At 43.8% G+C, this 227,500-nt stretch overlaps 8 protein-coding genes and 2 pseudogenes across 11 annotated transcripts; 6 read left to right on the top strand and 4 right to left on the bottom strand.

Moving 5' to 3' along the window:
* Nucleotides 1-5,905: 5,905 nt before the first annotated feature.
* On the bottom strand, nucleotides 5,906-6,523 carry LOC310786768 (proteasome subunit beta type-3 pseudogene; annotated as a pseudogene). The gene has a single exon. The product of its transcript is annotated as a proteasome subunit beta type-3 pseudogene (transcript).
* A 59,322-nt stretch (nucleotides 6,524-65,845) lies between these two features.
* dmbx1b (diencephalon/mesencephalon homeobox 1b) lies at nucleotides 65,846-71,398 on the top strand (the record flags this gene model as incomplete). The annotated part of the gene is given in 5 exon segments (XM_083648308.1): nucleotides 65,846-65,999; nucleotides 70,175-70,353; nucleotides 70,477-70,880; nucleotides 71,037-71,067; nucleotides 71,069-71,398. Coding segments are annotated over 5 exon segments (1,098 nt in total).
* A 14,846-nt stretch (nucleotides 71,399-86,244) lies between these two features.
* faah (fatty acid amide hydrolase) lies at nucleotides 86,245-121,427 on the bottom strand (the record flags this gene model as incomplete). Its single annotated transcript, XM_083648307.1, has 17 exons — nucleotides 86,245-86,637; nucleotides 90,396-90,552; nucleotides 91,278-91,423; nucleotides 93,430-93,538; nucleotides 93,630-93,669; nucleotides 93,756-93,799; nucleotides 95,976-96,075; nucleotides 104,661-104,758; nucleotides 105,048-105,173; nucleotides 108,879-109,003; nucleotides 109,122-109,162; nucleotides 110,016-110,222; nucleotides 110,483-110,616; nucleotides 113,770-113,910; nucleotides 116,049-116,162; nucleotides 119,180-119,355; nucleotides 121,205-121,427. The coding sequence occupies 16 exons, from the start codon at nucleotides 121,425-121,427 to the stop codon at nucleotides 90,430-90,432; spliced, it is 1,947 nt and encodes a 648-aa protein (XP_083504433.1). The 3' UTR covers nucleotides 86,245-86,637; nucleotides 90,396-90,429.
* Nucleotides 121,428-122,748: 1,321 nt separating this feature from the next.
* ctbs (chitobiase, di-N-acetyl) lies at nucleotides 122,749-129,370 on the top strand. Of its 2 annotated transcripts, none has more exons than XM_083647558.1 (7): nucleotides 122,749-122,952; nucleotides 124,334-124,472; nucleotides 125,012-125,220; nucleotides 126,683-126,854; nucleotides 126,962-127,059; nucleotides 128,206-128,364; nucleotides 128,807-129,370. In XM_083647558.1, exons 1-7 carry the CDS (start codon nucleotides 122,842-122,844, stop codon nucleotides 128,993-128,995), a joined length of 1,077 nt encoding a protein of 358 aa, XP_083503684.1. In that variant the 5' UTR covers nucleotides 122,749-122,841; the 3' UTR covers nucleotides 128,996-129,370. The 2 variants fall into 2 exon arrangements, with proteins under 2 accessions (XP_083503684.1, XP_083503683.1); XM_083647557.1 differs by having other exon boundaries at nucleotides 128,203-128,364.
* Nucleotides 129,371-129,961: 591 nt separating this feature from the next.
* Nucleotides 129,962-150,382, bottom strand: spata1 (spermatogenesis associated 1; the record flags this gene model as incomplete). The annotated part of the gene is made up of 12 exons (XM_083648306.1): nucleotides 129,962-130,111; nucleotides 132,747-132,845; nucleotides 133,071-133,246; nucleotides 133,924-134,049; nucleotides 135,171-135,303; nucleotides 135,649-135,709; nucleotides 143,349-143,499; nucleotides 146,685-147,060; nucleotides 147,491-147,544; nucleotides 148,507-148,624; nucleotides 149,632-149,738; nucleotides 150,347-150,382. The coding sequence occupies 12 exons, from the start codon at nucleotides 150,380-150,382 to the stop codon at nucleotides 129,962-129,964; spliced, it is 1,587 nt and encodes a 528-aa protein (XP_083504432.1).
* A 923-nt stretch (nucleotides 150,383-151,305) lies between these two features.
* On the top strand, nucleotides 151,306-154,986 carry LOC310785866 (guanine nucleotide-binding protein G(I)/G(S)/G(O) subunit gamma-5-like). The gene is made up of 3 exons (XM_083647029.1): nucleotides 151,306-151,455; nucleotides 151,662-151,821; nucleotides 153,875-154,986. The coding sequence occupies exons 1-2, from the start codon at nucleotides 151,378-151,380 to the stop codon at nucleotides 151,785-151,787; spliced, it is 204 nt and encodes a 67-aa protein (XP_083503155.1). The 5' UTR covers nucleotides 151,306-151,377; the 3' UTR covers nucleotides 151,788-151,821; nucleotides 153,875-154,986.
* A 1,338-nt stretch (nucleotides 154,987-156,324) lies between these two features.
* rpf1 (ribosome production factor 1 homolog) lies at nucleotides 156,325-164,741 on the bottom strand. The gene is made up of 9 exons (XM_083647806.1): nucleotides 164,474-164,741; nucleotides 162,575-162,631; nucleotides 161,487-161,567; nucleotides 161,306-161,401; nucleotides 160,876-161,029; nucleotides 160,626-160,708; nucleotides 159,426-159,607; nucleotides 158,898-159,024; nucleotides 156,325-157,334 (listed from the first exon to the last, which is right to left on the bottom strand). The coding sequence occupies exons 1-9, from the start codon at nucleotides 164,717-164,719 to the stop codon at nucleotides 157,293-157,295; spliced, it is 1,068 nt and encodes a 355-aa protein (XP_083503932.1). The 5' UTR covers nucleotides 164,720-164,741; the 3' UTR covers nucleotides 156,325-157,292.
* Nucleotides 164,742-167,202: 2,461 nt separating this feature from the next.
* LOC310786980 (vitellogenin-2-like) lies at nucleotides 167,203-176,870 on the top strand (the record flags this gene model as incomplete). The annotated part of the gene is made up of 33 exons (XM_083648305.1): nucleotides 167,203-167,242; nucleotides 167,884-168,035; nucleotides 168,160-168,411; nucleotides 168,502-168,663; nucleotides 168,758-168,906; nucleotides 169,010-169,160; nucleotides 169,261-169,418; nucleotides 169,517-169,682; nucleotides 169,767-169,892; nucleotides 169,999-170,217; nucleotides 170,312-170,529; nucleotides 170,619-170,716; nucleotides 170,801-170,925; nucleotides 171,421-171,522; nucleotides 171,625-171,744; nucleotides 171,852-172,038; nucleotides 172,128-172,221; nucleotides 172,329-172,514; nucleotides 172,604-172,757; nucleotides 172,846-173,059; nucleotides 173,149-173,585; nucleotides 173,692-173,733; nucleotides 173,831-173,899; nucleotides 173,996-174,202; nucleotides 174,310-174,452; nucleotides 174,562-174,694; nucleotides 174,814-174,943; nucleotides 175,023-175,206; nucleotides 175,326-175,420; nucleotides 175,523-175,617; nucleotides 175,731-175,896; nucleotides 176,495-176,656; nucleotides 176,764-176,870. The coding sequence occupies 33 exons, from the start codon at nucleotides 167,203-167,205 to the stop codon at nucleotides 176,868-176,870; spliced, it is 5,043 nt and encodes a 1,680-aa protein (XP_083504431.1).
* Nucleotides 176,871-182,578: 5,708 nt separating this feature from the next.
* Nucleotides 182,579-203,997, top strand: LOC310786978 (vitellogenin-2-like; the record flags this gene model as incomplete). The annotated part of the gene is made up of 33 exons (XM_083648304.1): nucleotides 182,579-182,618; nucleotides 183,250-183,401; nucleotides 183,526-183,777; nucleotides 183,868-184,029; nucleotides 184,124-184,272; nucleotides 184,376-184,526; nucleotides 184,619-184,776; nucleotides 184,875-185,040; nucleotides 185,128-185,253; nucleotides 185,356-185,577; nucleotides 191,421-191,638; nucleotides 191,723-191,820; nucleotides 191,905-192,029; nucleotides 193,287-193,388; nucleotides 193,493-193,612; nucleotides 193,720-193,906; nucleotides 193,996-194,089; nucleotides 194,197-194,382; nucleotides 194,471-194,624; nucleotides 194,713-194,926; nucleotides 195,016-195,410; nucleotides 195,513-195,557; nucleotides 195,650-195,718; nucleotides 195,816-196,022; nucleotides 196,128-196,270; nucleotides 196,380-196,512; nucleotides 196,635-196,764; nucleotides 199,392-199,575; nucleotides 201,430-201,524; nucleotides 201,627-201,721; nucleotides 202,902-203,067; nucleotides 203,622-203,783; nucleotides 203,891-203,997. 33 exons carry the CDS (start codon nucleotides 182,579-182,581, stop codon nucleotides 203,995-203,997), a joined length of 5,007 nt encoding a protein of 1,668 aa, XP_083504430.1.
* Nucleotides 203,998-208,069: 4,072 nt separating this feature from the next.
* On the top strand, nucleotides 208,070-225,059 carry LOC310786977 (vitellogenin-like; annotated as a pseudogene). The gene is made up of 16 exons: nucleotides 208,070-208,075; nucleotides 208,321-208,448; nucleotides 208,675-208,790; nucleotides 209,306-209,455; nucleotides 210,935-211,186; nucleotides 211,298-211,459; nucleotides 211,565-211,713; nucleotides 211,807-211,957; nucleotides 214,208-214,365; nucleotides 216,602-216,767; nucleotides 217,272-217,397; nucleotides 219,414-219,632; nucleotides 222,501-222,716; nucleotides 223,630-223,775; nucleotides 224,725-224,863; nucleotides 224,970-225,059. The product of its transcript is annotated as a vitellogenin-like (transcript).
* The last annotated feature ends 2,441 nt before the right edge of the window (nucleotides 225,060-227,500 follow it).

Here is a 227,500-nt window from a genome sequence, read left to right as displayed (position 1 = left end):
AAAAGTACAGAGACTCAGCGCCAGAATGAAAGATAATGAAAACAACTTTATGAAAATATGGCAGCCACTAATAGATTACCTGCCCCAGGATCTGAGTAATATACTCCAAAGAGGAAGTACGTCGGTAGAGTGGAAAGCTCCAGAAACCATTTTACGTTTCACTTGAAATGGAAAGTTGCGTGTATGAAGAGAGTGTGTGTGTGTAGGTAGCCTACCAAGCAGTGATGTTGTGTATGTGGAGGATATCCAAAACAAAAGTGTTGCCCCCCACCCCCCACCCCACTTTGTCTTTTCTTTTTCTTTTTTACTGCCGTTTTGTTGTTTTGGGATGTATTTATGTTTTGTTGTGTTTTGGGATGTATTTGTATTGGGATGTGTTTATGTTTTGTGTGATGTCTGTCTTTTATATGGGTTACTAATCATAGACTTATTAGTCTCATTTTGTTCTAAATGAATGAATGATGATGTAATCTGTGAAAAATAATAAAAATTTCATTATAAAAAAAGAAAAGAAAAAAAAGTACAGGCTCTGAAATGTAGTAAAGTAGTCTATAAAAGTAAAAAGTATTTCTACCAGCTGTTTCTGTGCAAAGCTAACTGAAACTCCTCACATTAATATAATGTGAAGAATATAATGTGTGTGATTTTGTGTTTTTTCCACAAAGGTGCACATAATGCATGAAAGCTGGGAGAGCGTCTGCCATGTATTAAAACTAAATTATAGCCTGTTTTGAAAATAGAAAATACAGTAGAAAGAAGAAGTAGATATTTGTGTTCAAATGTAGGGAGTCAAAAGTCACCAGAACAATAAATACTCAAAGTACAGATAGATAAAAGTACAGTAACAAAGTATTTGTACTTAATTACTTCCCATCTCTGTCCAGCAGCTATAATTCCATAACGACTGCTGTGTGAGTGCTGACTCGGCTATTGTAAAACAAATGATATCTCTTCCTGTTGGAAGAATCCTCATTTATTTCAATGGAGGGGCCTGAGGGGTGGATATATATATTACCATCAGCGTGATTCATGCACACATGTCCAGGGAAGCTGAATCAGACAGCACATTTTAATGGGCTGATTGCTCGTTCATTTCTCACCTCATTCTGGAGCAGCCCCGCCCCCCTCCTGCTCAGATTAGTAAAGATGGCGGCTGACAGTAGCCCCGCCCCCTCCTGCTCAGATGAGTAAAGATGGCGGCTGACAGTTGCCTCTGCCCCGCCCCCTCCTGCTCAGATTAGTAAAGATGGTGGCTGACAGTTGCCTCTGCCCCGCCCCCTCCTGCTCAGATTAGTAAAGATGGCGGCTGACAGTAGCCCCGCCCCCTCCTGCTCAGATTAGTAAAGATGGCGGCTGACAGTAGCACCGCCCCCTCCTGCTCAGATTAGTAAAGATGGCGGCTGACAGTTGCCTCTGCTCAAAGTCTTTAGAAGACATCATTCATTCAGAGATCTGGAAGTGCTCTCATTTGTCACCCCCATGTTTCTGCCAACTCCCTCCACAGTCACTGATTCCTCTGGGTCGTGTGTGTGTGTGTGTGTGTGTGTGTGTGTGTGTGTGTGTGTGCGCGTGTGTGTGTGTGTGTGTGTGTCAGGGGAGATGAGGGCGGGGCCAGTGTCAGCTGATGTATTAGCTGAAATATGCAAGCGATGAAGTATATAAGGAGGAAAGGAGTCAATTATCCAGTGCTAAAGAGGGAGGGGCCTGTGGCCCCGGGGCCCCGCTCCATATTTACCACATCATTTCACAGAGGTGCATGCTGGGAGACCTGGGGAGAGGCATGGTGCATGCTGGGATATGGCATGCTGGGATGATGTCACAATGTCTATGACATCATCAGTGACATCATTATTGACCAAAATCATCATGTCATCATGTCATCATTAATCAGTCTTTCATTTTGAAATGTGTTTTATTTGACAATTGGCCAGAGACTTTATGACTTGACTTCCTGTCTGGTATGATCTGCTCTCTGCGCTCGCGGCTCGCGGATTTTTTTTACAGACGCCGAATAGAAGCGCAGCAGAGTGGGCAGCACACTCCGCAGTGCGGGCAGCGTGGGCAGCACACCCCGGAGTGCGGGCAGCGCACTCCGCAGTGCGGGCAGAGTGGGCAGCACACCCCGGAGTGCGGGCAGCGCACTCCGCAGTGCGGGCAGCGTGGGCAGCACACCCCGGAGTGCGGGCAGCGCACTCCGGGGTGCGGGCAGCGCACTCCGCAGTGCGGGCAGAGTGGGCAGCACGCTCCGCAGTGCGGGCAGCACGCTCCGCAGTGCGGGCAGTGCGGGCAGCACGCTCCGCAGTGCGGGCAGAGTGGGCAGCACACTCCGCAGTGCGGGCAGAGTGGGCAGCACACTCCGCAGTGCGGGCAGAGTGGGCAGCACACTCCGCAGTGCGGGCAGAGTGGGCAGCACACTCCGCAGTGCGGGCAGAGTGGGCAGCACGCTCCGCAGTGCGGGCAGCACGCTCCGCAGTGCGGGCAGCGCTCTGCGCAGTGCGGGCAGTGTGGACGCTCAGATCAGTTGACATGGGGGCGCCGAATGAAAACTGGCAGCACACCACAGTGCTTCGCAGGGCGCTTCCGCGTCCTGTGTGTTTTGGCCGTAACAGCCTCTCTCAATCTGATTCGGGCGGAGCTGGAATAGCCGCTGCGTGACCGTCAGCCATTTTGACACGTCCCAATTCTTTCCCCTATAGCCGCCTCACCTCTGATTGACTGTGCGGCTCTGACTAATAGAGTGGATACAGCAAATGGAAAAGGCATCTAGAGTCTCTTACCCCCCAAAGTCTCTCGTCCCCGACTCACTTTTTAGCCTTGACATATTTCCACAGATTGAGTTTGTGATGACGGGCTGAACGAGGTGACAGACTGACAGAGCCTGCGGCGTGACAGGGCTGACACTTAGGGAAATGAGCTGGTTAGACAGCATTATGAGAGGGCTGATAGCTGGGTAATGGGTTTTAACGCTGGAATCAAACGCGCGAGCCCACCGGGGACGGGCCTGATGTGCGGGCGGACAGGTGGGGTACCTCCACAATAAAGAGGGCAACTCTCCTGGGCGTCGCAGAGAACAGGCCGAGGTGAGGGAAATAGAGAGCCAAAGTCACGCCCACTTCCAGATTAGGGATTTCATCCAGCATTCTTTTTTCCAGAGACATTTGGAGGTCGCTTAGCATTTGCTGGTTTGGTCGTTTGCTGAGACTCTCGCAGAAAACTGGATGGAAAATGGGACGCTCATTTCGATGTGGCTTTGTGACATCCGCTGTGGTTGTTTTCCGATGGGTGTGTGGTGTTTGAATCGTACTGCTTCAATGTTCACCCCCGCCCACGCTGGCTGGATTACAACAATAACGAGCACACCTAGTGACACAGAAGAAAGGCAGACAAGCTAGCATTAGCATTAGCATTAGCAGGGATCTTGTAACCCTGATTTCAGGTGAACTCGTAGCTAGCCAGCTAGACAATATCACTGTAGTACACAAGCTAAAGACAGCATATGCCAATGGAAGGCTGGGTAGCATTAGCTACTAACGTTGTGATCCAGGCTATACAGTGACGTTATGCTAATAAAGTTATGACACGCCAATTCAGACAACGTTACAATATGACACAATACAGTTAGCCTATAGCTAGAGAGTGATTTCAGATGACCAGATATCACCATATTTCATTTCAATAAATATAAAGCATTCGTTGATTTGCAGCAGGCTGCTGGTCGGTTGTTTCTCCGTCGTCATGTCTTTATATCACATCTGATCATTTTATCCAACCTGCCTCTGATCAGACAACTAATGGGCTCATTCTGCGATCATATTTGCGCCATTCAGGTACATGATAATATAAAACAAGGCTATCTTTGTTGGCAATGTTTATTGACAAAAGCATTAAAACAAGCAAATAACAATATTCTCCGGTCACTGGCAGATACTAGCTACAACTTGTTCAAAGCAAGTTCATTGCAATAGCGTTAGCTAATCTCAGGAGAGCAGAAGATTATAGCGTTAATTTTCACAAATCCTTTGATCCTCTGTTGTGCGTCCCCATCACTGTTACTGGACGGTCATCCATTGAAGAAACGAATTACACTGTTAATCACTGTATTAATCACTGTATAATGTTAACGTTTGTTTACCCAACACTACGTGCGAATCTGTGCAGCATGCAATAACGTTACATTAACACTGTAAACTCTATTCACCTTATGTAGCCATGCCCATTTGAATCGGTTGTGTGGCCGTATCAAAACTTCCGGCTAAAAATAAAATGGCTGGCTGCTCCAATATCGTCTAACTCTGAATTAACTAATAATTTAGCCAATTGTATGTAACATACCAAATAAAAGCAAACGGCAATGTCTAAGAATGCAACGCCATGTAACTGGCTCGTTAAGTCTCCCATTCCAGGGAATTACGTTAACGTCTGCGGGTCTTATTGCCGTTAGTGGCTCGAGCGCTCGGACTCGGAGGAGAGAAAACTATCTGAAGCTTTCTTTGTTGGAGTCCAGGTGTTTTACAAGAAAATGCTCGTCATTGTCGACGATAACGTTATCTGACCTGGCTAACAGTGGATACTCGCTTGCTTGCTGTGTACCGGCTCAAAGTAGTAGGCTACGTTCTTTATTTTACCCCCTGCACTGTCCGCTCCAAAAACAACTCTCTTATTTTGCGGCGTGACCGCCGGAAGTGTTAAAAGGACCCGGAAGAATTTGGCCCACTGTAAGGTCTGAACATAAGGTGAATAACGTTAGTCCTCCTGTATTAGCTATTTGACAAATGGACAAATGGAAATGTATAATGTCATGCAATTACGTTAGCTAAAGATTACCTCGATTTTGTGGAAGATCACGTCAGGCGGCCGGTGATGCGAGGTCTAATATCCTCTACTGGCTTTTTCTTCGGCCTAGAATGTTACCCAGTTGGCAACAGCTAGCATAGACTAAAGAGAGCAAGAAGCAAACAGGCTAGCATTAGCAACTAGCAAGCAGTAAGTGGGGACAACAAGATGGCTGTCGTGGCTCTGCTGTCAGAAAATCTTTCTGAGAGCATTTCGGACACACTTCCTGCATTCGCGGCTCCCGATTTGAACAGATATCCCACAATGCTCCAGGAAAATCCATTCATCCAATCAAACTGAATCAAACATGACCAGGAAGTGGGCTTCATTTGGCCATATCAAAACCCAATGGGTGACGTCACGCTCACTTTATCCATCTATTATACTATCAATGAGGTCGACGCATGCGCAGTGAAAAAGAGGGAATGACAGAATCGACACTGATTGGTTGTGTGGATGTAACGCCTTCACCACGTCTCTGCATAACTTCCCAAGTTCATCCTATTATATCACTGTTGCACGCGCGCAAATGGGCTGCGGATGATACCAAATCAGTATGGACTCACCCGGTCAGCTGGGCATGGTGGTCAGCTGGGCATGGTGGTCAGCTGGGCATGGTGGTCAGCTGGGCATGGTGGTACACTAATAAGTTCCAGACTGACAAGAGGACGAGGCATCGTGGCGGCTGTCGAAAGCTAGCATCGTGGCGCCTAGCAGCAGCATCGTGCATCATCTTGTTGCGTGTTCGGAGTTAACTACAACCAGTCGCAACTGCCGGGGTCACCAGTAAAGAGACACAGGAATGGAGAGACAAGTTGCTTCTCTTTTTTTTTATTTCCAAGAACTCTTACATTACATTGTTCGCTCACAGGTCACGGGATAGACCGAATGCTCTGAGCCACAACGTGGCAATAACCCCTCCCTCAGTCTCCCCACATCCTTCGCCACGTGACTGTGACTCAGCCCAACTGTACTTGTGGCTTATATCCACTAGATGTCACCACAGTACAAGCATTGTTTATTTGTATACAAAAAGTGTGTGTTGGTGAACTCTGGTGCTGCCCGACGTACTCTAGTCCATCCTGGCCTTCAGGGTTCGTGTGGTAATCTTGTCTTTCTCAATGACGTGTACGACGACGCCCATACCAGACACAGCATCTCTATCAACTGCATTCAGCATGGCCTGGGAGATGCTCTCAAACAGGTCCTCGGGTCCCATGTCCGGCTCCCACAAAGATTCACACATGCCGTACATCTGCTCCGAGCAAGTGCCGCTCACAACAAAGTCTTCTGTCACCATGGGGCAGCCAATCAAATCCAGTGAGCAGATGAACGGTTGAAAGGTTTTGGAATCAAGTCCGGCGATCACAGGCTCGATGTAGTATGGTCCAAACCTCCTCTCGTATAACAGGTTGGACACCATGCTCATGAAGATCTTGGGCTTGATCTGGCGACCCTCCTTCAGCTCATACAGGTTGAGTCTGAACTTCAGCCTCTGGGATACTGTCTGCACATCAGTGGCCAGGCCAGCCAGCCCCATGTAGAGCCTGTCTCCCATGGGGAAGATCTTCTGGAAGTCTGTGGTGACCATCTGAGCCTGAATGCCAAATCTCCGGTCTGAAGCTATCGCCACACAGTTATTCCCCCGCATGGCCATGACAGCCCCACCATTGTAGGACAGAATAGACATTTCGACCACGTTGTGGTGTTTTATGGGACCACCTTGTGGGTCCTACTGATCCTATTTATACCACCAGCAGCGGAGGATTTATGACATCACTGATGATGTCACAATGGCTAAGTAGAGAAAGAGTTATCACATCACTGATGATGTCACTGATTTATGACATCAATGGTGATGTCACAAAGCATGAGTAGAGATGGGTTTATGACATCACTGATGATGTCACAATGAAAGATACCATTCTTATAATATTCCTGTTAGTACTGTATTCCTATAATCTTGTACTAGAAATGTTGCGTGCTACATGCTCATTTCTAGGATGGAGACAGACTGGAGACCATGCGCCATGGGCACACTTTTTTTGGTGTGCCATAGTCTCAATGCCAGAGCCATGAGAGTTCTTACGCTGATACACTATGTTACTTCATGCTGCAGATCTCTCTCTGGATATGATACACTACATTACTGCATGCTGCAGATCTCTCTCTGGGTCTGATACACTACGTTACTGCATGCTGCAGATCTCTCTGGGTCTGATACACTACGTTACTGCATGCTGCAGATCTCTCTCTGGATATGATACACTACGTTACAGCATGCTGCAGATCTCTCTGGGTCTGATACACTACGTTACAGCATGCTGCAGATCTCTCTCTGGGTCTGATACACTACGTTACTGCATGCTGCAGATCTCTCTCTGGGTCTGATACACTACGTTACAGCATGCTGCAGATCTCTCTCTGGGTCTCATACACTACGTTACTGCATGCTGCAGATCTCTCTCTGGGTCTGATACACTATGTTACTGCATGCTGCAGATCTCTCTCTGGGTCTGATACACTACGTTACTGCAGGCTGCAGATCTCTCTCTGGGTCTGATACACTACGTTACTGCATGCTGCAGATCTCTCTCTGGATCTGATACACTACGTTACTGCATGCTGCCGATCTCTTTCTGGATCTGATACACTACGTTACTGCATGCTGCAGATCTCTCTCTGCTGTCAGAATTTGTTTCATTGTTTCCGCACGAGATTGATGCCAGAAAAGTGTTTTGGCAAATGTAGGTGATCGGGGCCACATGATGCCACACAGCTCTCCATATGTAGTAGTAGGAGATGTCCTGTGCTGCCCGGGGTCACTTCTAGGGTGGAGACTCTGGAGAAGCTGGGCGGCTGTAGCTCAGGAGGTAGAGCGGGTCGTCACTAATCGCTTTGGATGAAAGAGGTCGGTGGTTCGATTCCCGGCTCCTCCAGTCTGCATGTCGAAGTGTCATTGGGCAAGATACTGAACCCCAAATTGCTCCTGATGGTGTGCCAGCACCCTGCGTGGTAACCTGCCACCATCGGTGTGTGAATGGGTGAATGTACCTACTGATTGTAAAGCGCTTTGGATAAAAGCGCTATATAAATGCAGGCCATTTACCATTTACCATTTAGCAGAAGATGGGCCATGGGCGCACTTCTTTTTGAGTGTGGCCAGCATGGCCAGCAGCTCCATACATGTAAGTCACTGTCGGTCGGTCGGTCCACCAAAAAAATGTTGGTCAACTTTTCTTTTCTTATGTTGTGAATTTATTTATTTACCACTGATTTATTTATATTTGTTTGTATTTTATTTTACATATGTGTACTTTGTATTGTCACCACAACTGTATCATTGTTGCTAATATGACCCTGTAAAGAGTAAACACATATCTCCTTGGGAAGGGGTGGGACTATGGGGAAATGTAAAGAAGACTTTTTCTTTTCTCACTATGACCTGTCAGAAGTATTATTCTTCCTGTAGGGCGGAGCTGCTTATGCGAGCTGTAGGGCGGAGCTGCTTATGCGAGCTGTAGGGCGGAGCTGCTTATGCGAGCTGTAGGGCGGAGCTGCTTATGCGAGCTGTAGGGCCAGCTCAGCGAGCTGCAGGGCGGGCGAGGCCGCGCAGCAGGCGAGCATAGGAATCGAGCGCACGAGATGCCTAGTGGCTTAAAATAGCTGTTGAATAATAGTTGTAGGCTACTAGTTGTCTGTTTACCATTGTTAATCGAATCAGAGGCAATTCTGAAATATTATAACAGGTATAGGCTAGACACATTTATATCATGTTACATTTACATTTGAGGGCAACCATAATGCTGATGTGGCCCCGGATGTGCTATGATTTCCAGATGAGTCACGCTGAAATCCAGAGGATATTATTACGTGAACATAGAGAGGTTGTTATGGAAACGAGAACTTTAAATTGTTCATTGTATTTGTGTTACATAGTTCTAAATGTTGTGATGTTACACCTGAACATTGTATTTGTGTTACATAGTTCTAAATGTTGTCATGTTACACCTGAACACGGCTACAAAGTTTAAATGTGGTACTGTTCCTTCTTAGGTGCGCTTGCAGAGGCAGATTGGAGAAATGTGCTCTCACTGAGTTGCCTTGAAACACAGAAACTAATCCATGATATTGATCAGTGTGTGTTTCATATTGGGCCCCCGTCATCCATCAAGTGAACACTGTGGGATAGGCCTAATTTATATCATCTGAAAGGTGTAATCAAAGATGAATGAACCCCAGCGTGATAGAAATGTGCGCTGGCTCATAATTTCTACCGCTGTGAGTAATGGTAGGAAGGGCTCAACACAATGGCCGCTGCTGAAAGGCGGACAACTAAATAGAAAGTTTGTAAAGCCAGGTTGATGTTGTATTTGTAGTAAGCCACACTTCCTGTTCATCACCGGATGCAATCTCTATGTTCAGAGCTTTTCCACAAAATTGTTCAGACATATATACAGCCCTAAAACAGACATATGTACAGCCCTAAAACAGACATATATACAGCCCTAAAACAGACATATGTACAGCCCTAAAACAGACATATGTACAGCCCTAAAACAGACATATATACAGCCCTAAAACAGACATATGTACAGCCCTAAAACAGACATATATACAGCCCTAAAACAGACATATATACAGCCCTAAAACAGACACAATTTCATTTCACTACTCGTTTATTAACATAATTAATAATAATAGCGTCCTTTTTTGCATAAAGATATGGGTGGTCTGTGTCCGAGGGGAAACAAGCAGACCCAAGGTTTGGCTACGTTAAGCTATCATAGGCCTGTAAGAATATCTATGGTAATGAGAGAGCAGGGCTAAGCTGCTGTGTTGGGGCTCTTCACACAGAAGGCAGAGCCATGTAGATAGAAGAGTCCCGACATCTCCATTCACTCCAATGGACCAGTTTTTTTACTCTCAAGAGTTCCAGGAAGTAAGGTCCTGGATTAAGCAGCACTGTTGAGTTGCAGCAAAATAAGACAGTTTGTGTTGTACTCTGAAAGTGTTTTCCCCGCCTTGAATCAAATTGTACATTATCAGCTTTATTTTAGCATGCAAAAGTAGCGCAAGACCCATTCCTGGCTGTTCATTGGCTAATAAGTCTTGCATTTTGGTCCTCCGCTGACGCCACGCTCTCTCTAGAGGACACTAACAGAGGGTAATGAGAGACCAGGGTTAAGCTGCTGTGTTGGGGCTCTTCACCCATAGGGGGGGCTCTTCACACAGCGGCATGCATTATGTGTCTGTCTTATTTGCATGGGGGATTTCCCCCTGCGTTGTTAACGTATGAGTACTCGAATAGTAGAAATGTTACTCAAATAGTAAAGTTATGAACGAGTACTCCTGCCCATCCCTCTGACAGATTTAAAAGATCAGTAGTATAGAGACACTGCGTAACGCGTCATCATTCAGAAACCACGCCCAAAACGGGGGAAAACACAAACTCCCGTCCAATCGTGGCGTTCTCCTATGGTGCATGGTCGGTGTTGCACAAAGAGATCGTATATATGGAAGATGAACACTCCAACTTACTTCATTGACAGCAAGAGCCACATTTTTCTTCTCGCCAATTCTCAATGGCTTCCTTGTTTTCCTCGGGAGTACAAAAAAACGTTAACTGGCGATTTTTTACATTTGTTGTCTGCGCAGCCCCACCACACAACAGCTTTTAGCTATGTTTAATTCAAGGAAAATGACACTGGTGTGTGGAAATGAACGGAGCTTTTCCCCCGTGCTGGGCGTGGCCTATTTCATGCAGTGTCTCTATAGACCAAATCACCGTGACGTCACCATGTAAACAACATTACTTCCGCGTACTACTTGGGGAAGGCGCCAGGTTTAAATGTGCGTGTTGTCAAATAAATGCTGTCAAAACCTCTCGTTGTTTTCGGCCGACTACTTTTAATTTAAATTCAAACGGTTGGTAAACATGCTTGTCCGACGTATTCAGATTCAGATTCAGATTCAGATTCAGATACTTTTATTGCCACGCAACCAGGTTGGTGGTATTTAGTTTCAGTACATGATGTTATAGCTCTGGCAAAACATGGAAACAGGACATTGATACATTTAGACAATTAAACAGTTACACCGTTCCCACTTCCAACAATAAATACATAAATACAGGATACAAGACCAACAGACGTAAAGTTAGGGTGAGGGGGGAGGGGGGAGAGGGAGAGGGGTGCTGAGGGAGTTCAGAGTCCGTATGGCTGTGGGAAAGAAACTGTTTTTGAAGCGGGTAGTTTTGGTGGGAATTGATCTGTATCGTCTCCTTGAGGGGAGGGGCTGGAACAGGGGGTGGGCTGGGTGGGAGGGGTCCTTAATGATCTTACAGGCACGGGTGATGGTTCGGGAGGTGTATATGGAGTCCAGGGTGGGGAGGTCACAACCAATGATTTTTGCTGCTTTATTAATAATGCGCTGTCATTTGGATTTGGATATTTGATCAGCTGAACCGTACCAGACAATTATGGATGAGGTGATGATGCTTTGTATGATGGCGGAGTAGAAGCGGAGCAGTAGGCGTTGTTTAATCCTGTATCTCTTCAGTTGCCTGAGGAAATAGAGTCGCTGATGTGCTTTCTTGGTGATGGTGGTGATGTTGTGGTCCCATTTGAGGTTATTGCTGATGTGTGTTCCGAGAAATTTGAAAGAGTCTGTGAGGGTTATGGGTTGGTCGGATATTGTCAGTGGGAGTTTGGGTGTCATTTTTGCAGTCCTGAAATCTATGGCTATTTCGGTGGTTTTGGAGGTGTTGAGCAGGAGGTTGTTAGTAGAGCACCATGTTGCGACTCTCTCTACTTCTCGTCTGTATGCTGATTCATTGTTATTTGTGATGAGGCCGAGGATGGTGGTGTCGTCTGCGTATTTGTAAATTTTTACTGAGTTGTCCAGGGAGGTGAGTTGGTTAGTGAAGAGGGAGAAGAACCAGGAGGAAAGGACGCACCCCTGGGGGGCGCCGGTGCTGAGGGTCAGGGGGTGGGACATCCGGTTGTGTATTTTGACTGTTTGGGTTCTGTTGCTGAGGAAGTCTAGGATCCAGTAGTTTATGGCCGGGTGTATGTTCATGTCTTGCAGTTTAAAGAATAGTTTGTGGGGGGAGATGGTGTTGAAAGCTGAGCTAAAGTCAATGAATAGGATGCGTGCATATGTGTTGGAGGTTTCTAGGTGTTGGAGTGTGTGATGTAGTGCTAGGCTGATAGCATCCTCTACTGACCTGTTGGCGCGGTAGGCAAATTGGTGTGGATCAAGTTGAGATGATGTGAATGATTTGAGGTAGTCCAGGACCAGATGTTCAAATTATTTCATTACAACAGATGTGAGAGCTATGGGCCGGTAGTCGTTGAGACATGTTATTTTGGTGGATTTGGGGACTGGGATGATAGTGGACTGTTTAAAGCATTGTGGGACTGAGCATTGGCGTAGTGAGGAGTTGAAGATGTCGGTGAATACAGGGGCTAGCTGGTCAGCACAGTAGCTGAGCACAGCAGGGGAGAGATGGTCAGGTCCTGCAGCTTTTCTTTTATTCGATTGTTTAAATACAGTCCTTACTTTGTCTTCCTGGATGATGAAGGGGGGAGGGAGGAGGGGGGGCGGTGGAGGGGGGCAGGGGGGTGCGGAGTGGTTGTTGGTGTCAAATCTGGCATAGAATTGATTGAGTTTGTCAGGGAGGTTAGGGTCCTTATCTGCGGCTGGGGGGGGGGGGCGTTTTTTGTAATTTGTCAGTTGTTGAATGTTTTTCCATACTTCTCTGGTGTTATTGTCTTGGAATTGTTTTTCCAGTTTTGTTGAGTGGTTTGATTTGGCCTTCCTGATAGCAGACCGTAATTGATATTTTGCAGATTTGTATGTTTCTTTGTTACCACTGAGAAAAGCTGAGTTCTTTTTCTTGCGAAGTTCTGCCAAATCCTTGTTGAACCAGGGTTTACTGTTACCAAAAGACCTAACAGTTTTAGTTTCAGTTCTAGCCTTTCTTCTGTGTTTGTTTTATGTAGTGTTAGCTAGCTAATAACGTTTGTTTACAACTGTCAAACTCGCTGTTTTTTTGCAGACTCGTTACAGACAGAGCTACTGACGCCACGTTAATTTATTTTCGTCTACTCTGGTCTGGTGTGGTCCAACAGGTAAATTAGCTAGTCTGGTCTCCACTAACGTTAGTGAAAGTGTTGTTATGAATGATATTAAACAACAACACAACACGAACGAACCATTTTTGTCTTCTTTGTCTGTTTTTGTCTTCAACACGTCAGTTTAGCCGTTCACCGACATTATAATGTGTGGACCCAGGGGTAACCGGAAGTAAATGTAAACATCCCCGCTGATTTGGTCTATAGTAAGGGCCAAGGAAGAAGCAACATTTACATCGCAGACTGGACTAGTGACCGTGGCAAAGGTCTGCACTCTCAGAGTGCTCTTGTAGTTCTGAGCAGTTTTAGGTTTTGACACACTCCTTTCTAGAAAAAGTGAAATTGCATTGGAAGCAATTGGCGCTATCTCACTCCATTGGCAGATGTATTCTCTCTCTCTCTCTTTTAAATCTAAGATTTGAAGGCTGAATATGAGACAAAATGACTTCTTAAGATGGATTATTCCTAACTTAGTGCATCTCAAGATCAGCACTGTTAGGCAAAACTGCTTTGTATCTACAGTGCCTCCACCCGCTTTGATGAATGAGTTTCTGCCCTGAGCTGAAACTTCAACAACAGCTTCATCCATGGTACAATAGGGAAGCTCGTGTACATGCAGCCTGCCCAGAGGGTGAAAGATGGCTGTGGAGGAGCTGCAAGACTGGCTGTGGAGAGGGAGAGAGAGTAGTCAGACCCATAAATATATGTGTAAATATATAGATAGTTTTCCTTTTAAAAAAGCCACTTAAGAACTCAACCCTTTAAAGAAGGCCAGGAATAATCTGTTTCCTCCGTTGCGGTCGATCCAGCAGGGGGATTTGCAGAAAGATTCAGCGGTGACACAGATCTACATAATCATTTTAAGTTTCTACCCGCTCCTTCCAATGATTCTCCTGCTGTCACTTTAGATACCGCTAAAACTGATTTGGGCTCCCTAATCTCCCGGTATTTCTTAGACTTTAAAAATCTGTAATATCATAAGGAGATTATTTCATTTATAATTGATTGAGTGCATTTGCTGGCGTGCCACTTCAAAGTTGCCGAATTAAAGATGCATTTAAGAAGCCTGGTGCCGGGCGCTGTGAGTCGCGGGGCGGGGTGGGGTGGGGTGGGGTGGGAGGTGGCGCTGGTGGCGGGGAGGCTTGTGTGTTCTTGTGGGAGTGAGGAGCTGTAGCACGGCTGATCCGTGGAGATAGCAGGAAATGGGCTCTGGCAAAGTGGCTCGCCTGGAGAAGACGTGGGGGGAGCAGACCCAGCAGCAGCAGAGAAGACGTGGGGGGAGCAGACCCAGCAGCAGCAGAGAAGACGTGGGGGGAGCAGACCCAGCAGCAGCAGTGTGTTGGTAAGACTCTCCAGTGAAGAGACACTTCTGTTTAAAGGAGCAGTTCACCCCACAGTGACAATTCTGTCAGCATCCACTCGAGAGAAAACCAGTCCCCATTGACTTCAGGTGTACTGTACTGAAGTCAATGGTGTCTGGTTCTATATGTGCTGAAGTCAATGGTGTCTGGTTCTATATGTGCTTAAGTCAATGGTGTCTGGTTCTATATGTGCTGAAGTCAATGTTGTCTGGTTCTATATGTACTGAAGTCAATGTTGTCTGGTTCTATATGTACTGAAGTCAATGGTGTCTGGTTCTATATGCGCTGAAGTCAATGGTGTCTGGTTCTATATGTACTGAAGTCAATGGTGTCTGGTTCTATATGTACTGAAGTCAATGGTGTCTGGTTCTATATGTACTGAAGTCAATGGTGTCTGGTTCTATATGTGCTTAAGTCAATGGTGTCTGGTTCTATATGTGCTTAAGTCAATGGTGTCTGGTTCTATATGTGCTTAAGTCAATGGTGTCTGGTTCTATATGTGCTTAAGTCAATGGTGTCTGGTTCTATATGTGCTTAAGTCAATGGTGTCTGGTTCTATATGTGCTTAAGTCAATGGTGTCTGGTTCTATATGTACTGAAGTCAATGGTGTCTGGTTCTATATGTACTGAAGTCAATGGTGTCTAGTTCTATATGTACTGAAGTCAGTGGTGTCTGGTTCTATATGTACTGAAGTCAGTGGTGTCTGGTTCTATATGTACTGAAGTCAATGGTGTCTGGTTCTATATGTGCTTAAGTCAATGGTGTCTGGTTCTATATGTGCTTAAGTCAATGGTGTCTGGTTCTATATGTGCTTAAGTCAATGGTGTCTGGTTCTATATGTGCTTAAGTCAATGGTGTCTGGTTCTATATGTGCTTAAGTCAATGGTGTCTGGTTCTATATGTGCTTAAGTCAATGGTGTCTGGTTCTATATGTACTGAAGTCAATGGTGTCTGGTTCTATATGTACTGAAGTCAATGGTGTCTGGTTCTATATGTGCTTAAGTCAATGGTGTCTGGTTCTATATGTGCTTAAGTCAATGGTGTCTGGTTCTATATGTACTGAAGTCAATGGTGTCTGGTTCTATATGTGCTTAAGTCAATGGTGTCTGGTTCTATATGTGCTTAAGTCAATGGTGTCTGGTTCTATATGTGCTTAAGTCAATGGTGTCTGGTTCTATATGTGCTTAAGTCAATGGTGTCTGGTTCTATATGTACTGAAGTCAATGGTGTCTGGTTCTATATGTACTGAAGTCAATGGTGTCTAGTTCTATATGTACTGAAGTCAGTGGTGTCTGGTTCTATATGTACTGAAGTCAGTGGTGTCTGGTTCTATATGTACTGAAGTCAATGGTGTCTGGTTCTATATGTGCTTAAGTCAATGGTGTCTGGTTCTATATGTGCTTAAGTCAATGGTGTCTGGTTCTATATGTGCTTAAGTCAATGGTGTCTGGTTCTATATGTGCTTAAGTCAATGGTGTCTGGTTCTATATGTACTGAAGTCAATGGTGTCTGGTTCTATATGTACTGAAGTCAATGGTGTCTAGTTCTATATGTACTGAAGTCAGTGGTGTCTGGTTCTATATGTACTGAAGTCAGTGGTGTCTGGTTCTATATGTGCTTAAGTCAATGGTGTCTGGTTCTATATGTGCTTAAGTCAATGGTGTCTGGTTCTATATGTACTGAAGTCAATGGTGTCTAGTTCTATATGTACTGAAGTCAATGGTGTCTGGTTCTCTCTCAAGTTGTGTTGGCAACCTCCATGTGTGTTATTATGGCCAAACTTACCTACAATTGTGAATGTGTGAAATTGAAAATGCCACTTTAGTCAAATGATTGAAAGTGAAAGTGTAATAAAGCAGGACCATGAGAGGCTTCATTTAAATCACGTTCACATGTAGCCATGTGACTTAAAGCACTGGGACATCAAACGACACGTGGTCTACAGTTCACTGGAACTCCATACATGATATTTACAGTGGTTATGGTGGCAATGGGGCCTTGCCATGGTGTATGAGTAGGACTGGGTATTGACAAGGACCTCACGATACGTGTTACGATACATGGGTCACGATACGATTGTATCACGATACATTGCGATACAATACATATTGCGATATATTGCAATACTCGGTACTACTTCAGTACATAATTCACTGAAAATTTAATTTGCTGTGTACCACCCAGGTAGTGTAATAATATGTACTGTAATAATATGTATCACTTTATATTGATAACTTAGTGGACAAATTGAGTCAAAACTATGGAGTTTTGAGTGTACTGAACGCACTGGGAAGAAATTATTCTTATTGTGTCACTGAACACACGGCTGTGCAAAAAATCGATATGGCGATATATCACGATACTTTTCTGACATATCGATACAGTATTGCGGAAAAGAAAATGGCGATATATTGCCGTATGGATTGTATTGCACAGCCCTATGTATGAGTGTGTGTGTGTGTGTGTGTGTGTGTGTGTGTGTGTGTGTGTGTGTGTGTATCAGTGTGTGTGTGTGTGTGTGTGTGTGTGTGTGTGTGTGTGTGTGTGTGTGATGAGCTTCCCTGGGTGACCCGGCCTAGAAGACTGCTTCCCTGGGTGACCCGGCCTAGAAGACTGCAGCACGTGTATGTGTGTGTGTGTGTGTGTGTGTGTGTGTGTGTGTGTGTGTGTGTGATGATGAGCAGCATGTGTGTGTGTGTGATTAATTCTCACATGGGGCTTTGGACACATGCAGGCAGGTTAATGAAACTCAGTGAGAAGGCAGCTTTTCCTGACTCCTTCCCTGCCTAGAGGCTGCAGGTGATGGGATGATGTTCTCCACCTAATCCCCACCCCCTCCTCTCCTCCAATAGGATGGCCTGATACCCATCCCCCTCCTGTCCTCCAATAGGACAGCCTGATACTTCCAGACAGCCTGATACCCCCCTCCTCTCCTCCAATAGGATGGCCTGATACCCCCCTCCTGTCCTCCAATAGGACAGCCTGATACTTCCAGACGGCCTGATACCCCCCTCCTCTCCTCCAATAGGTCGGCCTGATACCCCCCTCCTCTCCTCCAATAGGATGGTCTGATACTTAGGATGGCCTGATACTCTCTTTAGGCTCTGAATGCTGATGACTAGTGATGGGTTAGGGTTTTAGGGTATTATTATTATTATTATTTTACCGCTCCCTAACGATGACGAAGCGACACCAGGCGTTTGACGTTGTGTGTTTACACTCCTGTCCTGTCACTATGTTTGTGTCACTATGTTTGTGTCACTATGTTTGTGTCACTATGTTTGTGTCACTATGTTTGTGTCACTATGTTTGTGTCACTATGTTTGTGTCACTATGTTTGTGTCACTATGTTTGTGACAGGTTTAAAAGATCAGTATTATATTTGGAAGAAAATTGGTTTCATGACAGGAGGCATCACACTGTTGAATCACACAGCGCCTGAAAGATATTAGCGAGCGACTCCGCCTCACGTTGCAACAAACTTCACGGTGCTTTTGTTGAACCTGACTTGTTTTCCGACAGAATATTATGTGGACTTAGCCAACTCTGAACGAATATACAGAACAACGAACAGCGATGTGTTAACTTTACCTATAAGGTTGCATCCAGATCCAGCTATCCTTACATATAAGTTGGCCCATAAACTCTACATAACGTAACTGACTCCATCGCGCTGGTTTGTTTCATAATCCTTTGAAAACGGGTGTGATTTATCCAGTGTCATCAACTCCAAACGGTCATGTTATTAACTTGACTCTTTATTTAGCTCAGTAGTCACAATGAGAGAGGACAGGCTGCTTCTAGCATGTTAGCTCAAACACACAACAACAAAAACAGTCTTCTTCTGTCAGTACCAACTTAACTGTAGCGTTAACAGCAGTGCTGCGCATGCAGTGCCCCCGGTGGCTGTAAGTATAACTTCACATCACAACACATCCAGACTCCATGAAGAAAATGTTTTGTAAATGAAAATATGCCCCAGTAAAGAGATTTCATCCCGCCAACCTTGTCTTGGTGGTGTCTGAGTTTCCAGTCAGTGATGTGTGCAATGCATTCTGGGTGTTGTTTCCAGTCAGTGATGTGTGCAATGCATTCTGGGTGTGGTTTCCAGTCAGTGATGTGTGCAATGCATTCTGGGTATTGTAATAATATGTATATATTTCCCCCCTGCTGAAGTGATCTACAGTAGTTCAATCATCCCTTCCATTAACCCATTGATACCTGATGCAGCATTTGCTTGTATATCCCTCATTTGTGTGTGTATCCCTTTAAGACTGCGAACCGCGTCTTAAAGGGATATACACACAAATGCTGCATCAGGTATCAATGGGTTAAAACCAGAGAATGCAAAGAACGCTGGATGGACATTTGAATGGGCTGAAATACGGGGGGAAAAACCAGCTATCAAATGGGAATCATTCTGTCTTTGGGTTAAGGTTTTAAAGTTAAGTTAAGTTAAGTTATCCTTTATTTATCCCCATGGGGAAATTCATCATGATTCATGATTTCTCCATGATTGCAAAGGTTATCACGGTGTCAGTTTGCTCTCCAAGCCCTCAAAGTGTTTCTCCTCGCTCTCTCTCTCTCCGCTGACACAGAAGTGGGTTAGGGTTAGAGAGGCTAGGGTTAGGTTAGGGTTAGAGGTTAGAGGTTAGAGGTTAGAGAGGCTGCCACAGAGGTAGAGGAAGACAATCGGGAGGCATCCTGACGCTTTAAGAGGGGGGCCCGTCTAATCTCTGGATTTAGACACATCCTGCAATGTGGATTCTGAAGGCCGTCTTGACTCTGAGTCATGTGTGTCTCTGTATGTTTGTGAGAGGGGAAGTGTGCTGGCTGTTGGGGGGGGGGGGGGGTTGCGGTGTGTTTGTGCTGTCCTTTAGAAAAACAGCTTACGGGTTGAGCAGAAGAGACGCGGGGAGCTAATGTGAAGATTTAGGACTTTCTCCGAGGCTTGGCCCGGGCTGAGCTCTGTTTGCTTGAGCCGTTTGTGGGGTCCTGCTCACACTAAACCCAGATTAATAATCCCCCCATATCCACCCAGCCCAGACACGGGCCCCCCCCTCCTCCTCCCCTGCCTTTTCTGGCCCAGATCGTCTCCCTTCTCTAATCCAAGTCCGCCGCCTCTCATCTGCCTCGTTATCTGCTCTAAGTAAGCACCTTTCTCATGCCTGCTTTCCATGGGGAAGGAAGGGGGATACTATGTTCCACCTCCCCCCTCATCCCTCCTCTTTGCTCACTGACCTCTGTGGGGTGTTATTATCACATTGACTGCCAAGGTCTCAGATTGCTTCCCCCGGGGAGAGGGGTGCTTTACATGCCACCCAATACACACCTCCAAAGTCTGGTGCATGAGGCAAATATTTGATCCTGTAGTGGAATGATTATACATCCTATGTGCAATATGTCTGTTTTCCTGAAGATGATATGATTACAATAAATTGTAAATGTAATTTTTATCATCCAAAAACAGAATTTCTATTAACAGACAAATGTAGAACAGCTAAAGAGATAATTAGTGGCCGGGCCAGCGGCAGGGCCACTACTTGTATTTGCCAATCTTCTTCTTCTTCTTCTTCTTCTTGGGAAGTTGGACTTCCCATGCATGAAAATAAAGCAAACTATGCACAAAGGTCCAGTCCCATGCCAACGCGGATTTGGCGCCAATAATATATATTACGGCGTTGCAACTTTCACCAAAATTACATTTTTACATTACATTACATCATTTGGCAGACACCTTTATCCAAAGCGACTTACAATAACACATTTTTGTCAACAATAGAGCAATCAGCTATGCAACACAGTCTATGACAACTACAACTTCTGAAGGAATAGTGGTAAAGTTTAGTTAGTATTTTTTTTTTTTTAAGAGAGAAATGTTAGTTCAAAAAGGGCCCAGATGGAGCCTGAAAAGGTGTGTTTTAAGTTTTCGCCAAAAGATTGGCAGTGAAGCGGCCGCCCTGACCATGGGAGGGAGCTCGTTCCACCATTGAGGTGCCAGGGACGAGAAGAGTCGCAATCGGGATGAGCGACGTTTGAGCCCCCGTAGCGAAGGAGGGGCGAGGCGTCCTGCACTGGTGGAGGAGCGAAGGGAGCGGTGAGAGGTTTGGAACCTGACCATAGGTAGGTACAGAGGAGCTGTCTGGTGTATTGCCCTGTAGGCCAGTACCAGTGTCTTGAATTTGATGCGTGCCAAGATGGGAAGCCAGTGAAGGTCCCGGAAGAGGGGAGTGACATGAGAGAATTTGGGTTGGTTGAATATCAGACGGGCTGCAGTGTTCTGAATGAGCTGAAGCGGTCGGATGTCGGCGGCAGGTAGGCCGGCCAGGAGCACGTTGCAGTAGTCCAGGCGGGAGATGATAAGTGACTGGACCAGGAGTTGGGTCGCTTCACTCGTGAGAAAGGGATGGATTTTGCGGATGTTGTAGAGGGAGAACCTACAGGAGCGTCTGTCGCAGCTATGTTGGCCGAGCAAGACAGCTGGTTGTCAAGGATCACCCCAAGGTTCTTAGCTGTTTGGGAGGGAAGTACAGTGGTATTGTCAATGGAGATGGAGAGATCTGTGAGAGGGCAGTCTTTCCCTGGGAGGAAGAGTAGCTCTGTCTTACCAAGATTGAGCTTGAGGTGGTGGGCAGACATCCAGTCGCCAATGTCTTTGAGGCATGCAGAGATGCGAGCCTCGGGTGTCGGAGGGGGGGAAGGAAAGGAAAAGCTGGGTGTCATAAGTGCCTTTTAAACATGAACTCTGGATCATGTCGGGCTAGAGAGAACAGGATATTTTCAGGTTTTGCCTTTCTAAACATGAGGGGTCTTTGTTAAGAAACAACTGGATATGAGCTGTTTTTTCTGCCAGTGGGCGCGGTAGCATCCATCGAAAACAAGAAATGTGATAGGAAACAGCTTTAGCTATGAGGCAGTCAAAATAGTGGTCGCACCGTCGTCAATCACTGTGGGTGATTTATTTTACAAGTGGCAACTAGTCATATCTGACTAGTTTTAAATGTATTTCTCCCCACAAAAGTTTGATAGCCTATCAGTCAGTCAGCTCCTATCCTCTACGCAGTGAGGAGGCACAGTCACACAACACTGCCTGCCTCACACAATAGAATTGGCTGCATCACGTTAGCGACAAATCTGGAGACTTCAAAAAGCATGGCGTTTTAACGGAGTCTATTCCAACGAGGGGTGGCAATGTGCCAAAAATGAGCGCTTCGCCTTTGTTAGGCTACATAAAGCCGCCCAGTCTAAATAGTGGTCGGACTGTCGTCAATCACTGTGGGTGATTTATTTTACAAGTGGCATTTCAAGTCATATCTGACTAGTTTTCAATGTATTTCTCCCCACAAAAGTTAGGCTTTTTCTGACATGGGAGCAAGCAAGCAGCGCAGCAGCGTCCCTCCTGATGCACTGGACCTGGCTGCCTGCAACTACAGTCAAGCCAGCCCTCACCTCGGAAAGCACGGTCATTCTAGCCCCCACTTAACAATTCAAGACGTTTTTGCAGCACTTGAGGAAACCGTGAGTTTGCTCGTTGATATAAGCGATTGCCCGAACGATTCATTAATTAATAAAGTAGCGAACGTGAAGTGAGTCACGAAGAGCCACACCTGCCCACTCAGATCTGCAGATAATGACCTGCCACTGTTAAACATGAGCTGCGATTGCGTGGAAGCGGATCTTATACCGGCGGTCGAGGTAGATAAGATACGGAGTCGCGGGAGTGCGCGTAGGCCGGCTAATTTTTGTTTAACATGCAGGCCAACCGGCTAGGTGCAGGTTATAATACGGATTCCACTGCATGTTAAGAAGTGGCTATAGAGAAGGAAAAGCAAGGGGCCCAGGACTGAGCCCTGGGGGACACCGGTGGTAAGAGGGCAGGATCTGGAAAGGGACCCTCTCCATAAGACCTGGTATGAGCGGTTAGAGAGATAGGAAGCAAACCAGGAGTGTGCAGAACCTGAGATGCCGAGGTCAGACAGATTTGGAAATGTGGGCACAAGTGAGGAGAAACTTTTGTAAACTTCAACCTATAGCAAATTATGAAGTCCAAAGACTGCAAAATTGCAAACATTGTAAAACTAATTAAACCCTACTCCTCCCACATTTTTTTTCTTCAAACGACACCAAACATGTGCATCTGCATCGTTAAGACTGTCCTACACTGAAGGATCAAACAGATTTTTGATTGATCAAAAATTGAGCCCACAGTGCATTCAAATGTTTTACTGTAGACGGTACTGTAAACAGCTCCCTGCAAATTTTCGCTAAATAAAGCTAGAAAGTTAACGAGAAAAACTACAAAATTTTGTGTAAAATCTCCGCATTTAATCTCAAAAACGGAATTTTTGACAATATTTTGAATTTTACCCTACATTTTTTCTTCAAACGACAGCAGGAGAGCCAGTTTGGTAACACCTGTGGCTGATCATCAGGTAATCAAGGAGGCATTTACTCAAGAAGCATGGGGAGTCAGTTTGGACCAGAGGAGCGAGCAGACCACACCTCAGACGGCCTAAAAGAGCCTTAGTGCTCCTTAGTGGGGAGATATGGGTGGTGTTTGGGGGGGGGGTCACTTTAACATAGCACAGTTTGCAGAATATTTGGTTCTAATTATAGATTATCACACAATCCTAAAATGAATCTACAGATAGAGGGTCAAACTATAAGTAAAAACAGCTAAGCCAGGATTGTACACTGTCTTGGTCTGGCAACAAAATAATTGAGTTGCCAAGATGGGCAGAGCCGTTGCCATTACAAGAAAGTGTGCACCGTTTCTTACACCATTATTGTTTCACCAAACTGTTTGTTCATTGGTTCTGTGTCATCTGGATTATTGCTCGGCGGTGTGGTCATCTTCTTCTAAAGGACTACTCAGTTACAAGTTACAAGACAAAACAAGGCAGCCAGACTGGTCCTGGGCTGCTTCCCTAGCTGATATGCATATGTCTCACATGGCTTAATTTGTTCACACCTGGCGCTTAACAGAAGCAAAGCTGAAGTTGAGCTCACGTTGAAGATGAGCTCACGCTGAAGATGAGCTCACGCTTAACCGGTCACACCAGAAGCCCTCTCTTTTCCTCAGCTCCTCGCTCGGTGCGCCTTGAATCCGGCCACAACTTCCATTGAATTCATGCCTGGCAGCTTCACGCTTCACGTGTGACGCTTGGAAAATAGGACTGAATCCTGAACGATCGTTTGAGCGCGGCGTGAACGTGCCTTGCCCTTGAGCAAGGCACGCGCGTGGCTGGTGTGAACGGCTTCGCCTGTTAACAAGGACGCCAAAATGAAACTTGTGGGTTCCGCGCCCCGGGCACGGAATGCAACGCTCATCAAATGTTCCGGACCTGGGGTCAATTTGGGGACAAGTGTGCTTGGGAACGGTACCAGACGGTACCGGAGCGCCAGTGTGAAAGCACCCTAACAAACACATTTGTTAGGGTCAAACTCACTCTTTCCTTGGTCTTAGCATATCGAAGGTTGCATAATTTCCAATAAGGCTCTTCAAAGCGCAGATTTTAGGAGTTGGGCTAAGCTAAGCTAAGCTAAAGTTAATGCTAGCTTGCTGAAGACGAGTTAAGACATTGAACGCAGTGCTGGCTTTTCTCTTGTTCATAAGACATTGAACGCGGACATTTTCTCTCGCTCTGCGAATCGCGTTTCCAGCTTTGAATGTTACCGCGACTACTATGTGGCAGGCTGTGGGCAACGGCACCCACACACACACACACACACACACACTCCTCCAAAACACACACACACACACAGCATGTCACAGTTCAATTCCCCCAGGGCGGAGGGGCTCATCGCCCCTTCAGCTACACACATTTCTCCAAAGCACACACACACACACACACACACACACACACACAGAGAGTCTGGGAATGCTGGGGAAAATAGCCCCCATTTATTATGGCCACACTCCGTGGTCTCGGCCCCTCGGTTCAGCGATTGCACCGCCAAAGCACGTCTCCACCGCCAATGTCACACAATTACCTCTTAACTGCTCAAACAAATCGAGCGAGCCAGCGAGTGACATCCAATCAAAACTGTCACAGGTGATTGAGTCTATCATCAAGACCGCGCGCCCGCTACCTGTCAGGAGAACGAGCGAATGAGAGGAAGGAGAGAAGAGGTAGAATGTGATAGCTGCTTTATAATAGACTCCTAATAATGTATAAACAACCCCCATCTCTCTCTCTCTCTCTTTGTTCCACTCATATAGAGTGCCAAAGTCACACCCTCTTCCGCGTTCAGCATACGAACCAAGGGAATTCAATCCCTGTTCATTTTTCCAAACCATCTACATTTCGTAAAACCTTCATAAAAAGAGTTTTACTTTGTCAAACCAAGTGATTCAACTACAGCATAGAACATTTCACTCAGACCCCCCCCCCCCCCCCCAGATAAGGCAGATTTAAAAATATACTTTTTAGATGTTTTGTTTTTGATTTGATCTTTATTTTTCTGGAACAAATGAAACATAAAATCACAATAAAGACAAGATATATATAACCATATATATATATATATAGATATATATATATATATATATATATATATATATATATATATATATATGATATAACAATAAACAATGAAATCAAACAAGTCTTCATTTACAAAAAGACCAAAAGGATGAGTTTGAGAAGGGGCAGAAGGAAGCAAAAGCTTCAGTTTTGTAGTTTTGGTTTTAGTGAAATGATCAAGGCTTTATGGTCTCTCCTGTCTATGGTCTCTCCTGTCTATGGTCTCTCCTGTCTATGGTCTCTCCTGTCTATGGTCCCTCCCATCTATGGAAAAAAGAATGGTGGATGAAATCCCTTGGTTCATATCCCAAACCCGGAAGATGGCGTGGCTTTGGCTCTATTAGAGTTGGGCACAGAGAGTGTGTGATGCCCTCTTTCTCAGCCCCTCCACTCTCTCTTGGGACTCAGGATGGAGAGAATAGGAAGTGTGTGTGTGTGTGTGTGTGTGTGTGTGTGTGTGTGTGTGTGTGTGTGTGTGTGTGTGTGTGTGTGTGTGTGTACGCGCGCGCGCGCGTGTGTGTGTGTGTGTGTGGAGTAATGATAGGGAAAATGATAGAGGGGAGATTGAAATTTCCGTCCTCTCTGAACCATGCCGCCTCTGTTTCCCACAACACATTGGCTTCTAATGGGGTTAGAGAGCAGACACAACGCAGAGAGTTGGAGGCCTGAGTGATGTTCTGTTGATGCTCCAGACACAGACTGATCAAAGAAACAGTACTTTGAGGAAAACTCCCTTAGGATAGGGCTGCCACTAACGATTATTTTCATAATCGAGTAATCTGTTGATTATTTTCTCGATTAAATCGATAAGTTGTTTGGTCTATAAAATGTCAGAAAATGGTAGCAAATGACGAATCAGTGTTTCCCAAAGTCCAAGATGACGCCCTCAAATGTCTTGTTTTGTCCACAACTCAAAGATAATATCAGTTTACTGTCATACAGGAGTAAAGAAACCAGAAAATATTCACATTTAAGAAGCTGGAATCAGAGAATTTAGACCTTTTCTCTTTAAAATTGTACTCAAAACCACTGCTCTAGACAACATCTGGTGGTTCTTGTCTAATTGCATTACAGAGGAATGAAGGTGGAGGCAGCATCAATGTTGTCAGTGTCTGATGTAAATTAGGGACATGATGAGGTTGTCACATGATGAGGTTGTCAGTGTCTGATGTAAATTAGGGACATGATGAGGTTGTCAGTGTCTGATGTAAATTAGGGACATGATGAGGTTGTCAGTGTCTGATGTAAATTAGGGACATGATGATGTCAGTGTCTGATGTAAATTAGGGACATGATGATGTCAGTGTCTGATGTAAATTAGGGACATGATGAGGTTGTCAGTGTCTGATGTAAATTAGGGACATGAGGTTGTCAGTGTCTGATGTAAATTAGGGACATGATGATGTCAGTGTCTGATGTAAATTAGGGACATGATGTTGTCAGTGTCTGATGTAAATTAGGAACATGATGAGGTTGTCAGTGTCTGATGTAAATTAGGGACATGATGAGGTTGTCAGTGTCTGATGTAAATTAGGGACATGATGATGTCAGTGTCTGATGTAAATTAGGGACATGATGTTGTCAGTGTCTGATGTAAATTAGGGACATGATGTTGTCAGTGTCTGATGTAAATTAGGGACATGATGTTGTCAGTGTCTGATGTAAATTAGGGACATGATGAGGTTGTCAGTGTCTGATGTAAATTAGGGACATGATGTTGTCAGTGTCTGATGTAAATTAGGGACATGATGTTGTCAGTGTCTGATGTAAATTAGGGACATGATGAGGTTGTCAGTGTCTGATGTAAATTAGGGACATGATGTTGTCAGTGTCTGATGTAAATTAGGGACATGATGTTGTCAGTGTCTGGTGTAAATTAGGGACATGATGAGGTTGTCAGTGTCTGATGTAAATTAGGGACATGATGTTGTCAGTGTCTGATGTAAATTAGGGACATGATGTTGTCAGTGTCTGATGTAAATTAGGGACATGATGAGGTTGTCAGTGTCTGGTGTAAATTAGGAACATGATGAGGTTGTCAGTGTCTGATGTAAATTAGGGACATGATGAGGTTGTCAGTGTCTGATGTAAATTAGGGACATGATGAGGTTGTCAGTGTCTGATGTAAATTAGGGACATGATGTTGTCAGTGTCTGGTGTAAATTAGGAACATGATGAGGTTGTCAGTGTCTGATGTAAATTAGGGACATGATGAGGTTGTCAGTGTCTGATGTAAATTAGGGACATGATGATGTCAGTGTCTGATGTAAATTAGGGACATGATGTTGTCAGTGTCTGGTGTAAATTAGGAACATGATGAGGTTGTCAGTGTCTGATGTAAATTAGGGACATGATGAGGTTGTCAGTGTCTGATGTAAATTAGGGACATGATGATGTCAGTGTCTGATGTAAATTAGGGACATGATGTTGTCAGTGTCTGATGTAAATTAGGGACATGATGAGGTTGTCAGTGTCTGATGTAAATTAGGGACATGATGTTGTCAGTGTCTGGTGTAAATTAGGAACATGATGAGGTTGTCAGTGTCTGATGTAAATTAGGGACATGATGAGGTTGTCAGTGTCTGATGTAAATTAGGGACATGATGATGTCAGTGTCTGATGTAAATTAGGGACATGATGTTGTCAGTGTCTGGTGTAAATTAGGAACATGATGAGGTTGTCAGTGTCTGATGTAAATTAGGGACATGATGAGGTTGTCAGTGTCTGATGTAAATTAGGGACATGATGATGTCAGTGTCTGATGTAAATTAGGGACATGATGTTGTCAGTGTCTGATGTAAATTAGGGACATGATGTTGTCAGTGTCTGATGTAAATTAGGGACATGATGTTGTCAGTGTCTGATGTAAATTAGGGACATGATGTTGTCAGTGTCTGATGTAAATTAGGGACATGATGAGGTTGTCAGTGTCTGATGTAAATTAGGGACATGATGAGGTTGTCAGTGTCTGATGTAAATTAGGGACATGATGTTGTCAGTGTCTGATGTAAATTAGGGACATGATGTTGTCAGTGTCTGATGTAAATTAGGGACATGATGAGGTTGTCAGTGTCTGATGTAAATTAGGGACATGATGTTGTCAGTGTCTGATGTAAATTAGGGACATGATGTTGTCAGTGTCTGATGTAAATTAGGGACATGATGTTGTCAGTGTCTGATGTAAATTAGGGACATGATGTTGTCAGTGTCTGATGTAAATTAGGGACATGATGAGGTTGTCAGTGTCTGATGTAAATTAGGGACATGATGAGGTTGTCAGTGTCGGATGTAAATTAGGGACATGATGATGTCAGTGTAAATTGATTTGACTGACACAGAAGCAGCTGGCTGCTCCACGCCACGTGGGACCGTGACATTGACAAATGGAATATTTTCAGAGGACTTAATCAGAGGAAATGGGGTTTGGTCTGCGGGTCACATGACACCAGTCTAACTCCAGCGCCCACAAAAACAAATTGCCTGCCTTCGAAACCCCCACCATCTCTCTCTCTCTCCTGCCTATCTCTTTCTCTCTCTTGCCTATCTATCTCTCTCTCTCTCTCTCTCTCTCTCTCTCCTGCCTATCTCTCTCTCTCTCTCTCCTGCCTCTCTCTCTCTCTCTCTCTCTCTCTCTCTCTCTCCACTCTGGGTGGGGGTGGGGTTACAACACCAAGTGCAAGTAGCAGCAATTAGATTCAATCAGAGATAGCCGGTGAAAGTTGCCTCCAATAAAGTCACATGGAAGTACAGATCACATGACTTCATATGGAATTACAGATCACATGACTTCCATGAGTGACCGGAGACATTTAATCACAAGTTGAGCTCTGGCTGTGTGCCAATATGAAGAAATCAACTCCGTTCTAAAGAGCAAATCCACACACGCACGCGCACGCACACGCACACACACACACACACAGTGACGTAACATAACTGACTAGTCTACACAGGGCTGCTGGAAGTCATTTTAAGCAGAGGGACGTCCAAATAACATCCCCAAAAAATGTGGATGTTATTTGGACGTTTGGATGTTTTTAGCCATATTTAGAGGAATATCTCATTTTAAATTAACATTAGGATTATACTGTTGTGTGTATAGTATTTTCTCCTTTTCTCACTCACTTTCATGTCACCACCTTCTCTCCCTTTAGGTCATTTCACACTACAACAGACAGCAACACAGGCAGAAACACTGAGCTTATTATTATATTTTATTATCTCATTATTATAAACCAAACATCAAAAATAACATCTCCACCCTCTTTGCTTTGCTCATAAACCCTAAATATCGCAGTTTAAAACATATAAAACACATTTTAATCATATACCTGCAGCACCCCCCCCCCCTTCCCTGAGTCTACACGCTGCATCTCGGTCCTCTCTGCACCGCAGGTTAAGCGGATCGAGACCACCCTTTCTTGGCGATCTCGACCCGCTTGTTTTGTCCCGTACGCCCCCCCCCCAAACGAACCGGCACCGAGGTGGAAAACACTCCCTGTCTCGGAACAACTCCTCCGAAAGAGACAGGTGTGAATACTAGGGTTCCCGGGCCGGGCTGGGGCAGCAGTGGCACCAGAAGCATGTGACTATGGGAGATTGGTGGCTGGGTGCCTGGAGTCCAGTAGCCCCATGCTGGATATGAATCACTGCTCTGTCACAGCGGCTACAGATCAATGATAATTACCTCCTTGACATGAGTACGTTTCTGACTGAACAGGATCAGGAAACGGGGGCCCTGCGCCGCGCTGGCCGTGGGGCCCAATCAATAGTCCGGGAATAATGGCTCTCTGGGGCCCTAGATTGGACTTTGCCACTAAACAAGCCATTACAGCTGCGTGTGCGTGACAGCTTAGGTGTGGATATGCGTCCTAACTCTCCTGCTCCTGGAGCCGCCTCACCACGGCTCCCGCATGCCTCAGTACTCCATCTTATGATCAGGCCAGACACGTGCCTCTGGCTCTGACATGTGTTAACCAGGAGTGAGTGATGAGAGGCGCCTACCTGCCTGCCTGCTTGCCTGTCTGCCTGCCTGCCTGCCTGCCTGTCTGCCTGCCTGTCTGCCTGCTAACACAAGCAGAACTTGCTCAGACGAACAGAAAAAAATCCCAATAAAGTAAAAAAGTGGGAGGGCCCACCAGTGTCTCTTGCAGATAATGCTCCTTGCACCCCCAAAAGGTGTCACTTGGTTGTCACTTGGTTTCATGAACAAAAGTTTCTACCATCACTTTGCCATCATTCACACAAGCTCTCCTCTCCTCTCGTACTCGGGATGGATTTCATGATCAGAGCCTGAATAAGCATCCATATCCCCTCAAGGACTGTGATTATGGATGATAGCACAGTTGTGTTTGAGGAGGAGGACTGTGTACCGTATACACTGGACACCAAACCATCATGTGCCTTGATGTATTCCCATCCACCCTTCACCCAAAAGTTGATGAAGTTGATCTTGATGTGGATCACCTCACACCTCCACGCAAGCAGACGCAAGTCCAGTCCTCTAGACAGCAACAAGTCAGTGTGTGTCAACCATATCTCGGGGCGGCTTTAGCTCAGGAGGTAGAGCGGGTCGGCCAATGACGCAAGGGTTGGCGGTTCGATCCCCGCTCCCTCCCAGCTGCTCTCGTTGTGTCCTTGGGCAAGACACTTAACCCTCCTTGCTCCCGATGGTGTGTAGGCACCCTGCGTGGTAGCCTGCCGCCATTGGTGTATGAATGGGTGAATGTAGACTACCTACTGATTGTAAAGCGCTTTGGATGAAAGCGCTATATAAATGCAGACCATTTACCATTTACCATATGCATCACCTACATGTGTGTAGAGACATAGTGCTGTAGAGACCAGGCATTATAGGGTCAACAACACGTTAGTATTACTAACGTGTTGTTGACCCTATAATTTATAGGGTCAACAACACGTTAGTAAGGAAGAAACTACATGTGTGAAATCCCACAACTGTGTGGCCTGTGGCCTGAGTCTGTCAGGAGGCTAACAGAAGCTACACACCACCAAACCTGTTACAACCAGTGGTGTTGTCTACGTGCTACGCAGGTATACGCAGTATACACACTGTGAAATGACTCAGATTTGCGTATGCGCACTGGGAAATGCGCTATGATACGTATCGTTTTCAATTTCCATTCATAAAATTCACCCTGTGCGCTCTGTGTGAACCCTACGTTCACACACAGCACCCAAGCCTTGCCTTTACCCACGCTTTTAAATAGGCGCCCTTTTTAGTCAATGAGGCTGTGTACACAGGGCGCCTCAACGTGAACCTTCCGTGTACCCACGCCTCGCCTGAGCTGCGCCGATTTTTACGTGAGTTCTATTTTCAAGCCGACTAGGCACGTGAAGGCAGACTTTTTCTGTCAAGCCAGGAAAGAAAAACGCGACAATATCCGTGAGAAATGGCAAAGTCAACTGAATTTCAAAATAAAATGGTGTTACAGCGTTGAGCAGAGAGAGAGAGAGAGAGAGAGAGAGAGATTGATGGGTGGCTATCAGGTGGGGCTTTCTCCCCGTCGGCAAACAAATCTTCAGGAGACAGAATAGCGCCCGAAGAAGCAAGATGAAGCTGATGGCTGAAGCTATTCTCTAAATTTGGGGAGGAACGACAACAAAAAATTGGTCGAATCTCCGCTCACTTCCGGCCGACACCACGGCCGGAAGTGGGCGCCCCCCCCCCCCGCCGTATACCCAGGCCCGTAGCTACCATTGAGGACACCGAGGTCATGACCTCGGTATTTTCCACACACCATTTTTCTTTTCTTTTTTCTTTTTTTTTGAAAAATAGCCCTGGTCCCCAGATCTATTAATCTGTCATTGATGTTTTAATGCGACAGTTGATCGGAAATGCAACAATTTGCTTCCTCTCTGTGTGCTATAGAAGGAAGAGAGATAACTCACAACATTCAGATTTTGCATTGAGGCTAGATTGGGGCTAGACTTTGGGGACAGTTCTATTGAAGTGAATGGGTAAGTAACTCCTCTGTAAGTGATGTTTGTGTAGATGGGCCATTGTATTTAATTGAGCAGTATTCTGCCATGTGACCTGTATGCAGAATATAAATTATATCATATGGGGAGACATTTATTTTTTTGGATCATTTTAAAGCAACAGCAAAGTAAAGAAGATATTAATCTAACATGATGTATGTAGTTCTTTATAGATCTAGCCTCTTCATTTTGCTCTCAAAGTGCACCAGATTGAAGCATTTTACTTTAAAATGGACAAAAAAAATTATCCGGGGGGGCACAGCCCCCCTTGGGCCCCCCATGCCACGCTACAATGACCTCGGTATTTCTCTAACCCTAGCTATGGGCCTGAGTATACCCTCTGAAAAAAGGTAGACTACACCACTGGTTACAACACACGAGAGAGACTGAGGGAGAGAGAGGAGAGGGGGAGAGACAGAGGGAGAGAGAGGAGAGGGGGAGAGACTGACAGAGACTGAGGAGAGGGGGGGAGACTGAGAGAGACAGAAGCCGTTTTCACACATGCGTACAGGAACATTGCCTGTAAATCAATATCGGCCATTTCCCGGAATTTCCCTTCACACCTGAGGGCTCACATGTGTGAATATAGCAGCGAAATTGCCTGTATTTGAGGGGGGGCACTGCAGAGCGGGTGGGGAGTGACGTGTGCACTTGGATGGGGAATCCTCCTTATTTTGGGGGTCAGCAAAACTCCGATGGTGAAATAAGTTTGCTTGTCACACAATAAATCACACTCGTTTGACTTAAGAGGGCATGTGTGTTGTATCCTTCACATTCGCTTACCAGTCTTTGAACTGAAATATTTGAAGAAGTTGGGATCCGTGTCTGAGAGAAATAGCCTGGCTGGTTCGATGTTTATCCGTTCACCTGCGTCGCGTTGAAGCACTTTTTACAGACTGGCTTCGTATGATGTGTCCAGGGGGCTTGACTTCGCTGTCAGCAACGTAAGCAAAATACTTCCACATTTCGCTTCGTGCATTTGCTTTCTGAACAAGCGTTGGGCGGCTTGCAAGACTCAAGGCGCTGCCATTTTCGCTGTCTGTGTCCCCGTCGGGCTGGACTGAAGGACTCTGGCCAGAGTGCGAGCAGAGAGGGGAGGGGGGGGGGGGGGGGGGAGCACGCCCACACATGAAGCAGCCATACCGCTCTTCTGACAACCGAGGAACTGGTGAAATGTCCGCGATGACGTGGTCGCGCTTATACCGGGAAACAACTTTCCCACTCCAAGGCATTACACCGCTTTCCGGTCATTTACCGGTAAAAAGCGCATGTGTGAAAACGGCTAGAGAGAGAGGAGAGGGGGAGAGACTGACAGAGACTGAGGAGAGGGAGAGGAACAGAGGGAGAGAGAGGAGAGGGAGAGAGACAGAGGGAGAGAGAGGAGAGGGAGAGAGACTGAGGGAGAGAGAGGGAGATACTGAGAGAGAGACAGAGAGGGAGAGAGACAGAGGGAGAGAGAGGAGAGGGAGAGAGACAGAGGGAGAGAGAGGAGAGGAGAGGGGGAGATACTGAGAGAGAGACAGAGGGAAAGAGAGGAGAGACTGAGGGAGAGCGAGAGGGAGACATTGCGCGCCAATAGGGCAGGCTGAGGCGAGGCCATGCTAGGGCGGACGAGGTGCAGGGCGAGCCTAGGAATCGAGCATGCGTAGCGCGTGAGATGCCTAGTTATGGTAAATAATTAATAAAATAATGAATAAAACATTTAGTAACAAACGTAGATTTACTTGAGTAGGCTACTTTTAAATAGGCTACTTTTTTTTACTCGAGTAATTTCCTGCACTAGTAATTTTACTTGTACTTTTTTTTTTTTGTAATTTTCACTAAAGTAACTATACTTGCATACTGCACCTCTGCACACGCACAAAGCCAACACGTCAATGTGTATATGTGATGCTGATCCACATGGCAGCCCTCATCTTCTCTTCCCTTTGATTTGTGCCGTCTCCCTCCTGCAGATCCCTTGTTTCTGCCGCTCCTTCTTTAATCCGGTCACACCTGTTTAATCCGGTCACACCTGTAATCAGGCTCGGCGACAGGAAACTTCAGAGAATCAATTAGCGCTCCCCTCATCCCCGTGCCAAGACGATTCCTCTCCTCAAACTCCTTCTATCAGGAGTCCTTCTGCGTGCCGAACACAGACTACTCTCTGCTGAGCCTGGATAGGTTTGACTCTAAGCCTCTAAAACGTTGACAACCCAAAGCGCCTTTCTCTTTTTCTTCAGCGAGCCCTAAACCTGCCTCAGCCCTTCTCCTCTTTCTAACCCTCGTCATCACTAAATAAAGACGCAGCCTGCGATCATGCCGCCGTGCTTAATATGGCATTTTCATCCCCAATTAAAGAAACGGTAAATAAACAGCCTCTTAAGCCTAAGAAGGGCCAGAATTCCATAACTACTAGAATGAAGAAATACATGCATTTATTGCTTTATCTTAGGGAGGGGGGAAAACACCAAAATGTGAAAAGATGTAGGCAGAAGAATAGGCCTAGAACCCCAGGAAATTCTGTCAATATGACCACTTATGGCTGAAATAGGTACGCTAAAAATGATCATATTTTCTTTGCCTTTTGTGTCATTTAGCCTATATAAACAACTAAAATAAAAAATACATACACTTCTAGGAAAAGGCAGGTACCAACAGCATTCTATTTTTTTATTAAAATGTTTGCACATATACATTTCAAAACGGTCTACCGCCCGCCAACATCGATCAACAACATTTTTGATGAGAATGGCTATGAGCCGAGACCTTCTTTGTCCCGGGGACATTGGGGACGTTTGTGTTTAGAAGCCGTCACGTTGCACAAAGGGAAACGTAAACCTGGGACTCTCCTGTCGGCTACGCTCACTCTCCACTGGCGTCTGGAACAAACACAACACTGACGGGTCAGATTTAATCCACGCCGCCTTTTGTATTCAGATTAGAGACCAAGGAGGATTTGCAGGAGCCCGGAGTCTCTTGTTAAAAGGCTGTGTTCTCCACTTAACCTGCAATTTACCTGATACTTAAGCCAGCTGTGTGCCACCATCACACACCTCTGGTTAAAGGCAGTTTTCCTACCTGTATAACCACTGGTGTTCTTGTTGTTCATTGTCGGACATGATGTAAAAACAATACATGCTGCTGCTATGCGCTTTTGATAACATTTTTGTTCCGTTTTGTTTTGAAATGATAAGATGACATATTTTGTCGGCTACTGCTGCTCATGGCAGAGAAACCTACTTGAAGAGAGGCTTTGGATAAAATCCAAAAATACCGCAGCACACGGATCAAGTGTATAGAAACGTTGCTTGAATGAACTAACGCAGGGGTGGGCAACTATTTTTCATGGGGGGCCACATGAGAAACCCAGATTGTTGCCGGGGGCCGAACAAATATTGTCATGCCGTAACCCATGGATGGGCAACTTTGATGATAGAGAGGGCCACAAAAAAAATGTCCTCGCTACCAGATTTTGCTGAGGGCTGAACGGCACCAGCGCGAAAAATTTGGGGCATTTGAAGCCAGGTTTAGAGGAATAACTCATTTTAAATTAACAATTGTGATGTCATTATTCAGTCTTAACCACCAATATTTGATCCTTTTCCTCACTCACTCCTATGTCACCACCTGCTCTCCCTGCAGGGCTTGAAATTAACTTTTTTCACCACCTGCCAATATGGCTGCTAGATTTTAAAGTTACCAGCCAATTAGAATTTCCACTAGCCGAAATGTTTTTCTTGAAATAAACCAGAATATGAGTGTGTTAATTTAAGCATAAGTATCAGTAAGTGTCCCGGGATTCTCAAAGCCTGTGTTGAGGGTCACACAAGAACAACTAGAACGACCGCAACGCGGACTTATGCCTCCGCCATTAGTTCATTCTTGAGTCCAAGTGGATGTTGGAGCCAAATAGGAAGAAATTGCATCAAGGCGTTTCTGTGCAGAATTGGATATTTGAGCCAAATGTGAAGAAATTTAGTCAATGTGTTACTGAGATATGGCGTTACCGAGCTTGAAAATGGCATTTGTTAGGTCACTGTGACCTTGACCTTTGACCTTTGATAACCAAAATGGAATCAGTTCATCCTTGAGCCTAAGTGAATGTTTAAGGCGAATCTGATGAAATTCCGTCCAGGCGTTCCTCAGATATCGCGTTAACAAGCTTGAAAATGGCGTTTGAGAGGTCACAGTGACCTTGACCTTTGACCTTTGACCACCAAAATCTAAACAGATCATCCTTGAGCCTAAGTGAATGTTTAAGGTGAATCTGATGAAATTCCGTCCAGGCATTCCTCAGATATCGCGTTAACAAGCTTGAAAATGGCGTTCGAGAGGTCACAGTGACCTTGACCTTTGACCTTTGACCACCAAAATCAAATCAGATCATCCTTGAGCCTAAGTGAATGTTTAAGGCGAATCTGATGAAATTCCATCCAGGCGTTCCTCAGATATCGCGTTAACAAGCTTGAAAATGGCGTTCGAGAGGTCACAGTGACCTTGACCTTTGACCTTTGACCACCAAAATCAAATCAGATCATCCTTGAGCCTAAGTGAATGCTTAAGGCGAATCTGATGAAATTCCCTCCAGGCGTTCCTCAGATATCGCGTTAACAAGCTTGAAAATGGCGTTCGAGAGGTCACAGTGACCTTGACCTTTGACCTTTGACCACCAAAATCTAATCAGATCATCCTTGAGCCTAAGTGAATGTTTAAGGCGAATCTGATTAAATTCCGTCCAGGCGTTCCTCAGATATTGCGTTAACAAGCTTGAAAATGGCGTTGGAGAGGTCACAGTGACCTTGACCTTTGACCTTTGACCACCAAAATGTAATCAGATCATCCTTGAGCCTAAGTGAATGTTTAAGGCGAATCTGATGAAATTCCGTCCAGGCGTTCCTCAGATATCGCGTTAACAAGCTTGAAAATGGCGTTCGAGAGGTCACAGTGACCTTGACCTTTGGCCACCAAAATCTAATCAGATCATCCTTGAGCCTAAGTGAATGTTTAAGGCGAATCTGATGAAATTCCGTCCAGGCGTTCCTCAGATATGGCGTTAACAAGCTTGAAAATGGCGTTCGAGAGGTCACAGTGACCTTGACCTTTGACCTTTGACCACCAAAATCTAATCAGATCATCCTTGAGCCTAAGTGAATGTTTAAGGCGAATCTGATGAAATTCCGTCCAGGCGTTCCTCAGATATCGCGTTAACAAGCTTGAAAATGGCGTTCGAGAGGTCACAGTGACCTTGACCTTTGACCTTTGACCACCAAAATCTAATCAGATCATCCTTGAGCCTAAGTGAATGTTTAAGGCGAATCTGATGAAATTCCGTCCAGGCGTTCCTCAGATATCGCGTTAACAAGCTTGAAAATGGCGTTCGAGAGGTCAGTGACCTTGACCTTTGACCACCAAAATCTAATCAGATCATCCTTGAGCCTAAGTGAATGTTTAAGGCGAATCTGATGAAATTCCGTCCAGGCGTTCCTCAGATATCGCGTTAACAAGCTTGAAAATGGCGTTCGAGAGGTCACAGTGACCTTGACCTTTGACCTTTGACCACCAAAATCTAATCAGATCATCCTTGAGCCTAAGTGAATGTTTAAGGCGAATCTGATGAAATTCCGTCCAGGCGTTCCTCAGATATCGCGTTAACAAGCTTGAAAATGGCGTTCGAGAGGTCATAGTGACCTTGACCTTTGACCTTTGACCACCAAAATCTAATCAGATCATCCTTGAGCCTAAGTGAATGTTTAAGGCGAATCTGATGAAATTCCGTCAAGGCGTTCCTCAGATATGGCGTTAACAAACATCCGTACGGACGGACGTACGGACGGACATCCGTACGGACGGCCGTACGGACGGACAACCCGGATCCATAATGCCTTCGGCCTGGCTTCGCCCGGCGGAGGCATAAAAATGCACTCTTGAAGCTAAATAAATTCAAAACCAACAAGTTAATTATTTAAATTTCTACTTCAATGTAGAACAGTCATTTCTTACACATGAGATTACTTTTAGCCTTTTAGTCATAAATATTATTGAAAGATATTCCATATTCCAGACTGAAATGCTATAACAGAAGAGTATTGCCCAGAATGACATGAACATTTGGACACTTATTCAGCGGGTATATTGTATGTTGCGTTCAAGTGCACTGTAAATTTTTTTTGTTTTCAATTCCATCGCGGGCCACACAGGGCCGTATGTTGCCCATGTATGAACTAACGTTTGGATGCAGGGTGCGGGGTGGTGGTGGTGGGAGGGACCATTAAGTGTGAGAAGGCAGTTGGTTAAAAGGAGGGAAAGAGAAGAAAGTCAGTAGGGTTCATTTACCTTAAAGAAGAAGTCAAGTCTATCTCACTGGCTCCATTTCAGCCATACTCCCGTGAAAAGTATTCACCTTATGTAGCCCCGCCCACTTGACCCAGTTGTGTTATGACTTCCTGTTCAAAACTAGTACTGTACCGTCACAGGAAGTGTAAACACAATAGGAAGTAACTGGCTGAGCCCTGTGTTGGAACATAAGGTGAATAGTCTATAGAAGGACTGGAATTATGTTTGCCTTTAAAAATAGGCTACTACAATAACAATAATAAATATAGTCGCAAGCGACAATACCAGGGGTTCAAGCCTATTGCCCCTGAAGGGGCTTGAATATGTGTATCTTGAATATGTGTATCTTGAATATCTGTATCTTGAATATGTGTATCTTGAATATGTGTATCTTGAATATGTGTATCTTGAATATGTGTATCTTGAATATCTGTATCTTGAATATGTGTATCTTGAATATGTGTATCTTGAATGTGTATCTTGAATATCTGTATCTTGAATATGTGTATCTTGAATATGTGTATCTTGAATGTGTATCTTGAATATCTGGATCTTGAATATCTGTATCTTGAATATGTGTATCTTGAATGTGTATCTTGAATATCTGTATCTTGAATATGTGTATCTTGAATGTGTATCTTGAATAACTGTATCTTGAATGTGTATCTTGAATATCTGTATCTTGAATATGTGTATCTTGAATATGTGTATCTTGAATATCTGTATCTTGAATATGTGTATCTTGAATAACTGTATCTGTATCTGTCACCCAGCTCAGCAGTTGACCTGGGTAGATCGATCTCTTCTCGTCTGTAGGTCAGCAGTTGACCTGGGAAAATGTCCTGCAATTCCATGGAACATGGAAGGGTGATGGTGATGATGTCACAATGCCCTAAAATGGTGTGCGAAGGCCTAAAAACTAAATATCGCTGTAGTACCCGCCGTGGGCGGATTCTTTTTTTCTTCCCCCTGGAGCATCTAATAACAACCAATATCTGTCATTGGGCCAAATTTCAGGTCTCTGCGATGTAACAACTCATGGGAATTTGTGTCACAGCTGATGAATAAAAATAAAAATAAATAAATAATAATAATAATGATAATAACTAGAATATTATGCTAAATTTCGGAATGAAAATTGTATTGGGCTTGCTGTCCTCGCCACGCCCCACCCCGCCCCGCCCCCTTGCAACGCCCCTGCCCATGCAGCCCCAATCAGCATTGTGTGGCTAGGACGTCTCTAGGTGGTTGCAAGGGTGTGGTAACTGGTTGTAAGGGGGTTTCCGGCTAGTCCCTAGGGCGTTTGTAGATGGTCGCTAGGGTGGACAAAGTAATTATGGGCAGGCCTATGTGAGTAGAAGCGGGAGGAGCCAAAGAATCCAGGGGTGAAAGGATTTTGATTGTAGACGGTACAGTTCAAAAGTTATAGACCAAGACATAAAGAGGGCAGTTATAGCGCCACCATCAGTTCGATTGGTGTATTTTTTCCCCACTAATAGTAAAAGGCCCCTATGTGAACTTCCCTACCAAATTTGGCAACTCTAGCTGTTATGGTTTCTGAACTAATTTAATGCAAGATTTTTTTGAACCGCACAGACAGGATCTTTCCCACTGCATTTGAAGGTGTCATTTGTGTCAACACAGGAACAATGATAGCTGCATTTGACTGCATTTCTTACTTTTCCCTGCTCATGGAGACGATTGAGTAGTTTGCACCGAGGTACTGAAGCTGTGTTTTGAGCTTAAAACAGCCTAAGAGTGAGCATGAAGTCAAGTGTTGTTCAAATATACCAGTTCTCTCTAAAGCATTCCTCTACCCAGCATGCAACACTCCTGCTCAGAGTTGCTCTCTAAGCTAGATTTATCTGGCCAAATCTCACTGGATTCCTGCTGCCAGCACACTTTTTGCATGTGCTTTTCAACAGAGATCAGCGGGAGGAGCCGCACGTTTTGAGGTCTGGCATGTGTATGTGTGCGAAAAATGTGGGCGGCATAACGTGCCAAAAAAGTGGCAGATATAATAATAATGTATGGGGGACTTTATAGATTGCAGTTCAAATGCGCTGTTATAGCGCCACCACCAGGTCAATCAATTGGTGTAATTTTTTCGTGGATAGTAAAAGGCCTATCTGTGAACCTTCCTACCAAGTTAGGTTGCTCTCTATGGTTTCTGAGATACAGCTAATTTAATGCAAGATTTTCCGAAACCCCATTCATGTGAATGTGGAATAGCTTGCGCTTAATCGCGAATAGCGCCTAAACCGCTTGAGCAAACCCTTAGCGATGTCATACAAACCCTGTCATCAATGAGCTGCACCTTTTGAGGTCTGGCATGTCTATGTGGTGCGAAAAATGTGCCAACGTAATTTCCACCCCAACGCCGCCATCCGTGAGTCTCTACGAGTTGCGGTTGCGGAGAAATGTTGCTGTAGCGCCCCCTATAGGCAAACTATAGTGCCCCCTACAGGCGAAATGACACTTTCTTTTCCCAAAGGTTTAGCCCCTTTGGGACTTGAACCCCTAATAAAAATGGTAAAAGTGGAAAAAGGAATAACAAAAATGGGCTTATGATATAAAATACCCCCCTACTGTAGAGTAGAAATGAATGTCTTGATGTCCAAGGAAACAGGTACGGTTCAACTCCTCAAGTCCTGAGTGTTCCACTGTGTTCAGCTCAGTAAGTCCTGAGTGTTCCACTGTGTTCAGCTCAGTAAGTCCTGAGTGTTCCACTGTGTTCAGCTCAGTAAGTCCTGAGTGTTCCACTGTGTTCAGCTCAGTAAGTCCTGAGTGTTCCACTGTGTTCAGCTCAGTAAGTCCTGAGTGTTCCACTGTGTTCAGCTCAGTAAGTCCTGAGTGTTCCACTGTGTTCAGCTCAGTAAGTCCTGAGTGTTCCACTGTGTTCAGCTCAGTAAGTCCTGAGTGTTCCACTGTGTTCAGCTCAGTAAGTCCTGAGTGTTCCACTGTGTTCAGCTCAGTAAGTCCTGAGTGTTCCACTGTGTTCAGCTCAGTAAGTCCTGAGTGTTCCACTGTGTTCAGCTCAGTAAGTCCTGAGTGTTCCACTGTGTTCAGCTCAGTAAGTCCTGAGTGTTCCACTGTGTTCAGCTCAGTAAGTCCTGAGTGTTCCACTGTGTTCAGCTCAGTAAGTCCTGAGTGTTCCACTGTGTTCAGCTCAGTAAGTCCTGAGTGTTCCACTGTGTTCAGCTCAGTAAGTCCTGAGTGTTCCACTGTGTTCAGCTCAGTAAGTCCTGAGTGTTCCACTGTGTTCAGCTCAGTAATGGAACAAAGTAATGTATTAATCATGTCTCCGCCTCGGGGAGAGGCTTGTGTTTCCCGCCTAAAAGGGGGCGAGGCCTAATTGCCGCTCTGACGTATGCTGTACAAAAAAAAGTGTGCGACCAAAATGAGTGCTTGCAGTGCCCCCAGTGGTGAAGTGAGTCTGGAGCCCTGCCATCGTGTGCAAAAGGGGTCAAATGAAAAAGCTCTTAAATATCAATCTTGCCAATTACTGTCAATCTCAGTGGTGACTGAGTCACTGAATGAAGCGGGGCAGATATGGACGACGCAGAAGACTGACGACTTAATGTTTCACTAATTATCGCCACTTCTGGCAGGGGGCGGGGCCTCTTAGTTGTCTCATTGTTGTTGTTAAACTGTTTGTTCTGCTGATTGATGATGAAAGGGGATCATGCACCCATACATCTCCTGGGAGGCTGACACAATGTGGGGGTATCCCCCTGTGAGCGAGCAGGCCAGCTGACATCATGTGGGGGTATCCCCCTGTGAGCGAGCAGGCCAGCTGATAATGTGGGGGTATCCCCCTGTGATCAGGCCAGCTGGGCCGGCTAAACACGCCACACACACCACCTAGATTAGATGGACTACCGCAGGCCAGGGGGCTGGCTATCAATACATTATTCATATCCATCTGACGGAAGGCAGGCACACAATCAGAGGCCACACACACACACGCACGCACACACACACACACACACACACACACACACACACACACGCACACGCGCACGCGTGCGCGCACACACACACACACACACGCGAGCCAGTTTACCATATCATTGGCAGGGCTGAGAAGTCAAACATCCCCATAGATGCTGGGCTCTTTTCCTGCACTGTCATCAGATCCTCCTGTGTGTCCTGTGTGCTGTCCTGTAGGGCTGGGTTAAAAAAAAATCGATATATCGATATTGAATCGATATTCATGTGAAGGAACAAGTATCGATACATAAATCCCAGTATCGATCTTTTAAAATGCATTTGACAAAATAAATAAATAAATAAATAAATAAATAAACATAGGCTATAATATTATAGGCTGTGTGTGGTAGTTAAAACATAGTTTCAAGTTGACGTTTATTTACGTTTGTAGTTGAAACAAAAACATAAATACTGTAGGCTACATGTGCATTGTGCATGCACCATGAGCCAGATGTACAGACCTCAAATCTGTTTGCACTATAATGTTTGTGAACTGGAAATGTTCATGAGCTGTATTTAATTTGATTTACAAAGCATTTCTACTTTATGAAACACTGTTTACAACATGCTGCTGTTCAATGATTCTGTTGTATAGTGGAAATCTAAATTTGTTTGGCTTCTCACAGAAGACTGTAAAGAAAGAGACAGAAGACTGTAAAGAAAGATAAGATGTTGAATGACTATGTTGGTCATGTTTAAATAAAAAAGAATTACATGATGTAACTGCTTGCTTTATGGTCAATTCTTAATGTAAATATTAATATTTTTTAATAATGCACCAGGTTAGAGGGTTCCTTGTACAATTTACAGCATTAGTTCTTTGAGAATCTCTTCCATTATCAAAGCAAAACTGGTATTGTAACTAAAATATCGATATCGTATCGTATTGTATCGGAAATCGTATCGACTTGGGACCTTGTGTATCGGAATCGTATCGTACCGGGAAGTCAGTGGCGATACCCAGCCCTACTGTCCTGTGTGCTGGCTCCTCCTCATTCATATTCATGGAGTCAGTCTGATCTGTGCCTTGGGGCCTTCTCTGCAGGCTGTGGCTGTGGGTGGGGGTGGGGGTGGGGGTGTGGCTGTGGGTGGGGGTGGGGGTGGGGGTGTGGGTGTGGGTGGGGGTGGGGGTGGGCATATGTACAGGCACACAAACCACAGCCAATCTCAGCATGAAGCAAACACTATTTCGTTTCCTGGAAGTCAAATGAGAGACTACTAAGTGATTTTCAAGTGCAGTGTAGTAATGCAAGCACATATTGGACTTTGATGGGGTCAGCGTGCCCGACCCACAGACTTCCTGACTGACAGGAAGCAGCACGTGAGGCTGGGTAAGCACATCACTGACTTTCGGTCCATCAGCACCGGTGCTGCCCAGGGCGGTGTCCTCTCTCCCTACTTCTTCGGTCTGTACACCAACAGCTGCACCTCTAGTCACCAGTCCATCCTCACCCCCTCCATCACCGTCTGGTATGCTGCTGCCACTCTCAAAGACATTAACAGACTTCAGCGCATCATCCGCTGAGAAGATAATCGGATGCAACCTGCCATCCCTCCAGGACCTGCATGCAGCCAGGACACTGAAGCGGTCTTGCAAGATCATGACTGACCCCTCCCACCCTGGCCACAAACTCTTTAAGACACTCCCCCACGGCAAGAGACTGAGGTCTGCCAAGACCAGAACCACCCGCCACAAGAACAGCTTCTTCCCAACCGCCATCAGCCTCACCAACAAGGCCCGGAAACCCCTTCCGCCAAGGACCTCGCCAACAACACCCACAAACCCACTACCTCCTCCTGAACTCAGCTGAACCCCGCCCATAAAACTGTAACTCATATCTAATTTAATGCCTGTTTAACTGGGACTGTAAATTCATGTAAATTCACTGCCTATTTAACGCCTATTTAACTCAGTCTGTTAATCTCATGTAAAATCAATGTAAATTCATATTTATTATCCACGGAACACTCTTCCACTCATGTACATATTGTATGTCTTTAGTTATCTTTCCTACTTCTTATCTCTGTATATTGATCTGACCGCTACGCTGCATACAGACACTTATGCAGGAAATACACGAGCCGACTTTGACAATCAGAAGATAAATAAAGCTCGCACACTGCAAAGGCTCCAGTTTAGGTGTTTTTATTTGACACCGGTGTTTTGGATTGTGCGTGTCTCGCCTTTTTTCATCTCGACTTTGACAATCGTAGCTGATTATGAAGAGACTGGGGAGTTTACACGACACGACTGGTTCATTGAGAATTTTGATCACGACTGAAAATTCGTAACGGGAAGTTTCGGTTTTATTCTTTCTGACTTAACCGTGAGCAAACGGCATAGCGTCTTTGCTTCCCTCATTCACGTGTGCCTTGGTATCAGAAATATCTATTGTATGAAGACTAGAGATTTGACTGGTTTTGGCTCATTGCCTCCTAGTTTTTCATTGGATATTGACCACATGCACGTGAGTTGAGTTGAGTTGAGTCGGGTCGTTGAACCAGTTTACACTACAAGAGAAATTCAAACATGTTTGATATGATCGTTGTGGCTCCGACTGGATCTGACTGGAGTCAGGAGCTAGTTTACACTTGACGATCAGAAATCTGTACCCATAATACACTAACAGATGTTGCTGCTAATTGGCACAACAACTGACCACAACAACTGCAGACTACAGTCAACAAAGACAGACTGAGCCCAACTGGAAATGCTATGTAAAATCGGAGGGAAACTCCTGTAGTGTATTTTAGGTATAAGGCAAATTCCTTGCATGTAACTGTAACTGTGGCAATACAAGTGATTGTGATTGTGATTGTGATGCATATTTGCAGCTGTTTTTGTCAGTCGGAGGTGAAATACAACAACCCTCATTTCAACAAGCGGCTCTCCCCACTCTCACTTCCTGTCAGCCTCTGTGTGTGTGGTGACTGTGACACTCTGGGGTGCTGAACACTTTGCCTGGGTGATAGTTAATTATCTCCACATAAATCCATTGGCAATTTGTCAGGCTGTGCCAGCCCCCCCCCCTCCCCCCACTCTCACCCCCCCTCCACCACTTCCCTCTCTTCTTCCTGGTTCTAAGCTCATGTAATGAATCACTAATCACTCAGTCCCTGACGGGCATCAGGCTCAATCTGCACAAATGAGGTTAGACCGCACATTTCAAAGGCATAACAAAAGTATGTATTGTAAACTAATTCAATTACTGAAGTTATCCTTTATTTATCCCCATGGGGAAATTCATCCTCTGCATTTGACCCATCCTCTACTAGGAACCTTCCTAGAACTATAGGAGCAGTGGGCAGCCACAGTGCAGCGCCCGGGGACCAACTCCAGTGCTTTTTGCCAGTGCCTTGGTCAGGAGCACTGACAGGAGTCTTTACCCTAACATATGTCTTTAGGTGGTGGGAGGAAACCAGAAGCACCCGGAGAAAACCCACACGGACACGGGGTGAACGTGCAAACTCCACACAGAAAGGACCTGGGACGGACCGGGGTTCGAAACCGGGACCTTCTTGCTGTGAGGCAACAGCGCTAACCACTGAACCACCGTGCCGCCTTGTGCCTGCCAACCAATCAGCATAGTGCAAAGAGCCCACAACACAATGCCCAGCCCATTATTATCCCTTAATTACGCCAGAGGCAGGCATCAGTGGTGACCAGCAGGGAGCGCTGTGTGAAACAAAGTTGCCTGTGAATCAAATTATTATTATTATTTATTTTTTTCCTTTTCCAGAAGACAAGGCCTGATTTGTGTGTGTGTGTGTGTGTGTGTGTGTGTGTGTGTGTGTGTGTGTCACCGTGCTCACACCTGAGAGGCACTGAACGCCCCCCCCCCCATGCACACACACACACACACACACACACACAGAGCCAGAGTGAACGGGCTTGTTCTCAGTCTCTGGGTCCAAATGGTTCTCTTGTGGAGCATTTGGACCGCGGCAGAAGATGGAGCCTCTAACTCAGAGTCATTTGCAGATGTGACACGTCGGGATTGAAAGCGAGTCGCCGCAGAGCAGAGAGACAAATTGGAATTGGAGGCCGAGACATGAAATGGGGTCAGGGGATTTCTCTCCCTGACACACAGAACATGTGTTATCGAGTGGGCCCTCTGATTTACAAGGTCTGTTCAAACAACGGTACTGTAGCTTTAACAGCAGGTGAGTCTCTGAAATGGACTGGAGCCTGTCGAGTGTAGGAGAAATGATCTAGCCACCTTTCAAAGTCTCTTGGAGCATTCTCTCACACACACACCGTACCGTGAAAAGAGTCAGTGCCTCGATGCAGTACCGGGAAGAGGGGACAGAGTGACGTGCAGCTGCCTGTCAAACACAAGCCACAGAAGCCATCACGATTGCATTTCCAACAAGGAAACACATCTGCTGACGTTATGTCGTTAGGACGGTTTAGTTAGGTCAACATTAGTCTCGCTGGCCAGCCTCCCCTCCCTTCCGTCCGAGGAGTCTGGCGCCGCAGGTCTCCATAGTGGGATTGCGATGGGCGGCGCTTGGCGGCAGTGCCCTTGGAAAATAGTTTCCAACAATCCAATTTGCCGTTTTCAGCGTGTAGCAACGAGCTAGCGTGTAGGTTTCTGCCGTTAGCTTGCTAGCTAGTTAGCGTTGTTGTTTTCACTGAGGCGGCAGGGCACTATTTACAGCGACACTCAGGGAGGAGGGAGCGGAAGCCGCTCTGATTGACATGGTCGGAGCCAATGACAGAGCTTGTAATGAGCAGGGAGCGGACATCCGGCTGCCACTGAAACAGTCGCTCCAATGGGAGAGCAGAGTAGAGCAGGGGAGGGCGGACAGAAGGGAGAGGAGGCTGACCAGAGACTAGGTCAACATAAACAACAGTAGTCTCATAAATAGCTTGTAAATTGCTCCAGTGGAGTGTTTGTTTTACTAAGAGCTGTGTGTTTTTAATCCGTGCTGTGACGCCTATGAGAAGAGAGCAGCCACAGATCTCACAGAACGGAGCGGAGAGCAAACAGACCTCTCACTCTGCCGCAGATTCCAAAACCAAAGATTGCACACGGGAAAAGCTCTCACAAACCTATAAATCACTCACTTTTTTAACTTAATAAACTTACTTAAACTAGTAAACCTAAATTTAAAGACAGCACAATGCTGATTATATATATATAATTAAGGGCCGATCATAACGCGTTATTTTTTTTAATCTCGTTAATCGCATGCCACTATTTTGTCCCTTCGTCGCACCGTACTTGTAGTCAAGCCGTTCGGTTTCCTGTCTCCTGCCTGTACAGACATGGAAGAGAACAACAGCAATACGCTTCTAAATGGCTCGTTTTACTTTAAAAAACTCCCCAAATGGCACAGTGGACAAGTCGAGAGCCGTAGTTTGCACCTTGTGAAAAACGGAATTAAAATATCACCAAAGTACATCGAGTTTGAGGCGAGCAATCACCTAAAAGTAGCTAGCGGCCAGCTAGCAGCCAGCTAGCTAGCGCGAGACTCATCACTCATTCTTCCTTCAGAGTCTCGGATGCGCGGGTCCTCTAACCACTGGGAGGTCGGCTCCAATGGCTTCACGCGATATACACGTTATCAATATACACAGTTTCCAATACCGAGCCATTATTCACATGGAAGTGCCAAAGTTTTTAGCTCAGACACAGCCTTCTTCGGCTGTGTCATTTTGGGTTTCGACTGCTCCACAGCGCCGTCGCCGGAAGTATCGGTTCTAGATATATTTTGTAGACATTGTTACCTCCTATCTACATTCCACTTCTATTGAATTGAAAATAAATCTAAAATTCAACATCACAAAGTACATTTATTTGCATTCATTTGATTCCCAATCATGACACACTGGTAAGAATGATTAATATCTAATTAAAAATGCTTTGAAATGCAAAATAATGGCATTTTAAACATGCGATACAAGATTAATCGCGATTAATAAAATGAATCGTTTGACAGCCCTAATATACTTACATAGGCCTATATCAGCTTGTTGCTGACTTGGGTTTGCATGAAAACACACAGATGGTTCAGGCTGATGGGATGGAGCAGGTCTGCTAAGCTGCGTGAGGCAGGAAACAGACATACTCCCTCATCCTCTTCTGAGAAAAGGGTGAAGAACATGTTCAAGATCACATAGTCGTTGCACGTTTACATCAAGTAAACCAAGAAGAACTCACACAAAAAAGGTCCATATTGACGGGCGCCCCCTGCCAGCTCCTCTTAATAGTTTCTGTTTTTTAATTGAATCTCACTAATTTCAACATATCTCTTCTAAGCATCTTAAAGCTTAACTTGGGCAAAGAGAAAAACCTGTATGACCCTTTTGGAATTCTGGTGTCCGTTTTTTGTCAGCGCTTTAGTGAAAGCCTGTCAAAAATGGTTAGCTTCTCCAGTGAAACTACTTCTTTGCATCTTAGCCCGAGGTCTTGTGTCTGCACAATTTCTTTCTATCCTCTTGTTTCTCTCCTTTTGTTTAGATAAAGCAACGGATTAGGAAAGATTTGCCCCCATAAAGTAGTGGTTTGATGGGCTTTTATCCCACCATGTTGCTAAAGCTGTGTAGCCCCTGGATTAGGCCCTGACAATAGGGGCCCTTGTGATGGGCAGAAGCCTGAGGCCTGGCTCTGAGAGAGAGAGAGAGGAAACACACTGCAAGAGCGTTCAGAGGACCAGCCTCCATACATCCAGTCAGCCAGAGAGCATTCAGAGGACCAGCCTCCATACATCCAGTCTGCCAGAGAGCGTTCAGAGGACCAGCCTCCATACATCCAGTCAGCCAGAGAGCGTTCAGAGGACCAGCCTCCATACATCCAGTCTGCGAGAGAGCATTCAGAGGACCAGCCTCCATACATCCAGTCAGCCAGAGAGCATTCAGAGGACCAGCCTCCATACATCCAGTCTGCCAGAGAGCGTTCAGAGGACCAGCCTCCATACATCCAGTCAGCCAGAGAACATTCAGAGGACCAGCCTCCATACATCCAGTCTGCCAGAGAGCATTCAGAGGACCAGCCTCCATACATCCAGTCTGCCAGAGAGCATTCAGAGGACCAGCCTCCATACATCCAGTCAGCCAGAGAGCATTCAGAGGACCCGCCTCCATACATCCAGTCAGCCAGAGAGCGTTCAGAGGACCAGCCTCCATACATCCAGTCAGCCAGAGAGCATTCAGAGGACAAGCCTCCATACATCCAGTCTGCCAGAGAGCGTTCAGAGGACCAGCCTCCATACATCCAGTCAGCCAGAGAGCGTTCAGAGGACCAGCCTCCATACATCCAGTCTGCCAGAGAGCGTTCAGAGGACCAGCCTCCATACATCCAGTCTGCCAGAGAGCATTCAGAGGACCAGCCTCCATACATCCAGTCTGCCAGAGAGCATTCAGAGGACCAGCCTCCATACATCCAGTCAGCCAGAGAGCATTCAGAGGACCAGCCTCCATACATCCAGTCAGCCAGAGAGCGTTCAGAGGACCAGCCTCCATACATCCAGTCTGCCAGAGAACATTCAGAGGACCAGCCTCCATACATCCAGTCAGCCAGAGAGCATTCAGAGGACCAGCCTCCATACATCCAGTCAGCCAGAGAGCGTTCAGAGGACCAGCCTCCCTACATCCAGTCTGCCAGAGAGTGTTCAGAGGACCAGCCTCCATACATCCAGTCAGCCAGAGAGCGTTCAGAGGACCAGCCTACATACATCCAGTCTGCCAGAGAGCATTCAGAGGACCAGCCTCCCTACATCCAGTCAGCCAGAGAGCGTTCAGAGGACCAGCCTACATACATCCAGTCTGCCAGAGAGCGTTCAGAGGACCAGCCTCCATACATCCAGTCAGCCAGAGAGCGTTCAGAGGACCAGCCTACATACAGTACATCCAGTCTGCCAGAGAGCATTCAGAGGACCAGCCTCCCTACATCCAGTCTGCCAGAGAGCATTCAGAGGACCAGCCTCCATACATCCAGTCAGCCAGAGAGCGTTCAGAGGACCAGCCTACATACATCTAGTCTGCCAGAGAACATTCAGAGGACCAGCCTCCATACATCGAGTCTGCCAGAGAGCATTCAGAGGACCAGCCTCCATACATCCAGTCAGCCAGAGAGCATTCAGAGGACCAGCCTCCATACATCCAGTCTGCCAGAGAGCGTTCAGAGGACCAGCCTACATACATCCCAACAGCCCAACATGTGAGAGAGAGGATTGTGTTTGTGTGTAAGTGTGTGAGAATGTGTTTGCATGTGTGTAAGTGTGTGAGAATGTGTTTGCATGTGTGTAAGTGTGTGAGAATGTGTTTGCATGTGTGTAAGTGTGTGAGAATGTGTTTGCATGTGTGTAAGTGGATGAGAATGTGTTTGCATGTGTGTAAGTGGATGAGAATGTGTTTGCATGTGTGTAAGTGGATGAGAATGTGTTTGCATGTGTGTAAGTGTGTGAGAATGTGTTTGCATGTGTGTAAGTGTGTGAGAATGTGTTTGCATGTGTGTAAGTGGATGAGAATGTGTTTGCATGTGTGTAAGTGGATGAGAATGTGTTTGCATGTGTGTAAGTGGATGAGAATGTGTTTGCATGTGTGTAAGTGGATGAGAATGTGTTTGCATGTGTGTAAGTGTGTGAGAATGTGTTTGCATGTGTATAAGTGTGAGAATGTGTTTGCATGTGTGTAGGTGTGTGAGAATGTGTTTGCATGTGTGTAAGTGTGTGAGAATGTGTTTGCATGTGTGTAAGTGTGAGAATGTGTTTGCATGTGTGTAAGTGTGTGATAATGTGTTTGCATGTGTGTAGGTGTGTGAGAATGTGTTTGCATGTGTGTAAGTGGATGAGAATGTGTTTGCATGTGTGTAAGTGTGTGAGAATGTGTTTGCATGTGTGTAGGTGTGTGAGAATGTGTTTGCATGTGTGTAAGTGTGTGAGAATGTGTTTGCATGTGTGTAGGTGTGTGAGAATGTGTTTGCATGTGTGTAAGTGGATGAGAATGTGTTTGCATGTGTGTAAGTGTGTGAGAATGTGTTTGCATGTGTGTAGGTGTGTGAGAATGTGTTTGCATGTGTGTAAGTGTGTGAGAATGTGTTTGCATGTGTGTAAGTGTGAGAATGTGTTTGCATGTGTGTAAGTGGATGAGAATGTGTTTGCATGTGTGTAAGTGTGTGAGAATGTGTTTGCATGTGTGTAGGTGTGTGAGAATGTGTTTGCATGTGTGTAAGTGGATGAGAATGTGTTTGCATGTAAGTGTGTGAGAATGTGTTTGCATGTGTGTAAGTGTGTGAGAATGTGTTTGCATGTGTGTAAGTGTGTGAGAATGTGTTTGCATGTGTGTAAGTGTGTGAGAATGTGTTTGCATGTGTGTAAGTGTGTGAGAATGTGTTTGCATGTGTGTAAGTGGATGAGAATGTGTTTGCATGTGTGTAAGTGGATGAGAATGTGTTTGCATGTGTGTAAGTGGATGAGAATGTGTTTGCATGTGTGTAAGTGGATGAGAATGTGTTTGCATGTGTGTAAGTGGATGAGAATGTGTTTGCATGTGTGTAAGTGGATGAGAATGTGTTTGCATGTGTGTAAGTGGATGAGAATGTGTTTGCATGTGTGTAAGTGGATGAGAATGTGTTTGCATGTGTGTAGGTGTGTGAGAATGTGTTTGCATGTGTGTAAGTGGATGAGAATGTGTTTGCATGTGTGTAAGTGTGTGAGAATGTGTTTGCATGTGTGTAAGTGGATGAGAATGTGTTTGCATGTGTGTAAGTGGATGAGAATGTGTTTGCATGTGTGTAAGTGGATGAGAATGTGTTTGCATGTGTGTAAGTGGATGAGAATGTGTTTGCATGTGTGTAGGTGTGTGAGAATGTGTTTGCATGTGTGTAGGTGTGTGAGAATGTGTTTGCATGTGTGTAGGTGTGTGAGAATGTGTTTGCATGTGTGTAGGTGTGTGAGAATGTGTTTGCATGTGTGTAAGTGGATGAGAATGTGTTTGCATGTGTGTAAGTGTGTGAGAATGTGTTTGCATGTGTGTAAGTGTGTGAGAATGTGTTTGCATGTGTGTAAGTGGATGAGAATGTGTTTGCATGTGTGTAAGTGGATGAGAATGTGTTTGCATGTGTGTAAGTGGATGAGAATGTGTTTGCATGTGTGTAAGTGTGTGAGAATGTGTTTGCATGTGTGTAAGTGTGTGAGAATGTGTTTGCATGTGTGTAAGTGTGTGAGAATGTGTTTGCATGTGTGTAAGTGTGTGAGAATGTGTTTGCATGTGTGTAAGTGGATGAGAATGTGTTTGCATGTGTGTAAGTGTGTGAGAACGTGTTTGCATGTGTGTAAGTGGATGAGAATGCAGTGTGTCCATGATGTCCTCTGACACAAGCAAAGTGATTTGTGAGTACAGGAATAAAGAGGCTGCCCCGCTGCAGAGCAAGAGAAGTAAATCAGGTCCCACCGACACATCGGAGGAAAGTCTTAATGGTGAATGCAGCTAATAACATGGCTGGGGGGTTGCTTATGGCAAGTTGCTTTGTTACTGCAGTCACACCAGTCAATTCTAACCCATACAGCAAAATGATTAATTTCACCTAAATGAGCACAAACTCACCTTGACTCATGTGTAGCATGTGTAGGCTAGGAGCAGCTGGATTGAAACCTAATATATCCATAAATTTAAAGACAATCTAATGATATAAAAAGTGAATGGGCTCTGAAAGCTGAAGGCATCAACTTTCTCCTCGAGTTGATGCAAAATGTTACTTGGAAATATGCTGTTTGACGGGTAAAATGACAAAGGTTCATGCGTTATAAACCTGATGGCTGCAGCTTCCTATAGACTCAGGCTGCCAAAGTCCTGATGCAGGGATCAAGACTGATGTTCAGAAAGCCAGGCGCCACTTCTGGAGGATGATTGAGAGCAAAGAGACGTGTCACATCTGAAGAGAGGCTTTCACATGATGAAGCATGAAGGCAGCCAGCTTGCAGAGAACAATGAGAGCGCACTGAAATCCATGGAAATCTGAGATGAATTTGGAAATAAAGAGGTTTAGGAAGTTAGCCTGGGAGATCATGATGTGATCAGGATGAGAAGGAGTGTGAGAATGGAGGTTAAATCATTCACAGCTGATCCATCACAAGGCCTCACAACCACCACAACTGTCCTGCAAAGGAAAACATGTGGACTACTTTTTGTGTTTGAAGTCAACAGTCACATCCAAGCTTCAATACGTATCCACTTAGGTACACCCACAACACTTTTGTCAGGGCAAATCTGAAGCAATTTTTCACAGTTCCACTTCTGTTCTTTGGCTTTTTAACTCATTCATGGCCAGTTTAGGACTGCCAATATTTAGCACAGGCCAAAGATTTTCATAATTGTTGGTCATCTTTCAAGACCCACAGTAAATTATCTATTAGCACCAAAGTGATTTGCAATACCTCAAAATGAAGATGTACGTCTCTGGGTTCACCAGGGAAAAAAAAGTGAGCTTTTAGCATGTTCTGTACTCTACTTATAGCCATTTATATACACCCTGTTTTCACCAAAAAGGTCTCTCTGAGAAGATAAATTGCAGAAAATGGCATTTTTGTAAATCACACAATCTCAGGCAGAACTCGCTCTCAATTCTTTTATTTTGAACTGTATTGACATCAGACATGTAAATATTATTCGTTATGACACAAATGAAAAATATATATATATATATATATATGGCTGCTGTCGTTCCAGGACCTCGAATCTCCAAAACAGAAACTTTTCAGGAAGTAAAAAAAACCTGTTTGCTCTTAAACTACTGAACCAAATGTCGTCAAAGTTGGCACATGTCTTAATTATAGTTAGTTTCCCGCTGAATGTGTCATTACTTTATAAATATCTGACCTGGATAAGCTCAAATGATGTTGTTTATATTATCAGTCCGACTTGGAAGCGCTTTCTCATGGCCAGTCAAGCGGGAGGCAGCCGCATCCTCATGCACGAGCCCCCAAGCTCCAGGCCGCGGGCGCGCGCGCAGGAGCAGCAGGATTGCCCCTCGCCTCTCATGGCCGATTTGGGGCTTTCGCATGGGGTGAGAAATAGTCTGACATAACGTAACGTTAACGTTACTTTATTCTCGTCAGAAAGCACTCCGATTTGCATGTTAAAACAAGTTTGCAGCCTAGGAATAACTGGAAAACATTTGATTGATATATTAACGTCAGAGGAAGCCAGGATGAGTCAAAACGATATGAGAAATACACAGCGCGTCTGCCGTGTGTCTTTTCCGGGTTTAGTGTCCTGCGTGGGGGGGTACACACGGAGGTAGGGGGGGGATTTCGAGGTTTGACTGACAGATTGAGGGCGAATGGCGTTACGAGATTTACTCACAAGCTCGTTTTAATGCTTTTCCATTGGTTGCATTTGTTAAAAACCACACAGAGACGTGAAGGGTGACCAATGGCATTGATTCATGACAAAAAGTAAGAAAGTGAAAAAAGTGACATTCGAGGTCCTGGCCCGACACCGACGATATATATATACATATATACATTAAGTGCTTTTTTTTACATTCAACAATACAGTTTACTCAGTGTGAGTGAGTGTGATCATAGAATAGAATGCAGAGATCAGTGTAGTCTCACACACACACACACACACACACACACACACACACACACACACACACACACACACTCCTTACCGCGAGATCATCCGGGTCCTGTCGCATTGGAATCCAGTCTTCCTCGCCCTCGACAGGAAAGTGGCCGTGCTGCTTCGCTCTGTGTGAAAGCCATTTCTGTGGCGAGGCTGCTGTTCTCCTCCAACTCACACAGTTGTGACTCCGTCTCGTCTCTTTCGGGCTGGGACACAGGAACGGGGTCGAGGGACCAGGATCGATCATGTTGGTCACGGGTTTGACTACCGCGAACGATCGATGTCCGCTGCCCTGCAACAAGCCGATCAGCTCGTGCAGCGCGCCGAGGGGCGTTTCAATGGCGTTTCTCCTCTCTGCACAACTTCACAAGGAAGCGCGTTTCTCTGTTTTCTGTTTTTCCTCCTGCTCATTTCAAAACAACAGCTGCGGTATGTGTTTGATCGCGTGTTGTCGTCTTGGCTTTGTGGCTAGGGACCTGATAACATGTCACAGGCTGGGGAAGTGTTTGAACTACGCGCTGCACTAATAAAAACAAAAACACGTCAAACACGTCTTTGGCGTGGATGGCTATTCCTGATAACACGTCAAAGACGTCTTTGGCGGTGAATGAGTTATAAGAGAATATACAATAAACCCAATTATTTTAGACAATCAGTTTTTCTGCTCTATAACAAAATAAAGAGATTGAAGTTAGAAGGTTATGGCTGTAGTTGGTGTGGAGATCATGGGAGTTTGATAATGATAAGATATGATAAGGCAGCACAGTTATTATGCTAAGAAAAGTATGATTTATGCTTATTTTTCCACAAAGCGGACCGGAACCAATTTCCTTGTATGTGCACATACTTGTCCAATAAAGCTGATTCAAATGATTCAACTTTTTCACAATTTCTTCATAAACAAGATAAAGTGGTTTGGAAAGTCTGATGATGATGCGAGTTTGAGAAGTTGATAGCCTATAACGTTGAGGCATCACAACCCACAAAAAATATAGCCTATACACAGTATCCTATTCAGAAAAGCATGAATATGCTCATTATTATTATTCCTTTTATATATACTTTTTTGTTTTTTTTATATTTTTTATTATGATCTATATTCAGCCTCAAAATGTGAGTAAACGGAGTTAGTTGGCCTATATATACATCGGCCTAATTGCAGCACTTTTGACACTTTAAATCCATGGCTTCAGCTGTGCTGGACATTAGCCCACATTAGCTGCTTCAGACATTAGCTGAGCAGAAAGCTGCTTTGAGGAAGAACAGCTGAGAGGAATTCCTTCTCGCTTTAATTGCTTTAGAAACGGCTCCCACAAAGAGAGCCGGCAGATTCACCACAGTTTAACTTCTTATTTCACAAGTTACGGTAATCCCATTTCTCTCTTCTGCATGGGCCCAAATATACTCTGCGGCTATAGAAAAGACAGGTCGGAATAAAAAAGACATTTACAATTTATTAATATTATTATTATTATTATTATTGTTGTTGTTGTTATTGTTGTTATTATTGTCATCATTGTTTCTTCGCTCATTGCTTTTTAATATAATTGCAAGAAAAAAACAGATAATATACATCTATGAGACCACCTGTTGCTTGGAAACTTGGCTGATTGTATTTTCTAGGCCTGCATGCAATACCTAGCCTGGTAAACCAGCCCGTCACGTGACGCCTGGTTTACCAGGCTATGCAAAACCCTCCTAAGCACCAACTAAAGCTACAAGAAAAAAGGCAAATAATAAGCAAAGTTTGAACATGAAGGATAGAAAAAAAAGGCTAAAGACAAATATCTCAAGTGCATGTGAACTTGTGCTTAGCTGTTTTGTGCTGACAGAATTAATGATATTATAGAGATGATATTCTCTATTCTATATGATATACTTTATATCCCCCCCAATAGAAGTCTTAAGTTCCGGGTGAATGTGACCAAAGATCAAATTGAGTTTTAGCCTCCTCACTCCCCCCCTCCCCGTCTCTCTCTCTCTGAGAAAATTCAACAAAATATGCGAGGTTTACATTAAAAGGCTACTTTTTGCTGCCCTTAATTCCAGCCTAAACGGTTTTTCTCCGGGAGAAGAAATCTCTTTTAAAAACCTTGATAAAAACCTTGAAGAAGAGAGTGGCATTATTGTTTTAATCCTCTTAGCAGCAGTCATTTTCAGCCTAGTTTTTTTTTTGGGGGGGGGGTGGAGCGGGTGAAATGGCGTCTTGTCTCCCCAATCCACCTAAATCCCTCGGGGCTGGAGAGGAGAGAGCTGGAGGCAGCATCTCTCCATCTCAGCTCATGCTTTACCACCAAGCATCCCTCCATCACCTGCTTTCCCACCCAACACATTGAATGGAATTGAACAATGCATTCTTCTCCTGACATAACCAGCACCTCTCTACATTCTTCTCCTGACATAAGCAGCACCTCTCTACTGACATAAGCAGCACCTCTCTACTGACATAAGCAGCACCTCTCTACTGACATAAGCAGCACCTCTCTACTGACATAAGCAGCACCTCTCTACTGACATAAGCAGCACCTCTCTACTGACATAAGCAGCACCTCTCTACTGACATAAGCAGCACCTCTCTACTGACATAAGCAGCACCTCTCTACTGACATAAGCAGCACCTCTCTACTGACATAAGCAGCACCTCTCTACTGACATAAGCAGCACCTCTCTACTGACATAAGCAGCACCCCTCTACTGACATAAGCAGCACCTCTCTACTGACATAAGCAGCACCTCTCTACTGACATAAGCAGCACCTCTCTACTGACATAAGCAGCACCTCTCTACTGACATAAGCAGCACCTCTCTACTGACATAAGCAGCACCTCTCTACTGACATAAGCAGCACCTCTCTACTAGGGATGCAGGGGTTAACCGGTTTGACTATTAACCGCGATTTAAAACGTCACGGTTATATAACCGCAGAGGCTCCGCTACACCGAGTGTTTTGTTTCACAACAGTCCGTCAGTTTAAACTCCCATGCGGCGCAGACGGCGCTGGAAGGAGAGGAACCTGTCTCTCTCGCTTCGTTTCCGCACGGACTATTTAGCGGAGGCACCAAACACAGGCAGCTGCCATGTCTCCCAGTAGTAGCCAGTCTGTAGCCTAGCCATGGATGCCATTGCCAGCCCAACATAAATGTTGCAATACATGTCCCGCAAGGTTTCTGAGATTAGGGGAAAGTCTGAGCTGGTGTTACGTTAAACCAAACGTGGGGAAGAGGCAGCGGATTTGTTTAGCGTTAACATACAGTCATTGACGTTAACGTTAGCTGTTGTGGCTAATGTTAGCTAGCTGGCCATAGCCTAGCGTACATAGTTCCTCAAGCTCGTTGTGACCAAACATCCCCGCATTTAAAGCACTTCATGCTCCCAGCGCTGGCCTAAACCATAGAGAACCTCATGCTTTACACGAAAAGAAACATCAAGGGTTTGTGTCAACTCCAAAAGCAACCCGCTAACGTTACATGTAGGCCTAATAACGTGAAGCTAACGTAGCTAGCTGCTTGGCAGTCATGATCTGACTGAGACAAGGAAAACAAATGCGCACATTTACATAACAAACACCAGTCAACACCACAGAGTGTCCTTTCTTTAATCCAGAGGGAGCATTTTCCAGTAAAAAGTGAAACGACACATGATGGCTTATAGTGAGGCTTTCCATGCCTGCCCCATCATCACTTCAATAGAACTGACCCCAATGCAAAATTCATTTCAGACGGCACATTTAGTTGCCAGTAACATGCCAATAAGAGTCTAAGTTACTATGCCTTTTGTGTTTTTTTCTGCAGACTAAGCAGCTATAGGCTTTCGCTTCTATAAAATAATAATAAAATATTTTTTGTATTATATATATATATATATATTATATATATTATATCAGAAATGTTGTTTGTTTTATGTTCACAATAGTGATGTCAGTTAGATTTGATTAGGTCAGAGCCATGGAATATTAAATCATCCATCTTTGCTCACTACATCTGCCCTTTCTTCTTTTTTTAATCCCAGGTGTGCATAAAATACAGGTTAAGAACTTATTTTTTTAAATACAAAAATGTGAAAAAAGTAACAATAGTATGTTTAACGTATCGGTTATTGGCCAGGAGAATATTTATCGGTTAGCGTAGGCCTATACTATCGGCTGTAAAAATCCATATCGTGCATTAGTATTCCGGAAGGCAGCAACTGTTAAGATTGTGGGGGAAATACAATAAAACCTCTATTTAGAGAATGCTCATGTGATTTTTATACGTCCATAACAATAATCGTGAAACCGTGATAATCGTGGTTTTTTCTCAGACTATAATCGTGGATCAAAAAAAATAATCGTTGCATCCCTACTCTCTACTGACATAAGCAGCACCTCTCTACTGAGCCACAAATAGACGGTGACATCTTTGAGGAAGAACCACTTGAGATCAAATCATTGGAGGCAGGAGTTTGGAAGTGGACTTATATATACCGTATATATATATATATATATATATATATATATATATATATATATATATATATATATATATATATATATATATATATTAATATAATAAATAAATATATATATATTAATGTGTTCAGCCGACACTGTATCTTTGCAAAGCGCTTGCAGAGAGACTGCATCATGAAGGCTACACAGGGATTCAGTAAGGATTCAGTTCAGCAAGGAACAGTTGGTCAAAGATCTCATACTGTACATGAGCAGGGCACATGTAGCGCCCCCATCTGGCAATGTCAGGTTAGGGCACATGCCCTCAGCAGCGTGACAACGGAGAATAAGAAGAGCAGAGGGGGCAGGGGAGGGGGCACAGCTGGAACAAGGCCACGCTGGGTGGGCTGTAGGTGACTGTGAGTGTCTCTGTGTGCCTACTACACAGCATTTATGTGTGTATTTATTTATGATTAATAACTAATATGTGTAACTGCTTTAGGGCTATTATGTAAATAAAGCTAATATCAGTATATAAATGGGAGCTAGGGCTCTGTCTGTTTCTCTGCCTGTCTGTCCCACTGTGATGTCATAAATCGCACTGTTAACTTAAATGTTCTCTACATCACTATGTTCATCTGAGCGTTTTAGTTTCGATAAAGGTCATTGTTCACAGTGATTTGAAAAGTACACTGTCTGAATTACAGATGAATGGAGTTCACTGAATGTTTGTTCATGAATTTGCACTTTAGACAGAAATGTAAAAATCCAAGCTATAAAACGGTTGCATTTTGAACTTGAGAGCAACACAATGTGGGTCTTATATGAAGGCCAATTGGCACAAATTATGTTGTTTATTACATTTTTTAATAGCCTAATAATATGCTAATAGACATATATATATATATATTATATTAAAGTATGCTTATTTACCTGGCATGAAATCAAGTATAAAATAGGCATGATTTAGTTATTTAGTTCTGAAGCATGAGGATTTGCGCACACACACACACACACACACACACACACACACACACACACACACACAAACTAGTAAACTTAAATGTAAAGATAGCACAATGCTGATAATATATATATATATATATATATATATATATATATATATATATAGGCTATATACACATATATATATTCTATTGGTCTGTGTCCTCCAGTGCAGAAACATAACCATAATAAACACACATGATCATCATAGCCTACAAGAGAAACAACAATCATATAGTTTACATAATAATAACAATTATTATTATTATTAACATTATTATTATTAATATTAGGATTAGGATTATGATTATTATTATCATCATTATCATGAAGGGTATGGATGGGAGGGGGCTGCGGTGGAGGAAGAAAGCGATGTGATTGGCACAGCGGTGACCCCCACCCGGAGTGCTTTAAAGACCAATAGATGGCAGCTCTCTCAGCATCCTCCCACACACCCACCCAGTCAGACACACACCGAGGCGAGAGGCGGACTGCCGGACTGGGACATGCCGCCTGTGAGAAGCTGAGCTCGGGGTGAAAGCTTGTGCAGACAGCCGGTGACATGAACAGCACGCCCCGGGATTTAGAAAGGAAGATCTAACATCAAAAGCAAGATTTAAAACCTAAAGGAAGCTGTTCAGCCTCTGTGGAGATATTTCACTTCAAAGAGAGCCGAGAGGTAAGAACTTTGGCTGAAAGTTGGACTAAACCGCTCATTTACTTTATTCATTATAGGCTTAATTGGCAACCTGCTCGCCTATATTGTCTCATAGGCTACTCTATTAAAGTTTCTTTTTTTGTAGCCATATTTATTATGCATCTTCAAAACAAGATCTCCGGTCCGGGGGCCGGGGCAAAAAATGTCATGCATCGCGGTTCCGGTTCCCATAGAGTCCGGGACTTATTTAAATTTGGCGTTAGAATAAAACGTGCAAAAATTACTGTTGTAGCTAATCTTCTCGCTTATATAGGATATACAGATAGGCCTATGTCCTACTTCTGTGTTGAGTAACGTAATATTTAACATGATAAATTCAATATAATAATCATCATCATATCAAATGGAGGCCCGTGGTCTATAAAAGCCGATAAGAGATCATTGACTTTTATTGCATTTTTCTTTTCTTTTTACATTAATTTGCCTAATTTGACTTGAGGTGAGAATGTGCGTTTGCTCACTGCTAACTTAGCAGCTAAGTTTGTGAGCTGAAGTGATGCCATGCATGGCGTTATTTTGTGTCGAAAAGGCAGGGTGAACACGGGTGCAAACAAAACAGTAATGAGGGTTTCCAACCTAATCATGGAAGTTGGAAACTCTCATTAGTGTTGTGCACCTGTGTTTACCCTGCCTTTTCGACACAAAATGCCCCACGTGAAAAGGGTCTATTAATCATAAATCCACCTCAATTAGCATAATTATGCTTAGCTCACATCCTCCTGAAGCCATCTGACTTTGTCCTGGAAGAAAGACATGTGCTGCATTTTATAAGCTGCAGATTTACAATGAAACGCATTAAATAAATACGCCTTTCATATAGAATAAGGAAATAAACACACGGGGGGAAACTATTATACTTTTTATCTCACTCACTCACACGCACACACACACACACATGCACGCGTGCACACACACGCGCGCGCACACACACACACACACACATGCACACACACACACACACACACACACACACGCGCACACACACACACACACACACACACACACACAAGCCCACTTTTCACGTGTCAGGTCTGATGATAAATTAATAGCCTTGTATGAACCTATGCTATTGCACCATTATTCCAGCAGCCCTGTGGGATGCATACAGCAGCTATTGACTGAAGACTTCTCAGCACGTGCACAGTCAGCCTGCAGGCTACATGTGATCCGCCACAGATTGAAATAACACCTCTTTGAAAATATTTTCAGATCAACTGTATCAATCAATGAGGGCATCTTCGATACAGTATATTTACCCTCTGATTGACCACTACACCTGCATTCTCACAGTCAGAGCAGAGTCACGTCGCTCTCTCCTCGTCAGAGCTCATAAACCATGAGGAGCGTTAATTTCAACATATACAAAGGAGATTTCCCTAAAAAAAATCATACTGCAGAGGTCATGAAATAATAAATAAAATTGCTAGCTGTGCTGTGCTATTTTTGCAAAAATGTCTTAATTCAATATTCTTGCATGATTAGGCTATTTCCCTCAGCGGCAAAAATGGCATAATAATTAATGCTATTTACTACTTTGTTAATAAAATAACTATTACATTTTATTATTATGCTATAATTATCATTTTCAGACTGCGACCTTATTCCGTCATAATAGTGCATGAGTCTTGTCGAATTGCACACCAATTAGGCCTACTCAAGCTATTTAACATACTGTAGGCCTACTGTAGTCTGTAGGCCTATTTTATAGGCTACTTAAACGAAAATAAATCAAATAATCTGTAAATTAAAATAGCTTTTTTTTTCGTTTTCAGAAGGCTATTCTGTTATATAAAATCTACTACTTATATACTTTAATTAATTATATACTTTTTTTATTAGATAGAATGTCACATTTGATATACATTTTATGTTTAGTAATAGGCTATAACAAAACGTTCATAATCATTAGGATCATATATGATTGTCTGCATCATTCATGTGTTTAAAGATGTCAGTATCCTATAGCTTCAAACCAAGGTGGCTAATCATTATTCATTTCTGACCACGGATTGAGAGCCGCCCGCCAGTGATGTGAGGAAACACGTTGTATTCCTCAAAAACACACTTTAGGCTATACAGTTACTGTAGCCTAAGCCCTATACATTTTCGTTTTGCCAATTGCAATCCAAATATAAAAATCGACTTTACCATCTGAATTTGTCATGAGCTATATAAATTAGGAATAGGTATATATAAATATACGGTATATTTATTATCTGTCCTAAAACCTTTCCCCCTCTTTGAGGACCCACTTTAAAAAAAATACCATCATGACCCAATCAATAGGCCTTCTCTATAAATTGTGAGAAGAGCAAATAGTTTGAAAACTATACAACATTAAAACAATAAAATAATAAGTAAACTGTTAAATGAGACCAGTTAACAGGCTCTCGTTTTTTCCTCTCATCAGTAAAAACAAAACAAAAACAAACACATTAAAAAAAGAATGTGGAAGAAATTCCTCAATTCCTCCTGTATTTGGTGACCGACCTAAATAAAATCTGATGGACCCACCTGTGCCCCCCCCCCCCCCCCCCCCCCCTCCCTTTTCCCACATCTTCTCCCCAATTATAGCCTACTTTATAATTATCCCCATACTGCTATTATTGGCTACCCTGGTCGATGCTCCACCCTCTGCCGGTCTGGGGAGAGCCGAGACTAGCACCATGCAGGCTTCCTCCGACACATGCCAGTTGCAAGCCGCTTCTTGCGGGGGGACAGGGCAAACCAGCCGGTCACGTGAACTCACATTTCATTTTGTTCTCTGGCCTGAAGCCTTCACACACAGGGCGAAACGTCTCTCAACATAAACACACTGCCACACTATTATATGGGCCAGAAGTGATCGTTTTGAGGGGAAATGTTTGTATAATTATATCATCTTTTTAAATGAAATAGCTGCATTATTTGAGACCAGTTGTTAAAATTGGCGGAGCCTGCGGGTGTTTTGCAGTGGGCGGAGGTACTTGCCTTGACAGACAACTCCTTCAGCCAATCAGCGTTGGATCCAGTCAAACCCAAATCCACTCGGCAGGATGGCAAAAACGAATTTTCCGCCGAGAAACTCCGCGGTTGCGGCGATACTCCTGTAGCCCTACTTGTTTAATTGTTGTTATTGAGTCCATTTCTGCAATAACTGCACTTTATGGCTGTTTAAACTAGACAAACGCTGACATTCCTCCTCCAGGTGGACAGCGACAGGCGAGGAGGCGGCCATTACTGCAGTGCTAGTGGCGTTCCTGATTGGCCAACTTGCGCTGTCAGTCACAGGGCACTGAGCGCAGTCGCTGATTGGCACTTCCGCTTTAGAGTTTCTGCTGAAAGCCCTCCCACTGTCCCAGGGCTTGAATGAAATAACCTCGCGTCACCAGGCTCTTCTCGGCGAGAAAGAGCCTGGCTCCCGCCCACAATTGATTTTGTCACCCTACTGGGTCCGGCCTAGAGCCCGCCCTAGACCGGATGGCAGCGTTTCTAGCTCGTCAACTTTCACGTTAACTTGACAATTTGACCCAAGTATCAGAATCCTCTTTCACCGTTTTGACCGGTGTGTCAGGCGGTGGTGGCGGAGATGCCATATTGCATGAACGTTTTGTTTTATGTAACGCTAGCTTTGTTTTGATCAGACTCTAGTTTAGGTAACATCACCGCGTCAAGCTAACGGCAACAAAGACGTTGTTAGGCGCATTGCCATCCGGTGTTAATTCTGGGTCCGGGGTTTACGCCCCCATGACAAAAAGCGGGGTGGAAGGTGCCCAGACTATGAATGAAATGAAATGTGAGTTCACGTGACCGGCTGGTTAACCAGGCTAGAGCTTCACCGGAGGACGTAGCACCTGGGAGGATAACACTATTCCCACCAGTTCCCTTCCACCCTGACCAGGCGCCCCGACCGACCAGAGGAAGCGATAGTGCAGCGAGGAGGACACATATCCCAATAGACCCTTTTCACGGGGGCCATTTTGTGTCGAAAAGGCAGGGTAAACACAGGTGCAAGTGCAAGCAAAAATACTGAGGGTTTCCAACTTCCATGATTGCTACACTGGATGCCCAGTCCCGACCCAGTATTTAGAAAACACTGCTTGCACTGCTGAAAAGTGAAAACACTGCTTCTAAATATAGCCTAACTAAAAACACTGCTTCTAAATATAGCCTAACTGAAAACACTGCTTCTAAATATAGCCTAGCTGAAAACACTGCTTCTATATATAGCCTAGCTGAAAACACTGCTTCTAAATATAGCCTAGCTGAAAACACTGCTTCTATATATAGCCTAGCTGAAAACACTGCTTCTAAATATAGCCTAGCTGAAAACACTGCTTCTAAATATAGCCTAGCTGAAAACACTGCTTCTATAGCCTAGCTGAAAACACTGCTTCTAAATATAGCCTAGCTGAAAACACTGCTTCTAAATATAGCCTAGCTGAAAACACTGCTTCTATATATAGCCTAGCTGAAAACACTGCTTCTAAATATAGCCTAGCTGAAAACACTGCTTCTATATATAGCCTAGCTGAAAACACTGCTTCTAAATATAGCCTAGCTGAAAACACTGCTTCTATATATAGCCTAGCTGAAAACACTGCTTCTAAATATAGCCTAGCTGAAAACACTGCTTCTAAATTTAGCCTAGCTGAAAACGCTGCTTCTAAATATAGCCTAGCTGAAAACTAGCTGAAAACACTGCTTCTATATAGCCTAGCTGAAAACACTGCTTCTAAATATAGCCTAGCTGAAAACACTGCTTCTAAATATAGCCTAGATGAAAACACTGCTTCTACATATAGCCTAGCTGAAAACACTGCTTCTAAATATAGCCTAGCTGAAAACACTGCTTCTAAATATAGCCTAGCTGAATAGTTTGGTTTGACCAAGTAAAACTATTTTTATCAGCATATTCGGCACTCTATTAACAAGGTTTGTGTGACTTTCCTCCCCTGCTCTGAAGACAGCACCATGCAGCACTACGGAGTGAACGGCTACTCTCTCCACGCAATGAACTCATTGAGCGCCATGTACAACCTTCACCAGCAGGCGGCGCAACAGGCCCAGCATGCACCCGACTACAGGCCTTCAGTACATGCACTCACACTGGCAGAGAGACTGGCTGGTAAGAATCAGTTGCTCATTTTGCCATTCAGTTTGTTTCTCCACCATTGTCAGGGTTGATCTGCCCATGTCTCACGGGGGCCATTTTGTGTTGAAAAGGCAGGATAAACACAGGTGCACGCAAAACACTAATGAGGGTTTCCATCTTCCAGGATTGGAAGTTGGAAACATTAGTGTTGGTTTTGCTTGCACGGCACCTGTGTTTATCCTGCCTTTGCGACACAAAATGGCCCCTGTGAAAAAGGTCTATTGAGCATCAACGTTTTCAGCAACCAGTTAAATAGAGATGGTCCCTTTTTTTAGGAAATTACAGACTTATAAAAGAAAAACACCAAGGCAAGTTTATTGATATAGCACACAGAGGCAATTCAAAAAGTGCTTTAAAATGGATCCAAATAGCATGATGGTTCCACGCTACGTCCTGCTGCTGGAACTCCTCGCTGTCAGACAGGCAGTGGCGTGCCGGGGACATTTTGGGGGCAGGTGCTCAAGTGAAAGAAAGGTAACCCCTCTCATAATGATTTATCAAAAAATAAAGTGACATACAGTCAGGACCCGATTAACACAGTGTGGCACACATGAAGGGCCCACCTCCTTCCAATTTACATGTAAAAAAAATAAAAAATAAAATGCTATGGCAATAAAGACCACAGATCAAATGGTCTCACTACCCTAACCCTAACATCAATCACACATGAATACAATTGGGTTAAAGTGGGCATGTCTAATAGGGAGACTCATGGGTACCCAATAGAACCCATTCTCATTCAGTTATCTTGACGTAAGAGATCAAGGGGCCCCTTTGAAAAGGGCCATGCCTAAGCCTAAGTTTGGAGTGTTATTTACCCCCCTTGCTACAGCCGCTATACAGCCTCTGAAACACAGTATTGGCCGTGGACAAAAAGGACGCTCATCATTCAGAGGCCATAAGGGCAGGTGCTTGGGCACCAACTGGGGTCTGTCTGTGCACGTCCCTGCTGTCAGGTGACTGCATGGTGAAACACAGGATGACCACGCCCCGAACTGCTTCTTCCTGAAAACGTGTGGAAAGTAAAAAAAAAAAAGATGTGGTTAAGATTAGGGTTAGGATTTTCTTATTTAACCATGACCATAGCCAAACCTAACCTGACGCTGCCAGATGGACGTTTTAGCTCCACATACGTTTCACTAAACCAGTCGATCTGGGAATGCAGTAACCAGACCCGCTGACGGAGGCGGGCACTTTTTCCAAGCTACTTGGCAGGTGATTGGATGACCCATCTGTCTATCACCGCTGGTGGGTGTTAACTTCAACCAATCAGATCGCCGAAGGTGCCTGTGCCTGATCTCCCTGGTATTCATTGATTGAGTCCTCACCGTCGTAAAGTCACCTTCGAAGCATGAAGTTAGATTATAACAAACTAGTCGTGTGGCTTAGCCTTCCCAAATGTTGAGGGTCGTTTTTTAGAATTTAATACATAGAATTGGGAACGTTACATTCAATTTCATTCAGACTGCCTGTCATTTCCGCGGCGGCAGCCATGTTGACGAGTGAAAAGAACTACAAAGACCATGTACCCACTACTTGCCCAGACGAACCTGAGCCCGCCTAAGGCTGCCGCTGATTCGTCGGGCCGGCATGGTTCGGCCAATCATCTTAACTGCCTGTGCATGACAAGATGGATTACGTCGAGAGAATCTCCTTTGATCTCACGAGGTTATCCATCTTGCAAGCAAGGTTAAGCCAAACCCTAACCCAAACCAAATTGTTTTACTTGCCTAACCCTAATGTTTTAAAATAAGAAAAATGCCCGTTAAAATGTGTGTGGTCTGACTGGGAATCGAACCACAGTCCTCAGATTGGAAGGCAAGCGCCTTACCCATGAACCTACTAGCCAGAACACAAGCTGTCCTGAACTTCCCTCCCCCTTAACTCTAATCTTAACTTCCCTCCCCCTTAACTCTAATCTTAACCACTTGTTTTCCTTGCCGCACGTTCTCAGGAAGAAGCAGTGGTGGCGACCAATCAAATGAGTTCGGTCATCCCTTGTTTCACCTAGGAATAAAAATCTCACCGACTGCACATGTATCGGAGGAAGCATGTACTAACATGTATCGGAGGAAGCATGTACTAACATGTATCGGAGGAAGCATGTACTAACATGTATCGGAGGAAGCATGTACTAACATGTATCGGAGGAAGCATGTACTAACATGTATCAGAGGAAGCATGTACTAACATGTATCGGAGGAAGCATGTACTAACATGTATCGGAGGAAGCATGTACTAACATGTATCGGAGGAGGCATGTACTAACATGTATCGGAGGAAGCATGTACTAACATGTATCGGAGGAAGCATGTACTAACATGTATCGGAGGAGGCATGTACTAACATGTATCGGAGGAAGCATGTACTAACATGTATCGGAGGAGGCATGTACTAACATGTATCGGAGGAAGCATGTACTAACATGTATCGGAGGAAGCATGTACTAACATGTATCGGAGGAAGCATGTACTAACATGTATCGGAGGAAGCATGTACTAACATGTATCAGAGGAAGCATGTACTAACATGTATTAGAGGAAGCATGTACTAACATGTATCGGAAGAGGCATGTACTAGCATGTATCGGAGGAAGCATGTACTAACATGTATCGGAGGAGGCATGTACTAACATGTATCGGAGGAAGCATGTACTAACATGTATCGGAAGAGGCATGTACTAGCATGTATTGGAGGAAGCATGTACTAACATGTATCGGAGGAGGCATGTACTAACATGTATCGGAGGAAGCATGTACTAACATGTATCGGAGGAGGCATGTACTAACATGTATCGGAGGAAGCATGTACTAACATGTATCGGAGGAAGCATGTACTAACATGTATCGGAAGAGGCATGTACTAACATGTATCGGAGGAATCATGTACTAACATGTATCGGAAGAGGCATGTACTAGCATGTATCGGAGGAAGCATGTACTAACATGTATCGGAGGAGGCATGTACTAACATGTATCGGAGGAAGCATGTACTAACATGTATCGGAAGAGGCATGTACTAGCATGTATCGGAGGAAGCATGTACTAACATGTATCGGAGGAGGCATGTACTAACATGTATCGGAGGAAGCGTATCGGAGGAAGCATGTACTAACATGTATCGGAAGAGGCATGTACTAACATGTATCGGAGGAAGCATGTACTAGCATGTATCGGAGGAAGCATGTACTAACATGTATCGGAGGAAGCATGTACTAACATGTATCGGAGGAGGCATGTACTAACATGTATCGGAGGAGGCATGTACTAACATGTATCGGAGGAAGCATGTACTAACATGTATCGGAGGAAGCATGTACTAACATGTATCGGAGGAAGCATGTACTAGCATGTATCGGAGGAAGCATGTACTAGTCTACAACTCTGAACTCTCCCCAGATCCACAGAGGATTGGGGAGAAAAAAAGCAGTGTTACAAGGTAAAATATAAGATCCAAAAGGTCACTGCAAAATGATTAGCATATGTATGCGTGTGTATATATATATATATATATATATATATATATATATATATATATATATATATGCGCGTGTGTGTGTATATATATGCTAATGATTTTGCAGCAATTTACCTTGTAACACTGCTTTTTTGTCTTATATATACACGTATGTGTGTGTATAATTATACATACATACATACATATGTTGGGAGTGAATTCATATGCATACTTCGATCTTAAATTATGCACTATTTTGAATAAAATTTTAATTCCGCAAGTGTTAGAAATGTGGTTGAAAGCCTCTGCCAGACTCTTGGTTCATCTTTCAGAAGCTCATTGTCGTGTGTGCGCAAAGGCTGGCTGGCTCCACTAGGAAAAAGTCAGTACCCACACAAATCCACTTTATAAATTGCAGATGTTAGAAATTTGGTTCAAACTTTAACCAAACCAAGTCACAGAATATTGTCTCTCTCTTGGTCTATCTCACCTCAGTTCAAGACCTCACCACACCAGTTTGGATTTAAAAAAAAAGGTCAGATAGAACCTTATAATCTAATTATAGCTCAAGAAGTGTGTATTATATTATGTGCATTTCAGCATGCTTTGATCAGTACCGACGCCTTCTGTTCTGACCCGTCCCTTCAATTAAACTGGCCATGTTTCTTGTTTTAACGGCTGCACATTTCCAGACATCATCCTCGAGGCCCGGTATGGCTCACAGCACCGGAAGCAGCGGCGCAGTCGGACCGCCTTCACCGCCCAGCAGCTGGAAGCGCTGGAGAAAACCTTCCAGAAGACCCACTACCCTGACGTGGTGATGAGAGAACGCCTGGCCATGTGCACCAACCTGCCCGAGGCGCGCGTACAGGTACAACACCAAAAGTCCTCCGGGCTTCCCTTCTCTCCGAGCACGAGCCACTGATTTCTGTATCGTTTGTTCATTCTCTCTTTTGATGTACAAAACTCAAATCAAATCAAATCCTCCTGCCAGGTTTGGTTCAAGAACCGTCGGGCCAAGTTCCGTAAGAAGCAGCGCAGCTTGCAGAAGGAGCAGCTCCAGAAGCAGAAGGGGTCCGGGGCCACAGACGGCTCCCAGGACGACCCCAAACCTGACCCCTCCAACACCTCCGGCCTGGCCCCAGAGGCCCGCAGCCCTCCCCCCAGCCCACCGCTGGCCCAGCCCAGCGAGGAGGTGAGCCTGGACGTCAACGTCACCTCCCCCGAGCCCTCGGACGGCGAGTCAGCGGCCGAGGAGCCGGCTGACAGGGAGGACGAGCTGAGAGGGCAGCCGGACAGCAGCTCCCCGGCCTGCAAACGCCTCAGCCCCACAGCAGGTAGGAGCTTCTCACTAGGTGTGTTGAGTAGAGGGGGGGTCATCCTCCTTGTTGGGGCCAGGTGTGTTGAGTAGGGTCAAACTGATTACAATCTAAATCTCTCTATCTCCTTTTCATTGTCTTAGAATGCTGCAGCAATAATGTTGGTCAACCTCTCACTAATTGCAACAAAACCAAACAGTCCATAAACACAGGCTCCTCTCTCCCTGTCTTCCAGACTCTCCCCCGCTCCCCTCCTCCAGCAGCACCTCCTACGCCTCCTCCCCCCTCAGCCTGTTCCGGCTCCAGGAGCAGTTTCGGCAGCACATGGCAGCCACCAACAGCCTGGTGTCCTACCCCTCCTTCGACATGAGCGGGCCGTCCTCGCTGCCCTACCTGGGCATGAACGTCAACATGCCGCCCCCCCTGGGCTCGCTGCCCTGCCAGTCCTACTACCAGTCTCTGTCCCAGGCCGGGCAGGTGTGGAGCAGCCCCCTGCTGCCAGGTAGCCTCAACAGCAAAACCACCAGCATCGAGAACCTCCGCCTGCGGGCCAAGCAGCATGCTGCCTCCCTGGGTCTGGACACACTCCCCAACTGACACTCCACTTCCCCGCCGGGCAGTGTTGCCAGATACAGCTGATGGTTTCCAGCCCAAAGACTGTTCAAAAACCACCAAAACGCATAAAACCACTCAAGCAAATGCAGGTCTATGGATACAGGCGACTCTGTAAACCAGCCCCAACCCATTTTTTCTCTGCAATGGAACCCAAAACAACCCAATTGGTGGAAAACCGCCCAATCTGGCAACACTGCCCCCAGGTGGCTCCGGCTACATGGTTGCAGGGGCGGAGCTAGGAGTTCAATCCACTGACAAACCAAACACACCTCCACATAGTGATCAATTGGACACATCCATAATTGCCACAACTCAATCGGATCTTAAAACACAAACTTTCATCTGTTCAAAATCTGTCAAAGGAGGACAATTTTGTTTCAGTCTGCACAGACTAATATGTAATATCACATTTTTGATGGTTTTATTTGTTTTCAGTTTTGTTTTATATTGATGTTCAGAATTCAACCAAACCCTAGCTGTTCCAAAACCCCCTATTTACAAAACATTTTCTCATCACCATCACAGGGGCATGCAGTTCGCCACTGGGAGCAAACCATAACATGGAGTATATCTCCACTATGGAACTGGATGGACGCAGCACAATATACGATCAGAACAGGAACTTCAAGGACTTGATCAAAGAAAAAGAAACAAACAAAAAACAATCCCACCTGACTGCAGCTGTGACTGAACAGTTGTTTGTCCGTGGAGCTGCTCGTCTGTGACTCCTCCTAGGCAGCATAAGCCACTACCACTATGACTGTGATTGAAGCCACCTTGGTGAAGTCGGGTCTTGACCTACAGAGCTCCTCTCTCTCACACTGCGACAGATCTGACTACGATATTCTCTCCTCTCTCTCACACTGCGACAGCTCTGACTACGATATTCTCAAGGCTAATCCCAGGAGAGCCACGGATTCCAGCAGCTCCACAAACACACGAGTCATGCCGCTGGTCGTGTCGTAGAGTGCAGTCAAATAATCACAATGTGAGATCATATGTATAGCTCAGATTGGTATAGTCCCATATCAACAGTATTTTGGAGCAGATATGATTCTACCTGTTTAGCGTTACAACATAGCTAAGCCTGCAAGAATCCATTCAGCTTTGTACATAGTGAGTAACTCTATGTCTCCTTTTGTCTGAAGGATTTAAGAAGAAAACATTCAAATATATATATACATATAGAGCCACAATATAGACACACACATATATATATATGTATATATATATATATATATATATATATATATATATATATATATATATATATAATATATACAATTATTATTATTTTTGCTACATTGTGGCTTCATGCAAAGGACCTACAGTACCCAAATGGGTAACACTTTATTTGGACAGTCCACCTCCAAAGAGTCAACAATTCAACTGTTTAACAGATTATCTATAAACCGGTAGTATATGTGACAATTCATGAACATACCTACATATGACACTCGGTGCAGGTGCGTGGAACAGGAAGCAAACAGAATCCGTTTGTTGAATCTCAACTAATAAGCTGTTAAAACATCTACAGACAAAGACAAACAGAAATGTTGAACGTCAACTAATGTTGCATTCATGTGCTCCGTGGAAATATATTAATCGTATTTACGAGTTACAATCACATGAATGGCCCTCCACTGTCGTATGTGAAACTGGAGAATTTCGACGATACCCGAGTTGTGACTGTTGTGTGACGTTTCGGGACTACAAAAATGGCGGAACGTATGCAGTCCATGTCACCAATTGACGGTAAAATAATTATATATTTCGTAGGGCTGACCCTAAAAAAAATCAACGCTTCTAAGGCCATGTTCACACTACAGGCAAATCCGATTTGCTGCTAAAGTCATTAATCATTATCTTGATTGGTTTCCCAAATCTGATTTGGGAGTGTGTCCGCACTGCCACAAATCTGATTTGGGCAAGTGTTCAAGTCGGATCTGTGTGTCCAGACCTCCATATATGGTTTGGGACAAGTGACACAAAGCAGACTCATAAAAGCAAGTTCACAAATCGGATTTGGCCTCCTGGTGTGAAGATGGCCTAAGCTTCAATCGTTGCCATGGTAATCGACGCTCAAATCAGGGACTTCACAACTGGGAAGTAGGAGCTTCCGAGGAGCACATGAATGCAGCATAATAAGCTGTTGATAAAGTGTTACAAAAAAAAGTAAGGCAGAGAATCTGAGGGGGAGGAACAGCAACAAATGAACCAAGTCAGCATATTTTCGTGAATGAAAAGTGGCCGACTGAACTCAACTCAGCACTTCTGCTGAGCCTGTGGCTTCTGCAGGAAGATATCTGATACTCTGTATTATATCACTGTAGATCCAAGACATGTATTTCTCAATGGTTTGACTTAAATGTGAGTAATTGATCTGTTTAATGCAAGGGAATAAACCACACATACAAATGACTTCTGTTTTCAGTGTCTTCAGTTGGGAGAGAGAATGTTGATATTTTGTCTTTATTCACTCGACTCACCTCAGGCAGTGTTTTCAAATCAAACGGGGAACTAACCTGCCACAGAAAGGAAAAGAAAACAGCTTTTGCATCAAATAAAGATATCTAGAGACCTTGGGCCCTATCATGGAAAAAGTGCAACTTTAGCGCTTGCATTCCCATCTGCTCTTTCTCCATGATGCACAACATTGAGAGTAAAAAACTGGTCCATTGGAGTGAATGGAGATGTCGCAACTCTTCCATAGAGACACTGCGTAACGCGTCATCATTCAGAAACCACGCCCAAGACGGGGGGAAACAGAAATCCCCGCTCCAATCCTGGCATTCTCCTATGTCACGTGCATGGCTGCGTGTTGCACAAAAAGATTGTATATACGGAAGATGAACACTCCAACTTACTTCCTTGACAGCTAGATCCACATGTTTTTTCTTGTCAATTCTCAATGGCTTCCTTGTTTTGCTCGGGAGTACAACAAAACTTTAAAGCAGGACTAAACCCCAAAACACTTTTTTTCAGCTTTTAACACATTCACTGCCATTGACGAGATATCTTTATTTATTTTTTGACGGTGGGACGTGGATCAACGCCCCCCACGTCTCCCATAAAAATATTGGAGCCACCGAACGTGTACAACCCATTCCACCGACCCACTAAGTGGCGACAGTGCTCTCCAGACTAGAAAAAGCCGAGCCAAAACTGCAGGGGAACGCGCGAGGAAACCATTCTCTCATACTGTAAAATGGATTGGCGAAAACGCTTTCGCTTTCGCGCATTATCGCGCTGGGAGCTGGCGGTGGGGTATTGCAAATTTGCATAATAGATTATGCGTGCAACACACTTTGAAACACCCGCAGAAAGCCCACAATCGCACGCAGCTTCATTGCAGCTGAGCTCACAATCGAAACGACTCATGCAGACTCGCCCAAAGAGCAGCCGCCAGCAGCCAGGCAGCACAGACAGGCAGAGCCTCGCTTGTGACAAACGCTGCAAAGCCACCAGAGACACACCCATGGAGGGAGGAGTTTGTAGGAGAGGGGGGTTTCCTGCTGCTATGGAGGAAATTACTGTTCAAAACTATTGTTTAGATGTCTGACGTCTTACGCCAAAAATAAATGGTTAAAGTGACTGTTCTATCGAATTTCACAAAAAGCCATTTATCTCAGAATAAATTTTCAGACGCTGAAACCATGCTGTATTCTACTGCTAATGCCTACATAACTACTAACTCTACAAACTAACTCTTTTAGACAGAGAAAGCACACATTCTATTAGTTCTTTTGAGATCATTTGTGTTCACAAAATCTTAGCAGAAAAGAATCCTCGGCTCTTGAAAGATGAGCCAGAATCCTCAAAAAAAAAACTTGGCAGAACCTACCTACAGTATTGAAAAAACGGCTGGCAGTGAATGTGTTAACCAATATATATGACTTTGGGGGTGGTGTGTGAAGAATTCTGGTCAAAATTTCCACATTTGAGACCAAACTGTTACCATTGTACCATTTGTATCATTTTCAGCAGCATAAGTTCCCTCTATGGGTTGCCGTTGAACACTGCTTTTTTTTGTGCCCTCAAATGAATGGGATATTTGGTACATCGTGACGTCACGGTGAGTTTAGCACGCGCCCCACTCATGTGAAAAATTGTTTTTTTCCCCATTGATTACTGTAGTTCACGCGGAGCGAGCCCTTTAAGACCAATGCATCCCTGGGTAATGCCTACTGTGGCTAATATTAGCCGCTATTTAGTTATGTTATATGGCAGTAAAATGCCACTGAATGACCAAATTGATATAACTTTTAACCATTTCGAGTAACACTGTTTCCATACGGATCACCAGCGTTAGTTTGTTGTTTATAACGTGGCTATATTCATAACGTTTTCTATCTCGGATGCGTTATTTCGAATCCCACATAGGTTACGCTGGCGCAAAGCGTGTGGGTTTCAGGACGAAACACTCTCAAGCCACTAACGTTATCTTTAGAGCACAATATTCCTGGAATGCAAGTTTAACTAAACAGTTACATGTCCTCTGCATTCTACATAAAATTAAGATATTACGGGTTGTTTTATTTTGTATGTTACATATTTATTGGCCAAGATATGTTGGTTTATGGGGGAGGAATTCTGCCAGCTAAGGAGGGGAGTGTGGGCGGCCATCTTGCCTGCGGGGTTTTCGGATCGAGTGGAGTGCCGTTTTGCAAGAAATCTGGGGGGTTTAGTCCTGCTTTAACTGCCGATTTTTTACATTTGTTGTCTGCGCAGCCCCACCACACAACAGCTTTTAGCTATGTTTAATTCAAGGAAAATTACGCTGGTGTGTGGAAATGAACGGCGCTTTTCCCCCGATGGGCGTGGCCTATTTCATGCAGTGTCTCTATAATGACTCTGGCCATAAGGAGGAGCATGGCTGAATGACAATTTGTCATTGGATGACTCAGTCATGCTCCTCCTTATGGCATTGTCATGATTGGATGACTGGCTGTCAGTCACGCTCTCACTTGGATTGTTTAGTAATGCCGTTCCAGCTTGCACTCACATCCTGACACATCATGACATCATGACACATCATGACATCATGACACATCCTGGCACATCATGACACATCATGACATCCTGGCACATCATGACATCATGACACATCATAACGCATCATGACATCATGACATCATGATGCATCATGACACATCATCATGACATCATGACACATCATGATGTCATGATGCGTCATGATGTGTCATGATGTGTCATGATGTCATGCTGTGTCATGATGCATCATGATGTCATGATGCGTTATGATGTGTCATGATGTGTCATGATGTCATGATGTGTCATGATGTCATGATGATGTTTCGTGTCATGATGTGTCATGTCACATCATGACATCATGACACATCATGACACATCCTGACACATCATGACACATCATGACATCATGACGCATCATGACACATCATGACATCATGACATCATGACACATCATGACATCATGATGCATCATGACACATCATGACATCATGACACATCATGACATCATGACACATCATGATGCATTCAGACAGACAGAGACACTTGACGACATGACCTTATTATTTCATTATTTAAACTAGCCAACACAAACAAGTCATCACCTCTCAAGTCAAGTCAAGTCTCTGCCAAGATCACAAGTCTACTGATCACTTTGTAACTGGAGGTTACAGCACATCAAATCATTATGGAACTGGTCTTTTGGGTTGTTTTCACACATGCCTTTTGGAATATGTGGTCAATTTGACATGAATGCCTGGAGTTTTCCTGCATTCTGGAGGACTGTATACTGAATGTGAATGCTCTGTAGCTTGTGTGTGTGTGTGTGTGTGTGTGTGTGTGTGTGTGTGAGAGAGAGAGAGAGAGAGAGAGAGAGAGAGAGAGAGAGAGAGAGAGAGAGAGAGAGAGAGAGAGAAAGAGTGTATGTCAGCTAAGCCATAGCCACGGTTTGCAGGAGCTCTTTGATGTGTATCTGGGCAATGTGCTATTAAGAGGGATTTTCCTAGTTGACAGCTTGGAGAGGGAGGGATGTGTGGAGGGATTGCGATGCCAGCAGGCTAAAAGAATGCTGGAAACAGGATTAGGATTATATTCTGGCAGCTCTGTCACTTCATCAATGGGCTAAGGTTTCCTCAGTGACAGCCCTCCTTCTCTGCCCGGATAAAACCTTTATTGGGACCAGGAAAGGGGGTGAGAGGGGAAAAACAATGGCTGAATGGTGTGCTGTGATTTGTGTGTTGGGCTTTGCTCAGAGAGGGGCTCTGTGTTGGGAGGTCTGAGGGGCGAGGAGGGCGTCGATTCGGAGGGAGTGGTCTTTCTTGGGAGTTTTACACCCAAATCCCACTGGGCAGCTAGAGCATGAGGATGTTTTTTTACACTGACGCTAGTGGACACATTACAGTGTCCCCCCGTGGAAGGCAGCACCGTGTCCCCACAGGGAAGGCAGCAACAGTATTTTAGCACAACTTTGATTATAAATAGATAGAAAATTGACATTTTATGTCAGGGAGCGATTATTTGGTTACGATTGAATACACATAAGCTATAAATAAAGAAATAAAGTATTTTTGATCTCATAAATACCCCTTTTATAAATGGACACCTTGCTGCAAAGTAATTACATACATTTTTGCTAAAACAGTAAATAGCTTTGAAAGAATGAGAGTCAAGGTTGGGACAAGAAATCAATGGGTGGGGTGGGGTGGGGGTGTAGTGTGGGATCATCTCCTGAGTGCGCGCGCGCACGCACGCACACACACACACACACACACACACACACACACACACACACACACACACACACACACACACACACACACACCTCACTAAGGTGCTGGCTTAGCTTGGCAGATAGCTAAACAGGTTTTTTCAATAAACATCCAAGAGGCAGCAGGAAAGTTTTAGGATGTTTACTGTAAAGCACTGTAAAACTGAAATACAAATAAATAAGTTACAATGTGTCTCAACGTGTATAACTTATTTGCATTTACATAGCCTATAATCAGGAGAAAACAAGTAAGTTACAGTATATACACAACATAATGTGGTTAGCTTGTGTACTGTAACGTTATGCTACTAGCTAGCGTTTCTAGAGTCAAAGAAGAAACTAGAAATATTTCAGGTTTTCAAGTATACAGTATCAAAGCTGAGAATAAAGGTAAATGTCAGAAAATGTTAATTATTACTTACAGACACAGAATGTAGTTTAGGAATCTTCTTAGAAGATTAGACAGACTTGAAAAAGTTGGCAAACCAAACTCATACACCAAACTAGAAAAGCGCACTCGGTGGAGTGCAGATCTCCGCCAGGACCGCGGTTTTTCCCCCAAGCTGACCCATAGACCACGTGTGTGACGAGACATCGCCTGAATGCAATGGGTTAGTGAGTGTTGTCATACTGAGATATCGTATAATGCTATTGTAAATCATATATTGTAATCGTTATTGTCTGCTTTTATTTTTGTGTTTTGTTTATGTATTTATGATGGGTTTATTGTTTATTGTATGTGTTGTAACCCACATATTTATGTGTTTTTGTCAATTTTTTTTATTGTGCGTTTGTTTTAGAATAATTGTTTATTTTTTTTTATTAGGGGATGCGGTTACACATAGAAGAGTGGGATTGGGGTTTCTCAAGGGCAGTCTGACTGAGTGTATGGCTGTGTACAGTATATGTTTTCATAAAACTGGGCCAAATAACCAGTCTGTATTTATGCATTACTAGTGCAGTGCCCGTTCCCCCCAAACCACAACCCCATGGGCACTCCATCCGGGTCCGGGAAGCGCACTCCCCAAATTTGAAGTCAATTGGACGAACGGTTGTTGAGATAAGTTGTTGAGATAAAAATAATAATTGTTGCCAGTAGGTGGCGCTATGCCGAATTGCACGAAAAACAGGTAACTGCACTCCATCACGTACTCCTTAGCACACTCCCAAAGTTTGAAGTTGATCCGACCAGTGGTTCTCGAGATACGCAAAGGCCAAGCTAGAGGAGAGGAGGAACATACAGACAGACGCACAGACAGACGCTGCCGAAAACATGGCGGAGATAATAATAATGACAGCAGGCAGTGCAGTGACAGGTACCGGTGATTTAAAGGGGCAGCACTTTTTTGTGTGTGTGGGGGTTATCTCGTAAACAACCCCCCTCCCCCAAGCCTATAGCAGTATACCAATAACAAAACTTTTGCTAAAGTTGTGTTAAAATACTGTTGTTTATGTATATTTCCACATTACTTTCAAAATATATGCAGAGTAAATGGCAAAAGGAGATATACAAATGATTTCTGATGTATAATTTTTAAATTTCCATAGTTAAAAACCTGTCATTTGACACCAGAATCATCAAAATCGCTCTGGCCAGTTAAATCCTATGGTAAAAATAGCTGAAATGGCAGCCATCTTTGAAATGGCAGCCATTTTGAAATTTACATGGAACAGATCTGGCTTCTCTGTGGTCATAAATATATGGTTTGATAACAAGATCATTCGTATTGGACAATTTATACCCAAAGTTGCCCCCAAAATAGTGTTTTTGGGGCGGGAAATGGTGGCCATCTTGGAAAAATCTAGATTTTTGTGTGGCTAATGACTTTTATCAAAATAACAATCCACAAGGAGTATTTGTGCAAATTTTGGCGCTTCTTTCCGGAAGCGACCAATTTTACATTGAAAGTGCATTTTTTGAGCCCCACTATTACCCATGTGAGACAATACTGTCACAACAGCACAGGAGGACGACTGTTGGCCACACAAAGTTCTATAATGCCAGGAATTACAGACACGCATGCAAACGCTGAATCCTCCTCTCTTTCTCCTGGGGAGTGGATGAGATGGACTCTATCTCCATGCTTCCCTCTGGCTCCCCGGCTTTGTGCTACAGAGACGCTACACCCCTGACTCGGGTGATAATCCTGACACGCACTGTCTGCATTTTTTACTGTACGTCTTTAAGCGCATTTGCAGAGCATTTATCTCCCCAATGTAAACCAATTTGCCCATAAGGGCCGTGGGCCCAGCAAGCAAGCAAGAGCAAGAGCAATGTGCCAGAGGGAAGAAAGGAAAAGTCAAAGCTAGCACATGTGCAGGGAAGGAAACACGGGAAGATGGTGTGTGTGTGTGTGCAGGTGTGTGGGCAGGTGTGTGTGTGTGTGAGGGGGGCAGGTGTGTGGGCAGGTGTGTGTGTGTGTGTGTGTGTGTGGGGGGGGGCAGGTGTGTGTGTGTGTGTGTGCAGGTGTGTGGGCAGGTGTGTGTGTGTGTGTGTGGTGGGGGCAGGTGTGTGTGTGTGTGTGGGGGGGGGCAGGTGTGTGTGGGTGTGTGGGCAGGTGTGTGTGTGGGGGGGGGGGGCAGGTGTGTGTGTGTGTGTGGGGGGGGAGCAGGTGTGTGTGTGTGGGGGCGGGAGGCGGGGCTGAACAACTGAATGCTGCAGAAGAGGGAAGTGGAACCATGTGTCTCTTGTCCAGAGGGTCAAAGCTTGTGAAACGTGGGATAGGGTTCCTTGAAGCTGATATAATGTGGATCACTGAATTGTTGAGTCACAGAATCTGCAGAAATCAAACGCAGCTCAGTTCATCCAGTTCATCTGCCATCGTGAAATAATCCTGCCATAGTGAAATAATCCTGCCATAGTGAAATTGGTGGGCATGAAGAAATGTGCTGCCTGCTGTATTGACAGAGATGCTGTTTGAGAGCACCTGAATCAGCTGTCTTTTAAGCGGTCTTGCCCTCCTCCTCCTCCTCCCGCTCCTCCTCCTCCACACGCTGCCTCTGCTGGAGTAATGGCCGATGAAATGGACCAAAGACCTAAAAGCTGCCAATCTCTCCGCTTCTGATGTCTCCTGGAAGCTCCTGATGTCTCCTGGAAGTGGCTCTTTGGTCGCAAAGACTGAACTCGTCACTTTGATCATCCGAAAGGCAGCGGCCCCGCTGTGACAAACATTACTACCTGCAATTCTATAGCGCTATAAAGCCTGTGGGCTCCTTGGCCCCTGAAATGGGACATTAAGACAGAATCATCCTAGTTTAGTTGGGACGATATCAAGGTGTTGTATTTGTGGTCTGAATGTGTTTGGATGGCTTTTAAACTACCTGATCTTCCAGCCGGAGCTTCCTGTAAATGAGGTGTTTGCTGCTCTTATCAATGAGACGTTACAGGAGATGAGGCAGGCCTGCCTGTGCAGGTTCAGCCGCATCGTTATCAGGTGCTGCTGATCTTTGGACAGTTGCTCCCTGTAGAACTTTGCTAACTTCGCAAACTCTTTTTCACTTACTTTCTTTTATTGTGACTAGAAATATTGCACGCTTCTCATCCCTCGCTGCCTCGCATGCTGTGCGGCCTCGCCTCATCCCTCGCTGCCTCGCATGCTGTGCGGCCTCGCCCACAATCAGGGACGCCGCTAGGGCGCGGCTTAAGTCCACCCAAGAATTGTCTTAGCCCGACCTTAGCCCTAGCACAGAAATGACGGTGCTGAATAAGCCTGGAACGGAGTTAGCTGTGCGCTAGTTCACTCGCTGCACGGGCACGTGCGCTCAACTGCCACCGCTCATTTTTACCGTGCCTCGTTGGTTTGCCCTCGAGGTCACAGATGCACGGCCTCGACGCTGTGCGGGCTCGCAGACGCACGCCTGCTCGTCTGGCAAGCGCAAATGAGCCGTGGTTACGGCGCACCTTATTATCGTAGTGAGATAGGCTACTGTAGTATGTTATTTTAATCAATTGTATGCAAACGTCACTCACTTCCTCCTGTTGAATCCTGTATCAGTATTATTCATAACATCATAATACACCATGGCCCTGTGGCAGCCACATTTTTCTCATGTAACTGAACATTGTATTGGTTGCTGTCAGGTTAAACATATCTGCGAAATGTCAACTTTCAGGAACTACCACAATAATCCGATAACTGGGAATAATCTGATTTACACGTTTACATGCACTTTAGTAGCGGGAACTCTCCTCAGAGTCTGTGAGTGGACATTGAGTGCGTTTACATGCACAATAATAAACTGTTTATGATCGGATTTCTAGAGCTACCTGATTATCAAGTGTCATGTAAACAGCATCCTTGATCAGATAAAGGCCGTTATCAGTTTATGAGAAAATCAATAAACACACCTAGATTACTGCTGAGTCATCAGGTTTAAACACACCTAGATTACTGCTGAGTCATCAGGTTTAAACACACCTAGATTACTGCTGAGTCATCAGGTTTAAACACACCTAGATTACTGCTGAGTCATCCTGGTTTAAACACACCTAGATTACTGCTGAGTCATCAGGTTTAAACACAGCTAGATTACTGCTGAGTCATCAGGTTTAAACACACCTAGATTACTGCTGAGTCATCAGGTTTAAACACACCTAGATTACTGCTGAGTCATCAGGTTTAAACACACCTACTGTAGATTACTGCTGAGTCATCAGGTTTAAACACACCTAGATTACTGCTGAGTCATCCTGGTTTAAACACAGCTAGATTACTGCTGAGTCATCAGGTTTAAACACACCTAGATCAGTGCTGAGTCATCAGGTTTAAACACACCTAGATTACTGCTGAGTCATCAGGTTTAAACACACCTAGGTTACTGCTGCATCATCAGGTTTATTCATTGCAGTCACTGCCCACTCACACACTTTGAGGTGAGTTCCTGCTATTTACTAAGTGCATGTAAACGTGGAAATCAGATTATTGCCAGTTACCTGATTATTCTCAGTTATCTGTTTATTGTGGGCATGTAAACGCACTCATTGAGATTGGTCCATGTGCGCTGAATAAAACTTTTGATTCAGTAAAAAGCGAAGTGTGTTTAGCTGATTTCTCATAATGTGATAATGGCCTTTATCTGATGAAGCTGATAGGATTCTGCTGCTACTTGAATCATCTGCTAACTCCATCAATCCCATCATGATGGCTTTATTAGTGTGCGAGCGTGTAAACAGCTTCCTCTCTGATCATCTCTTTATTAGTGTTTATTAATGTAAACAGCTTCCTCTGTGATCGTCTCTTTATTAGTGTTTATTAATGTAAACAGCTTCCTCTCTGATCGTCTCTTTATTAGTGTTTATTAATGTAAACAGCTTCCTCTCTGATCGTCTCTTTATTAGTGTTTATTAATGTAAACAGCTTCCTCTGTGATCGTCTCTTTATTAGTGTTTATTAATGTAAACAGCTTCCTCTGTGATCGTCTCTTTCTCACAATCTTTATTCCAAGGATAAACGTGATTACACAGGAGTGTTAAAGGCATAACACAAAATGTAATTAAAACTTGCTTCGCTGCCATTTTGCAATTGGTAAAGAAATAAAATATTGGGCCGACTTGAGAGCAGTGGTTTTGCGCGTGTGTGTGTGTGTGTGTGTTATTGCTACTGTCTCAGCTCCTGAGGGATTTATGAACAACGTCAAGTCCCCTCTGAAGACCGGAGTGTCTTCACTGCCTCATAAAGCTAATGCTCCTTGACTGAGTGGCACAGCCAGACACACTCTCTCTCTCTCTATGTGCCACAGATCAAGCTAAGAACAACCTCTCCATTTCTGCTCTCCTAGCCTAATGTGCCCGCCTTACTCCACCGCACACACACCCATAGGACCATCTCCATTCAGTGAGATGGCAGCTAAAGTGTGGGTGATTGTAATGGAAAATACTAACATTGTCCCTAATGGCTTCCCATCCCAGGAGAGTTTTAAAACGTATGTAAATGTATGTAAAACCAACGGAAACATATTTACAATGTCACAGGGTAATCACAAAATGAGGACATGGCGCGCTGGCCTTGTAGATGGAAGCGCCATGTGTCATTAGTCTCCTCTATGACTTTTCTGTTTCTTGTTATGGCATCGAGGCAATAATCACTCACAATAAGATGGAAATGGTTTGTGCACATCTGTGGCACGGTGATGGAGGGTGAAGAAGGTGGAGAAGGTGAAGAAGGTGAAGAAGGTGGAGAGAGATATTTCTGTGCCGATAGTTGATGAGATGCCATGAAGATGCAGCACATTGTGAATATATCTTTTTAACCAACATCTCAGGAAATAGTCCATTAAACAGTACAAAGATATTCTCCTGGTTTTATTTTTGGAAGAATTTGAAGAGGATTGTGAATGTGTATTTACAGTGTAGGCTTTTACTTTATAGGGTTGAAAAGCTGTAAAGGTCAAATCAAATGCATATCACATTACAGAAATGATCATGATAAATCTGATAAAATGATGAGTAGGGGAAGTGAGAGCTAAACAATGGGTTGTAGTGACATCTAGTGGACAGAAGCCACAGGCACGAGTTGTGGCAAAGGGAGCCACAGTCACGTGGCGACAGGGCCGCTGGAAGTCACTTTAAGCAGGGGGTGCTGGGAGGAAGGGACTCTTTGAAAAAAAAAAAAAAAAAAAACGTTTTATTTCTTTTTGCCATATTTAGAGGAATATCTCATTTTAAATTAACATTAGGATACTGTTGTGATGTAATTATTCAGTATTTTCTCCTTTTCTCACTCATTCAGAGCAAAGAGGGAGATATATAGCATGATGATAATGCTCTATATCTCCCTATTTGCTCTGAATACACCAGTTAACATGACACAGACTTAACATGATAGAAATATTATCAGCAAACTTAATGACTAGACTAATTATTCTGATCTGAATGGCATATATCAAGAAACATTGACTCCTCTCTTTGCTGTAGTGGGAGGTGCATTTTTGAGTAGGCTATTAACACATTCAGTGCCAAGGACGTCTGTGCACGTCCTAAAAAAAAGTAACGTTCAGTGCCAAGGACGTCTGTGGACGTCCTAAAATCATAATTCATATTATTCCATAATTCTGCTGTTTAAGGTCGTACCCAGCCAGTGAGCATGAATCCCTTCAAGGGATCACACGGCGCCACCTTAAACATCGTCACAGGAGCTGCTCCACCCACCTCAGATCCTTTACTTTGTACAGGAGACAGCGGAGAAAGCCGTGGAAACCGATGCATGCTTTCTGCCAGAGCCTATATATTGCTCCGTCTACAGCGAGAGTGGGCTCGGCTGCATCCGCGCTCACAACTGAGCTCTTATGCTTCTATCTATCTCCACACGATTTCCTAGAAAGGCAGCATCCGAAGCCGAACGGGCCAAGCCTTTTCGTTCAGTCGCGTTTGCCAGCGCGCATCATTTCCTTGATGCCCATCAAGGAAATGATGCGCGCAGCAAAGCTGGGATCTGTCCGGGGCAAAAACGAGTCGAGAAAGCAAACTCTGTGCGTGTGGGAGGAGCCCGCAGCTCAGAGGTGGAGAGGGGGGGGGGGGGGGAGAGGGGTGTGTGGCTGCACAGAAACCACACCACACGCCACCACATCAGAAAACACCAGCCAGAATCAGTGAATGTGCTCGAAATTAGAGTGCAAAAGGTATTCATAAAAGGGGCTATATCTTGGAAAGAAAAAAAAAACGACAGAAAACCCATGAAAGTGCACTTTTTTGAGAGGCTGTAATTTCATAATGGAACTGTCTAGAAACAAAATTTCTTCTTTGGAAGAAGCAGGAGTGTTCAATCTTTCATTAAAGTCCAGCCCCGTTAATATAGCCATAATAGAAAAAATTCTATAGCTGTTTTCAACTGAATGGAAGTGAATCTGGCACAGGCTCCAGACAATTTTACTGAAGCGCTGTGGCACTGAATGTGTTAAAATAGCATGTCAAGTTCACATTTCTTTATTGCCAGATTAAACAATTCGTATTGGTTGTTGGTTGGTTCAACACAACATGTGCGCGCATGCGCGCTTCTTCTTCTTCTCTAGCCTACAAGCATGTAACTTCCTTGATTGTTATTGTTGAATTCTATTTAAATAGGCTACATTTTCAGTATATCAATAATGCAATCATTTCCTGAAACATTCTTAAACAAGAAAGGAACATAGTGCACTGCAAAATATTTGTAATTACATTTGTAAAAAAAAACAAAAAAAAACTTTTTTTTGTTTTCGGAAAAAATCTAGGGGGTGCCTACTTCCCGCGGCCCTGCGTGGCGAGGACCACAGTCACGTGGCGAGGGACTATATGCACCACCTTCTGGTTCATGCCCCTTGCACACTGATTTTTCCCCCCGCGTGATGTCACCTGCTGGTCGCTTGGTGCTGCAGCTTGATTGGCTGTCTTGCTGTTTTTCCGTCTTCAATTGGTCAATTTCAAATTGGCCCTTCCTCTTATCGCTGCCGTCCACCGCTCATCGCCTTGCAAAGCATGCTGGGATACCTGGCGACATATCAATACAAAATGAATGGGCAGCGCACCAGGTGTCTACATGCTGCAGTGTGTAGGGGGAGTTAGCGTCTACATGCTGCAGTGTGTAGGGGGAAGTTAGCGTATACACGCTGCAGTGTGTAGGGGGAGTTAGCGTCTACACGCTGCAGTGTGTAGGGGGAGTTAGTGTGTAGGGGGAGTTAGCGTCTACATGCTGCAGTGTGTAGGGGGAGTTAGCGTCTACACGCTGCAGTGTGTAGGGGGAGTTAGTGTGTAGGGGGAGTTAGTGTCTACATGCTGCAGTGTGTAGGGGGAGTTAGTGTGTAGGGGGAGTTAGCGTCTACACGCTGCAGTGTGTAGGGGGAGTTAGTGTCTACACGCTGCAGTGTGTAGGGGGAGTTAGTGTCTACACGCTGCAGTGTGTAGGGGGAGTTAGTGTCTACACGCTGCAGTGTGTAGGGGGAGTTAGTGTCTACATGCTGCAGTGTGTAGGGGGAGTTAGTGTGTAGGGGGAGTTAGTGTCTACACGCTGCAGTGTGTAGGGGGAGTTAGTGTGTAGGGGGAGTTAGTGTCTACACGCTGCAGTGTGTAGGGGGAGTTAGTGTGTAGGGGGAGTTAGTGTCTACATGCTGCAGTGTGTAGGGGGAGTTAGTGTGTAGGGGGAGTTAGTGTCTACACGCTGCAGTGTGTAGGGGGAGTTAGTGTCTACACGCTGCAGTGTGTAGGGGGAGTTAGTGTCTACACGCTGCAGTGTGTAGGGGGAGTTAGTGTCTACATGCTGCAGTGTGTAGGGGGAGTTAGTGTGTAGGGGGAGTTAGTGTCTACACGCTGCAGTGTGTAGGGGGAGTTAGTGTCTACACGCTGGAGTGTGTAGGGGGAGTTAGTGTCTACACGCTGCAGTGTGTAGGGGGAGTTAGTGTCTACACGCTGCAGTGTGTAGGGGGAGTTAGTGTCTACATGCTGCAGTGTGTAGGGGGAGTTAGCGTCTACATGCTGCAGTGTGTGGGGGAGTTAGTGTCTACATGCTGCAGTGTGTGGGGGAGTTAGTGTCTACATGCTGCAGTGTGTAGGGGGAGTTAGTGTCTACACGCTGCAGTGTGTAGGGGGAGTTAGTGTCTACATGCTGCAGTGTGTAGGGGGAGTTAGTGTCTACACGCTGCAGTGTGTAGGGGGAGTTAGTGTCTACATGCTGCAGTGTGTAGGGGGAGTTAGTGTCTACACGCTGCAGTGTGTAGGGGGAGTTAGTGTCTACACGCTGCAGTGTGTAGGGGGAGTTAGCGTCTACACGCTGCAGTGTGTAGGGGGAGTTAGTGTGTAGGGGGAGTTAGTGTCTACACGCTGCAGTGTGTAGGGGGAGTTAGTGTGTAGGGGGAGTTAGTGTCTACACGCTGCAGTGTGTAGGGGGAGTTAGTGTCTACACGCTGGAGTGTGTAGGGGGAGTTAGTGTCTACATGCTGCAGTGTGTAGGGGGAGTTAGTGTCTACATGCTGCAGTGTGTAGGGGGAGTTAGTGTCTACATGCTGCAGTGTGTAGGGGGAGTTAGCGTCTACACGCTGCAGTGTGTAGGGGGAGTTAGTGTGTAGGGGGAGTTAGTGTCTACACGCTGCAGTGTGTAGGGGGAGTTAGTGTCTACATGCTGCAGTGTGTAGGGGGAGTTAGTGTCTACAAGCTGCAGTGTGTAGGGGGAGTTAGTGTCTACACGCTGCAGTGTGTAGAGGAAGTTAGCGTCTACATGCTGCAGTGTGTAGGGGGAGTTAGTGTCTACACGCTGCAGTGTGTAGGGGGAGTTAGTGTCTACACGCTGCAGTGTGTAGGGGGAGTTAGTGTCTACACGCTGCAGTGTGTAGGGGGAGTTAGCGTCTACACGCTGCAGTGTGTAGGGGGAGTTAGCGTCTACACGCTGCAGTGTGTAGGGGGAGTTAGTGTCTACATGCTGCAGTGTGTAGGGGGAGTTAGTGTCTACACGCTGCAGTGTGTAGGGGGAGTTAGTGTGTAGGGGGAGTTAGTGTCTACACGCTGCAGTGTGTAGGGGGAGTTAGCGTCTACACGCTGCAGTGTGTAGGGGGAGTTAGCGTCTACATGCTGCAGTGTGTAGGGGGAGTTAGTGTGTAGGGGGAGTTAGCGTCTACACGCTGCAGTGTGTAGGGGGAGTTAGCGTCTACACGCTGCAGTGTGTAGGGGGAGTTAGCGTCTACACGCTGCAGTGTGTAGGGGGAGTTAGTGTGTAGGGGGAGTTAGTGTCTACACGCTGCAGTGTGTAGGGGGAGTTAGTGTGTAGGGGGAGTTAGTGTCTACACGCTGCAGTGTGTAGGGGGAGTTAGCGTCTACACGCTGCAGTGTGTAGGGGGAGTTAGCGTCTACATGCTGCAGTGTGTAGGGGGAGTTAGTGTGTAGGGGGAGTTAGCGTCTACACGCTGCAGTGTGTAGGGGGAGTTAGCGTCTACACGCTGCAGTGTGTAGGGGGAGTTAGCGTCTACACGCTGCAGTGTGTAGGGGGAGTTAGTGTCTACATGCTGCAGTGTGTAGGGGGAGTTAGCATCTCCACGCTGCAGTGTGTAGGGGGAGTTAGTGTCTACATGCTGCAGTGTGTAGGGGGAGTTAGTGTGTAGGGGGAGTTAGTGTCTACACGCTGCAGGGAGTTAGTGTCTACACGCTGCAGTGTGTAGGGGGAGTTAGCGTCTACACGCTGCAGTGTGTAGGGGGAGTTAGCGTCTACACGCTGCAGTGTGTAGGGGAGTTAGCGTCTACATGCTGCAGTGTGTAGGGGGAGTTAGCGTCTACACGCTGCAGTGTGTATGGGGAGTTAGTGTGTAGGGGGAGTTAGTGTCTACACGCTGCAGTGTGTAGGGGGAGTTAGTGTGTAGGGGGAGTTAGTGTCTACACGCTGGAGTGTGTAGGGGGAGTTAGTGTCTACACGCTGCAGTGTGTAGGGGGAGTTAGTGTCTACACGCTGCAGTGTGTAGGGGGAGTTAGCGTCTACATGCTGCAGTGTGTAGGGGGAGTTAGTGTGTAGGGGGAGTTAGTGTCTACACGCTGCAGTGTGTAGGGGGAGTTAGTGTGTAGGGGGAGTTAGTGTCTACACGCTGCAGTGTGTAGGGGGAGTTAGTGTCTACACGCTGCAGTGTGTAGGGGGAGTTAGTGTCTACACGCTGCAGTGTGTAGGGGGAGTTAGTGTGTAGGGGGAGTTAGTGTCTACACGCTGCAGTGTGTAGGGGGAGTTAGTGTGTAGGGGGAGTTAGTGTCTACACGCTGCAGTGTGTAGGGGGAGTTAGCATCTACATGCTACAGTGTGTAGGGGGAGTTAGTGTCTACACGCTGCAGTGTGTAGGGGGAGTTAGTGTCTACACACTGCAGTGTGTAGGGGGAGTTAGTGTCTACACACTGTAGCGTGTAGATGCTAACTCCCCCTACACACTGCAGTGTGTAGGGGGAGTTAGTGTCTACATGCTGCAGTGTGTAGGGGGAGTTAGCATCTACACGCTACAGTGTGTAGGGGGAGTTAGTGTCTACACGCTGCAGTGTGTAGGGGGAGTTAGTGTCTACACACTGCAGTGTGTAGGGGGAGTTAGTGTCTACACGCTGCAGTGTGTAGGGGGAGTTAGCATCTACACGCTGCAGTGTGTAGGGGGAGTTAGCGTCTACACGCTGCAGTGTGTAGGGGGAGTTAGCGTCTACACACTGCAGTGTGTGCGAGGGGTCTTGCCCCCTGGGTATTTTTGGTGGATTGACATTCACAGACTGTATCCCAAGCAAAGTTAGCTAAAACATACCAGGAGACGCCATGTCTCTGATGTTGTTCTTCTGTCACTTCCTGTTGTGTTTGACCAGTTCTTCCACCTCCCTCATGAAACGCAGGCAGAGCTCGTCCTGCCAGGGCAGAGCGATACACTGAACAGCCACAGGCAAACCCTCGGCTCCGGACACCGCCTGCACACACACACACAGTCACAGCAGCCACTCAGCAGGGGAGGAATACTCCGATTATGTAGAAGAAGAAGAGCGTGCACATCAGCTCAGTGTATCAGGTGCAGGACAAAAAAAACGATCAACTTGAAAAATAAAGTAATGTCCGCACGCACACTGAATAACGCTCCCACGTCAGTCATTTATTAACATTTCGATCACACAAAGGATCTTCATCAGAACGAAGCAGGAAGTAGAAGGAGCTTCATCAGAATGGAGCAGGAAGTAGGAGGAGCACTCATATACAGCAGAACTCATCCCAATTGGTGGAGAGAAAACAGGGCAGGTGAGTACACTCATGCCAATCAAGGATCATATAGACCAATAAAGGAAACACAATATCTCATTCTATATTTAAGTACAGAGTGCTTCGAGCTTCACTGCAGAAGGCTGACCTCAACAATACACAAATGCAATCGCAAAATAGAAAAACAATCAGACAATTCAAATATACAGTAGAATATACTAGATTAAATCAGTGTAATCAGTGTAGGAAATTTAATGGGGCAAATAGGAACAATTCTTAGAAAGATTTAGTCTAGAAGAGACATCAATTAGGCAAAGGCACAAGAATTATACAGTAGAAAACAGTAGCAATAATTGTAAATATTTTATAGTTTATAAACAGATATAAAATGAATGAATTTAGAAGGTGGGGGGGGTAATTAAGATTAAGATTGATTTCTCACCCGTTTGAATAACTTGTCCCAAAAGTCCTTAAAGTTGCCTTTATAGTGTTTGAGTTCCTCCTCATCCTCGGCCGTTACCGTGGAAACGGGTACAACACCGGTGGGAAAGTTGAGGACATTATAGAGCATGGTGTAGGACACAGCACCTGGCAGGAGAGACAAACAATGTAACACTACATTCAATGTATTATAATAGACTTTATATTACAGCAAAAATACCCAAGAGGGCGCTCTTTACCACCATTATGGGTATGACAGGATTTGAACAGTAAGTGCACACAGACTCACTGGACAGAGCAGACAAAGAGGGAGAAGCCGGAGTGAACCAGGACGTTAACCCATTGATACCTGATGCACCACCGTGCAGTGTAGTGCACCACCGTGCAGTGTAGTTCACCACCGTGCAGTGTAGTGTGCCACCGTGCAGTGTAGTGCACCACCGTGCAGTGTAGTTCACCACCGTGCAGTGTAGTGCGCCACCGTGCAGTGTAGTGCACCACCGTGCAGTGTAGTGCACCACCGTGCAGTGTAGTGCACCACCGTGCAGTGTAGTGTGCCATCGTGCAGTGTAGTGCACCACCGTGCAGTGTAGTTCACCACCGTGCAGTGTAGTGTGCCACCGTGCAGTGTAGTGCACCACCGTGCAGTGTAGTTCACCACCGTGCAGTGTAGTGTGCCATCGTGCAGTGTAGTGCACCACCGTGCAGTGTAGTGCACCACCGTGCAGTGTAGTGCACCACCGTGCAGTGTAGTTCACCACCGTGCAGTGTAGTGTGCCACCGTGCAGTGTAGTGCACCATCGTGCAGTGTAGTGCACCATCGTGCAGTGTAGTGCACCATCGTGCAGTGTAGTGCACCATTGTGCAGTGTAGTGCACCATCGTGCAGTGTAGTGCACCATTGTGCAGTGTAGTGCACCATTGTGCAGTGTAGTGCGCCACCGTGCAGTGTAGTGCACCACCGTGTAGTGTAGTGCACCACCGTGTAGTGCACCACCGTGCAGTGTAGTGCACCACCGTGCAGTGTAGTTCACCACCGTGCAGTGTAGTGCACCATCGTGCAGTGTAGTGCACCACCGTGCAGTGTAGTGCACCACCGTGCAGTGTAGTTCACCACCGTGCAGTGTAGTGCACCATCGTGCAGTGTAGTGCACCACCGTGCAGTGTAGTTCACCACCGTGCAGTGTAGTGCACCATCGTGCAGTGTAGTGCACCATTGTGCAGTGTAGTGCACCACCGTGCAGTGTAGTGCACCACCGTGCAGTGTAGTGCACCATTGTGCAGTGTAGTGCACCACCGTGCAGTGTAGTGCACCACCGTGCAGTGTAGTGCACCACCGTGCAGTGTAGTGCACCACCGTGCAATGTAGTGCACCATCGTGCAGTGTAGTGCACCATCGTGCAGTGTAGTGCACCACCGTGCAGTATAGTGCACCACCGTGCAGTGTAGTGCACCACCGTGCAGTGTAGTGCACCACCGTGCAATGTAGTGCACCATCGTGCAGTGTAGTGCACCATCGTGCAGTGTAGTTCACCACCGTGCAGTGTAGTGCACCACCGTGCAGTGTAGTGCACCACCGTGCAGTGTAGTTCACCACCGTGCAGTGTAGTGCACCACCGTGCAGTGTAGTGCACCACCGTGCAGTGTAGTTCACCACCGTGCAGTGTAGTGCACCACCGTGCAGTGTAGTGCACCACCGTGCAGTGTAGTTCACCACCGTGCAGTGTAGTGCACCACCGTGCAGTGTAGTGCACCACCGTGCAGTGTAGTGCACCACCGTGCAGTGTAGTTCACCACCGTGCAGTGTAGTGTGCCACCGTGCAGTGTAGTGCACCGTATCAGTATACTGTGCATTATTACCAAGGACTTATGGGTATTACTGCTATATTAACACACAACTGAGGAGTGGATCATACAAGTGAGCTTATATATATTATTATTATTATTGTTATTATTATGCTATATTAACACACAACTGAGGAGTGGATCATACAGGTGAGCTTATATATATTATTATTATTATTATTATACTATATTAACACACAAATGAGGAGTGGATCATACAGGTGAGCTTATATATATTATTAGATAATGAGGAGTGGATCATACAGGTGAGCTTATATATATTATTAGATAATGAGGAGTGGATCATACAGGTGAGCTGGCCACAGTACAAGAAGTTGTAGGCCGGTCCGAGCATGGGGCACAGCAGCACGTCCATCTCACGAATCCTCCACTCTGCTATAGTGTCCTGGATGTAGTCCTGATCAAAACAAACACATACATGCTCAGGCATTACTGCTGGACAAGCCAGTCACAGCTGGGTCAGAACTCATTCAAAGGTGTGTCTGTACCTCAACGCTGCTATGCTGTTTCCACAGATTTGCAACAGACCTAAAAGCAAGACAGGGAGAGAGGATCAGTTAGGTACATTAACAAAGACTAGAGCACAATCTAAACAACTTCTAGATTTTTCTCACCCAACTCCACGGAGACCAGCAAGGCTTTCAGCGATACGAGGATACTGGGAAAGAAGATGGAGAAGAGAAGAGGATAGAGAACATAGTCAACTATCATTATGGATGAAACATACAATATCTGTGCAAGTTCATCTTCTACTCAGAAGCATCTGTAGCTTCTGTAGTGGACTAACAGTACCATGCACTGAAACACTTTGATTTGACTCTATTCTATGTATTCAATTTGCTATAATGTTAGATGATTTGATTGTCATTGCTGTTGTTTACGCCAAATGTTGATTTGAAGTGCTGTCTCTGTCAATTGTTTATTTGGGCGCTTGCCAGACAATGAGGCAGAATTCTATATTTCTAGTTAAGGGGACATTCACACCAAAAGCGCTTTTTTCACTCAGAACGTTATGAAAATCATGTCAAGAGCGCTTCCATTGCTCACCACTGTGTGAAAAATGTCAAGGGTCGGAGGAGGGCACACTGTCTCATGCCTTCTGGTTCTGCCCTTCACTGACGGGATTCTGGGCCAGAATATTTGACTGGTACTTTAAGGCCTACGGGGGTGGCCCTTCAGCCAGAGGCAGAACTCGCCATCTTCGGCTGCTCAGAGTCCTCTCTGAACTTCCCTACAGCTGTGCAACAGTCTCTGACACTGGGGATAACTGTTGCCAAAAAACAAATTCTGAAGTAATGGAAATCTCCCTCTCCACCCTCTTTCCAATTGTGGTTGACGGACATGACCTCTGTTATACGCATGGAGAGACTTAGGTTCCTGAGAACCAATGCACTTAGAAAGTTTGTGACTATCTGGGACCCGTTTTTGGTCTACCTCAACGAGGCTAGGGGTGACGGGTGACTCGCCCGGCTGGCTTCCCATAGACCCCTTGAGTGAGATCCCAGGTATATCGTTTACAAGAACATAAGCACCTTAGGTGGCTGGCGGCACTACTTTGTAATGTTGATTATATTTTTGTGTTTTGTTTTTCCTTTCTTTGCCCTGTGTCTGAGCCTGTTTGTCTTGTTTGTGTTCTATACAAATTTAAAACATGAAAAAGAAAAAGAAAAAAAAAGGACATTGTGCATAAAACACAGCGCACGGAGCAGTTTTTTTGTATTTCGTTTTGTTCCCCCCTGTAGTCGCGCACAGTACAGATAGCAGCACAACGACCACATGGACGGTAGCCAGCTGGTTTTGTCTGTTTGATGTTGTTCACTGTCAACATAAAAGCCAGATTATTGCCAATTCTGGCAGCAGCGGAGGTTGAGAATCCCTCGCGAGGAGAGAAGGTAGGAGGAGTGGAAAAGACGAGCAGCGCGCTTTTCCTCTGGGGCCAGTTGCACCAACTGGTCTTACACTGGTCTTAAGCTAAGTTGGTCGTAACTTTACGACCTAACAGCTACGCCGGTTGCACCAAGACGGCTTAAGCCTTCTTTTCACTACGCCCAGGCGTAACTCCTACGCCTGGTCAGGAGGAGGCGTAGCGCCTGCCTGTAACAGAGATCTCCGTGTCTTATCAGTGGAGACCTTTTTGAGTCCTTACCGTCATCGTCGTAACACAGCCAGTTCTCCGTCTTTTGAAGCATGATGTTAGATTACAACGAACTAGTTGTGTGGCTTAGCCTTCCCAAATGTTGCCGTTAATTTTTTTAGAATTTAATACATAGAATTGGGAACGTTACATTCAATTTCATTCAGACTGTCTGTCTGGCTCAATCGCCTCCATTTTCCCCCCGGAGCGAGGGAGGGTGGGAGGAGTGTAGTGTAGTGATGCACTTACAGTAGTGGCTGAGAGAGCGTAGTGGCACAGTGCACCCCAAGCAGGTCGCGAGGCACACATCATCCAATCAGGGTGCATTCCCTGGCAATTCACATGGACGCGCATCGCTACGACCGGCGTAGTTAAGACCAGACGTAAACCCTGTTGGTGCAACAGGCGTAAGTCCACTCTAAAGACTGGTCTTAACTAAGACCGACGTAGGAGTTACGACCAGGCATAGTTAAGACCAGTTGTTGCAACCGGCCCCTGATGTTCAACTTTTTTCAGCTTAAAAACGCCCACAGCGCTCCTCCAAAAAAGGCGAGACGCCACCAGCGTTTAAACGTTCATTAAAAGAGGAGCACGTTTAGCGCGTCCTTACATAGAGAATGAATTGCAGAAAGACGCTGGCAGCTCCAAAAAGGCTTTTGGTGTGAATGGCCCCTGAGGCTGTATTGATGTGAGAACTCACGAGTGGCTTGAGGAGGATGGACAGCAGCTTCTTCACTGAGCCAGGCAGAGAGTAAGTGAACACCTGTGAGGAGAGACAGGGGTCCACAACATCTTCCTTCCTAAAACAACAGCAAGAACAGACAACTGACAAACTCTGCTTCTTTTGATACAATGAGCAAATGAGCCCTTTGCTAGATGCAGTTGTAAAATGCTGTATCAGATTTGGAGTAGTAGTTTTTATATATATAGATATAGAGTAGGGATGGGCATCGAATTTTGAATTTCCGAATAATCGTTGTTATTATCAAGGTCGACTTTTATTATTGGAAGTCGAAATTCAAAGATTTTTTTTTTTTTTTTTTCTTTTCTTTTTTTTGTGAGTGAAATGTTGCATTGTCTCCCCTGATTCTAAGTATAGTCGAATCACTTGGTATGAGCAAGTAAAACAATTTTTATAAGCATTTTAAGCAAGGTTTATGGAAAAATGAATGGCGGATGAAATCCCATGAAGAGGGAGAGGGGGTGACTTTGGCACCCCTTTGGCACTCAGACCTGAGCCTACTAAATATTTAATGAACCACTCATGATTGTCAAAACTGTTTTTTATTTTCGAAAATGTCAATGTCATGTAACATGTTCTTTACTTCAGTGGTGCAATGCTTGTTTGAGCTAAAAATCCACAGCAGAAGCTTTTTCTATTAATTAACACATTGAGTGCCAGTCGTTTTTTCAATGCTGTAGGTAGGTTGTGCCAGGGGGGTTTTTGAGGATTCTGGCTCATTTTACAAGAGCCGAGGATTATTTTCTGTTAGGACTTCGTGAACACCAATCATCTAAAAAGAACTAATAGAATGTGTGCTTTCTCTGTCTAAAAGAGTTAGTTTGTAGAGTTGTAGTATGTAGATATTAGCCGTTGAATACAGCATGGTTTCAGCGTCTGAGAAGGAAAGCTGAGAAAAATGCAGTTTTGTGAAATTCAATCAAACAGGCAGAACAGTCACTTTAACCATTTATTTTTGGCATCAGTGAGACATCAGACATCTGAACAATAGTTGTTTTCAATAATGGAGGAATAATACAATAATAAAATAAATAAATGTCAAAATAAATACAAAACAAGAGCAGACCACAGGTCACTCAGCTTTTTTTTTTTTTTTATCGTTTCTTTTTTTTTATAGGTTTTTTCGGTTAGTGATCAAACCGGTTTGGGCTCGTACACCGAATCCAGAACTGCTCCAAAATGTAATGGGTACTTCCTTGGCCCATGTTACACCCATCCACAAAGTTACATGAAAATCGGCAGGTACTTTTTATGTATTCCTGCTAGCTAGCAAACAATCAAACAAAGAGCAAAAACAATCCCTGGCAGGTTTTTTTTTTTTACGACCCATGCCTACTCAGCGCCAGCGCCGCTGAGCAAGGTTCTTGTCTGAGTGGTACTCCTCATAGCAGCTACCCCTGTGTAATGCGACCCTACATTTGACACACATGTAGCGTGTCTCTCTTCTAAGATCTTTCTTTGCACAAACGCTACACCTCCTCGTTGGGGCATCTTTTTTGGGTGTGGCTGGTATGAGGACCATTACATGGCCCGCTAGATTGACCTCCAGCCTGCATTGAGGGTCCAGGTATGGTCGCCGGGGCATGGTTGCAGGTTGGTCACTGCCCCCCGCCCCCACCTCCTCCCCGCCACCCCCCACCTCCTCCCAGCCAGCCCCCACCTCCTCCCCGCCACCCCCCACCACAGGTCTGGTCCATGCACCGACAACACTCAGGATGAAATCCAGCAATGTTTTACACTTTCTCTGGCGTTTAGCTGGGTGTTTAGCTTTGTACAGAACAAAGGCGTTATAAAAAGACATCTGAAACATGTACATGACAAATTTGAAGGGCCACCTGTACGGCAACCATTTTAGGGCATCCTCGTCAGTCAGAGTATAGGCTATCGTTCCTCAGTCTAAAGCGTTGTCAGTTGTCATGTCTCCTATAGTAAACCGTCGAGTGTGCTCTGAAACACCTTCAGTCCTCACACAAAAACGCTGTCATTCCTCCTGCCTCACTAAAAACGTTGTCGATCCTCCTGCAGACTAGCTGTCAGACATCACTCAAACTAGCTGTCAGGCATCACTCCTCACGTCTCACACAAAAACGTTGTCGATCCTCCTGCAGACTAGTTGTCAGACATCACTCAAACTAGCTGTCAGGCATCACGCCTCACACAAAAACGTTGTCGATCGTCCTGCAGACTAGTTGTCAGACATCACTCAAACTAGCTGTCAGGCATCACTCCTCACGTCTCACACAAAAACTTTGTCGATCCTCCTGCAGACTAGTTGTCAGACATCACTCAAACTAGCTGTCAGGCATCACGCCTCACACAAAAACGTTGTCGATCGTCCTGCAGACTACTTGTCAGACATCACTCAAACTAGCTGTCAGGCATCACGCCTCACGTCTCACACAAAAACGTTGTCGATCGTCCTGCAGACTAGTTGTCAAGCATCACTCAAACTAGCTGTCAGGCATCACATGAAAACGCTGTCATTCGTTGTTTTTGGTTGTTCTTCCGTGTGGGGAAAGAATGCCTGTGAAGTTAGCAACAATTTTTTACAACTTCACTTCCGGTTGAATGCTTTTTGCCTTTCAAAATAAAAGCATGCGTTTTTTTGATATTTACAATAGATTAAAGTAGTAATCTATGAGACCCAATATAATTAACATAGTAACACTAAGAGGAACATCTAGTTTAATTGACAATAGACTATATATATATTTATATATATATATTTATATTTCTTGAAATTCTTTCAACACAAAGACCGGAAGGCTAAATTTGGACACATGTAAATTAAACATAAAAAGTTAAATGGCTTTAAGGTAGATTCCTAGGATACTTCTTTATTGAATGGGAAAGCATGTGAGGTCGAGGAACCATCTTTGGTGGCAAATGTGGAATTTAGGCATGCAGCAGAGGCCATTCTTCAGAATGCTGAATTGTCATCGTCAGTGGATGAGTGTCTGGCTGGATATCTAATACTGTTGGATAGTCTCACCACTGCCATGGAAGAAAGGGATATTGCAAGACCATCTACATTTGCAGAGGCCAATATACATTCAGCTGGCTGACATAGGGCGCTAGCAGGCCAAGCACCAAGGTGTATAGGCTCATTTCCAACGCCAGTATCGGGCCAGGTCTACTCGCTTTCCTCCCCCCCCACCCCCACTGGGCAGTAAACATGACGATCTGGGTTGAATCTATACTTTTGACAACTGATTGGTCAGAGAGATTCGGGTTGAAAGGACATCACACACATCTTTGCTGCACAGACTTCTAAATGAATGGACTGCACTTTCAAGTAAATATGTCACTCCGCCTCTCTCATGGTCCTGATAACAGCCAGCTACTCTGCCTCTCTCTGATGGTCCTGATAACAGCCAGCCACTCTGCATCTTTTAACGTTTTGAAATTACATAAAGCCTTCACGTGATGAAAATGAGTATCAAGTATTTTGAGATTTTGACTTATTTGGTTACTTTAATCTCTGTTCATGAAACACAGGGGAAAGTATTTATTTTTATGGTCTTGTTGGAATGTCACTGTACAAAATACGTTGTGGAATGTTATGCCATTTGTTCTCACATTTTACTTTTAGACGCATAACAGATTAAAATACTCTATATACTATCTCAGTCATTCGAAAAGTTATGGGAGAGTTGATATGCATATTGGACAAAGTCAAATTCCACTGTGTTATGATTACTCACTGTATTAAAATGAACCTTTAATCTGGACACTTGGGCCTTGAACTGTAGCCTAGCCTATTCATAGCATTCCATGATGTCACATGCATTTCCTACCAATATGGTGCTTCACAATACACAGCTCATTGGCTGCTTTTGTCATTTGAGTGTAATCACCTGCCAATGGATTATAATCACCTGTTATTGACCTACAAAGGACAACTGTTATACTGAATTTTGGTGAATTATCTGTCTTAACCTCTGACAAAAACAAGAATTGAAAATAAAAATGGAAAAGATACATTGTCTTTTTAAATAAATAAATTGTAATAGGAGAGCACTCAAACTACTGCACCGTCAAACTGTTTACTTATTTGGATAGAAAATAATGTTTTGATGGAACTGGGGGTTTTAACTGTTTCTTCCTAACTGCAGCTGACGTCATCACTCATACACATGACTTGTGTATCTAAATTTTGCAAATAACTTCACAAGACCAAAACCTTCCATTTTGCTTAATGTGTATCACCTCTACTTGCTATTCTTTGGATGTCTTCCAAGAGGCCATAACCAAGGCTATTGGAGAAGTCAAATGTTTTCTGCACACACCCTACATTGTTTGGATATCTTATGCCTGATGGAACAACAGTTTACCATTAAATAATTAAATAAGCTTTCCCATTCAATAAAGAAGTATCCTAGGAATCTACCTTAAAGCCATTTAACTTTTTATGTTTAATTTACATGTGTCCAAATTTAGCCTTCCGGTCTTTGTGTTGAAAGAATTTCAAGAAATATAAATATATACGGTATATATAAATATATATATAGTCTATTGTCAATTAAACTAGATGTTCCTCTTAGTGTTACTATGTTAATTCTATTGGGTCTCATAGATTACTACTTTAATCTATTGTAAATATAAAAAAAACACGTGCTTTTATTTTGAAAGGCAGAAAGCATTCAACCGGAAGTGAAGTTGTAAAAAATTGTTGCTAACTTCACAGGCATTCTTTCCCCACACGGAAGAACAACCAAAAACAACGAATGACAGCGTTTTCATGTGATGCCTGACACCTAGTTTGAGTGATGCTTGACAACTAGTCTGCAGGACGATCGACAACGTTTTTGTGTGAGACGTGAGGCGTGATGCCTGACAGCTAGTTTGAGTGATGTCTGACAACTAGTCTGCAGGACGATCGACAACGTTTTTGTGTGAGACGTGAGGAGTGATGCCTGACAGCTAGCTTGAGTGATGTCTGACAACTAGTCTGCAGGACGATCAACATCGTTTTTGTGTGAGGCGTGATGCCTGACAGCTAGCTTGAGTGATGTCTGACAACTAGTCTGCAGGACGATCGACAACGTTTTTGTGTGAGACGTGAGGAGTGATGCCTGACAGCTAGTTTGAGTGATGTCTGACAACTAGACTGCAGGACGATCGACAACGTTTTTGTGTGAGGCGTGATGCCTGACAGCTAGTTTGAGTGATGTCTGACAACTAGTCTGCAGGAGGATCGACAACGTTTTTGTGTGAGACGTGAGGAGTGATGCCTGACAGCTAGTTTGAGTGATGTCTGACAACTAGTCTGCAGGAGGATCGACAACGTTTTTAGTGAGGCAGGAGGAATGACAGCGTTTTCGTGTGAGGACTGAAGGTGTTTCAGAGCACACTCGACGGTTTACTATAGGAGACATGACAACTGACAACGCTTTAGACTGAGGAACGATAGCCTATACTCTGACTGACGAGGATGCCCTAAAATGGTTGCCGTACACCTGGATGTCTTCCTGGCAAACGGATAGTACGCGATGTTCTGGTCCAATCTGTCGACCCCATTCATGTACTTGTTGTAGTCTACAACACACTTGGGTTTTGTGTGTGGGACCCTCTCTCTGCTGCCTTTCTGCCTGACCTGTCTCCATCGTGTCGTCGTGCAGAGTGGAAACCATTTTCACGATCCTTTTGTCTCGCCAGGCCAGAACCATGGTGCCACCATTGTGGCGCATGACCGTTTCCCCCAGCTTCACGGTGTGGTTGGTGACCATGGTAGCAGGTGGCTCGCCCCTGTTCCTCCTCAGAGTGCCACAGACATGGGTCTGACACTCCAGCAGCTGTGCACACATTGAAACAGAGTTATAGTAGTTGTCCATGTATAGGTGGTAACCCTGCCCTGCCAAGTCCCCGAGGAGGAACTCCACCGTCTCGCCTAGGGTGGACCGCTCACCACAGTACGGCTTCACACTGTAGCAGTAACCTGTCTGGGAGTCACAGAGTATGTAGGACTTTATCCCATACTTTATGGGTTTCTGTGGGTTGTACACTTTGAATGCCAACCGCCCACGCCACAGGAGCATCCCCTCATCAATACTGATGTTTTGACTCGGTGTGAACATTGCTCTGAACTTTTCTAACAGGTCGTTCAAAACTGGCCGGACCTTGAACAACTTGTCTGCACCATCAACATCAAAATTGTTACTGAAATGGAGGAATCGTGTTAGCAGTTGAAAGCGGTTGCGAGACATGGTTTTGTTGAAGTGGGGGGTAGCATACAGTTCATTTGTGGACCAGTACATGGCCAGTTTAGGCTTCTTGACGATCCCAGTGAGGAAGTATAGTCCCAAGAAGCTCTTGAGTTCTGCCACTGTAGTGTCCTTCCACCTCCCAAGCCTTGAATGTGGCAGAGCCTCACTGACCTGACTGATGCACTGGTGTGCATACAAGTTAGTTTGGACTACAATGGCCTGGAGCAGCTCGTCGTCCAGGAAGAGCTGGAAGAAGTCAACTGGTTTAGCAGCAGCACCACCACTATGAGGACCCGGTTCTGCTGTGAAGGGGATGTGGGTTGGCTCCCAGTCAACGTCACACCAGGCTGGACCTGCAGGCCGTTTCCCACTTCCAGCTCCACTGCCACAATCTGCAAATTATAGAAATACATAATTACCATAAAATAGTGTTTTTTTATGTGTGGTACTGAATTCTGGCTGGAACCTGTGATGTGAAAATAAACCTGATTCTGAAGTGTGATCTTACCCATTTTCCTGGCACCAGTGGCTGTGGCACCAGATGCTGTACCGCTACAGCTGGCTACAGTAGGCTCATCTTCAGAGTCTGAAATTCAGTAAAATGAATTGACTGACTGCTGGCTTTTGTATAGTCATAGTAATTACATTTACACAAGTTACACAAGTCATCTCAAACATCGTCTTACCACTTCTCTCTGGAGCTTCGCTCCTGGATGGCTCCCATTCTTCTTCAGAATCCGCGTCTGGAGAAGACGTGAGCTCACTCGACTCGGACTCATCAGTCAGCCCAGCAGCCGCAGCCGCGACATGCAGAGGCTCACCCCGTTCGTCATCCGAGACCTCGGAATCGGTCTCCGGCACAAGCTCGTTTCGGACGGAAAAGAAATCCAGCAGTGATCTCTGATCGGCCGATCGCTTGCGTGTGGCCGCCGAAGACCGCTTGCGTTTGGCCGGCATGGCACAAACACGCCACCCGCTCCCAACTAAACTGAAATAAAACAACTACTGCTACGACTAGCTCAAACTGAACTGAAATAAGGCTAATCTACCGGCTACCAACTCGATCAAACTGAACTAGAATAAACTGAACTAGAATAAAGGCTAAATACTAAAATGAACTGACGCTAACGCTAAATGTGCTAAGCTAACTACAATGAACACTAACTGTAACTACGCGCTAACTAAGTATCTAAACTAAGTCTACTATAAAGACTATACTAAACACTACTACTGTACTAACAACTAACAAACTAAATCAACTACGCTAACCAACTCGCTCTAAATCTGACTCTAAATTGCTAAATTGCTGAAATTCTCTATCTATAAATCGCTACTAATGCTGTCTCTCTTTGTATCTCAACTTACCTACTATCAACCCACGCCGATCAAACGATCCCGCCTTCCTTATATAGAAATCTTTGTTAGAGTACTTCCGGGGCAGCGGGAGAGGTCGGATCCACATTCACATATTGCCCAAGGGCGCCAGCTAGTGGAAACCACTGAAAAAGATGTAAGCCGAGATATCTCGTCTTTGGCACTCAACGGTTGGATTCTGTAAGCCGAGATATCTCGTCATTGGCACTCAACGTGTTAATAAAGCCTTAAGGTCCTTACACACCGAGCACGTTTTTTTCGTGCGATTAATTCGCACGTCAATAATATTTTCCGAACCTATATCAGTCAATGCAACCGTGCATACCGACGACGAAGTTTCGCTGAGCGTTATTGCGGTGTTTATTTTTTCGAACCACGTTCGATTTTTCAGAAATTCGCTTCCAACGTGTACACATCTGTGGCTGTGATTGACAGGTGGGTCAAAACTCGCATCGCAATTTCGTGCCGTATATTCGCATCACTCTTGATGTGTAAGGACCTTTAGACTTAGAATCAGGGGAGACAATGCAACATTTCACTCACATTTTTTTTTTTTTTTTTACATTTTTAATTATTTTTACATTTTTAAAAAAAATTCCGAATATCGATTAAAAGTCGACTTTGGCCAGCGAATTTCGAATAGTGTTTTTGCTAGAAATGCCCATCCCTAATATAGATATAGATATATATATATCTCGTCCCTGCAGCGACGAGAGCATAAGGCACGCGTTAAGGCAGGCAAACAGGGCCTGCCTGTATCAAGAGGGCCCCACATTGCCAAACTTATATATATATAGATAGATGGCTGACCAAGTTTGGCCCGCCCCGTTTGTTTTGACCCACTATGGAATGTGCGGCTGATGTGACTGATGTTTTCAGAGGCTCTGGCAGGCTCATCTTTAAAGCATGCGTGATGTGATCTTTATACCATAATGTAGGTAGAAGACCTAAGGAACCATATCAGTCTAGCTTGTCAGGAATGCAGCTAAATAACGCTCCAAAGTTGGCACCTCTGATTGAATTCATATTTTAAGGTGTAATATTTGATTAAATGGGAACTCACAGGTTGCTGAGCAGGGTGGATCCTCCATCTGCGAGTATACCCTTTACAACCAGCTCGTGCATGGCAAATGTGATCTTAGGTGGAGAGTAGGGCACCAGCTACAAACACACAACAGACAGAAACAAAGTCATTATAACGACAGCTTAAGTTATACTTATTAGAAAGTGTCGCTCCTGGTGTTGCATTTATACTTCAGTGAACGCTCGCTGTCTATGTGTGTGTGTGTGTGTGTCTTACAGTGTGCCCTGTTGTGTGTGTGTGTGTGTGTGTGTGTCTTACAGTGTGCCCTGCTGTCTGTCTGTCTGTCTGTGTGTGTGTGTGTGTGTGTGTGTGTGTGTGTGTGTGTGTGTGTGTGTGTGTGTGTGTGTGTGTGTGTGTGTGTCTTACAGTGTGCCCTGCTGTCTCTAACAGAGCCTTGACCTCTCTGAGGCCTCGCACCATGCTTGGGGATGGTTGCTGGTAGCCGTCATTCTCAAAGTAGCCGATCCTCAGAGGCCTGGAGCTCTGGTACACCTAAAGACAAACACAATATAGAATAGTAGGGACCTAAAGACAAACACAATATAGAATAGTAGGGACCTAAAGACAAAACAATATAGAATAGTAGGGACCTAAAGACAAACACAATATAGAATAGTAGGGACCTAAAGACACACACAATATAGAATAGTAGGGACCTAAAGACAAACACAATATAGAATAGTAGGGACCTAAAGACAAACACAATATAGAATAGTAGGGACCTAAAGACACACACAATATAGAATAGTAGGGACCTAAAGACAAACTCAATATAGACTAGTAGGGACCTAAAGACACACACAATATAGAATAGTAGGGACCTAAAGACAAACACAATATAGAATAGTAGGGACCTAAAGACACACACAATATAGAATAGTAGGGACCTAAAGACAAACACAATATAGAATAGTAGGGACCGATATAAACACTACCGGTACTCATGCCTTCACAGTTCCTATGGAATTACTACGTCCTTCTGTATGTGTAGTGTTTTATCACTACTGATCACTATTGGGTTTCTTTTCATTTCTACACAAACCCTTTTGAATTACTATTGAATCACTGCATGATTATGAATTCATTACGCCTGGTCAGCTTGGTGCCTTCCTTGATGAGATGGATAGCCTCCTCTCCACTCCAATCATTCTCTGTGACTTAAAATCCAGGCGGTAACCCTGAAATCTCCCCCCTTCCTTTACTTCTTCTCAGTCCCTTGGCGCCAAAACATTAGAGCCCTAACATTGGCAGCCCAGTAGTACCTAAAGACTGGTAAGGCCAGCCCTCCTTCAGACTTGGGTTTCTGCAGGTGAATTTTCGAAATTCTGTGGTTCTTATAATTCCAGATGTAGGACAGAATTATGGAATAGAATAGAACTTTATAGAATAGAACTTTATTTGCCATTTCAACACATGGTTGATTGGAAATTGTCTTGGTGCAGAAGTGCTCACATAGAAATCACATAGAATCACAGGAGACATAGATGCAGAGAGTTCCATACATACAAAAACAAGGAAGTAATAAAAAGGATAATAACGACATTTAAAAAAAACAATTCATGGAACCTGTTAAAAAAGCAGAGTGCCACAGTGCCACAGGGAGCTAAAAAGTGCTTAAAAAGTATTTAAAAAGAAAGTGCTAAACTATTTTTTAAAGTGCTTTTGGTCATAAAGTGCAAAAAGCCTAGCTGGTGTTGACCCTTCTAGCACAAAGTGCCTGTGCTCTTGGGCTAGATAGAGTTGAGGTGTCAGACAGCCTCAGGATATGTACTGTTTTTGAAGCGAGATGTCCTACACCTTATGCTCTGGAGCCTCCTACCAGAGGGGAGGGGCTTGAAGAAGGAGTAAGCGGGGTGCGAGGGATCTCGCATCACCTTCTCCCCCTTTCGCTTGATGCGTGTGGCGTATAGGGAGGCCACAGAAGGAAGGTCGCAGCCGATGATCTTTGACGCCGTGCGCACTATTCTCTCTAGCCGAGCCTTGTCGTGCTCGCTTGTGTTGCCGTGCCACACAGACACTGAGAAAGTGAGGACACTCTCAACAGTGGCTCTATAAAAGCAGAGCTTCCCCTCCTTGGACACTCCAAACTTCCTGAGCTGTCACAGTGAGTGGAGCCTCTGGTGGGCCTTGTTAATAATGTGGTCGGTGTTGGCCTCCCATTTTAAGTTTTCACAGATGGTTGTGCCAAGGAATTTAAAACTGTTCACTCGCTCCACCTGCTGGCCATTGATGAGCAGAGGAGGGTGAACTGCTTCACCGCGCCGGAAATCTACAATCACTTCTTTTGTTTTGGAAGTGTTTAGGAGCAGGTCATTTTCTTTACACCAGTCGACAAGCCTGTGTACTTCAGCTCTGTAGGCTGATTCATCGTCGTTCTTGATTAGACCCACTACTGTTGTGTCGACAGCGTATTTAAAGGAATGGACAGAGTCGGAGTGGGAGACGCAGTCGTTTGTGTAAACAAGATAGAGGAAAGCAGAGAGAACACAGCCCTGGGGGGCCCCGGTGTTCAGGGTCAGAGACTTAGAGAGATGGTTGCCAATTTTAACCACCTGTTCTCGGTCTGAGAGAAAGTCTAACATCAGGTGGCACAGAGAGTCGTCGATACCTAGCAGTTTAAGTTTTTCAAATAATTTAAAAGGCACAATCGTATTAAACGCGGAACTAAAATCAATAAAAAGGATTCTGGCGTAAGTGGCAGAGGCCTCTAGATGTAGCAGGATGGTGTGGAGGCACATGGACACAGCATCCTCTACAGACCTGTTGAGCTGGTAGGCCAACTGATATTTGTCTAGTTTTACAATGCTAGTCCAGCTCTTTGAAAAAAGCCGATGTAAGAAAGATGGGAAGGTTTTGACGCAGATAAAAAAAAAACTAGGAAGTGAAACCATCTTAACTGAGTTTATACAGCCAATCATGGACAAAGGCAGAATTTTCCAGTTTTCTATACATTGTTTAGGTCTTGTAAATAAAATCACCAAAATTGAATTTAAATATTAGTTTAGGATCTCTGGGTATGGTCAATCCAAGATAGGTGAGGCGGTCCTTTGCCAATTTGAATGGGAGATTTTCCAGGAAACCGGGAGTAAAGACATCAGTGATGGTGATTAAACTGTTAAAACATCGTCAGCTGCATCTCCCAAACCATTTACATATAAGAGTGACTTCGCCTGGTCTTCCTCTCATTGAGTCATGAAGCGATCCAAAATCTGTCAAATCTTCTTATCCAGCTTCTTATCCATTCTTCCACACTGCCAAAGATAGTCTATGGCCGAGGTGATGACTTACTCGGCAGTATTAACAAGGAAATCACGGGGACCCGCAATTTCTTTTTTTGACCGCCCACGCCAATGTGATTACTGCCTGTTCCCATGAGATTTGCGTTGGGTCCCGCGGGAGTCCCGTGCACTTGTGTAATGTGAATAACGCTGATATAAATACTGAGCAAATCAGAATCCTGGGCTAGAGCCCACACCTACAAGTTAAATCAGAATCCTGGGCTAGAGGACACACCTACAAGTTAAATCAGAATCCTGGGCTAGAGGACACACCTACAAGTTAAATCAGAATCCTGGGCTAGAGGACACACCTACAAGTTAAATCAGAATCCTGGGCTAGAGGACACACCTACAAGTTAAATCAGAATCCTGGGCTAGAGGACACACCTGCAAGTTAAATCAGAATCCTGGGCTAGAGCCCACACCTACAAGTTAAATCAGAATCCTGGGCTAGAGGACACACCTACAAGTTAAATCAGAATCCTGGGCTAGAGGACACACCTGCAAGTTAAATCAGAATCCTGGGCTAGAGGACACACCTACAAGTTAAATCAGAATCCTGGGCTAGAGGACACACCTGCAAGTTAAATCAGAATCCTGGGCTAGAGGACACACCTACAAGTTAAATCAGAATCCTGGGCTAGAGGACACACCTACAAGTTAAATCAGAATCCTGGGCTAGAGGACACACCTACAAGTTAAATCAGAATCCTGGGCTAGAGGACACACCTACAAGTTAAATCAGAATCCTGGGCTAGAGGACACACCTGCAAGTTAAATCAGAATCCTGGGCTAGAGGACACACCTACAAGTTAAATCAGAATCCTGGGCTAGAGGACACACCTACAAGTTAAATCAGAATCCTGGGCTAGAGGACACACCTACAAGTTAAATCAGAATCCTGGGCTAGAGGACACACCTGCAAGTTAAAAGGCATGGGCGGCACGGTGGGGTCCAGGGAGAACATGTGGTCGCAGAGCAGAGCCTGCATACACAGAGCCAGGCTGTCCACGTCCCTCGCCATCGGCCCAGGAGCTGACAGCACTGAGGTAATAAGGAAGACAAATTCAAATCTCTCAAGACACCTCAGGTGGTATTGCTATGCAAAGATGACATCAGTTATAAGTATATATGCCAGAGGAACATTTTCAGTTCTCCTTACCTGACTTTTGTCCCCGAAGGGCGGAGCTTAAACCTTGTGAACTGAGGGACACACAAAGAAAAACATTTGATATCATTTATAACCAAAGGAAAGGTACATTAAAGGATGGCTTTACCGATAATCAACCCACTTTAATAATCTTTTTGTAATCTCCCATTTCCTCCTCTGGCAAAGCACTTCGTTCTGACGCGTTTTACGTCACAACGCGTCACAACGGGGCTGCGAAAGTTCTGCTCGAGAGGCAGAATCTGCTCAGAGGGTTCTTTTTATTTTGAAGTATGCGCACATCCACAGAGATTTGCATTGAGAGCCTTAACGAACCTTAATGACTTGCACAGGTAAACACTGCCCATGTGCTTATATTACCCAGATGATATATGATACAAAGTGGGTTGATTATCGGTAAAGCCGTCCTTTTTAAACCTTTTTGTGCAAAGAATTATGGCTGTAAAACAATCATAAGCAATATATATCTTATCTTTATTTATCCTTTACTTAACCAGGTGAGTCCCACTGAAATAGAAATCTCCTTTTCAAGGAGCCGCCTGGGGCAAGTTAAGAGCAGCAACCAATATGCAACATTTTTGTACAGTTGTTGTACAGCAATATCCATTTAGCGAGACCTATTACAGTAGTAGTAAAATGAGGAGGAAGGGAAAGGGAAAGCTAGGGTGTTACGACTGGCGTCGTTTATTATTCATCTTCGTCTGGGCAGCATAAGGGGGTTTAGCATTTGTAATAAAGCGTAAAGCACTATGGTCGTAGAGGCATGTGAAACATCTCCATAATCAATCATTGGCAGAAAAATTGCAATAAGCAATTTGTTTCAGGCCTGCCAGGTAAAACAGGACGTGTTTCCAGAACGCTGACTGGAGAAGAAGCCCCGCCCCCTACCTCAGCCGACCTGCTGTGGGTTTGAGCCCACAGATCCCACAGAAGGAGGAAGGGATCCGGATGCTGCCGCCGATATCGGTGCCCAGGCCAAGTATAGAGCCTCCCCCACCGATCAGAGCCCCCTCCCCACCGGACGAACCTCCGGAGGTCTTCTGCAGGTTGTGGGGGTTCAGAGTCTGCCCATAGATGGGGTTACTGCAGTCATAACTGGAGGTATAGGGCAATGAAGGGGAAAACACAAAGAAGCAAGGAACATCATGACATTACATTTTTTACATTACCATGTAATTTGACACTTTTATCCAAAGCGACTTGGGACATTTTGTACATTTTGTCAAAGAGTAGTGCAAACAACTGTGCAATGCAGCCTTTGTCAGCTAACAAACAATAACTACATGACATCTGTAACAAAGGTGCCATAGCCTATCCGTGTGATTTTCTCATGATTCAGTTGGGAAATGATTTACTTTAAGAGGCCCTGGGGCACGTTGGTCTTCACAAAGGGCACAGCTCCTTGTCTCTTCAGCACTTGGACCAGCACACTGTCCTGGGAGGCAGGCCGCTCCAACATGGCGGTCAGGCCGCACGAAGAGTCATGATCCTTGTATTTTAGAAATGAACTTGTGTCATATTAACAATGCAATGACAGTGTGCCATAAGTGCATGTACGGAAAGAAAACAAAACATAAATGCAACACTTTTGTTTTCGCTTTCATTTTTCACGAGTTGAAATAAAAGATCTAAGACTTTCTATGCACACACAAAGGGCTTATTTCACTCATTTGTTTAACCCATTGATACCTGATGCAGCATTTGTGTGTATATCCCTCATTTGTGTGCGTATCCCTTTAAGACCGCGAACCGTGTTAACACGGTTCGCGGTCTTAAAGGGATACACACACAAAAGCTGCATCAGGTATCAATGGGTTAAATCCGTGTTAGTGAGCTCTTCTCCTTTGCCTTTGTACATGTTAGGCCCCTTAGGCTCGTTATGTCCCCAACACTTTGCAACGCAGTTGTGGCATATCAATGGCACACATGTTTAATCAACACATGTTGATTAAACATGTGTTGATTAAACATGTGTTTAATCAACACATGTTTGATTAAACATGTGTTGATTAAACATGTGTGTTTGGGCTGGTTACAAATGGGCTCATGTTTACCATGTTAATGAGAAAAGCTCATGTGAACACCCCAGTGGTATACTATTCACAACTTTGGAAGGGTACATTTTCTGATGGTGTAGTATACAACTTCCCATATCAGAACCACATCAGAACCATAAGCTCACAAGTTCCATTTGAAGGCAGAATAACACATTGGAGATGGCTTATGGTAGTGAAATGAACATTCAACTCACGGGCAAAAGCTCTAGTGGACATTCCTAGCGTCAAGATGCCAAGATAGACCCACTATGCTTCTGCTAGCTGGAATAAACTGCCTGAAGACCTCAGATCTGCCCCAACTTTACTCACTTTACTTATTAAAAATTGACTAAAGACTTTTATGTTTACCGTCGCTTTTAACTGCTGACAGCTGTTTTAGGAGATATATGTGGCCTCTAAAGGCTCGAGTCCAACTATTATAAAGGTTATGGACATTTTTCCAATCATGTGTCGTGTAATCATGTTTCTTATCATGATGTCGGGGGATTTAATATAGAAAAATTGATTTATTCTATTATGCAAACCCAATGAGTCCTCTGTCAGTTTTTAGCTCTTTTTGTAAGTGCCGCACCTGTCGCTTAATGCACTTTTTATGCTCTTTCTTAAACTTCTGTTGTGATGTTTTTAAATGACTATTTTATTCTCTTCTTTTATTATTTTCTTTTCTTGTGTCAACCATTTTATTATGTGAAGCACTTTGAATTGCCCTTGTGTATGAAATGTGCTATACAAATAAACTTGACTTGACTTAGATAGAACACTCATCTGTGTTAGAGTGCCCTTTTATTGTGAGCAGCCCAAGGCTCACCTGTGCAATAAGCAGAGTGTTTAATGAGCATGTGGATATGCCACACCTGTCAGGTGGATGAAGGATCTTGTGCTCACTGCTCACTAAAGCTCTTTTCAGACTCAAAGCAAACACCTATTTATCTCCATGGACCCATTTAACTCTATAGGACTATCCACACCAAATCAGCAAAAAAAGAATAACAAATCTGAAATATGGAAGTTTCTGATTTGGTTTTGGTGTGGAGAAAAGCTCACAGATGATTTGGTGTGTAGAGAAAAGCTCACAGATGATTTGGTGTGTAGAGAAAAGCTCACAGATGATTTGGTGTGTAGAGAAAAGCTCACAGATGATTTGGTGTGTGGGGAAAAGCTCACAGATGATTTGGTGTGTGGAGAAAAGCTCACAGATGATTTGGTGTAGAGAAAAGCTCACAGATGATTTGGTGTGTGGAGAAAAGCTCACAGATGATTTGGTGTGTAGAGAAAAGCTCACAGATGATTTGGTGTGTGGAGAAAAGCTCACAGATGATTTGGTGTAGAGAAAAGCTCACAGATGATTTGGTGTGTGGAGAAAAGCTCACAGATGATTTGGTGTGTGGAGAAAAGCTCACAGATGATTTGGTGTAGAGAAAAGCTCACAGATGATTTGGTGTGTGGAGAAAAGCTCACAGATGATTTGGTGTGTAGAGAAAAGCTCACAGATGATTTGGTGTGTGGAGAAAAGCTCACAGATGATTTGGTGTGTGGAGAAAAGCTCACAGATGATTTGGTGTGTAGAGAAAAGCTCACAGATGATTTGGTGTGTGGAGAAAAGCTCACAGATGATTTGGTGTGTAGAGAAAAGCTCACAGATGATTTGGTGTGTAGAGAAAAGCTCACAGATGATTTGGTGTAGAGAAAAGCTCACAGATGATTTGGTGTAGAGAAAAGCTCACAGATGATTTGGTGTGTGGAGAAAAGCTCACAGATGATTTGGTGTGTAGAGAAAAGCTCACAGATGATTTGGTGTGTGGAGAAAAGCTCACAGATGATTTGGTGTGTAGAGAAAAGCTCACAGATGATTTGGTGTGTAGAGAAAAGCTCACAGATGATTTGGTGTAGAGAAAAGCTCACAGATGATTTGGTGTAGAGAAAAGCTCACAGATGATTTGGTGTGTGGAGAAAAGCTCACAGATGATTTGGTGTGTGGAGAAAAGCTCACAGATGATTTGGTGTAGAGAAAAGCTCACAGATGATTTGGTGTGTAGAGAAAAGCTCACAGATGATTTGGTGTGTAGAGAAAAGCTCACAGATGATTTGGTGTGTGGAGAAAAGCTCACAGATGATTTGGTGTGTGGAGAAAAGCTCACAGATGATTTGGTGTGTAGAGAAAAGCTCACAGATGATTTGGTGTGTGGAGAAAAGCTCACAGATGATTTGGTGTGTAGAGAAAAGCTCACAGATGATTTGGTGTGTAGAGAAAAGCTCACAGATGATTTGGTGTGTGGAGAAAAGCTCAGATAAATAAAGCTTTGTTTTTTCTTTCTTTTTTAATTGCCGTGCGGATTATTAGTTTTTGGTCTGAAAACATGATCATGGATTTAAACATTTTTTAACTAAATTTGAGAGAAATAAGCATTTTGTTTGTGTCGACAAGTTTTAGATCTTTTATTTCAACCTGTGAAAAATGGGAGCAAAAAGAAACAGTATATACACATATATTTAGCATTACTGGCCCCAATAGAAATGGATTCCCTAACCCTGGCAGTGTTCGTACCATGCTGGAATTATAATGGTAATGCATAAGCAGAGATTACCTTGTATCCAAAGTTTTCTTTGATGCTGACAGGGACTCCATACAAGAGACCTTTCTTACTGGAGTCAACAGTTTTCAACTGTTCAAAACTCTCCAGCAAAACCTCTGTGCAGCAGTTCAGTCTTTTGTTGACATCTAAGGCCTGTGGGGAAATCAGCATGTTAACATTCAAACAAAGGCAATAAGGCTGACAAGTAACTGATAACTGATAAGTAACTGATAACTGATAACTAAATAACTGATAAGCTTTAGTGGGAGTTTGTGACACAGTTGCCACAATCTTGTAAAGAGTTACAGCTCCTATCTGCTTCAGACAAACAGTTGCAGACATCAGGGATAGTTTAGATCAGGGGTGGGCAACTACTGTAGATTTCATGGGGGGCCACATGAGAAACCCAGATTGTTGCCGGAGGCCGAACAAATATTGTCATGCCGTAACCCATGGATGGGCAACTTTGATGATAGAGAGGGCCACAAAAAATGTCCTCGCTACCAGGTTTTGCTGAGGGCTGAACGGCGCCAGCGCGAAAAATTTGGGGCATTTGAAGCCAGGTTTAGAGGAATAACTAATTTTAAATTAACAGTTGTGATGTCATTATTCAGTCTTAACCACCAATATTTGATCCTTTTCTCACTCACTCCTATGTCACCACCTGCTCTCAGGGCTTGACATTTTTGACCACCTGCCAATATGGCTGCTAGATTTTAAAGTTACCAGCCAATTAGAATTTCCACTAGCCGAAATGTTTTTCTTGAAATAAACCAGAATACGAGTGGGTTAATTTAAGCATAAGTATCAGTAAGTGGCCCGCGATAATCAAAGCCTGTGTTGAGGGTCACACAAACAAAAATCCACTCTTGAAGCTAAATAAATCCAAAATCAATGAGTTAATTATTTAAATTTCTACTTCAATGTAGCCTTTTAGTCATAAAGATTATTTCCATATTCCAGACTGAAATGCTATAACCGAAGTGGAGTATTGGCCAGAATGACATGAACATTTGAACACTTATTCAGCGGGTATCTTGCATGTTGCGTTCAGGTGCACTGTAAAATATTTTTTATTTATTTTTATTTATTTTTTGCAATTCCATCGCGGGCCACGGGCCATATTTTGCCCATGTGTGGTTTAGATGAAAGATCAGTGGAAGTGAAGGGTACAGTACAGTTAGGCCAAGTAAACACAATAGATCATGTATGCAGCACTCACTGACCAAATGCTGAGAGAAGTCAGTGAATCTTTGAATGAGCTTTGAATCAAACACTGATGCTGTCTGCAAAAAGGTCCAGCAGCGCCTGTTCTCTTTAAGAAAACTGAACACATTTAAAGTCTGTAAGGTTCTAATGATTATGTTTGATCAATGCTTCATTGAATCTGTTCTCACCTACTGTTGTGTGGCCTGGTTTGGCTGCCTCACACTGTCCAGTAGAAATAGGCTGGCAAGGCTTGTCAAAGTAGCCAGTAAGGTGATTGGCGTGCAGCAAGCCCATCTTCAGGACATCTACTTTCAGCGGGTAAGGAGGAATAAGGACAAACGTATTCTAGACTGTCCTGACTGTACCATCCACTTTACCAGGAGTTTGACCTCCTCCCCTCTGGCTGCCGTTTTAGAATGCCAAAAACAAGGAGCCTCCTCCATCCCTGTTGCTATCGACAGGCTCAATCTGCTAGGCTAGGATTATGGAATCCCTATTTCCCCCTGGGTCTATATGCACTCTTATGTTTTTATCTCTATTATTTTTACTATTTCTTTTACATATTTATTCTGCAGTGCAAAGTATTCTTATCACGTTGACTGATGTAAAATTTATGTTGCACTATTTACTATGCACTGTATACTGTTGCTGCTTTATGGAGGCAATGCCCTCATTTTTTACTTGAACTCGATCACTCGTGGAGTGCGTGTCTCTGTGTCACCTGCTGATCGTCTGCTCATGTTGACGTTTTGTACTATATGTCCATATGCCTGCTGCAAACCACATATATATATATATATATATATATATATATATATATATACAGTATATATATATATATATATATATATATATATATATATATATATATATATATATATATATGTCCACATGCCTGCTGCAAACCACATTTCCTTCGGGATATCAATAAAGTTGAAGTTGAAGTTGAAGGCCATGGAGAGAGAACTGTTTGGGAGTTGCCTGTAGGGCTGCCCCTGTTTTGTCTCCATTGAATGAGCTGTATTATGTAGGATAGATAACATACATTCATACAAACATACCTAATATAAATGTTACATAACCTTTTCCATATAGGAGTAAAAGACTTCCTCGGGGCTCAGCGAGCCTTGCTTCAGTTGCTCTGTCAACTCAGGCAGGGAAAACGAAAGGATGAGAGCAGCATCTGTCCCTGGATGCTGGAAGACAAGTGAAAAGTTACTTTGGCCAAGAGAGGAAGCCAGCAAAGTGAAAACACATGAACATATTAGAACAAGATCCAGGGGCCAAACTACGGCCCGCTGCCCGTTTTTAAGTGGCCCCTATGAATTTAACACACACAAAAATCAATCTGTTTTTCCAAAAACGAAAACACTTTTTTTCCCATTTCATTTTTTCCATTTATAACCATTAAAAATGGGTTATACTTAAGTACCTTGACCCGGTCTATTTTTATTTATATTTTGTTAATATTTTTTTTAAATACTGAACCTTAAAGGGATAGTTTGTTTTGTTTGAAGTGGGGTCCTATCAGCTAGTGCCATACACTAACTGAAATAGGTAAAGCCTTCTGGACGCTGAGCACACTGTATATCGAGACCCAGCACTCTTAGTCAGGTTCATTATGTTTTGATGTTAACTTTTGTGGGATTTTTTGGGAGATTAGCAAAACTATACATTTTTGGATAGGGTATTGTATAAGGAATCAGAAAATCAATGTTTCCAGTTGCCCAGATGTCTATGTGGTGGCCATATTGGAATTTACAAAATCGTCACCATAAGATTTACGTTTTGTAATATCATGGCTTGTAAATAAGATGGAACATTGATTTTAGCTGCTAAACCTACATTTTCAGGGTCAAGGAATCCAATGGTGGTAGTTACAAAGCACTTTATAACATTAACCCTTTCAGGGGTGTCAAACTCATTTTAGTCCATGGGCCATCAAGCACATTATCTACTGTTTGTACTCTGCATTACAATCAGGGGTGTAGTGGAGGGTCAATGCAAGTAAACAATTGACCCACCCCTTTGAAATGAGGCAGATAGTTTACTCACCTGTTCAGATCAACTGTATCAATCAATGAGGGTCAAACAATGGGTAAACTATTCACCTTGGATAGTTTACCCACCTGTGCAAAATAGCTGACCATTTAGTGATTAATATAGATAACATGAATAGGCTACTTCATATTTAACTTGCTCCTGAAACCTGGTACCTCTTAGCCTTAACAAGTGCATCACATTGGATTGAAGGACTTCTCAGTGCAATTTTCACACTTTGCAAAGTCATCCTTTGGGCCGCATTGGACTCTTTGGGGGGCCGGATCTGACCCCCGGGCCGCATGTTTGACACCCCTATGCATAAAGCATTATTAATCTATTAAGACTCAACTGTTAAAGATTTACTTCCTCATTATCTTTATCTGTTTTTGTTTTTTTATAAGAAATGAATCTGAAACAGAGACCCTCTGTTACAAATAAAGTGAAAACTCCTCAAAACATGATCACCTTTGTTCCACAAGGAGGGTGTATATATTACATAACAATAAAAAGTAGCTATGCTTTGGCTGTAAACAAAGAAAGTTAAAACCAATTTAACCAATTTAATGAGTACTTTGCATCCTGGCTGCTCGGCCCATAAAGAATGCTGCCAAAGACAAACAATCTTCATTATACAGGTTGAAAGGACAGAATGTGCACGGCGGTCAGAGTTGGGCGAAAATACATCAAAAAGTATTTTGATACAAATTACAAATATTTATTGAAGAGATCTGAGGCACTCAAGAAGGTAATGTGTTAAAAAGCCTTTATTCTCAGTTGGCTATCATTTACAGAAAGTTAAAAACATTGCCTACGCGTTTCAGCCTCACAGCCTTCATGGGGGGTGGTGTGGCATTCTTTTAAAAACAAGGCAGGCTACTCAAGGTAATCAAGGACGAGTGAGTAGTCACATGGTGCAGGTCTAATCAGATGAACCTGCATCACTAATGACATCACAACAATTGCTTGAGTGGCATCTCTGATGACATCACAATTGCGCAAGTGACATCACTGATGACATCACTGCTGCCACACACACCGCCACTCAGCCAATTTTAATTAAGATAATATTAGTTGTGTCTCTGTAATATGATACACTGGTTGATAGACTGGTTTGAATATGCAGTAAGCCATTTAATTTGCAGATAGGCCACTACATGTCATATCTAATCATTATTTATATTAGTAATTTATCTCTGGGAGGATTTCCCACCAATACGAGGCTTAATTACTAGTTTAGACAAAGCAGTGATGTGAAGTCTGACTCAGTGCCTGAACGATGACGATTCCCAAGCCCTGATGCCCGAAAGCGCTGATGATTATTATGATGTAGAGACTGTCTAATGAAAAAGGTTGCTTAATCTTGATCATACTGTGGTCTAAATGTGCATGTCATGATGTTTAAGATGGTCACAGAAACATCCAAAGTTCACGTTTGCTCAATTTTAAACTCCAGTTAAAAAATGTTAACTCCTCAATAAAAATAACTGAGTTAGTATCTGACCAACTGCCTGTGGTGTGCAGGTTTTTTTACCCATATGGTGGTGGACTGTATTTCAATGGGATGATATAAAAAAACATTTTGTTTTGAGGAACATGGAATATGAAATGATAACTTTTCAATACAAAGATATTGCAAGAAAAGAACCACACCGGGTCATTTTTGACCAACTCGTGCATCTAAGGGTTCATCTTGTAAAGTGTCATAGCTTTGTAACTACCACCATTGGATTCCTTGACCCTGAAAATGTAGGTTTAGCAGTTAAAATCAGTGTTCCAACTTATTTAGAAGTCGAGATATTACAAAACTAAAATTTTATGGTGGCCATAAATTCCAACATGGCCACCACATACACATCTGGGCAAATGGAAACATTGATTTTCAATACTCTTTCCAAAAATGTATAGTTTACCAAATCTCCCCCAAAAAATCCCACAAAATGACATAGCGAACCTGACTATCTGAAGCAGCAGCCTCCAGACCTCTGTCTCTCAAGTTCAGGGGGCCAAGAACTAAAACGTAATTTCGCCACCTAAACAAATCAATATCAGTGTACATGCACGCTCTATTTTGACCATTTTCAGCGCTTGACTTGACCGTCAAACAGCCCTCTCATTCGGCACTACATTTCCTCCCAGCCGTAGCAGAACGGTGTGTTGTGTTAAAGCTCACCGTGTGCTTGTACTGGCTGACAGCTCTCTGGGCTCGCTGCAGGCTGTCCGCTCTCCTCTTTCGGGCTTGGAGGATCTTCTGGGGGACTTTTTGGTGTGTGAAGGTTTTCAGCAGCAGCAGCGCTCCCATCCCGCAGGCAGCAACTGTTATTACCGCTGGCCAGCTCTGCAGCTCCGCTCCCACAAGTCGCACAGTACGCTCCATGACAGCTTACTGCTGGAACTCTCTGTCTGAGTCAAGCTAACTTCAGTACATATCGTGCGTTCCTTTATCGCAAAAGAACTGGGATGTGGAGGCTAAATTACGTCACATCCGTTTTGTAGATGATACAGCTCCGTTGTACACTGGCAGCAATAAGACTTCCTGTCCCGTGGGCTAGCAACAATAAGACTTCCGGTTGCCTTCAAAGTAAAAGCGATGTAATGTATTGTAATAATGTTAGGAACCAGGCGAAGAGTCAGGATCTTGTCACCGCACTTTATTCAGGGGTCGCTATTACAGGACGACTGTCAGCCGTCGTCCACGCCACTAACACCCCACAACCACACTCCCAAACCCAGCTAGCTTCCTCTAGCTTCGCAGCTCCCAACACCGCAGCCTTCCCTCCTGGCTCCCACACACAACAACCCCGAGCTATCGCTCTCCCGTTCACGTTCCCCCTTCCCCCAGCCAATCACAGGTGAACCCATCTCTTCCACCACACCCACTGGCTCGTATGCTGCCTTTACGTACCCCCGTAAATCCCCACAGACATGTCAAACCCCAGACTAACGTGACAACTAGACAAACCCATGTTTACTGACAAACCCACATCGCTACACAGCCCCCCCTTTTAAACAAACACTTGTCCCAAGTGGCACAGTAAACATGCAACACAACAACAACACAGTAACACCCGGACATCCCAATTCAGTTCAAACCCGTCACATTTACATTCTTTCTTTTCTTTTCTTTTTTTTCACATTCAATAATTCCTCATTCTGTAACTGTTCAAAGCTTCTGTCCCACCCAACTGTGCCCCACAGTCATCACACGCCTTGCAGTAGCTCCACCCATCCTCCCTCTGTTCGCCCCAGTAGAATCCCAGACGAGCACGGCGGAGTGTGTCATCAGGGCCGCGATGACTGGCCCCGAGTCCCCTGTGTGCCCATCGTAGCACCAATCCCCGCAAGGAGCTGGGCACAACCCTCTGGGACCCCTCTTTCCCTTTAGATCCCGGAACTGTTCTTTTCAACAGCCCATCTTCATTCAGACGCAGGTCTGAAAACATATTCCACAGTCCCTTCGTGGCACAGGAGCATGTGCAAATCTCCTCCCAAAGGGGCCGGCGTCCGGTCGCTACCCACGCGTACACCGGACCGATATCCGCGTCCTCCGCCTGCCTGTGTTTCCACTCATCTTCCCCGACATCCCAGATGGCGTCCACATCCGGACAGTACTCCCCTTCCTCCGCCTCCTGCACTCGCTCGTCCTCCCGTCCCCCTCCCCCAGGGGGCGGCGTGTTCAGGGCAGCAGGGAGAACACGAACGGCAGCGATCTCCACCTCGGCTTTCTGCGCAGCAACCGTGGGGGGTGCAGAGGAGCTAGGCTGGGTCGGTTCCTCCGGCGTTAGCAACACCAGCTCCTCCGGAGACACAATCGTCACTCTCCTGACCGTAACAACGTTCTCTTCTCCTAGGCTGCTCACATCCTCCCCAGGCTGTGTGTCTCCGCGGTCCTCTACAGCCTCAGTGCAGTCTCTGGCCAAATGCTCAGGCGACCGGCAAGTCCAACAGAGTCTCACCTGCCCGCCGCCTGCACGTCTCTCTTCTCCCGCTGTCCCCCGATCTCCGACAGCCTCTGAACACTCCCTGGCCAGGTGTCCAATCTTTCCACATAACCAGCAGGCTCCCGGCCGTTCCCAGTACCGTCGCGTCGCGTACCTGGACTTTTCCCCGGGACCGCTGTGACACCACCTCGCTCGGTGCCCAGGCTCTTTGCATGTCCAACACAGTCTCTCTTGTGGCTCCTCCGGCCGTTCTCCACGCTGCGCCACCACCGCGCTCAGCAAGTCCACACGCTGTGTGACATCTCGTAGCACCCTCATCAGCTCCTCTGCCCAGGCAGGCGTAGCTTCCAACAGCCGTCCGACCTCCTTCAACACCCGGGCTTCCATGCCCGCCAGCATCGAGCCGAACGTCAGTATAAGGGGAGCCAGTATAAGGTCCTTCTCCCCGTTCAGCAACGGCCATTCTCCGTCGCGCACCATCGCACGTGGTCTTTGTAACAGTTAGCAGACACAGCTAACCTCGTAGCAGCTAGCAGACACAGCTAGTCTCGTACCAGTTAGCAGACACAGCTAACCTCTTAGCAGTTAGCAGACACAGCTAACCTTTTAGCAGCTAGCAGACACAGCTAGCCGCCCACGCCTGGCCGATCCTCCAAGGCGTTAATTTCCACTTCTTCTCCGCTCCTCCTTGCCCCTTCTCACACGCCAACTGTAGCACTCAAGCCGACCTACTTGAGGGAAATCCAGCCCGATTAGCTTGCAGCTGGCTGGAACCTCCGCGGCGAGCAGCAACAGTCCGTCTCTCCGTTCCTCTCTTTTGATGCTACCGCACGAGGCGAGCGGCAAAGTTCGTAGTTACACTCTGACACCAATGTAATAATGTCAGGAACCAGGCGAAGAGTCAGGATCTTGTCACCGCACTTTATTCAGGGGTCGCTATTACAGGACGACTGTCAGCCGTCGTCCACGCCACTAACACCCCACAACCACACTCCCAAACCCAGCTAGCTTCCTCTAGCTTCGCAGCTCCCAACACCGCAGCCTTCCCTCCTGGCTCCCACACACAACAACCCCGAGCTATCGCTCTCCCGTTCACGTTCCCCCTTCCCCCAGCCAATCACAGGTGAACCCATCTCTTCCACCACACCCACTGGCTCGTATGCTGCCTTTACGTACCCCCGTAAATCCCCACAGACATGTCAAATCCCAGACTAACGTGACAACTAGACAAACCCATGTTTACTGACAAACCCACATCGCTACAGTATGTTTTTCAAATACACTGAAAAAGTGTTTTGCACATTTAAACAATAAAGTACGCATTTAAACGAAGCTATACAATACAAATTATGTTTCTGTATGACAATAACTTTCAATTATCATGGCCCCCGTCATTTTTTTTAAAAGTGGCCTTAGCTGAGAGTGGGATGTCATAGAGGCGGTCTACCCGAGTGCATATATGGTTTGTGCTGACATCTTGGACACGGGGGTGTCCAGTGTCCAATTTGTAAAGGCTATCCAGTCCAGTGAACAGCATTTATATATTTAGATACTCATAAGAACGTTCTCAATGTTATTGAAACAGTTATTGTCATACAGAAACATCATTTGTATTGTATAGCTTCGTTTAAATGCTTAATTTATAGTTTAACTGTGCAAATGTATCATTTTTCAATTGCTTCTGCTGCCCTAGGCTTGTGCAAAAAAGTTATTTTACTTTGAAAAACGCCACCGGAAATTCTTATTGTTGCTCTTATTGTTGCGGGCGGTACAGAGGTCGCGTGATTTCTGTTGACACAGTGCAGACTTCCCTGTCTGTCTGTTGCCAGGTAAGGGCTCATTGTACTCATTATATAAAGTCCGATCAATCAAGCGTGTTTGAACTTCTCTCGACATGCTGTTTGCTCTGGTTCTCTCGGTGATCTGCCTGTGCTCCCAGGCACACGTCTGCCCGTGTGAAAGCCAGCACCTCTGTCACCAGATCCGTGACCAAAGGGACTTTGAGGTAGCTTGTCCCGTCCACTTGTGTTAGCCAGGGTGAGCGGAGCAAAGAGAGGATGTAACGCTAGTCCAATCAATGCTAGGCTACATGTATTCACATTTAGAGGTGCTATAATGAATGTAAGGGTTAATGTGCAGAAAGCTGGTCAAGGTAGCTCTTTACAAATGTCTACTGTTTTAACTGCCTAATCTTGTTTCAGTAGCCTAGTGTTATATTATAATGCCTACTCTGATTTCTATTTTGAATTGTTGTAATGTTATGCGAGGTCTCTTTTTAGGCCATTTGCATTTGTGAATGTAATATTTTCCAAATGATGTCTTTTTACAATATCATTCTTTAAAAAAAAGAATTTGATTTAGAACTATTCAATCTCAATCACACACTCATGTAGCCATTTGGTTTAACACAGGGGTGTCAAACTCATTTTAGTCCATGGGCCACATGCGACCCAATTTGGTGCCAAGTGGGCCAGACAATGAAAATCAATAATCAATAACTTATAAATGACAAAACCTCAACATTTTCCCATTTATCTTAGTGTAAAGACTTACAGGTACAACCCTACAACACGTACTGTAGGGTTATCTCAGATACCATCAAGCACATTATCTACTAGCCTGGGTAAACCCAGCCTCCACGTGACCTGCTCTCAGGCTTACCCTGCTCTCAGTCAGCAGGGTAAGCCTGAGAGCAGGTCACGTGGAGGCTGGGTCTACCCAGGCTAATTATCTACTGTCTGTACTCTGCATTACAATCAGGGGTGTAGTGGAGGGTCAGTGCAAGTACACAATTTACCCACCCCTTTGAAATGAGGCAGATAGTTTACTCACCTATTCAGATCAACTGTATCAATCAATGAGGGCCAATCAATGGGTAAACTACTCACCTTGGATAGTTTACCCACCTGTGCAAAATAGCTGACCATTTAGTGATTAACATGAATAGGCTACTTCATATTTAACTTGCTCCTGAAACCTGGTACCTCTTAGCCTTAAAGTGCATCACATTGGATTGAAGGACTTCTCAGTGCAATTTTCACACTTTGCAAAATCATCCTTTGGGCCGCATTGGACCCTTTGGGGGGGCGGATCTGGCCCCCGGGCCGCATGTTTGACACCCCTGGTTTAACAAATGCAAATTAATATTGGAAGTTAATGTATTCAGCTAATTCATAGTATTCTGTTAACATTACCACACTGCTATCTTCGTAGGAAAATAACAGGTAGCTTTAATAAATTAACGGGGGATTATAATCAAATTATGACCATAATGTGAATGCTATAAATAGCACATCACATAATAAATAAATAGATACGTAGCCTACTTAACCATAGAGTCATGTTTGTATGCGTTTCCTCCTGATGGTAGTGTTCTCTGTTTTCAGGTGTTTGTGTTTGATGTGGGCGGTAAGACATGGAAATCCTACAACTGGAGCATGGTGACGACGGTGGCAGCATTTGGAAATTATGATGCTGAGCTCATGTGTTACGCACATTCCAAAGGGGCACGGGTAGTCCTCAAAGGTAGCCAAATTATTCATATTAATATTAAAAGGTAGCCAAATATAAAGTGCCATGTAAAGTCATTGTTCTTCTTGTTATGACCAGTTGTTTTTCCCAGCAATTATTTGAGATCAGGGGCGGTGCGCTGCAGAGCCAATTACAGGCCAAAAATTCAGGCCAAAATGATGCCTCTACAAACACAACCCGAAATATACACTATATATACACTACCCACAAACTAATATACACTATATATACAGTACCCACAAACTCATCTAAATTATAATGAAATACTGAGGGACCTGTTTGACCTGTTATTCACATGAGAGCAAAACCCATGACTTTCTCTTCCCACTTTCAGTTCATGTATTTACATCGTTCTCGTCATAATATTCATCTCTCTCTCTCTCTCTTTCTCTTCTCTCTCTCTCTCTCTCTCTCTCTCTCTCTCTCTCTCTCTCTCTCTCTCTCTCTCTCTCTCTCTCTCTCTCTCTCTCTCTCTCTCTCTCTCTCTCTCTCTCTCTCTCTCTCTCTCTCTCTCTCGTTATTGCTGGGACAAGGCGACGTCCCCCTCTCCTATATTGTGGACCAAGACAACAGGACGGCATGGATAACAGAGAAAGTCAACTTGGCCAAAAGTCAGTTCATGGATGGAATCAACATAGACGTTGAGCAAGCGGTGGAAGAGGGCTCGCCGCAGTACCATGCACTGACAGCGCTGGTCAAAGAGACCACTGAGCTCTTCCACAGGGAGATCCCCGGTTCCCAGGTGAACGCCATGTTTTTATAACTCTGTCCGACAAGAACATGTAGTTTGAAACCTAACCTTAGTAGTATGATCTTTCAGCTGAGTCATGATGATACAGTGACTTTGGGATGTGGCAACACACAACTCTGTTGTCTATATTGATGATTACAAACAATTTGTTTTAAAAAACAAAAAGAGGTATGATGGTTGTTTGACATCACACCCTAACATTACCATTTGGTTCAGTGGGATGAATATTAGATTGATTATTTAACATGTGATTTTTATGTGAGCCATATCATCATTACATCGTTGTAGAAAAAACGTCTTATCATTAATTATCATGATATTCATTTCAACCATATCACCCAGCCTGAATTGCCCATACGTGTGAATGGGAGTGACTGTGTTCACCATGTTCAACCTGTGATGGGCTATGGTGTTTCCCAATATACTGGGACAGGCTCCAGCCCCTATGGACCTAAAGGAGTAAGCAGGTAAACTAACATGTGTAAGCAGGTAAACTAACATGTGTAAGCAGGTAAACTATGTAAGCAGGTAAACTAGGGCTGTGAATCTTCACTGGCCTCACGATTCGATTCGATTACGATTCAGAGGGCTACGATACGATTCGATAACGATTATCGATGCATCTCGATGCATCTTAAATCATCTTAAATCGATGCATCACTTTTTTCCCCGAATACATGATTTTCTTTCTCACTTTCTTTTTTCTCACTGTGTGGCTACTTTTAAAATAAAAGTGCATTTAGAATTGCATTGTATTATGATCCATAATTAAAATAAACAACTGCATGTACTTCCATTATATTTTATTTGATTATATATACCGTATATATTTTTTTAATAATTGATGTTTGGTATATGTGAATCGATGCAGAATTGTGCAGGTCCGCATCGCGATGCATCTTATAATCGATTATTTTTGACACCCCTAAGGTAAACTATGTAAGCAGGTAAACTATGTAAGCAGGTAAACTATGAAAGCAGGTAAACTACAGTATGTAAGCAGGTAAACTATGTAAGCAGGTAAACTATGAAAGCAGGTAAACTATGTAAGCAGGTAAACTATGAAAGCAGGTAAACTATGTAAGCAGGTAAACTATGTAAGCAGGTAAACTATGAAAGCAGGTAAACTATGAAAGCAGGTAAACTATGTAAGCAGGTAAACTATGAAAGCAGGTAAACTATGTAAGCAGGTAAACTATGAAAGCAGGTAAACTATGTAAGCAGGTAAACTATGAAAGCAGGTAAACTATGAAAGCAGGTAAACTATGTAAGCAGGTAAACTATGTAAGCAGGTAAACTATGTAAGCAGGTAAACACAATGAATGAGTGAATGAATTGCTGTAAGGCCCCTCCTGCATATTTCATCTGAATGGTACATTTTGAAAGAGCCATTGCGTTGACACGTGTCTTCTGGTCATCATTGCGTTGACACGTGTCTTCTCTTGACCCTCAGGTGTCATTTGATGTCGCCTGGTCACCAAAGTGTGTAGACAAGCGCTGCTATAACTATGTGGCCATCGCTGAGTCATGTGACCTGCTGTTTGTCATGTCCTATGATGAGCAGAGTCAGATCATGGGGGATTGTATTGCGATGGCCAACGCCCCGGTCCCTCAAACACTGAATGGTTTGTTTCAACAACATTATTCATTTCATGCAAAACTACTAATGACCACTGTGCCAAATGTTTGCTATTCATTTGATCAAACCAGATTCTGTCATCTTCCTTTCTAGCGTATTCCCAATACTTGGACCTGAAGGTAGATCGGAGGAAGCTGGTGATGGGAGTACCGTGGTACGGCTATGATTACCCATGTCTCAATCTGTCCCGGGTAAGACAACCACCATGTACTGTAACAAATAGAGATAAAAAGAAAAGAAAAAATGCAGATTGCAGTAGGCGTGTGCCATATCGTATTGTTATCGATATATTGTTACAGTTCCTTTATCATATCGTCAACAATGCATATCGTACTATTGCGATAATGGCAATATTGTGACTTGTTGATGGAATGACGTCACAACGTTACGCTGTGTGACGTCGCACCGTTACGCGGCGTGACGTTATAACAGACGCACGCACGGCGACAACAAGCATGGCTGAAAGTGGCTCCATGGTGGAGGAGTTGAAAAAGGGGAGTGACTTCAGTGTGGAAGTGGTTTGGTTACAAAAGAGCATGTACAAGAACCATGGTAATATTTGAAGACGTATTTGAATATTTGAAGGCCGGCAAATTGTTAATGCTGACATAAAACTCCACTATCAATTTCTCCAAAATGGCTGCGTGAAAATGGCCCATTTCATGACAGTCTATACCCAGGGGTGTAGTGTACAGTACACAAATATGTCAGTCATGGTCTGTGGTTATGCAGCTATGTGATTTTACAGTACTTAGAAAGTCGGAAAAAACACCTTTTTCAAGGTCAGAATTGAGACTTGAGTTGAGTTCCCTCCCCCTCCCTCCCTTGATATGTGAAGCGCTTTAAGTATCTAGAAAGGCGCTATATAAATCCAATCAATTATTATTATTATTGTAACACTTATTTTGTTGCAATTGTATGTTATTGAAATCAATAATAAAAGGTTTTTCAGCATTTTGTCAAATCGTCAAAAAATATCGTTATCGCAGAAATACCCTGAAATATCATGATATTATTTTAGGGCCATATCGCCCACCCCTAGATTACAGTAACTATTCACAGTAGCCGACACATTACAATAAGTCTACATCACTAAATGCAGTCATGCTCTCCCCACGACCCATGACCTTTACTATTTACCTTTTCTCCCTGGCTCTTATTTCTTTAGAATTCACAATCATTCTAGAGACACAAATATTGTTTTGGCCCTCCAGGAACTACTGTTATTACTCACATTTACTGGTATTTAAACATATTCTACTGTTGCGCTGCACAGTCGCTGTGTCTAAAATGTCAAACACAGACCAGGGCCAACATGTCTTCTCGCTTGCCAGCAGGGGGCGTGCTCTATAGCCAAAGTGCCGTTCCGCGGAGCCCCTTGCAGCGATGCAGCCGGCACACAGAAGCCATACAGCTGGATCATGAAGCAGGTGAACAGCTCCATGTCCGGCAGGCTGTGGGACGCCAGGCAGCAAGCTCCCTACTTCAACTACAAGGTACATCCTCCTCTTCAAGCACATGTGGCTCTATAAACCCACCCACGTTCAAACGATTACCATCAAAACAAAGCACTACACAACTATGGTGGGGCTAGCTGTTCCCCTGGTTAGAGACACAAGCAGCCCCTTCATGGGTTGTTTGTCTTCACTGCCAAGTTTGAGTTTTATTGTCATCACCTCTCCCTGTTCCCACTAAATTACAACAAAACAACAGGCGGCCATTTCTGCTAAGGGCTGTTTATCTGGAGTGCCGGCGTCCCCCCCGAGCTGCGACAGTCGCTTCCCAAACAAAACAAATTGCCCCTTCCAGAAAGCAATAAAACATGATGTTGTGTCCTGCTGAACTCACGGGGCGGTCTGATTTTCCGTCCTCCTTACAACACCAGAGGGCGCTATTTGTCAATTATGTTGTCTTATGATCTGTAATTTTCCCCCTCAGGACCAGAAAGGACAGCTTCATCAGGTGTGGTACGATGACCCGGACAGTATTTGTGCCAAGGCGAGCTCGGTGAAGACTGAGGGACTGAGGGGCATCGGCATGTGGAATGGAAACATCTTGGACTACAGCGACGAGCCGGTCGCCCGGCAGCAGACCGCAATGATGTGGAATGCGCTTCTAGGATGCTAGCTGGCATAGCTGCCGGAGAAGTGTACGCTACCCGCCCCCAAACCCACGGCCATTTTGTTACTGAGTCAATAGAACCTTTTGTGACGGCAGAGGGCCTGTGGTGTGACTTCTCCCTCGGGAGTTCAGGGACGCATACTTGCACTTCGGAGTTTATTGTGGCTTTTATTGCCGTCGTCTTTAATTGCAGTTGTTATGTCTCAGACATTCCGCTGTGCGAAGCGAAACAAATGTGCCTGTGAAGAGTCAATCATTCTGATCAATGTTCTGTACACAAACGGTACAAGTGTTCAATCTTGCTCCTTATCCATGCACTAATATTCTTAATAAATAAATACTTTCTGATCAATCTGTCAGATTCAACATCACCAATTAAACATTCTGACTTTTTACTCAGTGTACAGGTGTTTGCTTTCATTAATTGACAGTAACTTACTGAGCATTTTATTATCAACACCTGAAAAAGATAAAAAAAATATATACACATACAAAAACTTTATAAACAAAGCTAACAAATCAGACCACAACAAACGGCATTATCAAGTGCATGACTGTAACCCAGGAGGAGTGGGTCATCCACTAATTGTTATGGATGAAAGAGGTCGGTGGTTCGATCCCCGCCTCCTCCACTCTGAATGTCGAAGTGTCCTGGGGCAAGATACTGAACCCCAAATTTTGCTATTTATCAAGTGAATAATTACAAAATATGGGGGAAAGAAAAAACAAAATAGCATAAAATTACAAAACTCAAAATATACAAGATAGTAAAACATAGAAATAACAGCTGCATAACATCTACCCCCTATATGGGAACAAAACAGTAGCTTTCAGTTTTATAGATAGTCATTTTTGAATACCTGAAATGTTTGGTGCACCACCAAAGCCATTAGTTTCTGGGGAGTAAGTCCAGACTGAACTGCACGTATTGAGTTAGCTGGTGGTAGTCCAGACTGAACTGAATGTATTGAGTTAGCTGGTGGTGCTCTGAGCTTGCGTTCTGTCCCGTGTGGCATTTCCACATCCGAGTGAGGCCCTGGGTCCAGGGTGAGAGGCCTGGCTCCTCTTCTGGGCCAGCTCTGCCTTCAGGGCCCTCAGCTCCGTGGCGGCCTGCTTCCTCAGCTACAGGGCGGTTCAGGAGAAAAGAACGGGCATGTGAATAAGGTACGCTTCCTGTTTCTTAAGAACGAGGAACTCACAACCATTTGAATCCTTGTGTCTACTGTGAGATGGCACAACTGTGCTTTCAACGCATTCAATTGTCAATAAGAATGTTTGATAATGTGCCTGTGCTGACTATGGCACTCGTTATGACTTTGGATGTGTTGGTTCAAAAGCATTGCCTAGTTCAAAAAGGCCATCAAAAGGGAAACGTCTAGCGAGAAACATGCTTCAACATCCGCCTCAACTTGGGAGGCTGCCGGTGGCAGCTAGACAATACTGTACATACTCGAACGTCAGCTTGACGAGGGGGAGTCGCCAGCAAAATGACTACTTGTGTGATATCACAATGATTTCAATCACTCGAAGTTGCCCCAAGGAGAGCATGTAGTGCAGATACTTGGTCATAGCTTTCACTCTCGCCTACATGTATCTCCCCATCTGCATTGTACTATACTTGCACTGTTCACGTTGGCTGCGTCGACCAGACGAGCTGCACACCGGCCGCTGCATAGCCCCACAGCGCTTATGGCGAGGGCTTTTACGCCCAAGTATACATTTAGCTTAAGGTGCACCTCATGTAAACATCATGTAAACATCCTGGGTTTAAATCACATCATGTAAACATCCTGGGTTTAAATCACATCATGTAAACATCCTTGAATCTGGTCCAGGACCTTTGTCACTTGTCATCGAATAAAGGGCATCAAGCTTCAAAACAAAGACTTGATGAAGCTGCTATATCATTGTTTGACGTAAAAAGTGAAGATCAAGAAAGATGCAAGCAAATGTTTCATCCTCAGCTTATTGAAATAAACTGAGCAAGTGTGTAAATATACTGTTTTCAGCCAGTCTCCGCCCACTATACAATTTTGAAATATGGGAAATAGTGGGGTGGGGGCAGATTACCTGTCGAGATATCATTGATTGAGATGTGGCCAGCCCAGAAGTGCAACATAGTTGACAGTTTCATCCCATAGAGAGCAGGGCAATGCTTTTTTGCAGGAATTACTTTGAAAACTAGCCATACAGGATTAATGCTATCCACTATATAGAAGCCATATAACCCTGTTTACAACTCAAAAATGTTTTTATTTATTTATTGCTGATTTACTCTTCGTTCAAAGTTGATTGGCTGAGGACTGCTGTCCACATGTACTGTAGAGCACCTTTTTTTTAGGGTGACCAGATCCCAACTAACCAGATGTGGGACAAAGAGTACGTTTATGTGGGACAATGTGGGACACGTTAGCGGTGCATCGAGGTAGTCTAAGATATTGATATAAACGTCTATCTAACTTAAAAAATAAACCTTTCCATTCTGCCCCTTAGCTCATAACATATGCTTTGCCCTCTGGTTGATTTAGTATAGCACATAAGAGACTATGCAAGTAAAAACTTAACAATATATTTTATTTAAATGCAACTTTCACAACTCTGACCTGATGACCGCTGAAGCCCACGGCCATCCATGGTATTTCCAGGATATTCAATTTTTTTGGAAAGGATCTGTGTATATATATATATACAGATCCTTTCCAAAAAATATATATATCATGGAAATACAATAATTTATATATATATATATATATATATATATATATATATATATATATATATATATATATATATATATATATATTGCTGGGGACCCCTTGACCCCCACTTTGAGAACCCCTAACTTAAGGTGTGTTTTTGTTTTGTTTTTGTTACTGGGTTGTGCAGTGCACACAACCCATCTGACAGAGACTGACAGCTGAAATGGTTTGGGAGTGGTTAATGTGAGTGTTGCACAGTGTGGTAAACAGTAGTTACTTCAGCTGCTGTTACCATATCTGTGTTGGAATCTTGTTTGGGTTTCAGTAGGAACGTATCCATAGACTGGAAAGCCTCCTTTTGAGCAACGCGTTTCTTGTGAGTCTTGCATTGTTTGTGTCGTTTCACATTGTATTCACCTCCATGTGAAACTGAAAACTGACTCTGGCAAATGTCGCAAAAAACTCTCTGAGAATGGCCTTGCACTGGCTTCACCCACGGATAAATAGTTTCCCAGTCCTTGTTGTAGCTGCATCTCCTTTTCTTTGCTGCTGTTGCAGTTTCCTCCCTTTCCTCCTGCTCTTTCATGTTTCATAATATTCTGCGTCAAATCTGCAACATATCGGCTTGCTGTTTGTTGTCTGTTCTTCTCCACACAGCCAATTCATAAAACCCACATTTTATAAACGCGCATGTGAAAACTGGAGCCTGCCAATCAAAATGCGGGACAACGTCTCAATTTGCGGGACGCGTGAAAAACCGTGAAAATGCGGGACAGTCCCGCACAAATCGGGACATATGGTCACCCTACTTTTGATGGCCTTTACTTTTCAATGCAACATATGACAGTCAGATGTGTTCCTTTTCAATGCAACATGACACTCAGATGTGTTCCTTTTCAATGCAACATGACACTCAGATGTGTTCCTTTTCAATGCAACATGACACTCAGATGTGTTCCTTTTCAATGCTCAGCACATTTGTAAAATGTGCACCCTCTCACACATTTGAAATGTGTTTGACTATTTGATGACATGTACATGTGACACAATAATGTTACCTTCATCTCTGCCACAAGTTTCATCTTGGCGTCTTCCACTTTCCTCTTCAGGTTGTCGATCTCATGGCTCTCTGTCATGATCTGGATGATCAGCTCATTCTGAAATACATTATTATGCTCGTTCATTGTCACTCGACTCAAATCAGGGTTATTAACAGGAATCACGAGATCACTGAAAATCACCTCGGACATTAAATCAGCTATTCAAGAAAAACTTTTACATTTGGCTGAGGACTGCTGTCCACATGTGCAGCATCTTTTGAACATGTACTTTATGACATTTACTGGGAACAGACTATAGAATCAAGCACTACTTTAACACACCTTCATGGATGATTTCCCCTGCCGCCTCAGTTTGCCTCTGCCATCCCTGGCCTGTAGCTGGTGCAAGAGCTTGTTGTAAAATATCTCCAGTTCCTGTCGTAAGTTCCTCAGGGTGTCTTCCAGTGGTGCTGTGGCCTTCTTGGTCTCAAAGTATTTCTTTTTCCAACTGTCACGTGCTTCAAGTTGAAGGGGGGAAGAAAAGAGCAACATGTAGCTACCTTAGTTTCATGTGTCAATTTCAACCTTTTTCAGAGATGAAAGGATCGCTGTTTTGAGACTCAGTTGATCTATTATTGAGTTTATTTTGATGACAAATACAACTGCAACAATCGAGGGTTTGTCTGATCCAAAAGAAGCTAACAAGTATAGGTTCTGCGCTAGAAAAGTTCTCCTTGCAAGGTTCCTTGAAGAACCCAATATTGCCGCTGTCAGGTGAAAACGTATTTAATAGCCTACCAACATTTCAGGAGCTCAGAGAAAACAGTTGTGCTTTTCGCTTGACCACCACACATTTTTCTACCCAATGGGGTTTGAAATGGTTTTATAAAGCCAAGGACGATACAATACTTGTTGAAATCAAGTAGTCATACAGGATTAATGCTATTGACTATACAGAAGCCATATAACCTTGTTTACAACTCAAAAATCAAGACAATCAATTGAAGGGAAAACATGACACAAAGTGGATTTTCATGACAACAGCGACATATAGAGGTTTGTGCAGGTATTACCAGGCTCCCTGGTAACATTCTTACAGGAAACTTCTAGGGTTCCCAGATGGTTGCAAACTGAAGACCCTCTACAGGTTCCTTGAAGCCCTTTAGCTCTTTAATATACAGCGTGTTGCACCTACCTTGGTTCCTTCGGTGCCTGTTTTGAGCCAACAAGTCTTTCCCCTTCCTCAGCAGCTCCTGCCTCGTCCATTCCAGACGCTTTCTCTCCTCCCTCACCAGCTTGATTCCCTCGATCAGTTCTTCTCCTTCAAGAGACAAAGTGTCAGCTGCGTGAAAGGAGAGTGATCATCAGTGTTGATGCTGGAGATGTGACTGAGGTGTCAGCTTCAGAGTGATCAGTGTTGATGCTGGAGATGTGACTGAGGTGTCAGCTAGAGAGTGATCAGTGTTGATGCTGGAGATGTGACTGAGGTGTCAGCTAGAGAGTGATCAGTGTTGATGCTGGAGATGTGACTGAGGTGTCAGCTAGAGAGTGATCATCAGTGTTGATGCTGGAGATGTGACTGAGGTGACAGCTTCAGAGTGATCAGTGTTGATGCTGGAGATGTGACTGAGGTGTCAGCTTCAGAGTGATCAGTGTTGATGCTGGAGATGTGACTGAGGTGACAGCTTCAGAGTGATCAGTGTTGATGCTGGAGATGTGACTGAGGTGTCAGCTTGAGAGTGATCAGTGTTGATGCTGGAGATGTGACTGAGGTGACAGCTTCAGAGTGATCAGTGTTGATGCTGGAGATGTGACTGAGGTGACAGCTTCAGAGTGATCAGTGTTGATGCTGGAGATGTGACTGAGGTGTCAGCTTGAGAGTGATCAGTGTTGATGCTGGAGATGTGACTGAGGTGTCAGCTTCAGAGTGATCAGTGTTGATGCTGGAGATGTGACTGAGGTGTCAGCTTCAGAGTGATCAGTGTTGATGCTGGAGATGTGACTGAGGTGACAGCTTGAGAGTGATCAGTGTTGATGCTGGAGATGTGACTGAGGTGACAGCTTGAGAGTGATCAGTGTTGATGCTGGAGATGTGACTGAGGTGACAGCTTCAGAGTGATCAGTGTTGATCCTGGAGATGTGACTGAGGTGTCAGCTTCAGAGTGATCAGTGTTGATGCTGGAGATGTGACTGAGGTGTCAGCTAGAGAGTGATCAGTGTTGATGCTGGAGATGTGACTGAGGTGTCAGCTTCAGAGTGATCAGTGTTGATGCTGGAGATGTGACTGAGGTGACAGCTTGAGAGTGATCAGTGTTGATGCTGGAGATGTGACTGAGGTGACAGCTTGAGAGTGATCAGTGTTGATGCTGGAGATGTGACTGAGGTGACAGCTTGAGAGTGATCAGTGTTGATGCTGGAGATGTGACTGAGGTGCCGGCTTACTGTTTGTCTGACAGACTGGAGAGGCAGCAGTTTTGTGGGTGGCCAGCAGGGCCAAGTCTGGGGCCAAGTCAGGGTCCGGGGGTGGAGTGGGACACTGAACGGGTGGAGGCGGCACACCCGGGCGCTCCATCACCTTGAAATGGCAATGAACAGAACAACGTGAGAGCCTTCACCTCAGTTGATTTTCATGGATTGCTTCTGGATCTCAGCTCTTTGTTCCCCACAAAGACCTCACACACTCGGCCAACCCACCGGCTGGCCGAGGAATTCGGAGTAGTCGCAAAGCCCATTGGTTTACAGGAGCTTGCTCACTTCCTGCTTGTTTAAAAAGCCGCTGTATAAAACTCCTCCGGGTTTCCAGAACAACCTTTCTTGGAATTTTACACTTGAGGGAAAAGGCTGAAGTAGATTTTTGATTGAGACTCTTTTAAAATTGTTTTGTCAAACCAAGAATAGTAATAATGACATAATGACATACCGCAGCATGGGGCTTATTCCTGATGGACTTCAGTGCCTGTGTATATTTAGATTTCCTGAGCCTGCAAGGAGACACATTATTAGTAGTATAAGTGGCAGTAGTAGTAGTAGCATGTGTAGTATTATAAGTGCAGTAGTAGTAGTATGTTGATTGGGGAACACACAGTAGTCTTACAGTTTGAACCTGCTGCATTAGCTGTGCACAGTGTGAAGTACCTGTCTGGTACATTAACTGTGCACAGTGTGAAGTACCTGTCTGGTACATTAGCTGTGCACAGTGTGAAGTACCTGTCTGGTACATTAGCTGTGCACAGTGTGAAGTGTCTGTCTGGTGCATTAGCTGTGCACAGTGTGAAGTGTCTGGTGCATTAGCTGTGCACAGTGTGAAGTGTCTGGTACATTAGCTGTGCACAGTGTGAAGTGTCTGGTGCATTAGCTGTGCACAGTGTGAAGTGTCTGTCTGGTGCATTAGCTGTGCACAGTGTGAAGTACCTGTCTGGTACATTAGCTGTGCACAGTGTGAAGTGTCTGGTGCATTAGCTGTGCACAGTGTGAAGTGTCTGGTACATTAGCTGTACACAGTGTGAAGTGTCTGGTACATTAGCTGTGCACAGTGTGAAGTACCTGTCTGGTGCATTAGCTGTGCACAGTGTGAAGTGTCTGGTACATTAACTGTGCACAGTGTGAAGTACCTGTCTGGTGCATTAGCTGTGCACAGTGTGAAGTGTCTGGTGCATTAGCTGTGCACAGTGTGAAGTGTCTGTCTGGTGCATTAGCTGTGCACAGTGTGAAGTGTCTGGTACATTAACTGTGCACAGTGTGAAGTACCTGTCTGGTGCATTAGCTGTGCACAGTGTGAAGTGTCTGGTGCATTAGCTGTGCACAGTGTGAAGTGTCTGTCTGGTGCATTAGCTGTGCACAGTGTGAAGTGTCTGTCTGGTACATTAGCTGTGCACAGTGTGAAGTACCTGTCTGGTACATTAGCTGTGCACAGTGGGAAGTACCTGTCTGGTACATTAGCTGTGCACAGTGTGAAGTGTCTGGTACATTAGCTGTGCACAGTGTGAAGTGTCTGTCTGGTGCATTAGCTGTGCACAGTGTGAAGTGTCTGGTACATTAGCTGTGCACAGTGTGAAGTGTCTGGTACATTAGCTGTGCACAGTGTGAAGTGTCTGGTACATTAGCTGTGCACAGTGTGAAGTACCTGTCTGGTACATTAACTGTGCACAGTGTGAAGTACCTGTCTGTTACATTAGCTGTGCACAGTGTGAAGTGTCTGGTACATTAGCTGTGCACAGTGTGAAGTGTCTGTCTGGTGCATTAGCTGTGCACAGTGTGAAGTGTCTGTCTGGTACATTAGCTGTGCACAGTGTGAAGTGTCTGTCTGGTACATTAGCTGTGCACAGTGTGAAGTGTCTGTCTGGTGCATTAGCTGTGCACAGTGTGAAGTGTCTGTCTGGTACATTAGCTGTGCACAGTGTGAAGTACCTGTCTGGTACATTAGCTGTGCACAGTGTGAAGTGTCTGTCTGGTACATTAGCTGTGCACAGTGTGAAGTGTCTGTCTGGTACATTAGCTGTGCACAGTGTGAAGTGTCTGTCTGGTACATTAGCTGTACACAGTGTGAAGTGTCTGTCTGGTGCATTAGCTGTGCACAGTGTGAAGTGTCTGGTACATTAGCTGTGCACAGTGTGAAGTACCTGTCTGGTACATTAGCTGTGCACAGTGTGAAGTACCTGTCTGGTACATTAGCTGTGCACAGTGTGAAGTGTCTGGTGCATTAACTGTGCACAGTGTGAAGTACCTGTCTGGTACATTAGCTGTGCACAGTGTGAAGTGTCTGGTGCATTAGCTGTGCACAGTGTGAAGTGTCTGGTACATTAGCTGTGCACAGTGTGAAGTGTCTGGTACATTAGCTGTGCACAGTGTGAAGTGTCTGGTGCATTAGCTGTGCACAGTGTGAAGTGTCTGTCTGGTGCATTAGCTGTGCACAGTGTGAAGTACCTGTCTGGTACATTAGCTGTGCACAGTGTGAAGTGTCTGGTGCATTAGCTGTGCACAGTGTGAAGTGTCTGGTACATTAGCTGTACACAGTGTGAAGTGTCTGGTACATTAGCTGTGCACAGTGTGAAGTACCTGTCTGGTGCATTAGCTGTGCACAGTGTGAAGTGTCTGGTACATTAACTGTGCACAGTGTGAAGTACCTGTCTGGTGCATTAGCTGTGCACAGTGTGAAGTGTCTGGTGCATTAGCTGTGCACAGTGTGAAGTGTCTGTCTGGTGCATTAGCTGTGCACAGTGTGAAGTGTCTGTCTGGTACATTAGCTGTGCACAGTGTGAAGTACCTGTCTGGTACATTAGCTGTGCACAGTGTGAAGTACCTGTCTGGTACATTAGCTGTGCACAGTGTGAAGTGTCTGGTACATTAGCTGTGCACAGTGTGAAGTGTCTGTCTGGTGCATTAGCTGTGCACAGTGTGAAGTGTCTGGTACATTAGCTGTGCACAGTGTGAAGTGTCTGGTACATTAGCTGTGCACAGTGTGAAGTGTCTGGTACATTAGCTGTGCACAGTGTGAAGTACCTGTCTGGTACATTAACTGTGCACAGTGTGAAGTACCTGTCTGTTACATTAGCTGTGCACAGTGTGAAGTGTCTGGTACATTAGCTGTGCACAGTGTGAAGTGTCTGTCTGGTGCATTAGCTGTGCACAGTGTGAAGTGTCTGTCTGGTACATTAGCTGTGCACAGTGTGAAGTGTCTGTCTGGTACATTAGCTGTGCACAGTGTGAAGTGTCTGTCTGGTGCATTAGCTGTGCACAGTGTGAAGTGTCTGTCTGGTACATTAGCTGTGCACAGTGTGAAGTACCTGTCTGGTACATTAGCTGTGCACAGTGTGAAGTGTCTGTCTGGTACATTAGCTGTGCACAGTGTGAAGTGTCTGTCTGGTACATTAGCTGTGCACAGTGTGAAGTGTCTGGTGCATTAGCTGTGCACAGTGTGAAGTGTCTGTCTGGTACATTAGCTGTACACAGTGTGAAGTGTCTGGTGCATTAGCTGTGCACAGTGTGAAGTGTCTGGTACATTAGCTGTGCACAGTGTGAAGTGTCTGTCTGGTACATTAGCTGTGCACAGTGTGAAGTGTCTGGTGCATTAGCTGTGCACAGTGTGAAGTGTCTGGTACATTAGCTGTGCACAGTGTGAAGTGTCTGGTGCATTAGCTGTGCACAGTGTGAAGTGTCTGTCTGGTACATTAGCTGTACACAGTGTGAAGTGTCTGGTACATTAGCTGTGCACAGTGTGAAGTGTCTGTCTGGTACATTAGCTGTGCACAGTGTGAAGTGTCTGGTGCATTAGCTGTGCACAGTGTGAAGTGTCTGGTACATTAGCTGTACACAGTGTGAAGTGTCTGGTGCATTAGCTGTGCACAGTGTGAAGTGTCTGTCTGGTACATTAGCTGTACACAGTGTGAGTGTCTGGTGCATTAGCTGTGCACAGTGTGAAGTACCTGTCTGGTACATTAGCTGTACACAGTGTGAAGTGTCTGGTACATTAGCTGTGCACAGTGTGAAGTGTCTGTCTGGTACATTAGCTGTGCACAGTGTGAAGTGTCTGGTGCATTAGCTGTGCACAGTGTGAAGTGTCTGGTACATTAGCTGTACACAGTGTGAAGTGTCTGGTACATTAGCTGTGCACAGTGTGAAGTGTCTGTCTGGTACATTAGCTGTGCACAGTGTGAAGTGTCTGGTGCATTAGCTGTGCACAGTGTGAAGTGTCTGGTGCATTAGCTGTGCACAGTGTGAAGTACCTGTCTGGTACATTAGCTGTACACAGTGTGAAGTACCTGTCTGGTACATTAGCTGTGCACAGTGTGAAGTACCTGTCTGGTACATTAGCTGTGCACAGTGTGAAGTGTCTGGTGCATTAGCTGTGCACAGTGTGAAGTGTCTGGTACATTAGCTGTGCACAGTGTGAAGTGTCTGGTGCATTAGCTGTGCACAGTGTGAAGTACCTGTCTGGTACATTAGCTGTGCACAGTGTGAAGTGTCTGTCTGGTGCATTAGCTGTGCACAGTGTGAAGTACCTGTCTGGTACATTAGCTGTGCACAGTGTGAAGTACCTGTCTGGTACATTAGCTGTGCACAGTGTGAAGTGTCTGGTACATTAGCTGTGCACAGTGTGAAGTGTCTGTCTGGTGCATTAGCTGTGCACAGTGTGAAGTACCTGTCTGGTACATTAGCTGTGCACAGTGTGAAGTACCTGTCTGGTACATTAGCTGTGCACAGTGTGAAGTGTCTGGTGCATTAGCTGTGCACAATGTGAAGTACCTGTCTGGTGCATTAGCTGTGCACAGTGTGAAGTGTCTGGTGCATTAGCTGTGCACAGTGTGAAGTGTCTGGTACATTAGCTGTGCACAGTGTGAAGTGTCTGGTGCATTAGCTGTACACAGTGTGAAGTGTCTGGTGCATTAACTGTGCACAGTGTGAAGTACCTGTCTGGTGCATTAGCTGTGCACAGTGTGAAGTGTCTGGTGCATTAGCTGTGCACAGTGTGAAGTACCTGTCTGGTACATTAGCTGTGCACAGTGTGAAGTGTCTGGTGCATTAGCTGTGCACAGTGTGAAGTGTCTGTCTGGTACATTAGCTGTACACAGTGTGAAGTACCTGTCTGGTACATTAGCTGTGCACAGTGTGAAGTACCTGTCTGGTACATTAGCTGTGCACAGTGTGAAGTACCTGTCTGGTACATTAGCTGTGCACAGTGTGAAGTACCTGTCTGGTACATTAGCTGTGCACAGTGTGAAGTACCTGTCTGGTACATTAGCTGTGCACAGTGTGAAGTACCTGTCTGGTACATTAGCTGTGCACAGTGTGAAGTACCTGTCTGGTACATTAGCTGTGCACAGTGTGAAGTGTCTGGTACATTAGCTGTGCACAGTGTGAAGTGTCTGGTACATTAGCTGTGCACAGTGTGAAGTGTCTGGTACATTAGCTGTGCACAGTGTGAAGTACCTGTCTGGTACATTAGCTGTGCACAGTGTGAAGTACCTGTCTGGTACATTAGCTGTGCACAGTGTGAAGTACCTGTCTGGTACATTAGCTGTGCACAGTGTGAAGTACCTGTCTGGTACATTAGCTGTGCACAGTGTGAAGTACCTGTCTGGTACATTAGCTGTACACAGTGTGAAGTACCTGTCTGGTACATTAGCTGTGCACAGTGTGAAGTACCTGTCTGGTACATTAGCTGTGCACAGTGTGAAGTACCTGTCTGGTACATTAGCTGTGCACAGTGTGAAGTGTCTGGTACATTAGCTGTGCACAGTGTGAAGTGTCTGGTACATTAGCTGTGCACAGTGTGAAGTACCTGTCTGGTACATTAGCTGTGCACAGTGTGAAGTACCTGTCTGGTACATTAGCTGTGCACAGTGTGAAGTACCTGTCTGGTACATTAGCTGTGCACAGTGTGAAGTGTCTGGTGCATTAGCTGTGCACAGTGTGAAGTACCTGTCTGGTGCATTAGCTGTGCACAGTGTGAAGTGTCTGGTGCATTAGCTGTGCACAGTGTGAAGTGTCTGGTACATTAGCTGTGCACAGTGTGAAGTGTCTGGTGCATTAGCTGTACACAGTGTGAAGTGTCTGGTGCATTAACTGTGCACAGTGTGAAGTACCTGTCTGGTGCATTAGCTGTGCACAGTGTGAAGTGTCTGGTGCATTAGCTGTGCACAGTGTGAAGTACCTGTCTGGTACATTAGCTGTGCACAGTGTGAAGTGTCTGGTGCATTAGCTGTGCACAGTGTGAAGTACCTGTCTGGTACATTAGCTGTGCACAGTGTGAAGTGTCTGGTGCATTAGCTGTGCACAGTGTGAAGTGTCTGCTGCATTAGCTGTGCACAGTGTGAAGTGTCTGGTACATTAGCTGTGCACAGTGTGAAGTGTCTGGTGCATTAGCTGTACACAGTGTGAAGTGTCTGGTGCATTAGCTGTACACAGTGTGAAGTGTCTGGTGCATTATCTGTGCACAGTGTGAAGTACCTGTCTGGTACATTAGCTGTGCACAGTGTGAAGTACCTGTCTGGTACATTAGCTGTGCACAGTGTGAAGTGTCTGGTGCATTAGCTGTGCACAGTGTGAAGTGTCTGCTGCATTAGCTGTGCACAGTGTGAAGTGTCTGGTACATTAGCTGTGCACAGTGTGAAGTGTCTGGTGCATTAGCTGTGCACAGTGTGAAGTGTCTGGTGCATTAGCTGCGCACAGTGTGAAGTACCTGTCTGGTACATTAGCTGTGCACAGTGTGAAGTGTCTGGTGCATTAGCTGTGCACAGTGTGAAGTGTCTGGTACATTAGCTGTGCACAGTGTGAAGTGTCTGGTACATTAGCTGTGCACAGTGTGAAGTACCTGTCTGGTGCATTAGCTGTACACAGTGTGAAGTACCTGTCTGGTGCATTAGCTGTACACAGTGTGAAGTACCTGTCTGGTACATTAGCTGTGCACAGTGTGAAGTGTCTGGTACATTAGCTGTGCACAGTGTGAAGTGTATGGTACATTAGCTGTGCACAGTGTGAAGTACCTGTCTGGTGCATTAGCTGTACACAGTGTGAAGTACCTGTCTGGTGCATTAGCTGTACACAGTGTGAAGTGTCTGGTACATTAGCTGTGCACTAGGGCTGTTGAAACGAATTTTGATATTCGAATATTATTCGAATTGAATAATTATGAACGAAATTCGATTATTAATTTTTTTTAAAAACGAATATTTAATTTTTTAATTTTTTAATTTTTTTAATTTTTTTTTATTTTTTTTTATTTTTTTAGAACACTAGAACAGTGACAAGTTCTGACAACATACTTGAAGAAAAGAGTGTTAACTGAAGTTGACTGTTGAAGCTGCTATACTGATGTAAACCTACCTGTAGCTCTTAAAATGTATGTTCATTCATTGTTAACTGAAGTTGACTGTTGAAGCTGCTATACTGAATGTAAACATGTAGCTCTTAAGTGCAATACGTGACTGATTTTTTTTTGTTCATGGCTCATTGTTGTTTTGGCAAAGTTTACTTATTTGTTTATTGATAAGGAGCTCAAACAAAGGCTGTGTCTTTTTTTATTATCAATTATTTTATTTTAGCATTTCAGACAGCACCAATACATCACTGATGAATATTAACTAAGCTCTGGTTATCTGACCTATTTTCTAATGCAATGAATGTATGTACATTGTACAAGGAACATGTTTTCTTAAATAAACATCATTGCTGGACTATTTGTGATAAGCCTAATATTATTTTGAATATTCATCCACCATTCACTTTTCCATCTACATTTGGTAAAATGCTTAGAAAAAGTTTTACTTGGTCAAACCCAAAGATTCAGCTATATTTAGAATCAGAACATAACATAAGAGAAGACAACAATTCACTCAGACCAATTTTTTTTTTTTTTTTTTTTTTTTTTTTTATTCAATTAAAAATTAATTAAAATATTCGAATATAATTCGAATATTAAAATGTATAAAGCACTGAAATTCGAATTTGATTATAGAGGGAGATTGACAGCCCTACTGTGCACAGTGTGAAGTGTCTGGTGCATTAGCTGTGCACAGTGTGAAGTGTCTGGTACATTAGCTGTGCACAGTGTGAAGTGTCTGGTACATTAGCTGTGCACAGTGTGAAGTGTCTGGTGCATTAGCTGTGCACAGTGTGAAGTACCTGTCTTGGGGGAGAGAGAGGCCTGAATCTCCGTCTTCCAGTGACTCGGCTACTCCTGAATCTCTGGCCGCTCTGTTTTGCCTGAAGCGCTGTTTCTTCTTGCCGCCGGTTTCTCCTTTCGCTGGCAACTCCTTCACTTGAGCTGGACCAACTGCAGACAGTTGTCCAGTTTGTAGCAAATGGAAGAGTTAAATTGCTAAATGAGATAGCTACCATTTGAAGAAAAAAAAATACATCTGTTGTAATCAATAAGAGTTTACAAAATGATTGATGTGATAGAAAAGTCAGTTATTAGCTTTCTTAATAGCTTTGCTAACAAATGGTAATATGTTGTAACGTGTATTAAAGGAACAATTAAAGCTCAGAGCCCCCCTCTCGCCTACGTTACAAACCCCCCCCCCCCCCCCCCCCCCCCCTTTCCCAGACTCGGAGCTGGCGTGCTCGCGTAGGTTGCCAGGTGTAAACAGAAAGAAAACACACACAGTTTCCATTCTCAGAGACTGAAGAGCGTGAAGCCAAACAGTAGTATTCAGTGTCTGGTTCTGATGTCCTGTGTCCGGTTCATGTATCGTGCCGTAATCGCCACATTTAACACAATCCATACTCCCATTGTGTTACTTCCATTAGCTGAGCCTGCAGCTCATAGCATCAGAATAGTAAATGTTGGATGAGCTACGTATATTCACAGTCTCCATATTTCAAATGCATCTCCAATATTTAGCACAGCTCTGGTCATGGAGCTTTTTAGAAAGGGGACAATCTATCTCTTCTATCTATCTTTGCCGGCTGTGTTTGCATACAGATTGGCTGCATATCTGGGGCCTGCACAAAGCCAGATTAGTGGCTTTTAGCAAGGTAACTTCAGGTTTAACCCTGGGTTTGCCGTCCTACGAATCTAGTTCACTTCTTACCGGGTAGATCACTGTGGCAACTTATGCTGAACGGCTAACCTGCTCCGGATCAGTTTCAGTTAAGAGGATCAGATCAAAACGCATGAAAGGACTGCTTCTGACCAATCAGCTCTCTGGAAACAGGCAGTCACCATTTCCACAGGTTCCCAATATGAAACTATAATGTATTCAAATGAAGATTTAAAAAATAATCCTCTTGAATTAACTGACAGTGAAGTGCAACGTGCGTGTGTGTGTGTGTGTGTGTGTGTGTGTGTGTGTGTGTGTGTGTGTGTGTGTGTGTGTGTGTGTGTGTGTGTGTGTAGGCTATATATATATATATATATATATATATATATATATATATATATATATATATATATATATGAAGTGCAACAGTGATGTGCAACGTGCGTGTGTGTGTGTGTGTGTGTGTGTGTGTGTGTGTGTGTGTAGGCTATATATATATATATATGTATATATGTATATATATATATACATATACATATATATATATATACATACATATATATCCGTAAAGGATATTTCAAATTACTGTAGCATTGTTGCCGGAGAAGCCAGTGAACTGATCATGTTTCATACATTTCTGATAACATATGGTAATTTTCTGATTTAGTACAGTAAATATATTACATATTGTTCCTTTAAGTGGCAAGAAAAAAATATTGAGCAATGTATATCAGCAGCAATTCATCTTCCAAAATGGATGTAGCCTACATCCTGATGTAGCCTACATCAGATCTAAATGAACCCCTCGATCATAAATACTAGCACAAACAATACTCTTTCTGCAGGGTGTGGGTTCAAATCATGAATGAACTATCAATTCAATTCAACAGAGGAATTTGAATTTGAAAAAACCTTACAGGAAACAGAATTGGAATTTAATTGGAAGTTGAATATATGTGTAAATGTCCACGTTTGATTGTTTTCATGTAAATGGGGTCTATTGGCCATGAATTCCAATGGGTGTAAAACGTGTGTGGTAATGGGTTGGGTTGAAGTTGGCTAAAAAAGTGTAAGAGAATCGGGTGATAATTTATACTTTATGCTTTATGAGACCAACCAGCCGGACAAAAGTTCCATGGTCAATGGGAAGACAATACGAGGGTTAATCTGTGGCGTGTCCACATTGCACCAAACCCGACACCTGCTTGTGCGAACTGTGTAACGTGACACGTGTGGACATATGTGTGTGTGTGTGTGTGTGTGTGTGTGTGTGTGTGTGTGTGTGTGTGTGGGAAGAGGGGGGGGGGGGTTGTCTGTCTGTCTCAGGACTGTCAACAGTGGTTCTCAACATGGGGTCCGGGGACCACCAGGGGGTCCCCAGCAAATTGATGAATTGTTCAACTCCAGCGGTATTTAATTTAGAAGAAGTTGTTGGAGAATGTTGAGGAATGACTGTTTTGATCGTTTTTTATGTGATTTTTTTGCGATAGAATTGCGGCAACTGGCAACAATTGCAAGTTGAGGAAAAATGTGTAACCTAATGGCAGCTTCTATCTATATCAAATCAATTTGAGTATGTGGGCGATATGTATGTTTCAATTCTGTGTCCGGCCACAGCTACGTAAAGGGCACCAGTGCGGGTGACCTGACAGAGCCGGATTTTTTAATTAGGCTAATTAGCTAATGATGTGATGTCATCAGTGATGATGTCAAAAGTGATGTCATAAGGGTGCACAGTGCGCACACACACACACACACAAGGAGGCATTGTGTGACATCAGTAATGATGGAGCCGGATCTTCGATGTGATGTAATCAGTGATGATGTCATCAGTCATGAGTTATCAGTGATGTGATGTCATCAGTGAAGATCTCATCAGTGATGAGTCATCAGTTAGCTTCAGCTAGTTTCTCAAAATTGCAATTTGTGACTTTTATGTGTTTAATTGTGGGAATTTAAAGAAATTGCAAGCCCCCGCAAATATTGTGGAGATTGGTTGAATTTGCATTTTTATTGTGATTGCAAAAATCGCAATTTCCTGTAGGGACTGACTTACCACATCTGAAATGACACTTACAATATCTTTTTATTTGAAAGATAATGTTTGATTTTAATGTTTAGCAAGTCAAGACAACCTCTCTTAAAAGTGGAATGGAAATCAAATCAGTTTCAAATTAAATTCTAATGTGCTTCCTTAGTGTTGGCTGCACATTCCAAATCCAACTCCAGGAATTGAATCTCTATCAATTGTTCAAATGTTATCTTTATTCTGTATATTCTTGCTACTGTTGTGTCAGCTAGAATTAGCTAGATATTTTCTGTGAAGCCCTCTGAGACATGCTTGTGAATTAGGGCTATATAAATAAACTTGACTTGACTTGACTTGAGTTCACCATGAATTCTCAATTCACTCCATGATTGGCCCCACGCCTCGACTTCCTGCCTCAAGGTAAAACGTTGTATTGTAGCTTTGTACCTTTAGTCTGGGGGTTCATGCTCTGGTTCTGGGGCCTCCTGGGGCGAGGCTGCTCCTCCGCCCAGTCAGGCTTGTGGGAGAAGAGCAGCTGCTCCTCGTGCTCTCCCTCTGCCTCTGTAGAGCTGCAGCTCTCCTCCTCGTCCCCCTGCTCCTCGTCCCCCTGCTCCAGGCTGTGGGTGGGAGGTGGCTGCTGGGCACACTGGGGGATGAGGGGGAATTTAACAGGCTCCTTTGTCCTGTCTGTTGGCAGGCTGCGGGTCTTGGGGGGGTAGCAGTGGTCTGGGGAGCTGCTGCGGGTATCTGGGCTGAGAGAGCGGGAACAGACACTGCTGTCACTCTCCACCAGGGGCAGCAGGTAGAGCTCTGGCTGCGCGGCCTGCCCAGAGAGCACAGGGACGCATGAGACTCATCAGATGCTGGCGAGAAGCAACATCAGACCACATCAAACGACACATGAAGTGAATTATTATAATTCATATATATTCATATATATTCATATAGCAACAGAGTGACAACAGTGGCTTTAGATTTATAGACATTTTTCGTTAGCAAAAGGTGTGCGATCTACTTTGTGATCCTTATAAAGCAAAAACCCACAAGAAGAAAGAACGTGTATTTTTGAATAGTACCGGACCGGTATTCACTTTTTTGGGTTGTTTTCGAGTTTCAAGCAATTGACATCAGTGTGATTGTTCTTGCTGTTCAGTGTGTGGATTGATATCACTTTGAGAAGACAGGCAACCTGTTTCACAAGGTCAACAGAGTAGAAACAAATGCAAAACATTTAAAGAGTGCATTTTACATACGTAAGGTGGAGCGAATGTCTTCACTTTCAGATCCCTCTCCTGTTTGCTTTTGACCTGTAATATGAAAGAAAACGTGGCTGTTGTAAGAAACATGATGACAGTCTCCTGTGTGCGTGCTCTCTGCTTACAATGCACATACGTAGCTCCTGTCCTGTGTGTGCTTTACAGCCATGACAGCCATGACCGTGCACTTGACTCATGAACTTGTGAATCAAACTGTCAGCATTGTGTCTTGCTGTATGCCACTGCACTAAACGGACAGCTGCACTCACTCACCAGAGCTAAGCTGCACTCACTCACCAGAGCTAAGCTGCACTCACTCACCAGAGCCAAGCTGCACTCACTCACCAGAGCCAAGCTTCACTCACTCACCAGAGCCAAGCTTCACTCACTCACCAGAGCTAAGCTGCACTCACCAGAGCCAAGCTTCACTCACTCACCAGAGCTAAGCTACACTCACCAGAGCCAAGCTTCACTCACTCACCAGAGCCAAGCTTCACTCACTCACCAGAGCCAAGCTTCACTCACTCACCAGAGCCAAGCTGCACTCACCAGAGCCAAGCTTCACTCACTCACCAGAGCCAAGCTGCACTCACTCACCACAGCCAAGCTTCACTCACTCACCAGAGCCAAGCTGCACTCACTCACCACAGCCAAGCTTCACTCACCACAGCCAAGCTTCACTCACTCACCAGAGCTAAGCTTCACTCACTCACCAGAGCCAAGCTTCACTCACTCACCAGAGCCAAGCTTCACTCACTCACCAGAGCCAAGCTTCACTCACTCACCAGAGCCAAGCTTCACTCACTCACCAGAGCCAAGCTGCACTCACTCACCAGAGCCAAGCTTCACTCACTCACCAGAGCCAAGCTGCACTCACTCACCAGAGCCAAGCTGCACTCACCAGAGCCAAGCTGCACTCACTCACCACAGCCAAGCTTCACTCACCAGAGCCAAGCTGCACTCACTCACCAGAGCCAAGCTGCACTCACTCACCACAGCCAAGCTTCACTCACCAGAGCAAGGCTGCGTCCCACACATTTCAGGAAGGAGAATTTATCTGCGCTCCTCTCGGTTCCAAGAAGAAGGCCGAGCTCGCTCCTCAGAGTCTTCAGGGTGATATCAGGATAGACCCTGATGGAAAGCAAATTGAGACACTTTTCATAAGGTGAGATCAACAACACACACACACACACACACACACACACACACACACACACACACACACACACACACACACACACACACACACACACACGCAGTTTTCTTTTTTCTTTTATAGCTATACATGTCCATGTATATGTGTATTAACATCAAGAGTAGGCTATTCCCTACCACTCAATAGGTAAAGTAAGTCACCCTGTCCTAAGGAGTTAAACCAACAACAATTTCCTGAATTTGGGTTTTCCAGAGTACGGAGGTCTGAGGAGCATTAGAACTACACGTGAAAAATATTAATGATTCATTCTAAGAAATATCCAACTGGATTCCTTCAGGATTGGTTCAGCAAGTCAATAGGATTCTCATTATTGGAGTTCTGAAATTAATCTCAGAATTCTGACTTTATTCTCAGAATATCAGAACTCTGACTTTAACTCACAATTCTGACTTTAATATCAGAACTCAAATATGAGGATTGGGATAACTTCAGAAGGAATCATCTTGTCCTTTTTCACCATGGTCTTTATCGACATCATGGAACGTCTGTGTGTCCCATAATGGTCTAAATATTGTTTCAGTGGTTTTTACACCCCGATAAGAATACAATTCTGGGGAAACATATACCCATATTTATCGGGGGACATTCAAATTGTCCGATTTAAAAAGATTGAATATCACCACAAAATATCGTCTATCAACAGCTTAAATCAAAGAAAATTCCATATAGCCGATCTTATTGGCCTTTAAAAACCTGTATTGGCTAATTTAAACTTCCTATAGGCTGAATCAATACTGAGATGTGCCTGTTAGCACACCTTTGTCTTTGTCACTGAACTGTGACTCAGTGCAGATAGCCTACTGTAGCTGTGTATGTATGGAACACCCACTCATCCTCTAAAACACGTTGTACAGTAACTGTTATATTTGAACAGTTTCTCCACTCCTCTGAGTTTGACATCTTCAAGCATCTGAAATCTGACCTGATGAAGCCGGCAGATATGAAGCTCTCTATGGCCTCAGCAGGGACTTTATTCAGCTTGATATTCCACTGGTCATCTGGCACACACAGCACATGCAGCTCCACCAACTGAACAAAGTCAACACAACATGGGTCATCTGGCACACACAGCACATGCAGCTCCACAAACTGAACAAAGTCAACACAACATGGATCATATGGCACACACAGCACATGCAGCTCCACAAACTGAACAAAGTCAACACAACATGGAGCAGGATTTTTCAATTGATATGATTAGCAAAGAACTACACGTTTGCTAATAATGAAATATATGTATTCCTGTAGGCTAAATATGACTCAACTGTTCCAAAAGTCGTATATAGGCATATAATGACATTCCTATTAGGCTGGAATATAGCCTATAAATCATAGGTAGGTTATAGGCCCTACAGTAGGCTATTACAGTTTTATCTCTATTTTTTTATCTCTATATTTTACTAGAAGAAATCCTGCTTCGCTTTTGATTGCAATTTGCATTTTTACTTTTGTCAATTAATTTGATGGAAAACACTTTGAGTTGCATTCTGTTTGAATGGTGCTATATAACAAACTGGGAATTATCCTTACTTCCACCAGGCTGCTTGTAGCCTATAATACTTCAACATGTCCAGTTTATTCTCAATAGCCTCCAAATGATAAAACAATAGTTTTAGTAGGCTCGCCTGTCAACATACCTTGCTACTTGTCGGTCTCGGTCTCCCCCCCTCCATTCTCAGTCCACTTCAGCGTAGGGCACAACAGCCAGCCATCCCGTTACTTCTGTTATTCGCCCTGTTGGCGCTGGCCGGGGTGAAGGCGTGACTGCTAAGTAACAATCCTGTGTAATCAAACACAGAGAGTGCCAGCTCTGTTGTGCGCTCCACCCTCTGCTCTGCTCACCACCAGGCTAGGCTGTGACACTTGAGCAGTTTGTGTTTAGATTTTATATTTAGATGTAGACTATTTAGATTTTTGCTATGGATTGGCTTCTATTTTTCGGTAGTTTTGAGTTTAGTTTGGTTTATTTAGTTAGGCTTTGTACTTGACTCAGAGGAAAATGTGTCCTCAGCAGTCGACAATTTAGGTGCCCAGTTCAATAAATAAATAAATAAATAAATAAATAAATAAATAAATAAATAAATAAATAAATAAATAAATAAATACACGCACGCACGCAGCAGCAGCAGCAGCAGCACCACCACCACCAGAGGTCGCAATTCCAATCTGCGTACACGGATGCTACATTTCAGGTACTGTCGGAATTCATTTTAATTATGGTTTGCACGCACCCATAATGCAATGGACTGTTAATGGAACGCATCCATTAACGCGCATTTGCCCCACTGTACTCTGCCCTATTCCCCTCTTTTCCGCTGCAGCACAAAACAATTCAATTGATTAACAACAGCCACAAAACCCCTAATAAACTAGTAAAAAACAATATGGTTTCAGCCGCTTCGGGGCTTGAACCTCTAAATATTACGTTTGTAACATGGTACAGTGGTACACTAACACTTTCTTGTCATTTCCAACCGAAATAGCTCGAATGCGCGCGTCAAGTCGAATTTACAAATTGAAAACTTTGGAAGTCCGACTTCACGGCCGTCCCTTGAAGGCAGCACATGTCGACACGCCTTTAAGACGACAGCGCGACATTCAGGAAGAAGACGCATCAACGAACTACACATCAAAATATAGACTACAGCCCTTTAACGTTTTTTAAACAATGTCGGGATCCAACATCATAGCGATGAAGAAAGTCGTCCAGCAGCTACGTTTCGAAGCTAGCATTAACAGAGTAAAGGTACGTTGTTTGAGCTTAGTTAACTAAGGCGTGTACTTAACGTTGGCTTTGGGTGAAGCCGCGATGGCGAGTTCATGTCGAGGTGATTTCTCATTCTCTCATGTCGTCTAAACTGACACTCACTGGACCACATCGATCGCCCGGTAGATCTTCTTACATGATATTAGCATGACGCGTATAATGAGGACTCGGCTTTCCCTCTACAGGTGTCCCAGGCCGCGGCTGACCTGCAGCAGTTCTGCCTGCAGCACGCCCAGCAGGACCCTCTACTCACCGGCATGTCGTCCAGCACCAACCCGTTCAGACCGCAGAAAGTCTGCTCCTTCCTATAGCCTTCAGCTCCTACACACACACACTCTGCCTACAGTGAGTAGACTGGTATCATTCATGTCTGCCCATCAGCGTTAACAACATCATTATGGGAAAATGTGGAATTTTAAAATGGAAGCCGTGTACAGTAGGAACTCTGCCAATCACTAATCTATACAATCTTTCTCTCATCAATCTGGGAACCCAGAGTCTAGCCCCAACGTGACCCTACTACTGTACTTTGTGTATAATACATACACTCGTGCAGTATTAGGTTCACATTAGTCTCGCTGACCCTACTACTGTACTTTGTGTATAATATATACATGTGCAGTATTAGGTTCACATTAGTCTCGCTGACCCTACTACTGTACTTTGTGTATAATATATACATGTGCAGTATTAGGTTCACATTAGTCTCGCTGACCCTACTACTGTACTTTGTGTATAATATATACATGTGCAGTATTAGGTTCACATTAGTCTCGCTGACCCTACTACTGTACTTTGTGTATAATATATACATGTGCAGTATTAGGTTCACATTAGTCTCGCTGACCCTACTACTGTACTTTGTGTATAATATATACATGTGCAGTATTAGGTTCACATTAGTCTCGCTGGCCAGAGTCGTCTGCCTGCAGGGAAACAGGCTACTGGGATAAACCCTCCCCTGCTCTACAGCTGCTCTCCCATTGGAGCGACTGTTTCAGTCGCTGCCGGATGTCCGCTCCCGGCTTATTACAACAAGCTTTGTCATTGGGTCCGACCATGTCAATCAGAGCGGCTTCCGCTCCCTCCTCCCTGTGTGTCGCTGTAAATAGTGCCCTGCCGCCTCAGTGAAAACAACACCGCTAACTAGCTAGCAAGCTAACGGCAGAAACCTACACGCTAGCTTGTTGCTACATGCTGAAAATGGCAAGTTGGATTGTTGGAAACTATTTTCCAAGGGCACTGCCGCTAAGCGCCGCCCATCGCAATCCCACTATGGAGACCTGCGGCGCCAGACTCATCTCACGGTAGGGAGGGGAGGCTGGCCAGCGAGACTAGGGTCACATAGCGTTCTCATAGGCAATAAGGGGGAAAGGCTGTTCAAAACGCTCTCCTACCCGTCTCCGACATCCGATTGCAGATCCGAAGATATAATAGTCCTCCTAAGCAAGCCAGTAATTTAGCCGGCGCTGTTAAAATGATACTGCTGCGTGAAACAACCGTTTAGAAGCAGTCTTTCCACAGCCTGTGCTGAATTTACAGCAGGGTGTGTTTGATCTCACTATCATGGTGCACCGCGCTTGCATGCGACGAGCAAACACATGCAGTCACATGGAGACGACGGCTCAGTCAGTGATCAACGCAAATCCAGCACACCTGGGAAGCAAAACATGTCATGAAATACTCAAACTCCCAAGGTTCCTGTCTGCACTAGGAAGCTTCTCCTCTCCTAAATACGGCACAGATTGCTTTTAAACGGTTGTTTCATGCAGCAGTATATTGCATCGGAGACGGGTAGGAGAGCGTTTTGAACAGCCGTTCCCCCCTATTGCCTATTGGAACGCTATGTGACCCTAATACTGCACGAGCTTATATATTATATATACACAAAGTACAGTAGTAGGGTCACTTTGGGGCTACTCCATCACAAGCTGTACATGTGGAGTGCTAAGCACTTCTTCAACCAAAGGATGGTTGTCATTATCGGAGGATGCTGAGACTCAAAACTAGGCAGTATCTCAAAAGAAAGACAAAAATCTTGAATCTTGAATCTTGTATAGTTTTTCCCTATCCCGGTATAAATCGTCCCGCGGCTTGTTTATATAGGAAGTAAAATCTTACTTGTTGCACCTTTTTAATGCAGGGGTCTCCATCGTGTTTTACAAAAACAGTTTGTAGGACCTGGAAGACTTACTGTCTTTAATTATACAATCTAAATGCAAGGTTCTGAATCCAATTCAACATCTTACTTTATTAACGTCTGTTGTGTGCTTCTTGTAGTCTACAGATTTCTGTAATTTGCAACTGTGAAAAGTCTTAAATTTACCATGCTGATATCCTTAGGTAACTTTCAGAATAGTAATATACAAGATACTAATGCAATAATCTGTTTCTGCAGGTCTCTGGCTTTGCGGTGCCTCTTGTGGTTCAGGTCTGCAGGATCTGCATCATGGACTGGAATGGTCTCAGGAGTGTCAGGCAAATCGGGGACAGCCAACTAATTTTATAGTTTTTTTTTTTTTTATAGGGATGCACCGATTGTGAAATTCTGAGCCGATATCGATGTTTACAATAACAATTTGGCCATTAGCTGATACAGATGGGGTTTTTTGTGATGGGGAAAACAAATAATAAAAAATAACTTTGACACTGTTTCAGCCCTTCAAGACGATCTTTGAATGAGCACAAATTCAGCCATACAAATTTATGAAACCTTTAATTCACATGACAGATTGTTTTTGATCTTATTTGTTGTGAAAAATCAAACTCTTGATAGCCTGCTCTATACAACTCCATACTCACAACATAAACCTCGGCCAGTGCCATCGGTGAATGTCATCTTATTTGCAACGGTGAATACCACTGTACAGCCGATAAATCAATAGAGACACTGCGTAACGCGTCATCATTCAGAAACCACGCCCAAGACGGGGGAAAACACAAACTCCTGTCCAATCCTGGCTTCTCCTATGTCACGTGGATGGTTGCGTGTTGCACCAAAAGATCGTATATACGGAAGATGAACACTCCAACTTACTTCTTGACAGCTAGATCCACATTTTTCTTCTCGCCAATTCTCAATGGCTTCCTTGTTTTGCTCAGGAGTACAAAAAAACTTTAACTGGCGATTTTTTACATTTGTTTTCTGCGCAGCCCACCACACAACAGCTTTTAGCTATGTTTAATTCAAGGAAAATGACACTGGTCGTGTGGAAATGAATGGAGCTCTTCCCCCGTGATGGGCGTGGCCTATTACATGCAGTGTCTCTACAATGTACAGCCGATAAATCAATACCACTGTACAGCCGATAAATCAATCGGTGCATCTCTAGTTTTTTCTTTGACCTTTTGAACATCTCATAAGGAAACATTTCCAGGTGCTTGTGGAACACAAATGTCTTAACCTATTTGCTTAGGAGGAACTAACACACACACACACACACAGACGTGCCTTTATAAATTGTACATTTTTCATGTCTGACTTTGAGAATAAATAAACAGTATTTCCAGTTTCAATCCTGTATGTACATGTTTATTAGTATGAAACTAAATACATTTACAAATATGTTGTCAAACATCTGTCATGCATATCAATGAGAACTTGTTTTGACAACTTATGATTATGGAAATAACGTGATTTGGCGCTATATGAAATTTATGTCGGTTAGATTTAGGGGCGGCTGTGGCTCAGGAGGTAGAGCGGGTCGTCCACCAATCAGAAGGTTGGTGGTTCGATCCCCGGCTCCTCCAGTCCGCAAGTGTCCTTGGGCAAGACCCTGAACCCCAAATTGCTCCCGATGGCTGTGTCAGCACCCTGCATGGCAGCTGGCCGCCTTCGGTGTGTGAATGGTTGAATGTAGGCACATTGTAAAGCGCTTTGGATAAAAGCAGTATATAAATGCAGTCCATTTACCATGATTTAGACATAGACTGTGCAGCCGCAAGTCCAAATCCAGACACCTGCGACAGGTCTGGATGCACAAGACACATGTTACAGGTCTGGATGCACAACAGACACATGTTACAGGTCTGGATGCACAACATACATGTTACAGGTCTGGATGCACAACAGACACATGTTACAGGTCTGGATGCACAACAGACATGTTACAGGTCTGGATGCACAACAGACACATGTTACAGGTCTGGATGCACAACAGACATGAGGTCTGGATGCACAACAGACACCTGTTACAGGTCTGGATGCACAACAGACATGAGGTCTGGATGCACAACAGACATGTTACAGGTCTGGATGCACAGCAGACACCTGTTACAGGTCTGGATGCACAACAGACACATGTTACAGGTCTGGATGCACAACAGACATGTTACAGGTCTGGATGCACAACAGACACATGTTACAGGTCTGGATGCACAACAGACATGAGGTCTGGATGCACAACAGACACCTGTTACAGGTCTGGATGCACAACAGACATGAGGTCTGGATGCACAACAGACATGTTACAGGTCTGGATGCACAACAGACATGAGGTCTGGATGCACAACAGACATGTTACAGGTCTGGATGCACAACAGACACCTGTTACAGGTCTGGATGCACAGCAGACACATGTTACAGGCCTGGATGCACAACAGACACATGTTACAGGTCTGGATGCACAACAGACATGAGGTCTGGATGCACAACAGACATGTTACAGGTCTGGATGCACAACAGACACCTGTTACAGGTCTGGATGCACAGCAGACACCTGTTACAGGTCTGGATGCACAGCAGACACATGTTACAGGTCTGGATGCACAACAGACACCTGTTACAGGTCTGGATGCACAACAGACACCTGTTACAGGTCTGGATGCACAACAGACATGAGGTCTGGATGCACAACAGACATGTTACAGGTCTGGATGCACAGCAGACACCTGTTACAGGTCTGGATGCACAACAGACATGTTACAGGTCTGGATGCACAACAGACACCTGTTACAGGTCTGGATGCACAGCAGACACCTGTTACAGGTCTGGATGCACAGCAGACACCTGTTACAGGTCTGGATGCACAACATTCATATTTTGGTCACACCACTGAACTAGATGTGGAAGCGATCAGGTCAGGTTACGCTCATTTCAGTGTGACATATCAGGCCATGCCAGGCCACACTAACGGGTCTGGATGCCCAAATATTTTAAAACCAGATATGGAAGTGTTCAGGCTCATACCATAGACTGTAAATATAGCTGACTCATACAGTCTGGATGCAATCTTGCCACAATGTGTACATACATGTAATGTACAGGGATGGAACGTTATGGAGTGAGAACAGTGACAGATACCAGGGCAGAAATAAAGCCACTCAGAAACCCTCCTTTTGGAATAAAAAAGGTGGGGTGTGGTTAGCTGTGTCACCCAAAGGTGACCAGTTTGCATCCCTGGATGCATGAAAAAGCTGTACAGATGCAGATGAAGGAATCCAGACACAGAACTTAAATAAATGCAATTTTCAGACAAATAGGTGCACAGGAATCAGATTTTTAGAACTGCAGCTCAAAAACGACATTGCAATGCTACAGTAGGTGTAACTGCCATCTGGATGCAATGTGTACAAGCCACATAAAGAGATGGCAAGTGAGGAAAAACCATTGTGGACAGATGTGTTTTGCGATGTCACAAAATCCATTGTTCAGAATCAAATCTCAAGGTTGTGTTAAAATGTCACGTGTAAATGGTGCTGCTGCTGATCACCATCAGCAAACTGGGAAATCCATGATAACGCAGACGTAGCTGTGATGTCCTGGATGAGAGCCGAGAGAATCCTCGTGTGACCAGTGGCTGCTTCTTACTATGCATTCAAAGCTGGAACTTCCTTCTGCAGGCATCCATTTCATGGCGCTGAAAATAGAAAAATAGAAATATCGTAATGTTGAAATGCCTGTGATCTGCTCATAAATGTGCTGGAGTCACATTTCAAAATTGCTTTTTTAACTAAATGAGTTTTGTCATGAAAGCGCTTTAGGCCGTGTGTCCATATAGCTTCTTTTCGCCCCAGCGTCTTTTTTCAGTTGTTTCCAATGAGACGAGAGTGTATGCCGGCGCACACGGACGTCTAGAGAAAGTGCGCTGCGCCCAGCGTCTTATTTTCACAGCGCTCCGGTGTTTTTGTGCGCCGGCTCCCAGCTGAAAATATCTGAACTTTTCAGAAAGAGGCTGGTGTCCGGTGCTCCTTTTCAGGCAACTCATCATATGGAGAAACTATCACAACAGAGACAAAAAGGCTCAATTGTGGGAGCAGATTGACTAGACACTTCATATTTCTGCTGAGTGTTGTGCTTTTATCACAGAACGTGTGTTGTTAGCTTGTTGGCTGTTAGCTATCAAGCTGGCTTCCTAACATTATTTTCAATCTGCTTGATTGCATATTGTGCGCTGGGATCAGCGCTCTTCCAGGGTTTAACCCATTGATACCTGATGCAGCATTTGCGTGTATATCCCTCATTTGTGTGCGTATGCCTTTAAGACCGCGAACCGTGGTTCGCGGTCTTAAAGGGATACACACACAAATACTGCATCAGGTATCAATGGGTTAACTGTCAGAAAAAGCAGCTATATGGACACACAGCCTCACAGAGCAACGCTTTATGAGAGGTTGACTATGCAAATGTGTTTACACTGCAGCTGCCATGCTACAAGGCGAAGTCTCTACTGAAGCGGTCTCGCAAGATCATGGCCGACCCCTCCCACCCTGGCCACAAACTCTTTAAGACACTCCCCCACGGCAAGAGACTGAGGTCTGCCAAGACCAGAACCACCCACCACAAGACCAGCTTCTTCCCAACCGCCATCAGCCTCACCAACAAGGCCCGGAAACCCCTTCCGCCAAGGACCTCACCAACAACCCCCCCCCCCCACACACAAACAAACTCACTACCTCCTCCTAAACTCAACTGAACTCCCCCCCATAAAACTGGAACTCATACTGTATCTAATTTAATGCCTGTCTAACTGGGACTGTAAATCCATGTAAATTCCCTGCACATTTAATGCCTATGGCCTGTAAATTTCATGTACATTCAATGTAAACTCTTATTTAACTCTGACTGTAAATTCATGTAAAGCCACTGCCTATTTAACGTCTATTTAACTTAGTCTGTAAATCTCATGTAAATCCAACGTAAATTCATATTTATCATCCACAGAACACTCCTCCACTCTTGTACATATTGTATATATTGACTCGATTTGATTGCACTTGCAACTTTGCGATTGTCTTTAGTGATCTTCCTACTTCTTATCTCTGTACATTGATGTGACCGCTACGCTGCATACAGACACTAAGACAAATTCCTCGTATGTAACTTGCATACTGTGGCGATAAAAGTGATTCTGATTCTGATACTGTCTCGTAACTCGTCTGAGATTAACTCGGGAGAGATAACTACCATCTGAGAGACTCACCTTGAGAACCCACTCGTACTCTCCGAACTTTGAGTCGAAGGTGCCTTTCTGTAGAGAGCGGAGTTTGAGAGTGAAGCGCGGTCCCAGCTCCTGAATGCCAACTTTCTTCTCGTTCTTGAAGATGTACCTTCAGAGATGCACAAATGATTTGGTTTTCTGATTTGGGGCAACAACATACAGTACATTATTGAAGAGAGAAACCATTTTTAACAATCACCTGAATTGATTTTAAATGGACGGGTGTTTTTGTTTGTTTTATTATTTGGGCATTTTCTGCCTTTAAGGTTTAGAGTTAGGGTGGGGAGACGAAACGAAACGACCGCACCGCGGATATACTGTATGCCTCCGCCGACAAGTGAGCAGTCGACATCCGTGTCTGTCCAGACTTGATGTTTGAGCCAAAATGTGAAGAAATTCCGTCAAGGCTTTCCTGAGATATGGTGTTGACCTGGAACTTTGACCACCAATGTGGTCCCAGAAATGCTTCATGACCAACTCTACTCACACATGAAGAGTTGAAATGTGTACCTGTGGTATCTGAAGAAGATGAAGTCTCTCTGGTTGTGGAAGGTGGCGACCTGCCGACCCACAAACTGCGGGTCGTGTGGGAACAGAGCGGCGAACAGACGGCCGATGCTGTGGCCCAGACGCGTGCCGAAGTGGTTCAGGATCACTTCAGGGGAGTGTTCAGTTGGATCCTTGCCTCGCCTCTACAACGAGTAATGAGGACATGTCATTAGTGATTACACTGGGATCAAATAACGAGCCTCGGGGCTGCTGCACTACTATGGCTACATTGTACATTGATCATAGCAATTCTTTTGCTCGATGTTGGTGAAAATTATAAATCATGATTGGAAGAAAAATAATTACTTTACAGCACTTTTGGCATCTTGGCTATTTATTTTTTATTTTTGAATACACAAACAAGAAAAACAAACTCAGACACAGGAAAAAAAAACATACAACATTACAACATAGTGTTACCAGTCACTATGTTGTAGTGGGGGTGGGGGGGGGGGGGGATTGATACACCATAGTATCGCGATATTTTGCCTGACGATATTGTATCGATATTATTTTTATTTTTTTTGCAGGCCATGCCATGGCAGGCCACCGGGCATGTGCCCGAAGCACCCGATGTTGCAGTCCGCGCCTGCAGTGGCGTATTGAGTCCAGAGAAGCTTAATAATGTAGCCTACATGTGGGGCAAAAACAAAACAAAACCAAAAAAACACTGCATGTTTTACTTCCGGTGAGGTCAAGGAAAAGGTAGGAAAAGGAGTTAGACAATATATCGAAATATCGCAATATTCAATATATGGCAATATTCAATATATTGCAATATGGGCGATATCGCAATATTGCAATACTATCGTATCGCGACTCAAGTATCGTTTTAGTATCGTATCGTGGGCATCTGGTGATTCCCACCCCTACTTGTCATGCATCTTGGCTATTTTAAAACGTCATGAAATGGGAAAAAATGCAATATTATTGATAAGGCCAATATCCTAGGAATATTAATTGTCTAACCTAAAATTGCAATATAGAATTATTCACAATTAATTGTGTAGCCACAACTTCTGCTCCTCGCAATTCAGTTATTGAAAAGGTAATCACTGAAAGACACTGGCAGGCAATTCCTCCAAGAATATTTGGTTTATCACAAGTTCACTTTTTTGGGGACCAAAACAATACATCAATGCTGTGTGCGAATTGACTTGCCTTGAACTCCTTGCGTAGGCGAACGCTGCTGATCTTGAAGTGTGCTGTGGGCCCGTCAGGTAAGTGACACAGAACCAGACCATCTTTACAATGTGGTGAAGGAAGCCGACACACAAATATGAAATCTGCATGGATTGAAGTGAGCAGATTAGTTTGCTATGAATCATAGACAATCACAGCAACTTAATTGCAACTGCTGAATTAAAACAAGAAGCTATCGTTATCACAGAACAGCGGGCTCAGAGGATACTGGGCACTTTGCGGTCCTCGTTGATGACCATGAGGTATGTGAAGCCCCTGGCGACGCACTGGGGAATGACTCTCTTCAGGGCCAGTCCTCGTCTGTAGTACACATGGGAGTCCGGGATTACTGTGGCCAGCTGCTCGCAAAACCGCACCGTCCTCTACAAGAGAGAACACCAGAGAACCAAGGAATGTGTGAAGATTCTTAGAAAGACTGAGCCACAGCGCCACATAAACAACCGTTTGTTTATAGAGCAGTGATTCTCAACCGTTTTCATATCAAGGACCCCTAATTTGCTCCACATTACAGCCCCCACATCCACACGAGATGAGACATTGTCGCACAGACCCGCATCTGACAATATTTGTGTTGTTAGATTATGATTTTGTCTATTTAGTACCTAATAGGTACGTCGTGTAAAGCAGCAGCCACTCACCCCTCTGGGCCTGTCCGATGTGGTGATGAGCACTTTAGGGTTTGTCAGCCGGTTGAAGTAGGCAGAAAATTCATCGGTTCCCTCGTCAAAGGCGACCTGCAAATCACAACAGCCGCACAGTTCGATGCAAATTCACCGACATTATCTGAGAGGAAGGGAGAGAAAAGGAACAAGCCGGTACCTCTTCATCCTCCGGGTCAACCATTGTCTCATCGTACACCCTCTGGTTCTCGATCGTTTTGGGGACTTCCTTTGGCGGCGCCTACATTCAGGAAAGATTGGTTAGAAGATTGGTTTTTGACAGCAAACGAAGCTCAGCCTCATGGTTAATGTTATTTCCCATGGACCTGCAGAGCTTTACACACTCTGAAACCCTGTACACAGTGTTCTTGCCACATCAACACACAGGCATTTTGGCAGGAAAACAGCTGATTGTTGCACTAAATTAACTGGTCATCATCATTGGGCCTGCAACTAACGATTATTTTCATTCTTTATTTAGTCTATAAAATGTCAAATATATGACAAATGCCCATCATAAGTAACTAGAGACCAGAGTGATTCTTCGACCAGCAGCAAAAAAAAAAGGGGGGGGGAGTAGATTTTATAATTACGGTATATTAAACAGAGAAAAGCAGCAAATCTAAGCATTTGTGAAGATACAACCAGCAAACGTTTTTTTTAACTTAATAAATGACAAATGATTAATTGATTTTTCTAATTATAATTGATTTGTACTACCAGTTGAAAGTTTCGACACATCTCATTGAATGTACAGTGTGTCGTGATCATCAAGTCATTTTGATCTAAAGGCTTGTGTGCTTGAAATTAGATTTTTAGACTAATTTAAAGAGTGAAGTTGATTGTATGGCTTAATTTATTTCCAAAGCCATTCAAGGCAAACAGCAGCTACTTTAAAGAATCTAAAATCTAAAATAGTTCTTCGTTTATTATTCTAAAAGGTGGAAAAAAGTAAAACTAACGAAAAATGACAGCCACAGCCAATGAGCTGTGAGTATGGTAACGATGTGATGACAGCCACAGCCAATGAGCTGTGAGTATGGTAACGATGTGAATGACAGCCACAGCCAATGAGCTGTGAGTATGGTAACGATGTGAATGACAGCCACAGCCAATGAGCTGTGAGTATGGTAACGATGTGAATGACAGCCACAGCCAATGAGCTGTGAGTATGGTAACGATGTGACTCCTCTGTGGAAGGAGCCTGATGAAGGTACTGAAGGGACTTGAGGCGATGTCAAAACTCACCTTGTCACCTAAAGCCTCTCTTTCTTTTTTCTTCTTCTTCTTCAGCTGCATCTTTTGCTGAAACGTTTAGAGAAACAACACTTAGTGGCCAAACACAAACACACCATACAACGCCAGAGCCATGCACAACTGAAGCTTGAGACAGGCTCTAGCAGATCTGACGCTTAACCGGTCACACCAGGAGCGCTCTCTTTTCCTCGGCGCTGGGCTCAGACCTGCTGCTCCGGCCCCTCACAAATCTCTATCTTCTGCTGTATTCTGTTCTTAAAATGTTTTCTTTCTTTTTTTTTAAAGAGAATTTTATTTCAAATTGTTTTATTTATTTAGTTTTAAAATATTTGAATATATTTCATGTATTTTAGTCTGTGATACGTGAAACCGTGGTATTTTTGTCCAAGGTTATCATACCGTCAAAAACTCATACTGGCACATCCCTAGATACCATTTGTTGATTATATCGCAATCACAATCGCAAAATATTGTCCACCATAATCGCAAATCGCACCTTTCCCCCAAATCGTGCGGCACTAGTGCCGACAGGAACCTTGGGAGTAGGGATGTTCATTTTGAAAATTTTCCAAAATCGATAATCGGTGAAAATTAACGATCAATTATCGATTATCGATCATATTAATACTTACAAAATTTTTAATTTTTTTTTTTTTTACAAAATGAATGCCTATGGCAGAAAATACGAAAGACAACGTGTTCTCCTCAATGAACTCTTTATTTCAATGTGTCTCCTCTCCAACACTGCTGTCCCCGGCGCATGCCGGTGTGAATTTCCCATGTTTAAAACAGTTTTGTTGGCACAAAGGCCCGTGCCCAGCCAGAAAACTAGAGACTATATGAAGCTCCACCTCACGTTAGTCGGCTGTGCAATGGAGTGGGGCGAGGAGGAACGAATTCCACCCAAACCTAGTCCAATTTTTTTTTTTTTTTTTAATAATTAAAAAATCGATCCAAATGCCACAGGATCGATTCCAATCCTTAACGATCAATTATCGATTTTCGATAATTGATGAACATCCCTACGTTTGAGTATTTCATGAATGTTTTGCTTCCCAGGTGCGCTGGATTTGATGATGTGATCACTGAGCCGCCGTCTCCGTGTGACTGCATGTGTTGTTTGCTCGTCGCAAGTGGTGCACCATGATAGTGAGATCAAACACACCCTGCTGTAAATTCAGCACAGGCTGTGGAAAGACTGCTTTTAAACGGTTGTTTCAAGCAGCAGTGTCATTTTAACAGCAACGGCTAAATTACTGGCTTCCGTAGGAGGACTATCATATCTTCGGATCTGCAATCGGACGTCGGAGATGGGTAGGAGAGCGTTTTGAACAGCCTTTCCCCCTTATTGCCTATGAGAACGCTATGTGACCCTAGCACTGCAAGAGTGTGTATACACGCAGTACAGTAGTAGGGTCACTTACGGGGCTACTCCCTATCTGAACATTCTGTGGACTCAAAGTGGCTGCAACAAAATAAAAGCTACAATTGTTTGAGTATTGGCTCTGAACCACATTTTCAATACGTTTTAATTTTTTCAAATTCCCAAACGTGGTAAATACCAGGGCCCAGTTCCACAAAGCACCTTAGGTCTTCCCTTAGAGTCAGAGTTAAGGTGTCCATACAATAGAATCGGCTGCACAAAACACAATTAAATCTTCTCCATAAGGTTAAACATTGTAAGGAAAAAATAAGCACCATCTATTTTATGGACACCTTAACTCTGACTCTAACTTAGGGAAATCTTAACCTAAGGTGCTTTGTGCAACTGGGCCCAGGTTCATTGTTATACTTTTCAAGACCTGCTTAGACCCTGTAACAGTCATGTGCTTTGGTAAACAAGCAAGTACGTTAACGTCATGTCTTTATGTATGTTTTATGTGTGTGTACCTTTCGTTTCTCCAGCTTGAACTTCATAAACATGAGGTGTCTGCGTTGTTTATTCTTGATCTCAGACACGCTGAAGGTGGGGGGGAAGGCTTCATCTCCCACCGGGCTACTGTCCACTCTCTCCGCAGGCTGCGTGTCCTCCGCAGCGCTGCCGCCGCCGCCATGATCCTGCCGCTCCGCGCGGCCTTTCTTCGGCTTCTTTTTCTTGCCTTTGTCCTGCTTTCTGGGCGCATCGGTGATGTCCATCTTGTCAGCTGTGTTTTTCACGTGCGTGTGGTGTGCCGTCTGTCTCTTCCGCTTCCTAATGATCACTTCCGGGGTCGTCTTCTTCTCTCGATTTAATGGCGGCTCGCAAACAACTTGGGTACATTGATACCGCAACCTACTGTTAACCCTTCTAACAATTTCAACTCGTCAACTACAAATAAAAAATAAAAAAAATGCTGGATTTAAACGGAATTTTCCACTAACTACCGTAAATAAACAAAATAATTCCCACACATCGCCTTTCTGCTATAACTTTTGAGCATGCTTTTGAGAGAGTTTAAAAGCCCGCTGCTGGCCATTTGGGTGCCCTAAGCGTAATTGTTTTGTGGGGCCCACAATTAACCAGAAATGTCCTTGCTGCATCCACAATTATATCTATTTTTTTCAGACTTCTTTTCCACTCCAGCAGTGCAATTAATTATCATAGCCAAAAATGCGAAAACTTCATTTGATCTTTACAGAAACAGATTTCATCATCCTGGCTGCTTTTACAGCTTCCTGTCTCATCTCCTTGCGCCTAGTCTAGTACCTACTGATGTCATCAATATGTCACATCACTGATGACATCACTGCTCCCTAATGTCCCTAGGAGGCTGATGACATCACAGTCGAGCAATTGCATGACATTTGCCCAGGTCAACTGTTGACTTACAGGTGACTACACTTTTCTACACGAGATGGATTCGTCCAGGTCAACTACTGACCTCCAGGTGCATGTGAGCAAATTCAGCAATAGAAAAACAGGGAAGGGTGATGATGATGATGTCACAATGCCCTAAAATGGCCTGCGAAGGCATAAGAACAAATTATCGCTGTAGTACCCGCCGTGGGCAGATTTTTTCTACTTTTTTTTCTGGAGAATCTAGTAACAACCAATATCTATCATTGGGCCACATTCCAGGTCTCTGCAATGTAACAACTGATCGGAAATTGCGTGAGCGTAATAATAATATCTATTCTATCATTCCAGGAGTGTCTGTCAGTATGTCTGCGCACAATCATTGTGATGTCATCAGTGAGTGATGTCATCAGTGATGCAAAGTTGGGCAATTGTGCGCAGGCATACAACTTTGCATCACTGATGACATTGATTCTATCGCTAATTAGATATTGGTTATTTGCATAAAAGCACACAATTTGATTAGGAAATGATTGTATCTTTATTTAAATATATACGCTTTGTTAAAAAAAAAAACAATTTGTAACTTGTGTTAGGCCACTTGATCAAACTGGTAGCCTATAATATTGCTGAAATCCTAAGTTATATTAGCCTACTGAGTTACTGCAGATTTTTTTATCCCCTATTAGTGCTAATTTTAATTTATTTATCCTGGTTGCTGCTCCACCCTCTGCCGATCTGGGGAGAGCCGAAACTGGCTCCATGCATAACAACAGCCTATTCATTTGGCACCAGAAATTTATGATTGATAACTCAATAGATCTCAGGGAAATCACACGCTGAATGACATGCTGTGTTGACTCTGTCTGGAATAAGACATAAATAAATAGCTTATTTTTTGTTGCTTCAAACAAATGCTTCCCCCACCTATAGGATTTGCATGTTTGGATTTTGTCCACCTAACCACTGCACAGTTTCAACAGTTGAGTTTAATTGCTCCTCATTTTACCCTTTCCATCCTAGTTAGTCTTAAATTGTGATTTAAGAGTGATTGACAATATAGATTCTGGATGATTTTTTTCTAAGTGTTCCTGATGAAATGTTTACAAAAGAAATGATAAGATGATGATGATGATGATGATGATGATGATGATGATGATGATGATGATGATGATGGAAATGTGAGTAGTGAAATGCAACAGACCGCAACGATGCCAATGTTGTGGCACCATTACCTTTGGGGAGTCAACAATTCATGGGGCAAGTTGACAGGATTTTGGACAAATTAAAGGTCAGGACACAATGACATTTTACTCAGGCTGGAACACTGAGTGGATTGTCTCAAACATCTGCAATGGATACATATATATCAATTCTATCTATTTTCTTAACTTATTTATGTTAGTAATATAGTAATGCAATGAGTAATGAAACTAATTACTTTTGACACAAGGTAATAAAGACATTTTATTACTTTTTAAAGGAGTAATAAGTAATAAGTAGTACTTCATTATTACATTTTCTGAGTAACTTGCCAAACACTAATGATGCATTTGTACAGTCATTGGTAATTACAATTGATTCCTAAAATGTATTGTGCTAAAGGAGAAGGGGCAAACATTGTGGACATTGTCGTGACAAAAAAGCATGTCAGGTCAACCTAACTTGTTGCATGTGTAACATTGACTTGATTCTGTTTCATCTATGCTGTTAGGGCAAGCTAACACCCATAGCAATGGAAACCAAACAGTTAGTTAATGATACATTTGGATAGATGTAGCATCAGCAAAAAATGGCTTTAAAAGGGAACCTCTCTAGATGGAAATCCTCACCTGCAACAGCCATGAAGGTGCTTCTGCTTGCGTTGTCTGTAGCTCTTGTGGGTGAGTCTGGGGATTTAAAGCTACATTCACTTGCAAATTTACTGATCTGACTCTGCCTATTTTGTCGTTTGTTGACTCAGAAAATATCACTGCCATGTAGATGAGTACAGTGTAGCAGTTCTGCACAGAGAGTGCGCTTTATGACTCAAAACCCAGAAGATTCAAAATGAAAGGAATCAAGATTTAGGAGAACTTATTGTTGTACTTGCTGGCAAAATGCTACATCACTTAATATAGAAAACTAGAGCACAGAAATAGACATCGATTTCTTCAATTTTACTCATTTTCTTGTCATTCATATACAGATTTGGAAACAGAAATGGCTATTTACCATTGGAGTTCCTTTACAGCTCTATTGAAATTATCTTTGTATATTGTTTGGCCATTCCATAAATCAAACTAACATCCCATTCCTATTTTGCAGCGGGTTACCAGGTCAACTTTGGTAAGTTTTTTTATATTAAATAAAAAATGTGGAAGAATTCAACCCAGTTCAAAAACAATTTGAGCATACTGCCTTGAAAAAGACATGTTGAACGTTTCTTGTCCCAGTTTGGAAATTATCTGAAAACTCAAAACAAAGACTAAAATATGACAAATCAATTAAATTCATCAGTAATGAAAATGTTATTTTATTTCAGCCCCTGAGTTTGCTGCTGATAAGACCTACGTGTACAAATATGAAGCATTCCTCATGGGTGGTCTGCCTGAGGAAGGTCTAGCACGGGCTGGAGTCAAAGTCAGCAGCAAAGTTCTCATCAGTGCTGCGGCCCCAGGCACCTTCATGATGAAGGTAAAGACGATGAATAAGTCTCAAGACAATTCATTATTGATGAATGATAACAGAACAGCTCACTAATCAGGTTCAGTATCTCTTCTCTTCATAATGAACAAAACTGTGTCACTTTTCCTTGTAGCTTGCGGAGCCTGAGCTCTTTGAGTACAGTGGCATCTGGCCCAAAGACCCTTTTCTCCCAGCCACCAAGCTCACTTCAGCCCTGGCTGCTCAACTCTTGACACCCATCAAGTTTGAGTATGCTAACGGTGTTGTCGGTAAGCTGTTTGCACCAGCTGGCGTCTCTGCAACTGTGTTGAACGTCTACAGGGGAATCCTGAATATGCTTCAGCTTAACATCAAGAAGACACAGAATGTCTATGAGTTGCAAGAGGTTTGGATAATATTTCTTTTGTATAGTTTCCACCCACAAAATACCACAGAATTTGAGTTCACAAATTCTGTGTAAATTTCTGTTAACTAGCCTGGAGCTCAGGGTGTGTGCAAGACCAACTACATCATCAGTGAAGACACCAAGGCTGATCGCATCTACCTGACCAAGACCAAGGACCTGAACAACTGCCAGGAGAGAATCGTTAAGGACTTCGGTTTGGCATACACAGAGAGATGTGCTGAGTGTGAGACTGTAAGTGCTCATTTATTTGAAACTCTACCTACCTATGCACAACATACTCCTAGAAACGGCTAGTGTGATAACATTGTGTGTCCTGTCTAAACAGAGCGGTAACAGCCTCAAGGGAGCTGCTGCCTATAACTACATCATGAAGCCAGCAGCCACAGGCGCTCTGATCTTGGAAGCAACTGCCACAGAACTCATTCAGTTCTCACCTTTCAACATAATGAATGGTGCTGCACAGATGGAGGCTAAGTATGTGGTTAAAAACATAGTGCAATAAGGAAGTGATATGGACACTATTCACAGCAGAAAATGTGTCTCTGCAGATTGTAATTGTTCTCACACATATGCACAGGCAAAGCCTGACCTTCGTTGAAATTGAGAAGACCCGAGTGGAGCCTATCAGGGCTGAATATATTAGCCGTGGATCCCTGCAGTATGAGTTTGCCACTGAGCTTCTCCAGACACCCATCCAGCTTATGAGGATCAGCAACGCAGAGGCTCAGGTACTGTGGAAGACAAAAACAATGTGCTCTTCAAATTCTCATTGAATTCAAATCTTCTGGCAACAGATCGCAGCATTGTAAGCATTGTATTTCTTGACAGATTGTTGAGATTCTCAACCACCTGGTGACCTTCAATGTGGCCAAGGTCCACGAAGATGCACCCCTGAAATTTATTGAACTCATCCAGCTACTGCGTGTGGCCAGATTTGAGAGTATTGAGGCCCTCTGGTCTCAGTTCAAAGCAAGACCCGATTACAGGTACAGTAATACAAGCGTTTATCCAAAACAGAGCAGAAGTACAAACATGGACAGCCACGGAGAATAACTTTTGATGCCATGTTTTTCTTTGTATTTAGACACTGGCTTCTGAATGCTGTCCCTGCCATTGGAACTCATGTTGCTTTGAGATTCATCAAGGATAACTTCATTGCTGGTGAACTCACTGTAGCTGAAGCCGCTCAAGCTCTGGTTGCATCTGTGCACATGGTGACAGCTGACCTGGAGGCCATCAGGCTTGTTGAGGCAAGTCAATCTCTTAAGTGCTCATGTGGATCTACTCTGATTTGAGAACTGGGAATCAACAGTCTTCTTTTCATAACCCCTCAGGCCCTGGCTTTCAACCACAAGATTCAAGAAAACCCAATTCTGCGTGAGATTGCCATGCTGGGCTATGGTACCATGGTTGCCAAATACTGTGCCGAGAGCCCACTTTGCCCAGCTGAGTTTGTGAGGGTAAAGTTCTTAAAGTCTTTTCTTTTTCCATAACTAAAATTATGTTATTATATTAGTGACATGAATGCAACATTAAAATGTCACCTTTTTTCTTTACCTCCCACAGCCCATCCATGAACGTGTTGTTGTTGCTGTTGCCAAGGGTAACATGGCAGATCTCGTCGTTCTTCTCAAAGTTCTCGGTAATGCCGCCCATCCTTCTTCTCTCAAACCAATCATGAAGCTTCTGCCTGGATTTGGCGCTGCTGCTGCTGCTCTGCCGTTGAGCGTTCACATTGATGCCATTCTGGCCCTGAGGAACATTGCAAAGAAGGAACCCAGGATGGTAAGACAAAAAATTGTCATACCATTCCATTACTTAGTTTATATACACTTGACATATTTCAGTTTTGTTTATAACCATAAGCTTTGTGAATTAGGTCCAGGAACTTGCTGTTCAACTGTTCATGGACAAGGCTCTCCACCCAGAGCTCCGCATGGTTGCTGCTATTGTGATGTTTGAGACTAAGCTCCCCATGGGTCTGGTGATTGCACTTGCCGACGCAGTTATGAGGGAAGCAAATCTGCAGGTTGCTAGCTTCGTCTACTCTTACATGAAGTCCATGACCAGGAACACTGCCCCTGACCTTGCTGCAGTGTAAGAGTCTGAATACTGATCTTTAAAAAATATATAATTTGTTGTTTTTGTTGAATATCTAGAATCTCAAATTAATGTTCTACTTTCAGTGCTACAGCCTGTAATGTTGCTGTGAAGATCCTCAGCCCCAAATTTGAGAGACTGGGCTACTCGTTCAGCAAGGCTCTCTATGCTGACGCCTACCTCCGTAAGACAATCGCAATTTAATATTTTGCCATCAGTGATGTCAGGGCAAAATGTGGTGTTGATGGTTCTCTTGTTCTTTCTCCAGACCCCTGGATGATGGGTGCTGCTGCTAGTGCTTTCTACATTAATGATGCCGCAACTATTTTCCCAAGAACTGTTGTGGCCAAAGCTCGCACCTACCTGGCTGGAGCTTACGCTGATGTTCTGGAGGTAAGTGAATGATGTTTTTTGTAGGGTAATGAACCAAATGAAAGGCTAATCAATGAGAATATAGCTATTTCATAAGCAAAGACCTTAAGATGGCTCCTGGTTTTATTTGGTATGTGTACGTTTATATTTTTGAAATGGTGTATATAGACTAATTCTGGAACAAAACACTTCATATGCATAAAGCTTATCTGCCACCTAATCGTCCACATTATAGCATATTGCGTTGTGAAGAAGCATACACATAGCAAAGAAGATAAGTAGCCAGCAACTTAGTGCAAGTATATGACAATGCCAAGAATCCGGAGGCAAGTTTAATCTTTCCTATTGGTCTGAAAAGTTGTCCATTCCAATTGTGATATTTTTTTCTTCCATTTTTTCCTCAGCTAGCAGGTTGTCTACTGAGTTAATATTAACACCGCTATTGACCTTGAGGATGACCTTTATTTAATAGTTAAAGAATTGGCCATCCACAGAAATGCTATTTCTCTCTTTCAGATGGGAGTAAGAACTGAGGGAATCCAGGAGGCTCTTCTGAAAATCCCTAAGGCTCCTGAGGATGCTGACAGGATCACCAAGATGAAGCAAATTATGAAGGCTGTAAGTTTAAGGGATTCCTCCAGTATGAAAACTCTACAATATTTAATAAAAGTGTATCTGTACAGAAAGTAGTAGGTTAATTTACTATTTCCTTCCTTCCAGTTCTCTGAATGGAGGGCTCATCCCTCAAGCACGCCCCTGGCCTCTGTGTATGTCAAGTTCTTCGGACAGGAAATTGCATTTGCCAGCATTGATAAAGCACTTGTTGATCAGGTTATTGAGGTACTGTATCTTGTACAGTTACACAAACTTGTTATTTAAATGAAGTAATAACTATACTGCGAGCTGAAAAGCTGATGTCATTGAACTAAATATTTGTTTTCTTATAGCTTGCCACTGGACCTGGAGTTCATACTTATGGAAGGGAGGCTTTGGATGCTCTCCTGTCTGGTATCTCGTTCCATTATGCTAAACCTATGCTGGTTGCTGAGGTACGCCGCATCCTCCCCACTGCTGTTGGTCTGCCTATGGAGCTCAGTTTCTATACGGCTGCTGTGGCTGCTGCATCTGTTGAGCGTAAGTTCCACTGCTGCAACTCAACTAATGTAGATTACAGATGATGACTTTTAGTACTTAATACTCATAATAATCTTGGTATTTCACAGTCCAAGCCACTGTGACACCACCTCTTCCCGAGAACTTCCATGTAGCCCACCTTCTTAAAACTGACATTGAGCTGAGGGCTGCACTTACTCCAAGGTAAACAACCTATAACTTACTTTGGAAAATGATGAAACTTTTCATCATCACTTCATCAGAAGGTTAACTGGAATTCCCCTAATATGTTAATGTCCCTTTCTGTTAAGTGTTTCCATGCACACCTATGCAGTTATGGGAGTGAATACTGCTTTGATCCAGGCTGCCCTGATGTCAAGAACAAGAGTCCACACAATTGTCCCTGCAAAGATGGAAGCAAGATTTGACATGATTAAGGGCAACTTCAAGATTCAGGCTTTGCCTGTCCTGGGTGTCAATAAGATTGCATCTGCAGTGTATGTACCTTTCCTTTTCATAAAGCAACTTGTATGAAGCACTATTTATTTTCTGCTAAAACCAACATTTTTTTTTTTAACTGAAACAGTGTTGAGACTTTTGCTATTGCAAGAAATGTGGAAGATCTTGCAGCGGCGAAAATGACACCAATGATTCCAGCTCAAGCTGCGACACAGCTGTCAAGGGAGCTCTTCAATTCTAAGTTCACGTCTAAGTTTGCATCTTCACTTGCTGGTAGCATGGTGAGTTTGATTCCTGACCATCCATTCCAACACAACATTTTACATGTTCCAAAAAGAGAATTTACTGACTTCTGTTCTGTTTTTAAAGTCAAGGTCATCTGAAATGATTCCTGTTGATGTGCCCACCAAAATCACCCAAGCGATGAAAATCTTCTCATTTGAGAAGAAGATGTGTGCTACACTTGCAATCATTGGAATCAAGGCATGCACTGAGATTGAATCTCAGAATGCCGCCTTCATCAGATTCAGTCCACTCTATGCCATGATTGGAAAACATGCTATCTTTGTTGAGGTTGCTCCAGGCAAGTACAATTGATCACTTCATTGACATCAAATAATGCATTTTGGGAGGATTCATGGAAAAGTAAGGTTTTGCTCTTTTTGGGTGTAGCTGCTGGACCAGTCATTGAGAGGATTGAGTTGGAGATTCAGGTTGGAGATAAGGCTGCAGAAAAGATAATCAAAGTGATCAACATGAGCAATGAGGAGGAAACTGCAGAGGAAAAGAATGTCCTGTTGAAGCTCAAGAAAATCCTGGTTCCTGGTCTGAAGAACGGCACCAGATCTTCCTCCAGCTCCAGCAGTTCTGCCAGCTCTCGTTCCAGCAGCTCCAGCTCAAAGGTATCTTCTTCTGTATCATCTTCCAGCTCTTCCTCTCGCCCCAAGAGCAAGATGGTCGATGCTGCCGTCCCAGTCATCAAGCGATCCAGCAGCGCCTCAAGCAGTCGATCCAGCAGCTCCTCGCGCAGCTCTTCATCTAGACTCCGCTCTTCCAGTTCTAGCTCCTCCAGCTCTAGCTCCTCCAGCTCCAGCTCTCGCCTCTCAAGGGTGAGACACAACTTCATAGTCATCCCTTCATGTGCAGAAAACAGCAGTATCATGTGAAATAGGTTCAGGATTTCAGTTAGTTCTCATTATTCCTTTTCTACTGCAGCAGATCTATGACATGACGTTTACCAAGAACCACATCCACCAGGTGATTATCTGACTGCTGTTTAAATAATAGAGAGAGTCACATCATGTACTCAATTGGATCAGGCAAAAAACATATAATGCCTCTTTTTTGTTTGTAGCACGCGGTCTCTACAGCCAGAGCCAACAGCAGGAGCAGCGCCTCCAGCTTTGAGGCCATCTACAATAAGGTGAGGCATCTGACCAAGCCAAGAGAAGTGTATGTTTTCAAACAAAGGGAACATTAGAAATTGTCATTAACATCAAACCCTGGTTTGCATCTTCAGGCCAAGTACCTTGCTAATGCTGTCACTCCTGCTGTGACAATCCTCTTCCGTGCTGTGAGAGCCGACCACAAGGTTCAGGGATACCAGGTTGCTGCTTACTTGGACAAGGCTACTTCCAGGGTGCAGATCATCTTCGCCAACCTTGCTGAGGATGACCACTGGAGAATCTGTGCTGATGGTGTTATGCTAAGCCACCACAAGCTTATGGTAAAACTTGTGATTTCACCTTTAATATCAATTGAGTTGATAATAAAAATAGTTGTAAGGATTGGTGTTTTGCCTGAAGTTCTGAATCAGAAAAAAATACTTTTTAGGCCAAGATTGCCTGGGGTATTGAGTGCAAACAGTTTGAGACTGAGATCACAGCTGAAACTGGTCTTGTGAGTCAAGATCCTGCAATCAGCCTGAAGATGACCTGGGAGAAGCTTCCACATAGCATACAGCGCTATGCAAAGCTGTAAAGTCACAGAATAATATAATTTTCAAACATTGTGTATATACAGCACCATCTATTACAATTTTGTTTTCATTTTTCACAATTAATCTACCAATTCATGTCTGTCTAGGATCTCTGAATATATTTCATGGATTGAGGCTGCAGTGAAAGTGGCAAAGGCCAAGAACATTCGCAATCAAATCAAGCTGACCATCGCCATCGCCTCTGAGAGAACCCTGAATGTTGTGCTGAAGACACCAAAGGTATGGTTTTATTGCTCAGTCCTTTTCAGAGAGATGTACAAGAAAATGTCTGTATTCCATTTTGTTGTTCAGTGTAAATATACTTTTCTGACTCATAACTTTCAATTTTTATATTATAGAGGACCATCTACAAACTTGGTGTAGGACTTCCTGTTTATCTGCCCATTGGAGAAACTGCTGCTGAGATGGAAGCCTATCAGGACAATCTGGTTGACAAGATCTCCTATGCAATTACCAAGGCTCATGCAGGTGAAGACATATAAACGCAGCTGAATAGTTAGACTGATCAATCACTTGTTCACTTACTAATATTTTCTTCCCACTCTAGCTAAGTGTGAAATGGTGAACGACGTGTTGACCACATTCAACAACAGGAGATACCAAAACGAGATACCACACTCTTGCTACCAGGTTTTGGCTCAGGATTGCACACCAGAACTCAAATTTATGGTTCTGCTGAAGAAGGACTACACACAAAACCAGAACTTGATCAATGTGAAAATCGCAGACATGTAAGATGAACAAATATCTCATTGTAAATTACTGTATTTATCTGTCCCAAATATTTCAGACTTCAAACTTTGGTTTATCTTTCACTCTTGAATGTTCTTCCCAATGTTATTTCCAACAGTGATGTCGATCTTTACCCGAAGGCCAATGCCGTTATGGTGAAGGTTAATGGACTGGAAATCCCCATGAGTAACCTGCCATACCAGCATCCTACAGGTCTTCTATTTCATTCATTCAAATTGAACTGTCATGCTGAAGTGATTCCGCTTGTTAGGAGTTAAGCCTACTTCACATATTTTGTACTTGCACTGATTATAGGTCAAATTCAGATCAGACAGAGAGGTGAAGGCATCGCTCTCCACGCTCCAAGCCATGGTCTTCAGGAGGTCTACTTTGATGCGAACACATGGAAGGTGATAAAACATCTTACCATCTTAAGGTCTTTCTTTTTCTAAGTATCTAAGTATTGGTAATGACAACATTCCAACAGTTTGATAAACCCTCTACTATTATTATTGTTCTTCAGGTTAAAGTTGCAGAATGGATGAAGGGACAGACCTGTGGACTCTGTGGAAAGGCTGATGGGGAAGTCAGACAGGAGTACCGCACCCCCAACGGACGTCTGACCAAGAACGCAGTCAGCTATGCTCATTCCTGGGTTCTCCCTTCTAAGAGTTGCCGTGACATCTCTGGTAAAACTCAACTGTTTCACCTTGTCTCTGAGAACATGGTTCACACTATGAAAGCTGTTTCACCTTGTCTCTGAGAACATGGTTCACACTATGAAAGCTGTTTCACCTTGTCTCTGAGAACATGGTTCACACTATGAAAGCTGTTTCACCTTGTCTCTGAGAACATGGTTCACACTATGAAAGCTGTTTCACCTTGTCTCTGAGAACATGGTTCACACTATGAAAGCTGTTTCAACTTGTCTCTGAGAACATGGTTCACACTATGAAAGCTGTTGCACCTTGTCTCTGAGAACATGGTTCACACTATGAAAGGCAAAACAAAGCATAATTAACTTGATACCCTAAATGATAACACATCAACACCAAACAAGTATTAGTTTCCAGATTCATTCATTCATTAAGAGTGGGCCTGATATTCCTGTATGTTCAGATTTCATAAGTTTACTCACCAAGTGCTGAACACCTGAGCATTTAAAAACAGACATGAGTGTATGGTTCTTCCGCACAAGGACTCAATGAATGTTGATGCTCGGTTTTGGGTCGTTGGCTTCAGAAAACAGATATACTGTACATACCTTGCATACCTTTGCTTTTCCAGAATGTTACATGCAGCATGAATCTGTGAAGCTGGAGAAGCAGATGATCGTCCAAGGCGAGGAGTCCAAATGCTACTCTGTTGAGCCTGTGCTGCGCTGCCTGCCTGGCTGCCTCCCTCTGAGGACTACTTCTGTCACTGTCGGCTTCCACTGCATCCCTGCTGGTAAGTCTGCCACAAACCACAGCTGCTTCATCAAATAGACGTATACCATATCTATGTCGAAACAAGTTCTACACTGTCTCATTGCTTTGCTCTCTTCACTGTTGCAGATTCTACTCTCAGTCGCCCTGCTGCTCTGATGTTTGAGAAGAGTGCGGACCTGAGGGAAACAGCAGAAGCCCACTTGGCCTGTCGCTGCACTCCTCAGTGTGCTTAATCTCACCACCTTCAGTTACATTCTGTTGTGATATTTTCTATTTCAGACCAATGTTGTCAATTAGTTTGTTTGAATTGTAATTTAAAATAAATTGCAAGAAGCATTTCAATGTATGTTGTCTGACATTCAGTGGTGTATAAAGTACTCGAAAACCATACTTGAGTAAAAGTAAAGATATCTTCCCAGAAAAAGACTTTGGTAAAAGTCAAAGTCACTCATTAGAATATTACTTGAGTAAAAGTTTTAAAGTACTTGATATTTTCTGTAGGCTACTTAAGTATCAAAAGTAATTTTCTGATATTAAATGTACTTAGGCTAAGTATTGAAAGTAAAAAGTACAAGTAAATGCTGTTAGAAAGAAATAAATCAAGTAAAAGACATGCCTGGGCTTGAGTGGAAGTCTATTTCTTCTTCTTGACTTTTATAGCCACTGGCAAACAACGTTATGTTGCATTTTTTTAATTAATACACAGGACAAGATGTTACTATCCCTTGTGCCAAAATCAGAGGAAAAACACATTTAGACATTACAGCCACCAAATGGAATGGCGTGTGGATCAGGATTAGAGCACTGATTTGACAAACCTGATTGCTTGCAGGCTACGCAATTTCTTCTGATTTTAATTTGTAACTAAGATGCTTGGGGGAAATGTAGTGTAGTAAGTAAAAGTATCCATTTTATTTGGGAAATGTAGTGGAGTAAAAGTGAAAGTTGACAGAAATATAAATACTCAAGTAAAGTACAGATACTCAGAAAAATACTTAAGTACAGTACTTAAGTATTTATACTTAGTTACATTACACCACTGCTGACATTTATTACAAATACTGCAGCTCTGTTACAGCATAATGGTTGGGTTGATGAATGGTGAGAGTTGCAGCAATGTGTATTGTGCTGTTTGAGGAGTGTCATCCTATATAGATGTAAACACAGTTCAATCATGAGAGGCCAGTCGGTAAGTTTTAACAAGCGGCTTTATTTAGCAAATGGTAAGCATGGCAACTACTTTGGCGTATGACTCCCTTGTCAGCTGGCGCTCCTCTTGAGGTGAGAGGAGGGCATCTGAATAGGCTAGGATAGAGAATCCACCCAAAAGGAGGATCTAATTTCCGGTGGTTAATTGAGATCAATCCGTAACTTTGACTTACTTTGACTAGAAGGTAACAAATCATTTGACTGTAATTTCTGGTCTTCAACTTGGCGTCTTACAGCAACAACTCACAGCTGGCGCCTCCAGACTTGGCCTGGCTTTCGACTTGGAGGGCATAAATAATTTATTTATTTATTTCAGGGACAGTGCAACATTAATGAACATTTGCATGTAAATGTGCCGGATTGTAGCCTTAGCTAATTTCCATCCGTAGTCCCTCGACAGGTGAGGTACAAAAAAATTGAGGAAGAAATAGAAAAATTAGTGCATACATAGGGCAACTGACAGGGGTACAATGTAAGTGACATATACATACATATGGGTAAAGAGGAGAGGAGACATACATATACATGAAGGAGGCATTTAACTTAGCAATTCAAGTGGGCACATACAGACTTTCAATTCCGGTATGTAATACAAATAAAACAAATACAGGAAACATTAGGGACATTGACTAAGGTAGACATTGGACTTTCAAGGATATACATATACAAAAACAACACATGAAACAAAAGGGTTTAGATATGGTCGCAGTTTTGGTTTGATCTGAGCCATGACTTTAACAGCCCCTTAAAGGTGTGAATACTGCTACTCTCTCTGACTGACATTGGTAGGCTTGAAAAACTTGAAAATATGACTTAGGCCATTAGTTTAGCAAGGCGACGATATTTAAAATAGATTTTTCCAAGAAACTTGTAAAACAAAAAAGTTCCTTTTCATGTATACTTTCACTGTGTGAGGTTTGATTGTGATAGGCTTCATTTTTTCCTTTACTCCTATGCGGGTATATTTTGGGTATAGCCTATATTCGATTAGTGTATAGCTCATTTGCATATTCAAATTCATTTTCAAAGAAACTTGTAATACAAAAAATGTTACTTTTCATGGATACTTTCATTGTATAAAGTTTTATTTTGATAGGAGTAAAGGAAAAAAATAGCCCCATTGGGGTGTATTGTTGTCTGGCCTTACTGGTAGGGATGTCAATTTTCGGTTAATTTCACTTTCGATTAACCGACGCTAATAATCGATTAACCTATCGGTTAATTCATAATTTTTTAATATAAAAAAAAAAAAAAAAAAAAAAAAATTGTCTATTTACTCAATGAGCTCATGCCCAAACAAGGCGTGTCTATTTAGATGCTGAAATGTTAATGCTTTTTGTGTTAGAATTTCTAACACAAAAAGCATTAACAAGCATTAACAAAAAGCATCAACATTTCAACACAAATTCTTTTTGTGTTAGAATTTCTAACACAAAAAGCATTAACATTTCAGCATCTAAATAGACACGCCTTGTTTGGGCATGAGCTCATTGAGTAAATAGACCAAAAAAAAAAAAAAAAAAAAAAAAAAATATTTTTTAATATTAACTGATAGACCGACAGCAATAACCGAACAACGACGTTAGCGACGGTTAATCGATTAACGGTTAACCGTTGACATCCCTACTTACTGGCACACATCTTGGATTGATGAGAATTAAACATATTTCCTCAACTTGGATTTCTTAGGACTTTTAGTATGTTGTTCTGGACACCTCATAGAAATGATCTAAGCTGCAAAAAATTCTTTTACAATTAGTTTGTTTTTTGGTTCCAAAATGAGTAACTTTGCCTGGACTAATAGTGGCCATTTCATTGAAGTGAGATCATTTTTCGAAACTTGAACTTGGCCTCACTGTACAAAATGCCATATTCTTTTGTTATTACATTGTGTCTTACATGTTTCTGTAGTATATGTATTGAGCCTGTACCTACTTTAGCAAGTTCATGCAGATCTGTGGTCTTTATTGCCTTTTTTTTTTTTTTACATGTAAATTGGAAGGAGGTGGGCACTTTAAATGTGGTCACCCAGGGACATCACACTATTTCGTAAATTATATATATATATATATATATATATATATATATATATATATATATATATATATATATCGTTGCCACCGACGATGGAATCATGCAACCACCATAAATCGCTGTAGCCTACTATAAACGTATAACTATTTTCGTCAGAGATAACGATAGTATAGGGGAGACGCGGGGGTAATTGTAAAGTGTTTTTTGTTTGTTTACGATCGATCGACAGACAGACATGCAGATAGATAGACATAACACTAGATAGATCGATAGATGGATAGATATAGACATATTTTGGGACGGTTCCGGGACAATGGTGAATAAAGTTAGTTTCGAGCCCTGGGTTCTTCTGTTATCTCACATCACTAAACCATCTTACAGGACACCTAAGGCAGGAGTTTGCAGTCATCTGATCTATTCACCTTATGTTCATACGCGGGGGTGGGCCAAATTCTTCCGGGTTGTATTAACACTTCCGGCGGTCACGGCGCGAAATACAAAAGAACGTCAGAAGAAGAGAGTTGTTTTTGTAGCGGACAGTGCAGGGGGTAAAACAAAGAACGTAGCCTACTACTTTGAGCTCGGTACACAGCAAGTAAGCGGAGTATCCACTGTTAGCCAGGTCAGATAACGTTATCGTCGACAATGACAAGCACTTTCTTGTAAAACATAGCTGGACTCCAACAAAGAAAGCTTCAGATGGTAATTCTCTGGAATGCGAGAATTAACGAGCCAGTTGCATGGCGTTGCATTCTTAGACATTGCCATTTGCTTTTATTTGGTATGTTACATACAATTGTCTAAATTATTAGTTAATTCAGAGTTAGATGATATTGGAGCAGCCGGTCTTTTTCTTTTTCTTTTTTTTAGGGTCTCATTAAAGCAGCGGATAGCAGTTGGGTAGAAGCTGTCCTTGTGGCAGGAGGTTCTGGTACTGCAAGCCATCAGTCTTCTGCCATGGGGGAGGACCCTGAAGAGTTTATGTCCTGGATGGGTGGGGTCGGCCATCATTTTCTGAGACCGCTTTAGCATCCTGGCAGTGTGTAGGTCCTGAATGGATGGCAGGCTACACCCGACCACCTTTTCAGCTCGGCGGATGATGCGCTGCAATCTGGAGATGTCCTTGCGGCAGCAGCAGCATACCAGACAGTGAGGGAGGTGAGGATGGACTTGACGGTGGAGGTGTAGAAGATCGCCAATGCTGCCTTTGGCACCTTGAAAATACTATGAATGAATACTATGAATGAATATTGTAAATACATATGAACTACTGAAGAAGAAGAAGAAGAAGAAGAAGAAGAAGAAGAAGAAGAAGAAGAAGAAGAAGAAGAAGAAGAAGAAGAAGAAGAAGAAGAAGAAGAATGGTAAATGGACTGGATTTATATAGCACTTCTAGCCAAAGCGCTTTACAATGTGCCTACATTCACCCATACATTCATACAACGAAGGCGGCAAGCTGCCACGCAGGGTGCTGGCACAGCCATCAGGAGCAATTTGGGGTTCAGTATCTTGCCAAAGGACACTTTGGCATGCGGACTGGAGGAGACGGATATCGAACCAGCGACCTTCTGATTAGTGGACGATCCGCTCTACCTCCTGAGCCACAGCCGCCCAGAAAAAGAAGAAGAAAAAGAAGAACTGAACGGACAGATGACCATCTTCTGCATGTTTTTAGTGGGGTCTGTGTTGTATGGAGGAACCCCAGGGGAGCATGGGGAGAACATGCAAACTCCACACAGAAAGGTCCTTTTCTTGACAAGATAGCCCACCTGTAGTAGGCACTGAAGACATGGGGGGGGGACAGACCCTCAGCACCCACATTAGCATCCCAGGCAGGAATTAAACCCAGGACCCTTTAGCAGTGAGACACCACCATGCCCCTCTGATGAACTGGAGAAGATAGACACTTCATTTGACAGGTCCTGTACAATATGAACTACTGAAGAACACTTTGTACCATGTAAATACCTATGAAGGCAAATGTGTTGTTGTGTAACTATCGACCACGTTACGCTTTTTTTGTTCACGTCTAATTACAAATAATTCATACGTTGTTTGGGACCTGTAAAATGAAGGGTTACCTGCCGGAATGCCACTGAAGCACGATTTAACATTTTACCTTTCAATAAGGTGCTAATGTTAGCTCACATGCACCTAAGCTAGTGGTACTCACTAAGCAAGAATTAGCATAACAGCTACATGTATAAGCACACAACAACCCAACACACGCATGCAGCCACACACACACACACACACACACACACACACACACACACACACACACACACACACACACACACACACACACACACACACACACACACACACACACACACACACACACTTTGGGACTAGAAGAGAAATAAGTTTGATGAGTTTTTTGTGTCATCCTGATTCCTGATGAATTATTTTGTACTGTATTTCTTTTTGATTTATCAAATTCATTCATTCATTCACCTCACATGCTGGCAACAACTAACTCAGCACTGCAAAAGCAGGTCAGGTGTCAGGTCAGCCTAACATTTTGCATCTGTGACATTCACTAGATTGACTCTGTTTAATCTATGATGTTAGGGCAAGGTAACATCAATAGCAATGGAAACCAAACACTTAGTTAATGATACATTTGGATAGATGTACTGCAAAAATGGCTTTAAAAGGAAACCCCTGTGGGTGGAAATCCTCACGTGCAACAGCCATGAAGGTGTTTCTGCTTGTGTTGACTGTAACCCTTGCAAGTGAGTCTGGGGATTTAAAGCTAAATTAACTTGAAATTTGATTGATTATGGCTCTGGGTATTTTGTTGTTTGTTGAGTGTAGCAATTCTCCACAGAGATTGGAGTTTATTAAAAAAGAAATAGAAAAAAATCAAGATTTAGGAGAGCTAATTGCTATAGGCCTACTTGCTGACAAAATGCTAAATCACTGTTATGAAACTGAACCTAGCACAGAAACAGACTTCAATTTTACAAATGTTCTTGTCAGCAATACAGGCCTTTTTAGCACTGGAGTTGAGTTTTCCTTTACAGCTCTATTGAAATTATCTTTATATATTGTTTGGCCTTTCCATAAATCAAACTAACATCCCATTCCTATTTTTGCAGTGGGTTATGAGGTCAACTTTGGTAAGTTTTTTGTTTAGTTTTTTTTTTTTTACATTACATTACATTACATTACATTACATTACATTACATTACATTACAAATGTGTAAGAATTAAACCCAGGTCAAAAACAGTTTTACAATTCACCCTTGAAAAAGACGTCACAAATTGTAAAATGCAAAATTCAAAACAAATACAAAAAGATGATGGATGAATCAATTCAATTCAATTATAATCATCAGTAATGAAAACGTTATTTTATTTCAGCCCCTGAGTTTGCTGCTGATAAGACCTACGTGTACAAATATGAAGCATTCCTCATGGGTGGTCTGCCTGAGGAAGGTCTAGCACGGGCTGGAGTCAAAGTCAGCAGCAAAGTTCTCATCAGTGCTGCGGCCCCAGGCACCTTCATGATGAAGGTAAAGACGATGAATAAGTCTCAAGACAATTCATTATTGATGAATGATAACAGAACAGCTCACTAATCAGGTTCAGTATCTCTTCTCTTCATAATGAACAAAACTGTGTCACTTTTCCTTGTAGCTTGCGGAGCCTGAGCTCTTTGAGTACAGTGGCATCTGGCCAAAAGAACCTTTTCTCCCAGCCACCAAGCTCACTTCAGCCCTGGCTACTCAACTCTTGACACCCATCAAGTTTGAGTATGCTAACGGTGTTGTCGGTAAGCTGTTTGCACCAGCTGGCGTCTCTGCAACTGTGTTGAACGTCTACAGGGGAATCCTGAATATGCTTCAGCTTAACATCAAGAAGACACAGAATGTCTATGAGTTGCAAGAGGTTTGGATAATATTTCTTTTGTATAGTTTCCACCCACAAAATACCACAGAATTTGAGTTCACAAATTCTGTGTAAATTTCTGTTAACTAGCCTGGAGTTCAGGGTGTGTGCAAGACCAACTACATCATCAGTGAAGACACCAAGGCTGATCGCATCTACCTGACCAAAACCAAGGACCTGAACAACTGCCAGGAGAGAATCGTTAAGGACTTCGGTTTGGCATACACAGAGAGATGTGCTGAGTGTGAGACTGTAAGTGCTCATTTATTTGAAACTCTACCTACCTATGCACAACATACTCCTAGAAACGGCTAGTGTGATAACATTGTGTGTCCTGTCTAAACAGAGCGGTAACAGCCTCAAGGGAGCTGCTGCCTATAACTACATCATGAAGCCAGCAGCCACAGGCGCTCTGATCTTGGAAGCAACTGCCACAGAACTCATTCAGTTCTCACCTTTCAACATAATGAATGGTGCTGCACAGATGGAGGCTAAGTATGTGGTTAAAAACATAGTGCAATAAGGAAGTGATATGGACACTATTCACAGCAGAAAATGTGTCTCTGCAGATTGTAATTGTTCTCACACATATGCACAGGCAAAGCCTGACCTACCTTGAAATTGAGAAGACCCGAGTGGAGCCTATCAGGGCTGAATATATTAGCCGTGGATCCCTGCAGTATGAGTTTGCCACTGAGCTTCTCCAGACACCCATCCAGCTTATGAGGATCAGCAACGCAGAGGCTCAGGTACTGTGGAAGACAAAAACAATGTGCTCTTCAAATTCTCATTGAATTCATATGTTCTGTCAACACATTGCAAGCATTGCATTTCTTGACAGATTGTTGAGATTCTCAACCACCTGGTGACCTTCAATGTGGCCAAGGTCCACGAAGATGCACCCCTGAAATTTATTGAACTTATCCAGCTACTGCGTGTGGCCAGATTTGAGAGTATTGAGGCCCTCTGGTCTCAGTTCAAAGCAAGACCCGATTACAGGTACAGTAATACAAGCGTTTATCCAAAACAGAGCAGAAGTACAAACATGGACAGCCACGGAGAATAACTTTTGATGCCATGTTTTTCTTTGTATTTAGACACTGGCTTCTGAATGCTGTCCCTGCCATTGGAACTCATGTTGCTTTGAGATTCATCAAGGAGAACTTCATTGCTGGTGAACTCACTGTAGCTGAAGCCGCTCAAGCTCTGATTGCATCTGTGCACATGGTGACAGCTGACCTGGAGGCCATCAGGCTTGTTGAGGCAAGTCAATCTCTTAAGTGCTCATGTGGATCTACTCTGATTTGAGAACTGGAAAACATCAACAGTCTTCTTTTCACAACCCCTCAGGCCCTGGCTTTCAACCACAAGATTCAAGAAAACCCAATTCTGCGTGAGATTGCCATGCTGGGCTATGGTACCATGGTTGCCAAATACTGTGCCGAGAGCACAGTTTGTCCAGCTGAGTTTGTGAGGGTAAAGTTCTTAAAGTCTTTTCTTTTTCCATAACTAAAATTATGTTATTATATTAGTGACATGAATGAAAAACTAAACCATCTTTACTGTACCTCCCCACAGCCCATCCATGAACGTGTTGTTGATGCTGCTGCCAAGGGTAACATGGCAGATCTCCTCATTCTTCTCAAAGTTCTCGGTAATGCCGGCCATCCTTCTTCTCTCAAGCCAATCATGAAGCTTCTGCCTGGATTTGGCAGCGCTGCTGCTGCTGCTCTGCCGTTGAGAGTTCACATGAATGCCATTGGGGCCCTGAGGAACCTTGCAAAGAAGGAGCCCAGGATGGTAAGACTGAAACTGGTCACACTGATGCCGTTATGATGGATCCCACAGCGCTTGCAGGCAAAACACGCCCTGCGCCCGCCTACGCACCACTCTGCATCCACGCGTCATCACACTCTGCATCCACGCGTCATCACACTCTGCATCCACGCGTCATCACACTCTGCATCCAGGCGTCATCACACTCTGCATCCAGGCGTCATCACACTCTGCATCCACGTGTCATCACACTCTGCATCCACGCGTCATCACACTCTGCATCCACGCGTCATCACACTCTGCATCCACGTGTCATCACACTCTGCATCCAGGCGTCATCACACTCTGCATCCACGCGTCATCACACTCTGCATCCACACGTCATCACACTCTGCATCCACGCGTCATCACACTCTGCATCCACGCGTCATAGCGATTTCATTAAGCAACTGAATTAATCTGGATAGCTGACATTGAAATAAATGGGCACATACGTTCCTTAACTCATTGAGTGCCAGCCACTTTTGGAGAACGGAAGCTCCCAGTGCCAGCCCTTTCAGAGCGTTTTCAGTGATAACTCAAGACCCACAGAATATTGTGTGATATTACTATGTAAACACCAAACAAAGAACGATGAGACTCTCTTGTATCATCAGCAAAAAAAAGTTTATTGATATCATTTTCCGTTCTTTAGTTATCAGCCGGAGAAGATAGGTTGATTTCACCAAAAACAGACGTTTCAAACTAGAAGCTGAGATAATGAGCCTTTTGTGAAATGAAGCATTTCAAGCAAATCACAGACCTTTCTGACCTGAAACATCTGAACAGTAATTTCCTTCAATAAAACAGCACCCCCACCCCCCTCAACTGCAAACTCCTCCTCCGTGGGAGTGTCTCTGGTGGCTCTGCTCGCTCTGCTGCGTGTGTCAGGCGAGTCTCTGCTGCCTGCGTCGGGTGGCGAGTCTCTGCTGCCTGCGGATCCACGTTCGGATGGCGGCCGCTCGTCGGGGGAGTCTGGATCGGGCTAGCTGAGTTCGTCTGACATTTCTGGGGTTTCGGTTGTGAGCTGGGATGAAGCTGCGTCCGATTCAGGGCTTTCTGCTGCGCGTTTCAAAGTGCGCTGCACCCAGAGTCTATTTTCGGAGCGCTCCGCCGTTGTGCGCCGGCTCCCAGCGCGACACCGAAAAGCCAAACCATTCTCATGAGAATGGTTTGGCTTTGGTTTTCTTTTCTGGCGGCTAATCGTGTGGAGAAGCAGAGACAGAGGGGCTCAGTTGTGGGAGCGGATTGGCTGCTGTTCGCAGCTAACGTTAGCTCCAGCCAGAGCAATCTGTGCCGCTCTGGCTCCAGCATGCATCGGTTTCCGTTTCATCACGGCTTTTTCTGCTGTTTTTCCTCACCTTTCTCAAATCTGGAGAGCACTGTCGCCACCTAATGGGTCCGTAAAATAGCTTCTACACCTTCAAAATCCCCCATACTTTCACAGGAGATGCATCAGATTTTGATCCACGTCCCACCGTCAAAAAACGCAATTGACGTCTTTAGACGTCATTGGCACTCAATGAGTTAATGTAACATGTGAACGCTGACGTGGCTTCCTTCGATCAATATCGCTCGACTGTAGCCCACCTGAAGACACCATTACTTTGTTCAATAACGCAAACCTTGTGAGTTCCTAAACCATGCAACGAATATTACAACACAACGTTAATGCTATAAAGGCTAGTCTGTTATTTTAGTCATTGCGCTACCCTACTTGTAATATGTGACCTGCTCTATCAAAATCACTCACATTGACCCCGAAACACATTTTGAGTTTTATACACTGTTGGAAAGAGAAGAATGTAAGCTTTCTGGTGATATCATGAGTGAGATGCATCCCTTTATGTCTTGACTGTTTCCAAACTATGTTTTTGAGGAAAAACAGACTGAAAGATTGACAAAGCAAGCTAGTTCTGCTTGTCACTCTACATTTATGAGCTTCAAAACTATATTTAATCTTTGAATTTCACAATAATCTTTCCAGAAAATGAAGGCCAAGGTTTTATTTTGCTAAAATCTGGTGAAACCCCAAAACAGCCAAAATATATATATATTTTTTCTCATAAAATCACATTTCTACACAAACGGGCCAGTGCTACATGTGACTGATTTGGTCAGAGCAGGTCACCCATGCGGGGACTGCCCCCTAGTCCGACACCTCACGAGACCGACACCTCATGGTTTTGGGTTAGGGTCTGGGGGAGGTTAGGTTTAGGTGTGGGGGTGGGAGAGGTTAGGTTTTGGGTTAGGGTCTGGGGGAGGTTAGGTTTAGGGTTAGTGAAAAACGGGGAATATAGAACCCGGGGAACATAGAACCCGGGGAACATAGACATGATCCCTGTCCAATGCCTCTTTTTTCGGACTCGTGAGGTGTCGGACTCGTGAGGTATCGGACTAGTGCCATGGCACCACACATGCAGTGGTGCCATGCAATGTTAAACAACAATTAGCCGGCTTACGCGCATTCCCACGAGTCCGTATCATATCCATCAAAACCCCTTGTATAAGATCCGCATTATAGGAAAAGCAGCTGTAGTTAAACACTGGCAGGTCATGATCCTGATCATGTAGCTGTTATGTCTGAGTGGGCGGGTGGTGGCACTTCACATTCACGTAGTTTATTAATTAATGAATCGTTCAGGCAATCGCTTATATCAACGAATTAAACGAGCAAACTCACAGTTTCCTCAAGTGCTGCAAACGGCTTGAATTGTTTGGTAGAGCCTAGGGATCCCAACGCGCTTCAGCTATGCAGGCAGGCAGGTCCGGTGCATCAAAGAGGAGGGACGCTTACTGCTGCGCTGCTTGCTTAATCCCATGTCAGAAAAAGTGAGACATAGGCCTAGCCTAACTTTTGTGGGGAGAAATACATTGAAAACTAGTCCGATATGACTTGAATGCCACTTGTAAAATAAATCACCCACAGTGATTGACGACGGTCCGACCACTATTTTGACTGGGCGGCTTTATGTAACAAAGGCGGAAGCGCTCATTTTTGGCACATTGCCACCCCTCGTGGTCGAATGGACCCTCCGTTAAAACGGTATGTTTTTGAATGGAGTTTGGTTACAGATTCGCTAAAGCTGTTTCAACTTAGCACAGCGCCGACGATGACTCACACGACAACTATTTGCCTTGTAGGGAATAACGTGCATGGTCCCGCACCCCCTCCCCCGCCCCCTGGCAGAGAGAATACTGACCATTTCCAGCTGTTTCTAAACAAGGACCCCTCATGTTTAAAAAGGTAAAACCGGAAAATATCCTGCTAGCCGCTAGCCAGACATGATCCAGACTTCATGTTTAAAAGTGGCTATAGCAGGGGTGCCCAAATTATTTCCCATGAAGGGCCAAAACTCAATCTGGGTGGAGGGCCGAGGGCCGAGGGCCAAAAATAAACATTGTGGAATTACATTAAAATGTATTGTGTTTTATAGAAAATTAACATTCTAAATCTAAAATAACATTTCAATAAAATAATGTACTTTTTATCCGTTTGGTAATTGTAATAATTTGCAATTGGTTATATATATTTAAAAAAACATCTGCATTTGTGGGGAGCTTAAACCTTTAATCAGTAAACACCCAGTTAAAAACAGTTGTATTTTCCACCTTTGTAATCAAGAGAGAAATTTGACTGAATTCACAACTTGAAAAATCCTCAAGGTACTTTGAAAATCAGTTTCGTAGTGGCGACGTATATTGTACTCTTTCAAAACAGCCACTCTGTCTGCAAATGAGACAAACCGCTGTTGAATTTACTTCGGGGGAAAAAATACTCGTCTTGCCACTCCGTCCTAAACTTTCTTTTGTCAGTGTGCCACTGCCGTGATGATGATCTGTCCATCTTGCTGAGCTGGTGTAAAGCCAGTGACTGGGGAGGGATCAAATATCAGAGCTCACCCCCCAACCAGGTGATTCAGCCAACCAATCAGGAGCAATCAATCCTCAGATAGCAATGCCTCACACCCGTGTGATAGAGTCGGGGAGAGAGAATACCAGCTGCACAAAGTTATCATTAATCGTAGATAGAAGAGTCCCGACATCTCCATTCAGGCGTGGACTGCATAATCGGGCACGTCGGGCAACTGCCCGGTGGCCTGGCCTGCAAAAAAAAATATATATATATATATTTATTTTTTTTACCCCCAAATCCGTGGCGGGCCAAAAAAAAAAGAGCGCCAAACTTGGCCCGCGGGCCCCAAATTGGGCACCACTGGGCTATAGAGTAATCAATACATTGTAGTAGAAACTTCATTGTTTCTCTGGAGTTGTGCAGTGATCCCCACACCCATATAATCAAACATGAGTGGAATTAATGCTCTAGAGGCTTTTGCACTGGCATCTGATGGGCAAACTCTGAGATATCACTCTTCCTGGGGTTGATGCAGGTAAACTTTGTCTTATTTTTCTCACTGGGCCTTTCTTTTAGTCTTGCAATCAAGTCAAATTGTCACGCAGAACAGGCTCACGCAATGAAAACAACAGGTAACTTAATGTTATATACCGTATTTCCGCTAATAGTAACCAGGGCCTTTATTTACTGAGCCGCAGAGAGCCCCCGTCCTATATTAGAGCAGAGGCCTGTATTCGAGTGAGGCCTTTATTTCTTAATATTAAACTCTCATGGACATACTCCTTTATTTTCATGACTGTTATTGCAAAATATTGCATAAAACCAAACAACGCAAATAAATATTGGTGGTCACTCACTCACTCAGTATCCTCCTCCTCCTCATCTAGTATGTCGGTATCCTCCGCATCATCATCATCAACATCATCCAGAACAACAAGTTCATTGTTGACCAGTTCCTCTTCATCTTCCTCATCCTCGGCTGCCTGTCTGTTCTCCTGGTCCCGCTAACGCAGCTGGGCGAGAGCCTCCCGTCCAGCGGCGCAGGGCTGTCCCTGCTTGAAGCAGTGGATGAGGTTGTCTTTACTCCCGTCAGTTTTCACAGACTGTCCACAAACTTGGAAGGACTTTTTGATCAGATCCTTGTCCAGCTTGTCCCAGGCGGCGATCACCCAGTCCACAAGCAGGCGTCGAGCAGGCGCTTTTAGGTTTCCACCTCCAGCTGTGTACTGCTTATCTGCATCCCCAGCTATCCACTCGTCGTAGGCATCGTGCAGGCTCTGCTTGAAGGGCTGATTCCACATCACAATGTACCAAATTTTCCGCTGCATATTGCACAACGCTCTCTTTAAACTTAACGTCAAACTTTCGTCTGGTTCGTTTGGTCGGTGCCATGTTTGTTTTTATTTCTCTTGTCTGCGTTACGTCCGGTTACGTCACACGGTAGATGCGTTGTGTTATGGGAAATTTACAGTACCGTATTCACCGTAGGTTTTGCTCCTTCGTTTTTTGTTTTCTTTGACCCGGCCTGTATTGAGGGAGGGGCCTTTATTTGTCCGTGCAGGCCGTGCCCCCGTCCTATATTAGAGCAGAGGCCTGTAATGGAATAGAGGCCACTAATAGCGGAAATACGTAACATGACACGTCGATCACCACCTTGCCTCAAATATCAGATTGAGGGGAGATGAAAATCCCTGGTACGCTACTCCTGTAGCTGGTACGCTACTCCTGTAGCTACTCCTGTAGCTGGTACGCTACTCTTGTACCACGTACCAGCGTGTTTTTCCTGCAATGGCTGTGGGTTCCATAATAACACAGTGTGCACACTGGTAATGCTGCTCCAAAAGGTTTTATTGAGTTATCACAAGCGTGTGACGTTTCAGGGACGAAGCCATTCCTCAGACATGATGTCTGTACTCTTGACATATTTTGGTTATGTGCAGTTCGGTCTATAATATTAATCTTTGTGAATTAGGTCCAGGACCTTCTTGTTCAGCTGTTCATGGACAAGGCTCTCCACCCAGAGCTCCGCATGGTTGCTGCTATTGGGATGTTTGAGACTAAGCTCCCCATGGGTCTGGTGATTGCACTTGCCGACGCAGTTATGAAGGAAGCAAATCTGCAGGTTGCTAGCTTCGTCTACTCTTACATGAAGTCCATGACCAGGAGCAGTGCCCCTGACTTTGCTGCAGTGTAAGAGCCTGAATAATGATCCTTTTTATATAATTTTTGTTATTGTTGAATAGCTAGAATCTCATATTAATGTTCTACTTTCAGTGCTACAGCCTGTAATGTTGCTGTGAAGATCCTCAGCCCCAAATTTGAGAGACTGGGCTACCAGTTCAGCAAGGCTCTCTATGTTGACGCCTACCTCCGTAAGACGATCGCAATTTAATATTTTGCCATCAGTGATGTCGGGGCAAAATGTGGCGTTGATGGTTCTCTTGTTCTTTCTCCAGACCCCTGGATGATGGGTGCTGCTGCTAGTGCTTTCTACATTAATGATGCCGCAACGGTTTTCCCAAGAGGTGTTGTGGCCAAAGCTCGCACCTACCTGGCTGGAGCTTACGCTGATGTTCTGGAGGTAAGTGAATGATGTTTTTTGATGTTTTTTGCAGGTTAACAAACCAAATGAAAGGCTAAATCAATAATAATATACATGTAGCCTACTACTAGCAATTCTGTAAGCAAAACTCTTAAGATGGCTCAAAGTTTGATTTGGTAAGTGTATGTACATATATGTATATATGTATTTTTTTAAATGGTGTATCTCTCATTTCGGAACATTTCATATGCACAAAGCTTATAGCTGCCACACACTCATTCACATTATAGCACAATGTGTTGTGCCAAGAATCCTGAGGCTAGTTGAACCTTTCCTTGGTCTGAATAGTTTAATCTTTCCTTGGTCTGAATAGTTTGATCTTTCCTTGGTCTGAATAGTTTAATATTTCCTTGGTCTGAATAGTTTAATCTTTCCTTGGTCTGAATAGTTTAATATTTCCTTGGTCTGAATAGTTTAATCTTTCCTTGGTCTGAATAGTTTAATATTTCCTTGGTCTGAATAGTTTAATATTTCCTTGGTCTGAATAGTTTAATCTTTCCTTGGTCTGAATAGTTGAATCTTTCCTTGGTCTGAATAGTTTAATATTTCCTTGGTCTGAATAGTTTAATCTTTCCTTGGTCTGAATAGTTTAATATTTCCTTGGTCTGAATAGTTTAATCTTTCCTTGGTCTGAATAGTTTAATCTTTCCTTGGTCTGAATAGTTTAATATTTCCTTGGTCTGAATAGTTTAATCTTTCCTTGGTCTGAATAGTTTAATCTTTCCTTGGTCTGAATAGTTTAATCTTTCCTTGGTCTGAATAGTTTAATATTTCCTTGGTCTGAATAGTTTAATCTTTCCTTGGTCTGAATAGTTTAATCTTTCCTTGGTCTGAATAGTTTAATATTTCCTTGGTCTGAATAGTTTAATCTTTCCTTGGTCTGAATAGTTTAATATTTCCTTGGTCTGAATAGTTTAATCTTTCCTTGGTCTGAATAGTTTAATCTTTCCTTGGTCTGAATAGTTTAATATTTCCTTGGTCTGAATAGTTTAATCTTTCCTTGGTCTGAATAGTTTAATCTTTCCTTGGTCTGAATAGTTTAATCTTTCCTTGGTCTGAATAGTTTAATATTTCCTTGGTCCGAATAGTTTAATCTTTCCTTGGTCTGAATAGTTGTTCATTCCAATTGTTGCCCCCCCCCCTTTTTTTTTGTCAGTCAGCAGGTTGCCTACTTAATTAATATTGACGCTGATATTGACCTTGAGGATTACCTTAAGTGTGATTTCTCTCTTTCAGATGGGAGTAAGAACTGATGGACTCCAGGAGGCTCTTCTGAAAATCCCTAAGGCTCCTGAGGATGCTGACAGGATCACCAAGATGAAGCAAATTATGAAGGCTGTAAGTTTAAGGGATTCTTCCAGTATGAAAATTCTACAATATTTAATAAAAGTGTATCTGTACAGAAACTAGAGTAGGTAAATGTACTATTTCCTTCCTTCCAGTTCTCTGAATGGAGGGCTCATCCCTCAAGCACGCCCCTGGTCCATGGGTATGTCAAGTTCTTCGGACAGGAAATTGCATTTGGCAGCATTGACAAAGCAATTGTTGATCAGGTTATTGAGGTACTATATCTTGTACAGTTACACAAACTTGTTATTTAAATGAAGTAATAACTATACTGCGAGCTGAAAAGCTGATGTCATTGAACTAAATATTTGTTTTCTTATAGCTTGCCACTGGACCTGGAGTTCATACTTATGGAAGGGAGGCTTTGGATGCTCTCCTGTCTGGTATCTCGTTCCATTATGCTAAACCTATGCTGGTTGCTGAGGTACGCCGCATCCTCCCCACTGCTGTTGGTCTGCCTATGGAGCTCAGTTTCTATACGGCTGCTGTGGCTGCTGCATCTGTTGAGCGTAAGTTCCACTGCTGCAACTCAACTAATGTAGATTACAGATGATGACTTTTAGTACTTAATACTCATAATAATCTTGGTATTTCACAGTCCAAGCCACTGTGACACCACCTCTTCCCGAGAACTTCCATGTAGCCCACCTTCTTAAAACTGACATTGAGCTGAGGGCTGCACTTACTCCAAGGTAAACAACCTATAACTTACTTTGGAAAACGATGACACTTTTCATCATCACTTCATCAGAAGGTTAACTGGAATTCCCCTAATATGTTAATGTCCCTTTCTGTTAAGTGTTTCCATGCACACCTATGCCGTTATGGGAGTGAATACTGCTTTGATCCAGGCTGCCCTGATGTCAAGAACAAGAGTCCACACAATCGTCCCGGCAAAGATGGAAGCAAGATTTGACATGATTAAGGGCAACTTCAAGATTCAGGCTTTGCCTGTCCTGGGTGTCAATAAGATTGCATCTGCAGTGTATGTACCTTTCCTTTTCATAAAGCAACTTGTATGAAGCACTATTTATTTTCTGCTAAAACCAACATTTTTTTTCTAACTGAAACAGTGTTGAGACTTTTGCTATTGCAAGAAATGTGGAAGATCTTGCAGCGGCGAAAATGACACCAATGATTCCAGCTCAAGCTGCGACACAGCTGTCAAGGGAGCTCTTCAATTCTAAGTTCACGTCTAAGTTTGCATCTTCACTTGCTGGTAGCATGGTGAGTTTGATTCCTGACCATCCTTTCCAACACAACATTTTACATGTTCCAAAAAGAGAATTTACTGACTTCTGTTCTGTTTTTAAAGTCAAGGTCATCTGAAATGATTCCTGTTGATGTGCCCACCAAAATCACCCAAGCGATGAAAATCTTCTCATTTGAGAAGAAGATGTGTGCTACACTTGAAACCTTTGGAATCAAGGCATGCACTGAGATTGAATCTCAGAATGCCGCCTTCATCAGATTCAGTCCACTCTATGCCATGATTGGAAAACATGCTATCTTTGTTGAGGTTGCTCCAGGCAAGTAAAATTGATCACTTCATTGACATCAAATAATGCATTTTGGGAGGAGTCATGGAAAAGTAATGTTTTGCTCTTTTTTGGTGTAGCTGCTGGACCAGTCATTGAGATGATTGAGATTGAGATTCAGGTTGGAGATGAGGCTGCAGAAAAGATAATGAAAGTGATCAACATTAGCGATGAGGAGGAAACTGCAGAGGAAAAGAATGTCCTGTTGAAACTCAAGAAAATCCTGGTTCCTGGTCTGAAGAATGGCACCAGATCTTCCTCCAGCTCCAGCAGTCGTTCTGTCAGCTCTCATTCCAGCAGCTCCAGCTCTAAGGTCCGTTCAAGCTCCTCTTCTTCCGTATCATCCTCTCGCCGCAAGAGCGCCGCTAGTAGTCGTTCTAGCAGCTCCTCCCGCAGCTCTTCATCTAGAATCCGCTCTTCCAGCTTTAGCTCCTCCAGCTCTAGCTCCTCCAGCTCCAGCTCTCGCCTCTCAAGGGTGAGACACAACTTCATAGTCATCGCTTCATGTGCAGAAAACAGCAGTATCATGTGAAATAGGTTCAGGATTTCAGTTCTCATTATTCCTTTTCTACTGCAGCAGGAGATCTATAATATGAAGTTTACCAAGAACCACATCCACCAGGTGATTATCTGACTGCTGTTTAAATAATGGAGAGAGTCACATCACATCTCTATTTGATCAGGCAAAAAAAAAAAGTTTTTGTTTGTTTTTAGCATGCAGTCTCTACAGCCAGAGCCAACAGCAGGAGTAGCGCCTCCAGTATTGAGGACATCTACAATAAGGTGAGTGAGGCATCTGACAAAGCCAAGAGAAGTCTCATGTACTCAAAGGGAACATTAGAAATTGTCATTAACATCAATCCCTGGTTTGCATCTTCAGGCCAAGTACCTTGCTAATGCTGTCACTCCTGCTGTGACAATCCTCATCCGTGCTGTGAGAGCCGACCACAAGGTTCAGGGATACCAGGTTGCTGCTTACTTGGACAAAGCTACTTCCAGGGTGCAGATCATCTTCGCCAACCTTGCTGAGGATGACCACTGGAGAATCTGTGCTGATGGTGTTATGCTAAGCCACCACAAGCTTATGGTAAACCTGTAATTTCACCTTAATATCAATTGAGTTGATAATAAAAATAGTTGTAAGGATTGGTGTTTTGCCTGAAGTTCTGAATCAGAAAAAAATACTTTTTAGGCCAAGATTGCCTGGGGTATTGAGTGCAAACAGTTTGAGACTGAGATCACAGCTGAAACTGGTCTTGTGAGTCAAGATCCTGCAATCAGCCTGAAGATGACCTGGGAGAAGCTTCCACATAGCATACAGCGCTATGCAAAGCAGTAAAGTCACAGAATAATATAATTTTCAAACATTGTGTATATACAGCACCATCTATTACAATTTTGTTTTAATTTTTAACAATTAATCTACCAATTCATGTCTGTCTAGGATCTCTGAATATATTTCATGGATTGAGGCTGCAGTGAAAGTGGCAAAGGCCAAGAACATTCGCAATCAAATCAAGCTGACCATCGCCATCGCCTCTGAGAGAACCCTGAATGTTGTGCTGAAGACACCAAAGGTATGGTTTTATTGCTCAGTCCTTTTCAGAGAGATGTACAAAGAAAATGTCTGTATTCCATTTTGTTGTTCAGTGTAAATATATTTTTCTGACGCATAACTGTTTCAATTTTTATATTATAGAGGACCATCTACAAACTGGGTGTGGGACTTCCTGTTTATCTGCCCATTGGAGAAACTGCTGCTGAGATGGAAGCCTATCAGGACAATCTGGTTGACAAGATCTCCTATTGCATTACCAAGGCTCATGCAGGTGAAGACCACTGAGATATATGAATGGAGAGAGTGTCCCTATCTCTTCCCTGTATGTTTTATTGAAGCCAAAATCCGGCCAGATCACTGAACCAGAGTCTGCGCAGTAGCTCCCTTGATTGAGAACCTCTGAGAGCTCCACGCCCCTCTGAACTTTCTTATGTAGAGCTGCTGTTTCTAGAATGCGCACAGTGCGTTGTGTATTTATATACAGTCTAGCTCTGTAAATATGACACTTTAACACGTTGAGTGCCAAGGACGAGATATCTCGGCTTACATAAACATTTTTTTTTTTTGACGGTGGGACATCGATCAACCCCTTTTACGTCTCCTACACCAGAATTGGAGGTATTGAATGTGTATAATCTATTTTACCGACCCACTGAGTGTCGACATGTCTCTCCACAGTAGAAAGAGGCGACCCAAAACTGGACGGAAAAGCGCGAGCAAGCCGTTCTCATACTGTAAAATTGATGGCGAAAACGCTTTCACTTTCGCGCTGATGCACAGCGGTGGCAACGGTGGGGGGTTCCAAGAATAGATTGGATGCACACTTTGAAACACGCAGCATAAATATGACCAGAATCGCATCAAAGCTCTCAACCAAAACTCCACGAAACGAGCGAGTCCACCCAGACTTCCTCAAACAGCGGCCGCTCAAACAGGCACCAGCCAGGCAGCAGCAACTTCGTTGTGACACGCCCGCTGGAGAGCCAGGGAGGCAGGAGGAGAACACACACGGAGGGAGGAGTTGGAAGCAGAGGGGGGTTTCCTGCTGTTATGGAGGAAATTACTGTTCAAAACTATTGTTTAGATGTCTGACTCTTACTGATGCCAAAAATGAATGGTTAAAGTGACTGTTCTATCGAATTTCACAAAAAGCCGTTTATCTCTGAATAATTTTTCTGACGCTGAAACCATGCTGTATTCAACTGCTAATGCTTACATAACTACTAACTCTACAAACTAACTCTTTTAGACAGAGAAAGCACACATTCTATTAGTTCTTTTTAGATGATTGGTGTTCATGAAGTCTTAACAGAAAAGAATCCTCGGCTCTTGTAAAATGAGCCAGAATCCTCAAAAAAAAACCTGGCACAACCTACCTACAGCATTGAAAAAAGGGCTGGCAGTCAATGTGTTAAGTTGTAATATTTTTTGTCTCGCCAAAAGTAACCAGGAAGATTCCCACTATGAGATCAGTTTATCAAAATGACGCCTGTACGAAAATCTGATTTTGGTTGTCGGAGATTTCAGACCTCCGGGCTGCTGCCGAGTGCTCTCAGCGCTCTCAGCGCGGGCCGGAAGTGGAAGCAGGCCTCACTCACCTTCAGCCTCACTGGGGGGATTGCTGTGTTGATTAAGCTAGCCTAATGTTTTCGTGGCATTTTGATTAACTTTATGATTTAATTCCTTTTGGAGCAAATGTTGGTTTTACAAATCTAACCTTGACGCTTTACGCAACGTTGTTTGCTGGTATAGTGTTGTGGGTAGTGCCGCCCTGTAACGTTCTCCGTTGTCGGAGATTGAGTTGTATCAGCCAGACCTCCGCAAGAGGAGCCTCTCAGCCTGGAAGAGGAGCCAGGCCTGCTTGGCTCTCAGCCTCTCACTGGGGGAAATTCTCGGATGAACAGCTCTGTGTTGATTAGCCTAATGTTTCCGTGGCATTTTGATTAACTTTATGATTACATTTCTTTTGGCGCAAATGTTGGTTTAACCCGTTAGCGATGAGCTAATGGTGGTTGTGTACTACTAGGCCTCATCATCTTATACCCCGGACGGGAGTTAACGTTATAAAACACATTTCCTGTCAGTTGGACAACCTGGTCAGTTCTGAAAATATGTGTCTATTATTGTGTTATTCCAGCTATCGTTATCGGTTGTTAAGTTATAGTAATATGAAAAACAGCCGACTAGCGCAAGCAGCTAACGCTAATGCTAGCCTGCATGTTAAAACCATTGTGTACCTATAACGTAGCTGGAGTAACTCATAAAACACATATTTTCTGAATTTACTTCAGTCCCCAACCAACGTTAATTCCTCGCGCACAAAACATTTGTTTTCATTCCTCAAAACAATGTTCTTTTTATTGGGGTCCATTGATGTCTGGTAGCCAGCACAGCCAACCCATGAGCCACCCGACTTCCAGGGAGCGTTAGATAACATGAAGCCGTGTGTCTTGTCTATGACGATAGATCTATAATGTGCAGAGCCTGTCCAGCCAATGACGGCTTGAGACTGGCTGCCACAGCTGTCAATCATCCATTTTTATCCCTTTTTATATGTCAAATAACTACTTAAAAACAAACTGATCAGACAAATGACCACTTGCACAGGCATTAGCATGATAATGACTATCTAAAATGATACAAACCACCTTTGGAAAAAAATTATCTGACGTATACTGTGATTATTTCGGTTGTGATTTTCCCATCCACTAACATGGGGAGGCGGGCCTTGTGACCTAATACTGGATTCAGCCGCCAGAGCGGCGATCTAACATGCAGCGGCTTCACTAAACGGGACCAATGCCCAGTCCATCTTATAATAGGTCCATGGTGAAGACAGCTGAATAGTTAGACTAATCAATCAATTGTTCACTTATTAATATTTTCTTCCCACTCTAGTTAAGTGTGAAATGGTGAACGACGTGTTGACCACATTCAACAACAGGAGATACCAAAACGAGATACCACACTCTTGCTACCAGGTTTTGGCTCAGGATTGCACACCAGAACTCAAATTTATGGTTCTGCTGAAGAAGGACTACACACAAAACCAGAACTTGATCAATGTGAAAATCGCAGACATGTAAGTATAATCTTCTTATGATAAGAATGAGAAGTGTCCACGTGTGTGTGTGTGTGTGTGTGTGTGTGTGTGTGTGTGTGTGTGTGTGTGTGTGTGTGTGTGTGTGTGTGTGTGTGTGTGTGTGTGTGTGTGTGTGTGTGTGTGAGTGAGTGAGTGAGTGAGTGAGTGAGTGAGTGGGCAGAATCTATGTCGTTTTACGTGTGATTGGGCTGAAAATTTCAGGAAGTATAAAGAGCACCCATGCGGGTGACCTGACGGAGCCGGATTTTTTTAATTAGGTGATTGCCCTAATTAATTACCTAATGATGTGATGTCATCAGTGATGTCAATAGTGATGATGTCATCAGTGACATCATCCTTCCTGGCTGAGGCTATATAACATAACAACATAACCCAGCATTTGCTGTGAATACCTAATAATGGCTTCGCTGGCCCCGCCACTAATAATAATAACAATAATAATAATACATGGCATTTATATAGTGTTTTTCTAGAACTCAAAGCTGCTTAACACTATACACTGAGGGGCGGCATTAGTCTGTCTCTCTTACAAAAGAGAGACAAACAACACAAGCGCAGAAGGATGGATGGGAGCAGGGGGGCTAATGGCTCATTTCCACCACATATAACAGCACAGTTACAGCTCTACTCGATCTGGTCTTACTCGGCTCTACTTGATATAGACTCTCTTTCCATAGCAAGTTTACTTGCCTCCACCCACACCTGGTCTTCATAGCGACCGCATATCTGCCCTCCGCCCATAGCCGAAGTAGGCTATAAGTATAACGTTAAAATTAAATCCATACACGGAACTTTTAAACTGATTATGAAATACTGGTGCCTCTAAATGACCTACAGTGTACATGGGCAAACGTGACAATCGGCTAGGAGAATGGATATCACTTTGTTGTTACTCAAACTCACATGCATGCACTGCGCGGGGACGGGACAGGTGCTACGGGGAGAACCCCAGCAGCAACTCAACAGGCAAGACCGCGGCTTCGCCTGCGGCCTAGCGGAGCCAACTACAAAGGGCTTCCCGAGGAGCGGACTTTTTTCTCTCTCAAAACAATTGAAAACCACCGCATGTTAAAGCTGAACAAGGAGATCGATTTTATTTCACCAGAGCCGAAGGCAGCAACACAAAAGAAATAACTTCTGGAAATAACAGAAGAGAAGGTAAGCCCCACACTAAACTGGTATCCAGCATTGACAGTAGATGCCTACAGTAAACACGATTCTGCCTGACCAATCAGTCGTCTACAGTGTTTTTACGTCACCGTATGGTACCGGGTCCACAGCCCTAGAACCTAAACAGAGCAGGGACCAAAAGCAGCACGACTCAACCCCGACTCAACCCGGGCTGTCCACGTTTTTGATCGGTGGAATGAGACAAAAAAGCGAGACGAGCTGTGCGGGGCCGCGTTGATACCAGCGGTGGAAATGGGCCATAAGAGAAGCCAATGGAGAAGAGACGGGTCTTGAGGCGGGATTGAAAGACTGAGAGGGACTCAGAGTCTCCAATGTCTTTGGGGAGGGAGTTCCAGAGCCTGGGCGCTAACCTGTCACGAAATTGCGGAGGTTGGACTTGGGGGTGGAGAGAAGGCTGGCAGAGGTGGATCTGAGAGACCGTGGGGTTGGTAGGGAGAGAGGAGGTGGTGAGATGTGGGGGGGCCACTTGGGCTTTGTAAGTGATGACAAGGAGTTTGTAGTTGATCCAGTAGGAGAATTCTAACAAATATTTTATTCTAAATTACTGCGTTTGTCAAAAAAGGCATCATCTTCTGTCCAAAATATTCAAACTTTGGTTTATCTTTCACTCTTGAATGTTCTTCCCAATGTTTTTTCCAACAGTGATGTCGATCTTTACCCGAAGGCCAATGCCGTTATGGTGAAGGTTAATGGACTGGAAATCCCCATGAGTAACCTGCCATACCAGCATCCTACAGGTCTTCTATTTCATTCATTCAAATTGAACTGTCATGCTGAAGTGATTCCGCTTGTTAGGAGTTAAGCCTACTTCACATATTTTGTACTTGCACTGATTATAGGTCAAATTCAGATCAGACAGAGAGGTGAGGGCATCGCTCTCCACGCTCCAAGCCATGGTCTTCAGGAGGTCTACTTTGATGTGAACACATGGAAGGTGATAAAACATCTTACCATTTTAAGGTCTTTCTTTTTCTAAGTATCTAAGTATTGGTAATGACAACATTCCAACAGTTTGATAAACCCCCTACTACTGAGTAACTATAAGAGAAAAAATTAATCTGTTTTTATGTGTTTTTTGGATGCGTCTAAGGCATTTGATCGGGTGAATCATGGGAAATTGTTTAAAAAATTGAGTGCAGCTGGTGTCCCTAAATATATAGTAGTTATATAGTCTCCTGTTTTATTCAATTTCTACATTAACGATCTATCATGTAAATTAAGCTTATGTAAAACTGGCTGTATGGTAGGCAGTACAGTGATGAACCATCTTATGTACGCGGATGATTGTGTCATTTTTAGCCCGAGCTCAGCCGGTCTGCAGCAGCTCCTTAATGTGTGCTCTGTGTTTGGGGAACAACAGGATGTAAAATATAATGATGCAAAAAGTGCTATTATGATTTGCAGAACCGTGGAAGATAGACGTATGACCTTTCCTGACTTTAAACTGTCTGGTAATGTTCTGAATGTCTGCAGTGAAGTGAAATATCTTGGTCACGTGATCACAGACCAACTGACAGATGACGAGGACATTCATCGTCAGTGTCGTATGTTGTATGTGCGAGCAAATGTATTGTCACGTAAATTTGGTTGTTGCACTGATGGAGTGAAGCTGACTTTGTTTACAGCGTACTGTTCACCTTTGTACACTGCACATCTGTGGTTGAACTATAAAAAAGCCAGCCTTCAGAGACTGCAAGTGGCATATAATGATGCTCTGAGAATACTGCTAAAAAGGCCCAGGTGGACTAGTGCGAGTGAGATGTTCTGAGTGCTGGAGTGAACACACTGCAAGCTGTCTTGAGAAATGTAATGTACAGGTTTATCTGTCGGTTAAATGATTCTGAAAATCAACTTGTTGTGGTGCTGGTGAACATTGCGTACAGTGCCACACGCTGCGCGTCTCAGCTTTGGGAGCACTGGTATAGGTGTCTTTTAAAATGAGTCACTAGACTATTTTTATTTTGTGTTTTCTTTTAATCTTTTCTGTATTATGTGTATTTGACTGTATTTTTGTATGGACCTTGAGTCTGCAATAAAGTCTATCTATCTATCTATCTATCTATCTATCTATCTATCTATCTATCTATCTATCTATTATTATTATTGTTCTTCAGGTTAAAGTTGCAGAATGGATGAAGGGACAGACCTGTGGACTCTGTGGAAAGGCTGATGGGGAAGTCAGACAGGAGTACCGCACCCCCAACGGACGTCTGACCAAGAACGCAGTCAGCTATGCTCATTCCTGGGTTCTCCCTTCTAAGAGTTGCCGTGACACCTCTGGTAAAACTCAACTGTTTCACCTTGTCTCTGAGAACAGGGTTCACACTATGAAAGCTGTTTCACCTTGTCTCTGAGAACATGGTTCACACTATGAAAGCTGTTTCACCTTGTCTCTGAGAACATGGTTCACACTATGAAAGCTGTTTCACCTTGTCTCTGAGAACATGGTTCACACTATGAAAGCTGTTTCAACTTGTCTCTGAGAACATGGTTCACACTATGAAAGCTGTTTCACCTTGTCTCTGAGAACATGGTTCACACTATGAAAGGCAAAACAAAGCATAATTAACTTGATACCCTAATGATAATAAATCCACACCAAACAAGTATTAGTTTCCAGATTCATTCATTCATTAAGAGTGGGCCTGATATTCCTGTATGTTCAGATTTCATAAGTTTACTCACCAAGTGCTGAACACCTGAGCATTTAAAAACAGACATGAGTGTATGGTTCTTCCGCACAAGGACTCAATGAATGTTGATGCTCGGTTTTGGGTCGTTGACTCCAGAAAACAGATATACTGTACATACCTTGCATACCTTTGCTTTTCCAGAATGTTACATGCAGCATGAATCTGTGAAGCTGGAGAAGCAGATGATCGTCCAAGGCGAGGAGTCCAAATGCTACTCTGTTGAGCCTGTGCTGCGCTGCCTGCCCGGCTGCCTCCCTCTGAGGACTACTTCTGTCACTGTCGGCTTCCACTGCATCCCTGCTGGTAAGTCTGCCACAAACCACAGCTGCTTCATCAAATAGACGTATAACATATCTATGTCGAAACAAGTTCTACACTGTCTCATTGCTTTGCTCTCTTCACTGTTGCAGATTCTACTCTCAGTCGCCCTGCTGCTCTGATGTTTGAGAAGAGTGCGGACCTGAGGGAAACAGCAGAAGCCCACTTGGCCTGTCGCTGCACTCCTCAGTGTGCTTAATCTCACCACCTTCAGTTACATTCTGTTGTGATATTATCTATTTCAGACCAATGTTGTCAATTAGTTTGTTTGAATTATAATGTTATATAAATTGCAATAAGCATGTATGTTGTCTGAAATGTGTTACCAATTTTGAGCAGTGTCATCCTATATATGCAGATGTAAGCACAGATGTCGAAATTAAACATTTACTGTATATGCATTACTCAAGTATTATTCTTTGTTTTTTTCTTCCACAAAAATAAAACTTCATCAATCCAATGTCACAATTTTGTTTGATCTTATTCTCGATCTCAAATCTTATATTATCTCAGCTTACAGTACACCGCCAGTGTTTTATTTCCCAATGTCTCAGTGAAGGAAGAAACTCACACTTATTCCCTGTAATCTTGAGCAGTTCAGTCACATTATCTGTATGATGTCATCAAGACATCTTGGATATAACGATGAAATGAAACGAGAAGACCCAACTGTATTTACTGTAGAGTCCACAATGTCAGTTTCCCACCTATCCATCTCGTCTCAGTTCTCTGGTCTAGTTTTGGGATATGACTCTTCATGTATCCATCTCGTCTCAATTCTCTGCTCTAGTTTTGGGATATGACTCTTCATGTACTGCAGTATTGCCTGAGCAATCTGGGTCTAAAGAAAAAATGCTATATGACAAAAAAAATATCCAATTTAAAATAATCCAAACTGAACTAAACATATTTTGGAATGAATGTTTTTGTTTTAAACACACTAGAGATGTAACGGTATGAAAATTTCACATCACGATTATCGTGACCAAAATTATCACGGTTATTGTATTATGTACGGTATTCATAAAAGATTGATGAAAATGTTCAAAAAGTACTGAGAGACTCAATGAAATAATTTTACGTTTTATATTGAAAACTCAGACCAAAAAAGGCTGCACGTTTGCATCTGGGAGACTGTTGCCAACTTTAGTTGATGGTCAGTATTTACCATGTTTTTCAAAGCACTGTAATCACGGTACCACGGTTTTAACGATAATGAAAATTTGAAACGGTACGGTTATCATAAGGAATTTTAAACCGGTTATCGTTACATCCCTAAAACACACCATCAGTTTTGTGGGTTACAGGCTGTTATGAATAAAGCCTTTGTTTCTGGGTTTAATGGTCACTTCCATCATGCCACATCTGTCAAGAATCAACATGCTGAAATGTCATCTCAACTCTGGTCACCCCGACCAAGTGAGCAAACAGCCATAATCATCGTGTTCATTGAACTTTGAAACTCCATTTCAACAATATGATGTAGAAATGCCACATACTTCCATGGGCTCTAAATATGGCTTACACACATTATATTATAGCATTAAATTAAATATAGCAGAGCAGAATTGGTGTAGTATAAGTACAGGATTTCTTTTTTATATTATTATTGTAAAATGAATTGTGAGACACAGCAAAAAAATCCAACACAGATACTTAACAATGACCGATATTTGAGCCGAACAAGTCAGGTGGCCGTAAACCTCTTGAGCCACGCTCTCCTTGGCTCAAATCTTGTTTAAATCAGAAAGGGGCAACATCTATCTATCCAATCAGCTTTCTCCATGGCATGCGCCAGGGTTGACATCATAACTTCATGATATGCTTGGAGGGCGTCATCAGCAGAAAGTCCACTTAACCCATTGATACCTGCAGATCTGACACTGGTAAGGATCAGTAGTCAGATGGGGAGAAGGTCCAGTGTAGCAGATCTGACACTGGTAAGGATCAGTAGTCAGATGGGGAGAAGGTCCAGTGTAGCAGATCTGACACTGGTAAGGATCAGTAGTCAGATGGGGAGAAGGTCCAGTGTAGCAGATCTGACACTGGTAAGGATCAGTAGTCAGATGGGGAGAAGGTCCAGTGTAGCAGATCTGACACTGGTAAGGATCAGTAGTCAGATGGGGAGAAGGTCCAGTGTAGCAGATCTGACACTGGTAAGGATCAGTAGTCAGATGGGGAGAAGGTCCAGTGTAGCAGATCTGACACTGGTAAGGATCAGTAGTCAGATGGGGAGAAGGTCCAGTGTAGCAGATCTGACACTGGTAAGGATCAGTAGTCAGATGGGGAGAAGGTCCAGTGTAGCAGATCTGACACTGGTAAGGATCAGTAGTCAGATGGGGAGAAGGTCCAGTGTAGCAGATCTGACACTGGTAAGGATCAGTAGTCAGATGGGGAGAAGGTCCAGTGTAGCAGATCTGACACTGGTAAGGATCAGTAGTCAGATGGGGAGAAGGTCCAGTGTAGCAGATCTGACACTGGTAAGGATCAGTAGTCAGATGGGGAGAAGGTCCAGTGTAGCAGATCTGACACTGGTAAGGATCAGTAGTCAGATGGGGAGAAGGTCCAGTGTAGCAGATCTGACACTGGTAAGGAGAAGTAGTGCATGTATTCCAGTGTATGTATACTATCACTAACTGTAACATTCATACTAATCTCTCGAGACAGACTTTTGACTTGCATCGAAAATCTTTCCGGTTATTCAGGCATTCAAACAAGCCTGCTGTGATACACTGCCTCCAAAGTTTAAACAAGCCTGCCTCCAGAGTTTAGGGAGGGGGGGGGGGTTCATACTAATACTTAATTTGAAAACAAACACTAATATAGTTTATTAACATATGAAATGGAATAACATCAAAGAGGGGCAGAAAGGAAGATTTCTTCTTCAAAATAATTTAAAATACATATTACTGTCAAAGGTGCCACAACTCACCATTGTCAGAGTCAGACCATCAATTTTACATTCATCTCATTTCCGAAAACATTGACAGGAAATCTTGTCCTGGGCCTGGCTACTAGCACTAACTTGACAATTTTTGCCGTACCATCTCCACATCATTCAATATGTTAATTATACATTCATCCTATTTTGAAAAACCACTGACAGGAAGTCTTGTCCTGAGCCTGGCTGCTAGCAGTAGCTTGACACTCATTGCTGTACCATCTCGCATGGTTCAGTATGCTAATTTTACATTCATCTTATTTTGGAAAAAAAAAACATTGACAGGAAGTCTTGTCCTGAGCCTGGCTGCTAGCAGTAGCTTGACACTCATTGCTGTACCATCTCGCATGGTTCAGTATGCTCATTTTACATTCATCTTATTTTGGGGAAAAAAAACATTGACAGGAAGTCTTGTGCTGAGCCTGGCTACTAGCAGTAGCTTGATGCTGGTTGCTGTAAACACCTCAGCATTTTTGCGTAGCAACAACAGACCGGAAGTAAGTCTAGCTTATAGCTATGAATAGCTGTGTCCAGAGCCGTATAATAGAAGAGTTCCGACATCTCCATTCACTCCAATGGACCAGTTTTTTTCCAGGAAGTAGAAAGTGGAACTCTTCAGTAAAAAAAGCAGCACTGTCGAGTTGCATCAAAATAGACAGTGTTGTACTCTGAAAGGGTTTTTCATCCCTTGAAATTAATCAAATTGTACATTATCGGCTTTATTTTAGCATCCAAAAGTAGCGCGAGACCCATTCCTGGCTGTTCATTGGCTAATGATTCTTGCATTTTGGTCCTCCGCTGACGCCACTCTCTTACTAGAGGACACTAGCTGTGTCATATGAACGAATATAAGACTTCCGCTTTACTTCCGGTTTGCGGAGCTAGCGAATATAAGACTTCCGGTTACCTTCAGAGTAAAAGCGGCGTAATTCATGTTTTTAAAAGGCATAGAAAAATGGTTAGTTCGCAGATTAAAACAATAAACAAAGCATCTAAACGAAGGTATACAATACAAATTATGTTTCTGTTTAACACCAACTGTTTTAATAACATTGAGAACGCTCTTCTCAGTAGGCTATGTAAATGGCTAAAACCTGTTCACTGGAGTGCTAGCCTTTACAAATTGGACACACACTGGACAGGTTTGTGTTCAGAGTGGGAGCTTGCCAAACATATGCACGCGCTCAGGAAGACCTCCTCTATGACATCCCACTCTCCGCTAAGGCCATTAGGAGTAAAAAAAAAATATGGCGGCCCATCAAACCCACCCAAACACACTACGGTGACATTTCTGGACAGCTTTTGGACAGTGGACACCCCTGTGTCCGAGATGTCGGCACAAACTATATATGCACGCGCTCAGGGAAACCTCCTCTATGACATCCCACCCTCCGCTAAGGCCATTAGGAGTAAAAGAAAATTTGGCGACCCACCAAACCCACCCAAACACACTACGGTGACATTTCTGGACAGCTTTTGTTGCTGGATCATTTAGATTTTTTTAATGTTAAGCGTGATGATTTTTTTTCCTTCTTCTTTTTGGCTCTCCTCTCCCCTGCTGTCATCCGCTGTTCTCCTCAGGAGGTGGCGCTATGTGGTCAGATCCCTATGGAAGCAGACAGTTTAGCCTCATCACTACCACCTGCTGGGGCCAGTCAGAACAACAGCAACAACATGGCCACCAGTGGGTCAGACCCCTTCCTCAACAGGTAACAATGGAACAACATACCAGTCATGTTTAAACTGATTGAATCTAATAGCTAGTTTACACACCAGATATTTAGCCTGGTTTGACACAGGATTTCCAGTTGGGTCCAGTCTGTCTTTGTTGACTCTAGTCTGCAGTTGTTGTGGGCAGTCGGCACCGAAAATGTGTAAGTGTCTGATGGGTACAGATGTCTGAAGTGTCTCTCTCCTCTCTCTCCATACACACAGTACTCATTTCCACCACTCCAGAGAGCAGAGCACTGACAGTGGACTGGGGTTGGGTTGTTACAGTATTCTGACCACACCTGAAGACTTCCTCAATAACATGGAGGAGATGGATACAGGTCTGTTAGCACACACATTGCTCTCTAGGAAAGTTACATGGAGGAGATGGATACAGGTCTGTTAGCACACACATTGCTCTCTAGGAAAGTTACATGGAGGAGATGGATACAGGTCTGTTAGCACACACATTGCTCTCTAGGAAAGTTACATGGAGGAGATGGATACAGGTCTGTTAGCACACACATTGGGAGGAGATGGATACAGGTCTGTTAGCACACACATTGCTCTCTAGGAAAGTTACATGGAGGAGATGGATACAGGTCTGTTAGCACACACATTGCTCTCTAGGAAAGTTACATGGAGGAGATGGATACAGGTCTGTTAGCACACACATTGCTCTCTAGGAAAGTTACATGGAGGAGATGGATACAGGTCCAATATGGTGAGTGTTGTTGTTTTGTGTGTTTGTTTATTTGTTTGTTTTTTCTTGGACAGAATAATAAAATTAGCTTATTCAAAGGCTGTCCATATAGAACATGTAAAAATGACATTTGATTTTGGTAATACATTTCAGAGCCAGGTCTGAACCCGAGGAAAACCTGAGTACCAGTATGTGGGAGTGATGAATTTTGGACGTGGCATGCCAAACCTGGCAGAGTCAGGCGTGAGAATGATGTGTAAGGTGAAGATATTTGGTGTGTCTGCACAAACCTTCATGCTTCAGGTAAGAAGCTAACAATAGAATATTGACATTTCTAAGCCTAACAAGCTATGAGTTCATGAATAACAAAGTTATTATCACATTATAAATATTGTAAGTGAGTAGGACACCCTTTAGTAATGACATGATGTTAAATTAGTTTGTATCTGATTCACAGTAAATAATGTTATTCTATTTCTCATTCATTTGTGTATTATAAAATATTTGTATGTAGCCTACATTTGATAAACATCCGTTAAAAAGTTGCACAGACCTTTCCAGCCCCTCATCAGTTTCATGTGAAACTGTTCAGCATGTAAATATTAATTTTGTAAAGTACTCCTTGATTTCATCCACAAAATGCAGAAACAACATTAATGCAAGCACGAAAATAAGTTTGTGACTTGGCAGATTAACTGACTTCAAGTGCCTTCAAGTTTGGTTATTCAATGACTATAGTGTTGATAATAATATACTGTATAGTCTACTTCAGCTATACTTTAGCATGCAATGTAAAAAAGAATGTGGCAAACAGTTGTAGTGTGTGCCAATCTCTCCACAGCACCTTTGCGCCATCTAGTGTTTGAAATATGTATGTTGTATGCATGTATGCTGACATTTTGACATTGAACCATAAATAGAGCATCGCAGGAATGACTCCGGAAGTATATTTCCGGGTTCGTCAGGGGAAAACGGAATGGTGTTTTAGAATGGGGATTTCACTTAAATGCATAAAATAAGGTCTGTGGTTATTAAGATTATGGGAGTGCGAATTTAACTTTTATGAATTTTGGAACGTAAATGCGTTTTTTAAATGCATTTTTTTAAATTGCATTTTTTAAATGCAATTTTTAGAAAACGCTTCAAAAGGCTTAAAAGTGGGGGTACGGTGGTGCAGTGGTAAGCGCTGTCGCCTCACAGCTCGAAGGTCCTGGGTTCGATTCCCACCTAGGACGCTGTGAACGCTGAAGGAATGCGTGCCCGTCCGCATGTCCTCGAGAGGCTTAAAAGTGATTCACGTTTGTCAAGATTATCCTGCTCAACCCAAATCTGTGCTCCCATAAACTTTTGTTAACCACAGATCTTATGTTATGCATTTAAGTGAAATCCCCATTCTAAAACCCCACAGACTTTTCCACTGACGAACCAAAATGGCTGCCATTTCTGGTTAAGCCTACAAAAAATACATCATCCCTGCGGTACTCTATTCACCTTATGTAGCCCCGCCCACTTGACCCATTGTGTCATGACTTCCTGTTCAAAACGCCGGCTGTTTTACCTGCTCAAACTAGTCTGACTCACATATGAGTCAGACTAGGTTTATGAGTCACAGGAAGTGTAGACACAATCAGAACTTCCGATTGTGTTTACGCTTCCTGTTACGTCTCTCAAGCCAGACTGTCTCTTCTTCATGAGGTGAATTAGCCAGAAGATTAACCATATACCTCCCCTGAATATGTCATATGAATGATGCAACATCTCAGTTCATCCCCTGGTTCAAAGGTTTCAGATTTGGCCTTCGAGGAGTTCAACGGTTTCCCTGGGAAGAATTCATTTGATGCCTCGCCAAAGCTCACCCAACGCATCGCCGCCCAGTTTGCTAAGCCCTTCATGTTCCAGTACGCCGACGGACGCGTCAGCGACATCCGCGCTCCCGCTGAGGTTTCTGACACGATTGTCAACATCGTGAGAGGGATACTTGGTTTCTTCCAAGTCACCGTCAAGACCACCCAGAGAGTCTACGAGCTGGAGGAGGTACGTGGTCCAATCACAACTGACAAATGATTAATTGCTCCACTCTCACCATCAAATCTCTAAAGTACGGGAAACATGTAAGTAAACAGGTCCATTTATTTTTGTCTGCAGTTTGGCATTCATGGATTGTGCCAGAGTAACTATGCAATCGAGGAAAACATGAAAAGGAAGGAGATGATCATCACTCAAGTTGTCGATGTCAGTAACTGCAGGGAGAAAGCAGCAATTTACCGGGGAATGGCTACGACGGTTGTCGACAAATTATCCAAAGAGGTCTGTTTATCTCACCGCGGCTAGATCTGATTCCACGATAGTAAATGAAATAATAGGCCGCAGTAGTCAATAATCCTTTTGTTTATTTGTGTCCTCCAAATCTAGAAAGGAGAATCTGTCTTTTCAACTGTGAGATATGTTTACACAGTCAGACCAATGGAAGAGCATGGGCTCGTTACCAGAGCCCACGCTCTGGAGCGCCAGCACTTCACTCCTTTCAATGTGAAGGGCGGCAGTTTCAAGATGCAAGCAACGTAAGCAATCTAATGTCATGTAATGTAATACAATCTGTCCAATCAGCTGCAATGCTCATCCAAAATGGGCGCTTTAAATGTCCTCTCTTGCAGGAAGGAATTGGTGCTGCTCAGTGTTAGTGACACAGCTGTAAGCGTCACTGTCGGCCCCATGGAGAACAAGGGCAGCCTGGTGTACAGGTTTGCCGATAAGGACGCCATTATCCCCATTCTGATAGAGAACCTGGACGACCCTGTGCCAAAGGTAACAGTGATGGATACATTTCATCTGCATAAAGCATCAGAAAGAGGCAGGAGGTGCCTCGCAGAAAGACAGATAGAACAGCAGCAGCTGATGACAGATAAAAGGGGCAATCAATAAAATGGATGGATATGATGAAAACAAATATTAAAAGCAATTGAAATTTCAGCAATCAATATTTCAGAAAGACTAGAGTGGATTGTCTCGCAAAGGACCTACGTTTCCACACGGCCACAATGCATTTTAAATAAATAAATGTCTAAGCATCACTTTCTCACAGGCTCTGCCTCGTGGCATCCATTTATATAATGGCGTTTCCATCCTACGTTGGAAATGGTCAGAAATTCGGACCCTGACGAAGACGTAGGCTCGAAACATAAATGTTTAACTAGGTGGCTTGGTCCCGCTTCAGGAGGGCGGAGGTGGGCCTGTTCACCAATCGGCAGAACACACACTGTCCCACTGTGGATCTACCTGTTCCCCCGCGGTGCCCCTCCACTGGCGAGTGGATGAGTTCACACACACATAGAATGGTCACCTTTTTTAGTATTAACTCTTGGTGTGTTTATGCTGTAGGTACAGTAGTGTAGCTTAGGATGCTTTATTTATTTTATTTATTGGTGTTAATTGGTGTATTGTATGTATTTGTTACTATGTTGTTTGTCCCAGTCCAGGGACCACAGTGGAAATAAGTCGAAAGACTTTCATGTGTCTGTATCCCTGACGCTCTGATAAACTTGTTGTAACTTGTTTTTTCTATGATTGACGTCTAATAAAATCAAATAAAATCAAATCACATGCAGTACGTACGCCTTCCCTCCCCACTTGCTCATCCCCCTCCCTTTGGTGAGGGTGAGGAGACAGAGACACTGTCGATCATCCTGGTAGCCCCGGACCACGTGATGGCACCGTGCTACACGGAGATGAGACGGATGCTGGCGGTCCCGCTCTGAAAGGTCCCCCAGTTTTGGGGGGGCGGTGTCTCAAGCAGGAGGGACAATAGCAGTTGTGCCCCTCCTGAGGCAGCCGCTCAAGATCAGTCTCCTGAGAGGGACAGACTGAGGCACGCTGGTTTGACTGATGACGTTGTGTGGTGCACATCATCATCTAGTCTACGGTCTCCACGTACAGTACCGTACAGAACCTTGATCCTTTGAGCTACTCAATAGGACCTGTTCCATCAAGGTGTATGCGTCAGCGCAGCGGTCTCCTCTTGCCACGAGGGTTTTGGGGAGAAACTGGTGTTCAGCCATTTTCTCCTCAAGCGTTTGGAGATCCTGGTCAAGGTGCCAATTTAACCCTTGGATCACATTTAAAAACTCACTGAACTAGGAGCCAAAGAAAAACAAAGAACTCGGCCTGCGGCGGCAATAATGACCCTGGAAACCGGCAACATCTGTAGATAAATGGATGCCACTAGGCGTAGCCTGGGAGACGCGTGATTTCTAACCCCACATAGGATAAGCAATAACCACGCCCTGTGGCGCCGGGATTGGCCAGGAGCAACACTGGAGGGCACGCAGCCCAGCGATTTCATGAACCAACTGAATAGCTCTTGAGAACGGACAGCGATTTCGAGAGCGGACATTGAGAGCGGACATTGAAATGAATTATGGTCACCTACCTTCCTTAGCATAGTAATAATAATAATAAGCATAATAATTGTAATCTACACAATGTACACAATCTACAAAAACATGCAATAATATAAACGGTGTTGTGTTCACGTTAATAGCTCATATAATATAATGTATCATATTGTTAATTTCAAGCTCAATTCTTACCCAGAGAAAAGGTACAGCACTGAAAATGTAACAAGCAATAGTTTTTTAAACATCTTTATTTTAAAAGATGAAAAAACCCAGGTGCTTTAGTCCCAAGCTTCAATGCTCCTGGCCAATCCCAGCGCCACAGGGCGTGGTTATTCCTTATCCTATGTGGGGTTAGAAATCACGCCTGGAAGACATATAATGAAGGTTACGTATTGTAACTCTAGTTACATGATCACAGATGGAGCTTAGTGGTCGGTGACCTACTGCGCCATGGTTGCTAGCTGTGATTGAAAAGTGGAACTTGGGCAGCATTACCACTGCTTTTATGTGCATCGCTTCACTCTAATTGGTTGAAATGCAAATTTCAGTGTACGATTCCTCTTTCGTGATACGTTGAGGCAAATGAATGTCACTAGGCTCCACCTGTGATCATATAACTAGAGTTATACGTAACCTTTGTTATCTCTTTTTATCTCCACAGGCTGTTGAAATTATTAAGCACTTGGCTCAAGCTAATATGTACCAGATTGATAGTTCAACAACAGAAGACACCATGAAGTTATATCAGCTCCTCCGTGTGATCCCCTTTGAAGGCCTTGAGGCAATGTGGAAGCAATTTGCAGGAGATGAGGAACACAGGTGAGTATTTAGCTAATGTCATACAGAGCTCATATTTGGTCCATTTAGGACGCAGAACAATTCCCATCCCAAATCCTACAATATATAAAGAATGCAACCTTTTCAGCATTCAAGTAACAAATAAATCAAACCAACGGTAGTATACTGATGAAACGAACAAGCAAACCCAATTGGTAAAATATCAGTTTAAAGACACCTATCTTGCTTCTCTAATTTGACTTATTTCCAGTTGAAACATAATTTTGTGATGGGTGGGAGTTTGGGTGAAATGGGATGGGATTTTGATATAAAAATGCTAGAAGATACAAAATTGTGTAAAAGTTTTCACACTTATAGTCCAGGCATTTTACGCAAATATGTGGGTCAACCTCACACTAATTGCAACAAAACCAAACTCAACTGATATTGTATCCTCAATATGTCCTCAATGAAGGAAAAAAAGTGTTAAGGAAATGTATGAAGGGAAAGTTTTGAAAATTACCTAAATATGATGGTAGCCTATGGAAGCCTTTTTTTTTTTTTATTATGTGCCATAAATCTCATCACTTATATCCTGTATGTTTTTTGCTTCAAGGAGAAAAAAAAATAATAATAAAAAAAAATAAAAAAAAATGTTAAAAAATAAATAAATAAACGTTTTTGGTAGCATCATATAGGTCATTTTCAAAAATTTCCCTTCATACATTTCCTTAACACTTTTTTTCCTTCATTGAGGACATATTGAGGATACAAAATCAGTTGTAAAGCTAAATGACAAGTCTAAATCAAAACAAAGAATCTGTCTTAATTACTAAATAATAGGGGTGTCACAATATATCGTCCCACGAAATTTCGCGATAGTAAAACGTCACGATATGTATCGTTGAGATGAAATCTCATATCGCAATTTTTTTTTTTTTTTTTTCAAAAATAGACAAAGAAACGTCTTTGTTTGTTGAAGTTCAATGTGTGGAAAGTAGTTCAGTTGAACAAGTCTCTGAAGAGACACATGAGAAGTTATACAGGAGAGAAACCATTCAATTGAGTTTCTGGCAAAACTGTTTACTTGACAGGAAAAACTGAAGATGCATAAAAAATAGACTAAGAAAAGTCTTGTTGTTTGAGTTTGAAGAAAAACTGAAGATGCATAATGAGAATTTATACTGCTGAGAAACCTTTTAGTTCAAAGTAAATCTAAGTGACGGTGTAACTCATTCTATTTCAAGATAAGCCTTATCTCCAATCTCATGTTTTTTCTAGTTGTTATTGTAATAACAATTTCCCACAACAGCATGTTTTGTATTTGTGCATTTCAAATAAAATACTACTTTTCCAGTCATATATTGTCATTATTCAAGTTTAAAAAAATATTGTTAAAATCGTATCGTATCGTATCCTTATCGTGAACCCAGTATCGTGATACGTATCGTATCGTGAACTGAGTGTATCGTGACACCCCTACTAAATAATTATGGGGCATCCGGGTAGTGTAGCGGGAGATTACCTGCCTACCAACACGGGGGTCGCAGGTTCGTATCCACGTTACCGCCGGCTTGGTCAGGCGTCCATACAGGCACGATTGGCTGTGCCTGAGGGTGGGAGGCCAGATTGGGGGTATGTGTCCTGTGTCCTGTCATGTGAGGCTGCAATAGCGCCTCCTCTGGTCGGTCGGGACGCCTGGTTGGGGTGGAAGTTGAACTGGTGGGAATAGCGTGATCCTCCCATGTGCTGCTACATCCTACCGGTGAAGCTTCCCCTGTCAGGTGAAAAGAAGCGGCTGGCAACTGCACATGTGTCGGAGGAAGCATGGTGCTAGTCTCGGCACTCCCCAGATCGGAAGAGGGTGGAGCAGCGACCGGGGCAGCCAATAGGGCACCATGGGATAAATTGGCCAAGTACAATTGGGGGGAAAATGTGGAAAAATCAGGGGGGGAACGAAATAATTACTTTTATTATCCAGTCATTTGTAAAGTAATCAAATTACTTTTGAGACAAGTAACTACTAGTAACTGTAACTAATTACTACTTTTCGGTAACTTTCAGTAAAAATTTCAGTGTAGCACATTTATATTGATGAATGGTATTTTCATAGTGTCAGTGTAATGAAAAGCTACATCTGAGCCTGACTTTATAAAATCTTTATGTTTTATTGTTTCCTTTTCACCCCACCCCCATCATCCTCTTAAGCTACATAAGTGATAAGACCATTGCATCTCTGTTTCACGCATCGTATCTTCTTTCACCTTGTGGTTGATAGACGTTGGTTTCTGGACATGATCGTTGAGGTCAACGATGCCCGAGTCCTGAAGTTCCTGGAGCTGAGATTCAAGGCTGGAGACGTGTCTGCCGCTGAAGCTTTGGAAACCCTTCTGCTGGCATTTAACCATCTCGAAACTTGCCCTGAATTGGTCGAGATGGCTAAAGTGAACTCTCACTGAAGAAGGAGAAGTAATTTTTTTCACAGTGTAGGAACATGATACCACGGGCAGTCTCTCTATAACAAATGAGAGATGCTGAAATGTATAAAGGAAATTGTTTCAGCATCAATCGTAAGTAATAGAACAGGTTTTCTGTGGGAAATCCCAGAGCCGTGTATATAGAAGAGCCTCCATTCACTCCAATGGACCAGTTTTTTACTCTCAAGAGTTCCAGGAAGTAAGGTCCTGGATTAAGCAGCACTGTTGAGTTGCATAAAAATTTACAGTTTGTGTTGTACTTTGAATGTGTGTGTTTTTTTTTATCAAATTGTAGATTATCATCTTTATTTTAGCATTCAAAAGTAGCGCGAGACCCCTTCCTGGCAGTTCATTGGCTAATGAGTCATCATGCATTTTGGTCCTCCGCTGATGCCACTCTCTCTCTAAATTGCATCTGGGAAATCCAGATGAGAAACAAAGTAAAACAAATGATTGTCTCTTGTTTTCTAGGAGTTCCTGACCATGCCCTTCAGTCAATCACATACGTATGTGTGGCAAACTGTGCTGCTTGCCTACGCTTCCCTGGTGAATAAGTTCTGTTCCTATAACACACCTTGTCCAGTAGCTGCTGTCCAGGTAATCAAACAAAGCCACAACTCCATTTTCTCTCATCAATATTTGAGACATCCAGTGACATGAGATAAGAATTTACTTTGAAGCTTTTAAAGGATAAGGCTGGTGTTTTTTAATGCATTGCTTACCATCAACAAATCATAAGAAAAAAACAAAATCAATGCATTCTCTACTCCGACTTACTTTCTCACATCCCACGTATCGTTTGATCCTGTCAACCTGGGCGTCATTGGCTCCACTTGTAAGCTAGAAATCTTTGAAATACAGATCACAAAGACAGTTTTGATTTAAAAAAAAAATGCTACTACTGTTACCATGAAAATTCAGACTGTTGTAGTTTTTAGCTAATGTAATTCAAATACATCTAATTCAGCTACATGGATGAGACTTGTTGGCAAAACAAAATCATTGCAGATTTAGGTATTTTCATAGGATTTGTTGGCGTATGCAATGAATGAAAGAAACACCAGCCTTATCCTTAAAGAGGACAAGACACATTTGATCATGACTCTAGTTGATTTGCATTTCACCTCAGACAGGACAGGACACTGCTTCCAAGTCTGAAATGTATCTCGATTTGCTAGAAAGATTCAATTCAATTACATTTTTATTTGTTCAATAGGGCAGTGGTTCTCAAATGGGGGTCCGTGGACCCCCAGGGGTCCGTGGCACTTTGCCAGGGGGTCCGCGAAAAGTTTTCAGGTAAAAAATAAAAATAAAAAAATAATAATAATAATAAAAAAAGAAAATGCTACATGTTACTTATTCCTTCTCAAACTACTTCCTACATGGTGCTAGTCTATCAAAATATCTTGGCTGTCATTGATTGTGTGGCATAGTGGTTTTCTGTACTGTTGACAAATTGTGATAAGTCGCTTTGGACAAAACAAAAGTGTCTGCTAAATGACGTAATGTAAATGTAAAAAATCTTCATAGTTCAACGAAAATAGTTCATGCTTTAAATCTAAAATGGTTCATGGATTACATTCTAATAACAAACCTATCAAATTAAAAGTCAAGCACGTTACCGTGGAAACAATTAAGCTTAGCCCAAAATCACCAATCAGAATGAGGGGGTCCCCGGTATATTTTCTATCTTGTAAGGGGTCCTTGGCTGAAAAACATTTGAGAACCTCTGCAATAGGGGACAGTGTACATTAATGAACATTTTAGCAAAATGTAAATGCACGACAATTGCAGTCACAAGACTGATTTTCATGAAGAAAAAAAAGATGAACAACATGTCAACTTTTCTCCAACTAGTGCGCTGCTGGAATACAGGCTAGTTAGTTATTTTGACTTCTAACAGGGTCACAGCATATGCTGCTGTTGTGTTTCTGACTTGGATTGTGGTCGTTTTGATTCATCAAAACATTCAACATTGTTACTACTGTGCTGTACAGTCAAGCTAGTGACATCATCTAGCAGCGCCCTAGATGATGAAAAGCTGAAATGTTCATCTGTCGAGCAAATCTAGGCACATTTCAGACTTGAAAGCAGAGTCCTGTCTTGTCTGAGGTGAAATGCAAAAGAACTAGAGTCATATGATCAAATGTTTCATGTCCTCTTTAAATATATAGGTATACTATGCCAGTGGTTCTCAATTTTCTTTCACATGAACGACCCCTAAACTGACACAAATTAGACCCCCATTTGATAGGATTTTGTCCCATGTTCCCCCATATGATAATAATATTGATGCTTTTTAGATGTTTTATTAGGCTACAGAAAGTGTAGCCTAATAGAAACCTATGACCAAAATAGTCACTGTGTTATGAATGGAATTATAGCGAAAATAAAGTACCCCCCTTTTGGCTGGGAACCCCCTCAAGGACCCCTGGGGGTCCCCGGACCCCCATTTTGAGAACCACTGCACTATGCAACTACCGGTATATACTATTATGCAACATTAACCATTCAATCGTATTCTTCTCATCATCGTGTCAGCTAAACTCCTAACATATAACATGCAAATGTGGTGTTGAATATGTGTTTCTGTTTGGTTGACCTGCATGCTAGCCTCTGCTGGACATGGCCCTGGAGGGTCTGAGGAAGGCCAGTGATGCAGACATGGTGCTTGCTCTGAAAGCCCTGGGGAACGCCGGTCATCCAGGCAGCATGAAAACCATCATGCGCTTCCTCCCTGGAGTGGCTGCCACGCCCGTGGAGCTCCGCCCCCATGTGCTCAGTGCTGCTGTGCAGGCTATGAGACTCATAGCTGTCAGAGACCCTCACAGGGTAAGAGCAAGAGATAGTGTGCAGTTAGCACTGGACGTTTTATAGACACTCAATTACCAAAGCAATATAGTTTGTCTTCATATTCAAGATGCAAGATTCAATAGTTTATTGCCATATCAATGAAACATTGGTTATAATTTGTCTTGATGTGGGCGTAGTAGTAGACAAAACAATTACAATGACAAACACACATCATCGATACAAATACACATTGCTATATAAACATATCAAAATACTCTAGGTCAAAAGTGTACTATATGCAAAAACATAATGCAATACTGACAGAGGAAGTACGCTGCAGAGTAGGCACGGGTGTCTGGTGCAATTACAAAGTGTTTGGTGCATTAAAATGTGTATGGGTACATTAAAAACAAACCACTAGGGGGCACAGTTAAATTGGGTTCATGGACTGAACTGTTGAGGAGCAGATAGGCCTCACTGCTTGAGGGTAGAGCTGTTGCGCAGAGACGAGTAGTTATACTCTTAATAATCTGTAACCCTTTTCAACATATTTATGCTATAAACATGATCTGTATCCCATCGCCTACTCTGAAAATTCAGAAAGTTCTCTCCAATTCAGAATAAGAGCACGGACATACTGATGACAGCCGTCCGTTGTCCGTCAGATTTCCGCCCAGTTTAACTTTTTTCTGGACGGGCGGATTTGTCACCGTCCATTTAGCCAATCAGAGTGGAGAAGTGACCTGAAAGATTGAGAGAGAGAGAGACAAAGGTTCTGGGCCAGAATCAAACCCAGGACATTGCGTTTACATGCCTAGACCATTGCAAGAAATTTAGTGAGATTGTACTGCTTGCAATAGAGTATCGCAGGGATGACGTATTTTTGTAAGGCCAACCCTGAAGTTAGCATTGTGCTGAAGTTAGCATTGTGCTGGGTTCCCTCATGTGGAACCCAATTGGGTTTTTTGTATGGGGATTTTGGTTAGATGCCTGAAATAAGGTCTGTGGTTAACACAAGTTTATGATACGGAGACCTGTCTGTTCAGCAAGACAATCTTCACAAATACATTTTTGAAGTGTAAATGTGATCGCCAAAAAACCTATACAAAAACACCCATTGACTTGGAGACGAGGGAACCTGGCGATGACAACTTCCGGGTGTTGCTCATTCCTGTGGCACTCTAGAATGACATTTCGGAATTCACCCTAGTATCGCAGTAGCCAGCCGTAGATACGATACATCTACGTCTGGGAAGACAACTCTGAAAAGTGGTTAACGCCTGCCCCCCAAAGAGACGTGACAGACATACGAATTGACCAACCACAGACAGCATAACAGCCCAGCCAATCAGAGCGTGGGGTGAGCACACTGGCCCTATACTATAACACTGTAACGAGCGTGGGGTGAGCACACTGGCCCTATACTGTAACACTGTAACGAGCGTGGGGTGAACACACTGGCCCTATACTGTAACACTGTAACGAGCGTGGGGTGAACACACTGGCCCTATACTATAACACTGTAACGAGCGTGGGGTGAACACACTGGCCCTATACTATAACACTGTAACGAGCGTGGGGTGAGCACACTGGCCCTATACTATAACACTGTAACGAGCGTGGGGTGAGCACACTGGCCCTATACTATAACACTGTAACGAGCGTGGGGTGAGCACACTGGCCCTATACTATAACACTGTAACGAGCGTGGGGTGAGCACACTGGCCCTATACTGTAACACTGTAACGAGCGTGGGGTGAGCACACTGGCCCTATACTATAACACTGTAACGAGCGTGGGGTGAGCACACTGGCCCTATACTGTAACACTGTAACGAGCGTGGGGTGAACACACTGGCCCTATACTGTAACACTGTAACGAGCGTGGGGTGAGCACACTGGCCCTATACTGTAACACTGTAACGAGCGTGGGGTGAACACATTGGCCCTATACTGTAACACTGTAACGAGCATGGGGTGAGCACACTGGCCCTATACTGTAACACTGTAACGAGCGTGGGGTGAACACACTGGCCCTATACTGTAACACTGTAACGAGCGTGGGGTGAGCACACTGGCCCTATACTGTAACACTGTAACGAGCGTGGGGTGAGCACACTGCCCCCCCCCCCCCCCCGCTGTTACAATGCTATGTTATTTTCCACATTCATGCCATCATCCACCATCGAATAACTACTCATTAAGAACTCAAAGAACCATATTAAAATGTTCCTGAAAGGTTCTTTGTGGAACCATAAATGGTTCTCTTGGCATCACTCATTCAACCTTTTTCTGTTCCAGTTTGCACCTTTATTGCTGTGTTGACAGTAGCTCATGCAACAAAGAAACAGTAGATTTCCATCACTGTCGATGCCTTCAATCATCACGTGTCTCCTTCATCAGCCCACGCTGTCAAACCTGTTGACAAAATCCACTTTGAGGTTGACGCCGGCCCAAGCAGGCATCCAATCCAGAGCGTGCGCCAACTGCTTGAAACTCCGAGGAGGCTTTCCAAGGTATTTGGCTACGCTTGTTGTTATTATCACAGCACCTGTTCTGTCATGTTCCCCATTCAAATTCTCTGAATCCTTATTGATTTATGTTTACAGGAAGCCACCAATCATTTCAGTGTCTCCTCAGATTCAGCCCCAAGCAGCAGAAGGTCTCGTCGCAGTCGCCCAGACAACGTAACACAAGTACGCTAAAGCATGATGCAATGGACAGTTTTCAGCCATGCAAACAGTTAATTCTTAATTCTGAATATAGCATATTTGTTTTTCTCTCCCTTATGGTTTTTGTTTGATTCTTACCTCATTGCCCTGGCCACAAGCGATGCATCACTCAACCATACAGGATATGATGCACCTACCATGAAACCTAATGAACAGTTTCCTATTGCGTTCCTCAGGTGTGGGACTCCACACCTGAAGCTGTGTTCATCAACATCAAAGCCCTGGCCATCAGCGGCAGCACCACGCCTGAGGGTTAGGTCACAGCGCTCTACTACACGCCAGAGGCAGGCGTGGAGAATGTCCAGCTGATCGTGTCCCAGTTTGGAGAAGAAAACAACTGGAAGAAGATGTGCACTGATGCCACTTTGAATGAGCTCCATGCAGAGGCTAAGGTAATACATACATGTAGACGGCTTCTTTTGGTGTGTTCGAGGTTCAAGGTGACTTTATTTGTCTGGAGTTAGAGGGGGGAAATGCTGCATTTTACACACAGACAATACATGAAAAGATACATTAAATGGTGACACATGTGCAAACACTGAGCAAGTGGAGGTATAGTCACAGAGTCATTCACACTACATCACCTTACAGGCAAACTTCTTGAACATCATATAATACCGCATTGCAAAATACAATAGAGAGGCAAAGTGAAACGTCACTTCCTGCTTTCTCCCTGTACCAGCGCTTACGAAAAATATGAATGTCGGTGGACGGAGAATAAGGTTACTTTTTTGATCCCGTTTGAATTGTGTCACGGGGTGCCAACGCTAATTTTGTCCATTTAAAACATAACTTTGCATGTCAAGAAAGTCACAGTTTGTCGTCAAACTGAAACGTAGGGGTTAGTTTCGTATAAAAACGACATAGCTCGTGGAAGCTCGTAGCATGTTGCCGGTCTTCAGCTTTGCCGGTAGAGAAAGTGACGTCACTTAGGCGACAGTGTATGTAGTCTTTTGGATTTATAACATCTAGTGCAACAGTTTGGCGACAAACTGTCACTTTCTTGACATGCAAAGTTACGTTTTAAATGGACAAAATTAGCGTTGGCACCCCGTGGCACAATTCAAACGGGATCAAAAAAGTAACCTTATTCTCCGTCCACCGCCATTCATATTTTCGCAGTGCTGGTACAGGGAGAAAGCAGGAAGTGACGTTTCACTTTGGCTAAGTTACAGTGCAATAGGTTACAAACAATACTAGTGTATCTCACATAACAGCAAACAAGCGAAGGTTCATGTGTTATCTATGAACCCTGCAATTTGGAGAGGCTGCTTCCATGACTGATCTCTTGTGTGTCTGGACTAGGCGCACATGAGATGGGGAGCTGAATGTCAGACGTATGAATTGTCAATGAAGGCTGCCACTCTACATCTGCCCGGCTGCAAGCCAACACTCAAGGCCAAGGTGCACTGGACCAAGATCCCAGACGCCATGGCGGAGATAGGCAGAACGTGAGCTGCGTCGTATATGGGGGGCAGTTTGGTTGTATTGTGATGGGAGGTAATAAATAAATAAATAAATAAATAAATAAAATGCCTCCATATTGATAGTTTGGCATCTTTTCAAGTCAACTTGGCATTTTGGGGCTTGGATCAGATTTACATTTGAAAGTTGGTCACCATTCACTTTGTGTAGCAGAATGCTGTAACTGTGTTTCCCTGGAAAACTCCACAAATGTTTTATCCTTCCCTGTTCTCTTCTCCCCCACATTTCCCATTCCCTCCCCACCTCCTCCCTTTCCCTGCTCTCTCCTCCCCCACATCCCCCCGCTCTCCCTCCCCCTCCCTTCTCCTGCTCTCTCCTCTTTCCCCCTTCCCCTACTCCTTCCCCACCTCCTATACACCTCCATTTCCCATTCTCTCCCCACCTCATCACTTTTCTGCTCTCTCCTCTCTCACATTCCCCCTGCTCTCCCTCCCCTGCACCCTCCCCACCGCCTCCCTTTCCTGATCTCTCCTCCCCCACTATTTCCCCCACTATTCTAAAGCATGGCACCCATTCTACCCTAAAGCATGGCACCCATTCTATTCTATATTTCTATATTTCTCTATCAATTGTTCAATGTGTTATTATTACTACTGTCATTTGCTACTGTTGTGTCAGCTAGAATTAGCTAGACATATTTTCTGTGAAGCCCTCTGGGACATGCTTGTGAATTAGGGCTATACAAATAAACTTAACTTGAGTAAAAGAAACTTCACCCGACTCTTCCCCCATCATGGGGCTGAGTAGATCATATGACTTTTGAGCATTAATTTTCATTTTTGGGTGAACTTTTCCTTTAATGCTTGACTAGAGCGAGGGGAAACAGACTCTAGAGTGTTTTGTGATTCTGACAGACACAAACGGACACATTTTGCTGCAAACATTCTTCTTCTTCTTTATTTCTACCTTCCCTAGAGTTGAACGATACATCCCAGGCATGGCTTTCCTCCTCGGCTTCTACCAGCAACATGAGATCAACGCCAAGCAGGAGGTTTCTGCATCCGTTGTTGCTGCCTCAGCAGACAGCATAGATATGAAGCTGAAATTCCCAGAGGTGTGGGAGGAAATATTCACGACCAACATTATATTTTAATGCCTAAATCCTCAATCCTAGCATTGCATATAATTGACATGGTTGTGTCGTTTTTGTGTCTTGTCAGTATACTGTATACCGCCAGGCTATTCCTATTCCAATGCCGGTTGCCAGTTTTCAACCCAACACAACAATGGACAGCTTTGGAGATGCGTAAAGACATGTGAGCAACACAAGCCAGCTTGATTGAGCATAACTGAATGTTCCTCCTCACTGTATGAGTATATGCATGTGTGTAAATGACAGTTTTCGGAGCACAACTGACAAGCAAAACGAAGCAAAGAGCTACGCCGCTTTAGCTCGTTTTCTAAAATGTGTTTTGCGTTGCAGAAAGGCAACACAGCCCAGATGGGAGCCAGATGTCTCTTTCACAGAGATAACGGCGAAACCAAAATCTCAACCGCCACTCAACCGCCACGCCGAACGTCACGATCATAAAAGACGCATCAGTAATCCGTCAGAAGACAGTAGTTTGGAAATAATCTGCAAAGGTCCAGATTTACTCAGTTGAAAGCATGTAAATATTGAACACCCTCCTTTGAAGAATTATTCTAAATTTGTGTTTGTCCCAAAATATTGTATCTTCATAGTGAATCGGCCGAGAAATGTTTAAGCTAATTTTTGCTTTTTGAGTCAGATTAAAATGCAGAACAGCATCTGTTCTTTAGTTTTCTTTGACTTTACCATGTCTATTTCTAACTACATTTCCACCGAGTTCCATTTCTACTTTCTGCTTCTACTAAAATAGGCACTCGCTAAGATTAAAGACTATATCGAATGGATTCTAAAGGTGTCTCTCACTGAGCGCTTGAGCAAAAATACTTGTGATAACCAAATTACTGATATCGTATTGATATAAGCATAAACGGAGCTCATTGATAAATATCACACACTATTGTCAAGTTACACAACGATCAGTACTGATGAAATCCCTGGAAATCATCGTAAACTTGCTTCAAATCGAATCATGTAATCTCAATAGAGTGAGCTTCTGTAGTGGTTAATTGGTTAAATAGAATGTAATTAGCCTGACATTCGATTTGGAAAACTGATTTTACTTCAATTATGTGAGAGATGGGAGGGGACTTGATACCCCGCCAAAAAACAGTGCAAATGCTGAAGCTGCCAAGTGTGTCTACCTGCCAAGCTTATGATGAAGACTGTGATGAGTGAGCTCCTGTAGTATTCAAATCCCATTGGGTTGGAAAAATAGTGAAAGTTGGAATAAGGTGGGCGTCTGTGAATGAGAAGGTTAATTTCCTGCTCTGTTTGGAGGCTTTCTGATGTGTACGGACTGGATGACCTACAACACTGTGTGTTGGCTAAGCTGATCCAACACGACTCCTGGTTACTTTGGCAGCCGTGCAGAAAGTCATCCCGCCCTCAACGTTTAGAGCCACAGAGCACTGCATGCCCTTCAATGCAAAGTGTCCAGTTTATGGGATGTTTGGACTATATTGTTTCAATATTTAAATATTCTTGCACAGTTACTCATACGGATGTGAAATATAGCCATCTTGCATTGTGATTTGTTATTGATAAGGATGTGAATATAACCGTCGTGATTGTGATTTGCTCAAAGATCTGACGAACATGAATTGGCACTCGCATATTATAACTGAGCCATATATATATATATATATATATATATATATATATATATATATATATATATAAAATTGTAACACAGCACATTTGAGAAGTGTTCACACATTCAAGCCTCTCTCTCTCTCTCTTTTTAATCGTTGTCTGTGAGCTTCTGTAAAGCTGTTAGTTCTCATAAACATTCTCAGTGTTGTAACAGTGATTAACCTTGATCCCTGTCTCTCAAACTAGGCCGTATTGGGTCCTTGAATTTGAGGAAATTGGGCCTGGAAAGTCCTTGATTTTGATGTAGGTGTGGGAACCCCTGAGTCATAGCAAATGGGATGTGTCACTGTAGCCAAAGACAATGGTTGCACCCTAACCAAAGAGTGATGTCCTAACTACTCTGTGACTCCACCTCACCTCCCTGTGCTGGTTTAGCCAGATGGTGTTGAACTGCAGAGGAAAGACATGGCCATCAAAGGCTGAACAGGATGAGCACATTATAATGATGTCATTATGTTCCATTCACATGTCTAATATCCTGCGGGTTTTTAAAGTGCTGCTTGACAGGCTGATTGAGGGGGATCATGTCTATGTTCCCCGGGTTCTATGTTCCCCGGGTTCTATATTCCCCGTTTTTCACTAACCTCTCCCAGTCCCGACGCCAAACCTAACCTCCCCCCATGCCTAAACCTAACCTCCCCCAGACCCTAACCCAAAACCTAACCTCTCCCACCCCCACGCCTAAACCTAAGTTCATAGAAAGGGTTCTATGTTCCCCGGTCCCACAAAAACGGGGAACATAGGACCTGGGGAACATAGGACCCGGGGAACATAGGGATGACCCCGATTGAGGATGTGTTCTGGTTCGACGTGGAGAGTCACATGACCTGCCGCAGACAGCCGACGTGGAGAGTCACATGACCTGCCGCAGACAGCCGACGTGGAGAGTCACATGACCTGCCGCAGACAGCCGAGGACACCGAGGCCACGCTGACCTTGTGCTGACAT

This window comes from Poromitra crassiceps (assembly GCF_964638095.1).
Source record: "Poromitra crassiceps genome assembly, chromosome: 12".
NCBI lineage: Eukaryota > Metazoa > Chordata > Actinopteri > Beryciformes > Melamphaidae > Poromitra > Poromitra crassiceps.
The sequence above is the reverse complement of the archived record's forward strand: the minus strand, read 5'-3'. Positions and strand labels throughout refer to the sequence as shown.

Coding starts and splice junctions, on each gene's coding strand:
- ctbs (XM_083647557.1), top strand. CDS start 122,842: ATGCTGTTTGCTCTGGTTCTCTCGGTGATCTGCCTGTGCTCCCAGGCA. Junction 122,953..124,333: donor GTGACCAAAGGGACTTTGAG/GTAGCTTGTCCC, acceptor CTCTGTTTTCAG/GTGTTTGTGTTTGATGTGGG. Junction 125,221..126,682: donor GGGAGATCCCCGGTTCCCAG/GTGAACGCCATG, acceptor CTTGACCCTCAG/GTGTCATTTGATGTCGCCTG.
- LOC310785866 (XM_083647029.1), top strand. CDS start 151,378: ATGTCGGGATCCAACATCATAGCGATGAAGAAAGTCGTCCAGCAGCTA. Junction 151,456..151,661: donor CTAGCATTAACAGAGTAAAG/GTACGTTGTTTG, acceptor TTCCCTCTACAG/GTGTCCCAGGCCGCGGCTGA.
- rpf1 (XM_083647806.1), bottom strand. CDS start 164,719: ATGGACATCACCGATGCGCCCAGAAAGCAGGACAAAGGCAAGAAAAAG. Junction 162,632..164,473: donor TCAAGCTGGAGAAACGAAAG/GTACACACACAT, acceptor TAAACGTTTCAG/CAAAAGATGCAGCTGAAGAA. Junction 157,335..158,897: donor AGTACGAGTGGGTTCTCAAG/GTGAGTCTCTCA, acceptor TTCTATTTTCAG/CGCCATGAAATGGATGCCTG.